This window comes from Coloeus monedula (genome assembly GCF_965178545.1).
Source record: "Coloeus monedula genome assembly, chromosome: 4".
Taxonomy (NCBI): Eukaryota; Metazoa; Chordata; class Aves; order Passeriformes; family Corvidae; genus Coloeus; species Coloeus monedula.
Window position 1 is genome coordinate 42,832,431 of NC_138784.1, and position 288,358 is coordinate 43,120,788.

General features: G+C 40.7%; 4 protein-coding genes across 7 annotated transcripts; 1 reads left to right on the top strand and 3 right to left on the bottom strand.

Moving 5' to 3' along the window:
* Positions 1 to 4,798: 4,798 nt before the first annotated feature.
* MSRB3 (methionine sulfoxide reductase B3) lies at positions 4,799 to 96,583 on the bottom strand. Of its 4 annotated transcripts, XM_082280271.1 has the most exons (8): positions 96,274 to 96,544; positions 75,086 to 75,206; positions 61,602 to 61,710; positions 59,709 to 59,786; positions 50,859 to 50,887; positions 19,597 to 19,694; positions 5,460 to 5,574; positions 4,799 to 4,910 (listed from the first exon to the last, which is right to left on the bottom strand). In XM_082280271.1, the coding sequence occupies exons 1-8, from the start codon at positions 96,472 to 96,474 to the stop codon at positions 4,840 to 4,842; spliced, it is 822 nt and encodes a 273-aa protein (XP_082136397.1). In that variant the 5' UTR covers positions 96,475 to 96,544; the 3' UTR covers positions 4,799 to 4,839. The 4 variants fall into 4 exon arrangements, with proteins under 4 accessions (XP_082136397.1, XP_082136399.1, XP_082136396.1 ...); XM_082280273.1 differs by lacking the exon at positions 4,799 to 4,910 and having other exon boundaries at positions 5,135 to 5,574; positions 75,179 to 75,206; positions 96,274 to 96,583; XM_082280270.1 differs by lacking the exon at positions 4,799 to 4,910 and having other exon boundaries at positions 5,146 to 5,574; positions 96,274 to 96,548.
* A 969-nt stretch (positions 96,584 to 97,552) lies between these two features.
* On the bottom strand, positions 97,553 to 140,828 carry LEMD3 (LEM domain containing 3). The gene is made up of 13 exons (XM_082279733.1): positions 139,301 to 140,828; positions 124,653 to 124,690; positions 122,236 to 122,302; positions 115,044 to 115,111; positions 113,096 to 113,175; positions 112,866 to 113,014; positions 111,003 to 111,104; positions 109,898 to 110,000; positions 109,507 to 109,685; positions 102,859 to 102,940; positions 100,040 to 100,145; positions 99,871 to 99,949; positions 97,553 to 99,644 (listed from the first exon to the last, which is right to left on the bottom strand). The coding sequence occupies exons 1-13, from the start codon at positions 140,811 to 140,813 to the stop codon at positions 99,481 to 99,483; spliced, it is 2,730 nt and encodes a 909-aa protein (XP_082135859.1). The 5' UTR covers positions 140,814 to 140,828; the 3' UTR covers positions 97,553 to 99,480.
* A 17,712-nt stretch (positions 140,829 to 158,540) lies between these two features.
* On the top strand, positions 158,541 to 195,807 carry WIF1 (WNT inhibitory factor 1; the record flags this gene model as incomplete). The annotated part of the gene is made up of 10 exons (XM_082279768.1): positions 158,541 to 158,676; positions 158,774 to 158,913; positions 176,718 to 176,826; positions 182,648 to 182,788; positions 185,899 to 185,994; positions 187,547 to 187,642; positions 188,992 to 189,087; positions 192,497 to 192,592; positions 193,187 to 193,282; positions 195,686 to 195,807. 10 exons carry the CDS (start codon positions 158,541 to 158,543, stop codon positions 195,805 to 195,807), a joined length of 1,128 nt encoding a protein of 375 aa, XP_082135894.1.
* Positions 195,808 to 244,546: 48,739 nt separating this feature from the next.
* On the bottom strand, positions 244,547 to 272,931 carry TBC1D30 (TBC1 domain family member 30; the record flags this gene model as incomplete). Its single annotated transcript, XM_082279756.1, has 12 exons — positions 244,547 to 245,409; positions 246,987 to 247,193; positions 248,834 to 248,973; positions 249,147 to 249,259; positions 254,527 to 254,632; positions 257,424 to 257,592; positions 258,965 to 259,133; positions 262,475 to 262,660; positions 263,564 to 263,689; positions 266,635 to 266,700; positions 267,089 to 267,150; positions 272,772 to 272,931. The coding sequence occupies 12 exons, from the start codon at positions 272,929 to 272,931 to the stop codon at positions 244,628 to 244,630; spliced, it is 2,286 nt and encodes a 761-aa protein (XP_082135882.1). The 3' UTR covers positions 244,547 to 244,627.
* Between the last annotated feature and the right edge of the window lie 15,427 nt (positions 272,932 to 288,358).

A 288,358-nucleotide genomic window follows, 5' to 3' on the forward strand; every position in this document is an offset into this window, starting at 1 on the left:
TTAAAGTCAGTAACACAGTGTAAAGCCTGCTCCTCACTGTTCATTAGCATCACTGAGTCTTTCAGACAGAGCCTGGAGGCCTTTTGCCTGTGTTGAACATGTTGTATCCCATGAAGGTGGTGGGGATGGCTGAGAATTGTTGGCTGCCAGAGAGGCTGGTGGCTGCTGAACTGGCAATTTTTCTTTTCATCTGTCATTTTTAGGCAAGCCAGGATGTTCTTTTCTCACAAATCTTGATTTAAAAATACAGGCCCCAGATTGCTTAATATTCTGGGTGCTGAGGGAATTTCAGATTCCTGCAGTGGGACATATGTCTATAGAAACTCTTTGTAGTATTTAAGACCCTCTGCAATACTTGAGTGGGTTCAAAGTTTTTTTCTCTTTTTGCAATAGCAATATGAGAAAGTACAAAGCTCACATATCTGATGATTGCACAAGTGGGATCTTTTGGGGGGGAGGGAAATAATTTCGGTCTGATCTTTCTCCATTATTTTTATTCAACTCTACATTCCTCAGTTCAGCTCCACTTAGACACAAAGCAGAAACAATGAAGTAGCCCTTGTGTGAGGGCCCTTGTGTTGGAAGAGACAGTCCCTGGGAGACCACAGGTGCTGGTGGCCTTGTTTTATAGGACAGCAACTGATATCCACCAGCGTCTGGAAACACCAAGCCTATTCACATGAAAAATAAATCTCATGTGAAATACAGGCTTCCATGGATCATCTAGTAAAGGTGAACTTGTTTTATATCATATTGCACACTAGGAAATAAAAACCAAACTGCACTGACAGGATGCATTGACAGTGCCCTTTCTACAGCAGATTTTTATGTGTTTTCCAGAGTCTTTAATTCTCTTACTTCAGAGTCCCTCTCACTGTGGATTTATGACATGTTTCCTGCCTCCCTTCTCCTCATCTGTTCTCCCACATCTCTTACTTGAACTACTTTAAAGTGACACGCTGATGCATATCCATGTGATGAAAGTGAGCAAAGAGCCCTGGACCTGACAGAGTGTGTTTCTCAGCAGAGTGGTGACCCCAGACCAGCCAACACACCCAGCCAATGTCTGAGAGCAAATGCAGTGGGACAGGCAGAGGGACATATGCCCGGAGGGGAAAAGGACAAGAACAAGGAGGTAGAAAGGCTTGGCCTACATGGAGCAGCCAAGATATTTCTCTATTACTACCCTTTGGATGCCTACCTAGGACTTCTGGGAGAGATGTAAAACTCTTACTGCTATGAAGTCACAGCCCATGATGGCAGCAGTTTGATGGTCCCCTCTGGAATAGCTACCCTCTGGTAACTGCTGACACCTGACATAGAAGTACTTACCTTTGAAACCCAAAGCCACCCCACCACCCACCACCACTTTCACCTGTGACATGCACCCTCCACCTGCAATCTTCCTCCTCTCTCTCTTCTGTAAGCCCGGGTAGCATCTGCTTGGTCAGCTTCGAGTAGCAGGGGAGCAAGGATAGCATCCAGAGCCAGGAGTCAAGGGCCTTCCTTGTGGCCACGCTTGTCTGGGGACTAAAGCAAGGATGGTGAGTTAAAGGTTCCCCTCTCTCTGACTGACCTCAGATTGCCCATAACTGCTTTTGTGCTTTAGTTTTCTCCTACATAAATTAAATGAGTCTATCTGTTCCCTGTTGGGTTTTTTTTCTCCTTTCTATCTGTCTTCCTCCCCCATCCTTACAGATTCAGTTCAATGCCCAAGATCATCTGTATTTGCTAATGTTTTGAGATGAAATAATTTAAAACATGTTTTGAAGTCCTTCTGCTTCTCAATGCACTGCATCTTATGGAAGCATGAAATCCTAGCGTGAGGTTCAGACCCACAAAATAAGTAAACCAAATGCTGTAAGAAATCACCTTCCTCTCCCCACTGATGGTCATCCCTGCTCCCTGTCTAAACCAGGGAATCTCCTTCCTTTGGTCCTTGCAAAGAAATGTTTATCTGAAGGACAGCCTCCCAGCTCTTGGCAAAAAGTGAATGCTGAACACCTTTGTAAAAATATTGATCCTCAGCACCCCTTCTTGGGACATCTGTTCCAGGGCAGCCTTCCCAATGGATGCCTTGAGCAGCAGGGATTACTCATCCTGCAGAAACAGCAGCACATGGCAACTTGCTGCTTTTGCCTTCTGCTGGGCAGAGGCTTTTCGAGGATGTGCACTTTTAAGGGATGCATTAATTTACCTTTCAAATGATTTGGCTGCTTTCTGCAGCTTTAGAGGCTGCATATAGTCTGGCTGCATCATCATAGGAAAATTGCTTGCTCCTGGTCAATACAACTGTAAGTTAAATCTCAGCTGTTCTCTGTGTAAATGTGGACACCAATGCTATGTAATATTACAGTTATTAAGACCCTTTTCACTACCACTAGAGTAAAAAAAAGTATTTTCACCATAACAATTGTAAAATACTTATGTGAAAATATATAGATCTGCCTTTTGATCTGCTTGTAAAAACCTCTACAAGGAGGTGTCTTTAAGGATATTAAAGTTTTTCAAGTGTTACCATGAATCTTAGAGCTTGCTATCTATTGAGATTAGCAAGTTTTTAAAGAGGGCTATGAAAAATCATTACAAAAATTCAAACCTGTGAGATCATGCTCTTCCATAACTTTGCAAAACACCATGCATTTGGATTAGTTCAAACATCTATCACCTGTAATAAAAATATTAATTGAAAAAAGCCAGTTCAAAGCAAGGCTTGCACAGAGCTTACCAGCATCCCATAGCACTCTGCGGTACTGAATCCGACAGAGTAACTCAGTGTTGTACAGAAAGGTTCTGTCTCTTGCTTCCACTAAAACCTCCTGCCTGGAAATTTCACTGTATCCTTCTAGTTCTTCTGCCACAAGAAACAGGGTTCCCTATCCATCTTCTCAACATAAGATTACAGTATTCTTTCTGGTCATCCGCCAGGAAAATTTGGACACAGACAAAGAAGCAAGGTTTGAAAGGAAATAGTTAAAATCTCTCTCTGACAGCTGCAGAAGTGGGAAAGCAGCCTGTTCATTTGAAAGTGTGAGAATGAAGCCCGCTGTATACAGAGAAGTGGGCATTTGTGTGACTTTTTAGTTTAGACATGGTCCCTCACAAGGTCACAGTTTGCCACCATTCCACCAGGTCTAAGGGGCTTTGGAGAAGCTTTTTTGGGAAGATTCCGTAACTCAAGTTAACCCTGACCCAGAAAACACTAGTCCATTTCAATACTCCAGCTCTGCTCTCAGCTCAGTCTACATGAATCCTGTTGGGACTCTGGCACACTAAAAAAACATAGAAATGAGAGTGGGCTGACCTCTAATTCCAGGGAAGTGTCACAGGAGCCTTGTCACCATTTAAGGTCAGCTGCCTTCCAGCCCTCACCTTTAAGTTCACAGGTATGCTGGCCATAGTGCCTCTCCTCTTCCAACCCAGGCCATTTTTTTAAAACATTTTTTGAGTTTTGAGTATTCTGCAGCTGAGCTTCAGTCTTTGTCTTCTCTCATCTTTTTCTATAGCATACTTATGCTACCAAAAGATTAATGATAAACCTACTTTCAAAAGGACCTTAAAATCTGAGAGATTGACAGTCTGCATTAAATCTCTTAAGTGCATCAAGGTGGTTATCACAAAGGCCTTTTCCATGCTTCCTGGCCAAATAGAGCTGGATACACACCTAGTAAGTCTGCGGGACACATTTTTTAAGAGTTTGCTGAAGTCGATAGCAGAATTTCTCCCAGGACAGCAGGGAGAGCAAAGTGTAGGGTCACAGAGCATAAAGAATTTTGAAGGGGTTTGCAGGATATGGCCCTCCGGCATGAGAAGTGATCTTTTTGCCACATGCAGCTGAGGAGTCTCAAACAAATGGGCTCTGCAATATTGCTCATACAAATGGCATTGGGCTGTGGAAGCATGGAGGAACCATTTCTGCAATACGCTGTCAGCTGGCGAGAAATTTTGCAGGAAAGAAAGCGCACAGCAGCTCCCAGCTGCCTTAGGCTCCAGGCATCAAACCTACAGGCAGCCTTGCTGACACTACATAATTGTCCACAGGTAGGGTAGGCTGAATGGCACCCCTTGAATCACACAGTTTCATGTCTCTGGCAAATGGAAAAGCAGACATCAATAGATGATGAATATAGTGAGAATTGTATTCTAATTGGAAATAAGACGTATATTACCTTGTACTGGATCAAATAACATGAAGGATTAAAATGGCTGTGCTGAATAATTGAGATCCCAGTTGTATAATTTTTCCTATCATTTTAAAGTTATGCCACGGAACCAGAAATATTCCACTAATAAAAAAAGGTTGCTCATAAAAAAGAAAAATATCAAAGAGCCATTAATGAATAGGAACATTAGAGAGAGAAGCAGAATTTTCCCACTCCTCACCCCTTTTGTATATGCAAGTACTACTTTATAGGTTTTGATTCTTTTATAAAATTATAAACACAGAAAAATTCCTGAGAAGCAGCTAGTGTACTCATGTCAGATGTATGGTGATGCTGATAATTTCCCTTACTTTTCCACCCATCCAATTAGAAAGAATTGGCAATACTTGATCACAGTAACAGCTCCATCCAGTTGTACACTGGCAATTCAAAGCAGGAATATTCTCGGGGTTTAAGACAACTCCATCTGAAGGATCACTTTCTAAATCTAGGTGGGAGTAAACAGATTCTACCAGGACTGTTTGTCCCCAGTGCCACACAAAGGAAGGAGCTGTAGCCACAGGCACATTCAAAGCCTCTGTGTCATATTACTAGTAGCTTGAAATTCAGACTATAGCCTCTTTGAAAAGATAGTACTTTTCCAGAAATGTTTATTTTACGTTTAGAGCTGTTATTGTTATTTCTTCTCAGTGGTGTAGAAGTCCAGTTGGAAGAGTTTTCTTTCCTCTGCATTGAAGCTGAAAATTCCTGGAAAGTCATGACAATATTCAGCATTCATGATTACAGAGACAGACATATTTCATGAAAATTGCATAGGCTTTTAATACAGGATTATGAATGAGCTCTAATGTTGAAATTATATTAGATTGGATTTCAGAGTGTATTTAACATATTTCCATACAGCAACCTTGGGATGTCTTTTCAGTAACAGTGATTATTACAGGCAGGCTGTTTTTTAAGAAAACATTAGTTCAAGGTGGACAGGGCTTCCTGAAAAATGTTGTACATCTTTATGGCTGATGTTTTAGTTGTTTTGAATTAACTTTTTTCACAGCCAGAATGAAACATTTCACCATATAATTCTTCATGCATGTCTTCAAATAAACCTGGAGCCTTTGCTGTGAATTTTTGAAACTGTAATACAATCTCAGGCATGAAAACTCTTTGTGAGCTGAAGCTGAGCATTTTGCCCCAGGTTATCTGGTTTCTCTCAAAATATAAATATTCTTAGGTAACGTCTGTCTTTTAAAAATAGTGGTTGCCCAAGGTGATCCGAAGTCATCTCTAAGCACCAACCTGTGAACAATCCCAGGCTTACTCTTTTACAGGCCTCCAACAGTTGACTGCCCAGCCCACAGATCTTGATAAGGACAAGCTGCCTGATCAAGTGGAATGGAGTTCGGATTTTTCTCTATATAATGACAAACACATTGAAATTATGAATTGCCCAGGAAGCATTTGGAAAGCAGAAGTCAGTGACTCATTGGGATCTGCCTGTACAAGCAATTTCTCTACCTGTCCTCAAGGCTCTGGCCCCCTGGACCACTAGCTCAGCTCTGCCATTTTTCCCATTTTTCCTTCCTTACAGAAAGCAGCAGAGTTCATACTCCTGCTTTTGTCTGGAGCAGCAGTGGCTTTAAATGTAGTTAACTTGGCTCAAGGTAGATTAGGCTCAAGGTAACTGGGTATGTCTTGGGTGGTTCATGCAGTTGTCTCCTGGGGTTGCAGCCCTTGCCTCTCCACATTTACTCACTGCCATGAAGAGCACATGGACTATTGTAGGACGCCGATACTGCCTGCTATTTGTCTCTCTTTGACGCTGGTGTTAATCGGAAGTAAAAATACAGAAAACATTTAGATTTTACCAGTGTGAGGCAATGAAAGGCTTTCCTTCTAGCAAGTTTGATAGCTCTCATTAGTCTGCTTTAGTCACTGGAGAAAAGAGATGTGTGTTTCCTACACTGGTGAACACTCCCCTCACTTTTATACTGCTGGAAGAAATGTTTATTTTCAGGGCTAAAACAGTAATCCATTTACAGTGCATTTCTGAAACCAACCCTATTTTATTCATCTCACTTAAATGGTTAAAACTGTGAAACTGGATGCCCCAGGTTCTACTCCTAACACCTAATAGAGATTTTTTGAAGGGATGTTTTGAAGACATTTGAAATAGGAAGCCCTGCGCCCTATTCTCACAGCTGTTGTGAAACTCTAGGTGAGTCCACACAGATGTGGATTTTTATTGCAGTTTAACATTTCTAAATACCATGTTGGTTAGGAATAGCCTGAATCCTCTAAAACTGACTTTTATTTTTGCCCTCTAACTTGACCCGTGGAATGCATCTACTAATTAAATATCAACAGGAAACAAATGTCTTCACAGAGGTAAAGTACTTATCTATGGCAATTTTGGTTTGTGGTATAAAAGCTCGGATGAAAAAAAATTCACATACAGAAAGACTGACATTTTTAAACAGTATATATGAACTCATGCATGGCCACCCAGAGGGATGGAAATGGCTGGAGACAGATGCTTTCTCCTGAGCGGATTCGATAGGGTCTAGGAGACCGTGCCTTTTCAGCTGAGCTGTCCACAGATATGACAATTCCTGTACTCTTAGACAGAGCAGGCTTGGCCAGTCAGCAAGGAGGAGCAAAGCTGTGCATCCCGCTCAGTCAGCCTCAGCCCTGCAATGCCACTCAGAAGGGAAGCAAAACTGTATCTAAACGTGCCTCCATTTGTACTACTAGTAGGAACCTATCACACCATTTCTTTCTTGCCACCCAATATCAACTTCTCAAAGAATAATTTCTTTTCTTTTTCCACTGATGACTGAGAAGAACATCTGACTTTGAGAAATCTCCATAGCCTCAATTGTAGAATCATCTGAAAGATGAAATCAAATACCCAAAGGAAAGCAGGAAAACCTACCATCTCACTTGGTGTCTGGGTGTAGGAAAAATTCTGCTCCACTATGACCAAAATGCTTTTAGATAAAACCCACTACTGGGCACTGTCTCAGCCTTTCAAGAAATCACCTTCCACTGTAAACACTGACTGCAGTCAACAAAAAATATTTATTCCTCTCATCTGAGGATCTTCCACATGCTTTGAGGTACGTGAGTTCATAAGTGAGAAAACCAAATATTATCCCTGTTGCATGTCCATCTGTCAGATCTTGGATGCTCTCGCTCAGTGTCACGGTGTCAGTAAGGATGAGTGAAGCTGCCCTTTGCCCAGGGTGCTGTTTGGTTTAAAACACCAGATTTGGGTGTTGCTAAAAGCACCTCCCACCACCAACGTCCTTGTTTTCCAAAGTAAACAGTCTCTGGCGTCTTGTGACCTGAACAGCCCCAAGTGTCTGACCTTGAAAAACAAAAACATATTTCATTTGAAAAGAAAAATCTGCAGCCTAAATTATTTGAGGCACTGCTTTCCTTCCTCAGCAGGATGCTGGAATGTCCAGGCTGTGGTAGGAGCCGCTTATACACCACAGACATACACAGGAACGTATTTGCCCTCTAATGATATATTAGGCAATGGTTTTGAGTTGGCAGGCTACTAAAAGCCCTAGCCAAACAAAGATAAAATTGTAATTTATCAACAGAGAATACTGAATTCATGGTCACTGGTGACTGCTGGGACTGGTGGTAGCCTGCAAAGCTGAAGTTGACAACACAAAGACAACAAATTCCAGATACTGTTTACACTTTTCTCAGCTTTGGGGGGGAAAAAAAAGCTGTCTGAATTTTTTCCCCTAGAAAATGTTCAAACTAGGAACAAGATAAAATGATCACCTTTCTCAAAATCCAGTACAACAGGGCTCAAGCAGCAAAAGTGTATGAAAATACTGTGATTGCAACTACCTTCTGCAGCATGTAAAGGAAGGCATGCAAACAGAGCAGTGGGGGTGCATGCACAGAGGCAGCTGGGGCACTGGTTCACTAAGGAGTTAGCAGTGCTGGGCTTTGGTGGCACAGACCTCTCTTGAGAATTTGGTCCATGGCTTTTAGGACTTATATTCTCTGCACTAGTTATTTTGAGGACTAGGATTTTCCAAAGGCATCCTGTTCCTGTCAAAGATTTTAAGGATTCTTGAAAATATTTTATCTCAAGTATGTTGAGAAACCTTTCCCAGCAGTCCTTTTTATCACTTCAGATTCATAGGAGCTTTGTTTCACTAAAGTCAGTGATGTTAGACACATATCAGAATGACGTTAAGATTTAGGACCTATTTCTACAGGGTTTCACAAGTCTGTGTTATTTTAATTGTCCTGAGTTAAATGTGATCTTAACAGTGCCATGATGGAAATCCATGCAGTTTCAGGCGAAGCAGAGGTGCAAACACCATGGGGCAAAATGCAAGTTCCTCTTTCCCACCATCCAGGTACCCTTCCATCTCCTGACCGATCTCTAGATGGAAACCAACTGTTCTTACAGCAAGGAATTCAATCTTCTCACCAGCTGCAGCATCATCACCACAGTGATTTCTGTGAACTGGTCCCAGCACCAACTAATTTCACAAAAAAACCCAGTGAACAGCTAAGAAATCACCAGGGATGCTGGCTGTTACAGACCTAGGGCAAATGTGAAGTGGAGTTCTGGAGGTGAAAGGATCTCTACACCATTACAGACCTTTGAAATTTCCCAGTCCCAGGGGTGTACTTTCATGGGAAGAAAAAGCTGTTTCAGATCACACCAGATATTTTCTGCACTGCCCAGCAGTTATACCTGAGGATGTTCTCCAGATGTTCGTGTTTCTATGAAACATACAATAATAAAGTTGTAAACTGGACGAGACAATACTAGAAATATAAGAACAAGGGCTCTAGGGCAGCCTGGAAAAACATGAACATTAACTATCCCACACACGAAATCAACTTGTCCTCTTTAAGAGGCCGACAAAGATGTATTTTATTTGCTTTTCTAAAGAACTGCTACTTTTCCCAGCAGGTGGGCACACACAACTTGTCACGGTTCTTATATTGCCAACAGGCAATTGCTTGTATGTTGGGGAACAGATACTCCTTTCACCTGGGCATACAAGAAGTGAAAAGTACAAGGTCTAAGACAAGGTGAAGCCACAGTTTAGATAGTTTTTATTCCACAGTGAAAAGAAAATAATAATGTGTCATTGTCTGGAAAACTACAAAGAGCAACAACTGAGAGTGCACTGGCTAAGACATCTGCAGAGTGAAATGTCAACTGTTTGCAAGCTGTCTAACAAGAGTAAGACTGGAATTTGCAAATGGAAGCTTGTTGTCTTTTCTTGTCTGGAACCATTTCTCTTTTCTGATGGCTATATTGGCTAAGAAAAATGTCTGAGAAGGCTGGCTACAAGTCCTAGGATGTCTTCGGGGAAGGCTTCTGAGCATACTTTTCCTGCCTTATTTGGCTGCTCAAGTGGGTCCTGATCCCAAAAACATGTGGACATAACTGAGACCTTTTTGCTTAGTACACTTAATACTACACTGGTAGCCCTGTGTATAGTGGTTTCAGGGTGTCACCTGCCTACACTGCTTGGAGTCTGGCTACTCCAGTGACTTCACTGGGGCGTGTTTGCAAGTATTATCTCACCTTCTTTTTTTTTTAAGTGACTGTAAGAAGAAGATAGTTGGGTGCTGTCATGGCTTTGCTCTGAAAAGCCTAGCCCAGCCTTGTGGTGTATGACTTCCCTTTACAATAAAGTGGGAGCAAGCCAGACTGGAATGTAGGTCTTCACTTATGCAGGATTAGACATTTTTGCAGGTTTATTGTGGGACCTGTAGGTGGCCTCATTTAAATAGTCAATAAACCAAGGAGTATTAGTTCAGTTTTCCAGTGTGCTAAGCAACTTTTTTTTTTTTTACTCTACCGAACTTGGAAGCTGACGAATTTGCTTCTGGTGCCATTGAATACCCTGCCATTCATTCTGTAAACAAGTGGGTATAGAGCACACTGATTGCAATGCAGAAAACGCAAACATCTGTTTTGTTTTCATCCTTAAATTCCTTCAGGGATAGGAAGAGAGAGGGAATGATTTTGAAATGCTGAGTTAGGACCAGAAAAGCAGCCTGTGTCATGTATTTCACATTCCCTCCCAGACCATGGATGAAGACAAGAGGACTGATGGCCATACAGTGACATTTTGTAACAGAATGAACAATAAGAGAAAATGAATACATATCACAAATTCTATTAGAGAAGGTCTAACACAAAATCAGTTGGGTAAATGGACTGCAAAACAAGCTTAACTGAATTAAGACTAAGACCATTCAGTACAACTGAGTACCAACATTTGCATCCACACTTGGCATCATGCTTGTGACAATGCATTCTTTGCTGCCACCCCAACAGAAACCCTGACTTATGATGCTCTCTTATTTACATGCTGTAGTCACTGTGGTAAGGCCTCAGCTTTAAGTACTTCATATATACACACTGGGGTTTTGTTTTAGTGTATGATTCCTGACAGAGCTTGTGAAAAAGGCTTACGATTCAAGTGCCTTTTAAATATGGAAGCCATAAAGCTACTACAGTAAGAGAATCTCAAAGCAGATGGTTAGTTGGCCTTAGATAGTGTGGCTGATCCTGCCACCACTGCTTCTCCCATCCTGTGGCTGGGGCACCCTGGGGAACACCAGGAGCAGCTGGGAGAGTGTCTCTTACTAGAAATTTCTCTGGTTTTGAAGTGGTGGGGCACACATGTGTGCTAAGAAAAACTGCGTGCCATGCACTGCAAGACACAGCCTGCCTTGATCTAGATTGGAGCACAGAGCCATCCCCTGTGTCTGCTGCCAGGGTAGCACCAGCAAAAGGACTGAATGCCTCTGAAGATCTGCCTTAGATCAGCACACCGCCTCTGGGTGCTGACAGACTGGCTAAGTTTTGCTGGGAGTACAGGGCAAAGCCACCATGGGGCATCCAGCTCTGCATCTTTCTTTAGTGGCTACAAGTTAGTATCTCATTTCAGAAATATCTAACTATTACAGTTTTGAGAGGGAAGTACAGTGGATGGGAGAGCCCCAAGGGATTAAGTTTTGGACTAACAGGGATCATACTAAACTTGTAAAATAAGTGTGCAGTGTGTCATCTGGACACTTGGCAATGTCGGAGAACAATTAGCAAGGGATTCAATTTTGATGTAACTCTCTGGCTCCCACAAACACGAACATGGAAGCTGGTTTAAAAACAGCCTGCAACTTCTACCCCTCCCTTGCACCTATCTTTTAAAACCCCCGGCAGGGTTGATTTACCACATGGCATTAACCTGCTACCTGTGCAGTATTCCAGACCTTCATCCTTGGAGATCAAACTGGCAGAAACCTACTTGCCAGCTACACTCCTCCATTGCAGACAGAGCCTGGGCACTGCAGGGCTCCTATGACATGCTTGACTGCCTGCAACCCACCACATCCCACACTGAATCTTTCGGAAGAGGCTAAAACTTCTGCTAAGGTAAAGTTGAGCCTTTCTCTAAACATTTCCTTGCCCTATTGGGGCCTGGGTGTTTGTAATAGTCTTTTGAAAGCTGGTAGGTGCAAGGACACCTGGTACCCTGCAGCGCTGTGGCCCTGCCAGAAACCTACTGGACATAAGGCAGTGCATGTGTAATACTCACAGTAAGTTAGGGGAAAGCAAAGTAAAAGCAGTTCCCTAAGACATGCTGCAGTGAAGGATGCAAAAACCTGACATAAAACCAGATAAATAACAAAGCAGAACAGAATTATTTATAAAGAAATTTATTTTATATTTGTGTACAGCAAGTATACGAAAACAAATTTGATTTGAAAAATGTATATTTGATTTCTTAAAAGTATTGAACCCTCTTGTGGAAAGGTTTTCATTATTAAAAAGGTACAGAAGGCTAAAATTATACTCAAATAATATATGTGTGTGTACGTATATATATATAAAAAACAAGTGCAATTTTATATATATATAGTATATATAAATAACGTGTGACTTACATGATTTTTAAGATATCTTATTTAAACATCTGAGTAAAATAGAGATATTAGAAAATATAGTTTGCTATTTCTACAGAGTTTGCATTCAGTTTTTATAAGCATCTAGACAGTGCAAAATTTAAACATACAGATATATTCCATTATTCTATACATTGTGCTCAGCTCCCAAGTTTCCTCTGTCACAATCATCACCAGACTGAATCAAATTTGGAGGGTTCAATACTAGCCCTTACTAGCATCTTCTAAGAGCAATAAAAGGAAATCTATCTTACCTTGCACTGCGCTGTGGTATAGCTTGTGCACGAGAACAATGCATTTCCTATATGAAATGATCTAACTCCCAGAGATCACATACACCTCACCATATTGACTCATTTCATTGCATTCCATATCCTGCAAAAAACAATCTCCTGTAGGACAGCATACATTACTGTGTTCTGAAGCTTAAGTAATATATTTCTTTAACATAAGGCAGGAATATACTGAAATTTGATAATACTTAAATCAAACAGCAATCTGGAGTTAAACCACATTTATGTAACACATTTTTATAGATGCTGTCTTTTTAATGTTTGTGTCAGAAAATGTGGTAGAGAAAACCTACTATTATTTAAATAAGAGCAAGGGATAAAAGTAGTCCTTCCAGAAGAAATTGCTAAAACCTAACAACACTAGGAGAAACTCGATTGCCTTGAAACACCAAAGGTCAATCTGCACAACCTTTCCTGCAGCTAAAGAGCAATTCCTTGCATGGCATCTGGGGGAATACTCATATGAGTAGGTGCTCACTACAGCCCAAGCGTTTTAGCTGTAAATATTTATCATCCTCATTTGCATCTATTAAATGATAAGGTGCAGTATGTTTTTTTCATGTCTTTCTACTGTTGCTAAAAAAAAAGGCAATTCTGACCATTCCCTATGCTTTCACAGTAGCTATATTTTAACTGAAGGGTGTTTGAACTTTAGATTCAAACCGCCACAATATGTTTATTATCACTGACATAAAAACCTCACTCCTGCTTCCATAAAAAACAGTTGCTTTGTTCCTACCAAAAATAAAATTGGATCCAAACATGTTAGTCACAAAGTTTGCTAGTAAAAGTAAATACCGTATTCATTAAGTCTCTCAGTGTTTAAAGGCAAAGTGGTGTTAGCAAATGCTGTATAGGATAGCTTAAAGAACAGTATTATGCACAATTCTAAGTGTTAGCCAACAAAATCTAAAAGCAGCTGTGAAAAACATCTTATGGGACAGTGAATTTTGCTACATGAAAACTTCTGGGGCTGTGACAGGCGTTTTTCAAATTCATTTCTTACACCAACGCTGTCACTCATGTCCTACACCGCAATTGCACAAATTAAAGGCTGGATCTTGTATGCCGTATGCACCCAGACCAGCTAATCTTTAAAACTGGATACATCAGGAGGGTCTCCCTCTTTTTACTGCATTCATTCCTAAACTCCTTCTAGCAGAAGCTGGCATGTTTCTGAATCCTTCTAGCAACCGACAAGATAAAGAGCCTAATGTCATCCTTCATCTACTTCACTTTGCAAGTTTATCTCTGCACTTGCCCATATAATTACCCCCTGTAGATTTCAACTTTAATTCAGATTTGCGTTGCGCTTGTTGAACAGGCCTCAAAAACAGACAAAGCCTCATTAGTAGCCTGTAAAAGTGAGCCGTACTAGTTAAAACCCTAATTTAAATACCAAAGAAAGGGGAAACACAGATGCTGAGACAATGTTTACATCCTCTCAACCACACCCTTGAAATTTTGGCAGTAAATTAGCCAAAGGATGGTTTTAACATCTCATCCATCTCTTTCAGTTGGGAAGGAACAGCCATAACTACAAGTTTTTGCAAGGTGCGGCTGATGCTGGAAGATGGTTGAATACATACGACCAAAGGCTGCATGCCTCACAAGTCAGAACAAAGCAGAGATGTGCTAGGAATTCAGGATTTTCTTATGCCCAGAACTTTCCTATAGACTGGAGATAAACAGAAGTCCCATTTCCCACACAAATAGGAATAGTGCTTAAACCTAAAGTAACACAGCATTAAGAAGAAACTAATAACTAATGATGTTAAAGCCTCTCAATTTAAAGATTCCCCAAAGCAATCTCAAAGAAAATAAGAAAAAAGAAAACCTGTGGACTCAGTCAATACATTTCTCAATCCAATTATACAGTAAATGCACTGGCAGGCAAGGCCTCAGTTCTGAAGAGGTGAGGAAGAAGAAGGATGGTGCAAAATGCTTTCATACATTTGAACATTCTTAGGTTATAAGAGAGCAGGCAACTTGAAAACATTCCTTTTAAGCTGTGTGGGATCGATGCAGTTTTCTGCAGACTTTGCTTCATCCTACAGCTCAGCTTTGCCTGTTTGGGCAGGACTGGCATTACTGCTGCCTTCTCCAGCGTTGCTCTTGTCCGCTGGCTTGAAAGATAATGAAGCAGAGTTTGTGCAGTACCGTTTGCCAGTTGGGCGAGGTCCATCATCAAAAATATGCCCCAGGTGAGCACCACACTGAAACAAAACACAATAGAGTATCAATGTGTCTCTGTGCAGCCTGATGGCACCACTGTGGTGTTAAGCAATGACTAGCAGCTGCTCCCAAGGAAGCGCACTGGTGCCTACAAGGCCCTTTCAAGTGGGATTTACAATCTACATTTATTTGCAGGAGTGATCCAGGAAGATGATCTTCTGAGATACCACAGGTGCCTAAGACTCCAAGCCCAAATTTCCTGGGTGTTTCTTGTCATGCCACTGCGTATGCTTGGATGGACCACCGTCTCTGAGGAGCTGCCTGTTTCTGTAATGATCTCACGGCAGGAGCTCAGTTAAAAACAGGGTGGTGAGGGCAGCACTGCTCATGTTTCACTTACTGCTGTAAGGATATCTGTGTAAGAAAGGGACAGCCTCAGCTCTGGACTCTGCTCAGCCTTCAGCCATCTGCGATACCCCGTGGTAAAAAAACATTAAACCTTTTGGTGATCCTGGCAAGGACCTAAAGCACTGAAGATATTCTTTGGAGTGTGCTCTCACACTTTTTTTTCCTTTCCCTTTCTATAGCCTGGCACTCTTCTGAGCATCAAGGTCCTTCTGGGCGCACTTCTTGCCCCTAGAGGGGATGGAGCTCAGCCTACTCAACTCATAATTTCTATAGTATATATGCAATAGGGACAGGTGACTGAAAAAGACCTGTAGTGTAGATATGTAAAATATTTCCTAATTAATAATCTTTGTCTGGGAGTAATTCTAAATGATGCTGAATTTTGCTTTTTGTAAGAAATATGAAAGTACAAGTGGTCTGCTGCCACTTTTGCTCTGTATGAATCATACCCAAATACTTGCAGTGCTACTCAGGATGAACACTACTCATCCTGTACGTAGGAAATGTAACAGTCCTTTGCTTTACAAGGACTGCTTTATAAGTACAATATTTTGAAGAAGCTAACCCTGCTGATCCTTATTCAAAAATTAAGATTACTATCATTGCCCATTATGGCTGACAATTAATCTGGATAATAAGAACTTCTTGTAATTAGTCACTTAAATTCCACAGGTTACTTTTTACAGCCTGCCATGAGAAATAAAAAAATAAAACCTTGCACTGGAGAAATATTTATCTTGAACGGGGAAGTCATGCTGCTTTACCAAAGAGTCTCGGCCTTTCAAGTCAATAGCTGATCTCAGTGAGAGCTGGAATGATGTAATTGAGATCACAGACCTGCTCGTGGGCTCACAGTCAGACAGCAAAAATTAAAGACTGCAAATTATTCTTAACATTTAATTAATTCATAGTATTTCAAATACTTAGAGGCAACAGTGATTATTCCAAACTCTGAATGAATTAGTGATGGCAAATCTCTACCCTGTGGTTAATGCTAATGTTCTCCTGCTGTTATGGCCTTTAATTCACCAAAGCAGCAGGAAAGGTGTCTGTAGAAGCAGGCAAAGTCTTGCCTCCAGGTTAAACTCCCTCAACAGACTGAAAGGCTGGGGGAGGCTCTCACACCAGCTAGGTGGGACAGACTTCTCATTTAATGACAGGTGAAACAATAATCTTCACTGCCTCCAGGAGCAGGGCAGGTAGAAACTTCAGTGCTCCCACCTGTTAGTTGCACCTATGCAGATGCATCCCGTGGCAGACTCCCTGCTCCTGAAGAAGTGTCACTGAGACAGCCATGGCAGTCCACCAAGGATCCCAATAACAACTGAGGGCTTCTAGACCATGGTATCAGCAGGATGAGCTCCCACAGGAAATGGAAAATGGCATCCATGACTGGGTTAAGCAGCAGCTGCTCAGCTTTGTAAGGAAGTAAGATAAAATATGGGAAATAAGCAGAAGGAAAAGGAAGTTGAATGGGACCTAGAGAAAACTAAGCTTTGAGTCTTCTTCCTGAAAGACTGCTGTCTTGCCACCCTTTCCTCCATTATCCACTGGTTATTCTTTTTATCATTTTCCTTTATAGTGAAGGTCTTTTTTAGGTTAGTACGCACAGAAAACCTGAGCTGTTTCTGAAAGTGGGGTATCTAAAAATGAAGCATTTCACCTGGCTATAACCATACCTTTGGGGGAAAAAAAGTTTAAAAGTAAGTGTCCCAGAGAGAGTATTTTTCTAAATGCTCAGCATCCTAATTAAATCATCTCATCTCAACTAAGAGTGCTTCAAAACCTCCTGGCTGGAAGTGTTAAACAGATCTTTTCCAGACTAACATTTAACAAAAGATAAATCATTCCCTCTCTACTGGACAGAAACAGAACAAGAGAAACTGCAGAGAGAGATGGTCTGTAGAAGTAATATATTCATATACAGACTACAAAGACAATCTATCAAAAAGGCTTTCCTCACAAAACCTGAGAAGCTGTGTGAGAGCCCAAGGTAGTCTCATTACACCTTTTTGTGATGTCAGAATCACAGCAGGATTGAATTACTGGAAAATTTGTTACCTTTTGAGATTACCCCTCACCAAAAATTTATGTGGCGATTCTCTGTATAGAGGACTCTATAACTCACCTGCCCTAAACAGAAATGCAATTCAGTCCTTTGTATCACAGTATAAGAAACCTGACACTCATGTGAGATTACAAAGGATGAATTGACTTTACTGTCCTCCCCACACATAATAGGTGCTGACCATTTTTCTAAGACATATATACATGCCTGAAGACCCTCTGAAAAAGAAACAATTATCTGTTGCGGCCTTGCACATAAATATATTGTGCAGAGTGCACTGGGACAGTGAAATGGTTAAAGCATTCCAAGTATGTGCTCAGGAGCAGGAAACGGGTGGTCACTGCTAACTGTCAGTATGCTTGGATCTCCCAAGCCTCCTGGTTCTAATATGCTGCTGGGAGGCATGGAAAGCAGCTTGCAGTCAGTTGCTGTAGTTGAGAGTCCAAGTTATTGGTGTGCAAACACTACTCCTGTGACTACAGAATTTTATTCATTTCTACAGGTACAGATAGTAGCTAGAGAGACCACAGGGAAAGGGACTCTTTAACAGGACAGAGGAAAAAAAGAGATGCATCCAGTTTTATAGTATTCCTTAACTGTATTTGTATTAACTTCTACCTGTCACTAATCACTGACCTTTTAAATACATCTAGGGTGATGTGTTTCCAAAAAACCGTGGAAGTTATTTCTAGGATAATCCCATGGATGAATTTGATGAATATTACAGTGGTTTTTCCCATGTGTTTGCTTTCTATAATGAAGAACATTTAAAAATATTTTTTTTATTCTCTCAGACAAGTGGGAAGGACTTTCAAAGAAAAATCAACTACTTTTTCATCTGCAAAGGATTAATAAGGTTTTGGGTGTGGGAGTTGGTATTTCCCTTCAGTTCTATCAAGGTCTGTCATATCAATACCACTGCTTTGCAGGTTGCAGTAAAACTGCATTCTTTTGCAGCTGCATGTGTGATTCACGCTCCTAGGGCAGCTACACAATGCAACAGTATTAGCTGTGCTGAGCACTGGCTGCAAAGATGCTCACCACTCCTCAAGCTGTTTTCCTGTGTGACTTGATCATCTGTGAGGTTACTGCCCCAGGAAGCTGGAATAGCTGGTAGGAAGTTGCTATTGGATTACACAGCAACCTTGATCATATTTTTTCCTTCAGATTTTAGTTTTGCTTTGATTATATGGCATCTGCATGTGACTGCTGCTAATATTGCTGGTCTCAGGTCTGCTAACACTATTTTGTTTGGCAACAGGTAAACGACATTCCCAGATTCCTTGGCCTGACCACAGGCTTCCTTGGGCTTCTCCAGGAGCTCTGGCCATCTCCTAAAGTGTGTCAGCAGATACAGGCTCAGCAGGTTGGCAGTAAGCAGATTTGAGCACTATTCAGGCCTACTAAGCAGAGCTGAAGAGACTAAACTGCATTTTTGATTACGCCAGTAACCACTGGTGAAGCACGAACTTCCCAATCTGCAGTCTCATTTATACCTTGCTAGCAAATTTAGGGAAGTGAATATTCCCACATGGAGATTCCCATGGATCTTCTAAAGCATATCATCAATGTTAAAACTTCAGAATTACGTAGTACACATGACAAACTAGCAGACATGCTAATTTGGCCATTAACATATTGGGCCAAATGCTCTACGCTGACTGAAGTTAATGGACACTCTTGAGAAGTTTCTTAACTCATTCTGAGCCTTATATATGAGGACTGACTGACTACTAAGGATGCATATTGTCAGGGATAAAAGTTACCCCTCCCAACAACACCATCTGGAAGAACACCATATTATCACTGCCCAAATGAAGCTGCTGCTTCTCTCAGGAGGAGTTTGAGCACGTGGAGCTAGAAGACTGCAAGCTGCTGGGTACAGCTGCTGAATACCAATGCAGCAGCTTCTCCCTTTGCTAGGTAATGATTATGCCATTCCCTTCACGGAAAGGAGGGGAGCACAAAGCATGAGAGAAAGTAGAACAAGACAGATAACGGAAATTTTGGGCATGTTTTGAATGTCTACTGACTTCATTATTACGGCAGATGGGATTGTTTGAGGCAGCCATTAGGACTGCGCTGGGAATGAGTGTTGGAATGAGTTAGCATGGATGCACAGTAATGTAGAGTGATGGAATCAGCACACCGACAGTCGCTCCACTGCTTTCGACTTCTCTCAACTGCTCACGTGTGGAGTCAGTCGGACAGGCTCAGGCTCAGGAGCTCCTTTGAAGAGACCCTCTCCAGGAAGACTATTTCTGTAAACTCAGCACTGAGTCCAGCCATTTACATCTGCTCAGTTAAATCTCACATGAGACAACAATGTGCATTCCAACGATCCCTTTGTGCCTTCAGCTTGTTCCACCCAGCTTTTATACCTACAACCCATTGTGCTCTCTCACAATGATTACTATTTAATAGAACTGAAAGGTTTGCAAATCTCAAGGAAAGCACAGCACGCTGTAATGGTTTCTGCAGTCTTTGCCATTGGAATGGTCTGTGTGTGCTGCAAACTAACCTGACTGCAGGATATTTCAATCCGATGCATCCCATAGGAGAAATCATCGTTGAAAGTAATTGCATCGGGACTGATCACATCATAAAAGGAAGGCCAACCTGGAAAAGAGGAACAAGATAGGTAAAAAAAGAGGGTGTCTTTGTGGCAGATAGCATTGCAGAAAGCAGGACAGAATCACACTTTGAAAAATGTTTCTCTCACTCCAGAGCATGGAAATAACGAAATGGAGATTTTTATTCCAAATCACTTAGGTACTTTGGTACTTCCCCCCCAAATACAAAGTTGTTTACAGAAAAGAAGTAATGTTGCCACTAGCTGCCCAACTTCCATCTCCACAGGGATTCCTGCACTCCACCACAAGTAGCAATAGCAGTTTAGCTCAGGGACAAAGGTCCCAGGTAAGCCAATTCAGCTTTAACTACCAGTTAAAAAAACCCCACAGATTCTACCCTGAAGACAAACAGCAAGGCTTTATGGAACACAAATGCTTCTGCTTTTGCAATATATAGGTACTTAAAAAAAAGAGTTCTGAAATTGCAATTTGGAGCCCCAAAACATGCCTTAACCTTTGCCTTCAGCAAGGCAAGCCCCAAAAGGATGTGTGCAGATACACATTAGAGGCAGTGAGATGATTATTATTGTGTCTCATGTCAAAACAGTAACGAGTGCTTCAGATCAGACATGGACAGGTGGAATCATAACTATGCCTATATTAGACACTAGTGGATGATCTGCATGTGGTCTGCATGCAGGATAAAACAACTGCACTCACTAACGCACATGTTCAATGCAGCTGATAGCTGAGCACTGAGCTGCATAACCTGACACCAGATGATGATGAGATGTGTACCTGACCTACCAGTAATGGCCACTTACCAAAATAATGACCTTCCACCCTTTAACTATTCCATGCTAACTCTCCCCCTCTCCACAACACAGGTAAACAACAAGGCAGGTCTATTTGGTGACCCAGAAGATATCCAATACACAGTAACTTTTCAGCCACTCCACAAAAGCCGTCATAATGCTCCATTTCCTGAAGCAGGGGTCCCACATAAGCACCTGACAGGCTTTAAGGTCATGTCAGCATCTACCAGTGCCCATCTGAAATCTCACCAGCTATCTGTCCTTCTCATTCAGTCTCTTGCCAAATATAACACGTGCGGGCAGCTCTTGCTCTCTCCCTGTATTACACATATGCCCAAGAACAGAGAATTTCCTAGTTTCTTCTCCTAATATCTGTTAAGCTTTTGCTACTGATGATTTCATAAAATGACTTGCAATAAGCTATTAAGAAACACAGCAGCAGCTGTGAATCACTGCATGCAGATGAATAAAGGATGCATAGAGCTTTCCATAAGAAAAGTGAGTAAAATTTTCTGTACAGTAAAAAGAGATGTGGAAGCTATCAACATTTCTGAATGCGGGTAGAGAAAATGTGTAAACTGGAAAAAGATCCATACATCTTCAGTTGTATCTCAGATTATTAAATATGGAAGAACATTTATTAGGATATAAGCATAACCAACATATTCTTTTAAACAAAGAAATGCTCAGAAATGTGTTTCTCCTCCTTTTCGGAACACACATACAGTAGCACTTCTAAGCTACCTGAAGGCATTGCAACCCACAAGTCCTAAGCTCCCAAGGTGCCTACTACTACCACAAGTGTTTCCACGCCAGAACTCATTGCAGAAATAAGAAGAGTCATCCCCCTCTCTCCAATTATTACAAATGAAAGAGTTACAGACAGCAGGCAGACTGCGGAGCAAGAACCCTGAGCAGGGAAAACATCCCACAAGGCAGGAACTCAAAACAATGCAGCAATGATAACTGTAAAAAAAACAATTTATAAATTCTTCCCCTCATGCAAAATGTTGCTGTCAAACAACTACCTTCACAAACAGAAAAGGAGTAAGCATATGACAAGTTTTGTAAAAAGGGTTATCCTGTTGACAGAAAAATTTATGTCTTCTAATTGGTGGCTCCTTTCCAACACCATTTGTCATCTTCTTAGCTGAGCCTCTGTCTAATGAAAATTGAGGTCTTACATAGAGCTAGTCAGAATACTTTTAATGACGCCTTTTTTGGTTTTTTAAATAATTTTGCAAAGCAGACATACCAGTTTGCCCTCGTGTGATGGCAGAGCAGTTTCAAAGAGAGAGCTCTTTGGAACAACCAACTATGTGATCATGTGAAAGCCTTTAGAGAAGGCAAACTTCAGGGCTGCAGAAATTCTCAAAGAAAACCATGCCTCCTTCATTATAGCAATAAGGGGGAAGCTTCAAAGACTGCAACACAGAGATTGAAGCAATCTGTGTCTTGCTGAGAAAATTATCTTGTGAGAAGAGTTTGAAGGAGATGTGTTTATGTCAGCTTTGACATTAAGAAAGACCATCCATCCCTCTTTCTCTGGACTTCTCCTTTTGGTCTTCCCATTCACCAGAGAAAAATTATTTGCTTTGGATGCACTCCACGCACTTTTGAAAAATGAAGTCATCTGAAAGCTTTATAAACAGGCAAGCTTCTCCTAAAGTAGTCTTTGTACCCAACTGGAGTGGCTTCAGATTAGACTGTCAGTTCATGCTACATGTGTTCCAAAGGTTCCACCACTGTCACATATGGTCCCCAAGAGAAGGACTAGGAAACAGACCTCCACAGTGTGTACTTTTAACTCCCTGCCAAGCCATCTCTTTGTGAGTAACATGGCAGGCCAGGCAACAGCACTCCCAAGACAAACCACTAACTCTGTGAGGGTCAACTGAAAACTGAGAAAACCTTGGAACAGAAAAGGTCCTGAAGGGCACAGTGAGACACACCGTCACTCTGTTGACCTTGAGAGGAAGATGAGTGAATTGCTCATCGAGTTGATGAGCCAGACTCACCAGAAAATCAATCCCCTTTTGCAGTCTTATTTCCTCTCCTGAGCTAGCGTGGAAAACCCATCTGATAATTTGCTAAGCCTTCTCACACCATTTTGGCTACTTCAAAAGCTGCCAGGAAAAAGTTGTAGCAGGAGTAGTCTGCTTGCCTGCACATCAGGCAACTCCCAGTGGTATAGAAAGCCAGCCATAAACTCTCTGTCTGTGTAAGTGGTAAATGACCCAGCAGTGGCCTCCACTTTGCAGGCTCCAGGCCACTTCACCTGTGTCCCTGGCTGCAGCCCCTCCACTCCTGCCCTCCTGCACTCCTGCCTCTTTCCTGCTGTAAAGCTGCAAAATGGTTGGCTACCTCTACATTTTAGGCTGGTCTCAGCTGTGCATTAAATCTTCAGCCCACCTTTGAAGGCTATCTGGCTACTTGTTAAGGGCATGTTCCTGTAGGGATAGGGGTGAAGATGACCATTTTGGATCTCTTGTGCTTCTGCTAAGCTGAGAGAAACAGTAACCCTTAGCACTGCAGAGGCTGAGCACTGGTGGAGACCCTTTGGTTCTGAGACTCAACCCTCCTTGGGTGATGGCCTTCTGTCAAGTCTAGCCCACATCTGATGGGCAGCAGGAGCCAGGTTGTTGTCTTTCAAAGGAGGTAAAACATACCAGCTAGGAAGAAATAGCTTCTGGAGGAAAGGGGCAAAGGGTAATTGCAAGAGACAAGATGAGGGTGGGAGGAGTTTCCCAGATGAATGAACAACTTCAAATGACATTCACATTTTTGTGTGTGTGAACAGCAGCTAGAGTTTTGTGAATACATTTATCCTTGAATGTAAAGTTTAGTTTGAGGGGCAGTACGACACAGTAATGACCGGCAATTTTTATTGCGTTAGAGACATCTAAAATGGGTTCATTCTTAGATTCACAGCCACTTTGCACCACACTGGCAATATAAACAGGCTTTAAAATAGGAGGCCATTGTGTTTGTGTTCACTCCAACCCTTTGCATGGGAGTCAGACCATTATGTCCTAAGGGCCAGTTTCTGCTAAGTTAATAAGCAAGCCACAGAGATGAACAGTTTTTCAAATAAACAGTAATTATCATTTCTTGGATCTAAAATACACTAAATAAAGCAATGAAACTTTCTTCTGTCAAGTATTTAAGTGAAAAACGTGTGTAAACTGAATATTACTAACAGATCTTTTCTGCTCCATCCTGCATGAGTAACAGAGAGGATCTTACACTGCTGGGTGTCACACATACTGAGTCATGTCCTGTTCTTTCTCCTTCTAGGACATCCCCCAAATATTTTGTAAAAGCTGTGCAGCATTTCTAAAATTCACTCCACACACCCTCGCCAAAACGGAATCTTTTGTTTTCCATAATGGTCCCTATTCTGGCAAAGAGGAGACAGTGGTTTATGCCTCTTCATTAAAGAATGCTTTCTTTCCTGGCACTGGGCAGCAACACAGAAAGACAGGGAGGAAAAGAAACGTTGGGTTTGATAACCAATGCTGGATGCTGCTTTTGCCACTCTGGGCAGAGGGCTTCAAATCATTCCAAAGAAGCATCTTCTTTCTACTTTCAGACCTCCTATTCCAGGTACCTGATTGAGTCTATCTTACTAATAAGCTACCCATGGCAGGCACCTATACGGGCAGCTGGTGCAAGGGGGGTACCAGGACAACTGAGCTGCAAGCACACAGCAGTCCCAGAGAGCTGACAAACTGAACAGTCAAACTGAGATGCCAGAGTAGTTATAATGCCAGAGGAAGGCAGCAACAGCAAACAGTGTGCCCATAGTCTAGCACCCATTTTGCCCTCCTGATACAGATTCGAAACCCCAGCAGAAATAGATTATTTCTTTCACATTAACCTAGGAAGCTCTAAAACCCCTTATCTTGTGGGTTACTCCAGGATTCTTTCTTGCGGCAATGCTGACCTCATGCAAAAAAAAGAAAGACATTTTGTTCCCATAAGCTTTTGGAAAACAGTCCAGCTGCTGATTGATTGATCAATTTCAGAAGCATCTCAAACCTCCCTCCAGTTTTGCAAGTTTGCACACATTTTATTGTAGTTAGATCTCAAACTTCCTAGTAGATGAAAGCAAGCACTTAGACATTTAACCATTAGAAAGTGCGTCTATAATTATTTGCAGAAGTGAAATGGCAGGTTGCTTTTGAAAATCAGCCCTGCTAGGCTATTTTTTCCCCTATTCTGAAGTAACATGGCTTCTGACATTTTTTTGAACAGCACAACTGCAATCCCAAAGCATGTAATGCTGTGACATTATTCCCGTTTCATACACCTGCCGACTGGAGACCTCCAGTTTTTCAGTACCTGTGATGTCTGTAGTTGTTTTTGATTTTAGATCCCAAGGAGATTAAATTCAACCTGCATTTTATCATTCTTTGCTGTAATTATTCCAAGCATTTACTTCAGTGAGTTATTTACAGATGGAGAAGTAGGGGGAGATGGAAGATGTTAGAACTACCAAATGGCACCAGATGGAAAAGAGGACCTTGACCTGAAAAATACCTTGTTTCTCTGATGTGCTGTATTTTTAGAATTCTGATTCCCTTTTAACCTAATGTGGATTAATGAAAACCCAAAGGCTTTTTAAGGTAGAGTCTCATCATTTATCTTCACTGAGAAGCCATGTCTGTGTAAAAACATAAAGCGTATTAGGATTAAAAAAAAGGTAATAAAGCTTGTGCTTTGAAACTGATGTAAAGCTGAAGGGCCTTCACTTTTTTCTTACTCAAAGGTTTATTGAAACAGAATCTGAAAGACACAGGCATCCACAGCTGTAGCTTCTCACATAAAAGTTTAATGTAGAACTACAAAGTGACATGTTGCTATTAAGTAGGATGCCTGTACAGATACAGGGCGCTTTTTTGGCTAGCACAGAACATCCTGCATTATTTCTCATAATACCATATTCTTACTTAAAATTATTTCACCATCAGGTAGCACTTCTTTCTGTGGAGGTTCATGTAATTTACCCAAATGTAGCTAGAAACAGAATCAGGCACTGAAGCATTCTTGTTCACCAGCAAACAGATTGACGTTAGATATGTATTCCAATGGAAAAAAAAAAAAAAAAGGCCGTTCCTTTCCAGCACCATGCAGATACAAGAAGGAAAACACAGTACTATTTTTCAGCAGACCATGCCAAAAGAGCATCAGAGTGGTAGCTAGGCAGGGGTTGAAGGGAACAACACAAAGACAAAATGAAGCTTAATTTTGGAAGAAAAAGTAAAGAGAGAGCTTCTCTCTAACACTACCTGTCTTTAACAGAAAAGTTGGGCTATTGCAGCAGGCAAATACCATACTAACAGAACAGTGTGGGAAGGGAATTTTTCAAAACAACTGAATAATAGCAGCTTTTATGAGACAATCGTCACCTGTTTTTTCCTTTATGTTTCTCACTTGGGAAATAAAAAAAGTGAAAGCCATGAATAAAGGTGGTATTTGTTTTCTTCCTTTATAGCACTCTGAGCATCCAAACAACCTACCATAAAACAGCATATGCAATCCAGATTTATTTCTTTGTTAGTGGGAGGAGGTTATATTTGTTTAAAATGATTGTTAAGGGACATCTGAAACTTAGCATCTACAATTTCATTTGACATCTGAATTTTTCAGAACAAGAGTGCCCCTGATGTCTCTTGAGCAATAAAAGCATGGGGCCTACTCTCCTTAGCAATTAATAACTGTATCACAATACTGCTCTTGCCCTCACTGCTTCCTTTGTGCTTTCACTGTGATCTAAAATACTGATAAATACAAGCTGGTTCTTTTAGAGCCTTCCTCTGTAATATTCAGCATCTTGAATGTACAAGCCGCTGCTAAAATCTACAGGTAGGCAGGAGCTGGGATCTTCCTCCTGTCTGCTTACAAAGATTGAGTTACTAATGGTTTCTTTCTTGGTTCAGGTTCAGCAAAACTACTGAACCTAACTCACTTCCTCCCAAAGGACAGGTTTCTCCCCTCATGTGAACAGTGTCTCTTGTTACTTTAAATCACAGCTAATGTTTTTAAAAATATATCTTACACATAAGTCAGCTGTAGATCTTCAGCATCAAAGGAGCCAAACAGAACTGCGTGAAGCAGTGTAACCTTAAGCTATAATTTTAAAATGCCATCAAGAAATCTCTCAAATAGTTTTTAAAATTTACTGTTGACCTAATAACCTCAGTCCAAAGCATTCAACTTTGAATAGTTGTTTTTGTTTTCCCTCCAAAAGCACAATTGGTAAAACAAATGTATATATTGCAAAATATCTTGAAATTGGTATACCCATGAGTTATCTGTGCAACTCACTAAAATAGCTAAAGATTTCATATAGGATGAGTAAATCAGGATAGCTATAGAGCTGGCTGGCCTTACAATGGAAGTGATTTAATAAAATTGGAATCCTAATGCAGTATGTTCACAGAGAAAGTAAAAAAACCACAGAAAATGCAACCTTGTAATAATCAACATCTGGCACTGAAATGAACAGCAGTCACAGATGAAATACATATGAAATCGAAAAAATTTTCATGGGGTCTTTCGAGTAACCCTCAAATTGTTTGTTGAAATATTTTCCTTTTAGTATTGTTATGCATGTTTGGAAAATAAAGTTTGTAAAGTACAGCCAGAACTCAGCTGCACACTTAAACTGAAACTACGGAGGTGACTGAATTAATTTTAATTCCAAAAAACCCCCAAAGCCTGTACTGTCTTCCTTTTGGAGCTATATTCCTTCTATGAACCTCCTTCTATAGTGCCTCCAGTACTGAGTGCTCTAGCAGACAAGCACTCTCCTCATTTCAGCTGAACAAATAGGTTCTCATCTCAGCTGTAAAGTTCTGAAACAAGGGAAAGAGTTACTACACTGATTAAAACAAACAAAACCCCCCAAAACAACAACAAAAAAAGAAAAGACAAAGACTCCCTTTCTTCTGTTTACTTTACTAAAGGAGATGTCTAGGTGAGGGAACTTGGTCACAACTGAAAATGGACGTAATTTTCTTGGCCATGAGGGAAAGCTTTTGTCAGGCAAAAACTGGGGCAGTTAGCTGATGGCAATGTCTGCCAAAGGTTGACAGAATAGAGCACTGAAAGCAGGGTGAAGACAGAGCTTCAAATCACCAGGTCTGTAAGGGCCATTTGGCCACAGGACAAGACTCTGCAGGAGGAGAATATGGAGAGAGGTGGAGTACAGCTCCTTCCCATGCCACTGTGGAGAGCAAAACCCTCCTCTTTGCCTACTATTGCAGCTTATCCACAAAGCTAGTCCTTAAGACTGACACATTTCTAGACCAGGATTTTTATCACACTGCAGGAGTATCTCACCATGAACTACATGCTCATCAAGCCCTGCAAGGAACACAGCCTTGAAGCCCTGCTTCTCATGGGGAGTGCAAGATCTACTCTCTGCAGATTTATGCAGACGTCTGAGGTACTTCTGCCACCCTAGGCCTCAGGGTAACTTTACATTACCCTCTGCCTAAGACTTTGGCTCTGCAACATACAGTTGAACACTATGCCGCATGCATAAAAGAATGCAAAAGCTACAGGCACTACCTAAAATTCTAAAAGAAGAAAAGAAAACAATGATTTGCAAGGTTAGATTTTTTTTTAGGGTTTTTTTTGCTGTTGGTTTGGGGGGAGGTTTAAATCTTTTTAACAACCTCTTATGCAAACAAAAAGATGTAGGTAATAATGCTTACTAGAAAATAAAGACCTTTCTTCACAGAAAACCCTGACAAAACCAGCATACATGTGCACACACACTCACACACACTTCTTTTAAGTTTTCTGTAGAAAACTTTGAAAACTTGAAAAACCTGTAAGTATTGAAATGAAAAAGTTAATATTTCTGATTGTAATGTTCACCTTTTGTTTTCTGTTACAGTTTCTAAAGCAAAGCATGCCCTTTCTCCTAAACACCATGTTTTCTTTCAAGGTTTTCAAAGGAAACTGCTTCACAGCCATACTATGTCATTAGTAACACAGTCCATGGAAAGAAACAGCAAAGTAGTTAAAGTCAATCTCATGAGGAGATGTTCTCCTTTAATGCTTTGCCAGGGGAAGCCCAGCTTGCCTCCTGAATATCCTAAAGACTGAGCAAACATTAACATGAATATGGCTGCTGCACAGGTCAGCTCAGCACAGGTCTCTTATTCACTTCTGCGCCTGTGCTATTCCTTTCATGACTGCATCTTTTATGTCTCCTTTTTCTTCTGCATTAGCCTCCTACTATATTTTTTACTCAAATAAATAATTTAAACAAAACAAAAGTGCCATACACGAAGTGTTCAAGACATGAAAGCCATTTCCAAGGTAAGCTATGAGCATTTGTAATTACACACAGTGCAAATGTTCACAGTGGAAATCAGTTATACTCACTACATATTTTTGCAGACAAATAATATTGGTTTATAAACATTCAACTCACTTCAGGGTCTTGCTTTCTTTTATGCTACTCTAGGTAAAGAAATACGTACAAAGGAGCAATTTGCTTGGAAAAGAAACCTGTTGCAATAAACGTGAGGAGAAATAAAAGATATAGAGAGTATCAGCAAAAGGAAATGGGCCCATATACAGGGGAAAACTGGAGAGGCAAGATGCTAAGGAGTGGACATGCAGCATAGTGCCTCTCATTGAGGCATTCAAGTTACATCAAAGAAAACTCTGTACTCATGCGGATTTGCCTCCATTACATGGTACTTTCCACAACACTAGGCTAACTGATGTAGCTGCTATTCACCACATCAGCTATGGATCCTCTTTGGATACTCTTGTCTAACGCTGATGGCTGCTCAGTATTTGTGTTTCCCTGGGCTTCCTCCTCTGAGCCACGCTGATGCCCGAGTCCCCAGCGGAGCCCAGGACGCGCACCCTCCCCGCCTGTGTCCCTGCGCGCTGCCCCTTCCCGCAGCCGCCGGAAGGGCACCGGGGTTGGGACAGGCACGGCGAGGGGAGAAGCTCCGGCCGCGGAGAGGCCCGGCCCGGGCGGGGGCTGCGGGAGGCGGCCGCCCCCGGCCCGCCCGGCCGCTCCTCAGCGGCGGCTGCCACCTCCGGGCGGGGGGAGCCCGGCAGGCCCGGCACAGCGCATGGCCTTGTTCTTGTCTCCACCTGCCGATTCCATAAGCGAACGTACCCGGGGCAAGCAGCCTCACGGCTTGACAGACAGACAGATAGACACGGGTCGGTGGTCATACAGCCATGTTTCAGGGCTGTTCCTGCGCAGTCAAACAACCGTGACCCGGGCGAGGAGACAAGACACCGACACCGTAAGGGGTGACCAGCTTATTTTCCACTTCTCTCCCTCAGACTTTGGAAGAAAGGCAGGTTGGCGTTCCGCCGCCTGTTTCCTCCTCGTCAAAGCCATTCATAGGTACCGCCGAACCCCGGTGACCCAGAGCGCAGAAGGGCCGTCGTTCCGCGCCGAGAGGGCAGCGAAGGCAGGCAAGCCCCTGTGCAAGCAGCCGACGTGGCACTACAATCACTCGGTACATTTCTGGAGCTCACATGTCAAAAAGCATCACCTTCAATTCACTGAACCCTTCAAAAGAAGCACACACTAGGGCTCCGGCCTAACCTGGCTCTCACCCTCCTCAGAAAGGACTGAAAAAAAGAGAGGGAAGGGATATACAAAGGCATTTCTCATCAACTGCTAAATGGCCCGATATACCCGTAACCTCAGCTTTTGCTTTATAGCAGGAGAGTGATGAAAACCTGATGGGACAACATGCAGGCTGCACTTTGAGCCACCGGGGTGCATTTTTGGAATTGGACAAATACTCTGGACACCTGGGAAGGGCGTGGGCAGCAAGGGGAAATACTGTCAGGAAAGGAAGTTTAAAAATATTAATAAACATTTCTGACTACAATTTTAAAAGGTGAAGTGCTGGCACGGATCAGTTTTCCTGAAAAGCAGGGATCGGGCTCAGAGCTGGCTCCTGATCTGCTGTTTGAAAACCTCAAAAGCAGAGCAATTTAGACAGCAGCTTCTTCAAGAAGTCCAGCTGAAACTACAAAGACATAAAATTCCAGTCAGACACAGGAAATTCTTGGGGCAATTCAAGAATTTTATGAGTCAGAAGATAAAAATCCCTCTGAATATCTAACTAAACTAATCTAATGAAGTAGTCACCAGGAAAGGAGTGTGATGAATCTGCATGTCAGGAAGGACAAATTTAAACAAACAGGAAATTGAACAACCTGAAGTTGTTTTCATTTTTACTCCCTGTGCCCTGCTTCTTTTATTTTTTTTTTTTAGGTGCAAACTGTGTTGATGGCTGCAGAAGCTGAGGAGACTTTTTCATTTTAGAGGACGTCTCAATTTAAAAGAAATTAATTACCTGTCTTCCTTTCAAAAAGGTGGTAATTTGTTTATTTGTGATTTATTATTTGCAATATTGTAGACCCTCCAGGGCCAAATGCAGTTGGCCACTGACCATTGCAAAGGAATGAAGGGAAAATCATTGATATAAAGTTTATAACCTAAGATTTAGCTTTTTACCTGGCAAGCAGAAGTGAAGCTAAATGCTTCCTATCATGTATTTTACCCATGCTAGTAACTAGAGGGTTCATTCCTAAATGATAGCTACACCTGGTTCACTTCATATTGAGGTACATGCTTAGATTTTGACATAGAAAAGCTGACAGGTTTCCAGAGAGATCTTCATGCCCACAAAGGCCTAAACTTTAGGTAAATGGAATTTTAAGACCATCTGTGTGAAACAATATTGTACAGAATGTTACCTCCTCTGTGCTATGGAGCTATACACTGTCCAGACACAAAAAAGAAGGGGTTTACAATTGAATAGTATTGCATCCCAAATGCCTTTTGTCAAGAGTGAGGAGCTTTTTCAGTTTATGACATTTTCATTAAAAATTCTGTCATTTAGGAAATGAAATGAATTTTAGCAAATTGCACTTTGCAACAATCATGTTAGAATTGCTAAAATTACAAAGATTGATACTATTCCCATGATGTTGCTTCTATACTAAAATTGAGTTTGCATTAAAACCCTTTTGTTATCTCAGGTTTGCCTCAGCTTCAAGGAAGTAAACCTACAGAGAAGCCAGAATTTTTTGCTTGATTCAGTGAGGTCTGGTTTCAAATGTCTTCATTCCAGAACAGACAAAAAGGAAAATTCTCTCTAAACAAGATTTCCTCCACAATGGGTCTTGGGTTGACTAAAATATTTCATTATACAAAGAGTTCATTATATGAGAACAAAAAGACTATATTTTAATTCTGATTTTTCCCGTTCATTTTATATTTCATACTAAAAATTGGAGATAAGAAGTTGTGCTGAAATAATTTTGAGATGAAAAATGAAACCCTCTTCCTCAAAAGACAAGCCACCGGTCTCTCAGCTTCCACAGTCTGATGCTCTGCAGTAGACAGTGTGTTAAGCATAGGTTGAACTGACTGCAAACTGCTTTATATAAATTTAGAACACTTCTTAGTTTTCTATCTGAGCTGCCTGTGTGGATCCTCCTATTTGGGGTTGATTCTGGACTCCACTTAAAATACTAGTTGTTTACATTAAACAGACAAGAGAATGTGTGATGTATTTTAACTGTCAAAAGTGTTGTGAACAGCAACAGCTGGAAGAGGAATGTTTAATTCACTCTGTTACCCCCAAGCCTTTTAGAATCCTGTATCAGCAGGCAAAGAAAACAGGGTATGAAGGGGTTGGTAGCACTGCAAAGCTTATTCTACGGGGGAGAAAACCAAAGGGGCATTCAAAAGCCATAACATTGCCATTATTACATCAAAATAGAGTATGACTAAATCTACAACAGTATTGATGCATCTGTCAAAGCTGTGCACATTTTTGTGTTGAACAGTTCACATATCATGGCTTGTTTCTTTTGCTGGTTTACTCACACTTAGCTGATGCCAGAGACGTGATTCAGGTAGTGATGGGAGATACCACTTGAACTATTTGCTATGTGATACTCTAAAAAAATACTCTTAAATCTTCTGGACATGGGGTCAGCGGCTTGTGTGACGCTGTGAGTAAGAATAAGTTTCTGCCCCTGCACAGTTTATTCTCACAGGGCATCTCAGACACATGCTTGGGACAGTTCCCCCACCATAACTGTTGCAGCATAAGCTTGTGCTGGGACCAGTGGAGCCCAAAACAAGCATAGGAGTTGTTACTTTAGAGAGAGTAATAAAGGCCTTGCTAAGTATCAGGATCAAGTTGTTTTCAACATTTATAAAAACTTCAAATTTTCAAAAGCAGAAAAGCATCCAACCACATTTATACTGTTTTGTGTATTTCCTTGAGGAAACCTTCTAAGTAAAACAGCAAATTAGCTGCACATGGAAAAATGATCCTTCTAGTGTCTGAAAACATTTAGATAAAGAGATGCAGGAGCCTGTGCAAGCTGCTGTAGTGCAGGTTTTCCTGGTTTTTCAGGCCTGACTTCTTGCATGTGGTTTGGGGTCTTTTTTTTTTGTTTGTTTTAATGTCACATTTACAGAATGGATTTGGCACGCTCGGGAAAGGAGCACTGCTTTTGTTCATCCTATCACTCTTTCGCTTGTCCAATTGCCACGGCTGTATTAGTAGGAAAAATAGACCTAACGAGGTGTAAAATAATGCTCTACATTCAAAACCAGCGCTGTAGCTCATTTCAGTTTAATATTTACTCCAAAAGTAAACTCTGCTGAAACCTTGCATAAATAGAGCCAAATGAGTTTGCAAGGTATTCTAAACTTACCAAAGCGAAGTCGATTAACACCTCATACACACAATTGTTTATTTGGTTCCCTACTACCAAAACTTCTGCCAAGAGAACGCTGGCATGAAGCAAGAGAGGAGATACATGTAGGGCGGGCTTGACTGGAACAAAACAGCAGTTAGACAGCAGAAACATCATCCACACCAAGGCAGTAAGCAAGAATAGCTAAGCTGAAAAAGTAGCTGGAGGTAGAGATTTTAATGATATTTTAATTTGATTTAATGCTTTTTACACCCTGTGTGTAGCACTTCTCATTGTCAGCCCTTCCACTTTGTTTCTTCTATTCATTTGCTTTTTCTTACACTACTTTCCTTTTTCACTTTAAAAGGCAGCAAACTGGGTGTTTGAGCTTCCTTTCAGGCAGTGTGTGCTCGGGAATGTGAAGTCAAGGAACTGTAGCCTTGATTTGCCCTTCGAAGGAGCTGTACAGAGACTTTGTTTAGTTTTGAGAGATGAGTTTGTGGTTCCTTCTTAAAGGAAAGTTGTACAAACACTCCCACCAGAGAAGGCAAAATACAAAATCTTGACAAGGGCTCAGTAGGAAATCTTCCATTAAAAAATCCTGATTTTTAAACAAAAGGAACATGAAACGCTTACTTGCTGGAAGCAAACTTTATCATAGGGATGTCTTTCACCAAAGACACACTCAACGCAGAACAGTCAGTAACCTGCTACTCAGGAGGTCCCATGGAGATACATGGGAGGCTTGTGTTCTAAACAACTTCAAATATTCTCTATCCTAAGTGCAGAAGCTTTACAGGGCAGAATTAGAAGGCGTCATAAGATGGCTGAAACAATCCATCAGCTTCTTACCCTTCTCTTTCCCCTGCCCTCAGTTGTCTTAGTCCTGCTGCTTCCTCACTGTTTACAAGCTCAGGTGTTTATCCATTTGTGGAGAGAAAGTTTAATTCACTGAACCAGAAGAAAATTATTCAACTTTTTTTCTGAGCTAACAAGCTCAGTCAGTTAACTAAGAGGTTAAACAAGTACTGGAGGCAACACAAGGTGGAAGGTGAGAATACAGCGCAAGGAGTGCAAGGATGACTTACTGTGATATCCCTGACCGATAAAAACTCTACTGTTAGAATAAACTAAACCTCTGAACTCAGCTTTGGCACTACATCTGTGCACTAGTATCACAGAAACATGATGATAAGCTGCCCACGTAAACAACAGATTTGACTAAAAGGCTGCTTGAGGTCAGTGCCTTTATAATTCAAATAAGCCTGTAATCCTTCAGTTCCAAAGATCTCCCCTGTCTCAGCATTACAAAAGGCAAAGTATGTGAATTAAGAATTTAAATTACCTGGGCTATGTCTTTTCACAGCAAGCAGGTAGCAAAGGATGCACTTTTCTGGAAAGGGACTGAAATACACTGTACTTTTCATTTCCCGAGCATGCTGTGAGCACTTTAAAAAACAGGTAAGAGAAACTCAAAAGCTACAGTATGTCAGTTCCCAACCCTATTTTAGGTATAACAAAGTCTAACCTTTGACACCAAGCTACTCCAGTACTGATCCAACCCTATTCAACAAACTCAGACTTTTTTTTAAATACTGCATAACACCCCTCGAGTACAACCTCTGTTTACTTAAGTTCTGAGTGGTCAAAGCGGATTTAGCAGCATCGCAACAATGGAAGTTGAGGGACAGGGAAGGACTGGAATGCCAGAGGTTGCTGGGTCTTCCCTCTGTACCTTTCAAATGTTCATGAGATTGCAACCAAAATAACACATTTTGGCTGCAGAGCGCTCTTAGCCTTAGAAAAAAGTATCTGCTTTCAGTTGCACAAAAGGGACTGTTCTAAGCCCAAACCTCCACTGAAATGTAAAGGGTGTCTAGTAGCCTGATTGGTTTGCAGTCGCACCAAAACTTTTTTATGCGCTCTGTAACTTCTTCCCAGCTCCCCAGGAAACTGAGGCATACCCATGGTTTTAAATGCTCATGCTGTAATTGTATCACTTCAGGTGTTCTCAATGGGATTCTTTCCTGTGAAGCAACTAAAGAGGTAAAATACTGTCCAAATCTCTGCAGGAAGAGAACGGAGCCAACAGTACTGTCAAGTGGCTGACAAATGACTTGGTTCCCATGCCACAGGCAACAGCCCATAAAGCAGCTCACTGAAAACCCAAACAAGCCTTGCAGCTTCCAGCGTGTGGTGGTTTTAGCATCAACCCACCACACGGCATTAGAGCAAGAACTAGAAGACCTGAGGACCTCTGACCCACATTCCAAAACGGACCTTATACATGTGCTTTCCTCCCTTGCAGGCGGCTTAATGACCTGTACAGGCCGTATCTGACATCAGCTTCAGAGCCTCACCTTCACCCTGATTAAAACTTTCTGGCATGAAACATGATGGTGCTTCATTTGCACAAGGCACCATCCCACTGGTGTATTTTTGAGGGAGGAGGTGGAGTGGGGAGGAGGCAGAAGCCGCAGTAGCAAAACTTCCAGTGTTCAACCTTTATTTTTCAGTGTTCAACACTACTATCACTAGGTATAATATTTGTTTCACACTGCTACTCTAACACGTTTTTTAATCTACACCCTAAGAAGTGTTACGTCTAAAATACTTGCGAAACTGAATTGTTTTCAAGAAAGGCCTGTAACAAAGTGATCACCCTTTGGAGAGCTGTTTGTGCAATGACTGATCATCTCTATTGTTAGCATTCCCAGGGGTCACAGAGGGGTTTAGCTGCATTGTACCAGGGCAGAACCCAAAAGAAAGGCTGTCACAGCCGGATGATTGTGCAATCTAGGAAACCAACCAGTGGGCGCAAGTTATTAGGCATCCAATTATATGGGGCCTGAGTTTTAAGTTGATGGCAAGTTTGGGAATTTGGTTTTAGTTTCTTTCTACATAATAATAGTGCCTTAAACCAGAGTCTCTAGGTGTCTAGAAAACTTTATGAAAAATTCTTAAATTTTGTAAAAAATTTTGACTGGAAAAATTGGAGAACTTAGATAAAATCAAACAGGTCAACTGTTTTCCACTCTTCATTTTGCAAGCATATAGTGCAAGTCTTTGTTTGAATTGTTTCCTTTCCAATATCAACATATGTTAAAAAATCTGAGGGGTACATACCCTGCCCCAGTTCAATACATAGAAAAAAACCAAAATCTTTTCCTTCAGCTTGCCAACTTAAAACAAACTTGCCTGGATACACAAGTCCCCAACCTTGTTTGCATATACAAGTTTAGTCCCCAAATAAAAAATCTCACAGTTCTAGCTCTGGCTGCCCCACCCTCTGGGACTAACCTTTGCATTCTCTGTTTGAACATTTTACCTCTTTCTACAGGAAGAGCATATAGCAAAGACTTTGCATCCATCCAAATATGTAAACTGCATGAGCAGGATGAGCAATAATTTTATATGTAGCTTTGTACTAGCGTATTTTTCCACTCTCCCTGTGTTTAACAATCTACTTTCCTGTGCTCATTCCATGTGGCTATTTTTCTTATTTTTTTCTTTACTGATCTTTATTAGATCATTTAAATATTTGCATAGGCTTCATTAAGTATCAGATTGTTTCCTGAGAAGGTAACATTCTTCACTCTTGCTTTGAATGTTTTTTAAATACCTCCTATCACTGCTGTAACTCTAATTCCCTATCATTCATTAATTTTAAAACAGACCTGCACAAATAAACCATATCGTTGAACTAGTGAGATATGGGTGGTAAGTTTCTGTAAATACAGCCTGAATTAAAGGTAGAATGTCTGCATAACTTAGATAATCTTATTCTTTACATTGCAGTGAAGATGACACTGCATGCCCTTCATCTATTAATCTTCATGGATTCAATGAAAACTCTGCCTTATTCTTCCAGCTTCTTTAACGGAGCACCTTTGTGTTATTAAATTTGAAGTAACATAGTCCCATCCGAATGTTAAAGTAGTACTGCGGGCTGTAATACATTTGATTACTTAGGCATTTTAATATTACTGTCCATCTCCAGGGGTTTAACCCTGGCACTGGGCAAGACAGTTTATGAAAACAAAAAAAAACTTGCAGGAACTATCGGCAGAGGAGTGAAAGAGATATACTGTTAGTCCTTGTACAAATTATGAGAAACTCATTAAAGCTCAATCATTTTGTGGATAAGTAGAAACATTCTCAGAGGCAAAGTGCCAGGAGAAATCTCATGAGTTTCAGCTTCTGAAGTTTCCCAATAACCCTTTTTGCTGTGGGAAGGAGGGTAGAGGGTGCAGGGATGAACAAAGTCTCTGTATGGTCCATCCCTGTCTTGATCATCTAAAGGCCACGGGCATTCGGATGAAGGTCTGTGTCCTCACTCCCACCCAAATAGTCAAGTTGCCTTGCCACTCTGGGTGCCACACTAACAGGCACCCAAGTAAATGATGACATAGGTCCCAAACTTGGACTTGTGTATAGTCTTCACAGGAGGTGGGGAGGTGGTCAGGCACCCTCTCCCTCCTCCCACAAATAGGAGCCTGGGAAGGGGCATGTCCCACCAGGCACTCTTAACTGGTGTGTTACACATCCTGGCCATGAGTACATCCTTTGGGAAGAGACCTTCCTGGTGCAAGAAAGCAAGGGGAACGCGGAAACTTATGTTAATGTATCGTTAAATAAATTACTTTTACAGAGACTAGAGCAAGGGAGTTAAGATTACAGTTCTGCTGTGTATATTTCCTTGCTTTTTTTAGGAGAGAGGCTTACTTTTTGTATTGTCTATACTGTGTTGCCTAGAATCAAAGGAGTGAAGGCAGCTGCTGGCATAGATTTCAGCATTGTGCTAATCTTCAACAGCAAAATGCTGCCTTGTTTAATTGTACTGCCACAATGGTACAGATGCAGGTACGCCTGAGATATGTTGTCATTGTGGGGCCAGGGAAGAGTCACACGTGCAGATAGTAAGGAAAATAGAATGATTTAAAAAGAGTGCTCCTGTAATTCTCCTCTCCAGCAAAGCCAGTTAACAGGGTAAGTGATGACCAACATAAAGTCAGTTTGCCACAGTCTAATACTGTCATGACCTAAGGTACAGTTCTGACAGTCTTTCAATCAGGGTTTTCTTACTATACTTGAAAGCAGGGAGTGCTTTCATTCCAGTGAAACACTGTATCTTCCTCTCTTGTGTTTTAGAGTTGTTTCAGGAGCCCTCATGCTCTCAGCACAGTGCTTTATGCAGCAGATTTTTTTATTCACAAGTACATTTTTTTGCCACTCTTCACCCTAAATATGTCTTAATTGGTTTCCAGATATTCTGTTGGTTCTGAGAGTTGACATTTCAAATCCCACTCCTCTTTGATTCAATATTCCTGGGACTCCATTTAAATCCCTCCTAGTGTGTGTGATGGGGAAAAAAAATCACTGACTGAAGGAGAGATAATAGTATGGAAGTGAGTATATGACTACTTTCAAAATCCATAAATCTTAAGGTAAACACTTTTTAAATGAGAATATAAACAAGGGAATTCTGTTCTCATGATCACCTCCTTCAAAAGTAAGAGGCAGAAACAGAATGCTTCTGCTTTTAAATGTTAATGCTTCAAGAATACACCCTTCAATTTTCATATCCGCATTTATTGTGTCAGCCTTCCTTGACTTGGTTAGAGCAGTCAACAGAATAAAAGACTTTGACTTTCTAAAATTTTCTCAATAGTGACTTAAGATCAGCAAAATTTCTTCGTACTAAGCTTTTCAAAAATTTCACATGCTTTCTGAAACATGCCAAAGACCAGTTTAATATTTGGGCCCTGACTGAAGCTAAATTCAATACAATACAATATTTTTGATTCACTCTTATTATCCTTAGGCCATATCTCTTTGAGTTACATATTTCTCTTCCTGCCTGTGAACAGATGAACAGTGGTGAATGATCAATTTTCAAAATATATTTTATCAGCTTTTTCAAATCTGACAATTCTTACTCAGAATTCAAGAAAAAGTGATAAAAATGCAGTAGTTCCCTGGGGTAACTGTTACTGAAGACACATAAGCAGATTTGGGTTTATTTAGGAAAGGTAAGATAAGAAAAGGGAAGTGAAAATGCATACAAAGAGAAACAGAACTAAAATAATCACAGCTAAACTCATCTTTCCCATAAATACACTCCACACAAGCTCTGTGTACAAGAGGTTTACTGACACCCAGCAGAAGAACTTGGGAGCAGTTGTGTAATTCTTCTCTTAAATTTATGATTTTTATCCTACTATGTCTCCCCAGCATCAGCCATCGAAAACAACTTGGGGATCACATCCACTCACCCCCAACTCTTGGTGCATCCATTCCAGTGATATCTATTACGAGTTGAACCATCAAAGTTACGTGCCTAACTTTAAAATTGATGGGCACTCAAGAAAGTGATTCCGTGTTCCCTGAGGCAGACTTCTCCAGCACAAGGGATGAACTCATCTGAGGATGTTAATCTCTTCCAACTGACTCAAGATGAAGCTCAGAGGGCTATGTTAAGGTAGATAGTCACAGTCAGTTAAGATGACCCCACTCCTCCAATAGGGTAATAGCTTGCATAAAATATCCCTCCAAATGAAATGCTACCATTTCTCCACAGACGCCCAGGAACTGTGTGAAAGCCAGAAATAGACATAACCTGAAAGGGGCATTATGCAGATAATGAAAGCACCTCCATTGCTACAGCTAGTAAAGAAGAGAAAAGATTTAGTGCTAAATTAGGTGCTTCAGTTTTATTCACAACAATCAAACACTGTGAATATTGATTCTGTGATCTCTGTAGGCACAGTGTTTGGTTTGGAGCATACAGTCTAAGATTGGTCAGACACCTGGACCATGGCTGATGAAAAGGTTGGGACCACTTTTTAAAGAACAATAAGAGGGCAAGACAACTGTATACAAAACAATAAATGGTAATTCAAATTAGCAAGGTTGCTAAGACTTCTGATCCAACCACATAGGGATACAATTCCTTTCAGAAAGGCCTTCAGCCCATGTAACTAAATTCACTGTTGTGTGGTATTTGACCTGATTGTGATGCCCTTACATAAAACTCATTGCAAATTGTGTCTAACTTAAACTGTCAGCATTAGACCTCATTGGTGTTTTGACTTAGGACTTAATTCTAGGCAGACAGCTGTTCACATGTACAGTGGCAGTTGCATTGGTATGACACAAACTTGTCTACCATTACATCTTAAAGGCTGTGGTTGCCACTAAATTAAGTTAACAAAAGACAAGTTAATCTTCTTTGCTTCATACTCAGATCAACACTGTAAAGATTGTGATGGTGATCACTGAACATTCCAGTTTGATTAAAAGCAGCTTGCATTTTTCCCTTTACCTTTAGTACTACAAAACCTGAAATCGGTTTTGATAAGAGACTAAAATGTGAATAGCAAAAGCTGACATATCTCTTGTATGGTTTCTTAATGGTCATAAATTTACAGCACTACATCAATGAAAGAAAAACGTTAAATATTTTGATCTTTATTGAATATTCTGTTGTTAATAATTATCACATAATTTGTACAGTCCAATTCTTTTTCAAATAACAGATTTATTTCAGTTTCAAGTAATACTGTATGATATTATCATCATCTTGTACAAACAAGATGTTAAGTTTTTTTTTCTCAAACAAATCCAGAAGGAAGAAATAAAAATACCTTGCATCTCTTTCTTATTCAAATTCATAACCCCATAAACCATGCTAATCAAAACAGAAGATGTGCTATTTTGGACAACATGCATGCAGCCACAAAAGATACTGTGCTTAATGAAACATTGCCTAAAACCAAAACATGAAAATGCACTTTATGGTAGTGAGAAAATAATGAGAACAAGAGCGGACATTTTGACCGTAACCATCCTGTCCTGTTAAATTCATCAAGGCATACAGGCAAAAGTAGTGCTCTGCCTGATGTGTGGCTGCAGCCTATCCCATAGATAAGCTGTTGAAGTCCAAAGAGCATCTGACACACAGTGTATGGGGGCTCCATTGGGGCACCCACTGAATGCTGTGGTCTCGCCCCCTCCTTTATTCCAGAGGCTGATGAGGCTGGCAGTGTGGTGCTTGTCCCAATGGCTTTACACAGCTCTAGATTTCCTTTGAGCTCAGTTGTGGTCACAGCAGTGCCAGGATTGTCACAACTGAAATTACGCTATTGCTGTTGTAAATTGTTGCTGTCCTTATTGAAGCTGCAGACTCCTCCCAGAGTGGGAAGGGAAGCCAGGGTGTGTGAAGGAAAGCATCTTAAGTTATTCTTCTCCCTCAGCCAAACCCAGGGAGTTGTGTTGGGTTAGGCTACCTTTGGTTTGGTTTGATTTGGTTTTACTATGAAACTGGAAAGCTGACATGAAGCAGCTGCTACACTCTGGGGATGAAAAAGTGGGATCACCCCTCAGCTGAGAAGCCACATTTTTCATCACCTTCCTGTGATTTCATAGGACATCGCATGAACAGAAGAACTTCCCTCCTCCACAAGAAGACAAGTAAGAATTTGTAGCATCTCTGGATTTTAGTATCTCACAGAGACTACTAACCTTGCCATCTTGCACTCTGCTCTGTCCTCCTTTCACCTTGTCTGTTGTCAAGAAGGCAGAATAAAAAAGTGGTATGAGGAACAAGGGATGCCTTTTCATAGGATAACTGATGTAGTGGTCTACCCAAAGATGAGTTTAGGAACTACTGAGTCAGCATTTGATTTCCCAGCACAGCCTTAGTCACTACCCAAATGAAGAAAGGGCCCCAACCCAACCTCCTCAGCTTGTTTTTTGCTAGCCAAATAAAAGATGAAAAATTTTATTAGTCATCAGAAAAGAGAACAAGAAAAATTTTCAGGTGTGTGGGAATGAATGAATGAAAAGGAAGTGAAAGTACTTAAGAATTTCTTGTGAACTTTGCTAAAGGGTGCAGTGGAGACTCAACGTGTACTTCAAGAATAAGCAAGGAATTTACAAGCATATTCAGAGGGAGATACAGCTTAAAAAAAGTACTTTTTAAGGAGGAAGAAACAATTTGTGTTGATAATGCCTTAGATTATACCAAATACAGTCTATATTAACAAACATGTTACTAGGATCTCTTCAGTATTTCTGATTTCATCTCCTTTTCCCTTCACAATCAGTAATATTTACACCATAATGGAAAGCACCATAGAACTGATCCAAGACAAGTCTAGAGCATCTTCACCTCTCAGGGTCTGCAGAAGCAACTAGACCTGCTCAGAATCTTCCAAGATTCAAAGTGATTTAATGAACTGACATACATTCAGGACATTTAACAACCTCCAGCCCCCACTATGTCAAGTATCATTCACATTTGCAAATGTAAGTGGGGTTTTTTTCACAGACTGATGCATGCAGGGATGATCCTATGATAAACAGGTTAAAACTGCTTCCCATCTCACTGATGGGAATATTAGTCTTCAAGAGCTTTTGGAAATTTTACATTTCATAAGTATTTTCTGTCCTATATGCCTGAGCCCTGAGATAATATTTATGTGTCATTTAAACTCTACTATTGTTACATACTGGATTTTAACGAACAAATTCAGGTCTTTATCTATAGCCACAGTCATGCGTTCTGCTGCAGAAATGTTCAATTAGGTGAACAAGTTCAATTAGGTGAGAAATTCTGGACCTGGGAAGACCATTTTTAGACCACTGTATTTCTTTTGCAGAGAACTGAGATCTTGACACAAATTTTGTGGCGTCAGTGACTGTCCAGGCTGAGTGAAATAGTCTTAATTCAGTTGTACACAGATACCATGCTGCCTTTTCTATTGCTTTCCGGAGATTCTTTCTAACAACAGAGCTTCAGCCTAATAGGAGACACTTTCTAAAGGCTGCCCATGATGCAATTTATGGTGGATCTATGAGGCAATCTTAACTGAGAAAGTGTTTCCACTGCTCTAGGTCTTGGACATGCTCAATAGCAGGGGACAGCTCTTCCCCTGAAAATCCTTAAAAAGTAAACAAACTAGACAGACAATGTGCAGGAGCAAAAAGGCATAGGGAAAAATACTTTGCCCAGGGCACAGAGCTGTCAGATATGTTGGAAGATGATACAGGATCAGCAGATGCCCATAGAACACTAAAAATAGGAACCCATCCAAATTATGGCCAAACCCGCACATCCCAGCTGCCTATATACAGCCAAGTAGATATTATGACAGTAGTTTCTGTGTCATAAGATAGTTAAGATTTGAAGTGTTCTTGTTTCCTACCAAATTCTTGTTTCCTGGCACCATGCAGTGAGCTAAACAATAGCCTGTGTTGCTGTTCTTCAAAACTTCTGCATTAGTATGTACATAATGCACAATGCCTTAACACTCCACTTACAAATGAATTATAGTTCAGCTTTCAAATTAAAAAGCAGGCAGGCAGTTTTATCCCCAGTTTTGTGTTTTAAATGAATAGAGTACTAATAAAGCAAGGTAGCAATACACCTGGCTTGTGCTGTACGTGGTGTAGTTAAGTTGCATTATAGCTATGAAACTGGAAAGCTGACATGAAGCAGCTGCTACACTCTGGGGATGAAAAAGTGGGATCACCCCTCAGCTGAGAAGCCACATTTTTCATCACCTTCCTGTGATTGCATATGACATCACATGAACAGAAGAACTTCCCTCCTCCACAAGAAGACAAGTAAGAATTTGTAGTATCTCTGGATTTTAGTATCTCACAGAGACTACTAATCTTGCCATCTTGCACTCTGCTCTGTCCTCCTTTCACCTTGTCTGTTGTGAAGAAGGCAGAATAAAAAAGTGGTATGAGCCACAGATGGAACCAGAAATGCTTGTCCATTCTTGTGGCTTCTCTTGCACATACTCCATTTTTGGCTAATTCAATGGGACTATGGCAAAGTTAAATGTCACAGTCTGAAATAGGGTTAATTTGACTAAATTAATTATCATTTAAAAGGACCAGGAAAACTCTTTATGAAGTTTATAAGTGTAGGATGATTCAACAGTGTCACCATAGATCTTCTAGTTTGTTCATCGAACAAGACTGCAATGCAAGCAGCTCTTGAAAAGTAATTAGGTAGCCTTGTTCAGTAAAAAAATGCACAGTTGTTAAGAGGCCTTAGCAAGACATTTGTATTTATAAAATTCAGCCATCCAGAACAGTAAAGATGTTATAGTGCTCAGTGTTGCTAACTGGAAAGAGCAATTTGCTGACTAACAATAGACTAACTCCCTAATAGACCAAACCTATCTGAAGCAGCTATATTAACATGAGTAAAAAATCCTCAGCCAATCTACTTTAAAGTTTATAATGTGACTCAGTACCACAGTTTCCAATTCCATGTAATAAACCCATTATTTATACATTATTCATGTCTTCTCAGACTACTTTGCCGAATTGTTTCTTAAAGACAGCCTTTTTTAGCTATTTATAATAATAATAAAAAAAAGAAAATATTGTCTTCAGCAGTTAGAAAGAAGGGTAAAAAATTCTAAATAAGTCTGATGAATTTCCTTATGTTAATAATACTAAAATGGAAAACCTAAGATTAAGTATTTTTGTTACAGGACCAATTTAAACACATTGCAAAATCCTTCTCAGCAAGGTCCTCACAGCAAAGCAAGAAAGAAGTAGCAATGACTAATAAAGTATACATATGACAAAAAAATAGAAAATTGTATTTGCATTTGTTGATATTACATTCCTGGCTCCATGAACAAGGCCCTTTAACACAGAGTTTCTATCACATCCTGACAAGCAGTGCTTCATGCCAGAGTGGCACCGTGAGCCTGTGTGCTAGTGCACAAGGGCAGAGCCTCTTTATGTAGCTGCCCTATTAATAAGTGCACAAAGGAGGGAGGAACATATTGCCAAAAAAACTCAGGAAAAATAGAAAAAATGCAAATTATTTACACAGGTTGATTTAAGGCTGTTGCTCTCCACTATTAGATTCACAGATCTAGCTTATAGAGGTGATCAGACTTCCTATTAAAATACTTTGAGAACTGAGAATCATGCCAGTGATAGCAAGGAATAGCACAGCTTAGATACAAAAAGATGAACAGAGGAAGTGGGAAGAAAAGACATCTGCAGCTCCAAAGCCAGTATTAGAATTTGCGAAGCTGTACATTTGGAGTCCTCTGGAATGTGACTGCCTTCTTTAAAAATCCTAGAAAAGCAAGATTGCCTGCATACTTACAACATTTTTAATCAGTCCTTCACGAGGTAAAATATTGTTCTATATGTTGAAATAATGTGACTTTTTCCAAGCTTTTTAAGTGATACAAGAACAAGCAATAATCAGTTACCACACACCAGCACATAGTTCCCTGGGATGTACCAGTGAGATATCCCAGCTATCTAATACTCCAAGTCACATCGCAGCATGGCCCTGGAACATTCATCAGATGGTTCAGCTTGCATCTGACTCTAAATGCTCATCTTGCTGCTGAACAAATATAACAGGCCATGCTCGCCAGCCATTGCATCCCCAACAATCTGTGTGAAGAGTTTTTAATGCCAAGAACAAAATAGCACTGACAAGTAATGACAAGATAATCTGAGATGTTCTGGTTTTGCAGTGACTGTCTCTCACAATCTCTCTGTTCCAGCTCACGCCTGTTTTTAAGCATCGAAGCTGGTGGTGACCAGATAGAAGGAAGTAATTCCTCATAGTTGAAAGAGAACCTGAAGAGGTCATTTACCTCATCCAAAAAGCTCTGGAGCATCCCTGTTCCTCAGTATCTCAGTGTATTTTGCCACTTTTCCCTGTCAGAGATTCTGCAAGTGATCTTTTCTTTTAATACTTTTTAATCAAATACTCTGATTGTAGAGTGACTGTTGAACTTGTCAACATGATTTTGTTATGAACACCAAATATCACTTCTCCTCCCTGTTTCTGAAACTACTTAGCCTTCCTGAGAAGAAATTAAGAACTGCTCTAACACAACCTGGATGGAGAAGCTGACATCAATGACATTTAGGAACTTACTTCTTAATCTGTATTTAGATCTTTGATGTGTTAGATCAATGGATGCTATGACTAAGTACCTTACTGCTTTATCTACCTAAGGTTTCAGGTAAGTTACATTTCTTTTGTGCTTCCCTGGTAGCAAAGGTCAGTAAAAGTTACTCACTTTCAAAATGCCTTTTGGTATTCATTTCTCTCTTACTTGAGCAGAGAGTTCCTTATGCTCTTAAGAGTTGTGCTGATAACTTTCATACAATGGGACTGATGGCAGGCTAGGGTAAATCAGGGCTGATGCAGAGAGTTTGGAAAGCCTATTGCAAAACATCTGGAAATGTAGCCAAGAGGAATTTGTGAGAGGAAAACATCTGATCACCCCCAACCTTATAATTTTCTTCATCTGTTCTCTAGCACCTGTGCTGAATCGTGTAGCCTTGCAAGTTAGTATAGGGGCCACGTTAAAAGAAAGATACCAGTAAACACAAGAGGTGAGAAAGGAAAGGTTGGGAACCTTGAAGATATAGGGGTGGCAGCATTGTGCAGTGCTGAAGACATGGGGATACACTCATTCTGGTGGAAAATGCAACATGCAGAGAGGAGAAATGACCTTCAGAGTCACTGGCTGACACTGTGAGTCCAGACAAGGCAGGCGAAGGAAATTTCAGGAACTGCTGGAGGTTTCTTAACTTGCTTTGTATTTGACTGCTGGGGCAGCAGGAATCCAACAAAAGCTCGTGTGTAGCTGTCCCTCAGGAGAGCCTCTAGCTGCATGGGCAGCTATTATGGCTTAATTCCTGATACTAATTGGAAAGTTTCCGAAGTATCGACACAAAGAGTGGCATAAAATCACATACATTATCTCTACATTTCATTTGATATGTAGAAGCAGGGAGACAGAAGAACAAGCTTTGGAGATACGTCTCTTTTTCTGAGAGAAGTGTGAAGCTGGCACAGCAGATGGCACAGCTGAAGGCACTGTGTGTCCTTGGGCACTCCTCTTTCTTCAGTGCACAGATATGTTTCTACAGCATGGGACCCCGACTGTCCCGTTTGCACCCTGTGCTCTCTGACTTTCCATGGTCTGAGTGACAGATATAAAAAAAAGACTCCACTGGAGTCCGTGTATATTATCCATGAATTTGTCCTTTGTTTTTAACATAAAACAAAACTGAAATTTTTGCCCTTCGTGATTTCACTGCAGATACTCTAACTTGAATATCATCACGTCTTACCTCCACAGTGACATGCAGGATGCAGCAAATATTACAGGAGATGCCCCAAGAAAACTCCAGCCCTCCCAGTAGGCAGTAGGAAATTCACCATTACCATTCTCTGGTGACTGGGGGGCATGCTGAGACAATTGTTTGCATTTTCTGTGCTTACTTTTGCTATTACTAAGGTGGGATTTAAGTGTTCACCAACAGCTTTTGAGACCTACAATTTCTTCCTGTTATGGAACAGCACTCTGAAGACCTATATTACTCTAAATTAAAAAAGCATAAGTCTATTTATCATTCATCAAATGAATTCCATTAATTATTCCGATATAATTCTTATATTCTTAAATTCCAAAATTTTCTAACCAAGCGCATAGCACAATAAGCATTTTAGACACTAACAAAGTACTGATAATTAGAAAAAAATTGTTTCACCTGTGAGTTTTTTTGTGGTTTACTTTGTTCTCTAACAAACTATGAGGAAAAAAATATTTTTCCTACAACCTTTTTTGCTTTCAAGTACTTTGTTAGAAAAAAATCTATTTTAAGTGCCAGTAAAATTCATCATATTATGACAGGAAACCAAAATTGTTTCATTTATAAGATCTTCCAACAGCATGAAGCTAACCCCATGGTCTCTGAGACAGAAATTCTGCCAGCTATAGACTTAAAAAGAATAAGCAGAGAAAAAGTTTCTCAGATGGAACTGTTAGTCATGAGATGAAGAATGTGTGTCCCCTACAGATGTTATAGCTATTTGTATGATAAATCCTGATCATCACTGTAGGAATTTTGCAGCCTTCTTTTAAGTTAATGCTCAAGTTCCAATTAATCTTCTTTTGACAATGTTTGTCTAATATTTCAGTGTTGAACATTTCCAGGGTTACATTTGCAGTGAGCCTACTGGGTACTTTAAAAACTGTATTTCTGACTTTGTACTTGCTTCAGAAAGACTTCTTTTAATTCTTCAATGCTTCACAAATATTTCTAGGTAAGAGAAGTATAATAAGCATTGATAAATATTTATTAAGGGCACATCTAGACTTGCAAGTTAACTGGAATTAACAGTGGGGTTAATTTAGAGCAAGCAATAGTCATGGAACAACTCCCCAGGAAAAAAATATGTATTCTATAATAAAATTACCTCATTCTCACGTTCAACACTTGAACCGTTTTGGGTAACATAAGATAAATGAGAACAAAGCATGTTTGTTCCAGTTTGTGGGATCATTACTTTACTTAGGAATGACAGTCTAGGGAATTCAAAATGAAATAAGGGATGTGAAAATACCTTAAGGTGTCTCCAAGAAACTTGAGGTTGCATAAATATAGACTCAGATGCCAGCAGCCCTTTTAAAACCAACACTACATTGACACTCTTCAAAGGCCTGTGTAATGCAGAACATGGTGCTACATAGGGCACTGCACCCCCCCCCCCCCAAAAAGAAAGGTTTTTTTTTACAAGGATGCTATTGCCAACACATCTTGAGTGAATGCATCCTGTTCATTCAGAGGCAGGAGGAGGTCTGGGATAATTGTCTGGTTTGGGAAAGTGATAGCAAGTTCTTTGGTGGGGAAACAAAACCAGTGATATTCTATTTGGGTGGTAGATGTTGAGGTGATGTTGCCAGTATATTCACTTCTCCTCTGCTCTTACATATTGGGAACAAAAGAGAAACTCTGAGTCCTTGTGCCATCTGACTGTCATTGAACAGCTTCTTGGTGGAAGAACTGAGTGCTATCCCTATAAAGGAAAGGCTACTGTACTTCTCACAAAAATAAGGGGGTTTTCAGCCTTGATGTTGCTTGGTTTTAACATCTACCCTGGGTTGTTAGCTGAAATCTGTGCTGAAAGACACAGCACTGATGAGACTGAGGCGTTAAACCTCAGTAATTCACAGTTCCAGGTACAGAGTTTGGGGAAAAATTGAAGTGGGACCAAGAGCCCGGGGCAGAAAGGCCTAGTGACATGTAGTGAGCAGGCATGCACCACAGCTGCAATAGTGCCAAACTTTTACTGGAAAAGCCATGCCCCTGCCTTCAATGCCAAGGGGGGCAGCAGGCAGCATAGTGCATGTAACAGGAGAACTGCTTCAAAAGAGAGAGTCAGTAAACTACTTGTAGCTTAATCCATGAAGCAAGTTGAAGCTCTGCAGAGAGCACTTTCCCTTCAACAGAAAAGCAGAGATGTGACATTCTGCTCCACACCCTGGTTTTGGTGACTGCACTAAAATAAAGGGGGTAATGGCAGATAATGTGTGAAGCTATCCCCCATGGAATCCCTCTGTGTTTTGTCAAGATCCAAGAATCAATCTTAGCATAGAGTTTATTCAAGCAATATTTAAAGCAAGTAACCTCAAACTCACAGACTAAAATCTTAATAGAAGCAAGATGACGCAAGTATACGAGATGTAGGCATTGGCTATTTAAATGCTTCCTGCTGTAGATTTCACTCTCATATAGTTACAAAGATAAAATCTAATGTGGAAAGAAAAAGCAATGTAATGCCTCACATTTCAAACCCAAATCATGCTGTAACTGGGATAAAAGGCAACGTGCTATTCCATAAACACCCTGATTAATATATATTATAAAATTCGTAACATCATAAGCAATTATAATCAGTGCATTAAGCAAATTATATAGAAGATAACATTGGCCTAAACCCAAAATTGACATAATAATATCAGGTTTCCCATTTAAAACAGACTTTTTCATCTTAACAAAAAATGTATTTTGAATTACCTTTTCAGGCAATGGACATTTCACCTAGCTTCAGGACAACAACCTATTCTTAATTTATTATTGTTTAACTTTAAGGAACACCCAGGAATAGTTAACTGAATAAGTAATAGTATGGTATTAGGATATCTGTTTTTTTCTTCCAACTGCTCCCCTGTTTGCTGTCCTGTGTTTTTTGTCTTGTTAGACACACATTAACCTGTTAAGACTGACCTTCACTTCCCTCCCAATCCCTACAACACATTACAATTCTTTAAAAAGACATCTTGAGAGAGACTGCCTTTTGGTAATTCTCCTCAACTGAGCTCTACAGACTGCTCTGGCATGCATTGTGTACATGCATCTGTCACGAAAATTTGATGACAAATCATCTGTTTCCTGACAGATAGGCTGCACTGACTTCAAATTCCCATGAAATGTTTTTGTCCACCAGGAAGAAAAACATTCTCCTCTATAGCAGTGATCATTCTCAATCTTCAATCCTCCATTTGCTTTAGTCTGTATTATCATTTATTTGTATTATAATTGTTCTGGATCAATTAAAGCCTGTTGCAAGATACATCTTCCTGATCATCTTTTGGGAAAATGTAAAGAGACTGGAACTAATGAAAGGAATGAAAGCAAATGTTTCACAGTAACAATGCTGTTTTCAGAGGGTGAGAAACGAAGATCCTTTTTAAGACTGACCTACCCCAGTTTGTTTAAAACTAAACTGAACTTGAACTGATAAACTACTTTTTTGAGATTAACCTGAATAGTGTACATTCAGCAAAACACTGTAAATCTAAACATACCTGAATTGGAGTCAAACTTTGTTTCTGACCTGAAAAAGAAAATAAAAAGATCGTAAGTTACAAGAACTGCTTTATGCCATAAAAGCCATTTGTCAGACTGATCCCCCAGAAAAAGCCATCTTTAACAAGACTGTCTAACTCTGTACATTAACATTTAATGCATTCAAAGGCATTTGAACCCAAATAATAATAATTATCTTTAACATTTTACCGTTTTCTACACTGTAGAAAAACACTCTTTGTAGAGTTACAAAGAAGATATTTTAAAAGGCAAATCACAAAATGAATGAAGAAAATAAAATATAAATTTAAACCAGGATTACATTGTATACTGTGAATCATATCATACAGTTGTTTGTATGAAATAAAGTTTTCATTCATTTTCATTTTATAAAGTCATTAAGAGGATTTAATTTATTCACTAATGTTTCCAATCTATTTTTGAAGCAGATACCGTTTCATTAATGTCATATGCATTGTATCCAATGATCTGTACTTAATTGTGCAACATCCTAGGAGGTTTTTGTTTGTGCATGTCTTCAATTTACTCATTCTGCACATAGGAGTGAGTGGTTTGATTTTCTTAAAAGTGGAAAGTGGGGGGTGGGAAAGAGGAAGGGAGCCAGACCTAAATTTTAACTTGTTTTTAAAGTCTTTGCAAAAAGACAATGTTGTTTGCATTATGCACCATTAGCTTTGGTCGTGCACTGCGGATTTTTCTCTCTCTAACAAGTAGTGTTTTCTTCTAAGGGCTTAGCACTTAGCAAATGAACCCTATAACCTGTATATTTAATAAAAGGAAGAAAAAATTAGCCCTTGTGGGAACATCATGTTTCAGATATCGGTTAATAATACTTGTAAATGTAGAAGCCTTTGAAGATCTCAATTCAACTGTGGGAAAACTTAAGTTGGGTAATTACTCAAGATGCTGCTGATGTGCTGTCAAGCAGAATTAACCCTATGACTAGGGCTATCTACACAATCTGCTACAAGACAGCATTGTCTATACTGAGCTCTCAAACCAATTAACAGGCATGTTCCAATCAGATTTATATCGCCCACTAACAATCAGTTGTACACATGGTCATGGCTGTCACAGCAGGACACAAGGTCTGACCAGCAGGAGACCTGTTAAAGCATGTTACGTCGGCAGCAAAATGCATTTCCCCAGAAATTCTAAGGAGGAAGTACAATGTTGGATCCTATTACATTGCATCAAGGAAGGGATGTATTTTGGGTAGTTACAGTCCTTCTTTTTTCAGAAGCAAATGACTGAAGCTCAAAAACTAATTGCAGATTTATTTTCAACTTTTATAAGCTTGTACATGCTGTTACATGTAGATGTCTTTTACATGCATTCTATATTTTTATATAACTAGCACTGTAATTCTATACCAAATAACTATGCTACAGCAAATAAATATAAAATCAGTCATAATTTAAAAAATTAACAGGTTCATGCTATTAAAGACATCAGAAAGGAAACAACTTTCTTCTCCCATTCCACTAATTCTGCACCTTCCTCCAGTGCTCACAATAGATATAATCTCAGGACATGAAAATATACTCTTAAATATACTTCCAGGAGATGAAAAGATGAAAAATACATATCTTCATAATTAGTATTTTTAAAGTACCACCAAGAGCACTGAACAAAGAAAGCATGTTGCTGACATGCCTTCACAAATATCAGCACTGGTAACTGCCCAGGGCACCAGCCCATGCTCAGTTTGGCAGTATGATTCAATTGGTATTTACACCAGCAGGATGAAGTCCCCACCCTGTGAAAAGTGGTAACCTGGGGGAAATCCACTGAGTTACAAGTAAAGCCACTTAAGTGTTTTATTTAAAATATTCTCCTCAAGCTGCTGTATATCTGCCTACACTATTCTCTCTTGTTCATCACGGTATCAGCAACACCTCACTACCTACATAGTCAGACAGAATGTACGAATCTTACCCTCAGCATCTGTTTAGCTGCACAATCAACTTCTCGTTGCCTAAATTCTAGATACTCACTATTAGCTGGTCAAACAGAGTTCTTGCTTCTCAGCCTGAATGGCTTGTTATGGACATATGCACTGTAACTTCCAGCATCAACAAACTGGCCCAGGGGCCAAGGTGGCAGAGAGTGCATAGAGAGGAGGGTCACAAGGGTCAATGGGCACTGTAATGAGTACCAAAGCTCCAAACAGTCATAAATTACTGGACAACACATCAGAAAGCTGATATGGGGGTGATAAATGAATCGAACTTTGTCTGGCAACAGCAGAAGAGCTATGAAAGAAAACACAGCATGGGAGGAGTACTAGGAGCCATCGAGAGCAGGATGGTCACCTATGTTATGGTCACCATTTCCCCTTGGGAAAATGATGTAAAATTTAGGACACAGTATTACAGAAACTGTTAGAGATCTTAGTAAGGCACAGAAAAAGTGGAGGAGAATAACGAAGCATCTTTGGCATTGTAAATAAGCAAGTGGCAGATGTGAGAGAAGCACTCTGCAAGAACACAAAATCACCTTGACTACTTGAAGGAATGACAAAGCTTACAGCTATTTTAATGGAAGCAGCACTTTTCCCCTCTTTGAGTATTTATATCTGCTTCTCAACAGCACGTTAGACAAAAGTATCAGAAACTAATTGCACATAGGTGTTTAAAATGTGCAACTAAAATATGGCCATTAAAAAGGATAAAATTAAATACTGAAAGTACATTCCAAAGGGATGTTTTCTACACACAAAAATATTCACTCTGACTCCTTTATACTTTTAAAACTACATCACGTAGAAGGAAAAAGCCTCCTCAGTACATTGTTATCATAGTACGTACTCTGATATCCATCCTAAGCATCCTACCAGACAAGATGCACCTTACAGTGCCAGGTCCTGACTGTACTAATTGTCTTTTATCATTTATCACAAGAGGGGAACACCCCAACACCACCCCCAGCCCTCCACCCCCACCCCCCCAATGAATGGATAATAGCTTTCTTCATATTTTCTCTGCTTCTGTCTCATAGGAGTATTCTGAAAGTCAGGTAAGCGTTCATAAATATCTTTGGAAATTAGTCTATATGCATAAAGGGAAAAAGACAGTATTTATAAAGTGCTTTTCATTTCCAACTTCAATATGGCTCAAATACACACAACACGTATCAGTACAAATGTCAAGTAGGCTTAGCTACCAACACACCATGTGCAAGGACATGGTGAGCTACTGGAAAGATTTAGCTAAGCACAAGGTGCTGCAACACTTTTAAAGATCCCAGGAATAATTAAGTCAGACACAAACAATAGAATAGATGATGGTAATTTTATCTGTACTGCAAAGAGGTGCAGGGTTTTAACCTGTTTCTTTTAAAAGACATCATATACCAGATCTTCAGACTGCCAAGTATTAAGAAAGAGACAGAAATGGAGTGATGATAATCATCATGTGTTCCTATAGACTGAATTTTAAACTACTGCCTTCCTATGTCTGAACTGCAGTTGTTCAGTGCCACACATTAGTGTCAACAGACACACTACAGCTGAAGTTAATGCAAATCTGCTACTTGCCAGGGAAGCAGGCTTTTGTCAGAGAGGAAAGAGGATTTACTGCAGAACCTCTCCTGTTATGTTACAACTGCCTTTCCTTTTACCTTCCATGATGAAGTATTTAACAGGTTTATATAGGTTTTGTTGAGGGAACATGGGGAACAGCCTTTGGAAGCCCTATAACTCTCTCAGACAGTATTCTGCAGTTCTGATCCTTGCATTTTAACATGGAAGGAGTCATTTTTCCTCTTAGCTTTCGTAGGCCTTTGCGTTAGCAGTTTATACCAGGCTGTTCCTTTGCAAGGTTTTGCTTCAAGGATGCTAAACACAACATTGGTGGGGGCAGACATTCAAAATACTACTCTCTGAAAAGGACATTGATAGAATAAAGATCTGTTAGAGTCATAAAGATGATTGATGCATCTTCGGTATATCTTCATTTTCCAAGAATTTTATTCCATATTGGCATGGGCAATTTACTGAAGAGATGATGGTCTACCAGGCTCCTGATGCAATCCAAGCCAACCCATGTCCTGGTCCAGGTGACTGAGCAGAATACAGTCAACCCTCTCTCTTTTGTGTTTGCCCCCTAGTGGTACAGAAAATACCTAGTTGGAGTATCAGTGTTCCTGGTACAGCATTGCTAGCAATCTGAAGAAGGCCAGGACAGTAATGTTCAGTTGTAAGCATATCCCTGGAGGCTGTGTTGGCCCTTATCATGCTGATGAGAACCCTAGATAGGACCTAGGCAAACTGCAGGGGAGGCTCAGGCCAGGGACCATTCCCCAAAAGCAGAATGAACCAGGCCATTCTGTTTCAGAGTAGAGGAACTTAGGCTAAAAACACAAGCCATGTCTTGTCACTTGCCTTTAGGGCCAGAGAAGAGGCTTTTGTCCATTTTATTTGTAAGTATGGACATAACCCCTTATGAAAATGCAAGCCATTACCTGGAAAGCAGTCACTGATCTGGAGTGTGTCCAGAGAAGGGTAAGGATGCTGGTGAAGGATCTTGAGCACAAAAAGGAGGCTCAGGGAAGGCCCTATCACTCTCTACAACTACTTGAAAGAAGGGTGTAGCCAGGTGGGTGTTGAGCTCTTCTCCCAAGTGACAAGCAACAGAATGAGAGGAAATGACTTCAAGTTGTACCAGAGGAGGTTTAGATTGGGCACTAGTAAAATTTCTTCATGGAAAGCATTGTCAACACTGGAACAGACTACCTGGGGAAGAGGTTGGGTCACCATGCCTGAAAGTATTTTAAAGACATGTAGATGTGGCACTTATAAACATGGTTTAGTGGTGGGCTTGGCAATGCTGGGTTAACAGTTGGACCCAATGATCTTGAAAGTCTTTTCCAACCTAGACAATTTATTGATTCCTACACTGGTGAGAACCAACTTACTTCAGACAAATGTTGTTAAGTAGAATCTGCTGGGTTTGACGGTCTTTTAAGGAAACTAAGAGTCAATGAAGACAGATGAAGTTGCTCAAGTAGTTCTATTAGATCCTACTAGAGAAACCACATCAATGAGGTCATATGGACTCTCCTAGACAGATAAGCAGTGGTGATTTTTCATTTGGCATGCTCAAAGAATGTAAAGATCAGTGAAAAAGCTTAAAAACCAATAATTAAGCATGCAGCACTGGTGCAAGGAAATTCCTTATAAAGATCTAGCCTGGTGACTGAAATCCTCCCTTGTCTTGTGAAGGCAAGAGTGGTACAATGCTAATGGTACAATTCTATTGCCCAGCCACTCTTTCATTTTCTCTTGATTGGATGTCTGAGAGATGTTGAGAAGACCTGACACAGCTCAACAAAAATCAAATGAAAACATAACATGGGTAAGGCTGTTGCTATGCCTGCTAGTACATGTTCAGAAGAGCCAACACCATTACCAAGAATTCTTTCCAGGAAGCAATAAAGGCAGCAGTGGGTGATTTATGAAGACTTGGTAATTTAGTCTTTGGCCCTAAAAATTGGAAACTGACAAAACAATAATATTTCTTTTTTAAAAGGAAATCATTCTCCCAGGCTTCCCAGTTCCCATCTATACCACATCTTTCTCACAGTCCTGCATATGGTAAAGGACATGACCATGGCTTATTAAATATGGAATAGATTCTCTCCTATGGCAGTAGCATGAGTCGTGGATTTCACTCAGGTCCATTTTAACGCCCTCTTTCCATGGCTGTGGACAGAATGGTGTTTTTGCATAATGTATAAGAATATGCCTTGAAAAATTAAAGTAGGCACAACATTGCAAATACATTTGTCCCTTAGAAAACACTGAGGATTTGTGTGGCAAAGGTGGGTCTTTGTGAACTGATACAGAAAAACACAACCTTGCTGTGGAGGCCATCCAGCCACGATAAACATGGCTGATAAAATATAAACACAAGCAGGTGTGTTTGATAAGTATAAGGACTTTTTCTTTCCCTATTAGTTTTCTATCAGATCCATGTTCTGCATTGAGACATGTTCCAGGCACACCAGGTGAGGCCCAGTGAAGAGAAAGCCATGAAAAAACACCCTAGAGAAAGATGGAGGACAGCAGGGCTCCTTCTTTTATCATAAGCCTACAGCTAAATTGGAGTAACACGAAACTGCATAAGGACTGGCTTGCAGAAAAGGAGGTCCTTGAGATTAGTTTATTGTCTCTCTCATTTATTGCTTTCTTTAGACAGCTGTACTGGGATGTAGGAGACTGCCTGCCATGAAAGTTCAGAGATAGAATAATAAGATTCAATAGCATGATTATGGATTTTATGTGTGAGGCACCTTTGATTGTGGAAAAAGTTAAAGCATGTCCTCCATAAAGCTTGGGAGGTTTCTCATAACACTAGCACAAGTAGGTAGATGAAGAGATGTGAAATTCCTAATTGTTTCTTTTATCTTTCCTGTGATAGAGACAAAGTTCTGTTTTAAAGACTTACCAAAAAACAGGTCTTTCATGTGGAGTGTAAAATTCATGTGTTCCCTGACCTCGTGTGTCACATGGTAATGAAACAACGTAAATCAGAAATGTTAAAAGTTGAAGTTTGTTAATATTACTGCTGAAGCTCCAGTCTCTTTCCTAGTTAAACTGACAGGTCCATAGTCCAAATATATATATATTTACAGATTACAACGACATAAAGACAAAAAAATTAATGGACATCAGTGAGAAACAAATGTAAATGCAAGTTTCAGATGACTATCAGGAAATTACAAAACAAAAAGCACCAAAAAAATCCCATGCCACCACAAAAACTACTTGCATTTTAAACGGAGCAATGGACTTTCTTTGTATTGTACTCCCATCTTACTCCTAAAGAAATACTTCAGTGATTTACACTCTGTGGAGAAAATGTAGTAAATAGCATACATTTTGCATTCTCTTATCTGTGTTTCCTTCTCACTTTTTTTAGCTGTCTGGGCTGAATCAGTGACCAAGATTCAGAAATCTGTCTTCCCCGGTTGACGAGGACATTATGTACTGATATTTTGAGGTCAGTAAACAAAAGAACACGGACTCCTACTGGTTTCTGCATTTTTTCCCACTGTTGCCAGCCAGTTCAGAACTGGCTGAATTTGATGTATGCCAGAGGTGGCAAGAGCTCACAAGGCAACACAAAGACTTTGGGGAGATTGAATAAAGGCCAGTCTAGTCTCAGGACACAATCAGTCAGGTGTTTTCTTCAGGTGCCCACTGGCTTTAGAATTATTAAAATTAAAAAATAACTTCCCTCTTTCCCTCTCTCCTCCAATAAAATCCACAGGGGTCTCAAAGAGAATCTAAAAACAGACATTTCCATATAGCGCATTCACAAAGAGAAATGCAACTCATTAACTCAAGACTATGCCAAAGCATACTGTGTACTTGAGATAATCACAGATAAGTATCATACTGCAGTTTTTTCCCATCTTAAAACTATTGTGAAGGCAACTAGAAACTAGTTCACATTCATTTATGTGTACAACTGCTGTCCAAAACTCACCCCACCAAAAAACCCCTACTCTTTCTCCTTCAGATGATAGAAAGGAAGCCAGTCTTGAAGGTAGAAAGTGAAATCCTGACTCCATTGTATTCATTTGCTAAATATGAATTTACTTCAACAGAGCCAGGATTTCCCCCCAAAAGATTTAGCTATAGTAAGCAGTGGAATGTCTAAGTGGCAGAGTAGAAAACTAGGTTATAGAAACTTTGGATCCCCACTTTGCACCCTCAAGCCAAGGATCATAGTAACACATGACATGAGACTATTGTCTGTCTGTGTCTGTAACCCTCAGATTTTCAACTCAAAATATTCACATTATTACCCAGTTTCTGCAGTTAGTCCTTCTAACAGAGGAATCAAACATTACAGAGATGAGATGCTTCTTTCACTTTAGAGACAGTCTCTTGAGGACAACAATCACTACCACATCTGGTGATTGCAGAGCTACATCAATTGTATTTTCTTTCAACCTATTACTGGCACAATATTCTATACTATTAGCGCTATCCTGACCATCCTGCTTCATGCTCTTGTAAAGCTACCTCTTCAAGTGACAGGGGCTGAGTTAGGGTGAACTGAGGAGGGAAAAAAAGCAAGAAAAAATTAAATTCTTCATCAGAATGAACACAAGCAGCCATAAATAAGAAAAAGCACACGAACAACAACTGAATCTGTGCAGAACAATGCAGCAATCAAGGGAATTCGATCAGCACTGCTTCTGGTACCAAATTCAGGGCCATAATTCCCACAGTACTTCTAAAGAGTATTTTTAAGCCAGCTCTCCATCTGTGCTAATTGGGATAGATAGAAATTCAGTAAGTAATACAATTTTCCACAGTTTTGTGTTCTTAACTGCTTGAATTCTAAAAAAAAAAATCATCTACTTTTTTCTCCATCATGAGCTAAAATGCTGTATGTAAAATTCAGCATCGCCATCCAGTATCTCTTAAAGCTACCTGTAAGTAATTCTAACAGTCACACCTCAGTATCTGTTGACACAGTGAGAGACTGTTACAATTATGTGACATAGCCGCATATAGAAAAAAAAATTAATTACTAATTTTTTCCTGTCTTATTTCCTCTTTTATCTGAATATTTTCTATCTTATTTATTTATCCAATTTTTTTATATTTACTATGAGACTAATTTACCACATGACTAATTTTACTACAGCATTATTATTTACATTTCCTCTCTTGTATCCCTTAAAAGGTTGAATGACTTCACCATTCTGTGCTTCTATGAAATGACCTTATACAATTATGTATGAAATATATACAAGATTACACATAACCTAAGAGACAGACATCGCAAAACTATATTTAGCATACTCACTTGAATAAAGGAGTTCCACAAACAACACATTTGTATATTCCTTTAGCTTTATGGTGTGTGTACTCCCCCTCAAAGGCACTGGGAAAACAACAACACTACATTTTAAAATTAAATAAAGGAATTTGTAGATTTTTTAATTATTAAAGTAGCAGAGTGTTTAGAAAAATGTTATAGAAAAGCCCCATGATTTCAAAGTTGGCAGTTGTTTTTTATTAAAGGTAGCAAATAAAGCAGGCACAGGAAAAGGGGAATGTCCTCGTTAGTGTGCCTCAGATGTTATGCATCATGCAAAAGGAAGCAAATTGTCCCACAGTTCAAAGGCCAGAACAACAACAAAAACAAAAAGGGGTAAAACTGGAGTCTTCCCCTATCTGGCAAGAGAAATGTCAAGTTTTTGTAAACACGGATTGTTTGGCACGTAGCTCAACCTGCCGCACCTCGCTGTGTCCATGTCTGGGCTGTGTGCAGGGCTCGGCGGCTGCAGTGGAGCGAGGTGTGAGGCCGCCCGGGCCCTGAGGAGCCGTGGCGCTGGGTCAGTCCAGCACAGGCTGCCCGGCCGGCAGAGACATTGTAGCTGAAAATGAAATAATTGGTCCACGATTTCAAGCTGTGAGCGCCTTATATTTTCAGTTGAAAAGCAATATTCCAGCTTTAAGAGAATATTTTTCTAAGTTAACAGTCTAAAAGGCTAGGAGGTCATTCACCTAATACGAATCAGCTGCGCTCGCCCAACAAAAAGCTTATGTGCTCAGCAGCTTGTTTTTATTATCCTTTCACCCTTTTTATGAGGTCCAATTTTTTTTATAAACAGGATTTTTAAGAATGACCTAATCTCGGATTGTTTGTGTGCATTAAATCACATTGTTGGTCCTGTACACAAGAGCGTGGAAGGCCAGGGGGAAGGCAAGACAGGCCTCCCAGCAAAGACCACTGTCCCCATGCCCCGCCAGGGCTGCGGCAGGATGGAGAGGGCTGGGGCAGAGAGGGGACCGTCCCCACCAGCCTCTCTGGCGCATTCAGCCACAAAATTCACCACTGTCAGGAAGAGGTTTGCCTATTAACCAGGACCCCACGTGCAGCGGGGAGCCCTTTCAGCTCATGAATGAAAACAAGCAGTTACATCATTAGTACGTTTAGAGCAGAGGTAAAGCCAGGGCCTTACGCCAAGCTCAGTGGTATAAATTAGACAACAAAAAATGGCTGGGCCTTGGCAAGTTACCTTTGGCTGGAATCAGCTGAGAGAGAGACTTTATTCACTAAAAACAATCTTGGAAGCCAGTCCTTTTTTTTTCCCTCCCAGACTTGAGGCTGGCTTCCAGCGACTAAAGCCATGTGAGGGCAGTTATTGAAAATTTTTCACATTCCAACCACAAATGAGCCAATAAATACCTTCTCCACATGTGCTTCAAAAAGAAATTGGAGTGGGGTGGAAAAGAACTAAATTATGCTACCTTCTTTCTGCAGCCAAAACGTCTATACTTACAATGGCCACCTTCAAAACTCCAGCCTCCTGGCACAGGGCCATTTCCCTCGTGGTTCTGCTTACTGCAATGTCTTCCAAAAAAAGTGTACCTAAACCACTATTACTTCCACACGTTTTGTAGTAAACTAAAAACAGACTCTAAACATGAGCCTCGTAACTTTATAAGACATGCAGTGTTCATTAAAAGAAAAAGTCACACAAGACCCTTGGCCCTGGCCCCCTTGTTGCAGATGCTTGTCTTTGCAGTAGTGTTAATTTGTAGGGGTTAGTAAACAAGTGCAGAAATCCTGGGAGAAAAAAAAACAACCAACAAAACTTGGTAGGGAAGGTGAGGAAATAGCAGTAAGAGGAGAGGTGGAAAAGAAAGATGCCTGTGTTTTGAGATCTGAGTTTCCTTCATCCTGCCTTACCTTTCAGTCCCCTTCTCCTGAGTGACATGGTACTGCAAGGGTGTCAGCCGCTTCCTCAGCTCCTCCTGGGAAAAGACCACCTTACAGTCCTTTTTATCCCTACATGACCCTGCAAAAGGAGAGGATATGGGAGAAGGAGCCTTTTTAGCTTAAATCCTGAATAATTGCTTTGGCAGACAGCCACAGCATAGCTTCTGCATTTACTTGTCAATGACCAGACTGGTCCCTAATGCACAAAGAATGGCTCAGCTGAACTGCAGCTGATTATTTCTTCTAATCCAAGTTTAGAAAAGAATTTTTATAGAGAGCCAGATGATTCCACTGGAGCAGTGACAATGTGCTACAGCCAAAGCCCTTTGGTGTGTTATACACTAAACTGTTGCACACGCAATCATTCACAAGAAAGTACCATTTTTCCAACCATTAAAAAAAAATCTGCAAAAATCCCTACTACAGCTGAAACATTCTTTACAAGACATCTATATTGGAGACTTACGGTAATGGGCATATGATGTTTAGCCACAACATCTATCAATTTCAGTACCCTTTAAAGCAGTTGAAAAACAATTCTAACCTTCAGAATTACAGTAAGGTTGATTTAACTTCTAGTTGCATCCTCATTCTTTATAACAGTAGCCATTTCCTTTTTTCCCTGTTGAAGCACTAGAATAGGAGTCCTAAGGAGTAATTTCTTTATGCACATAGCTGTACAAGGTTCAACATTAAACGTGTTGTAAAATTTAGGGTTGCTTTTGAAATTACCCTCCTTTGAAAATCTAATCTTAACACTTTGCTTAGTTCACACGGAGAATCCAAGGAGTACATAAGGATTACTGTAAAAAACATGTATTTGTATAGTGCAAAAATTCCCATCAGAAAAGCAAAAAACAACAATAAGGTTGCTTTTGGGAATGAAAACTCCCGAAGTAGTAACATAAATTGCAAAACATTCAGGTAACTTTGATAATCATTGGCAAAATTTAGCTGACAAAATACAGGAGGGAAAAAGCACTCTAATTATGACACTAATTAAAATATGGAACAATGTGAAATAAACAGTCCCAACAAAAAATATTTTTTGCTAGTAATGTATATACACTCATAAAAAGACCAATTGTGTTCCCAAAGTAGAGGCAACAGAGCTACCCATCTGTATGTCATTTAGTACAGGAGAGGCAATGGCAGGTTTAAATTACATGGTATTGGATTGCAATTTCCTAGCGTTGGATGCTTTTCTGCTTTTTTACCTTGAGTCATTACTAAGGAGCGTTCATAAAAAGTAGCTTAAAGCACAGATGCTTGCAAATCATTTAAGAAAAGATGTTTCTTTCTTCCTCCCCCTCTTCTTTTCTCAATTTTTTAATGTGTGGGGGTTGGTGAATAGGGGAGAGAGAAAAAGAATAATGCTGTTGGTCACTACTGAGTAACCCTAGGAAGTATTTTCAGGAAGAAAAAAGTAAAATTGAAAACATCTGATTGAAGTAAATAGTGCAAACATAAAAAGCTTTACTAGTGAAAGAAAAGTATTGAAAAGCGACTTTATTTCATAGATTGGAAATTACTTTTGATCTAAACATTCTTAAAAACAGATTGTTTTCCACTCTGACCCATCTCATTAGCTGTGCTGCAGAGCCTTCATTTTAATGGCAAGCTTTGAAAGAGCGCTGCTGTATGCCTGGGTTAGCTTCAATCTTATTTGGGAGAGGGATAAAGATTTCATTCCAGGTCTCTTTGTTTGTCTTTCAAGAACCACTAAAGCAGTATTCACACAAATTTTGCAGGAATGTGCCCTGTGCCATAGCTTACAAATTATTTGGTTTTGGTGCACTTAAAGGTCACCTTCCAAATTAGCAAAATTTTCCTACATCCTGGCTTTTCAACCTTAAATGTAAATATTGTTTCCTAACTGTAAGTGAGGTTTGTTCTTTATAACATTTGGTTGCTTATTTAAAGATGTCAAACTTTGCAGGCTTTTATGCTCCAAACGTGCAGGACTCTAGGACTAATAAGTCTTTCAAAGTATAGCTAACAGGGAAAGGAAGCATATGCATTATATAAATAGCTATTGTTATCTTGCATTACAGAGCTCAGAAAGCAACTGTTTGAGATACAGTCTTTTATCTATAATTTCAGTTTTAAAAAGTAGACTAGAGAGCAACAAAGAATCTTACAAACCAACATTTTTTTACTTTTTAAAATATCTACGCATAATTTAAAAAAAAAATATTTGCTACTTAACTGCTGCAAAAAAAAAGCAAACTAAGCATTACTTCGCCTTGAGAAAATAGAAAATACTGAGTGTTTTAAAAAAATGGTCAGTATGCCCCCTTTACTATCCTTAAATAATTTTTCATCTCTTTTACAAATTTCATGTTCTCCACTCTATGGGTTCACTATATGCATAAGAAAATTTCTAGATGCCGTATGATCCATTACATAGATCAGAAGTAGGAAGCATGTTAAAAAAAGATCTTCTGCACCCCTAGTTTTAATAATTAACCGCATGTTTTATAATACAAACAATTATTTATGTCTACAGGGGAATTTTGCCAAACTGCATTGGGGTAAAATGCAACTGATCCCAATAAAGGATTCTTCAAGTTTGTAATTTCAGTATTGATCAACAAAAAGTTGCACTACAAATTATAAAGGAAATCTCTTGGTCCAGCCTTTAGCATTCAAGAATGGCCCTATTCAATTAATTGCATTTATTATTTTAAAACAAACAGCTCAGTAAATGGATCACTATTTCTCTATTGTCATAGAGGCAAGGAGGTAAAGCAAGACTCATTTCTGACTGCAGAAGATGTAAGGGTATGTTATCTGAAGCAGGGATAGCCTACCAGCTTCTATAAAAATGCAATGAATCCTAGAAACTACGGGATGAGATTCTAGGAATATGCTCCTTCAGTTAGGAAAAAAATTACATGCAAGAGCGACAAAAGTGCACAGTTTCCAGTAAGAGAGTGGCTGCTTCTGATTTTGCAACTGTTCGTTTATGACATGAGATGACTGTCACATTCAAGCCAACTCTTGTATCTTGGGAGGGGACAACATAAAGCTACACCAAGATATGCCCAATATGAGAAAAATTGCCACTAGTAATGGAGCTGTTATCAAACTCATTATTAAACCAGAGAATAAACAGGCAGGCTGACCACCTTCCTCAGTCTGGTTCTCCATAGACGGCATGAGGTTTGGGCTGTGGAAAGGGTTCCATACAGGCAACAAAATGCTTCAGCAACTCAGCCATAAAGGCAGGCTCACAGTTCACTGACAAATCATACAGTTTGAGGCAAACGAGAAAAAAGGTCATCTTTCTACAAACAGCATGATATCAGTGTGGTTACTGATTAAAGGTGAGACTAAATTAAATACAGTATGAGAATAAGAGAGCCTGGATTCATAGGATCTATATTAGCACTTTTGTTCTTTGGAGGTGGTGTTCTCAGCAATGACTTTTAGAAAAGCCCAGAACAGGTATGTTCTGAACTCCAGTTAGATGCAGCTGTTAAAAGAGGTGAACACTGGCCTGCAAAGGCAGACAAAATTGCCTTTACATTCCATTGCAGGATTGAAGGCCAGATTAAATCTCTCTAATCAGCACCCCATGGTGCCTTCTTTGGGGATGGCACTCCTAAGAAGAGCAGTGTGCAGGCAGCTGTCACCAACAGGTACTCGCCTTCAGCCGTCTGCCAAAAGTTCCAGCAGTGCAAAAGGCACTTAAGATCCTGGAGCAGGATGGAAGACTTTGTGAGGAAAAGACCAGGCTCACAAATCTTAATGCATAACATAAAAAAAAAAAGCTCAGGAGGGTAAAACAAACATGAACAGAAACCCTTCTTAGAGCCTTCATGGTATTCTCATGTTTAGGAATGTGGGTTTTTTTGAAAAGCAAGGCAGTGCATGCTGCCATTTACTATTCACCTGCAGACTGTGGGCATTTCAGGGTTCAGCTCTGAAGTTTGCTGTACAAATTAAGTGAACAGAAAGTATTCTCTGGGTGTTGACCTAATAATGAAGACATTAAGCATCTCACCTCACATATAAGTTCCAACTGACCTTTTCAAACCTGTGGTTCATAACCTTCCTTCCCTATTAGCAATCACAAGAAAACCAGCAACAAGATATGTTCAGACAGACGGACACAAGTTAGCAGACCATTACTCCTCACCACTCAGCCCCTCACCTGTTCCAACACACCAGAGGGCGGTGATTAGTGTCTGACATGTCCTGAAATATGGTGGCATTTTGCTTGATGGCTTTCCTATATCAAAGAGTCTTTTGAACCATTCTAACAATTTTCTCTTATATTTTGTTGCTTCCTATCACTGAAATTAACTCAATATTTCAACTGCAGGGAAGACACAACATACATTTTTCCTCTTCTACGTATGCTTATATTCCACTAGCATTAATGGACATTACAGTCATGCACTGAGCACATACCACTTAGACTTCCTGAACTAAATACAGCAAGATCAAATGTTCCAGCAGAGCACAGCCATATAATAAATTTGGCTTCTAGTTTTCAGTACTACTTCTTTTAATATACCCAAGCAGTTTTTTAGGGGCCTTCCAGTACATTTCATTTTTCATATACCACCCCAGCCCCAATCCTGCAATGTGACCTGTGTAGGCAGACCCTTGGGAATATGCATAGCTACTTAAGGGTCTATGAATGTACATCAGATTACAGGATCAGGCTCTAAGTACACATCTCTACTTCCCAAAGTCAGTCCCCTCATGAGTGGATCAGACCCTGGTAGATCAATGGTAAATTACCTCAAATTGATATTAAGAGGAATTCCACAAAGTTAAAAAATATTTTCATACATTTCTTTAAATAAATATCCTTACATATGCTATTGCTAACACTTAGTGTTACTAAAAGTGGAATCTCTCATTTCTTATTACTTCAAATTTCATTTACACAGTTTATGCCTCTTGTTGACAGTTTTGCCTTGCTGTCTGATTAAGAAAAGGCAAACTCACAACTCTCTCTCACGTATTTTAATTTCTGTTCAATTTGTTCTCTGCAGCCTCTGGTCTTCAGCCTTGGGAGAATGCTGCAGTGTTCTCTCACTGCAAACAAGCCAGGAACTGCTATCTAGTTTAAAAAAGAACAACTCTTGAGATTGGTTACATTGCAAACAGTTCTATTGGCTTGTATCTGGAAAACACAGTTTTATAAAACCTGTATTTGACATGATAGTTCTTTTATTATCCCCTCATGAGCCATTTTAAATTACCTTAGCCTGCTGGTGACTAGGATAGATGTTGCAAAAGAAACTCTGAAATGTTGGGAGGTCAGGTTTGAGTAAAATTCAAACTTCATCATTAAAAAACCCCTGTAAATGTTTTACACATTGAAAAACAGATCTGTGGCTCCTTTGCTTTCTTGCTGTAGGTAGCTAACTCCCACCTGCTGTTGAAATACCATTTGCAGTTTCATGCAAGCATTAGAAGTAATGGAGCGAAGACCATTTCCACTATATTGTGCGTTGAAAATCCAAAAGCCAGGTACAGGACAGCAGTTCGAATTTTGGGTCAGATGCCAGGTTCTATCTTAAAAGAACACCACCCAAAATCTAACTGTCTTTAAAAAAAATTATTTACTTAACACCCAGGAGGGTCAGCTGGCCACAAGGGAAGGGCAATCCCCTTCTTTGCAAATTTGCAAACTTCCCATACAATCAAGTAACAGAGCTGTCACATTTATTTTTTCCACCTGGTAATCATCACAACTCTTGTTTAATACAAATACATATATTTTGAATCACCATCAGAAATCTCCCATGTAAGACAGCAACTTTCTCAAGAACCAAAATAAATTTTTTAAAAAAATCCCCAAACTGCCAGCTAATGCATCTCCTCTATGCACTTGTTTTCTCTCCACAGAAAGGGGTACTGGGATCCCAGCAGGCCCATATAGGCAGCATCTGTTGTTTCCACAGGTCTGAAGACATGCTTGCAGCAATGGCTAAGGCAGCCATGCAAGCCAAAGAGACATTCCCTGGAAAAGAAATCTGAGACTGCCTCCCCTCCCTGTGAATGTAAAAAACATTTAACGAAAGACTGAAGTGTTTAGGGTAGCGGGGAAAGAGGAAAGAGCCTGGAGCTCCTTTTGTCCTCTCCAGGCATGTCTACTTTACTTCCTTATCTGACATTAATGAAATAAATGTCACTACCAGACACAATCTTGGTCTCACAATCTTTCCAAATTGTAACGACTGAGGAGTCCACCACCACCGCTGCACTAGCTGGTGGAGATGAAGGCAGCTTCCTCTGGAGCTTTTTGAGCTGTCATCTTCACTAGTACTGCAGCAACAACAGCATGTGGCTCAGCAGAGGTTGGTGAATAGAAGAATCTTCAATTAAGCAGAGCAAAAGCTCATTATGTTATAAACTGCCACAGTTGTTATCCTTTCTGCTGAGATGGCCAAAGACGGAGTGCACAGGGCAGCTGACCTATTTGCCTTACTCTTGAATGCAAACCAGGCAAGACAAGATCAAGATCTATTGGTACAGCAGTGGAGGGGGGAATATTTAGAACGATGTATTTCTCTTCCTCTCCCCCCAACAGATAAAGAGACTTTTGTTTTGCTGATATTATCCTAGCACCTTTCACAGGCACTACATTTGTTTAAATTAAAAATAGAAAGACAGAGACACTGAGCACTCTTTATCTGGTCAGTAGATTTCTGTCAGAATCAATAAAAGCATGCACAACATAAGGAAAGGCATTTTATTAATAGTGGAATTAAGATGAATTTAGTAAGGGTGCTTTATGCTACCTTTTGCATTTAAAATATTTCAGTAAGCCATCAAAATAAGTTTATTCACACAGCTTTAATTAAGGTTTAACCCTGCAGCAGAAACAATTAAAAAGTCAGCATTTGCCAGCAGTGGTGTGTAGCTTATTTTGGCATTCAGGCTGTTGCTAAATCCTCCTGCTGCTTCCTTCCACAATAGTGATGTGTGGCCTGTGAAATGAGCACTGGATTTCAAGACTCAGGTTCTGCAATCTGTACTTGGGATGGGGGTGGAGGAAAGGAGAGGGCTGGGGGAAGGTCTTTCCTCCCCTCCAACTCTCCACAACAGCACAGATCTAACCCCCTGCAAAACTTCATCTGTCTCCAACTGTGGAGGGTAAGGAACCATTTTGCAAACACAAGCAGGCACTGCCTGCTCTGTGGCCTTTCATCCCACTTCTCCAAGCACGGAGGGGCATACCCAGCATGAAGGCAGGAACTGCTGGGACACTGTGCTCCAGTTCATGCTCTGCTATGACCACCACAGAAAACACTGTAGCCCCCTGCCCTCTCAATCTGCTTCAGAACTAAGGTAGAGGAACAGTCGAAAAGGTTTGTAACTGCCAACTTCATTTTCTAACGGGCCTTCTGGAATTCCTTATGTTTCCTTAAAATCCAGCCATGCCTTAGGGGTCAAGAAGACAGGGTAAAGCCCTGTAGAACGGCTTTAAGAGGAGTTGGTCAAGCCTTTCCCTGCTCTGCTCTCCTCAGAACTCCCTGACCTGGGCCAGAGCATTGATGAGGGTGTTCTTACCCACAGTGCACAAAGTTGCCAGCACCAGACCTGGGCTGCCAGCACCTACTGTCCCACAAGAACCTCTTCTCCAGACAGAGCAGAGGGCACCTTCATACCCTAGTCATGCACCCCTTTCCGACACAGCTTCTTCTGAAGGAAATCACAAACTGAGATACATGCTTATCTTGTAACTAAGAACAATTTCTGCTTCTTAGCATTCTCTGGGACACAACTCCTCTCTACTCAGTTACCACCAGATCATGATGCATGCTGTAGCAACCTATGGTTAACGTAGCAGCTAAGATATGGTAATGTTTGAGCCTCTAGTGCCTGACTCCCAGTCCACACTCTATACCCATTCAATATTCCATCCAATTCCAAGCTCATACATTCCCTCAGTGATCATCTCCTCCATTGTTTCCCAACATACTCTTATTGACTTGAAGGTTCACATTCGCTTCTTGCACATTTTGTTGCTTGTCCTCCCTCAGCTTAGCAATATAGAAAATCTCTTTCCTTTCTATGTGCTGTCATCTCTCCTTTACATCACATTCTTCTCTGAAACCTTCATCACATACTCCTCAGAGAAAAGACAAAGCCAGGAATTGCTTTTAATTGAAAGGAAAAAAGTGAAGGCAGTCCTTAAAGGACTTCACAGTCCTTCTGTTAGACACTCCAATAAAAAGTATTGGACACTCCAACTAAAAAAAGTAACTTTTCATGAAAAACTTTAAAACCTAGAAATACCCTGCTGAAACTTCATCTTTTCCATACCCAACTAAGCAGAAAACACACTAAGCCTGAGCTGCAGAAGGCTCGGAAATGGAACACGGGAAACTTATGAACTCCCAGAATAAAAACATTCCTGCAATGGTGGCAATGGTTTGTGGTGGATCTTTTATGGGAGCAGGAAGGGAATGAAAACAACCTTAAAAGGTCCATCAGGGAACACACTAAGGGACTGTCTTTGTGCTTGATCTCATCATCCCAGTGCTTCTCGGTGAATCACTGAGGAGCCTCCACCCAGGGGAGGCAGGGATGAGCACCATCTGTCTCCTGGGCAGATGAGGGACAGTACTAAAGTCCACCAGAACAAAGACTTAAAAAGAGTGAAAAAACAGAGTACAAACTCTAGGGAATGTAACAGAAGGATTCTAGTCTTCTTTATGATCCCAAGTTTGTCAAATACCAGGCACTCATAAGAGTATTACTCCCAAAGAGATATCTACTAATAAATTTCATCTTAAACTGCAGTAAATAAGGCATTCTAGACTGAATATTATTGTACAAAAGAAACATTTGTAAATACAGTACTACATCAAATATACTCCCATTAAGACAGCTATATATAATTTTAAAAACTCATTTTAAAGCCATTCCAAAAATATCATAATGTTATGCACTATTATGATAATACAGTGTTCTACTGTCATATGACTAAAAGGCAAACATATACCTCGACATTTATATAATAATGGCACAGTAATGGTTTCATAGGCTATTTACTATTGTGATCACACAGTGCCTGTTTCCCAGACTCTTTTCAAGAGTCTTCCTCAAAACTGCTGGGAGGCAGTAAACTAGGTATTTGTAAGACTGTGTTTTAAATTTAAAAATCTATTTTTGATCCAAATTGATATTTGCATTTTTTTTAAATTTAGCTGAATACAAATGAGTTTTAAATTTTGCCCCCCAGCCAGTTCTGAGGAACAAGTACATTCATCTGAGACCTTGTATGGCATACTTAAACACAGAGCAAATTTTTATGTTCAAGATATAAACCCTAGAAAATATGGATTTATAATGAAAACATTGATAGGCATTTAACCATAGCTGTATGGATGGTTTATGCTATACAGTATCAGTCTTACTTTTATTTTCTTTTGGACCATGCGAACAGACATCTGTAGTAGTACATCTCTGGTGATACACATTACGGAAAACAATGGGGAAGTTATAGCATGTATTATAGAAATTATATCTCTGAACATAGTAACAGACAATATGAACTGTCAAGTCACACAAAGTTTGACAGCAACTACCATACTTTGAACTCACAAGACTAAGATCTTTTTTAGACTTTCTGTTGTTAAAACCATATTTGGCAAACAGAATGCACACAGATATTTCATTGAGATGAGCAGTTTGAGAGTTCAGAGGAACAAATACATACAAATAATTCATGTATGCAAATGTTTTCAATATCTGCTCCTAAAAGTAATCCTTTATGTTAACAGATTACTGCTAAACATCCAATTTTGAGACCCAGTAATTTTCTGTTCACTATTAATTTCAATTTTATGAAAAGACATTCTATTGAAACTTAGAATTAACAAAGATTTAACCAAACAATGAGAAACTATACTATAGATATTTACTTAATAAAGACTTACACCATATGCCCAGCACCATCTTCATACAGATGCATTGTAGTTTAATCTAGTGCTAGAAAAGTATGGTTTCCTACTAGTAGTTATTTTAGTAATTAAACAGTACACAACAATTTAATATTACCTAGGACTTTATTATACAGCAGAAAAACCCCAACCCTAAGTCTACCCCTGTAATTTTTTCATTTCTTTTACAAGTACCATAATTTTCCTTGATCTACAGGAGAGGAAAAGCCAAATTATCACATGCAAAAAATGTGATGTAAGCAGCACAACATTCAAAGTGTTAAAGAAATAAAGGGTCTTTTTTAAGAAATGAGACCCATAATAATTAAAAGACAGAGCAAAGCATTATAAGCTATCTTTTTATTTTACAGCTTGGTGGTCTGCTTCAGAAAACATATGTACATGGAATCTGTATATTCATTACTTGTATCAGTTGCTTCTTGGTATGCACAAAGCAGCTGAAGTAGTTTTTATACTACAAGTTTGGTAGGGATTGTTGTGATTTTAAAGTGGTTTTTTTTAAATACTTCATTTTTGTGAATTAAATCCTGGCAGGTGCTGAGCGCATCCTACATTTCCAAAGAAATTCAGAGCATTTAGCTCAAATAAACCAGGCTCAAGGAGCACCATGTCTTTGTCACACAACAGACACAACATGGTTGTAGTCATTACTGGCAGTGAAGAAACCTTGAACCAATGTGATGGTAGTTTGCATACAGGCGAAGATTGTGCTTTTTACCCAGTGCTCTTGCTTTTCTAAAAATACTTGTTCCTAAGGTCTCAGGGTGTACTTTCTGTATGAGTGACTCCTAGACGGGAAGCTTTTCATATAGTCCTGGTGTGCAGAACAGCAAATGCCTAGTGCCATCTACTGGGAGCGCCTGCTCCCACTCAGACTTGCCGTCATGTCTATAAAAAATGTTATGGGCAAACAGTGCACTGGGTTTGCACACATTGAAACATTTAGTCCTAACTTCAGACAAAAAAATATTTTAAAAATACAATTTGGAAGAACAGATCCACACTCCAGGTGATAATATACAAACAGAAAAAGAACAAGTAAAAACACTTCATTTTCACAAGTGAAAATCACAAGTGCTTACAAAATAGTGGTTCAAAGGAGGGACAGGTCGCCTCTATTCTAAGACACCTCCCAATAGTATTTGATAATTTCATTGGGGGAGCGGGGAGGTGAGGAGAGAAAACCATCACTTATTTCTGATCTACAACTATCTATTAAATATATATTTCATTGTGTTACTTTGTTCCTTACAGGAAGGACAGAGGTACCATTCCAAGCATAGAAATTGAAACAATACTTTCATTCAAGTTCTTGTCCTGCAAATATTTAACTGCATAGCATTTAAAACATTGTTAGAAAGCCCCATTTACTGCTCTGATGGCACTTTGCTCTGTTACTCTGAGCACAGTTTTCTGAAGGTTAAAAAGTCTCATTCCATATGGAATTTGCCACTGAATTAGAAGGTGGCCAAGCTCCACACTGTCCCAGACTCGGTGTACACACGGCATGCTGGTATGGTTACAGGACTGCAATTCACACAGAACTGGATGGTGGGAAAAGTACTAGCTCAAAGTGTAATGTTATAAAAAACTCATGAGAACTTGGGGTGTTTTCTGTATATTCAGAAGCCAAAGTCACAGGGCATTGTGGCATTTGAGCAGATGTTGGCTTTACATCTTCCCATGTTTTATTTGATACATGCTATGCCATTTACTTGCAACCTCCTAAATACACCACACACAAAAAAACAAACCAAAGGCAAAGCAAGCCTATGTTAATTTTTAAGCATCTGGGGAATTTAGATTACTCTTTAAAAAATGAGATATGTGATTGTATATTATTCCACTGTTAGCAGATGAATTTGAGCTTATTATATATAAATATCTCTCTCTATATATATCTCTATAAAGTAGTCAGTCAGTGGAACTCAATCTATTAATGGTCCCACAGCTAGGGAACTAATGGATGGGAATAAATAGTAGTGTTAACCTTTTATTCCAAAATGTGACTACTGGATTATGACAGAAAAACAACTTGACAAAATAGCTAATGCAGTGCTTTGCCAACAGGTACAGAACAGCAAAACCTCTCATGGGCTGTGTGTGTTTCTAGCTGATCAGCTTGGAGATCTTCTTTTCAGAGTGGGAATGAAATGACGAGAAGACTGAGTGTCCCTGTTTTAAGGTAGACACTAGCAATATGAGCACACATCAAAAGGTGCATAATGAGGGCTAAGGAAATTTGCTTACCCTATATTTTTAGGATTTAAAATCTGGCTCAGCAGCAAATATAACAGGAAACTGAGGTCAAGCTGACACAATGTGGGCTATTCTCTCTCTTCCTCAGTATGTGTTTGCAACTCCTATCAAGGTTAATGGGAGTTCTGTGCACATGTGGGGGAAATGGAACGTAAATGCTGCAAAAATTGGACTCAGATTTAGTTCAAATAAAGTCTAATAAGCCTTAGGAAAATCCATCAGCTTGAAAACTGATGTCTTATCACTGAAAAAAAGTCATTAAAACATCACCTCCATATGCTTGCGAAGTCCAGGTCTGGGAGAAACGGCTTGTAACATTCTGCACTCTTATGAACTAGTTGTGAGTGTAGCACAAACTGGCCAAAGCTGGCTCGTTTTTGAGGCTTCAAACACAGATCAGCCAGGACTGTATCTTTTATTTGGGTGTTCAGACAATTCCTAGTAATGTTCAAAATTAACTCAGTACAGCTTATATTTTCTCCCACATAACCCTGTAGACTGACATTATTATGCTGATATTACAGACTGTTGATGTTTAAGTGAAACACAAAATACTTAGGTTCAAGGTTTTCAAAATATAATCAGTTTGTGGAGGTGGGGCCTTATGGCACCCTTCCCAGACCTAATGGACAAATCTGGACCTTACATGAAAAGTGCAGCTGCATGTGGGCATTAAATTGCATGTTTCCATTTAGTTATGTAGAGAAGTGTCATGTAACTAAAGAATATGCTGTCAGAGCAATGAAAGAATTAAGATTTAAATTCTGCACACTTTCTGTACATAATTTTCAGTATAACGTATTTGATTTATAATAAAAATGTGGAAAAAACACATGGAGTATAACTATAGTATATTGCTAAAGATTTTGGAAAATATTTTGAAGTCCTATGATTTAATAGCAAAGTGAAATTTTTAGATATCCTCTTTCAAAATTAGGAATGGTGCTTTATAAAATATTTTTAGTTTAATTACACAGTTTTTGCCAAGAATGAGGAAAATAATATAAAATTTAAGAGATGATATTTTGGACGAGGAAGTCAGACAGCATTTCCAAGGTTCTTAAATCTCAGATATGAAATCGCTCACTCAAGCCAGTGACTTTTACAAAAAAAAAAAAAAAAAAAATCCAAATAAACTTCTGCTCCAAAGGAAAAGTTAAACAGAGCAACCCATAGCACATTGTTTCCTGCAGCAGAGACACCCGTTCCTACAAGGGCCTTAGTTATGCATGACACAACAAGCAGCACCCATTCAACCTGAGGGAAGCCCACAGGCTCGCAGGGCCACTGGCTGGCTCTTTGTCACCAAATGCAGCAGGTTGAATGCAGACATCACTGTGATATCCTCACCAACAAAACCAGAGGCAAAGAACAGGGGCTGAGTAGGGAAGAAAAAAAAAAGAAAAAAAAAAGATGAGAACAAATTAAAACATCAAAAATATTAAGATACATTCACAGAAAAAAACAATACTTAAAATTTTATAAGACTGCCACATGGGAGCACAATTCTAAATGCACTTTTCTTAGTGTGGTTGACCCATTTCTGCTACCCTACCCCCAACATTTTGATATGTATTACACAGTATTCAGTGAAACCATTTTATATGCTACAAAGTGAGAGGAACTGGACATTTTTATAGGGGGCATTCACAACAGCTGCTTTAGATACAAAACTGAGAGCAACTTGGGGTAGCAGCCTAGTCACAAGTGCAGAGGTACTAAGGAAAAAAAACCTTAGAACCTCAGCTAGATAGTAGGAATCCTGCTTGGAACAACCAGGAATGCTGGGCAGATCAAACATGCAGGCTTTTTCTATTTATTTTATTTAAACCAAAATCAAAGTCCAAAACATTTCTGAATGGTGAATGCTGGAAACCAGTCATTGCTAAAAATTGTTCTTTTGATGACTTGTCTGAGGAATGTGACATTTCATTGTAATAAACTTGCCAGATATCTTAAAACCATGGCTTTTCAAGGGCAGGAAATAATTCATGTTGTAAACTGTCCATGAGATATATTTAAACAATCTTCCAGCCAGTTCAAATATATCAAAACAGAGAGATGGCAGTCATGAGATTTTATTCCAGAAGGGTTTAATGCACAAATACTAATTGTTCCATTCACCCCACATTGGGAAAGAGGAAATGGCAGCTGCATTATAGCCCAGCCATGCACAGTCACAGCTCACTTCAGATTATGTGATGTGGGACTAGAGCCAATCCCCAACCGAAGCCGGTACAGAAACTCTCTGGAACTCTCGTGGAAGCAGGATCAGGCCCCAAGTGGCAGTGCAGGAGCAGGGCAGGTCTCCCAGCCTCCTCTCAGGCCCACTCCGTCGTCTGTGGCAGCCCAGCAGCCGCGGGAGGCGGCGTCCTGCCATGGCCCGCAGCAGGGGCTATGCCAACGCGGGGCAAACTGACTACGGTCTCGTCCTGAAGAACACGATTCTGAGAGGAAGGACACTTGTAGAACACCCCAAGCAGGTGTAGACGCCCCATCTCTGACAGCATTCCATGTCAGGCCGGACGGGACTCTGAGCAACCAGATGTAGTTGAAGTTGTCCCTGCCCATTGCTGGGGGTTGGATTAGGTGGCCTTTAAAGGTCTCCTCCGAGCCAAACCGTTCTATGAGGATTCCATGACTACAACAAGGACCCAGCCGTACCCATTACCAAACCGGTCTAGCATCTGAGAGAAACCTGCCCGCATCCGCACGCCTCAACTCGGTCGTACCCAAACCAAACTCGCTGCGAGCCGTGCTGCCCGACGGCGGCGGGACAAGGGGCCGAGCGGGCATTGCAGGGCGGGCAGCCCGTGAGCGGCATCACACGCACACAGACACGTCCCTGTCATAGCGGCAGCGGAGTCGCGTGAAAACCAACGCGAACCCCTCCGGAGCAGGCCGCCGGGAGACCAGAGGGCTGCGCTCAGCCCCGCCGAGACTCCGCGCTGGCCCCACTGCCGCCCCGCAGCCTCCGCAGACCCCGCCGCCGGCACTGCCCCCAGCCGGCACTGCCCCAGCCGGCACTGCCCCAGCCGGCACTCCCCCAGCCGGCACTCCCCCAGCCGGCACTGCCCCATCCGGCACTGCCCCCCAGCCGGCACTGCCCCCCAGCCGGCACTGCCCCAGCCGGCACTGCCCCCCAGCCGGCACTGCCCCAGCCGGCACTGCCCCCAGCCGGCACTGCCCCCCAGCCGGCACTGCCCCAGCCGGCACTGCCCCAGCCGGCACACCCCGGAGCCGGCACTGCCCCAGCCGGCACTGCCCCAGCCGGCACTGCCCCCCAGCCGGCACTGCCCCAGCCGGCACTGCCCCAGCCGGCACTGCCCCCCAGCCGGCACTGCCCCAGCCGGCACTCCCCGGAGCCGGCACTGCCCCCCAGCCGGCACTGCCCCCCAGCCGGCACTGCCCCAGCCGGCACTGCCCCCCAGCCGGCACTGCCCCCCAGCCGGCACTGCCCCAGCCGGCACTGCCCCATCCGGCACTGCCCCAGCCGGCACTCCCCCAGCCGGCACTGCCCCATCCGGCACTGCCCCAGCCGGCACTGCCCCAGCCGGCACTGCCCCCCAGCCGGCACTGCCCCAGCCGGCACTGCCCCAGCCGGCACTGCCCCAGCCGGCACTGCCCCCCATCCGGCACTGCCCCATCCGGCACTGCCCCAGCCGGCACTGCCCCCCAGCCGGCACTGCCCCCCAGCCGGCACTGCCCCCCAGCCGGCACTGCCCCCCAGCCGGCACTGCCCCATCCGGCACTGCCCCAGCCGGCACTCCCCCAGCCGGCACTGCCCCATCCGGCACTGCCCCAGCCGGCACTCCCCCAGCCGGCACTGCCCCATCCGGCACTGCCCCAGCCGGCACTGCCCCAGCCGGCACTGCCCCCCAGCCGGCACTGCCCCAGCCGGCACTGCCCCAGCCGGCACTGCCCCATCCGGCACTGCCCCCCATCCGGCACTCCCCCAGCCGGCACTGCCCCAGCCGGCACTGCCCCAGCCGGCACACCCCGGAGCCGGCACTGCCCCAGCCGGCACTGCCCCAGCCGGCACTGCCCCAGCCGGCACACCCCGGAGCCGGCACTGCCCCAGCCGGCACTGCCCCAGCCGGCACTCCCCGGAGCCGGCACTCCCCCAGCGCCCGGCCGCCCCGGGCTGAGGCCGGTGCCGCGCTCCGGCAGCGGCGGCATCGAGCGCCCCCTGCTGGCGGGAAGCGCGAGGCGGCCCGCGCGAGTGGCGCCGCCTGGCGGCCATTGCCCAGCGCACTCCTGCGAGGCGCTGCACTGACAGCCCCGACCACCGCCGCCTCTCCGCCCTCCTTCGAGTGTAAACAGCTGAAAGGAAATTATTTGAAATTCCCGGGGATTAGAAAATAGATCCTGGCCTCTTGAAAATGTCAAGTATTTCAGTGTTCACCATAGTGTTATTATTTACTCTCATTTATTCATATACTCAGAGGATATATAAGTCCTGAAAGCCCAATAAAATACCACTGAGCATCCATGAAAGTACTTTATTGCAGTTAATCTATTTTATTCTTTTGTTACTGATGCTTTGATAGCTGTTTCTATTTACTCTGTACATTACAGTGATGCCCAGTAGTTCCGGCAGGAGGGGACCTCCAGGTGCCAGGTACTGCACAGACACAAACCCTGCTGCAGGAAGCTTACAGACCCTGGTAAGAACGGCTTGTGAAGAATCAGTAAAGAGAAGTGCAAAGTCAAATTCATTGCAATTAACACATTTGGTTTGGAGGTGCTTCACTCCTGCCTGCCAATTCTATGGGTACAAAGAACAGACTGAGGGAGAATGACAGTAGCATTACAACAGGTTCATAGCTTTCTTCTGCTCTTTCTGTGGTGCAAGCTTGGCCATAGCCTTCAGCAAGCTCAGGTGCCACGTTTATGTCTCTCACTTACTTAAGAGGAATAGCCAGAGCATGACAAGAAGCATGGGAAGAAGTCCAGAGAAGGGCAATGACGCTGCTGAAGTGTCTGGAGCACAGGTCTGATGAGGAGTGGCTGAGGAAGCTGGGGTTGGTTAGCCTGGAGAAGCGGAGGCTCAGGAGTGATCTTATCACTCTCTTCAACTACCTGAAAGAAGGTTGTAGCCAGGTGGGGGTCAGCCTCTTCTCCCACGCAACTAACAGTAGGATGAGAGGACACAGCCTTAAGTTACACCAGGGGAGGTTTAGGTTGGGCATTAATAAGAATTTCTTCTTAAAGGTGATTACAAAGGTCATTAGACATTGGAATGGACTGCCAAGGGAGGTGCCATGGTCTAGTTGGCACAGTGCTGTTCAGTCAAAGGTTGGACTTGATGATGTCAGAGGTCTTTTCCAACCTAAATGATTCTGTGATTCTACGAAAACACCATTCTGGGAATAGCACTGCTGGTGGTTTAAACTCCCACGCTATACATGCCTAGCCCTCTACAGGTTAAGCAAAGCCCCCATGCCAGTGCTGTAAGCATGGGCCTGAGCCCCAAGGGAGCCCAGCCGTACTGGCACAGTGTGGATGCTAAAAGGCAGGAGCAGAGGAATTTTCCAGCTGCTGAAGCATTTTGTGAAGTTTTTCTTTCTCATGCTTTAGCTGAGAAACAGTGAAAGACGGTTTTGTAACTTAATTCTCTATCTCTGCACCTGGGTTTGTTTTCCAACCTTGTTTTGGTACTCTGGAAAAAATATTTTGAATGGGTGTTAGAGAACCTCAGCCAATCCTTCTAGGCGGTGGCTGGTCAAGCGACCAATCATATCATGCTCTCTCACATACAAAGATATATAACCTAGCTTATAAATAACAAAATAATTCCTTTTCTCCTTGGATTTGGATTGTGTCGTTTCTTGCCGGTTCTCGATAAAACAGCGACAGCACAGGACCCCACCTTGCCAGTGCTAGGACCAGGTAACCTGGGGACAGCAATGCTAACATGACTGTCACATGCCTGAGCCACGGTGAGTACTGCAGCGCTGCCCCTCCACCACACAGACTTACCACCCCCCATGTCTTTATTGCAGCACTGCAATATGCCACTTCCTCTAAGGACAGATGCTACACGTAGAGGTCAGAGCAGAACTCACAGCTCAGGGAAGGGGATCATGCTTTTACACATCCCTTTTGGGGTTTGGTTTTGGTGGATTGTCCTGGCTTTTTTTAGCATATGCTGCTTGCTGTGCTGCCTGCAACACCCAGGACACTATTGGCTCCTCCAAAGCTGTCCCCAGGTGTCATCAGACCCCTTGGAGCGCCTTCAGTGCACTTCACTCTTTAACAGAGCACAACATGGATCTTCCATCTGCCTTGGTCTCATAAGATGGACACCATGCTCAGCAATAACTTGTAAATCTTGTAAGTATATATAATACAAATACAGCAGTAACTATGTCATTAGTTGGGTTTCAGAAGCAGTTTTCTAGGATATACGTTGTAACTCCAGGGAAGCCTTCCCTTTAGGATCCTAATGTTGGCATACATTAGAGAACTACCAGCTTTCAAGAGCTTCTGTATTGTCCCTTGTGGACATTCAGAAAACATTAGTTCAGCCCCAAAATGATTAGCTATAAAGTGACATAGGTGGGCTGTCAAATTTGTCCTTTGGAAATAAAGAACTTTGTATGTACTCAGCTAATGTTTTTTCAACCTCTGTCTGCAACTAGAAAAATTTATTTGGGCGAAGGACAACTTGAGAGATTAAATTCTGATATTACCACATCTTGTTTTTAAGAGCAGTAAGGGAAACATCAAAGGTCTCAGGAGCTTGTAACACTACTGGTTTAAATTTTTCCATATTCAGTGTTACTCCTGACAACTCAGGTCCAGAATTCCTAAAATTACATGAGAATCCCAGCTCTCACAAGAAAAAATGTGACGTTTTAGCTCTTTACAAGTAAATTAAAAAAACATCCACAAATTCTTAAGAGAAGAATCAGGGCTTTTTCTTGCCCCAATACTGAGACCTTAGTAGTGTGGGGCTTCTACTTTTTTTCCAATTTCCCTTCCCCCAGCCCCAAGTCTCTGGCCTCATTTGGAGGGCAGGAAACAATTAAGAGATAGGCACACACTAGTCAGAGAGCCAGGCTCCCAGGTTCTTGTCAAGAATTCCTATGTCACTGGAGAAAGCAAAGAGCAAAAAAATTGCCGCACTGAAGAAAGCCAAACAACTAGAAGTTTGAAAGCAGTAAAGGCTTGGAAGTCTACTGTACTTAAGTGTTAAATTAACAGTTTCATTTTTATCAGTATTTCTTTTGTAAAGTTTTTTTCAGCCCAGCAATGTTTGAACAGTTGTTTTGCAAAGTGTTAACTTACTTATTTTGAGAAAAAGCAAACTATAAACAAATATTTCCCTGACAAAACTTAGTGGAGTATTTTGTATATATATTTATTTCAGTTTTAACATTTGGTTATTTTTTTATTTGGCTTTCGCTTACCTAAAGCTGCTGCCAGTCAGAGTCAGCAGACAGGACAAAGCAACCCTTGGGAACTGCAGGAACAAAAGGTGCGGCCTAAAGAAAGAACCACATGAGCAAGTGTTTCAGTAGATCACATCTTTCTGTGTCTAAACAATTCTTTACTCCCTAGTATTTTCCCATAACACATTCTGTGCTAACACCAAAGGCCTTGGTCTTTCCTGCTCTGTGCATTGCACTTGGCTTCAAGGGACTTTATTGTTTGCAGGTAATGTCTCAGATTTGTCATGGTGTATGCTACGGTGGGGGCAAAGGCAATGTTGAATAGCTTGTAAGAGATGTTTCATAAACCATCATGAAGCTGCCAGCTGTGACAAGAGACTGGAGTACAGGAAATTTTCAGCAGAGGTCTGATTACTGCTGGTTATTTATCAGTGAAAGAAGGAGGGAAGAGTTCCAGTTCCTACTTCAATCCAAGATCTCTAATCCTGAAATTTGCACTGTACCAACTATTCTCACACTTATACACCTCATTACCTGGGCTGTCCTAGCCTCCCAACAGCCTGAGAGAACCATGAGGAGGCAGCCTTCAGGCCTCAAAAAAACACACAGCCTGTGAAAAGGCATTTGTGCTTTATAATTATATTTCTGGACAACTGCATGCTTCAATGCACTGTACTGTATTTGAAACATTTGGCACAAAGTAGTAAAGGTAACTGACAAAAGCTTGGGAAAGGATCATTTAGATTAGATATGAGGAAGAAATTCTTCACTGTGAGAGTAGTGAGACACTGGAGCAGGTTGCCCAGAGAAGTGGTGAATGTCCCACCCCTGGAAGTGTTCAAGGCCAGGTTGGACGGGGCTATGAACAGCCTGGTCTAGTGGAAGGTGTCCCTGCCCACAGCAGGGGAGTTGGAACTATATGATCTTTAAGGTCCCTTCCAACCCAAACCATTCCATGATTTTATGAAATTTACCTTTTTGGGCTCTGGATTTTCGTGTGCTTGTATATCTATTGATAATGCAAACTAGGTGTCTTCAAAAGTTTGTGATTTGCTATTTGCTATTAAAATACCTTGCAAAGCTCACTGTCTGATGAGAATAAAATACTTTAATCATTAACAGCTAGCATAATGATAAAGAAAATTATAAATTTAAGCTTCTCAAAGACTTATTGAAGAGGAATTAAGCATTCTAAATGAAATTAATTGCATTAACCTTACAGGTCTACAGAAGTACTGTAGCATATAACTTGCACACTTGTCTGCATATATTCCCCCCCTATACAATATTATCTTCTCAACTACAGCCACAGAAACCTGAAGTATTAGACCTGAATTCCCACTTCACTTTTAAGACTCTCAATTAAACATGTTCCCCTTAGCTGTTTGTGCTGGAATGTGCAAACCAAATGGCAATCCTGTCTACTTTTAGGAAGTTTACATTGTGCCCTAATAAAAGAGGTAATTACTGACATACCTCGTAATATTTGAGTGGAACACCAGGAAACGTCACGCTTTAAACTTGAAGTTAGTACTCCCATTAGAAAGAAGCCTAAACAGTGAAGTTCAAAACCTATTTGTTTTCTTGAATTTTACATATACTCTTACACTGGATTTTGTTCTTAAACCCTTCCCAGAGCAACTGAAACTCCAACCTAAAAAACCTTCCTGCAAGACGCACATAAGACATTTTCAAGTATCAGTTTGGCTTTAGAATACTGTCAGATCCGGGTGTTTTAATGGCCCTTACTTACAGGAATGATCATTTGCAAAGCAAGCAGAGAAGCCACTAACTGGGAAGTCTATTCAGCGTTTCATAACATGAACTGTAGCGGTTGTCCCCGCACCTGCAGAGCCAGCAGGGCTGGAGGTGGCAGAGCCTGCCTGGGCACAATAAGCATGACACACACCACAGCTGCTCAAGCTTGAGGGGTGCACAAGGCCCTCCCCAGTCCCATGGCTTCCTCAGCTTCCTCACGGTGCCCACAGGCCAGTCCTCCTTCTCCTGTGAAATGGGGTTATACAGTCCAATCTTTTGATGGTACTTAGGTATCCTTTTCATATTCTAGCTGGGAAGCTTCAGCAGCAATGCCTTCTATATTCCTCCTGTTAACAGCGGGAGTAGGGAAAGAAGAAGAAAAGTATAAAGGTTGAGATCAGGCAAAAAAACAGAGGAAAGCAGGAAAAGAGAATGAGCAGAAATGCTCACTTGCTCACACTGAGTCCCATTCTGTGATACAAAATTGACAAGCATTTCCTTATGGACTAATACCCTCCATATTTTATCCTTAGGCTGCATAAAGGTTCCCACTGAGGTGAATCAGAGATATTTTTAGGAGTTCAGCCTTTAGTCTGAGCTTTATTACCCAGGCTTTGGTCCTCCATCTAAGACAGATGAGATTCCCACAACGGATTTTAGTTTATCATACAGCCTAAAATTATTATCTTTCCAATAAACTAATCATTAAAAATCTTGGAAAACAAACGAGATTCTGAAACCTTTGCACACAGTTCAGCATAATTTCACTGATTTTAGCTGTTGACAAAAAGATATGTTATGTGAGGAGGCACCATATATCTGTGTTTCCATTTATATTAAAATGGTTATCCAGAATAGAAATATGATTTATACTTAGAAAAACACTACATCTGAGCAGAAAACAAAGACATGTATTTAATTTTCATCTAATTACCAAACTGTGCTAACATTCTCTCTAGCATCAGCTGCCTAAAATGGAAAGCTCACAATCTTTCACAGGAATAACCCTTTCTGGATGCTGAACTGGCCACAGCATTGTTCCCCTCTCCCACTAGAGAAAAAACAGCTTAGCAACAAGGCTGGTCTGCTGGTGTGACTAAAGTCTGAGGGTGTGTCCAGGGGCCATATTTTAAAAGCCTGAGAAGTGAGAAGATAATCAAAACAAATTAGTTTTTGAAGGCTGTACCCTCCCCAAAAGCAACAAGGGGAAAGGCATATTAATGCCTCCCTGTTTGGCAGCTGGCTCCCAAGGACAAGAAAACTGTGGGCTTGGTTTCTCCTTATTTTACCACTAACATTTACACACAGCAGAGCAGTGGTACTGATCCCCTCTAAATAACTGAATAAATGGCCTGTGGGGATGTAGAGGACATCTGTGCTACACTGAGTACAAGGGGAGGAGGGAGGCAATTATTTCTCCTTTAAGTAATGCAGAAGAGGGTCCTTGCTCAAGGGACTCTCACTTGGTCCTTAGGGAGCATTGTAAAATGGAAAGAGATTTCATTAATGTAGAGAGAAGACAGTGTGAGCCTTGTGAACAACAGATGAAATGGGAAAAGTGAAACTGCAAAGAGACACAAAAAAGTAGAGACTGCAAGGAAGGGGAGAAACTAGACAAGTAAGGAGTCCCCAAGCCTGGGAAGAAAGGATTCTTGGCTAAGGGCAGAAACCAGTGAGTGTCTCAGCCTTGCAAGTGCTCATACATCTGTCATTTGCAGATTGTTTCCCAATAGTTATGACTGGCAATACCTCTCAAAGGAAAGTAAATATAAGTCAGTTGGGATTCCCCTCCACTCCTGCTCCTCCAAGATCTCATGCGCTAAAATAGTGCTGAGCTGCACTTTCATTTTCCCTGGCTTGGTAGCCTGCCAACATACAGCATGTTCCTTTTACGGCAGTGAGTTTATAACTACAACGGTCATAAACTATTCTTAAATGGGTCTTTTCCGAGAATCACGATCCTTTCAACATCTTGAAAAATTTCTCATCTTTTCTGTTCCAGGCAGTCCTCTCCAGCACAGTGGTAAAGATTTAATTGCTTCTGGTGCTCAGATGATGAGATACAAGTGTTCTGGAAATAACCTTTTAATTTAACAATTCCTACTGGCAAGCCCAAAAGCTTTTTGTGTTGCACACCAATAAAGGATTCATTCTCAATACTAAAAGAAAAAAAAATATTAAAAACTTCTGGGTTACTGCTGTGAATAGAAATATCCAAGGGGTACCCTAGCACTTCAAGACATGAAACCCATTTTTGCTATCAGATTGGTTTGAGTAGGTATGTCTCCCTCCCCACCATTATTTGCATTGTCAGGCTTACTAACACAGTAGTGATAACAAGCTTTCTATTCTATTTTTAATTTGGGAAAAATCCCATGCATCATTCAGCAGAAAGTTAAATACGACTTCCTTTTATAGCAATGAACAGAAGCCCTTCAACAGAAATTTCTATTCTGCTTTTCTGGAACACCTTTGTACTAGCTTTTACTTCTCCAGAAAAAAAAAAAAAAAAAAAGACTAATTCTGAAGATTAAACAAATACGTAATTTGGAATTGGTGTTCTTTTAAATTGTGTTACACAATACTCTGTAACTCAGCAGACTTTTTCCTCACCTTACAAAGATAATTTGCCTGGGTAATGATACACAATAGATACGTGACATGAGCAGTTTCTCTTAGGTAGAATATCGCATAAATGAAGCAAAGATAAAGCCTCCAGCTAACTAGTATGACTTAACAGGACTTCCAACCAACACAACAAAAAAGTACACCCTTTTCAAAAGAGCATTGTCTCACTCGTTCCACAATGAGACGAGTGCAAACCAGCCCTGCAGTGGTTTGCTGAGCATGCACTCCTGACCCACACGGCACAGCCAGGCTGCAGGAGGGATGAAGGAAGCTGCCACTTCTGCTGCACAGAGAAGCTGAATTCTCAAACAGACCAGTTAATTTTGATGACCCTCTTTTATGAGGCACTGTAAGGAAATGTAGAAATGACACTTACTAGTTCACAGAAGGAGGCAAGGTCCCTGAACACATCACAGCCAAAACAGTTGTGATTCCAGACACGGTTTTGCCCTCCAGTTTAATGAGTTCTCAGAATAAAATCTGTATCAGTGAATAAAAATTCCCAACACTCCCTGCCACAGCAGGAAACTAAGGCATTCTCAATGGGTGCCACGGAGTTATTACAGTGTATATAGGAAATTAATCAACAATCAGTAGGTCTATGGCCAGAGATTTTAAAGATATTTAAAACTCTTTTAATTGAAAAGATGGTTGGTGCTAATATCTGTCTACATGTATATGCACATAATGTGCCCATAGACCATGCACCCTATTAGAAAAATAAACTTCCAGTGCAAAAGACACATTTGTCTTGTTTGTATCGTTTAATTCATCCTGCATTCTTCAGCATTTGAAAGCTGAATTATCTCCATGTATTTGTATCATTTCCTACTTGAGAAAAATATAATTTTTAGATCAGACTCTGAATCAGACCTGAGTATCTTGTACTTTGTAAAAATGTTTCTAAGTAAAGGGTTTATAAAATTTAGTTCTGATCTCTCTGTCAGGTAGGATAACTTCATTTCAGAGCAATTCAGGTGGTGGTTTCTTTTTTTATCATCCCAGCTGCTAGAAAAGCACTTCGAGTTAAAGACATCATAGCTGCCAATCTCTCCCCAGTAGTCTCCCTTAGACGGAAATTTTCCACGTGGCTTTCTCTACAAACCAATACCGCTCCTCACCACCGAGCGGTGCCAGCTGCCTTTGATACAATCACACGCTGCACGGCCCCGTGAGTTGTCCTTCAAACAACATCCTCAGCACACACCGGTCTACGCATATATCAACAGAACAAAAGCATCCTTTAAAAATGTACCTTTGATCATACAGATTGTGTCACGATGGTATGCAGAGCAGCCTTATGAATATACAAGGAAACCTCAGCCTTTTCTCCAAAAATATTTTGGAAAAATTATAGCGTATAGAAGCTCTGACTTATTTATTGCACAAATAAAAAAAAAAAAAACCAAAAAAACAAACAAACAAAAAAAAACAAAAACAAAAAAAAACCAACCACAAAAAAACCCCATAAAAGAATGCCTTGCACGCTGCAATAGGAACTCCTGAGTCTTCTCTTGTCAAGGGTGTACTTTTATTTTGATGAATAGCAGTGAGAAGACATTACAGCAAGTAAGGATAGAGTATAACTTAAGCTTTGAGTGAATACCGAATGTTAATGACTGAAAAGAGAGAGCAAGGAAAACTATTTCTGTCCTAACAGCAATAAATTTGATTCAAATATAAGGTCCACTTGATTTTAACCCACTACCCAAATTTTCTGCCATTTAATAACCAGGATTATATGTACATCTATTTAGGTAATTATGGGGATGAAACTATTTGTTCAAGACTCTCCTTCTTACAAAAGAAAATGTCAGAGTCATAAAATCACAGAATGGGTTGGGTTGGAAGGGACTTTAAAGATCATCTGCTTCCAACTCCTCTGCCATGGGCAGGGACACCTTTCACTAGACCAGGTTGCTCAAAGGCCCATCCAGTCTGGCCTCGAACACTTCCAGGGATGGAGGATCTACAACTTTTCTGGGCAACCTGTTCCTGTGCCTCACAACCCTCACAGTCAAGAATTTCTCTGTAATCTAATCTAAACCTACTCTTTCTCAGTTTGAAGCCATTCCCCCTTGTCCTGTCACTCCAGGTCCTTGTGAAAAGTCCCTCTCCAGCTCTCTCGTAGCCCCCATCAAGTACTGGAAGGGGCTCTAAGGTCTCTCCAGAACCTTCTCCAGGCTGAACAAACCCAGCTCTCTCAGCCTGTCTTCATAGAAGAGGTGCACCAGCCTCTGAATACCTTCCAAAGACAAACATTTTCAGTGAAAAATGTTATGAGGAATCTCTGTGAGTTGAATTGTGATTTTGATTCCAGTGCAGTTTAAAAATGCACAAACATAGCATTTTATTTTTTTAATTAGCTAAATACATTTACATTGTCTGTGCAGCATAAGGATCTGCACCTTTAGGCATCCTAAAGCTATTTTTCAAATCTTGAATAAAACAAGTATTAATTCTAGCAAAACCTGCTTAAATTATTTCCCTTCTCTTCAATTCTCTTTCAAGTGTCCAAAACACAAAGGTGTCTCTTCTAACTCTTTTAATAGATTGAAAATATTTGTTAAACTTCACATTTTTGTCAATCCACATTTCCCAGTCTTAAATGCATTCAAAAGGCAAAAATACTCATCCTATACCCCTCTGGCTGGACTTGCAGTAACCATGCAAAACCTCTTCTGCAAAAAGCACTTACCTTTGGACAAAAACCCCATAAATACTTTCTCCCGCTCTGTTAAAGCAGACTTACAGCAGTGCCAGGCCTGGCAGCAGCCACACAGGCATGCGTGGAGCCCCCTCAAACCGTGGTGCGGCTGGGGTGGCACTGGTCATAGGGCAACAATGCAGCCACCAACTTCGTTCTCCTCTTTCCTCAACCTTCAGCTACTTTCAAGGCTTTGTAATTTAGCTTTCCTCTGGATCAATATTCTAAGATAAATGTTGACGTTTTCTTTGCATAATCTGTCCCTAAAAGTGACATCTGTTCCACTTCCTTCAGCAGAGGCAGCAGCAGGCACCCGCAGGCAGCCCCCCTGCCGCAGCCTGCTGTCAGGAACTTCATTAAGCATTGCCCCAAAATGCAGTTTGTTTCTGTCCTACTTGGACTCGTGCTCCAAAAAAAGAAAATCCTACACTTACACCATCAGGACCCCTCCTTCCTGTCTTGGTTCTGGTACTTCACACCACTCTGAGACATTAGAAATTCCCCAGCCACTCAGACATGCCCCCAGAGCATCCTCTGACCCCAGCACAGGGCCATTCTCCTGTAGTTCACTTCAGCACGTCTCAGTGAGAGCCTTCAGCATTCCTGGTCAGGATAAAACAATGAAGGACATGCCAGCTCTATGTCCACCTTAAGTATTTTTGAAGTAATAATTACTGATTAGAATTCTGATATATTTGCTCAATATGTCATTTTTATACCCTCAGTATGTGCGTACAGAAAGATTCACATTCTCTTAGAGTTATCTACATGTTTGGAAATTCTATGTAGTTGCTTGGCAAAACAAATAAGAAAATTAATAAACCATAACCTATAATCAGTTAAGCCCATCTGCAGATTTCACTCTTTGTAACCCAATACAAAGAAAATAAAACACGCACATCAGATTATCAGGTTGGAAATAGGACTGTTCAAGAAACAGCAGAGGCAATTGCCTGAAGTAGTTGCAGTGACTACTTTCAAACTTGAAATCTGTTGTGCAGACCTTGCTCTGCACAAAACGTGTCAATGGAGCTGCCAAAGCAGCTCCATTTTTTTTAAAGAGAAATCTTTATCAAAGTCTATCAAGCTTTCCATCTCATTCTTATGAACGGCACTTCAGGAACTTTTAGCTGCATAAATACCAGACTGTAAGAAATTAGGCACACCAATGTTGATCACTGTATTCCAAGATGATGGAGCTATCCTGTGCGCCTGAAATCTTTCCCTAAGGCTGCTCTTCCTCTTCTGACAGATTAGGAAATTTATCCTAAGCATCTGGGAAACAAGGAGGGGAAATTGTCAGTAAAAGAGCATGTACCTTGGAGGATTTTTGAAAGGTTTTTGCCTTTACAAAATCTCAAGAGGAAGAGGGTAATATCCATGTTTTAAAAGGAAAGAAAAGACTGACTGGTGAATTACATGGCCATAAATCTATCTTCAACACACAGAAAGGTTTTGAAACAAAATACTAAACAATCCATAAATAAGCAATGAAAATTAGAAAGCAGCAAGCCACCATGATGGGCTTGCCAAAATCTAACCCCAGAACTAACATACTTTCCTTCTTTCCTTGTACTCTACAGGCAGAAGGAAAGCAGCAAATCAAAGAGACCTCAAATATAAAATACTTCTAGATAAAGCAAACTGGAAAAGCACTTCTCTTTTGGATCAAGGTCCTATATCACAGGTGCAGAGCTGCTTGAATAAACACACTCGTTCAGTGTTTCTCCTACTGATCAGGGCCAAAACCCAGCAAGTAATCCTACTAAAACTGCAGAGACACCAACCTCCAAGGGGTGTGAAACACCCTGAAGAGCTGAGCAGAACTCAAGATGGTCTTAATAAATTGAAGAAATGGTCAAAACCCAGCAAGATAAAATTCAATACAGCCAAGTACAAAGAATCACATTTGAACTTTAAAAGAAATCTTCAAATGCACAAAACAATCAAAAGTAAGAATTCCAAATTAGCAGCAGTACAGCAGAAAAGGATGTCAAGGTTACAGTGACAATAAATTGAGCCAGCAGTGCGAAAGTATTAAAAATAATTTAAAAAGGCAGATAACAATCTGGAGTTTATTAAAAAGAGAAACATAATACATAACAGGAGGGACTGGGGAGGAAGTCTGGTCTGCTTAGTAACAGTGAGGTGTCAGTTGGAATATGCTCCTGGTTTGGGGTGTAGGACAGAGACAATTGAGGAAAGCCCAGAGGAGAAGTAAAAACAAAAAGAGTGGTTCAGAAAGACAAATCCCTGCAAAAAATTTTAAGCCTTTGGCTTGTTTAGTCTACAAGAGTGATTGTGGAAATGGGATAATGCTCTGAAAATCTTCCTCTCAAATAGCATTACATCACTCAGCTATTACACTGTCTTTATTACTGCCACAGTTATTACTTGACTGTCATTAGAGCAAAATGTACTGGTCTGTAATTCATATGTAACTGAGCAACAAAAAGGGCTTGTTTTTCCCCAGACAGCTACTGTATTTCACATTTTAAGACTTCATGGGAAGAGCCTAGAGTCTTGCAAAATATCTATTATAATCCTTCCCAACATGGTTCAACAACTGCTAGAATAAATTGGTACAAACCAGCGCCTCTCAAGTTCAGAGGCAAGTAGCAAAGCTGCCTTGGTTTTGGATGAGGGATGCCAGGTAGCAGTTTAGATACCAGGAGCATCTGGTGGGTCCCTTCCCCAGTGAGCCACTAATTTGCTGCAAGATCTTGTCCCTTTCATGAACTTGCCTTTAAGTAAAAGCAGGAGTACACAGAACAAACACGTACACAGACAATTTGGTTTCTTGCATGAAAAGCAATGTTAAGAGGTGTGCCGTCAGCACAGTGTACTTTTCCACCAGGTACACAAAAGATCTGATGAAACACTGATTTTAATTCTGAAAAAAAAAAAGGAAAAAATGAAGATACAGTCTAAAAGTACATTGCAAGCAGTTAAATATTAAAGCTTTGACCAACAGGCTGATTTTCCTTTTCTGTAGCCATTCAAAAGCAGAGATGATAATGCTACAGAAAACCCAAATCAATTTATTGTAGAGTTTCTGAATTTGCATCTCAAGGCTGTTATTTCACAGTTGACTGATCCACCTCTATTTTTCCACCTATCCCTGAGCTGGCAGCCAAAGCATCTGCTCCTGTCTTGTTCCCATCTCTCTCACACACTTGTGCTATGGCTACTGACAGCGGTGTTGGCATGCAGGAGTGGAAGCCTAACCAATCTGACCTGCAAGCCTTGGTTTCAGCGTTGTGCAGACTGGATCAGTGCACTACTGAATCACTCATTAGTACAAATCCAACTTGAACTGAGTGTAAGCTCTGACTGTTCATCATCAGGACACATTAGGATGGATCTGCATTGGTTTTATATTTAATATCGGGCTTCCTCCCAGCAGCAGAATGGTGACAATCTGACCCAGGTGGCAAAGCCTGCTTGTATATTTAACCATTTTTCTTAGTCAACTGAGCAACTTTATATCAAGCCAAAGCTTGCTCTTGAACCAGCTGCAGGAAAGCCAAGGACAGACTCACTGTGCTGCATGAACTGAAAGAGACATGCATGCAGCTCTCACCCACCAACCCACCTCGAAAGTCCTCGAAGTTGTTAAAATCACCTACACTCTCTGTGCAGGCAGCTGGAACAGCCTCACCTGCAGATTTCCCTGAGAACCATGCACTGGGTAACGGAGAGGAACAAGAACAGGGCAATCCTTCAGCCAGAAGGAACACTTTGTAGGCTGCTTTCTTTTGGCAGCAACTGGCACAGATCACTTCCCCAGGAAGCTGCTAAGGTTCCATGTGTTGAATTTTTTTTCCATTTTCATTGTGTGATGAGAGTGAAAGTAGTGGCATTTGGCAGCTATATTCCATCAGTGCTATTGTTATTCCCTGGTAGTAGGGATTTGTTTTCCATCAGGTGAAACACAAAGGCGTTGTCCCCTTTTGGAAGAACATGGAGTTAAAGAGACCCGTAGGGAAATACTTCCAAATGCCATGCACAACATTACTCTTAAAATTTCTTGGATGAGGTAGCATAGCTTCCCAACAAAACAATGTGTTAGCACGCTATGTGCATTTTGCTAGGCTGCTGCCCACAGTTCAAAGAAATCATCAGTCCTGATGTTCAGAAGCTACTGAAAGGAAAGAGTAAACTGGGGAACTCTACAGAAGTCCTGTCCTTAGGCTTTGTCTGTGCAACACTCAAAAGCTGAATTGTGTTTAAATCCAAAACTTTCTGGAAATAAAGAAGTACTCACACTATTAATTATTTTACAAAACAATGCTAAACTATAATTTAAGTCTGTGAGGACAGCAAAACTGTATTAGCACCTTATAAGTGTAAGTATTGTTCTTGCCTGTTTTGGGCTAGTATCGTTCAATTCCTCAGATCTTAAATCCTTATTGCAAAAAGCCTCTTTATTCCCAGCTCCGGTTGCTAGATTGTGTGGTTTTCAGATAATGCAGAATTGAGGTTGCTAAATGAGAACCAGAAGGTTGGAGCTAAGCAGATATAATTTCCAATTACCTCACCATAAATGGGGTTCTCAAAGAATTCTTCTACCCTATTTTCAGACAAAAAATACAGATCAGCATCTTCACAGACTAAAGACACAAAAATCCTTGTTAAAGCACACAATGACATTCTTCATCTTCTGGTAGAAGTTAATAATGCAATATGTGTTCCCTTTTCTTAAGTGGTTAGTTGAAAATTACTTTAAAAACACCACTAGTTGGTTACACATTCACAAATTGCCACAGAGAAGGACTTAGATCTTAAGTTTCGTGCTTTTTTTTTAAGCTAGTACATATTAATAGCTCACTGAGAACCAAAGATCCTTCTGAGGGAAATGAAGCCTCTGAAAAGATAACAATAAATCCTACCAAAGCAAGGTGAGAAAGGGAAGGGAAAGTTAACCTGTAGCCACTTCTTTCTCTATAAGACATTAAGAAAAAATGCCCCAAAATCTCTCAGGTTTTTTGTTGTTCTGTTTAAAAGGCCTTTGTCTTGTGTAGGGAAAGTAACCTCTAAATAACTCCATGTATGGACACAATTATTCCAGAGCAAGAAACACCCTATTTCTGTCTAGCCTTGTAGTTTGTTCCAAAATAAGCATACCAACTTCAGAGTTACTGAGGGGAAGATAAATCCACATCTAACTTTATTCAACAGTAATTCCTAATTACAACATCATAAACACACCAGGAATTTGAGGGTCCATTGCTGGGGGGTCTTTCGGCTAAGGAACCCTTAAACTAGAGCTAAACCAAGTTATAATTAGGCTGATGTTTATCCCACTTTCCCATCAGCTAAAGCCTCCATAGCTTGAGTTCATACATAGCCTGCATGCTGCTCAAATTGCAGCTTTTAATGAAAAAGAAAAATAATAGGGGAAAAGAAGGTCATATTCCCTACCTCTGACTAATATAATGCTGCATGTAGCTTAAGAGTTGCTCTGTAATGAGGACACACTCACTTGAATTATGCAGCTCAACAAAGCAATCTCCAAATTGGATGGCTTTACTGCATTGCTGGCTTGTAGCAATGCCAGTCAGATGCAGACAGGCAGACTTCTTAACCTTCTGTCTGAGAAGATTAAATCCTTAACAGAGTGTTCTCTTCTCTCCCCCTACTGACTTTTATTCCCCCATCTTTTAAAATAAATAACAAAAGAACCGTTAACCATCCACCTAATAGAGAAATTCTGTTTTCTAGCATTTCTAGTGTAATAAATAGGCTAGGTCTCCAATGATACAGAAACGAGTATCAGCTTACAAAGCTGGCAAAACACAAGTAGGTAAATAAGATCCTCCCATACCTTCATAAATAACAGGGCAAAGGACCAAATATCTCCCTCACGTGCAAGTTGCCCTATTGAACAGCTGTAAGGAATTCTTATGGTATGTACAAACAAAAAATAAGAAATTCTTACAGTATGTACAAACATAAACATCTGAATTAACTAACCCCTGTGAGAGCATGTAACTGCTACCACTTGGAAAAATGAGCAAGGTCACTCAGTCAAAAGACTTTATTTTTGTCTAGGATCAACTGCTTTATATGGCTTTGCTACCAAATATAGAAACATTACTCCATCTACAAAGGCATTGTTTTTAAAGATTGTACTTTTGGAAGAAAAACAGAATTGTTTTTTCCTCCTAAAAAATCTTTCCAAATGTGTATTATAAAAAGATCCAAGGAATATCAAACAGGAAAAGGACCAACCAACCACATTCTGGACTGAACTATATCTTATTTAACTCCACTAATTTCAGTGGTTTTAACAAAGCAATGCAGAACTTTATTTTTTTAAAAATTCCTTTTTTAATCTCAGAATTCCAGGATTAATTAGTAACTCTGGTTAAGGTGCTGACCATATTTAATTCCCTACATAAATTTTAAAAGACAGTAGAGAAATAGCGTTCTAAAATAAGCCATGTCTAAAGCGAGGCAGGCGATTCTTTTAGAAACTATGAGCAAACGTCTGATTAAGATGACAAGCCACATGGAAACTACTCCCAGAATCAGACTTAAAGGGCACTGTTACCAACCAAATTTGGCAGACAAGGAATCATGACAAACTGCAAAGGCACGCAGCAACGTAACAAGAAGTTGGGAATCATCAGCAAATAAGACAGAAAGCACTTGTGTTTACTCAGCAAGGGCAAGAACATAAGCAGGACAAATTCTAAGCATTAAATTCTGGATTCAGATGAGTGGCACTGTGCCATAATGGGAGTGGAGATGGCTCTTCCATTGCCATAAACAAGCAGTATTAGTAAGGCAAAGTATCTGCCTATTGCAGATTTCTCATTCTGACATCTATCTGTCCAGAGAGTGCACTTTCAGAACCGTTTTAATTGTAGCAACAGAGAAAGAGCTAAGAGTATGACATATATATCATAAGGCTCTACACTTTCCTAAATGCTGTGTTTAGGGTCAGAACACTTACAGAGATTACCTTACAGCATTTGTCACTAGATAACAGTTGACATCTGGCCTTATCTGTAGATAACTAGTGTTAGATTTAGCATTTTTAATACACAGTTGTGCTTGTTTAAAACCACTGTGCTTAAAGACAGTCTTTGTTCTTAAGAGGGTGATGACTGAAAATTCAGCTCAAGCAGGAGAGACAGCATTTATAGCTAATTTGTCAAATACTACAGGAAGCTTAATTAAGTCTCATTTCTGTTTCCAGGAATATTAAGATGCACCAAGTACAGCTACATCAACTTGGGCAGGGGACAGTAAGAAATAAATTATACTTTATCCTGTGCATCAATTGTATCTGTCAGAAGAGTAACACCAAACAAACCTAGTCAGCAAACACACTGGGCTTCCTTAGAAAAACACAACCAAATTCTGAGCTCATTTGTGAAGTTTAAGCTCCTTTCTTGACCCAGCGCTGCACAATTTACCGAGCTGCAACCGCGGCTGAACTGAACTCATTACGCACTCGGTCAAGCGCTGCTTCCTCGAGCCAGCTATTCCGCTGTGCACCCCGTTTCAGAGTCAGGAGCTCCCAGCTCCAGCGCAGGACAGCCGGAGCCAGGGGCTGCGCCGCGCCAGAGTCCAGGCGCCGCGGCGGCCACAGGAACGGCACAGCCAGGATGCGGCCGGGATGCGGGGATGACGAGCGCTGTCAGGGGCTCGCTCCGCGACACGGGGACCGACTCGACCGACCCCCGACCCCAGCCCCGCTCTCGGCCGCCGGCAGGGCCCGCGGGGTCCCCCTCAGCGCCGACCCGCTCCCGTCCGCTCCCGCCGCAGCCCCGGCAGGTGCGGCCCGGCCCGGCCCGGCCCGACCCGGCCCGGCCCCCCGCGCCGCCGGGGCCGCTCCTCCCCTCGCCCCCGCCGCAGCCCCCGGCCCGCCCTCTCCGCGGCACGGCAGCGGGGGCCCGTGTGGAGGCGGGGGGCCGGGCGCAGCTCCTACCTGCGGTTCCTACCTGCGGCTCCTGCGGCGGCCGCCAGCGCCAGGCAGAGCGCGGGGAGCAGCGGCGGCGGCGCAGCGCGCATGGGAGCGGCCCGAGGGAGCGAGCGAGCGGCCCCGGCCCCCCCGCCCCGCGGGAGCGCAGTGACGGGCCCGCCGCCCGGGGAGCATGACGGGAAATTCCTGGGCACCGGCGGCCAACGCCAAATATGAACATGGAGCCGGGAAGACTCCTGCCGCACTCCCGGCACGACCCGGCAGCGCAGGGAGGCGGCCGGGACCCCGTCCTGTCCCGTCCCGCCGCCGCGGCAGGGCCGGAGTGCCCTGTCCTAAAGGGTTAAAGGGTGCGCTTCGGGCAGGCCGACGAAGAGGCTCCTCGCCCTTTTAAAGTGACGTTCCTGCAGCTCCAAGCAGGGCTCCGGCCGGAGCGCTCTGGCACAGTGGAGACAGCCCCGCCGTGACCGTCAGCTGCCTGCGCGGCGCCGGCCGGGAGCGGGGGCAGCGCTGTCAGCGCCGCAGCGGCTCCGGCCCACGGCTCCCACCCGGAGCCAGCTCCTGACTTCAGCACCGGCCGCGACACTACGACAGCGCTCAATGCCCACCGCGCCTAGCTTCCAAAAAGGAGGGAACTGAACGACATCGAACTGCTCCCTCCTCCTGCTCCCCTTCCCACGGGACAGGTATACACGTACGCGGGGCAAGTGAATGTAAATAATGGACTTACACACCCTTCTTTGCTCCTCCTATCCCCCAAACCTTCAACTTGTCACTAAAATATTTTTAAAACAGCGTTAAGATAATGACAGGAAAGAAAAGCCAATCTTTTCTGTTAGTCTATCAACATCCCTTTGATGGCTTTTTGTATCTCAAAATACAAGAAAGAGGCTGAAAGCACAAGGTTAAGGCTCTTCATCCCTGTCTTTTAACAGGTCAGACAACACGGCATGTCTGCAACTTAGGAATCAAGGTAATGCCTCTGCACTCCCTGCGTACAAAATCAGGACTAAAGTCAAGCTGACAGACAGTTAAGTGAAGCTCAGCTCTATCTGTCAGCTCATGGTAGCACCTGTTCACATCTCAACAAATACTAAAAATTAGTTAGGTGGCTGTAACAAATTAATCTCCCCCTCTGCCCCCAGATGAGAAAAGTAGTTGAGTCAGAGACACCCAAATATCTAGAAGGTGAGACACATATAAAAACCCCTAATAAACCTTTAATTCGAGTCTGTTTTGGTTTTTTGTTTGTTTTTACAGGATAGGGTGACAAGTTACAACAAACATCTGATTTTTCTCAAATGTTCAGATATCATACATATTCCCCTCTGTCTTGCAGGAAGGGATATTGGTCAACTTAACAGTTTAAGGTAAAATAAGCTGCATAATAGTACATATTACAATTAAAATGTACAGTGTTTACAAGAAATATATTTTAGAAGCAAGATAGATGCATTTGCATCAAGGCGACCTTTTAAAATGCCACAGCTATTTTTACATTCACTCTTGCAACAGGTCACAAGATGGGGTCACTAAGGTCAGGTTAACAAATCACTATGATGCACATCAAATACAACAAAATTAGTTTATATACATATATAATACATATACATGTATATTATACATATACATATATGTATATAGTAAAACTCATCAAAAATCTACCAGACCTGGCACAATCCACTTACCCATAAAAATATGTACTTGTCCTTGGTAAGTAGAATTCTGCGTGGCTGATTATATATTATATATACTCATTCATTAGCATCTGAGACATAAAACCGAGGATTTAAAATTTTTCGGTTAACAAACTCTCCAATAATAAACATGGTGCCCACAAAAGCACAAAGGTAAGGCACAATAGGATTTCCTGTTGCAGAATAGTGTGCATCATGTTTACTTAACCGTAAGAAAAACGTGCATTATTTGTGCAAGTTCATGCTGCAGATCCATCATATCTACAAAGTAAAGTGAGTTTCAGTAAAATTTGTGGGACTGGTGTGCTTCCAGTCTCACCTCCTACAGGATGTTCAGCTGGATAAATAGGTAAAATTGTTGTAGGACTGGGGATTAGTAAAGCCAATAATCTTAGATTTGCAACTAAGCTTCTCAGCAACAATTTTGTACTTCTAGGTAAATGTAAGTAAATTTACAAGCCTGGAATCACAAGATTTACTGTCAGCTGCACTAGTTTGCATGAGCCAAAATTGTTGCAAGGAAGTATGTACCTTTTAAAATTTTAACAGATAAATGTTTAATTAAAACATGTTATAATGTACTGGGAATGTCACTTAATCCAATGGTATTTTGTCACAGCCCTGACACTTGTAATAATAAATACAGCTTTTCACAAAATATTTTTCCAGTATCTGCCAATTGCTTCTTTATTGCTCACAAATTTGAATTCATTACAATTGGTATCAGACCTTTCACACAAAATCAGTCAGGTATTTTATATAAAACCTATAAAAGATATTTAACCTGTATCCAACACTTTTAGGTATTTGGCCTCTTGTCATGGTACAGCCAAAACCATATAAAACAATAGGTTTTGAATAAAATAGGAAGCTTATTTGCTGCTTCGATGCAGACATCCTCACAGAACACAACCCTTTTTGCCACCACCAGCATTTACATCTATATACAAAACCCAGTACATCGGCATTCAGTTCATCTTCCCTCACACTGATACGCAACCACTAATGCCAAATTCACCTTCCCCATACCCCAGCTGCAGAAAAAGATTCTTATACAGCAACAAAAAACTAGTATTGACTGAAATTTTCTTTTAACTTAGTCACCATCAGGAACTGTAGGTTGCTTGTTACAAAATACCCACAAGATTATTTCACAGGAAACTATGGAAATACAGGAAGTCTTCTTTTCTCCATGCTTTTGTATTATCAAAAACACTTCTTGGTGCAAAAATACAGTCACCACATCTGCAAATGTATAATGAAATCGGTATTCCTCATGCAAAACTTAAATGCATTGGTTTACTATAGCCCTGGAAAACTTCGTGAAACAACTTTTTTTCTTTTTCTTTATTGTCAGCTCAGTATTACTGCCTCACTGCTAAGTCCCTTTGGAAACAAGATTTCTGGAACGTTCAAACTTTTATTTAATTCATTAAAGTATTACATACAAAAAGCACTAAAAAAGGAAGACGGCAGCTGAACAGGAACATTCCTGTTGCAAGTAACAGTCCTAGCAGTTGTAGAAAGTTTTCTCAGGAACTTCCCTGAGAATTAGTTGTGCCTGTCCGAAGACGCAGATGTGACATAGAGTTCATGTGTTTGTTTGATGGCTTCAGTGGAGTGTTACAAGTAAGAGCCTGGGGAAAACGATGATGATATCGATCTAGTCGCAGGTATTTTACTGTTACCAGCTTTCCTATGAGGCAAAGAAATAGGAAAAGAGAAACCTTCTAGTTCAGTATTACTGCATTTTGCTTCAAGATGTAAAAACACATATATGTCATTACATCAAAATTAGTTTACCAGTTTTTTTGTTACTGCTCAATACTTTAGACACAAGACATTTTGCCATTTAAAAGAACTGCAACTGCACCCATCTTCTGTAATTTCTACACGTTTTGTTATAAACGCCCACTCCTTACCATCAAACCAAGAGCCATGTAATGCCTTGAAAGCCTTTCCAGCATACTCCGGGGAGAGACACTTGACATATACACAGCCCTAAGCAAGAGAGAGAGGGGTTTGGGTTTTTTGCAAGTCCAGTTGAAAAGGATGAACAAACTATTAAGATGTTACTGGAAAGACACTCACCTCACGTGAATTTTTGTCTACGGCAATATGAACAATTCCATCATTATCACTACATTTCTCCAAGATTGCTTCTTGAATTGCTAGATGCCAGTGATCACCTATTTCCCTAGGCAAACAACGAAAGATTTAATGGATTACATAATTTTTAAAACATTCACAACATTCTCATACTTCCCCACTTTGTCTGGTTTCTCTGTAACTTGACAATTTTCTGGTAAATGCCTCTGGGACAGATTTAGTACTTTTCCTACTGAACACAAAGCAAATTGGCTCCTATAGTCCACTTAAGAAAATTCAACCCCAGAAATCAAAAGGAATAACCTCTATTTGGGAGGGTGGGGTGTTGTCCTAAAATGGGCTTATCAAAGTGATGCTTAGACTGATATTTTAAAAAACATGTTTCTGCCTTGCATAGTAAATGTCTAGAACACACAACAAAGTCTGCTGCTGTGATGTGAAGGTTCACAATGTACAAATGAACAAGCTGGACAAGTTGTTCTCTTGATATGTGTCCTGACTTTTGGCAGTAGAAAGATGATTATTTGCTGTGCTAACATTAATAAAAACAAATTAACTGGTATATTCCCTAGATGATTCTCTAGTCAAGAAAAAAGACCTCTTTCATGGGGCTGCTTCTAACTGCTACTGGTATACCGCTGAAAAGAATTCAGTCATTACTGTTAGTATACAGTCACTTAAAGAGCAGTTAAAACTAGTTTTGTTAAACATACCTTGTACCCACAGCAAACATCAAAACAATACTTGACAATCTAATCACAAAAACATTCTGTGTTTTAGGTGGTCAGTGAAAGTATTCATCCCTTTCAGATCTGGGACAAGAACATAAGCCTCCTTCCTCTAATGACACAAGCAGATTAATAATATAGTCTGAGGGTTTTGGATTTTTGTTTGTGTCTGTGTTTTCTTTAAGATAGTTCTTATCATACTCTAATAGTTATTTCCTTGAGCAACAGTCCTCTGAAAGACAGCTCACAGAAGAGGAATGGGCTAGGGAGTACAAGATGGAATTGGATGAATTATCCCACTATGAACTATAACCCAGCAGTCCAGTAATGGAGCTAGGTCAAATTCCAAAAGAAAAGGTCTACAAACAGTCAATGTATTAGAAGTTGCAATGTTCAAAACAGCTGACTGGACATAGACATTAAAGACAAGTGTCAAAACACAACAACTCCCAGTCTATTAATGTGGGGGCTTTTTAATGCACCTGTTGGGCAGGGACTGGGTCAGTACTGAAAAACACTGAGGCTTACAGCAAAGATATAGGTTAAAAAGGGAGATTGTTCTGACAAAAATAACATCTCAGTAATTAGTTCCGTTAACAGCAGACATTTTGAACTGCTAACATTCTGAAACAGGAAAGTAGCCAATACAACATACCAATAAATATTACAGTGAAGCTTCAGGAACGGACTTATTTTAGTACCACTCAGACTAACCAGTATAGCTCACAAAGTCTTTTTTGAAGCAAGGACAATAAGGACGTTGATCTCACTTAAAACTCTCTGTAAATCTCATGTTTTATTTAATCGTCCTACAGGAGGATCAATTTGCTTCAAGAACAACACCTAAAATTTCAGTCTTGCTTGCCCTACTGCAACCCAAAAATTACTACAGAAGCCACAGAACCTGGTGTCTTCGACCAGTCATTAAGTCTCAAAGCCCTTGAGAAAAGGTTTTTAGAGTACTTCTCTGTTCTAGGGATAACACTGTCCCCAGCCAAATTAGCTAACAGTTTTTCAGTTAACAAGGCAAGGAACTGAAGTAATTAGGTGTGGTTAGAAAAAAGGCTGAAGAAATACATCCAAACCTTGCAATCACTTGTGTCCATACTGTGATGTCCACCCCTATTTCCTGTTCCTCCCTGTCCTAATCAATAAACTTATTTTCCACTCAATTTCTTATATTCTTCAGTCCCAACTATTTACCCTCTAAGAGACAGAATCTTCATTTTTCCCTTGTATAATCACACTGAGGAATAATTTACTCCAGAGAAGTTACTGGATTCCCTGTATCTCTTTACAGTGGAAAAAGAGACTTCAAAGACTGAACAGGATTATCTGGCATAACCTGTGTGTTAGTTCCCAACTCCTACCATGATCCAGAGCCAAAGAGGATATAACAGAATAGTGGAGCAGATGAAGATTTCAAAGACTACCAAAAAAATTAATTATTTTTCCTTAACTCTTGGTATGAGAAACAAGGCTTGTTATTCATTCATACACACTACATACTTTAGAATTATGAGAATTACATGAGCATTAGAAACCAGTACTCAAGACTAATTTGTTCCCACTACAAAAATCCATTTGCTTCAAAATTAGGCAGTCACAGTGCCATAAAGTAATAAGTGATTTAAATTCAGCCTTTTAAATGCAAACTGTGCAAGCTCTGTAACAGTCCAAATACTCCAGAATACTTAACAATACTTTAAAAACTTATAATCTGTTGTCAGGCCACATGAGTCTCCTCTGTCAGCTGATACAATTGAACATTTACAAATTTAATTAATAGAGAAAGATCAGTCATTGCTCCAAATAGTTTGCCTATATGCCACATCCTTGAAGGAGTGAGCCAAAGATACAGAGCAATACAATGAGGGACAGAAGACAGACAGTTTAGATTTTTTTTTTTTGTCTTCTCATAGATGTTAAGAGAAAAAAAATTTTTTTTTATAGCCCGTATGTTTGTTTTAACATGTTCATGTTTCTTCACTTCTTCCAAACCCCTTTCAGAGGAAAGAAATGGACTCCTCCAAAAGAATACAGAAATACAGATAGATGACTGGTTTTACTTACATAACTGGATCAAACATATTGCGAATCTTTAGACACGGTGTCAAGCTGTTCGGTGGTGAATTTCTTCTATCTAGATGAAATGCTAAAAAGAAAAATAAATTCAATACGAATTATTGACAGGCATAATACCATTGAGTTAAGAAGTGTCAACTTTATACATTAATACCTTTCTAGTTTTACTCAGAAGAAAGTTTCCTTCATATATGAAAGAATTCAAGCAGATCAAGTTTTGCACAGTCTTCTACTACACTGAAGAAAACATACCATATTTAGTTGAATTTTCTGTATTTAAAACTTTTACATTTAAGGCACTCTCTTATATCCAGGCCACATGGAAGGAATTCAGGATATTTTAAAAAATACCATATCCTTGAAAAGAAAGGATTTGCTTTCTATCTCCATGAAAAGACACATATATGTAACACCTGGAGTAGGTTTTTGGAACTGCAAGTTAACCATTCAGTTCTAACTGCCTGATGAATTTTAATTTCTTCCACTTTTGGGGCAATTTGCTACCCATCTAGCTAGCAAATAGGGAGACCTTAAGATGGATGCTGCATTGCGTCTGTAGTGCAGTAACATGTCAAGAACCTCTACAAGGACAGGGCTTTTGTAGCCCTAAATGACCACACATGATCAGAAGCTTCTAAAAATCTGAAATGAAACATATCAGAGGATAAAACAGATGTAAGAAGAAAAATGAAAATCAAAAATAACAGAGTAACTCAAAGCTGAATGCTGCCATGAAATACATTCTGAAATTCTAAAATAAATATTAAGTTCTCTAAAGGTCACAAGTTCTACTTGTGGGAGTCACAACAGAAGACTGTACCATGAGAAAAAGAATCAAGGAGCACTTCAGATTCAGATAAGGCAGCTCCATGCCTTGAGAAGGGCTAACAAAGCAGCAACAGAAATGAAAGGGGATAGCCTAGGAAAACAGCTTTCAAGGCATGAAGGAAGTTTTACTTTGAAGATCAAGATAAGTATATTCAAGAGTTAAAACATAAGATTTAAAATCTCAGCAAGATAAAATGATGTTCCAAACTGCTGCTAATGCTTCTCCTTTGCAACCCCTACTTTAGAAAAATTTGACATATTCAAGATGTTACATTCCAAGGGTTAGAAGTCTCTGTTTTGGGCAGATGTCTGCGCTTCTTACTCCTGATCTTTTAAAACCTTGCAAGTACATCCAAAATATGTGAACACTACTGCTCTTCTGTATGTCACCCAAACAAAAACCATGTCACACAGATAAAATTCAGTCATGTGGAAGACACTGCTTGTGAAAGACAAGCACTAACCAAGAGAAAATTCACTGCCTGGAAATACGGCATAGAAAACCTGCTTCTTATGTAAATTCCCAAGACAAAAAAATAAAATACAATTACCAACTAGAAATAATAAAACTTAGCCTCCATTTCTAATATCAAACCTACTGCAAGTTCCACAAATAACTAAAAATGTTCTTATTAGAATACACATGCACACAGAGTGCAAGCCACCAACACCTGTAACAACTGTCTTTTTTTTCTTGGGAATGGATTTCTAAATATGCTGGTGACACTGTATCTATCTCTGAGCTGCCTATAGTTTAAGGACAAGTCCTTTTTCAATAGCACATGGTTTTGTAAAGTTTTTTGCCCCTTATTAGAAATTATATATAGGGTATACAATAAAAACTTTACAGAACTAAGCAACATTGAAAAATACATGGACCTACCTTGCCCATGTAGGTTAGCTCCAGCAGATCAAGGGGGGGATGAAATGTCACCAGCGCATTGTACACTGGGGCACCACACTATACTGGAGAAGGTGATCTGGGGTAGCCTAGTCAAGGACCTGGACCTGAAAAGGTGTGGGGTTGAGGAAATTATGTGCTGATTGTCTGTAACTAGGTTTATTCAGCACATAGCTTCAATCCAAGGATAAAGAATAATGAGGTTATTTGCAGAGACCCTAGACCCAGAGGATCAATATTTCTGCAAGCTGTTTATAACTAAAAAAAAAAATCCATACTGATATTTACAGCAGCGGCTACATCACTGAGCTATCCAAAAGTAACTGAATGGGGAATTCACCCTTTAGTGTAGTTACCTACATGAACCAAGCATTGCCTGTTCCAGTTTCTAATAATTTTGATGTCCTTTTGACTAGAAGATCTCAGATGCTTACTGAGGTAACTTCAGCCAGAGCATACCAACAGCACTAGACTAAACTGCTACCAACTTAATGCAACATCCTACTGGTACAGCAAGTGTGCCCAGGGCAGTGAAGCATATGAAAATAAAGATGAGCTCTGTTTTTTTCTCACAAAAACTTTTCAAAATCATGGTAAATTAGAAGTAATTTTTGCAACTTTTCATGTGTAAGGGAAAAAAACTACTGTGGAAATCAGTGAGGTATGAAATTAACGCTAGAACAGTAATAAGCCTTAACATGTGTACCAGAAATGGCACCAGAAGGGGAACTTAGAGAAGACACAGCCAAGTTAATGCTGTACCTACACAGCAAAACTCCATATAGCATAGTTAACTGATGTCTCTTGAACTTCATTACATATCTGTAACGACTGATTCTCCCCCTCCCCCAAAAGAGAAAGTTTCAGCGACAAAGCTGTTCAGAAAACAATACTAATTATTTGAAAAGTTACTTTGGTGTGGAGCATACAAAATACTCTCAATAAGGGCATAAGCAGACATTCTTACAGGACAACAGTCTAAGCTACATGCTGATTAAATAAGCATCTCACGCCTTTTTCTACACAGGTCTCAAGAGTAATACAAGATGAAATTAAAAAGGTAGAGATGAAATAGGAAAGCAGAGGCACAACTTTGTGCAGTAAGTCACTGGCAGAAAAAAAATTCACGACTCTCATAAATTCCCCTTGGGCATTACTGAGCACTTTCAAGAAAAGGAAGCTACTTTTTATTTCATTCATAATGTACTTTGTTTTACTACCTTAAACTGAATATCACTGTATCATTCCAGATTCAAAGAGCAGCAGCAGCTAAAAACGTGTGCTTTTGTCAACCCTTTTTCACTGTGACTGAACTGTGTCTATTACAGAAGAAATGTCTCTTCCACTGGCTTCAAACTGAATATAGAAGAGATTGTAATACTGCTTTCTATGCCCCTTGAATTACTAATATATTATTGCTAACGGAATTCCCGAGTACAATCACCATGGGTTACAAGACAGCCCAATGGATCTTTAGATGCGAATCTGATGAACCTGTTACAGCTGAAGACTCGCATCAAATATAGGTAACCATGTTTCTTAAGAACAGGCTTTTTCAAAGTTAAGCCATGATCACTGTCATTTATTAAGTACTAACCCTTCTTATCAAAGGCAAGAACAAAAGGAGGAAAAAATTACCTGAAAATATTGAAATTATGCCCTTTCACATAACATAAGGTTCTTTAATACACATGGAAGATACTGAAATGAAAATTTTACCAAAGAGAAAAGTATGGTTGAATCGAGGTTTAATGTAGCTAATTCAGCTATAGAAGACAAATACAGGATGGATACAGAATTTTACAAGCAGTATGAAATCCAGTTTTCTTGCAATAGTTAAGACTAGAATTGTAGTTTGGGGTTTTTTTTGTTTGATTGTTTTTGTTTAGAGAAAGGATTATGTTCTCACAGACAGGGAGGAGGGGTGTCATTCACAAAAGGCAACAGGTTATCTTCCATGCTGCAGGATGAAATATCACACTAGATGTCGTACTTCAGAGAACCTCTTTATCTCATCTCCAGAGCTGTCAAGGAGCTTTAGCTTCTGCTGTTAGCTTAGCTACACTGCAGCCCTGCCTACCTAGTTTTCTTCAGAGTTCCAGTTATCAAAGGCATGATAGCAAATTGTATCTGCTCTTTCAAAAGCAAACTGAATACACTAGAAATGTAGGGCTCTCTCCACTGATTTAATTAAATCGCCTGACATGATCAAGATTGCTTCTCAGTTGACTATTCTCTTGAACATTGTTTTCAAAACATCACATTTGTCCATCCTACAATGAGCTTACCTACCATTTTCTTTTTAATAAATCTATTGTATCCAGTAGATAGCATTTCTAAGGATTGGCACCAGAATTTATTCTAATCCAGTAAAAAATACCAAACCAAACTGTCAAAACACAGGCGGCATCCTGAAGGACTGGACGAAATGTCACAGTGATGCTTAAACATGCTGCTAAGAGACAGCAGACATTGCAAGCCACAGGTTCCACAGTTAAAATGCACACTACCATTTATGGATATCCTTGTATACACCGAAAGGTATTCCTGAAAAGGGTTTCTTCTTCAACTGCACATGCTCAGGTGCTGTGCTCTGCTACAGAGCACTACCAAATCTCAGACGGTTAAAAAATTGTAACCTTGAAATTTATTCACAAGATTCAGACCCAAGAATTCATTATGATTTTCTGTATGCTGAGTCTGTTCAGGGCATAGCAGTCTTGAAGAGTATTTAGATTTATGCTTGAACTTCTACATTCAAGTGTCAGAACTAGAGTATGAACTTCATTCCAGTTAACGTATACTTTCAAGAAAGAAAGCGATGCATACATGTAGAATTTCTAACATCAGGAAAGAATGAGCTGTGCAAAAAGCATGAGACTTATGCAATGGAACTACTTCCAACAGTCATTTGAACCCAAGGAGGGCAAAATAGAAAACACTTTTGCATGTGAAAACTGCCTTTGCCTGCTGACTGTCAAGAGCCCAAATCATCATTTCAGCCACCCCATTTCCATGCCCTTCTGTCAGAGCTAAAGTATGCAATTTCAGTTCTTCAAAGATCTCTGCTAAACTTCAAACATAACAAAAAAAACTAGGAAAACTGCAATTAAAAGGACTGAAACAGAATGGATTTTGATACATCCTATTCAATAGAAAAGAGAGAGTCTTAAGTACATATGCTAAGCAACATACAGATAAAAAGCTACTGCTGAGACACTAAGTTATTCTGTCCACATTTGCAGTATTTGCTTAAGTAGGTATCAGATGCTCAAACTGGGATGGTATGTAACAGTAGCTACTACAGCAGCTGTTCTTTCTAGGAAGTTTTGGAGATTTCTGTTCTCTTTACAGTCTGGAATGCATATTCCAGGTAGCAAAGCACCTCCTGAGCTATCACACACTGAGGAGTCTACCAGGTGAGGAGAATCCAATCTGATTTCTAATACAGGACAGAATGCCATGGAGTGATTTATACTGCAATCAAACAGGACAAGAAAAACTGAGAGCAAATGAGTAGTAAATTGGAACTAGAGCATGATGTTTCACAGCCTGTATTGAACAATACACTGTGTAGAAGATTCCAATTTATAATATACATATATAGCTTGCAGAAGCTGTGTTCAGTTTTAGTGCTTGAAATTCAGTCATGACTACTACAGAGATGGAACAGAAATAGTGTTGACAAAACCCACCACTTCTGCATTTCAACTAAACCACTTGCACATCCCTAATGTACAATGTCCTGGAAAGAAAAGGTTCCGCAACTCTTGTAATAAAGCTCATATACAGATCTTACTAATGAAAAATTTGAGAAATTGAGAAATCAAGTAATACAGTTGTCACAGCAGAATGTCACATTACTGCTACTGCAAAACAATGACCACAGAACCGCAAACCTGCAGTAGCATTCACACAATATTTTTTAAAAAGCAGCCCTCATTTTTAATGAATTATCTAAAAAGAGAAACATAATGCTAAAATCAGTAGTCTAAGTCTGAGAAGTATACAATGATATTATTTACTTTCACACTCAGGCAGAGATAGAAATAACCCTTCTTTTTCAATCACAAACCAGAAGTCAAGTCTTACGGTTTCAATTTTTCATTGACCAAAAAAAAGAGCGAACCAAAACCTGAAGCTTAACATGAAGAAAGGTAAAAAGAAAACAAACTAATAAAATATGACCACTGCAGACATGCAACTGCAAACCCACTAGATTCTTGCTCCTTGGTTTCACAATACAGCTGAAAAGTGACAGACCACTGCAAAATCCATGTATGACAACTGCCTTCCCTATTAATGCAAATGCTTTACACCACAGAGTCTGAAAAACAAATGCAGTGTAGAAAAACATTTATGACAGAGCTAGAATATCTAACACTACTAGATGCTTCAAATGCAGTTTTCCTAGTTGAGGAGTCTTTTGTCCCAGCAGTTTCCCTTTCAAAATAAACATCTCTTCCTCCTAACTTTGTCTTTAGGCACCCAATTGATAACTTAACAATAGGAAACTCAAGTCTGCAAGATCCAATTTACCTGCTGTCAGATACAACCAGTTACATTACTTCCAGTAAGTGTAAGGCACATCAAAATTTGACAAACTAAGGAGTATTTTTTTTTTTAATTCATGAAAAGGAAGAAGTAACGCACTTTGGCTAAATGCCCACTGCATATTTCTGCAGTATCTGTAAGAGAAAAGCTCATTTCCCTTGAAAAAAAGGCAGACACAATGCACAAAAAAGTCTATATAATAAGACAATAATAGAGAAATAGCACTGACAGTTCATAACAATCCTTAAATGCATGAGAGAAAACAAGCCTTTCATGTTCAAGCAGCAGAGTACCATTAGTAAGTTAGATGCAGAAATTAGGACAATTATAGTTGCAAAATATAACTTCAGTACCTTGGCCTTGCCACACTTTTGATGGTATTACTAAAATCTTGTCACACGCTGCAGAGGGTTGCATCCACTTCCAAACCAAGAACTCTGCACCACCTACTCTTCGTGTCTCTGTACGAACTCTAGATTCATTTGCTGCAAGAAAGTCAACTGCTCTGTTCCAGACTTTATTCATCTTCCTCCTTAAAAATTGAAGCAAGAATTACAAAGTTAGTATTACAACAACCTGCATAGTTGACATCCAGCATGTAAGAGAAATCCAGTGCTTTTCCTCCCACCTGTGTCAATAGGAATCTCCAAAATATGACACTGTGCAATCTACTGAAATGAAGTTAATTGACCAATTTATTTTTACTGGTTTTCCCTCTTTTCAGTACTTCTAGTGAGAACGTACCTGTCCTGAGGTGGGATTAGAGAATCACGCACATGTAAAATTGGCATGTAAGGCTGCAACTCTTTATTTTCTGAACATGCCTCGCTGTGACTTCTTAGAACATCTGAGGACACCATAAAAAGAAACCAAACTGGTAACTATGTAGTTCATGCAAACATTAAGAAAGTATCAATTCTGGCAACTAACAGCTACTCTGAACACCCTTTCCAATTTCAGTAGTTAGGGTTTTTTTGCATTTTGAAACATTGTTTTCTCCAAACCATTTTTAAGGCAAATTAACACACTGTGCAACTATGTATCCCAAATAACTTTGAAGTAAAGGAAGAGAGTTCTTACAGTTCCTGTTGATTGGTACTTTTAAATGTTACCAAAGATGGCCATCTTTGAAAATAAAGTGCTTTCCTTCCACCTCAACAAAACTCGATTTGCCAACAAAAAAGTCAGGAACACGGTTAAAATAGAACAGTTCTGATTTCTCTACCATCTCTGTATTTATGGTGACTACCATAAATTAAAGTAATAGAACAACTTAAGTAAGAGCTTAAAAATTACAAACACAACTTACTGCAAACACTGTGGCTTCAAGCAGAAAGAGGGGATTTCAGAGCTCAGTTATGCACACTATTTTAGTAATAAAATTTCTGCTCAAAGTAACTGATTAAAAAGCTGCTTTTCCTATGAAAAACTATTAAGGATGGTATTGAGAGCTACCACACATTTTTAAAGTGAATATTTTAACTTAAGTTAGCTGAAAAATCAGATACAGAAAGCAACATGTCACCATACTTCAGTAAACAAACATCATATTTATATCTTTATTCAATAGTAGGACAAAATACAACCACATCATTGGCAACTTTGTAGCCATATTGATGTAATCCACAAATTACAAGATTTACGTCAAAAGCTTTGATTAGGTTTAAAGGATGGGATATTAAAAACAAAAAGAAAAAAAACCCACATGAATCACACATTGGACCAAGAACTCTAACAGCTTGACAAGTGACTAGTAAATGGAAAGACACATAACTGAATTAAGGCCAGTACTTTGAAAGCTTATACAAAGCTGATACAGATACATCAGACACAACTCAAGAAGCCATACCTATGATTTTCACCACCATATCATACATCTGCTTTGTTTCTTCTTCCTCTTTTGCCCAACGGTATTTCATGTAGTGTAAGACTCCCCAAACCATTGCTATACCTGCATTAACATGCATAATACTCTTTAAACAGCATTAAAGCATTGGATATTTAACAAAGTTTACAGGGCATACTTCAGAAGTATACTGAACTACCTAACAAGCACTGTACATTCCAAAGCTAGTGAAATACACTGTGCTTGCAGTCCATATTTTATACTCTAACACAGAAACACAAACTCTTCCACTTTGAAAAGCAGTTACTTCTAGAAAAAATTTCATTTTTCTAGGAACAGCTTAGTATCCCAGAACTATGATTTGAAATTTTACCCATTTTTGAACAGAAATAGTTGAACAATTATATTGGGAAAATTAGAAGTCATATTAAAAGTCACATAAACTGACAATTCAGAACATATTATGATTTTAAAATGCACAATATTTTCTAATCATAGGCAAGTCACATGCATTAGATATCCCCGTCAAAACAAATTAACTTGGGCTGCTTCAGTTCAGCTACAGATTTGTACTTATTGCAACAAAGTACTTTATACCCTTTTTCTATTATTTTTAATATTATTCCCAAAAATGACAATCTGGTTAGGAAGGTCAGCAGCATAGGTGAAAATAAAGATCTTGGTCCTTCTTCTGTGGGGCTGAAAGCAATGCTACACCTGTGATCAATTAACAATATAAGAAAATGTAACTCAAACCCACATATACACAAATTATAGTTACATGGTTTGTTTCATGTATCATTGACTCCAAGGCAATGTTAGCAGATATATCAAAGAGACTGATGGACATCATTTTAGGCCAAAATGAGTGTTAGTTAATGGCAACACATCTAACATTTATGCAGTACTTTACTTTTCACAAGGTGCCCCATAGTGATGTTAATTACACGTGAGACATGAGGCAATTTGCTCAGCATGACTGAGACCAGTGGTTGACTTAGATACTGATTTTCATCTCCACATCCCAACTCAGTCCTCATATTGACTGTTACCAGAAAGACAGCAATCTGGGACAGACTGCATTTGATTCTTTTGGTTCATCAAAAGGGTAGTGAAGGCAGTCTCGAGTGTTCACTCATAAACATGAGATTGTTAAGAAACTGGGATAAACAATTTCTTAAATGTTCAATAAGTATGAGATGAACTCTCCATTTTCAATATTTCTATCCAGCCACATGGAAAGGAGTGAAGTATCTGTACTCAGCTGTACCCTATTTTTATGCTGCATAGTTTTCAGTATGGTTCAGAATTAAATAAACTTGGGAGGAATTTGAAACTTAATTAGAGAACTATTACGGACCAAATTAATTAGTCTTACTGAAGGATTAGATACATTTTTTTACAACACATTCTCAGAGATAAAAATTTTTGGTAATAACCACGTTGGATATCCAACGTTTCCTAACTAGGAAGATCATCTTTTCTGCAGTTACTTTTTAAAATTCCTGGAACAACAGAGAAATATCCTAAAAATTAAGGCTATCATCTTTTTACTGAACATTTTGCTTTTTCTCATCAGTTCAACATGGAACTTTTGAAAGCCACAAGATATTGCTCTGGCAGGGAAAAAAACGTATTTCCCAAGGAATGAGTATGTTCAGCCGACTAAAGAAGCAGATGATAACAACAAGTGTGGAAATACAGTGGTGCAACAGAAATGCAAATCAAACCCCAATTGAATCAAGATACCAACAGAAATGCTAAGTTTTATGGTTGAATAAAAACTTTCTCTAAACATGCTTTTCCCTGTGCACTTAGATAAATACAAGTTACAACAAAAAAAGGTTGACTGTTTTATTAACTTACCCCAAAGCAATATTGATAATCTGTGAGTTACATTAACAAATGCACGGCGAAAACGACACCTGAAAGACATCTTTGGACTAGTGGATTCCAGATACTTCACATCTGTCACGTTAGTGACATCCATCTCATTAGGGTCATTGCTGAGACACCTATTCAAAAAACGCACAGTAGTTATGAAAAAGGATACATTCTCTTAAAAGAAATTAAGCTAAGAAATAAACACCACTTACTTTATGCCAACATCTTCCCCACTATTCAAGATCCATTGTAATGATGTGTTAAGTACACTTTCATATTCTGGATCTAAATTCTGTCAAAATACAATATTAATGAGTAATTTCATAAATAACCAGGAAGTTATAATGCCAAAATAAAACTCAGATAACTGCACAGATTAGTAGTCAAAACTATGTTACTTCATTCCTGATTTTTCAGATTTTGAGTAGGTGTTCCCTGCATAAAGTAAATCTATTTATGCTAGGAGCAGTTCTCAGACTCACCAGCATCCCTCAAACTAAGGACTGTTTGAAAAGCCAAGCCACATTCACTGTTCTATTTACAACTCTAACCTAGAGCAAAAAAAAATTATTCAGCCACTAGGCGGCGATCACTGGAAATCTACTCCGAGAGTAGAACTCCAACTAGATCCAAACTCCACTGGAAATGCCTCCTATAAAAGCAGTTCCATGTTCCATTCTTTTTTAAGAAGCTTGAGTAAATATAGTTTTAACTGATATTTTGAAAAAAATCCAGTGTTTGTAGATCAAGAACTGACATTATAAAGACATTGACTTTTTCCTAAAATTATTTGATAACAACTCTTAACAGGATAACATTCGCTGCTATCTGAGCTAAGGCTTTCTCCATAGCTCACCTTGAATGTTCTTTTGCAGAAAGAGAAAAGTGAAAACGGAAGTTATTGCTGTATTTGAAATTATAGTCCCCAAAAAGTTTTATTTTCATACTTCCTTTGAACCTCATATAATGTAACTGGCCTAGAATTCAAGCATAAGTACTTAAGAAAAGACAGTGATGGTTTTATTTTACCTTTGAGATTGAAGTACTGACAATTTTATCACTGAACACAGAAATTCTGCATAGCAACTGTAGGGTTAAATAAGACTTCCTACAAAGCAACAAATTTTCCTATTAAATTTGAGCTTCCTAGCAGAGCTAAAACAATTATGGTTAACAGCTGTGATTCTTTCAGCTTAACAGATAGGCAAGACAATCAGTTCTAGGGCATCACCTTAATTTTTTCCACAATGCATTGGTTTTAACAGATGTAGATTATTATTGCCAAACCATAAACCAGTGTTAGCAGCTTCTTCGGGATGCTCTAAAGAATTGCCCCTTTTTGTCTACTATGTAAAGGTTTGCCAAAACGTAAATTTTCTATGCATTTGTATATTAAATACATCAGCTCAGCTCCTCCCCATCCAATCAAAGAAATCTTAGGCTCTCTGCCTCTTAAAAGCTTCAAGTAGTTTTTCACTGAAGAGTACACCAGCATGGGCTAAAATAAACCCTACAGCTGCCAAGACAAGGAAAGAGTCACCTTTTATTTGGGGAGTGAGGCAGGGGAATGACAGAGAGTGGGATTTCATAGTACTGCACAGTGATCAAATTAACAAAAAGGCCTTTTTTTGACCATTTCTATTTAAAGCATCAATGAATGGCCTCTCCAAACAGCTGCTGCCTGTCAGGCTCCTTGCACAGATCTACACATCAACCTTTCTGCACAAAGAAAGGAAAACAGCATCCTTTTCCACTAAGTCTCAAAAACCAGTGTTTCTGGAGAAGCTTCTAGATATTTGAGTTTTATACATTTATTATTTTCATACTGGTCAACTATTTCCATCAATCCAAATCATGTCCTGGTGTTTTAATGAAAGAGAAAAAAGCCCTGAATGTCATTGAAGCACTACTAGCTACACTTTCATTGCTTCATTTCATTAAGCCAGTTTCTTTCACCCTCCCTCTCCTCAAATGCTCACTGCATCCCCAAATAAAAATCACATGTAGCATGTGTTAAAGTCAGCAATTCCAAACATTTCCAAATAATATTCAATACTAAGTCAAATTGTAGTCAATACATTGGACATGAAACCAGGCCTTACAATTTGTAACTTATACAAATCTCCTATACAACCAATGAAAAATACCTCATTTGCTTACTTTTAAATATGCAGCTGCCTCCTGGACGGTAAGGTTTCTCTGAACAGAGCTGCCACATTCATGTTCCCCTGGTAAAATGAAAACTTTTATTTTGATCTATTTATTACTCCATTATATAAAATAAAATCACCTAAACACAAGCTTATGGTTAACAAAATTTACACAAGCAGCAATAGCAGGACAGTAATTCTCAGAGGTTCCACTGAATATATGGGAAAATCTCTGCATGAATTTCTCCTTCAAAAGAAGTTAAGAAACCCCGATGATTTTCAGAGCTAATCATATGTACAGATCACATCAATACAACCTCATGTACTGCTCAGAAAGTGTATTTCGGTATTTACACCAAAAGCAGAACAATAGGTAGCATGAAGAACTATCAGACGGATATTACCATAAAAGTTGCTGTACCCCTGACTCAGCTTCCAGATAATTTCCTTTAACTCTGAAACCTGCATTATCTTTTATAGAGACCAAGTTCCACAGGATTTCAGGCACTACGAAGTCACTACATTTTAGATTGGCTGAAGTTATTCTGGTAACTCATTGCTTCCCTGCACACGCACAAAATCCCACTATGGCTTGAAACGGGTGCTTTTACCATCTCCCAGTGGTTTTGGAATGTGTGCAGAAGTAGCCAGGAAGTTAAGACTTATATGCACAGTCAGTCCTCAGAGCAAAGTGCCACCATCTGCCTGGTTTTCTTTACTAAACTAAATGTACATGATTCATGCAACAAAAAAAAGTAGTCAAAGTAGTGACACTCATATCAACAGAAAGCCATAGAGAAAAGGGAAAGGTCTAACACCAGTTTTTCATCTATCACTAGGCCATCATTTCTGAAGAACTGTCAGTAGTGGCAAGTCACATTTTTTCCTGGTATTTCTTAAAAAAACCCCTAAATCTTGGCATCTGTAGCTATGCTTTTACTGTGCCAAAACAATAAAATAGGAAACAACAGTCCCAGTCTTTCACTGGCTCAGGTTTATGCCTGCCTTACCTTCTTGAATCTATGCCAAGCTGTACTATTTCTAAAGCTATAGCAAGGCTAAGAAAATTTAAGATACTTGTGCTTATATAAAATGTCAACCTTCACTTACATTGGAATATAATTTAAGAAGAGCACCATCAAGTATTAATTCCCTACACAAAACATTCAAGGCAACGTGAGCAAAAGTTAGGAAACACTAGCAGGTTATGGAGAAGCACCTTCATGCGTCATTCATTTGGAGTTCCAAAGAAATATGTTCCTATGAAGCCAAAGTCTTCAGATTGCTGAAGTTTTGTTCAGTACACTTCAACAGATTTAAGAGAATTTGGCCTTGCAAGCATATTAGCATAAAGGGATGCTGTTACTGTTGGGACATAGAGAAACAGAAACAGCATTTTTAAGAGTGTTCATATGCTAACTGGCCTAGCAGTGCTGCTGGAACTAAGCCCGTGTGCATGCATGTATTTTCAATCAAGTGCTGAGCAGAAAACTTAAAGATGTCTCACTTGAAAATTAACATGCAATGTCTAAGACTTTCAAAGTGCCTGACTCTACTGTAAAAGCAAAACTAGACAGATCACTGCTGAAAATGGACACCACTTTCACAAAAACCCACTCTAATTTTAGAACTCAGCACCTGAATTGGAGTTATGGGCTTTTCTTGTATATAATTTAGGCAGACTTTCTTTTTGTACAGCATAAACTGTACAGCCTGTAAATTTACATGTGTAATCATCAGTGATTTCATGTTTCAAGATTAGCAGACTTGGAATAACTGTATCTCATACTCATACAGTCTCTGGTGTAAACATATTGTTTTAAATCTAGAACTGATGGAATAAATACAACAAACCCAAAACATATCTCTGTAAAAGCCATATGTACAATTTCTATCAGCTATTAAGTTGCACGATATAAGCAAGTCTGACAGGTATTCCTGCATTTAAGCTTCTTCCTTTGTTTGGTAAGACTTGAAGTCTTTCTAGGGTCTTTTTAATACAGAGAAAGTATGTCAGTCATACTTTGAACAAAACAGCTTGTGAGAAAAGAGGGATGAGACCCTTCTGCTAATAAGCTTTTCTCTGGTTGTTCTTTTAATTATCTAGATAAGCAGAAAAGCCCATTTTTTAAATAAAGGAGAAAGAATAAAAAGGGTGAGGTTAATACACAGATGAGAAAACAAACCAAACACAAGCAGGAGACAGATTGTGAAAAACATGAATTTTTAAAAACAGGTTGCAGGATTCATGTTGGATTTTCTACCTTTTGAGACACAGCATTTACCTTTTACAACATGACAGAAGCTCCCTTAGGATAGGGGACTACTCAATTACTTTAGTAGTTTTAATGCTTATCTTATTTGCCTTCTTCCAAGAATTACGTTTACACAGCATGCAGCCAGCACACTGACTTCACAGCTTCTGGTCTCATCTTCAGAAACCAGCTTCCTCTCAGTCCTGCTGCTGTAATTTTTTTCAAACTCTATTCCCTCTGAACAAGTTTAACTGTTAAAAATACCTTTGCTGCCTGGGATCCGACAATGTCTAAGGCCCATTAGTTCAAATTTCCCTCAAGCAATACTGAGGCAGGGGGGAGAGGAATAAAAACCACTTTCATCTTGTCTCCCACTCTCAAAAAAAAAGTAAGCTAATCAGAGTTACGGAGTTTCAGTCTTGTACAAAAAGCTATTGGAGACGCAGTTTCTCATTCCAACACATCTATTGCTGAGAACCATTTAACAGCTTTCTTCTGAGAAACTCATGAATTTGAAAGCTTGCAGAAAGTTAGGCATTTCACAAGTCAGACAACCTTCTGTTTTACTGCAACAGCAGGATATTCCTATATGCCATTTCAGTTACCGCGTTAGCTAATAGTGCAAATGAAGGCTTACTTTGAATAACTTTGGTGCAATCATTAACCACTTGGCCTGGAAACCCACTTTCCATAGACTGAGCCAAAAATGTTTCCCAACTGTTCCATTTGAGGCCCTATATTCAGGAATAAAACTGAAGCACAGGCAAAAAAAACTTTACACAAGTCTGCTGCAAGATACATCTGAGCTCTTTGTAAAAACTGCCCCCTGTTCTAATGTCTGCTGCGAGCTTACAGAAAGCACAGATCTTCGTGCTTAACCTGTCCTTGGGCACTGATCACTGATTTCAAGTGCAACCAAAGAACCTTTCTATATGCTTTTGTAGGGAGGCAAAAAGTAGCACATCCCAGCAAGCATCATAAAACTACCCTTTAGCTTATGTTAGTGTCCTTGGCAAGCCATTTAAGAAGTCAAGTTATTCTAGAAGTACTACCAAATGGCAACTAAAGCTTCAGTTCTAAAGAAATATTTATTATGTCTCAACTGCTTCTAATACAGAAACCAAGTCAGATCTCCTTTTCCATGCAGGCTAGAATATTTAAAACTGACTTTCATTTACACATTTAACTTGGGAGCTGCAGCATATACAGGCAACAGAAATATTCAAAACTTTGAAGTATTTGCTTTACACTGTAAATAATTTTCCCATTTGGTAGCAAAATACAGCGGAAATCTAGAATTTCAAGGAAGATGTGGATTTAGCACAGATCTCTATCTTATAGCTTGATGTGATATTAGACACCAATACAAACTGCAAGCAGTATACAAGACATTTGTTTAGTAGGTCTCGTGTTTTCAAGTTACTTGCAGCAGAACACTGAATTGGGGAGCTCAAAAAAAGCAGAAGCAGACCAAGAGCAAGAGCAAGTAAGAATGCCCAATCTCCCAAAGGCAAATTCAACAGCTGAGAAACACTGCAGAGCACCAGAACTTGCTAAATAGTTGTTCAATAACCAGTTGGAAACAGCACAGTATCAATTACCTGAAAAACCAAAGATTAAGGAGAGTGACAGAACCGAGAGCCTGTGACAGCCATCAGATACAGTAGCTGACACTTGAAATTCATATTAAGTAACATTAGGTATTTTGCCAGGATTTTCTTCCAGCCATGGATTTATCAGTAAGCCTTATTACATATAAAAGCCTAATTCACCCCTGCATCTCAAGGACCTGTGAAAAGAAGGAAACTGTCGAAATCTGATAGACTGTCACACTGAAAAAGGCCAAGCAAAAGAAACTGTTAACTAAAAAAAACCCTTTATCTATAAGAAAGGGTCATGTCCATGGGTAGCTGGTTGCTTCTTGTGAATACAGTGGTTAGATTTATTCACTTTGCAAGTCTGACTGAAAATGGATGTGATCTATTGAAGTCTCTCCATGAAAGACCAAGATATCCAGTAATTAACATACGCTGAAGTAACTCTAATTTTAAAAAGCAGATATTTTGGTTTAGCAGAAAGTGTTCTGAAATATATACTGTCTAGAAAAAGTTGCTGTTTTGAAGAATGGCTAAACCATTCAAGACAAGAACACAGACACACAAGCTTCAACTCAAGGGAGAAGCATTATCTGCTCATCCAGTTCTGTGTTTCCTGTAAGGCAGACATTACTCACTGTAGGTTTGGCAGACTAATAATTCTGAGAACAGTAATGCATTAAAAGCAACCTGATTTTATACAGGATATTTAAATAATTTGACATCGTATCACAGCACCACAGTCCAGAATAGGTATCTACAGTTGGAACATGGCATATTAAGTCAAAATTAATAAACTGTTACTCTGACATTTTCTTCCTTCAAAAAACCTCATGTTCTACCTTCTAAAATAAAAGCCCCATCACTTGCTCTCCATTTGAAGTTGATAAGGCAAGAAACTGTATCAGAAAAAATAATGTCTGTTTTATTAAACAGAGCTAGAAACCAAATTTTGAGGGGACCATCTTTATGGCAGTCAAGATGTTGAATAAAGCTTAACAGAACAGACTACTTCAAGTTTCCAGCCTGCCTTTTTAATATTAATAGTTATAACATGAACAAATGATTCATAGCCAAGTATGAAATGAGAAAAACTTTTCCAAGTATGTGACAGAGAGACCTGAAAAGCACCATTCTGAGTAAAACTATATTCCTTAACTTCTCTTTTGAAGTGGTGCACTGTGCACAAGATCAACACTCTTAAATCCTGCATCTCCCTTGCAGCGTTCTCTGTTTTATGCCTTTTAAACTGCTTCCAGATACTGCTCCAGGCCTACATCCATTTGGTATTCAAAAATGGATGGCAGACGTCTTCCTCTCATACCTTAAAAAACTTGGCATTGAGGAAAATTTCTGTCTAAATAAAGATTAGGTCCTTCTTCAGACTGTATGAAAGCTACTTTGCTGAGCAACCAGGTAATCTCACAATACAGCTCCAGTCTGGAGTACCACCTCACCAGAAGGGATAGTTATATTTTTTGAAAGGAAGCTTTTGAAGATCCTCCTGACCAGAAATAGACTAATAGACTAAAACATCTTTGAGACCTGGTGAAGCAAGCAGCTATCTTGGAGCATATAAATTCTTTCTCATAAGGCAGACAGGTAAATATTTGTATACATCTATGCGCACTGAAGTAAGCCCCAGCTAATAAAGAAAACTCCCTTTCTTTCACGGATGTAGAAATTAGGTGCAAACCTTTTCATCCGTGCAAATACATTGTTTACTGCATGGCCCCTGGAGGGCCAGATGACACACTGAACAAACAGCAAACTGTTACAGTCTTCAAAAGACAGAGGGAAGCAGCGTGACAATGATCTAAGCAATGAAAAGTAAAAATCACCTTGAGTGCTCAGCTATAGCATGGTCTATGTCAGACGATTAAGAAACTGGAGCATCTCTCTTATGAGGAAGGACTGAGGGAGCTGGACCTGTTTGGCCACAAGAAGAGACAACTGAGAGGGGACCTCATCAATGTCTGTAATTATCTGAAGGGAGGATGTCAAGATGATGGAGCCGGGCTCTTCCTGGTGGTACCCAGCAACAGGACAAGAGGCAATGGGCAGAGACTGACGCATAGAAGTTCCACCTGAACACGAGGAAGAACTTCTTTACTGTGTGGGTGACCATGCACTGGAACAGATTGTCCAGAGAGCTTGTGGAATCTCCCTCGCTGGAGATATTAAAGAACTGTCTGAATGCAATCCTGTGCAATGTGCAGGATTACCCTGCTTGAGCATGGAGGTTGGGCCAGATGACCCACTGCGGCCCCTTCCAACCTTGCCCATTCTGTGATTCTCCAATGCAAACAAACCAAAATGTGTGGGGTTTGTCCAAACACCTATTTTATTCACTGCAGACACTGTAAATACAGTGGAAACAAAATGTTTCTGCAGGAAGATAGGTTACTGTTGCAATTTAAAGAGTGTTACAGAGCTACTCAAATTTCTCACACATTTCCTATACAGACTTGACATGTTACGTTGTCAGCTTCTGTATCTGACATAGAGTTGTTTCCACATTTTTTCATGTTTGACATAATAATGGAATAGCCTTCTTCGTAAAACTTGCTGATGCAAAACAAATAGTTGGCACGAAGGCCAGTAAGACCTCCTAAACACATTATGGGTGAAATACGCAAGGATGATAAAAACAGCTTAATAGCCATGACACAGACTCAGCTGTAACTCTCATTCACCAGATGCCAAAGACATAATCACAGCCTTAACTTCACCATTTCCTGTGATGCGTAAGTACGTGTGCAGTTTAAAGCTGCATTCATTACGACTCTGGATAAAACCACCCTATTTTTTACTTTGAATATTCAATAATACTAGCCCTAAACACCAACTCTGACACATTACTATAAGCAGCACTTTTCATTACTATATAACTCATATGCTTAAGCTGGACCATTTTGTCTAACAAGGCAATCTTGTTCAACCACTACTGTTTACTTTATTAGTAACCATCTTACCACTGTTGCAAAATATTTTGGTTTTCACCATAGTGAATTAATGACCTTTAAAAAATACACATAGTCCTCTTCATATATAGCAAATTTAATTTAAGCCTTTTAACGAAATCAGATTAATAAAGCATTAAGACACTGGATCAAAAAACACACAGGATCACAATATTCAAGAGCCTATCCCGTTAATAAATATTGCAACAAAAGGTGCTACACTGGTGGAAAAAGACAGTGTAAGTGAACCAGAAACAGGATTTTGAGTTTCCCAAAATGGAACTCTAAATGGCTATCAGGGACCCAGTTGTTGCAAATCACTATCTGAGCATGGACTTTTTTTGTAGCTGTTGCCATAACACTACATCAAAATATTTTTTAAGTGTTACCTGCTACTTGTGCCAATTTATCATGAAGTGCATACAAGCTCTTCATCATGAGACTTATTTCACCTTCCTAGAATGAGAAAAACATATTTATATTAAAACAAGCACTAGTACAGATGTATTTTTTCCATTTATCCTCAAAATCGTCATATACCATGAGGAAAAAACAGGGTTTACACATACAGGTAGAAAGCTGTAATGTCTCACACATCAATAATGATGCAGGCAATAGATTTTGAATCCAAGTATTCACTCCATTGAGTTTTCATATCTTGATTGAAGCTAAACTAGATTGCAACTTGGACTCTGACAGATCTGCCAGTAAAAACCAACAGACTCTCAGTAGTATGACTCTCAGTAGTATTTTGATACTACAGAGAGATTAGTGAAATGACTCAGAAGAAGAGTCTTTTGTTTGCGGTGGTTTTTGATAGCTACTAGGTAAAAATAAGTTTTATTTTTCATAAATGTGCAGTGACATTTCATACAAGCCATGCTAAAGTGCCATTTGGTCACATTCCAGCATAAAATTCAGAGGAAAGGAAGGTTTTTGTTGTCTACCTTCAAACTACAGTAATTTAATCTAAGAAACAAACAAACAAACAAACCACTCCCACCAAACAAAAAGCCAAAACAAAGCATACCAGAAAGCTGTGGACTATCTTGTTGATTCTTCCTACATACGCCATAATACAAAAAGGCCTAATTCCCAAAACAAGCATGAATATAACTGCCACTTACAGAGGAGTTAAACTTATCAAGATATTGAGCAATTTTCTTTAAATATATCCAGGACCATTTTGTAGTAGAAGGAATTACTCAAAATATAAAGACAACATGCAATTCCATACACTAAAGGGTATTCTGAAATGCTGAAGTTTTATCAAATGGCTAAGACTAGAGCCTTCATTCAAAAAAATACGCCAAAAAAAATTTTTTCCAGTTCGTGCACATGCTGATTATGGGCATTTTGAAAAACAACTAACTATATTAAGCTTAATTCCTTGATGCACCAGGACTATTGACATCATTTTAAAATGTGAATAGTCCAAGTCTTTTCTGTAAAATTGCTACCAATTTTATTGATCAAACAATGGACAAATTATTTCCCATCAGCAATACCAATCACCAGCATCACCTCTCCCTATTCTGGTACTACAAAACCATTGCTGAGATTAAGTTGATGTAGCTGATACTCCTCAGAAACCTAAACAATCTTATTAACTCATTTCCTGGCTGGAAAATACTGTGAATGGCAGAAGAGAAAAATCAGTCCTCCAGCAGCACTTCAAGTTCCTCTTATTTGCCAGTAGACTTCACTGCGTATTAGACTTCACTAATAGCTACACTTACATGAACATGTGAATATTACTGTGACCATTTTTTTTTCTAGTTAACAGTTGGATCACATTAAAAAAGGAACTGAACAGTATAATCTTTGTAGCTAACAAACAATCAAGCATGCAACAGTATTACTATGGAACAGTGTAGTAGAAACAGGAGAAAGTAACATACAGAACAGGTTCTCAGGCTGAGTCCAGTGCACAAATTGCATTCCCTCTGCACTAGTGAAGTCATTTTGAAAGAATACCCAGAATTTACCTCAAGAAATTTAATTTGTTCAAGACATTCAGAAACATTTTCTAGCCAAGGCCATCTGCTTAATACGCAATTATTCACTTTTCAAGAGTTCAATCCTAGACACAAAAAACCACTAATCCACCAAACAAAAAAACCAAATCCCAAACAGCAAACCAAAAAAATGTCCCCCCAAATCCTCCACAATTATCTTGCAATATTTGCTTATATATGCCTAGCAAAAGCAGATCACTATGTTTACAATTCAAGTCAGAAGAGAGAACAACCTGAATGCATACTGCACAACTGAGAATAACACAGACAGCTTCAATGGTGACATCTCAAAAATGGTTAGCCTGATATTTCAGACCAAAAAGTGAATATAGGAATAAGTAACAAAATGGAATCAAAGCAGAAAAGACATATTTTTAAATCCATTTTGAAGGACTTTAACCCTTGCTCTTTTATAGCACTAAATAAGATCCTGGGGTTTCATGTCAATCATCTCTTACCAGCTGTGCTTTCAAGGTTGAGAAGCCAAATGGTAACAGTAAGTAAAAAACTGCTAAACTTAGTCTCAAAATTTACAACACTTTTTTTCTTTTTACAACACAAATGATATACTATTTTCATTGTGCATGAAGAAACCAACATGCCTCAGCCAAGTCTTGTAATCCTATTTATATTGCCCAAGATGAAAAAAAAAATTAAAACATCAGTTACCAGAAGTGCATTTACTTCCTGCCAATTATACTAAAACTACATCCTTCTGAACAGATCTAGATTGTTTTTATACAATCATGTGACAGATTAAAATCTCAATGTTAAGTGGTTTTACTTACTTGTATTTTTTGGAGTTCTTCACTAAAGGGATCCTTGACTGTCAAAAAAAAAAAAAAAAAAAAAAAAATTCACTCCAGGTTCTGCAAATACTAAAAAAGTATACCAACATCGCAGCTTTATGACAACACTGTAATAGTTAGATAAAAACAAGGTCCATAATAAGACAAATAACAAAGAGACATCTATTAACCTTTGCCCTAACTCTGCATTTATTAATGCAGTATAGTAGCATTTAGGTTAAAGCAGAATTTTGTATGTCAACAAATTTCACAGCTATTTGCCGAACTCTTAATAACTCAATTGCATTGAAATAATTTGAAGGTTTTACATTTTAGTGGACAGCTTAAAAAAGGAAAATCACTTTTTTACTAACCACTAATACATACAACAAAGCTCTACAACTCAGCATTTTCTTTTAACAAGAGTGAGACGACACACTGAGGGCTCATGCACTCCCATGCATATAGGTATCCACAACACATCAAGAGCTGCCCATCCAAGAGTAGACTGATGGACAATATCTTGATTTCTGAAACACAACCATGCTTAAACGGAGCAGTTAATTTAGTTATAAATGGAAAATAAAAGAGAAATATAAAGGTTGACATATTAGATCAAATTCATGGCAAGATTTCTCATTTAGGAGAAATGGAGGATACTAAAGAAACTAAGGACCAACTTATAAAACAGGGTCTCCAACCCTAGTCAAGTGTAAGTGAATAGGGATAAGAAACAACAACAAAAATTATTTTGTAAGAAAAAAATTAATTATTTGTAAAAGAATGTGATTTTTTTTAACTGCATGAACTTCAGTAGCATTCTTGCCAGCAAATGTTGATCTGCTTCACCTTAGTTTTGAAAGGAAGTTTGAAGTAGGAACGATTACCATTTTTTTGCTCCTACATGTAGCAATGGTAAGGTTCACATTCCTATGGTTACAACCAACAAATGATGTATAAAGCAGCAGGACAGTGAAAATGCTTTCGGAATGAAGACAGCTTGAATCCCTGTAACTTTGCAAACAAGTTTATCCATGTGCCTGAGCTCAGAAAAGAATTAAGCATGTTACCTACCCAATAAGCCCTTCAGCTTCTTCTGATACAGTATATGGAAAAAAAAACCCTAACCAAACCAAAACCACCCAAGGACTGGTTTTCACATACATCCAAATACTTGATTCAGATGTAAGATTAACTAAAGTTCATAGAAGCAGATGTTGAAGACTCTTGCAAACCAAGCCCTACAGCACTTCATGATTTCATTCTATAGGTCCAAATTTGCAGACATTGCCTACTGGATTATCAAGCTACCAACTTTAAAAAGTCTTATGTATTTCATTCATTAACTCAATAAAACATGCCCAGTACACTAAACTTTCAATCTCAATAGCCTAAAATAGGATGAGAAACATCAGGTTGATCGTTAAGTTATCCAGACAAGGATAATTATGGACTCCAAGGTCAATCTCATTAAGCATACATGAAATCTTGATTCAGTAGTGGTCTTTGATTGGAATGGGGGTGCAAACACGAGACAGAAGAGTGCATAGATTTCATATTTTATGTCATGACATTTTAGCACTGATGAAAGTCATGAAACAAACACATATGCAACATTTCCGTGCCTGCAAAAATGCAAACTGCGAACTGTCACCTGAAACTCTAGATATGCTAGGGCAGTCCAGCAATTAAGTGGAGGCCATGGTGGTGGTTAGACTTTTCCAGCATCACAATCCCAGTGTAAAAATCAATCTCGCATTTGGGCAACTTCATATTTACATAAATATTAACACCTTGAATTTATGAAGCAAGCCAGATGATGTGTCAATGTTTGTCTCTCCTTCACAAATACATACTGGTTACCGTGACCAAGAATATTGACCACCTCTTCAAAATTACTTATCACAAAAATTTAACAATCTTTGTAATTCCTTATTTTAACTCACACTATAGGATTTCCATTAAATCCCTCTGAAGTTAGTGATTTTAGGGCAAGTTAACCAATAACTGAAGTACATTTTATGTATGATACTATTTAGTTTAGGATGATTGATGCCTTAAGAGGCAAGTATGCTAAATGCAACTGCTGCAATTTATCAGCTGCGTATGCAATTACAACTGTTAATCAATCTGCACTTATTTACCACATAACCTCAATTCACTTGAGTTAATAAGGCCACTCCTTAATTTCTTCAGTAATTCCTCTTCTGAATCCACCCTTTTTTTCTTTTGTCCAGAACCTAAGCTCTTACCAAATCCTCCCATGTGCTCCAGTCACAGATGTAAAGTTTTCACCTACTCCAACATGTCTAAGCTATTTCAAAATATTACATCAGCATTCTTGGTTCAAAAGCTTTCTTGACAGTTCTTAGAATATGTAACTATATTTTAAAGAGTGGTAAATTCGTATTCTACCAAACTAAACATTAAATTAAGAACTAATTACTAATATAAGATTTTTATCTGAACATATACTTCCAAGGCTCCTCCTCAAAAAGGGTTTGAGACCTCTATGATGCAACAATTGCCAGCTTTGAAAACAGTCCTTCTATCAAGCTCACATTCTAATGGGGTTCAAAGAACAAATTATCATCTACTTATACTACAAAGGTAAAACATGTATCCTTGTATCAGAGGAGAGAGGGAGTAAAAAGACTATTCAGCCCTTCCATAATATTCATGCCTTCACTTCATTCCTTAGTCTTCCAAATTTGAGTCCTCTTTCTCTGTGCTATAAAAGCCACCTCTGAACCTTCCGGCAGCTCTATGTTCCTCCTAACATTTTTAAGGAAACATTTTTAACAGAACCATTGTAATGCCATAATCTATTTCTGAATGTACAGATAATTTGATGTTATAGATGAAAAAGCAAAATTCCAACGCAACTTTAAGGAGCTGTAAAGCTGCAGCTGCAGAAACGAGAATGATCCCAATTAACCCATCAGCACCTTGTTTGTGATGACACAAAGCATCAAGTACCATTCACCCAAAGCATTCAGAGACTGTGCACTACAACATACACTTCCAAGTTAGCAGCTTCTGCAGAAGCAAGAATGTTCCTCCCTGCAAAGTACTTTTCTCGTCATCCACCATGCCACAAGCAGACTAACCCCAAAACAGAAGTAGTAATATTTCCAAAATCTGCCTTGCAAAGGTGTGTTCAGTAAGCAGATAACCTAATGCTTTCTATTAGATTCTTTTTCTTCTTAAAACAAATACATTAGCTGGATAATGTGCTGCTACCACACAATATTAGAAGCACTGCTATCAGAAATGGGCCTTTAGCCCAGCCCTTTTCTGCATGACCTCAGAAACAAATTTTCAATAATTTTACAACCCGAGTATTTTCAATGTCAGCTAACAGATCTGCAACTTTTTCTAAGTCTGGGATCAAGGTCTGACTTCACCCAGTGACACACCATGTATCTGTCAAGAGTAATTCCAAAACATTGCCTCTCAGAACTCCTAAAACTTAAAATGCCAGAAAAACAGCAAACAAGTTCTTGCAGGAAATGTTATTCCAGAGCTCCATATTTCAAACTTCTTAAATAAAATAATCCTGCCTTTATTTTCCTCTCTGCAATTATTTAATGCTCAAAACAGACAAGCAGTTTTGCATGATCTTCCATCTCCATATTGCTCCAATTCAGGTAGAAACCACTTCCAACCAGTAGGTTAAATCTCTCTGCTTTTATACTAAGACACCAAATCATACAGCAATTCCTTCATTACAGATCATCTTTGTGTGCTTTGGAAATGGTTTTTGTCTTTTGAAATGAGTACCCCATTATAGTTGGAATAGTCCTTGGCCCTGTACATTTTAAAGAGCAGCATAATGTGCCACAAGGATTAGTGAATTCTACAAACCGCTGAACCTTTCCTTAATATCTAGTCACTTTTTCAACTGGTTCAGTTTAAAGCACTTTTATTGATTATTTTTTCCCCAATGTAATTTTAATTCATTCTGTAAGTGATATAATGATTGACAACATAACCAACAACTTCACATTGGTTACTTTTTTTGACAAAGCCCTCCTCCAAAAGAAGTAAAATAATCATATCTGTGATATACACTTCAGACGCATTTTCTATCAGCCCTGAAAATAAAAGTCTTCATTATTTTAGATAAAAGGGTATGATATACCAGAATTTCTCTTTGGAGTTTTTCACTGCTTCTTTAAAAAAAAAAAAAAAAAAGCCCAACAAATCACAACAAAATAACCCTCTCCTTTGTTTAGCTGTATCAAAGGTTCCAATCTACTCCTGCCTATTTAAACACTGGTTAGAATAGATCTGAATGTTGAAAGATGCTCCCGTGAGTCATGCCAATTTCATCCATGTTTAAGAAGAGACAAATGTATTGGGAAAGCTTCTCATCAGATTATTCAGTTTCATTTGAATAATAACATTATTTTCATTCTGGTACTTGTATTACTGATCAAAACCCTAGAAATCATAAAAGCTGTCAGTTCTTAAGAATATTCAAGGAAATATTTTATAGTAACAGAACTTGCACATTTTGCACTATATTGCAAAATACAGAAGAAACAGCTGTCTCTGTTCAATTAGGGAGAATGGATCAAAAGTGCACTTGCCATGCATTGTAAAAATTAGATTAAAATCACATTCTTTGCACACACATACACACAGTATTCATTACAGGCTAGTGTGTATACAAAAGAAATAAAAAACCCACCACACTAAAACTGCTCTTACAAGCAGTTGCAAAACATTACCAGGAGAAACATTAGACTTCAGACACATACCAGCATTTTACAATGGGTAGAGAGTATCAGAATAGGCTTCTGAAATAGCTCTTCTGCCTTCTTCTGCACCCCTCCCAAGTATTTTAGCTCCTTACATTTTAAAAGGTCAAAAAATACCCACCACTTCAACAAATGAACACAAATTTTAAAAAAGGGGAAACTCCACCTTGAAAGCATGGTAACACAACATGTTTTATGTTTAACTAGGAAGTGTTCTGCTTTCCTCAAACTCCAAAGTTCAAGATGGAAAGCAAGCTAATAAAGCAAGTGTTATTGAAATACAGGTTTAAAAATCAATGGGAAGCTGCAATTAAATACTGAATCAATTGTCACTCTGCCAAGGGGCCCAGTCTTGATAAAAAGATCCTGTGATCTCATACAAGCAGTAAGGATTTCTGTCTTGAAGAGTCTCCAACATAAAAACACCCAGTCATAACCTCTTCTTCCAGACAGACTTCAGTTACAAAGTATTAGTAATAGTATGAACAGTTTAAATATCCAAAGGTAACATTTGAAGGGAGAACACTGACAAGAAAACTCTTGAAAGGCTATCGATCATAAGCCCAAAGTCAAGATATGAAATAGGAAATTTTCATTTTAAAAACTGGGGTTCTGCTGTGCCTCTGTCATCTTAACCATTCAGCACACATTAGTCTATCAGTGCTTGCTGCACTAAGAGCAGCAGTACTGCTGAACAACATGATATTTACAAAGCCTAAAAACAACAGTAGAACTCTGAAAATAGGTGCTCTATGCAGGACATACAGAGGTAGTTGCTAGCAGGTCTCTTGGCATGACAAAGATGAGCTTTCAGTGAGGAAGCAGCAGTCAGTTTACTACAAGTATCCATATTAGTTAAAGAGAAAAGGAAAACTGCTCACAACATACTGTAAAAGTTTGCAGAGCTCAAAATCAGGATAAGCTCAGCAGTAATACAAAACATACCACCACTTGACTGGACACGCATAACAGCGGGCAATATTGAGTTACTTCCATTTTTACTTCACTGGACTAAGACTCTGAAGAACTGGCTAACCTTCCAGGCTGTCTACCATAGCAAATGCATTTGTTTGATGATTTGTTTGATGATTTGTTTGATTCATACCTGGTTCAAACAAAAACTATCTGAAGAGAACAACTGGACTAACACACCATTATCCTTTACTCAGCTGAAGAGTCTGCTTGAACTAAGACTGAACTTGAACTAACGTTATCATAATTGTTTATTAATTAAATAGGCTACACCTATTAGTTAAGAGGTTACACTGTGTGCACTTCTGACCCTGGTGGATCTAGAGAAAAAACCCAAGAAAAACCAAAACCTTTCTTGGCAAGAAACTCACCTGCCATGCAGAAACAGGAAAAAAAGAAGACAGAAAGGAAGTACAAGTGACTCTTACCAAGATATCAAACACTAGGAACAACAGAACCATACCACACCTTTGGTACATGAGAACTCTGTACTATGTAGGTCACTATATGGTATCACAAAGCTCAGTGCTTGAACTATGAAAAGAAAGTTTACAAAACAAGATCCTAACTCTCTTTCCTCAAACCACGTACCTTATGCTTAAGGGAGCCGGCCAGACAGTTAGTCTGACACCAAGGCTTGTGGAAGCAGCTTGGTACATTCCCCTCTTCTGAATGGCAAAGGATATCACATACTAACTCATTCCCTTACAGAAAGGATAGGCAGACCCTATTTGGCCTCAGGTCCTCAATCACCAGGACAGCTCCTTCCCAGGGCTGCTACTTTCATGTCAGTTCCCTCCAGTTTGCTTTCCCTCCAAAGGAATGGCTTTAATACCACGCATCCTATATAGTAGAATAAAACAAGTCTGGATTTAACATCTCATGGTTTTCCTCCCCCCTCTACTTCATGTGCATTTGTACTCAACCTGCACATTTTTGTTACTAGTTCAATAAGCAGAACCTTTAGCTGAAGGTCAAAAGAAAAAAAGTGTTTAAAGTTATAATTTAAAAAATATTGTACATTGTACAATTATAAAGTATGCCAACACATCCATGCTCAATGTAAACAACTTAAATACAGTCTACAGTGTTTCTGAAGGGAGTACCACCTCTGATGGAAATAAAACTTATCAGGCATTGATCATAATACACCTAGAATCACCAAATCAAACTGTGCATATATACCTGCCCATTCTGAATGGGTTAGGATTAGTGAGTCAGCGAGTAAGTCAGCTCACAGGAGTACTCCAAAGATGGGTATTTCCACTCCTAGTTCAAAGGACACTGTAGAGACAGTACAGCCGTATAGCTCTCTTAGATGTTCTCAACACTCCCTTCTTAGTTTTTTTCTGAGTTTAGATCAAAATGAACATGCATTTATTATTATATGCAAAATACAAAGTACCTAAGCACGAACATATCCTTTACAGACAGCTCAGATTCCCTATTTCCCATAGTGACTTACAGACACTTTTATCCACACCTGCTTTTACATAAGCAGATGTAAAAGCGTAAGTACTTCTCATGCTTACAGATAAGAGAAACAAAACCTAAAAATAAATAATGAGACTAGTTCCTTCTCCAGAAGGAAATCTGCATCTCTGCTCTGATTTTCTCAGCTAGAAAAAGTCTCCCTAGGACAGTATAAAATTCCTTTCACATACATACCCCCAAAAAACCCCAGAACCAACCAAATAAAAAACACCTTTTCAGCTTTTTCTTGAAACACACTATGCCTTTCTTCTCCCCTAACTTTCTTGGGTCATACATTGGGAGCACACCAATACAGAAACAGACTATGTTGAACCTAGTATGATACTCTCCTTCGCAAGATACCACCAAGGAATTTCATAAATCATTTTCTCTTATTTACAAAACAACAGTAAATTATTTCCAAGGTATTTGCAAGGAAAAACAGTACAAGCAACACTGCCAGACTGGCGTTTCCCCGTAATTAGGTTTGAACTGTGGATTTCCACAGCCTGTGAAAATGCCTCTCAAGCGTTTGTCACACATGCACCACCCAGTCTGTCACTCAACAAAATCCTCTTTGGTAGTCTAAGGCATGACACCTGAAAAAGAACAAAAGCCACTCAACTTTAGATACAGCCAGAGATGAATAGAAATTCATTAACAGATAATGTTATACCATTTCCCAGAAAATATACCGGGAATTAAAAAAACCAACAAACACCAACCTGCCTCACAACAAACCCAAGCATTATTTCAGGCAACAGTAACAAGACAAACAAAACAAAAAACCTGGAACAAAAAAGTAATCACGTATCTACCTTCTGAGATACGAAACCCATCCTTGACAGTAAATGTTCCATTGCACAATATCTACTGACAGGTTTCAGTAGACAGTTCAATAGCTAGATTAGTTAGTTCTATATATAGATTAGTTCTATAGCTAGACTTCTGTTCTCTATGACCAACAACATCCACATATTCTGATAAAAATGTGTTTGATGAAGTTGTGAGATATGGGGTATGTGGGATATGAGGGGCTTGCACTGTGCAGGCTGATGATCCTGAACAAACCCTGGGATAAGTACTATTGAATAAAGTGCTGTGGGACGTTTTATTGCACAATTACATAGCGAGATGGTGAGTATTGTGGGGACAGATGGTTAAAGTAAGGGGCTTTGATATGCAGCCTATTGAAAATATCCTAAAGCTAACAAAAACAGTTACAAAATTAACGAACAGTCTGAGGTTTCTCCAACGCAGAGATTTACCTGACCAAAGAAAGACTTTTCTGTGGACAAAAGTAAAATTAAGGTCTAGATGTGGCCTTAAAATCTAGTGTTAGGAAAAACATTACACTTATCCACCTCGTGCCCAGAAGTCCTCTTGTGATAAAGTTTTGTTCAGTCAACAACCAGAAAGGACAGGCTGATGCTGCATTTACCCAAGACACTGGGAGTCCAAGTACAAACGTTTCTTGTAGTTTTTCAAAAAATAGAAGGTTAAGGGGATGTGACCATGTATTAAGCAAATAAAGTAAATAAAGGCAGTATGAAGGAAGTCTTAGTATTATATGAAACAATTATTCTGTAACAAGCCATCTTTAAACTTACGTGTAAGTAAACGGCCTACTCTGAGACAAAGTAGCCAAGTTGTTCTACAATCCCTCATTTATGAAGACCCATTTCTTATTTATCTGACAGAGCATCATGAAAATTCAATGGGCCTTAGAGACTACTTACGAAGTTGTAGTGTCTCTTAATTCAATGTCAGATCACTCTTTTTAAGCCCCTACTCTTCTCCCCACATTAAACAGCCTTTTGTATCAATTCAGTCTGTCACTCAGAGGTCATTTAAAGCTGCTGAAGGAATTAGAGACTCTAATTAGGCAGCGTTACTCAAGATACCTTGATGTTACAATATGACCCTCAGTAAACAGAAAATTTGATCCTTTCCTCTGCAAAAAGAATTCACCTCTGCAAAAAGCCAACCATAACAGCACATCTCCTGCAGCAAGCTATGCCCAACAGGCACCACATTTGCCTGTTTCACAGTTAACATACACCTACTCTCACACTCCACAGCAGAATGTAAACACAAGCAGAACAGAGAAACAGCACTAAATAACATTGTGGGAAGTACAGCACAGCAGGACTCAACACTGGACACCATAAGCTCAAGCAAGCCTTCTAACACAGAAGGAACCTACATGAGATCAGCTTTAAGATGTGCAGTGGTTCTTCAATTTACCCCTGCACCCATCAGTATGCTTCTTTCCATCAGTACCACTGCCCCTTTTGACAAGCTTTTCTCTATCAGAAAGGACAGAAGCTACCAAGGTTACTTTGAGCAAGACCTGAGCTACACCATGTCCTGATTTATCATAATCACAGCAAAGGCACTGCCAGCCACCTTCTTCCACACATCTAGACCTACCAGGAGAAACAGAAGGAGCCAGGAAGAGTCAAGACAAGGATAGAACTAATGAAGTTCTCAGCAAACACTGGAGTCTCCCAAAAAGTCTTATCTTTTTAATATACCTTGATTTCACAGTCCATTAAGCAGTAAACTTATTCCCCTCAACCTAACACAAATCACACCAGGCAACTAATTTTAGCAGAGAATACAAATACTCACAAGAACAATAAAGGTGAAAGGAATATATGTCGCAGGATTACAACACTCCGTGATTCTCCACAGCATTGGATAGCACTTTCACCAAGAAAAAAACCCCACTGTACTTGCTTAATTTACTTGCCTAAGCTTTTTTGTGAAGTGACCAAACAATTTTCTCAAACAGCAGTTCTGGCCTGTTCAAATGTTCTTACTATTTCTGAGCACAAGTCTAGAAGCATGACAGGGATCAGAGTTCACTACAACTCTACAACTCCTGCCAGCTTAGCTGGGTAAGCAGTCAAGCTAAAGTTTGCAACCTACTACTTTCAGATGAAACACAGATGTCAAAATGATTTAGAAACACAACTGTTTCCCAGAGATAGGAGGACTTTCTTTTATATCATCTAGTTGAGAAACTTGCTAACTAGGATTTAAAGCAATATACAGAAAGTGAAACAGCTATATGCTAGTATTTCAATAGAAGATGTTACAGTGTCAAATAAAAGTCAGGGAATCCCTTGAAAGCACAAGCAACGTTAATAGGCACACAACACAGGAACTCTTCAAATCTTTTACTTTTTCTCCCTCCCTTTATCTCCTCTTCTATAAATACTTCTTATCCACAACTAATTTTCTTCCATTAAAGGCAACACTGTCAAGAATATAGACTCATCTGAGAAGCTGATCTTAGAAGGCAAGTAAATTTGTAAGTTATCTGTGAAATACCACAGCACTTCAATAGTAATTTGCAGGCCTGTGAGCATAACAGTCATCATCTTGTCTTTTATACAGCAAATCTAACTTCTTAGCAATTAAATTCCCTGCATAAAATTCCACAGAAGTTTTAACACCTGAGAGATTTAGAAGTCAAGGAACAATAGAATTGAATGAAACTCTTAGAATTGTGATTTGCATAAGCTTACACTTGCAATATACGTAACTGCTAAGTCTCCCTGAACTAACATTTCAAAAACACAAGTTGTAGCAAACATAGTAAGGATTATCCTCCTAGCAATTGTTTTGTAACAAACTTCATAGAAAGACCAAAATTACTAGCAACAGATGTCACTTTTAAAAGCCCCTCCTAGCAAGAAAATAAGATTTTAAACAAGACCTACCTGAAAGTTTCAAAATTAGTTTGTTGTTGTGGTGGTTTTGTTCTGTTTTTTTTCTTTTGTCACATCAGCTGCTTCCCAAACAAAGTACTGGAGCAGAAATGGTAAAAGTAACTTACACACAACCTGTTTCGGATTACTGACTTCAACAGCATCTGTACTAGTGCCCACATTTTTCAGAAAAGTAAACCAGACCTGAAACAACATCGACTGATCTGGTACAGTTATCAACTTTTCATTAAAAGTAACTTTAGAATTAACTTTCAGGAACACCCACTTGAGATGCTCAGAGTAACATCACAAAACCACAGAAGTTGGAAGAGATACCCAACTCTTCAGGATTTGAAGAACCCTAGGAAAGTAGACTAAAGTATATCATTTTCCTGACAAAATACTGTGCTGGTTTGGCAAGAAGTTGATTCAATTCCACGGTATTTTGAAGGCAGGTGCAAATAAAACATGCTTTACAGCCAGAGCAAAATGAATGAGGTTACCAGCAACAAGCCCAAACTGATCTTTTCCACATACAGCACTGTCAGAGCTAGCAAGCACAGCATGCACTTACGCATTAGTTGGTCTTTTATGTGAGCTTCAAGAGCAGTTTATTTCAACGGGTTTAAGAAAAACCCCACAGACATTTATCTATATTTTAGACAGCAAAATGCATAAAAACCTTACTTCAAGTGACCTTTATAGCTTAGCTACAGAAGAATTAGCCCAGTTCTGATTTGTCTTTGAACATTTTATACTACATGTGGAAAAACTAAAGCACTTCATAGCTATTTCAGAGCTCTGAATAAGAAATCATTTGAACACTAGGCACAGTGTTAAGTGACAAGTCTCTTCTGAAATTCTCTGCTCACCCCTTCTCATTTATATTACTACACCTGGCCTAAATTCAACTCCAACACCTGGTTTTAAGCTTCCCTCTCATTACACACACCTCCTCTGTTCTTAAGATTACAGACTGACAAATATTTAAGTGTTGATATTGAGTGTACTTCGTGATTAATATTTTTCAATGTCACAAACATACTATCACTTTATTTTGATTGCATTTAATTTTAGGCAATTAACTATTAAGAAAACTAGCATTTAAGCTCACTGTGCATAAATCCCTGCAAATTTAAAATAAGAAGCCACCAAATATACAAATAACTGCCTTTATTGCTTTATCACAGTAAGCGTGATAATTACAGAGATGCATATATTGCAACTCCTCTGAACCCTAAACTCTTTACGACACGGATTCAAGTTTAAAATAACTGATTTTTTTCCACAATCACTCTCACCCAACAGAATCTTACCTACAACCATCTAAAAGACAGAATAATCTCAATATCCACCTAAATGAAACGGTTAGTTTTGAGATACGTTATTATTTTTAATAAAGTATGAATCAGTTCTGCTTCTATAAAGAAAACAGACAGTACACCCATATAAGCATAAGAGTCAAAGGACACACTTGGATGATGTTTAAGCTTAGGAAGCATATAATAGAAGACAGGGTTCTCCCCCTTTTCAGTAAAAATCTTTATTAGCCTGTCTTGTCTGTTCTTGCCTGTTCTACAGACTCACCATATTTTTGTCCCATATGCTGATTTGAGAAGAATTTAGTAAGCACATGCTAAACATATGGACAAGGTAATTCCCTGCTCATTCCCACATTACTGAAAAGAAGCGGCCTGCTCATCTCCCTAGCAAAGGAGGTAGCCACAAAACCCTGCTGTTTGTTTCTTCCAAAGGACACCATTCCCCCTGTTCCCATTTGTTATGTTGCAGCAAAGCCTGGGGCTGCGAGGAAGTAGGACAGATGAAATATGAGTGCCATTGCCAGAACAATTCTTCAGGAAACCCACTTTCAAGAGTTCCACTGAAAAGAAAGCAAGAACACACCAAGAACTGGTTTACTTGAACTACCAAGCAACACTGAGCTACCAGAGCACTGACTGGGCAGCCTAACCTAAGCAAGGTCCTCTAAGAAGAGAACAATTTTTCCTAACAGTTCCAGCTGGGTTAACTTTTTAAGAGCAATATACTCAACACAATCAACCCACATGCTCTATACAGGAAAGTTCACAAATTCAAAATCAATTTTCTTTCAATATTAAAAAAAATCCACTCTGAACTTTAAGAACTATTGCTATCTGCATTGCTGAAACAGTCATCTTTTATCAAACAGGACGACAAGCCAGTTTTAACTCAGCCACTGAATTCAGCAGTTTACCCCAGTATGCCAACAGATCTTCTCCCACTAAAATCATCATATTTCAAGACTAAAAGAAGTATATAGTACATGTCAGTATAATAATACAGCTTATCCATACATAAGAAAATGTACACACTATACTGTATCTAATTATAGCCCACCTGTGCATGCTCACAGCATTCCCAAAAAACGAGACTGAACAGTACTTAAGAGCCACGTGGACCATTGCAACGAAACCATCGCAAATCCCCAAGTCCTTGCTGCTGCTGTCCTTCCTAAACACCAAATGTTCTACTTGCCCCCCCCCCCCGCCAAAGAGTGCAAAACACAATTAAGAACTATTCTGCTACCCTAATGTAATGAACAACGTTCAAAAGGGAATAGAAAAAAAGCCAGCCCACACTGCTACTTCTGCCCTACATCTAGCAGATCCCAAGATAACAGTCGGATCGCTCCTTACATGGCACTGTATACATGCCCACAAATGAGTATATAAATCCTCTACTCTCTATACAAAGAAATGTACACACCCCACACTCCTTCCTCAATCATTTCAAGAAAAAATGCAAGTTGCCAAGAACCTTCTAATGCTCTTACATCCCAAAACCAGTTTTTTGCATAATTTCTCACCAGGAGCAATGAAAAATCAAGACAGCAATGGCATGGTTTTTCTTTCTGATGTTAGAGTCTCCACTGTCCATTTCAGAACAGCCAAGCATTGAATTAGCATGAATCACCACCCTTAGGTGGTACATTTCCATTTTTGTACGCTTCATGAATAGAAAATGGTAGTTTTTAAATCCATTCCAAGAAGTTACTTTCACATATAAAAGAAGTTCCCAAATAATTCAAGATTTTAAAAAAATGAATGCTCTGAAATTCAGACTAAAGCACAGCAGTGTTTCATGTATAAACGTTATTCTCAACTAAATTTAGAAGAAAGTATTTATTAGAAAACAATACACAATAGGTCAAGCATTCACTGCCCAAAGTCTGTCATAGTGTGTAACATCATCTCAGCCTAGGATCCTTTTCAGCCCTCAACACATATGAATGAAAACAACTTGCTTTATTACCAAACAACTACGGTCAAATCTTAGTCCTGCATGAATCCCAGGTATCTAAACGTGCATGCTTACTCCTGTGAGGTTAACATAAAGCCTTATCTCGTCAATCTCTATTAACCATACTCCTGCTATATTGAACAAAATCCATAGAACTGCTCTGGGAAGAAAACGTGCTAGAAAACAAGGTATCAACAGATAGCAGGGAATGCTGGGATTTAAGTTTATCCTCAAATGTCTTGCAAGCTTATTACACCAGCTTGCAAAGCACATACATAAGGAAAGACAAATTCTCTGTGCACCATCGTCTAAAGAGAGATTATTCTAAGGTGGAACCCAGAACTGCTCAGTAAGGGATGTCTGGGAATGCAAAGGCGTATTAACAGTTGTTACATCCAGTTGCAGAAACTGCTCTTACCCTTCACCTAATACTTACTGTTGGCTCCCACATCCTCAGCTACTCCAGAACCTCTCATTCTCAGGTATGTGAATCCCAGTATCAGAAAGAACAAGCATGCAGCAGTTAAGAGGAACATGGACAGGTAATGTGCACTGAAGCCTCCAGTGGTGGATACCTCCTCTCTTTTGAACTGTTGGAGAAGCTCCTCCTCGGGCTCAGAGAGATTCTTCTTGTAGGTGTTTTTCAGGTAGGTATGATTTGAACCCGTATGATTGGAGTGGTTGAGTCTAAGGGAGGAGGTGGTTCCACCCGGGGGAAGGCTATTAGTAGATGAATAGATCCTGGATTCAACATTACAGCTACCAGGAGCACCGCTGAGAACATGATTATTGGTCGCTTTCCTAATGGTGCCTGGAGGGTCAGTGACTTTGTCGCTGTCCACGTTCGTGAGCGGTGGCGGCAGCAACAATACTGATGGGGATTTCTTGGACAGGCCAATGCGGTATCTGGGGCTGGGAGGACTAGAGTCCAGATTTTCACATCCTCCTCCTCCTCTTCCCCCCACCACCGCCGCCGCCTCCTCCTCCTCCTCCTGATTTCTGCCCCTGTCTAGACTGCCGGCAGCAGCCGCCCCCGCCGCCCTGTCATTCGTTACGAGCACACCAGCATCGCAGCCTCCGCCAGCCCTTTCTTGGCCCGTCTCCATCACGCCAGCGCCGGCTGCAGCGCATTTGCTTGTTATGAATGGAGCAGGAGACTTGCTGAGGCTCCGTCTGGGCCGGCGGATTGCAGACTCCTCCTTCGGTCCCTGCTGTTTGGCCCTCGCCCCCGCCTCCTCCGAGTCCGAGTCCGAGTACTTGTCCCTGCTGCCTCCGTAGGCGAGGAGCCGGTTCCCGTTCACGGTCCGGTTCTTCCACCGCTGCTGCTCGCTCTCCTTCTCCTCTTCGTCATCCTCCTCGCCGTCCCCTAGCTCCCGCACACCCTGAGTCGCCGCCGGTCTCCTGGCCGCCGCCCCCCACCAGGCGTTAGGCTTCCGCCGGGCCGCCTCCTCCGGGGGGGAGCTGCTGCTCACGCCGCAGGCGCCGTGGGGGGCGGAGGGCCTGAGGCCACGGAAGAGGGGCGCAGCGCGTTCCCTCCTGCCGCCGGCCTGGCTCCGGGGGCTGCTCTCCACGTCCGACTCGTCCGAGCTGAAGCCCAGCAGCACTTTGCCGCCCCCGGCGGGGGGTGCGGCGCGGCCCCGGCCGCCTCCGGCGGCAGCCCCAGGAACGAAGGGGTGCTCGGCGCCGGCCAGCCGCGCTCCTGGGGCCGCCCGCCCGGGGCCGCCGCCTCCGCCCGGCGCCGCTCCGGCTCCCGTGTTATTGTTGTTGCTGTTCCGGGTCTTGTTGGCGCCGCCGCCGCCGCGGGCCCCGGCCCGCTCATCCTCGCGCAGCTTCTTCAGCTTCTTCAGGTAGACGGGCCGGGTGCTCTCGGTGACCGGCCCCGGGGAGAAGCCGAAGCGCCTCAGCTCCGAGAAGAGCTCCTCGTCCGTGAGCTGCGCGGCCGTCGCCATTTTCCGCTCCCCCGCCGCCGCCGCCGCGGCGCTTCCGACCCACGCGCCGCGCCGCGCTCCCCGCCGGAACTGACGCGCCGCACTCGGCTGTGGCCGAGACCCGCCCGTCACCCCGCGGCGCCGCCCGCCGGGAACGCGGCCGGGCGGGCGGGGGAGCGGCGGGATGAGCGGGGCGGGGCTGCCAGGCGCCGGCGGCCTTTCCATGCCGCCCCCGCTCGGTCACGGCTGTCGCGCGGGGCTGGCGCCCCTCCCGCCGCCCCGGCGAGAGATGGGGCCGAGGATCGCCCTGTCCGCCCCCGGGCTCGCCGAGGGGGTGGCGGGCGGCGGATGGGAGCAGGGAGGGCACCCCCGAACGGGCGGCCCCCGGCGCCGCGCGGGTGGCCTGTGGGAGGCGCTCTCGGCGGCGGCGGGAAGTGGCGGGGCGGGGGGCGCCGGGCCCGGCGGGGGGGAGGCAGCGGCGGCTTTCGGAGCGGGAAGGGTCGCGCTGGTCGGAAACGCGCTGTGTCAGGCACGCTTGTGAACTGACAAAACCGCGGCTGCTGCGGATTGTCGGAGGGCTCGGGAATCCACTGCAGTGAGCAGCGTCAGACCGAACACTGAACCTCCATTAACGCCGTTCCCGCGTGTCAAATTTAGCCTAAAGCTGGCTGAAGAAATGGGAAGAGGCCGCGTGCACCTTTTGGCGGGCCCTTCACGAGGTGGCAGGCAGGCTGCGGCTCCCTTCCACCAAAGTGCTTGGTGGAAGCAAACCTTTCCCTGTTGCAACTCCAGCATCAGGACATCTCGGCTGTGAGGAGATACGGAACCTCTCATACGTATGAGAGGATATAGTCTTAAGCTGGGCCAGGGGAGTTTAGGTGGGACATTAGGAAGAATTTCTTCACAGAAAGGGTGATTAGATATTGTAATGGACTGCCCATGGATGTGGTGGAGACACACCTGGAGGTGTTTAAACAAAATACCACATCCAGTCTTAGTGCTGTGTTCTGGTTGACATGGTGTTGTTCAGTCATAGGTTGGACTTGATGGTCAGAGGTCTTTTCCAACCTAATAAGTTCTCCGTGATTTTGTGTGTCATTAATTTTGGAATTACCTGGATGTATTTTGCTTTTTTCTTTTGGAAAATACAGTTGTTCATATGTATTGCATTTGAAACTGTCAAACTGTTTACAGAAACTTGTACTTGTCAAAAGCGTTGTGCCAATGTAATGAGATGTCATCCTGGCATTTCTCAGAGCATGTGGTGTGTGCTGACGCTTCTGGATGAGACCTTTGGCCACAGAACCTCATGTGGAGGCTTCAGAATCTCCTGGCCTGCCTGTCTCTGCCTGTCCACCCTGTATGACAAAAACCTGGACTCAGCTTCTGCATACCACATCATAAACACAGGAGGCTGAATTCCAGTTTTGACCTAGCTCTGACTAGCCTTGCACCACCATGTGCAAAAGTGGTCCAGGAACAAGATCCAACTGCAGGAACAACTATGTGTTCCCCCTCACAGTCTGCTGCAGTGAGGATATTGTGGATGTGCCCTGCTAATGTCAAAACTGAAGTTGCTAATTTTGTTATTGAGGAACATTTGCAGAGCAGGAGTTGAGGTAGCTGTGAGGCAGCTATGTGTGAAGATCAAGCCAAGTCTGCTGAGCTAGAGGAGTGGCTAAGGTCTGTATTACTGCTGTGCTTTATGTGGCACACTATGCAGAGCCTCTTCCTTCTTTCCTTGACAGGAGCCGTTTCACATAGAGCAGTATAGTGCATTGGAGGAATGCACGAAACTCCAGCTGTAAGGATGATTACACTCAATATGACCATCACTGCACATTAAACCAGTAACGTAAATGTACCTGTTCTGTCCCATTTCCCAATCTATACTAGCTAACTGATAATCAAAATGCTATGAGAAATGCTTCTGACATTCCATTCCTCCTCATCAGGGAGAAGCAACCCACACTTTCCACCAGCTAGTTGGGATACATGTTTGAACATGCCCCGCCACATTCAGTGCCTGCCTCCAGCTGCCAAACTAACAGCAGTTAGTCCCAGCCCAGGTCCCATTCTGGCAAGCACCTGCTTGGACACCTTCCTTCTATTAGCAGAAGGTATGCTGTCCTGCAAGAAAGTGACGATCCTGTCATCCAACCAATACAATTCATAGCTTCTCTCTGTTTATTACAGCAAGGGCATGAGTTAGTTTATAAAACTGTTTACTTAGCAGCAGGAGTGCAGTAAATACTATAGATAGTTAACAATTGAATAATCTGCAAAACTATACCTTGTCGATACATGGAACAGCTGACTGAAAAGTCTGCATATTCCAAGTTATGATAAAATCTGTGTACCAAAATATTTTGAAATGTTTAAAAAATATGTCTTCTTGTTGTACTGAAGTAAGGATACTTCTATTACCAATCCAAAATCACCAAATTTCTTCCATAGTATACATTAGTATCAATCCCTTATTTTTTATCAATATCTCCACATAGTCAAAGTTTAAGTCAATGCTGAAAGTGGTTACTTTTCTAAAGGTAAATTTTGACTGCAGGGAGTGTGGAGACTGTTATTCATCAGGAAAATAAAAAGGTGGTTGTTTTTTGAATATGATGTTTTGGGTTATATTTTCCCTCTCATCCTTAAAGGGCTGGTGTTCTCAGGAAATTGCCAGTTCTTCCATGGGGTGAAAAGGAGTTCTGGAAGTTAGCAACTCTACTTATGTTGACCTTATTAGACTGGTACTTGAAGTTGTATCATAACACCTTTTACCTTTTTTTCCTGATTCCAGATTTGTTTGATATTTATGCTTTTTTGTAAGTTCTTAGAATCTGTAAATGACAGCTGTCTTTCAAATGTTAGCAAGCCTCTCACTGCAACCCACTCCCTATACAAATCACTGTTGCATACCTGAAGCATGTAGAAATCATGAGTCACATGTAAATGAAATATTATCCTCTTGTAAAACTCCCTATATTGTAAATGCTGGTGTATTTCTATTTACCTTTTGATTTTTGAGCCCTAAAGTATGCTGAAATTACATTCTCTTAAGAATGTGATGTTAATGAATGTGAATGTTAGTGAAAAGTAGGAATGTGCCTTTCCTTTCTTTTTTAATAAAAAAGTGTAGATAGTCACACAATCACAGATCTCCAGGAACTAGTGCAGTTATTCTTATGGTAGTATGCCTTGGAAGAAATCACTCTTCACTCTGAAAACAAACTGTACTAACCTATTTTTAAACCTATTTACTCTTGTTTATCCAGTTGTTTCAAATACCACATGATGAATATTAAATAACTTTTTGCTAATAAAATTGAATGGGCTTTTTACCAAGAAAACTAATTTTAAGTATTACTATTGCTGCCACCATGTTAGTTCTGTGTGAACAGACTCACTCGATGTCCTTCTCCTCCTTACACTTCAGTGTGAGGTTTTTTAATGAGAGCAAATCCATCTTAGTTAAAGTTACAGTGGTGTTATGATACTAATACATACTATGTGTTTGTGTATTGACCATGCCATTCAGCATGTGAGCCTGTGTATTTTGCTGATACATCTTTTGCTGATATGCTTTTCTTTCCTGTGGGCATCCTATTAATGTTCAAAAGGCTTATGCTGTCACTTGCCTTTGCAGTGCTGCTTTTTTGTGGCTAAGATGTGGGCACATGCAAAGTATCTCTTGCCCACACTTCCCACATGGTGCTGGACCACTCACATATTGCAGCAGCATGAGCACGGTATGCTGGCGTCCCTGCCTCCTGCAAAGAGGCCATGTGCTGCCAGATTACAGTTCCTGCCTAAATGTCCCACACTAATTCCACTCCCACAAAGTGTGTGATGGCCTGCTGTGACTGTGCATTTCTTGTTGCTAGAAGTGAACCATCCTAGTTCATAGCTCTGAGACTTCATAAAGGCAACAGAATCCCCTCCTGCAGTTAATACATCCATGTTTATTTAACTTATACTTGTCCATGGCATATTCTCAATTGGGTGGTCATCTCTGATCAGGTCATATAATTCCTGCTCACTTTATGGTGTCTGTATTCCTGGGTATTGGCCATTTTGATGAAACTGTTGGAGGCATTACTGCTGACTCTGTAAGTTGAAAAAAAAATCCACACAGCAGAATTCCAAATCCTAAAGACTGGCTTGAAAAACTGTACTTATTTTTAAAAGGATAGTTTATTTACATATGAGCTTTTCACTTAAATTTGCTTTCTGTGTTCAGTTCTCTTCTCAGGAACCGGAATGGCTAGGTATATTTGTTTTAAAACCTGAACCTGAGCTGTTTAATCCCCCCAGAACTGAGCTTAAAGAAGAATGCCAGCTATCAGAAAACAAGAGATTTCATGACAAAGTGTGGCAAAGAAATAATAGAATTTAAGAAAACGCTAACAAGAGAGACAAGGGCTTTAGGAATAAAACAAAGAAATAATAGTGGCTAAAAGCTGATGTTTATTATGGTAGTCAGTTTTTACTTTCCAGCCTCTTCTTTTCAGGAAGCCGAAATGTACTTACAGAGGGGCAGATGGGTGAAATCATGAATGCCGATGAATGGTTGAGGGGCCCATCCTGAAGCTATTCGGAGAGAATGGAAAAATCTCATTAGTAGGACAGTATCAAAATGCTCACCCCCATGTTGGTCCCTAGAACCCCCATGCCCTGCTATTTTATGTCTCAGGGTAATCGTTGCTAAAGACTACTGCATGTTGTTGTCAACATTTCTAAGAAGGTGGCGAATCAGGTCTGTTTCATTCTGTAAAGCATTGTACACTTACATCCAGAGCTTTTTGTTTAAATTTGAAAGGAAAAAGTGAAGTTGAGCTTGGTAGTCAGGCAGATTACTTTTTTATTGGTTCACTACTCTTAACATGCAGACACTCTGGCTGGGTAAAGCACATATTTGCCTCACGGAATTGGCAGAAGTACTTCTACATATATAATGCGCTCCCAGCACAGTTGTGGCCAAAAGTTGTGGCAATACACTATTCTGGCTTTTGAGCATCTACTTTCCTATGATTAGGTATCCCTTGCAAGTATTTCCAAGATCTGAGGAAAGATAAGAACTAGAGTTGCGTGCTTAACCACAGGAGAATACTGGGAGGGGATCCTGCCTTTCTGAAATCAACAGAACCCTGAAAACCTGGAGATGCCTGATTACCTACATTCTTGTACCTTTCTCACGTAAGGAAATACCTGTTAACACTACACAGGTTGCAGAAATGTTAACTACACCTGATGAGATTTTTTTTTGCAATGACCTAAACAGCCATTAATATGGCTGTAACCGTGGTGGCACTGTAGCCTGAGACCTTGATAGTGTTTGGCAGCAATGTGATGAGCAGTGTAGATGGAGCCATAAAGAGCTCACTGTTTATAATTACATCCTTGACTTTGATCCAAGGCTAATGTCTTAAAAACTTAGGATTATTTCATTCATTTAATAATGTTTAAAAGAAGAGCCATTATTCGCTGAAAGAAAAAATGAAGTTTACACTTTACATTTTCATACAAGGGTAATTGTGTAATGCATTTTCTTGTGCCACAAAACTCTAGTTTCGGTTTGTTCAATAACTGAGCAGAGTATAAATTCATACAGTTGACAAAAATAACCAAATACAAGAAGTCAGAATAGGGCCACCATTCTGTTTTCTGTCCATGCCATCAGACTGCTGCAAAGCACTAAATTCAGTGTGTTCCAAACAATTATTTGTATTACTGTCTACGCTTCTTTAGCACTTGGAGATCTGACCCATTTTCATCGCTCTTTTGTACCTGGCTCTGTGCAAACACAAGAGAAGATACTCCCTTCCCCTTGAATACACACTTGCCTCCTTTACCTCTGAACTGAAGTGCAGGCAAGGTACATAAGCAGGAAGCCAGCAGCCCTTAGAAAATTCTCTGCTTCTATAGAAAGCACTTGTACACCTCAGCAGTGCAGACTACCACAAGTCTCTCAGTCTCTCCTACTCTCACCTTCTTATTGAGTATTGAATCAATCCTTTTGTTGTTAGCAAGCAGTGATGTGGTCCTGGCACATTTTAAAGATTTCCTTAGGCTATGTGATTTTCACTGTTGGTAACTCCACTCACATAGAAAATATCCCACAAAGAGGAAGGAAGGACTTCCATAAAAAGTACTCACAGACAATGGAAAAAAAGTACCACTGACCCTAAGACTACCATTTCCTTCTCAAAGTACATGCTGCATTTCTAGGACTTTGCTTTCTCCTGTAAAAATCAAGTACATTAGGGAACGTTAACAACAACCAATTTTTGGCCTACACAAACATCTCCATCTAAAAGTTCAGTCTTGCCTGAACTGAATCTTCTGTTATGGGAGTCTCTAGCACACTCCACACTACACTCTCTGGTTGTCTTAACACATGTGGATGTTATCATTGCATTCAGTTTTCTTCTGTGAGAATGAGGCACTGGAAGTTTTGCTTCACTCTGTTTTCCAGACTGTCATCCCAGGTGATGCTGCTAATGGCTTCTGCCCCATTGCTTCCTCCTCTACTCTGTGACATATGACACGGCAGCAAGACAAACAGGGTGCTGTGTTCATCCTTCAAGGGTGCTGAAATCATGCCTGGGCACTCAGCAGGGGACATGGGAGAGAGAGGACCAGATTTCACCATTTTGAAAGGTATGTAAGTTATCTGCCTTCTGCCCAGGAAAAAGTGGCTATGGTACCCATTCTCCCCCTACCAATACTTTTAGGTTTAGCCAAATGTAACAAAGTACTGTGTTCTTCAGAGCTGGGCTGCTTTGTCGACACTGCTGAGCACCTTGGTGAGACAATGGAGGCAGGGATACCTAGACACTAATGGCCTGGGCCTCACAATAATGCCTTCCAGTTACAGGGCCTTTTGTGCTTAATTCTTTATGGTTCTTACAGGCCAGACATCTGTCTCTCCTCTTCAATGTCAGACTTCATATGAAGGCTGGATCCTTTACCTCCATGGTGTACCATGTAGCATCCTGTACAAAGGTTTAATTTCTCAGACCAGAGACACATCTGACACAATTGGTTATTGTACCTGACCTGATAAAAGATGGCCTTCACCTTGCTGAACTTGCATTAGAACTGCAGCCCTTTTACTGTAAACTGTTGGAACAGCTCCAATATCACTTCTGGGAAATCCTCACAGCAGCAAAACCCTAGTCCTCTCCCTGCATAGCCAGACATGAGCAATGATTTCTGCCAGTCCTCTCCATGCCTCTATGATGAGTTGGCCTAGAGTGGAACACTTCCCTTTTCTCATGGAAAAGAAGCATAAAAAGGGGAAGACAACAAATTGAAATGAAACAGACTTAGTAAAAACAGCAGAAAGAGTATCAAAAACAAGTAAGAAAGGTAAAGGGAACAGAAGAAAGAAGAGGGAACAGTGAAAGTAATAATACACAGCAAATTAAAATCCAAATACTGAAATTCCTGCTTTGTACCCCATGGGACTTTGTAGGACAGTGAAGAGGTGTTCTTACGAGGAAACCCAGAGGAAATGTTTGGAAGGGCTCTATGTGCAAATGGGTAGGGCAGGGGAAGAAGTGCTTCTTTTCATTCATGCACACTGTGTAGGGAGCAGTAGGTGGAGGCGTGAGTTCTCCTCTCATCTGCACCCTGAGTTTGTCTGGAGTGCAAACAGTTGTTCTCCAGATGTCTCTGAAAAAGGAAAATAGTATTTGCAAAGCTGAAAAACCGGGGGCCCATAACACACAGGTATTGTGTAACAGAACCGAGGCTCCTCTGACTCACCATTTTCTATCATCTACAGACACAGGTTTCCCCTGGCTACAATTATTCTTTGTGAAAACTTTCTGGGCAAAAACAAACACAATATGAAAAATAAAATGTTACCTAATGTAACAGTATGCTGAACAAAAAATTCTCCCTTTCAAAGAACCTGAAAGGATGAACCATCACTGTAATATGGCTGATGTACTGGTGGAGAGTTTTCATCCAAATGTGATCATTAAAAAATAAGCTTAAATTAAGCATGCACTTCAGTGTTAGGAGATTAAAGGACCCCAAAGGTCTTACCTAAGGTCATAAAGAAGACTGTGGCAGAGCTGTAAACTGAGTTAATATCATGAGGGCACCAGGCAGGAAATGAAGAGCCTTGTTCTTTGCCCTTGGCTCTGCCACCAACTTGCTGCATGGCAAATCACTTCCTCTTTAGGTGACTCAGTTTCTCCCATAGGCAAATTTGAAATAATGATTCATCCTTGTAGAAGTACTTCAAGAATGACAATGGAAAATGTTACAGAAGAGCAAAGTAGGAATTCCACTCCAGTGCTGTCCCCAGCCTATCTTTTGTCCTCTTCTTGCTGGATTTTTTCAAGAATGATGTCTTTGTTACTGTGAATGGTATTTTGTTAGAGATAATAAAGCTGCAAAATTATATAGCAAAAGCAGAATTAAATGCTATATGATTTCTATTATGTCCTATAAACAAGCAGAAGATGTGCTAAAAGGAAGTTATCTGTCTTGCAGAATCAGCCAAGCAAAAAGTGAAATGCCAATTCAGTACTCAGTCTGCAGGAAAAAGCAGTATGTGACTAAGGAATTTTAAAATTTGTCATACTGTAAGAGAAATAAGGTGGGCATGTATTATTAGACCCTTAAAGGTGTCCTGAAACAGGCACAGATATAAAAAACAAATGAAAGTATGTTAGATCATAAAAGGAAGGTTATAATTTTAAAGTTAACAACCTTATTTACAGCAGAAACAAGAAAACAGCAGTTAAGGCACTACAAGAGGAGTACAGGCTTTACCTTGTGGTTGGCACCCAGGGAAATTGAATGAACCCTGCTACAAACTTCAAGAAGTAAAATGGGGAAGATAGGTAAACCAAAGTTTTCAAATGAGGCTTTTGTAATGTATTCCTTCTTATCCAAGTGTCCCAGTTGAGTTGTACATAAGACCAGCTTTTATAAATATGAATTATTCACAAACCTAAACTGGAAAATTAGAATTAGAAATTAATTGGAAAACCATCTAGGAAAGTAGAGGAGGGAAACTTTGCCAGCTAAGATCTTTCATAGCTATTATTATTTACTTGAATGAGAGTTTTCAATATCATACATTTGCACATTTGCAACCTAGTGTACATCTGCCATTTGTTATAAACCATATGAAGAAGCCAGCAGTATCTTATATTGACCAAGATGGAACCTTCAAATTAATGCTTAAATCTACATTTTACATAGTCAACTGAATGTACAAAATATAGAAATTATGTTTTGATTTTATTTATAAAATATTTAAATGCTTTGAAATCAAAAATATTGTTCCATCTCAGTAAAACAAATATCCAATAGGTCTTAAAACATAATTTTGTTTATGCTCTTACCCAGGCAAGCTTTTCCTCAGCTCAAGGACAACACCATGTCCATTCCTAGATACATCTGGATCTATTTTTATCATATAAAAGAACATGAAGGTATGTATGAAGCTGAATTGTTCTATGAAAACACTAACTGCTTCAGTTGTTTCTGTATATTTTGCATGATGCTATGACATTTATTTTATATCACTGCCTTGTAATTTCATTTTAGCTTTCTTTTATAACATTTATTTGCTTTCCATGGCTTTTTTACTAACTCTCTGGACCATTTCCTACTTAAATTATCGTTTACTGAAGCCATGCTTTAGAACCTATTACTCCTCGTTCCTTCCCTGAGGAAACATTTTACTATGCACAGTTCAGCAATTTTTATATCATTTTACATCATTCATCTTGACATTGTGTTGGCTGTACAAGTTCCCTCATTCATTCCGTGAACTGTGGAAGTCAGGGCCCTTTTAAATCTATCTGCAGTTGTCATTAGGATTTTCTGAAGAACTCATGCTAGACAAAAGTTTCTAAATACATCTTCTAGATAATATATACATTTTAGTGCTCTCATTATCCATCTGTTGCTCTCAGATTTCATGTTTTACTTTCAGCTTTTCCATAATCTCACATTATTTCTTCTTTTTTTGACAACTGGTAATGCTTTATTGCTGTAACTTATGTAATGAATGGATTGCTGAGGATACATACAAATTCAGCTACTCCATCACTCCCTCCACTGAATCTCTTCCTTCTATGCACTTCTGTATTGAATTTGTTTGTATTAGCATACCCACTACTCTTTGCCTGTTTGGTATTCATTGTGGAGTACTAAATGAACTGTACAATTCAAGAACATGCTGTGTTTAAAGGAGTACTTTAACCTATTAATAAATATGCTACGAGATGTTGTTCTCACTCTGTTTCAGGTGCTGCCTGTTCAGTTTGGAACTAAAAAGGCTCTTCCTTGTTCTCTCCAATCTACCATTTGTGTGAAAATATTTCTGGTCCTGGCTGTTGAGAAAAACCTAATCTCCAGCAATTAATATGACAAAGAGAAATCCCAGTGGTGAGCTCTCCAAGCGCTGTAGTCCTATGTATGTCACTATTTGCCATAGATGCAGTCCCGAAGTTTTCTGGAATGCCTACTGCTTTCAGTAAAAAAGCAGCAGCAACCTTCTGCAGAGATGTACAAGTCTTTTATTTTGTCAGAATATCCTATTTTAATTAGATGATTTCCAAACATGTAATTACATAAATATGAAAGATGTTTATTGCAATTAAAAAGGCTTGTAATTATTGTGTTTAATGCCAGACATGTCATATGCTCTTGCTGATTGGATCTTTTCATAGTTTTTGACTTTGCCAGCACCCCATCCTTCTGCATCTGTTACTGCATTTCTTCTCTCAGCTTTCTTCCCGAAGTGCTAGGGATTACATCCCTTGGCATTCAGTTCCTCAACTCCTTTACCTGTCATTAGCAAAGGGACTGCCCTCAGTCCAAATGTTTTGATTCTCTGTATCCAGTCCCACATGAAACCTCCCTAAGTCTGCCCCATGCCAAGACAGTTGAAAGTCAGCAAAAGATTTTGTTCCCTAATATGTGATAAATTAGGCTTAGAAAGTGTAATAAACATTAACAGAAAACAAAAAGTGCCACTTGAATGACAAGGAAGCAGAGAAATCAAAACTTATGTGGTAGAAAATAATTTGCTGGAGAAGGAGTATTTCACAATCAGAGAATGTAAAAGGCCCTAATTAGAAGTTCTTTGTTTGTATGGTGTAGTCTTCTGGTGTTTCAGATCACCTCAGTGTGTTAAGTTTTTCCTTTTTTTAGCTTTATCACTCAATATACTGCACTTATTTCTAAAGGATGTTATGTTACACAGCTTTCCTTATACCGGGATGCATCACTATTCCTTTGCCTGCTTCCTGTGTAAGCAGAACTGCCACATGTCCTGTCTTCTGCCAGCACATGGATTCTGAATGAAGCTCCTATGAAGCACTTCTTCCAGGTTTCCCACATGTATGATCCCATCTCTCTGGCTGCATTTTAAAGAAAGCAGCAAAACTAAGGAGTTCAAGGGGGTTTGCTCCAAGGGCAAAAGTAACTTCTTACCTTTGCTGTAAAAAAAATGGCCAATAGGCTGTGTATTTGAAAGCAAAAAACAAACAAACCCCAAAAAACAAAACAAACAAACAAAAAAAAAAACACAAAAAAAAACCCCAACAGCAACAACAAAAAAACCAACCAACAAAAAAAACCCCCAAAAAAACCAAAAAACCCACAAAAACCAACAAAACAAAACCAAAAAAGCGAACAAAACAACAAAAAACCCAAAACAAACAAACAAAAAGGCTGACAAATTATTGGATCCCCACAGTGCCATACTTGCCATATTTCTGACACCACCTAAAATACACACACACAAAATGTAGGGTACGGGTAGTCCAGCTCCAAATTTGATCCACTCAATGTCCTTTCATATCCCCAGATGCTGTCAGAAGAGCTGTGGGGTACAGTGGCACCATCAGCCCAGGGTGACGCTTCAGCAGCAGCTGCACAGTTGTTCCAGGAAGACAGGAGACTTTAGGATGCATAATGAGACAGAAATTCTGGCCCTGTTAGGTTGATGGCCGTTTTGTCCCTGCCTTTATTTAGGCTAGGATGGCTTCCTGCTTGCCTGACTCATGTTCCACCAAAACTGAACTGAGTATCAGGGTCTGTGCCCTGCCCAGCCTTGCTCTTTTGTTTCCTTGCCCGTTCCAACTTTGGGAATGTTTGAACCAGGAGACAAATGAGGCCATTCTCCCCTTTCTTTAGCACAGTTCAAAGTATTTTATAACTTCTCATACCTGCTCTGAGTAGTGTACAAAGGCAGGGGGAGAACATGTTTGAATGGCTGTGCTTCAAAAATTACATAATTTTTAGATTATTTTGTTCTCCCATGCAGTTTAATGCCGGAGGGGAACATATGGCTCAAAGAGATTGTTTTCCACTTTACAATTCACATATTCTTTACCATATGTGAGGCATTATTTCATGCTATGGCATGTATAATCTCTCCCATGTCTACTCTTCCCTATTACAGGATGGACAATATACAGTTTGTCTTTCTGCTCCTGAGACGCTGTCACCCCGATAGTCTTTTTGGACATCGACTATAATTTTCCAAGAATGTTCCTAAAAGATTTTGAGGTGCTTTCTTGTTGTTATTTATGTGATAAATTGTAATGATATCTTTAGTTTTAGCTTTGATTCTGAAAGTGCCTGAGGTTTTCTTGCTAAGCACGTCACAGACCACTTGATCAGTTATCAAAAAAGCTTGTATGATCCCATAGTGGCAAAATCTGAGCCTTTAATCTCCAGTGTATGACAAAAGCACCAACGGCTTTGTGGGCAGCCACATTCAGCAACAAATCATACTGCTGTCATACATTTCATTCCTTTTCATTGAGTAATATTTATACAATCTGCCCATTGTCTCCTCCAATAGATGTAGACGTTAAACCCACTGAAGCTGATGCTGCAGGTAAGTAACTCTGATAAAAGAGATTGCTTGGTTTGGTACAATATAAGAAAAATTTTGTAAAGGATTAATTGCTTAGATCTGTAACTCATGTTCTCTGTAATTTCTAAGGCAGAAACTTAATTGCATCCACTTTTCTCTCCTTCCATTTTATTTTTCGCTTTGCTAAAATCTTCTTTCTCTCTAAAATCCCTCTAAAATCAATGTAGCTTAGTATAAAACAACGTCCACTAGAGTAGAAATAAATCCCAGTACCTCTTTGTAAGATCTAGGAAGATTTGTCCCAAATAAACATAAGTAATTGAGACTGTCAAAATGAAAAAGCTAAAGGAGAGTTTATGCAGAAATGGGATAATGAATATTACTAGTAATCTCAGAGGGTTCTGAATTTACTACAGTCTATTAAAGTAATGGAAATTACAATAAAATTAATTAAATTAAAGCAGTGCAATTTACTACTGAAGTTTAAAAGGTTAGATCTGCTTTTTTAGAAGCAGGCAAATGTCACACAGGTTTTATATATATAAAAAAAACCCCAAACCATTGAAAATTCAATTGTTTGAAAACTTAAAAAACCTGTGGGATAACATACCCACGTTCTGGGACTCTACAGACAAGACCAAAGATCTGATGTTGGGCAAGCTGAAATGAAGAACAAAATTGGTGACCAGCTGGGAAAATGAATGAAATAACTTGCCTATCGCCACTCAAGAATATGACAGAAGCAAGGACAAGGACATCTCTCTCTAACTTCTCTAGCAATTTGATAATTTTTACTTCTGCAAGCTTTCATTTGCTACACTTTTCAACTCCAGTAAAAATTTGGTCAATGGCTGAAAAAATAATTATCTTCTTCAGTACCCAGCTGGGTTCAAAGCCAGACTAACTCCATGTTCTCCAATGGATGACCCAGGACTATTGCAGGAAAAGAAATGGAACAGATAATGAACCATATCATAAGTGATATAAAATAGAAGACTTCTGCCTCTAGTGTGTGTGATGTTACAACCCTCAGTATTGCTTTGGCATAGTTTTTAAAACTGCAGTAAAGAGTATGTTCTAAAATAAATAATTGGAATGTTATATTCAGAATAATTGAGGGCGTAGTCTTTAATTTCCCATTTGAAATTTCAGAGACTTCAATTTATTCCAATTTCAACAACACTGATTTTTCTAATAAAACTACTTCTATGAGGTTTTTTCCTGACAGCTTTAAATGACAGTTGTTTTGGCTTAAGCAGGAAGAATTTAAAGGGATGTAATTCCCCATGCATAAGCTTTGTTTCTGCAGAGACTGGCAGGAATTTTATGATTCACTTCAGTGAATAAACCCAGTGAACACTGAGCATTTCTGAAAATCCTGCTGCAATATGGCATCTTGTTTATTTAAATCGTGCAGGTGTTAGTTATTATCTACCAGTGTTCACCACATAGAAACAAACCAATAAAATATGCATTTGCTATTTCTGTACACCTGAGGTGAAGCAGCATCTATAACCTTTGGAATGAAAATTATTGCCTCAGGCCATATTTATGCCCAGTACTGTTATTATTTACGTCTTTTTCTCTCTCTTGTTATATTATTCATAGCTGATGATCAAAGGGCATCAGGCTCTGACTTCCATATCCTTCCCTGGATATGTCATCGTTCAAACCATCCATTCATTAATTCATTCCAAGGCTGTCATCAGGGGGATGCTGTCAGTTGCAATGAATGTCAGAGCAGGCCACAAATGCACTAGATATGCATTCCTATGAAAGTTAGCGGAACTTGAAGCCATATTCACAACACAGTTCTGTTTTCATGTATGTTTTGCATTTCATTAAACAAAGAACCACAAAATATTTGCTTTCCCGAGTATATTCCAATCCCCTCTCCATAATGCTCTCAACTCTCTTAAAAAGAGACTATTCTTTCCTGAAGTATGTCATGTAATTTAGGAGAAAAAAACGATCAAGAAGAACTACACTAAGCTTTTACCTAAATCTCCATGTTGAATGCAAGCAGGCAGTATGAGCACAAGGTTGACAAACCTTATCCTCACTGAATCTCATTGTGCTACAATACTACAGCAGGGGGAAACTGGGGAGAACAGACACTGCAGTGCAACCAGCCAGTGTCAGCACTAACACAGGACTCACCTGAGTCTTGGCAGATGCTGGAGGAGAGACACATGGTTAAAACACCTACAGAGGTGTCTCTGGGCTTGGATAGTCTCTTGGTACAAACACATACCCACCAAACTGTACTTCAGTCACTAAGCACCAGATAATTTCTGCAGAAAGTAAGCTGATTGTGATGGCATTTTTTACTCAGGAGTGTTTAAATTGTACCATCACCGTTTTGGAAATTATGTCCCAGGGTTATTACTGGGCAATTAAATTATCTTCCTTTGTTGTATCTTAAGAAAGCCTCTTTACATGAGAAATAACAATGTAAAGCAGTGTATTTGAATATTAAATATTTTTACCTATCTTGAGGTCCCATTTTAACCTCTTTCTAAAAGTTTTGTTTCAGATCCTATTTTTTCCTGCTGTATTTCTCTTTTGCAATAAAATTAAAATTGCTTGTGTATTTTCAAGCTAAGAAGATTCAATCATATTTAAGTCTTAAAATCAAAATACTTTTCTGCTTTTTAAAATCAAATCCATTAGTAGTAAATTGAAAAAAAAATTAATAGCTGTTCTCTGACGTATCTCAAACTTCCACGTGGTATAACTTTGTCTGGCATGGGGGTTTTTTTTGAACATCTGTTGAAATCGAATCTCTCGGATCAGATATTTGTCCGATTGTCCGGGAGGAGCCCATGCTGCGGGGTAAGGCCCCGTGGCGCTGCTGGAGCGCGGCACGGCAGGGGAGCCGCGGCCGCGCCCCGGGCCTGCAGTGGCGGCGGCGGCCGGCAGAGGGCGGCCCCGCCCCGACAGTCCCGGGGCGGCGCGGGGAAAGCCGCGGCCGGACTCACCGGAGACAGGAGCAGGTTGCGTCATGCCCCATCCAGCCTGGCCTCGAGCACTTCCAGGAATGGGGTACCCACAACTTCTCTAGAGTACATACACTGGGTCCAGTTTTTGGAGCCTAAGATTTTTCATCTGGGCAAGTTACTAGGGGTCTGCCAGGGACTGCAGGAGAACTCTGTTCCAGCCTACCTTTTTGCCCACGAATATGTTCCTCAGGTAAACTTGCACAAGTCACTACCAATGTCCCAGCTTCCCACCCATAAAATGCAGTGAGAGTGGGAGGAAAAGTGTTTGAAAGCATTGGAAGGTGCACAAGTGTCTTACAGGTAGTTGCATGTAGAACATGTGGAGATGATGTTTTAACGTTGTGCTCCATGATCACCTGGCATTTATGAATGTATACCAAAATACACATACACCACCACCCCCCTCCCCCCCAAGTCACCGTATTTTTTCTGGTGTGCATATGTGCTCTTCTGGGTCAGGAAAAGCGATAAGAGATTAGTGAAGTGATCCACTGACAGCAGCAGAAGATTCCTCAAAAGGAGATGTAGGGAATCTTGCAGAAAGAGCACGTCAGTGGGAGTGAGATCATCTCATACATTGAACCACAAAACTTTTGCCTAAAAAAAAATCACCATTACCAGTTTGCCTTTGTCCCTTAAACATGAAAAAGAAAAATAATGACACATCTTCCCTGTGTGCAAGCCGCTATGATGAACATCACTCAATTACATCTGTCTGGGAAAGCAAGACCAACTTCACGTTGCTGTCCATAACATGAAGAATTCCAGTCCTGGCACATGGTACAGAGGTAACTTTAGCAGTCACACTTACAGGATGAGATGGAGCACCAGCAGCACCTAAAGCAGTAATCACAGTGAGAAAATACCCTCCAACTCCTTCCAGAACATTACAGAGAGAAACCTGGGGGTTTTACTCAAACTTACCTATGCTGCTAAGTTTTGGCTTTTGGGGTTCTTTTTTTTTTTTTTTTTTAAAAAAAAAGGCTTTTCTTTTTCTTACGGATGAATCCAGAAAATTTAGAAACAATGGTTTTTTTATTCCTTTAGAAGGCATGATTCTGTTTAAATAATTTTTTGAAAAGAAAATTCTTTCAAGCTTTACTAAGTTTCTATAGCGAGCCAGTTCCAGTTTCCGTGTAAGTGGCAACATTTCAGTGTTTTTCAGTCTCCACTGTTCTCAAGACTTTTGGACAAAAGCCAGGTGAAAGCCTTTTCTTCCTTTAGCATATTGCCTCATTTTCTATGTCGTTCCTTGGAGCTAGGAAGCCTGTCCCTGTGCTACTGTCCGGCTGATGTCTCGCTCTAGGACCTGACCTGCCCAGCTTCGCGGGTCCCCGCTGGAGCCACGGCCGCACTGCACCCACCTGCGGTTTGGGTGATGCTCCCCCCACCCCTGACTCAAACCCCACTAGTGCCAGCTGACGGCTATGCACAAACTTCCTTTCTTCACGCAGACACGAGTATCTCCAGCGACTCATTTGTGACCGTGGTGGTGCCACCTTGACGGCCGGAGTGCCGGGGTGCCCCTGCAGGCAGGGTGAACACGGAGAGGGGGGCGGGAAGCGCAGCAGAGCGGCGACCTGTCGTGTCACGAGGTCCCCTGTGACAGAGCGGGCGTGGGTCACGGACCCTGTCCCGGCTCTCGGCTCTGCCCTTGGGGGAGTGGGCGGCCACCTGCAGCCCCGGGCGCGGGGCACTGACCACCCTCCGCGGCGGGGGAAGGACCGTGCGAGCCCCGCGCTCCCGGCCGCCCGCGGCGCCGCCCGCCGCCCTCCCCGCGCCCGCCCCGCCGCCGCCCCGCTGGGGCCGCCCCGCGGCAAAGGGAGCGCGGGCGCGGCCGGAGCGGCAGCGGAGCCGGCGAGCCCCGGGCGGCGGTGCGGGAGCATGGCCCCGGCGGGGCGGCTGTGCTGTGCCGCGCTGCTCTGCGGCGCCCTCAGCCTCTGCAGCCTGCGGGCCGCGCCGCGCCAGCCCGACACCCTCTACTTGTGGATCGACGCCCAGCAAGCGCGGATGCTCATCGGTAAGTGCGGCCGCTGCGCCCGAGCGGCGGGCGGGAGCCCGGAGCCGAGCCCGGCCCGACGGGGCTGCCGCACATCGCGCCCCTTTGCCTTCCACAGGCTTCGAGGAGGATATTCTGATCGTGTCCGAGGGGAAGATGGCCCCGTTCACCCACGACTTCAGGAAAGCCCAGCAGAGGATGCCCGCCATCCCCGTCGGCATCCACGCCATGAACTTCACCTGGCAGGCAACGGGGCGGGTAGGTGCGGAGATGGGGCCGCGGCCAGGGGCGGGGGAGGCTCTGTAAACCCGGGCAGGTGGTTCGGCCTTGGAATAGTTGAGGAAACCCTCTCCGAGGCGTGCTGGGGCAGCCCTGGATGCGGGAATCCGAGGCGCTGGCGGGGGCGGTTCGGGGAGCAGCGAGAAGCGCGCAGGATGGCTGGGAAGGCGCGTTGGGAATGGGTTCTGAGGCGCGTGGGAGCGCCGGGCGGCTCGGGCGGCGGAGAACCCGCAGGCTGGTGAGGCGTGAGACAGAACTCACCAGGAAGACCCCAGACGCCTATTACTTGCCATAAAATTTTATACCGGACAGTAGTTGCGTGGATGCAGTTTTCTTTCGGCTTTCTTTAGCTTATGGACATACACTACAAACTCTTCATTGATCTCTATTTACTAGATGTGCAGGCTTAATTTGTAGTTCTAGTAAACAACAGTTCTCTTCTGTAGGCTTAATTTTACCAAGTTAACTTGCAAAACCACATAAATCTGCAGTTTATAGGATCCTTTTGGATTCTTTTGTTGAAAATGTAAGAATCTGTGACATATTTCTGTGAAGAAACATATGTATGATTTGACACACAACATATGTTGAATTTGCATAAAGCTGAAACTTGTTAGCACAGATTATCATGGATACAGTAAAAACATGGTGGCATAAAATCCTGCATAAAATTAATTCATTTTTACAATTCTGAACATTGACTTTATACAATATATAACTTGGCAGAGATGAAACAGTATTTACATTTAAATAGTGAACACTATTTTTCATAATAATATAATAATAATAATATAATAGAATATAATTCAGCTAATTGCAGGTTCACAAATTTGGTTGTGGTTTTGGTTGTTTGAAAGTACTCTTCCTATCTACAGGACTTATTTGGCTTCAAGGTGTTGTCTGATGCCCTTGAAGTTTTTGCTGTCCTCACAAAGCCTTTGGGTTTAGATGCTTCACCTACTCCTCCAGTGAGGAAGGCGAATGTGGAGAGATAAAACTTACAAAGGCTGAGTGACTTGCTCTAGGTCTTTGGCGTTCCCATCAGGCTTTACAGAGGAAACAACTTTGTATGCCAAGGGCTGGCATTTAAATACCTAGAAATAATTAGTGTTTTTTGGGACTGTATTTCCTGCTCCATTTCTTTGCCAGCTTCAGCTGCTGTTCATGATAAAACTAGCTCTTTTTTGAATGGGTGATCGAGATGTTAGATGAACACTGTCCTTCTCTTGTATTTCTTTCTTGTGCTCTCCTCTCGCTCCTTTGCTGTCTACAGGTAGGTCATTAGGAAAAGGTGGTCCCAACACTGATTTCAGGGAGAAGCATCACAGGCTTAAAGACAGTATAGGAAAATATTCTACTTGATGCAACTTGCAGGATGAAATCCTTTCTGAGCAGCTGCAAAGCTGTTAAACCCATTAGTCCTCCTATTTTCTGAATTACTGCATTCCTTTTAGACAAAACATAATTAGTAAGTGAAATACTTAAAAGGTTAAAAAAACTCTGTGTTTCTCCAGAATTTCCAATATTTTATGAGGGTAAGAAATTAGTACATTTTTACTTTTTTCAACTGTTCTAGTTTGGTTTTAAGTATACATGTCCTTAGAAGTTTCCATTAATACATCCAGGGAAGTGCTAAAAACTTGCTATGTTTATTCTGTACTTTTCTGGGAATTTCCTAAGTCAGGCAAGGGAAAATGAGAAGTGGAAGGGAGGAGAAGAGGAGAGAAGAGAAGGAGAGGAAAAGGAGAGAAGAGAAAGGGGCGAGAGAAGCAAGAAAGGAAGAAGGAAAAAAAAAGGAAATTGGTACTTTCTGAAAGAAGAAAGGCATTTGGGAACTGAAGTACTAGACTGCTTTTTGCAAAATAGCTGTTAATTAGCAAACTGTTACCTCCCACTTGGTAAAACTGAAATAACTCTCTGTGAGTCTTGTGCCTTATAGACCTCTTAACCCTGTATCCCACTTGAAATTTGAAGATGTGTAAACTGGAGATGCTGGCCCAGAGTTTGGTACTCGAGATCCCCCAAACATGGGTATCACTGGGGCACTGTTAGGGGAAGTCCAGCATGTTCTGCTGCCTGCCTCTGCCCCTATGCAGCTGGTGGTCAGCCTCCAGGATGTGGGCTTCAGCAAGGCAGGTCAGGGCTGTGCTGCTGTCCTTGTGGCTGCTTACATTGCTGTGCCTGGAGCCTAGGTTGACAAAAAGGCTTTACAGCATGAAACAAGACTGTACTGAACATGCTGGAGATTTTTTTACCAAAATACTAAGCATATCTTTTTCTGCATTTTGGCTTTGTTTTTATGGAACCTGAGGTTGTGTTCAATGCTTCCTTAACATTTTCCTATTTTGTAGTAATTGCTGCTCTCTGACTCATGCTACTTTCCTCTTGACACAAGAGCCTTTATCTGTGTTTGCTTCTTGCTCAAATACTATCTTCTGAAGTTGAAGGAGATTTTCTTGTAGCTCTGAGTTTAGTTTTCACTCTGTATTCATTGTCATTGTCACTGAGACAGTGTGCAGGGCAAAGCAAAGTATATTTCGCAATTTTATTGTGGCTGGCTGCTCTATACTAATACTCTACAAGTCAAAAATGTCTTGTTGAAAGGCACATTTTAAGGACTAGATTACATTTGTATTCTGTGTAAAGTGAAGTGCTTGAAACCCACTACATTTAGGTGTTATGCTTCTGATACAGTGGCCTTTGTGTCCTGATTACATTTTATGTGAAAAAGATTTTGTATGATAAGAAAACAAAATAATTTTCACTAGAAAACATTAACCAAAGAAAAGCATTAGTTGCTTTTAATTCCTAGTCCATCAGTTCTAATTAGTTATTAGGAAATATAAGGAGAAACCCAAAACGTGAGGGTCTGAGTGTGCTGAATATATAGGTTTTTTTGCTAGTGAAATCAGGATGAGCCAGGGGTGACAAGGGTGTTAAAGTACTGCAAAATGGGATTGTCATGTTTTTATGCACTTTATGCTTCTACCTATGTATTAAAGCATAAGTTTACAGACACTATGTTCTCTTTAGAAAAAAAATGTAATCTGGGTAGATTGACCCAAAAGATTACAAAGATTGTTCTCTAAATGGAAAAATTTAAAAAAGCTGAAATCAGTGATAATATATAGTATATAATATGCATTTGTGTAACCACTAGAGCTCACTGGTGTGCTTCTTGCTCTTATTCCAGATGGTTTCTGCAAAAGAAAATACAATGGCTTTGGGAGTCTTGTCCTCTGTGGAAGATTAAGCTAAGAAACTTCCCAGTGAGACCCTAACATGCTGATTAATGCTGCAACATTTTTTACTGTGTCCACCAGTGAAAGTTACCAAAGGTTTCAGTGATAACATCATCTCTACAGCATTTAGGAATTTATGACAAGTATTTAATCTCCAAATCCACAAAACCCAGCATGCATGCTTAACTTTCAGTGGGAATTCTGACAGCAGTAAAATTAAGTTCACTTCTGGGGCGATATTGGTGGGAGAGAACCATGTTAAAAACCAAAGTTGGTTAGTGAACAGGCAGCAAGTGCTCAGTGACAGAGCAACAGCCTAGATGATTTAATAGACAGGAGGTGAAAAAAAGAAACCAAAAAGCGAGTGGGAATTTTTGTTGTGCAGCATTCTCTGGTCTGATCCACAGAAAGAGTCAATCTGGGCCACAACCTGCCCAGGCTGTTTTCTTCCTTTCTGATATGGGAGAGGTATTTGTGGTCAGATGAAATACTGTAGCAGCTCACTTCCCCCTCCCTACTGTTATGAACAGCTCCTCTCCTGGTGTGTGGTTGAATGCACGCCCATGAAGTGCATCTGAAATAAGTCTCAAAGAGTTATTGATAACCTTGAGTAAATCAAGAAGATGCCCACCTCTGAGAAAGAGACAATGTATGTGTCCAGTGCATTTTCTAGCATAATTTCTATATTGTAAAGTGAAGGTCAGGAATGCTGTATAGTTAACAGCTCCTGGATGCTAGTTCTGATCTCAGCAATGTGACCATCAGCCCTGAACAGCTCAGCTGAGTTCTCTGAAATTCTCATGTTGCTGAGATGTAGCCTGACCACAAGGATAAAAAGGAATATCCAGCTATGCTAGGAGAAGATTTGTTTCTTTGCCCAGAGGAAAGCTAACAGACCACCAATTTTAAGGCATTAGTGGTGCAATAGGGTGCTCCAGTCAAATATGGGTATTTCCCAGATAAACTGAAAGAAACCAAAAAGTGTTGAATTTCAAAAACTAATTCTTCAAAGGAAACTTTTCTTCAAAGAAACTGCTGAATTTTTTGTAAGTATCTTATTCATAACCAGTCATTAAAGTGATGCTTCTCAGCTTAAAAAATGTCCCATGTGCAAAATTTAAGAGATTTTTTCCAGTAAAAGTATGGCTCTTCTTGAAGTTTGTTCAAGGTAATTACGTAAACTCACACTCTTGGGACTTTCAGTGGTACCTTCACTGCACTTTCATGTCACCAAACAGGGGAAATACTTTGTTTTCTGACCACTGTACCAAAATTTCCACGTGGAATGTGAAGATGTTTACATACTGCGAGCATGACTTTTAGACAGGGGGTTCTCATATCAAGAGCACAGCTCCAGACCTTTAATATTTAGATTCTGCTCAGCTGTGGTATTTTGCATTTCAGTGTTGTAGACATGCCACCAGGGATCAAAGTAGTACTGTAGAGATCCCACTTTCTTAGTAAAGCAGGCATGTGCCAGCCATCTGTTCTATCTGCTGATAGAAAACAGCAGTAAAGTTTCTCTAAGTTTTGCCAAGAAGAAAAGGGGGGATTTATTGCTCAGCAGAGATGAGTTACAAGGCACCTTCTAGTGTAATCTGCATCTGGTTTCCATAGTAATTTACATGGCATATTTACATGGCATCTGCGTAAACTACACAATTATTCTTTTTACACAGCTGTGTAAACCTGTGTTAAGTAAACGGTTCTTCAAGATTTTAATTGTTTATCATTTCTATAAAGAATCCATTTTTAACAAAAAAAAAAGCTAAAGTTATAAAATATTTTCACTACTTTTACAGTAGTGGCTGCAAGGTACAACATAACTGTTGAAAAGCATTGGAACTAACAAGGACACCCCAAGCTTCAATTCTATATTTTGTGAAAATGTACTCCCTGTGTTACTAACAGCTTTTCTGAAAAAGAAAATCCAGGCTTTCCTCTTGTGTTGCTTTCCTCTGTGTTGCTTTCCTGTTTGTGGAAGTGAAAATGTTTCCTGGCAACATCACCTCTTTTTACAGACACTTTCCCGGATATTTTCTTAGTGGTGTAAAGTTAATGCCATTAACAAGTAATGGCATAGAGTAAAAACTAAGCACTGATCAAAATGAAAACTAACTGAACTAACTGGAAGAATTTTTCATGTATTTAATATCTTCTCTTCCTTTCATGCTCTCCAAAGAGGTTTTCTGGGGTAGCTACAACTGTTATTGACTTGATTCTAGCCAAGTCAATTATGTACCTACAAAACAAATGTAAGAAACCACATTCTTCCTAGGGCATGCAGATATGTGAGGAATATGGTGTGCCCCAGAGTTTTCAAAACTGGCATGTAGTAGATATTTGCATCATGTTGAACCAAATTTCAAGAGCTGAATACCTTAGCTCAGAACAATTGAGTTCCTGATTATTATTTTTAAAGATTTCAAGAAAACGCATCTCAAAACCTCTTTAGTTTTGCCTTCCTGTGGGTTTACACTTGACTTGTGTAAAGTTTTCCTTTCCTTTTTCTGAACAAATTCCACCATCTGAAAGATTCTACTTTATTTGTATTAGTCTCTTTTACCATGTTGTTTTGCTGGGAGGTTTTTGTTTGCTCATTTGTTTTTTAACTGCATATTTGTGGCCAAGCTCTTCACTGCATCAAACTGTAGCCCCGACATGGTGGAAATGTAATACCCACCTTGACTGGCTGGCAGGGCTGTGCCTTATACAGCCCAGGCCTTCAGCACTATCTCCCACCACATTCCAACTGAAGAAGTGAGGAAGTGGCATTTACACAAGCAAAGTGGATTGCTCCAGTCGGAGAGCAGTTCCTAGTGGTGTACCTCAGAGGTCAGTACTAGGTCTCATACTCACAGTGAAGCAGCAACTCAAAATCTGCTTCAAAAAAAGTAATATAAATAAAGCAAAGACACTGTTGTACAGAGGCACTTGGAGGCTTTATCCAGCTATGATACCTGAAATCCACCATAGTATGTGGAATCTTAGTCTGTTCATAGAACACCTTAGCAATGGCTTGCAAAGATTTGGGGTGGATTTTTTCCCCAGCCACACAACAAGAAAACCCCTGGGGTTTTTTGCATCTGTAATGAATGTTTGCTTTGTTTTCCAACCAACTGATGGAGTCCATCTTGTTTGGCCATACAAGGAAAAATGGGCAATTACCTTTGAGCTGCTTCAGCACTTGCTGTCATCACTGCCAAATACTTCAATAAATAACTTGAAGAACAAATACTGCTTTCAGAGCTGGTCCCACAAATCCTCTGAAGTTGCCCCTTTGCCTGGATAAACAGCTAGCTAAACCCAGCTGATCCTAAAGGAAATAAATATGCCTGACATCAAACCTGGCAATCTCCCAGCCTCAGGTTTTGGCCCATCACCAGGCAAAATAAACTCCCCAAACAGCAGGTCACTAATGAGAGGATCTGTCACCGGCTCTGAGCGCTGAAGCACAGAAAACAGTAGTAAGAGCCACAGAGCCAGCCTTTGCAATGACAGCTGTCCAGAGGAGGAGAGGGCAGGCTCTTGGACCATCCTGACCATCAGCAAATAGAGCTTTCAGTACTGTGATCATGAACATAATTTTTCTCAGAAGACATGGAGAAATCACAATTTGTTGATGAGCAGAAGTTAAGCTCTCCCTGCAGCATTTTTTACTTGCCCTCAACTTGCAAATGTGTGAATATTGATACAGCCAATGGGAATCCAATACTTAAAACCTCATAGGCAAATTATCAAGTTCATCGAACACCTTCAGTAAGGAGTACAAGTACCAACTTCAACCTGTTGCTTTTAAACTGCAGTAAACACTGCTCTCATTTTGCCAAGTTTGAGCCTTAGCCAGTTCTCTTTCTTGCAGAGGTTCTGGGAAATAAATCGAGCTATTGAAACAGAGTCTATTTGAGTAACCAGATTGAAACTAATTTATTTTCCCCTTGTGAAGCCGCAGATACATAAAGTTGCTCCAAGCAGCTATGTGGCTGCAATATTCCTCGCAGAGACTGCCAGGGAGAACAGGCAGGTTGCACAGCAGAGCACGCTGTCAGAGAGGAAGAAGAGGCAAAATAAAGTTATCTGGGTCTGTAATCACAAGCAACAGATGACATGCATAGCTTTATTAATTTATTAATTAGGAATTAATTTGTCAGCAGGGCATGTTGGGAGTTACCTTGATTAAATTGTTTTGTTTCTTTTTTTGGTTTGTGTGGGCTTTTCTTTCTACCTCCTTCCTTCCAGTTGTGCTCAGGAACATCTATTTACATTGCATAGGCATGATCTAATTTCTGTATTGGCAAAGGAGGGTAGCTGAAAGCTATGAAAATATGTTGATTCCTTCTGATCAGAGCTGTTGCATGTTGGTATTGGATACAGGGTGGAGCAGCTTATACTGATCCTTAAAGGCAAAAATTAGAATCCTTCATCACATCAAGAACCATGGGTTCCACATTTTTTCTTTTAGTAGCTTTCTTTCAATGGGACAGTCTGCACCTTATCCTGCCCACAGACAGCATTCACATTTGAATTGTATCAGTGTGAATATCCTGCTTAGTTAGTGGTCCCTTTTTAGTTGTCTTGCCAAACATTCACAGTAAAGTAAACTTCATAATTTTTATAGTATCATGATGCCACTGTTACTTTTGTTCTGTGATTCTAGGCATTGAAACCTGACACTAGAATTACAAGATGTAAAACATTACTACATGCATATCATATTTATATACCTTTATTCATCCAAAAGTAAGGGCTTTTTCATCCTGTAAAATACAATCAAGCAGAAGAAATAATTAAATTTAATTGATTAGGACATACTTTAAAGGACAAGGAATCTGAGAGTTTCCGGGCAGGAGAAAGGATGACCTGGGGGTATAAAGCTCACGATCTCTGCAAATTCTTGTAGAATCTCTTGCTTTTAGACCCCAACAACTCCAACAGAAACTTCTCTCTCTAGGTTTATGTGTGTATTCTTGTCCCTGACTGCAAAGACTGAGGTAAGTGCAGTGAGGTCTTTCCCCCATCCTGATTTAGAGTAGGTGATGGATCATACTTAGGTTCTTTAGCCATTTCTGTGCCCTGTAGAGAGCAGACCTGACTGCTCAACAAGGTTTGTGGTGTGGGACATTGTTCTCCTCCAGCGTTTTTTTCTTCCTGAAAGTCCTGTGGTCCACACTCAGCCCAGTACTACTGACTTCATTTGTCAGTAAAGGCTGGTTTGGGGTATTTGAGGAATCTTCAGCCGCTTATGACTCCAGCAGACATTAGGGATTGTCAACGTATCTGGAATGTACTGAGTGGCAAAAAGGACAATTTGGTCCCAGTCTGCAAGAGCAGACCAGATTTACCACAGATGTTCATCAAGGAATAAATTACCTTTCTGATCTTAGCAAAACTCTTGAATCCCAAATGGGACAGGTATCTTATAGCAGAGTGCAGACTTTCACTGTCATTAGACTCCTGCTTGTTTTTTACCCCAGGTAAATTCAGGCTTGAGGACGCCCACACATTAATGTCTGAGGCCGAACTGTCCCTCTTGCATTTTCGCTAATAAAAATGAGTTAGGGTCTCTGCAAAAGATTCTTCTGGGAAACTTTCTGGCCATCCCTGTCAGGAATTAGACTGACACAGGATAGGTCACATTATCCAGAATTTAAAAAAACACAACAGAAGCATTCAGCTTTCCCAAAATAAACTCCCTGCCTTTCTTAATAGGACTTATTCCTGTTCAAAAGTTTTATCTGGAAGCTCAACTTGACCCTGAGGCAAGTCAGCAGAGTCCAGGTCAGGAGAAGATGCCTATGCTGCAGATAGACTCCACCTGCACCCAGGGAGGGAAAGAAAGGTGGTTGAAGACAGCAGGTAAATCAGATTCTAGCTGGGCTGAACTTCCTTCTGCAAGTGCTGGTCTGTGTCCTTTGAGTGTACAGGAAGTCGAGGATGAGCTGGCTTTAAACAAGATACTTAGTTAAAACGCTGGGAAATACACTGGACCTTAGCTCTAAAGACTGGGCCTGTGAGGCTGGTACTGTAACCCAGGGATGCAGCTCTGCTGACCCTGCCTGTGGAAACAGTCCAAAAGACAGAAAAGCTGTTTGTAGAACCTGTTCAGTTTTCTCTTCAGAAGCTGGAGGTAGGATTATACTTCCTTGCTGACTCTGAAGAGAAGTCCATCTTGCTTTGAATGATTCAGGGTGTAGTTATGGAGGATAGAACTACATGGAGACCTGTATAGTACATGGAAATATGACAGTATAGGTCCACCTAGCAGAGTCTTCACTCAAGTGTCATTTCAGGTACAACAGCAAACACACAAGTTCCTTTTCAGATACACTTATCAAACTCTTAGTAGTGAATTTAATTCTTCGTTCACGGTAGTATCTAGAATTCGCTTTGATCAATGATAGCCTGTGAAACAAGAACAAAGTTACTCTGAATTTTCACAAAAACCAGAATTTGAAAATCCATGCAGTAAGTATTAAAAGAGAGCAGTGTTAAGGAAGTATTTCCTAATGACTAGTCAGGATGGAGTTGAATTTTTTCAACTTTTCAAATTTTAAACACTCATTGTCCTGTAAAATAGGGCTAATACCAGTATCTGCTGAGCCGTAAATAAAGAAACTTCCAATCAGAGGTGCTGCAAATTTTCTGTCACATGGATACACAAAAGTGGAGGCATTCCTCTTTGAAACCCTTGAAGGACTCCGGTCTGACAGAAGCTGCTGTGAGATCTCATAACTTTTGAGAAAGTTCACTGCATACATTTTGAGGAGAGATATTTATATTCATTATACAGGAGTGCCAGCTAAAGCCCAAATTGAAACACATGGACTCAATAAAGGCCCAATTACATGACCTTTGCTGTTTGCCACGCTTTTAACTTGTGTAAGTAATTGATTACACTTTCATGAGATCATAATCAGAAGGTTGTTCTTTGGTAATGGTGTGCTAGAGGAGCTTTATCCTCAACTTCAAAGCTATCCTGTGAGGCTTAAGAACAAAGGGTTGGAAGTTTGAAGCACAGCCAAAATGAATCTGTATGCGTTATCCATGTTCATCACCATTCAAGAGGTGGATTAGCTTATTCTTCATCTGTGAGCTTTCCCTTGATGAGCCACCATCTCTAAGGTTTACATTTGTGCTTTTGAAACTATTCTGCTTAACTAAATATAGTGTCTGTTCAGATCCCCATCATAACTAACCTAAATACCTGTTAGTGAAATCACTTGCCTAATTTTAAAGGTTTTATTCTTCACATTCTCTGTGAAGAATTTTCAGAATAATTATTAATTATCAATAAATCCATCCAAAGCCTGAAACTGCAAACAGACTATAACCTAAAGATGCACTCCTAGGATCAGCCAACCAAGCTATTAACTTACTTTTCAAGCTGTGAGGGGGAGAAAATAACCCTGTGGGTTTTTCTCAGTGTAGATAGAGCCACATAGATGTGTTGCAGGTGGTGGTAGACCTGCAAAGACTTGTTTTTTTAGGAAGTAACCTGATGAGACAGTATTTTGTGGGGTTTTTTCTAAGAGCAGTAATAATTTTCTCCTTTTTTATTAGCTTTGGGAGACTCTATTTTGAATGTCCATGATCACGAAATGTCCACCAGAGAGCACTAATCTTTTGCTGGGTGACAAAAGAATGAATTGGGCCTTGCTGTGCTGGAACAAGAATTAGCTTTTCAGGAGAATTTTCAGAGCTTTTACCAGTTGTCAGGATACCAGAGCAATATGTTTTGTTAAATATTTGAAGATAGCAAAGGCTCATGTGTCTTTTACTTATTTAAAATCTGAACTCTTAATGATATTTCTCTTTTTGGTGTACTGTTTGCTTTTCCCCCCTCCCCAAAGTAGAATTATACAATTTTCATCCGTAAGACATAAGAGTAAACAATTTAAAGGAAGTTCATGCACCAGGCCTGGTTCATTCAGAGAAATATCATTCCGTGCTAGAAATTTTCAAGATGTAATTAACTGTGCGTATTTATCAAAACCCTAATGATTTTGTCTTCTTTCAGCTTATTTTTTTTTCAAAAGTAACTCTAGTGAAGCTATAATAACATGCATTACAGAAAATGTGTTAAACAAAAAAGGTCTAAATATGGGAAGTTGGGCTCTTTTGCTTTCTTTGTTTCCAAATAAAGCAAGGTAGAGGAGTGAGAAACCCCCAGACTTTCCTCACTGAGGAGCTGTAAATTTGTCGTGACAAACATTTTAAAGAAATGGTGCATGCCACATGCCTTTGTCTCAGCGTGATTGTACTTAACCAGGAGGTTGCTGTGCTTCTGTTTGCACATATGCTGCTGTCCAAGGCTCTAGCCTGGTGGAATGGCCCCACTGTCCCCACCACAGATACCTGCTGCATCAAGGGGTTGCCTCTGATCTAAACCAAAACCGTATTTTCATTAGCAGGCTAATGATGGACAGGAATGTGTAATAGGCTTTTATTTGTCCCTCTGTCTCAGGAGCCTGCTTTTTCAGCACCATGATGACTTTCAGAGCTAACGCTCTGCTGGTATACTTGGATTCTTCTTTTTCAACTCTGCCCCTCTCAACCCCAGTCTTTCTAGCAAGCCCTTCAGCTTCCAGTCTGAGATTGGTTTCAAATGACCACTTCAAATGCTAGACTGCTTCCAGAGCTCAGGGTCCAGTGAGAGAAAATACTTGCTCAAAATGACTGAGTAGCTGCCCTGTTTCCCATGTCTCCCAAAGAGCAGACAACTGTCAGAAACAATGATAAATATAATATAAATCTTTTACATTGTGACATCACCAAGCTTCTTGACAGTGATTTTTTCGTATCCCTTATCTTTATAGAAATTCTTTTCTCATTATTTGGGGGAAAAGCTGATGTATTCTGCAAAGTTTTCTGTCCATCTCCCCAGTGCAAAGCATTCTTGGAAGTCTGTAATGTGACCTTTCAAAATCTGAGGCTCCTTTTAAAAACAAACAAGAAATTTCACTTTCCCAATTTCATAAATAATTCTGTTGGAGGACCTGATCTGCCATCCACAGCTGAAGGCCACATTAAGCACCAGTTAGTAATCTTCCATTGGCAAAATCATAGAGTTTTATACCATTCTTCTAAAACCATTAAAACCGCAAGTAGTTATTGTTGAAAGTTTCATGCAGGGATGCACTCTATTCTTTAAAAACTCTTGTGCATGGATTTTCTGCAGTCTGCCATGGTTTCCTTAATGTGAAGAAAGCAGGCATAGAACAGACTCTACAGATTTGTGAGCATTTCACCCCAGTATTGCCTAATTACTACTGTCACATAATGTATTTTTCTTTGAGATTGCCCATATCTCTGAGTTCTAATTTGTGTCCTTTTTTTATTCCTTTGAAACACCAACTATCTCTATTCCTCCTTTTGTGTGCATCTCTGTTTTTTAACCCTGCCGCTTCAGTCCATTCCCATACCCTTAGCAGCTGATACTGGAAGACAGTCGGGTTATCTGTCTTCTGTGTAAACTGATTTTCTCAGAGCATGTTTCAGTATCACTTCATATTGTTAAGCATGCCTCCCATTTTAGGTCTACCTCTTGAGGCTGACAGCAAGTTTCTCAGTGTCACACTGAGGTGTGAAAAATGTTTACCCTCTCTGTGACAGGACCAATTAACAGGTTCTGTCCCAAGCAGAAAAACAGGCAGTCTGTAGGCAGACACTTTATTATCTGCTTGTCTAAGGAAGCTCCGTTATGTTGTTCATTACAGCAGTGTCTAGACTGCACTGCAGTAAAAACATATTCACATATATGTACATATTCCTACTCTGGCCAGACTCCTTCAATAGCCTGGTATGCACAGTACAGATATTCTTTGTTGGAATTCATCTCACTTTGCTTCATGCTTCATCTTGGAACACAGACCAACTTCTTTGACCTAACGCAGTGAGTATCTTGGAGAAGCAATGGTCCATGCTGCCAACACCTAACAAACACATACATTGTCTCACTTTGTGACTTTTTTTATGGCATATGCAGCTGTGAGCATCTGCTATGGATAATGCATGGTAGAAATATCCATGGATCTGCAGTAAAAAGGAACTTCTTTGGTGTGTTTCTTTAAATATAGAAAGTTGGCATTAAGGTATGTTTGTCATATAATTGATAACAAAACATTCAGCACAGATCTCTTTAAAATAATGAGAAGAAAATATAGTTATTTTCTTATATCTACTTCCAAAGCTAACATACATTTGCTTCTTAATTAGAAAGGGTACAGATTTCATTAGGTTATTGAACTGTGACATATAACAGTTCAAGCTACTCTGCTTCACTTTAGGTACTACGATTGCTTCTCATCCTGTCTATCACATAAAATGAAGAAAACATAAAGCATATTGTTGTGAATTCTTTGATTAAATATGAAAGAAAAAACAGGCAGAAACAACATGACATCTGAATGATAAGAGTACTTCAATGCAGTAGATCTTGAACCAAGGAATGGAGACCTGTAGGAATTTTAACTGTATATCTTTTAAAACCAAACTGCCAACAGATGTTTGCTACAATACTTGTTAGAGGGCTTCATTATTTTTATAACCTTTTAAATTCCTCTGATTTATAGAAAGCAGCCTTTCAAAGTCCATAAAAGTTAATCCTGACCAAGGAATTATTTGCCTAAAGTGAAATTTCCTCCCTCTTCTGAGGGCTTTACCCACATGGGGAACAGTTAAAGGGCAGCTGCTTGGGGCTACCTGCTCCCTGCAAGAACCAACTCCCCAGACTGTTCACACAAGGTCTGCAGGGGTCCTTGCCTCTGTTTCTGAGGATCTCAAACAAAGATTTTCCACAGAAGTAAAACATACCCTTCCTTGGGTGCTTCCTGAAGTCAAGCCAAAAATCCTTTGTCCATTCAAAGTGTGCAATTGTCAATGATCAGCAATTTAATGCAAACCCCGTTTTCTTCACAACCTTTAACCATACTGTTCCTCTAAGATTTAACTTCACTGCCAAATTTAGTCCTTCACATACCAGAGAGTCCATAGGCTGACTTTAAAAAAAAAAAAAAGCACAAAAAACATGAGAGTGCCTTTATAATGGAAAAGGGATTACAGATTATGGATTTTTTTTCCTTTATCTCCCAACCATATCCAAGCAAATTTTGTTCTTGCTACCAGGTCACTCACAATGACCACTTACAGCATAAATTATGGTAGTCACTAGACAATATTTTAATTGCACGGACCTGTATCTACAGTTAACCATCATCACTAAATTTCATGGTAGGCTGGATCATGGTAAATATTTGCTGAGAGCATGTTGTTTGCTTTTCAGTCATGATGATTAATGCAAGTTAATTGGCAATCAACTCCAATTACAGCAGGACAATACTGGAAACTCGATGTAGGGTTTGTGTCAAGACAGATTTTTTCCAAATAGATAGGATTTATGGCAGTCAAATCATGTTTCTGATTCACAGATTTGAGGAGTTAAACTACCCTGCTTCACTGTGCAGCCTTTCTAGACTGGGATTTTTGTATATATTTTATGTCAAAATTTAACTAACTCAATCCAATACACACTATTTGCAAACATACTCTGCAGCTCATGACTTTCAAGTCATGCTAGCTGGATCTACCTGAGGTGTTTCAGCTCTTAGATACTATCATTTCAAGGAGTTCAGTTTTCGTCAACTCAGCAGATGTACAAACCTTTGCAGAGAAATGGTGAGAGCAGTTCTCTTTCCCCAGTGCAATATGTGGCTTTCCTTCTGAGCAGCCTGTTGCTTGTGCAATGTCTCTTTCCATCTTTCTGACATGCTATCAGAACATACTCGTGCCTCAGGCACTAACCACTGCTACACCTCTACCCTACTTAGAGGAGTTACTTCCTTGAACGGCAGTGAGTATTGTGGCTCATGCAGCAATGGGTCCCTTTTCCCACAGGGAACTTTCTTCTTGTCTTTATCCTTAGGCTCTAGAAAATTGGCTCTAGAAAATGAAATTCCAGTCTTTTTCCTACAAATTGGGAGTCTGGCTCATAAGCTGACCTTCTACAACAGTGTGTCTGGAATGGAAATAATGGGAGTGGAGCTGTTTGGTCTAGTTACCAGTTGTTGTTTACTAGAATAGTAAGAACATAATTTTTAATATCCCAGGTCATAACTCATTATGACCTGGTTTAGATACAACCAAAGATCAAAGCTAACCAATGAGAAACAGACAGTGGAGGATTGACTCACTCACTGCACTATTCTGTAGATGTGTGGAGACATATAATTATTTTTCTGAACCAAAGTTTTATTTGAAAACAAAAATGTTCACAATCTGACTTTATGGCTTGTTTTCATATTTTGGCATGGTATATTGTATTGGAAAAAAAAAGTCTTTAATTAAAAGCAGCATTTTGAACATTACTCCAGATTTCGTTTTTCATCTCTGGTTTTACTGCTTCTCTCCGTGTCCTCTCTCCCTCACATATTTACTCCATGTGTTTAACCCCCACTTAAAACCTTTCATTGTTTCCTGTCCTATTGTTTTGTAAGTCCTCCTCTGAGGTCTCTGTGCCTACACAACACCCTCTGAAGATAGTCCATGCAGAGTGTAGCCCCTCATGCTGTCTCCTCTCTGTTATGGGGTCTCCTTACTGTCCCTACAGAGCAAGTGGATGTGCTGCCAGGGCTGATCAGGAATTTCATAACAAGCTCTCTACCCAGACCATGAGTGTTTTTCTGGTGTTACCAGGAGCTAAAGGGAGATGGTCTCTCACACCCTGCAGGGCTTCTGCTCAACTTAGCAGAGCACAGAATCACAGAAGGGCTGAGGCTGATCAGAGACTGGACAGTCTGACCTCAAGATGAGCTAGTCCACCCCTCTGTTCAAGCAGGGTCACCTAGAGCCACTTGCCCAGGGCTGTGTTGAGTTGGATTTTGAACATCTTCACAGAGGGAGGCTCTACCTACCTCTTTGGACAACCTGTGCCAGTGTGCAGTCACACACACAGTAAAAAGGTGTGTTCTCGGTTTCCAACAGAGTTTTCTGTATTGTGCCTATTGCTTCCTGTCCTGTCACTGGTCACCACTGAGCAGAGCCTGGGTCCATCTTCTTTACACCCCCCTATCAGCTATTTACACACATTGATTAGATCCCCCATCAGCCTTCTTCAGGCTGAATACTCCCAGCTCTCTCAGTCTCTCCCTGTACAGCGGACACTCCAGTCCTTGATCATCTTTGTGGCCCTTCGCTGGCCTCACTCCACTTAACTCCATGTCCTTCTTTTACTAGGGAGCCAGGATATTATAGGAGAAAAAGGACAGTGTTCTGGCTAAGGACATGGGCAGACATCTTGTTGACATAAACTAGCTACCATTTGTCAGCCCAAATTTTGGCTTTAATCTCTCTTTGCTGCACTGTTTTACCTAAAATATAGACAGAACAGTACTGTCTACTGTCAGTGAGTAGATGGAAACACATTTTTGTGAATGCCCATGCTAAGGTCTCAAGCCCTTATCTGAGAGCAGCAGATAGAATTACCTGTAATCCCTTATATGCTTCATGGTAAATGAGATGGCACAATTTAGCATAAAAGTTTCGTTCCCACTCGCTCTGCACACCAGCAGTTGTGCTGTTGACAGCCGTGGAAGCCTCTAGTGCCTGGCTGAGGTGCATACATCTCAGGTGTGTGTACATGGTGTGTACAGCCACACTGCAAACACATGATGGCACTTTGCGTCAAATGTGAAGAAATCTTGAACAGATGCCTCAACAGAGAGGCCAGGCTCCCATGGACAAAAGTACCAAAGCCTACAGTCTGTGCCACAATGCAGGTGCTTATTGGGGGTAGGATTAAGGTAGTGGAAAGTAGTTTTTAAATCATGCCAACACTTTCTAGGACTCCTTGAAATCATTTATGTTGCAGTTAATGAGTGACATGAAGCCAGCTTGGTAGGAGAGCTCTCAGCTCCACCCTTGGGACAATGTAACAAAGTGGGGAAGAACAAGGCAGTGTCAGAGCTGTAAACAAGGTACGTGTCCTGGCGTGGCACTTCAGCAATGTGGCTACTCACTGCCCAGCCCTGTGTGCCCAAGGCAGTGCGCTGTGCTGTGCAGATCAACCAAGAGCAAGCCTGGATAATCTCATGCCACAGCTGTATGTGCCTATGCCCTTTAAACTGCACTCGTGGTACGGGCAGGTCATCCAGGCTCACCAGTTGGTTCCAGGAGGATTCTGCCCCAAAAACAGCTTTAAGGATTAGCTTAGTGTCCATGTATTTTTGTTGTCTGCCAGATGAGCAGTGTGGGTTGTAAAAAACATTTTCCCTCTATAACATTTGTTCACTATAGGCATGCCATTTTCCTTACTGATACACTGCATCCTGATTAATGTATGGTCACTTGCAATCTCTGAAACAAGAGGAAATGATCTGGAAATTACGTTTAGGCCAAGAAGCACTCAGGGAAATTATAGAAATTAATCCAGTGAATTGCATAATGAAAAAATGTGGTATTTTTCTCTGCTGTAGTTTGTGTGCTCAATAGTTTCCTTCTGTGAATACAACTAAAATAAATATAGGTTTTTCATTTATTTTGTCATAGGCTGAGTACTACTATGAGTTCCTGTCTTTGCAGTCTTTGGATAAAGGCATAATGGCTGATCCAACTATAAATATCCCCCTGCTTGGAACAGTTCCTCATAAAGCATCAGGTTTGTACTGTTGATATTATAAATTTTGTTTCTGTGAAAAATATTCTACAGCCAGTAAAGTCTAAATATCTTATTATGAATTGTAGTTCTGAAGTTTATTGCCTAAAGAAATGCTTGCCACAGTACTTGGCACTGAACAGTTTGTAAATGCCTTGCCTGAGTACAGCAGCATATTTTGTCTGAGCCAAGTCACATGAAGCTTTTATGTGTAGATAAATCAACAGAAACTTGTGCAAAAGTGTTGCATAAAATTCATGAATGCTATTACTTAAGTTGTGCAACTTTTGGAAAACAAATTCTTTGATCACTATGGGAAAAGTTATCAAATTATTCTGTTTCTCAGGGGTTGCAGTTCGAATATGTTTTGCTTTCATTTGGGGTCACCAGGCATTCAGCTCAAAGACACAAGTTCTAGTTTAGGATATTATCATTTATCCCTTAGTTGTGCATTCTTAGTCCTTCACTGGAATTTACAGCTCCACAGCAGAGGCTGAGCCCAAGCCAATGCAAGTCTTTCAGAAGCACCATGCTGCGTAGTGAGCTGATCAGAGTAAAAAAGCTTTCCATGAAAGATTATTGAATCTGGTTAGCTCTGAAGTGGATGAATAACAGTTTATGTGAACTGTTTCAGGATTCATAGGTGGTAGCCTCTGGTAGGGAGGCAGAAATACATCTCTTGATGACAGTAGTGCCTTAGTGTTCATGGTTTCCTAAATTGCCTTAGCCTGTCTGTGGGATAAATGTGGGAAAGAAATGAGTAATGAAACAGGAGGATTGGACTATGAAGGAAGCACTGTCACACAAGTTTTCATCTTAGATGAGTCTTTCTTCCTTCTCTCTTTTTCAGTGGATAAATTCTGGAAGTTTTTTTATAATATTCTCCATTTTCACCTTGCCATTAGATTGTCATTGAAGTAATGTTTCAATACAGCTTTTTGCTGTGACACCTGGAATTTAGCATGAGTGATTGGTCTCTACATTCAGTGTGGATTGAAGGAGTAGTATTGAAAATAGATTTGGGTGAAAGATGCTATGATATTTGTACCACAACTGCTGCAATTGAATTGGTTGCAAGCCCAATAAATGCCAAATAAAGACACTTAAAAGCAACTTAAAAGTCATAAAGGCCAAATTCTTGTTAAGCATTATTTCCATCTCGATATAAAGCAGGTGAGATATGTGAGAAGCACTCTCTGCTGCACTCAGCACTCTGATATAAGCTAGCTACTCCTTTAATTTTTAACTATCTAGAAAGGCTAGACCAAAATTACCCCTTCTGACCGTGTTTAGGAAAACTTAATCTACAAGTGCAGGGAGGCCAGAGATGAGATCTCACAGTTGCAGCAGAAGGTCTGTTAACCATCATGATGGGAGGCCTTATTAAAGCCGAAAGGACTCACCTGTTGGCAGCATCAGCACCTCAGTTCCAGGACTAACAGGGGCATGTCCATGGTGTTCCCTTCCATGGATCATGTGCAGGGCACCTCTGCACATATAAGCAGTATTTAAGTCCTGTTTGGCGTTCCAGTGCTCCAGTGTTTAGTAGCAATTGATAATCAGTACCTGTACAGTACTTGGAGCATGTACACTGTTGATGGTGAGACACTACTATGATGGTGGGTTTTTTACACTGCCTGTTAGCTGGCCAAAATTAACTTTGTAGTCCTAAGTAAATGCATGCTATAAAGGTAGTGGTTGTTTGCTACTTTGTAGTTATTGCTGTAATTAATTTGTTGGCACAACAGAGTTGGCAAATCTAGTCTAGTTTGCCTGGATCTACTGCGTTACCAAAGCATTTTTCTGCACATACAGATGTCAGAAGAAATTCAACCACAAGCTTGTGTTTAGTACAAATCAACAGTTGGTGCTTTTTGAAAAAGTGTTTTAGCCCAAAGACAATTAATTGCCCTTAAAGACAATTAAGGAGAAATAAAAGAGGAAAGGCAGCTATAGTAAACATGATTGTGGGAAACAAGTATGAGGATTGACAGATACCTTATTCAGAGGTAATTGAAACCAATGGTTTTATAAAAATCAGTGGACTTTTGTAACTTCTTTGAGGATATTTGTCTACCTCCAAATGAGGCATATGAACGGCTTTAGTGCTGTAGGGCCTCTCTAGCCTCTATTTTGCCTTATGGCCAATGGTGGCCGTAAGAAGACCTGTGGAAGGGCAAAAGGAGGACAAGCATACATGATACTTCTGTTTACACTCTCAGCTTTTACTACCTTCAGCTTGGAGGATTTCCTGTGTCTTAAATGATTTGTCTACTTTATAAACCCACATGGGTTACAGATCTCTCTTTCTAGTATTCTTCAGGCTCTCCTTGAGTCCATATCATCTTCTGTTATCTCCAATCATCTTGGCAAGGAGTTCACTGCCACCCATTGCATGAAGATCCCCCTCCTGTTGCTTCAAGTCTGGCTGCAGCAGCTTCATCTGATGGGCACTAGTCCATGCACTGGTAGAGACGGTAGCCAATCCATACTGTTGGTCCTATCCGTGATTTTGTACACATCAATTATGTACCCCCTGAATTTTTTTTTCTCTTTGCCAGACTGAAGAGTCACAACCTACCCAATTGTTCCTCATTGGATGCAACCTTGTCCTTCTCTTACCTTTCCCTAATTCAGTATATCCTGAGATGAGGTACCAAATTCTCCTTGGATTTAAGTGAGATTTAAACCACCTAGATTCCTTAAACTTATTGGAAATCCCATTCCAAATCCCAGGATTGGTACCTGATTCAGTGCTCACAACATGGATATTGTTACACCTAAACACGTGGTAAGATGTTAAGAAGGCTGTAGAAGATGCTTTCCACTGGAAGCTTAAAGAGCTAAGACTACTCAGCTTGTCTAAAAGAAGATGTTTGAGAGGAGTGTGGATATCTGCCCAATGAGAAGCAGCTGGCTGCTCATTTCTGGCTGCAGGGGAAAGTCTATAAGGTCTAGTGGTTCAGTCTGAGGTTTAGCAAGTCCAAAACAAAGTGAGTCATTTTTGTGGCAATGATTAACATCTTGAACACCACACTCAGAGAGGTAAACGCAGCTCCAGGTCTGTGCCCAGAAGCAATGTAGTGGCGTGTGACTGAGAAAGAGCTGGCCACCTAAGTGGCCCGAGTCAGCCCCTCCTGTCCCTGTCTGACCCAGGCAGTGCAGTGCCGGTGCAGGCTGGCATGGCCAGGCTGCTGGCACAGTGCTACTTTGTGCATTTCATGCAGCCCCACCAGCCCACCAGCCAGGCTCAGGAGACGTTCTTTCCCTGCCTACTGCTGGTTTTGAAACAGTAAAATATAAGCACTGAGCACCCAAAGATGCCGAAAATCTCTCCAAGCTCAGTGGCAGAAATCAGTGTCTTCTCTGAGTGCAGCACCATCTCTGCTCTCTCCACCATGCTGGTAGAGAGTGACAGTGGGCTGTGTATGTATATTCTCCAGAACTTTCATGCCTGCTTCTGTTGAAATTGGTCATTCAGAGATGTCCCTTAGGAAGTCCCACCCAGGACTAAAGGTTGTTTTTGATGGTGGCCTTGGCATATTTGTCTAGTGGGTAAAGCAATTTCTTGCAAACTTGAAGGGCTGTGCAGACACACAGGAGTTACTCTCAGACTGCTTCTGCTAAAGACAATTTAGGGAACCTTGGTTTCCTGAACAATGGGAAAAGCCATGACCTCCCAGACTAAATGTATTAAACCTGCATCATCTGCATCCCAGGAGAGCATTGTAATTACTACCTAAAATTAAGTTAGGTTTAAGTCACTAGGTTTCCTTAGGTTCCTTTTCAAATTAGTTAAACTTTCCTTGTTCCTGCTAGAGCCATTGCTCTGCAGCCCTGGAAACAAGTGCTCCAGAGGATGCAGAAATTTATAGGTGCAGGAGAGGCTGTTCTCTGGCCTGGTGGTAGGAAGATGGTTAACAGAAAGAAGTACAGCTCTGTGATTCCCTCTCCTTGTTTTTAGCCAGTGATGGACAAATGTAAACTGCACCCTGAATTTGGGAAGCAGGGACCAGAGGTGAGGTTTGCCCTACCCCAGCCCTGGTCAGCACTGTATTAGGTCATGGGAGCTTGTGGCTGTGTTTTTTGATGCAAGGGACTTCTCTCTGTGCTTTGGTTTGACTGTAGTGCTATTGGTGTGTACTTAGCATTATTCAAACAGGCATAAAAATGCAAGGATTGAGGCAGAGTTTAGGGGCTTTATTTCAGCTCTGAACCACCACAGAGTTCGGCCAGGATCCAGGTGGTTTTTGCTCACAGGTGGGTCCTGTACTGCATTTTTGTGTGCCTAACTGTTCAGACATATTGCAAGTCAAAAAATTTTGGCCCTTCCAGGGTGGGCAGTGCTGCAATAAAAGGTTTATAACCTGTGGCCTTGGTCTCTAGAGATGCATTGCTGGATTTTTCCCTAGGCATTTAAACCACAGCCAGATCTCAGAGGGGTTGCTACCAATCAGTGAAATCTGGATACAGCTATAGCGCTGTCATTAAAAGTCTGCCACGTCTTCCTCCCCGTTGCAATTTACTCAACTAAAACACATCCCAATCAAAGCACTGATTTTCTGCACTTATCCTGTAAGAAGGTTACTACAGCTTAAGAAGTTCACTGCATTTAAAATGTATTTAATCCACTGTAAGAGTTTCCTTTTTGCCACGTGGTTGCCTGGTTTTGGTCTTTGAAAAGGTTGGTGTAAAACCCTTCAACTATGTAATTTCTTTAGAATGAGAACTTCAAGGGACCTTTCAGTTTGTAGGACTTACCAGAAGCAGAATGTGTTTCAGCAATAAATTATTTGGTATTTTACCAAGGCAGCAAATAAAAAAATGGCCAAATTATGGCTTGCAAAGTCTTTTATAACAAGCAATCTAAACCCAAATGTAAGGCTGTTAGCTCAGTATTTAGTTCTGAAATCTCAGGCCAGATTCAAAAGAAAGGAATAAACAATTTCTGTTAGTTGGATTTGACTTACAAAGCAGCTAAGAAGAGCCAATTTTGAAGAAAAGAGATAAAATCATTTCATCCGAAGATTATTTAAGATCACTTGTGACAATAACAGCAGAGAATTCCATAGCTCTGAGGTATTTGGCTTACTTCATCATTAAAATACTCCAGATTTACTGGCCTTAATTATTTGCTTAAACTCTTTGTATTTCAAAAGTGTTTGTATACTTTTCCTGGAAAGGCAATGTCCAAATATCACTATACTTAACTAGTTCTGTCAGAGTGAGGTGTCTATGCTTTCTTTTTAAAAACTGCACCTATGATCATACTTATCTAGTGTACCATTTTGCCAACACTTCATGGAGTAAGTTTTGGTTAGATAAGCATCTTATTTAGGTATTAGTTGTGATATCCAAGCCAGAAAACTTATCTAAAGTAACTTTTTTTTTCCCAAAATATATGTTTTTACAGAAGTCATATGACAGCATGGAAAATTTAGACTCAGAAATGAGCAGTTCAACTCAGAAAATTAGAAGTAGGCTTCCAGCTTGTTTTGATGTATCCTTAGATACTTCCACATGAGTAATTTCCTCATCTGCAAGAAAAGTATGGTTGTGTTAAGACTGCTGTCTGTGCTGTAGACTGTTGGGGTTATATCAGCAAATGAGCACAAGCTCTTCTGTGCTGCTGTACTTCTAACCCTAGAGCCATCTCTAAATAAAGTGATCTGTGTCTTTGTGTTAAAAGTTTTCATCAATGGCATTCCTCCAAAGCTTAAATACATTTATGATCTATTTTTTTTAGTATTTCAGTGTATGCTTTTATATGTATATATATATGTGCATGTAAGTATAAATACTACTGTTATTATTATCCTTTTAGTTGTTCAGGTTGGATTTCCTTGCCTTGGAAAACAAGATGGGGTTGCAGCATTTGAAGTGAACGTGATCATAATGAATTCAGAAGGCAATATTATTCTCCAGACACCTCAGAATGCCATCTTCTTTAAAACCTGTCAGCAAGGTAACACTGAAGACAACATGCTGGAATGCTGTTAGACCAGGTCACCTAACTGTCCTGTGTTTCATTTAGGATAAGAGCTAGAGAGGTTGGAAATAAAGCAGCCACACAATGTGTAGCAATCTTGGTGATTTCCAGGCTTTCTGGCTCTGTGTGCATTTGCTGGTCATTTACTCTTCTGAGTAAATGACTTATTTTTCTTACTGAGCTCCCTTAACAGACTGGTTTGGAGACATTTCTCCCTCCTCCTGTTCACTGCTCATCACATTAAGGACATTGATAGAGATGTATCATATGAAAACCCCCTGTTAGCAAATGATTTGAAGTGCTTGGAGGAGAGTTAGTTCTGTGAAAGCAGGCTGAGGTTAATATTTCCAGAAAGGGCACGTCATCTGGGGAACTGATCTTCTGGGGGCTGTAGTGGGGACATTGCTATCAATTAATGCTATCAGTGCCTTAGTTCCAACTTGGTGCCTTTAGTTACTTACATCTCAAACTTGTGCATCCAAACTGAATACAAAAATTTTAAATTAGAAAATTTCTGCAAAACTTGGCTTTACCTTCTCTGTAGCTCAGGTGCAACCTCTTGGCTTTCGATACCAGTAAAATGGTGGAAGTTGGTGTTCAATACTTTGAGTCATCAAGCAGCAAGCACACAGAAGAAGAGCAGCATGAAGTTACTGCAGAGTTGGCTTGGAGGGGAGAGCACTTGTTTAATCAACCAATTTATGAACCATAAACACTATGTAATAAGACTTTTTGGATTAATTTGAATTTGATACACCACAAACAACTATAATTATCACTTTAAGCTGAGGCTATGGAAATCGAAAAATCAGTATCTAAGATAAGATAGTTATCCCATATCATGTGCAATTGTATCGGATTAACCCATGACAGGGCTGATGTACAAAGGAAAAGATTTTTATTCTTCTCCTATTAAATCTTCGTTCACAGTCTCACATTTTCTTCTCTACACTATTTTCTCTGAGATAATTGGCTGTAGTGTGGCTTTGAAGGGCGAACAGCAGGAGCAAGAGCTGTTTATTCTTTGAAACCTCACTACGTCTAAATAGAAAAGCTGCTTGTCTCCTTTGAAGCCTTGATGCTGCCAATTAGCCCAGGGAAAGTGGAGGAGGGGGAGAAGTGGGCAGAGAAACAGGAAGAAAAATGGAGGCTTAAAGGATGCAAAATCAGCCAGATCTCATGTATGAAGTTGTGTGCCTGGTGTAAATACAGCACAAAATTTTTCCTATCTTCTTATTTTCAGTTCAGCTCAAAGATACTGAACTTAATAAACTTTGGAAATAGCATTGGGGTATTCTAACAAGGACAGAAGAGTTACAGGTCTATATTGTGGAAAACAGTGTGTTAAAGAGGAAGGGCTCAGTTTAGTAGTAGCATTCATCCAAGTTATCGTTTCTGTGTTATTGTTTGTTGTTGCCATTTTTATATGAGTTGTAATCTCTAACAATTTAGCAGAATTACATCATATGACCTCTCGATAAACCTGGGGTTGGTTATTGTCCCAGTCCTTTGTTTCTGGAGCCAGCTGAGACACACAAGGAAGATTTTCCAAACTCTACAGACGTGCAGAGGAGGAGTTTCTCACATCATCTTTTCCAGCCCATACTGGAATAATTCCCATTTCTGCCCAGTGTCTGGTAAGGTGGACACTGCAGTGTTTTGGGACAGATGCTGAGAAGGATAAAAATGTCTTTCTTATTTCTTCTTTTGGTTGGTGTTAGAGTAGGGGTGAGTTTCCTTCCTCTGAAAGACATCATACATGGTGAAGAGCTCCAGTTTCTCCTGTCAGGGCCCTAGTCACTGTTTCCAGTTATTCTTGGCCATACAGAAAGGCCTTGGCAGAGGAAGTGAGGGGAGCAAGGGAGCGATTTTGTGGATAAGAGAGGATTTGTTGTGGCTAAGAGGTGGTCACAAAGAAAAAAATTATGTTTTCCTATTTTTCTGCTTGAAATGGTATGCATTTAGGCATGCATTTTTTTGGTAATGAATAGCAGCTCTGCATTTGGGTACAAAGAGAGAAGCATTTCCAGAAAGAGTCCTAGAGTACAGTGTTAGAACACAGGAGGACCAAAAAACCCTTTACTACTATAACTACAGCTGCAAACAGCTTTACTTTTAAGGCATATCATTTTACCTCAGAGGTTTTGAACCTTCTCACTTGGAATGTCACACGACAGAGCATCAGGATGAGGAGGTTGTGCCTACAACTGATCCCTAGTGATGTTAAGTTCTTCTAATGGGAGGAGGCAGCCTCTCCTGCCTGCCTTGTTCTCTGTGAGGGATCTGGGAAGGTATTTTTGAGTAATTGTTTTTCTACCCAGAAGTCCTTTTTGGGTTTGATTTAGTTTGTCTTCTTGTTTGATGGACTCTCATGTTTTGAGGATGGTGGTGGCACCCAGAGGTATTTCTCATCCTTGTATAATCCTGCGAGTGTTGCCAAATGCTTTTACGTATTTGATCAATAATTGAGATATGAATGAGTGTTGATGGTGAAACAGGACCATTGTGCAGGAATGCTTTCATCTTTCTTTTTGGCCTTGTTTCATTTAGTCTTGATGCTCATGCTTTCATATGAACAGAGATTTCATCACTGTCACCTCAGTAGTAACAGATGCGGTAATTAATGCAATGCAAGTTGCAGTGACGTCTACTTCAGGCTGCAGAACTTGAAACTGGTCCTGCACACTAAGGGCAGGTCTAACCAGCCATGCAAGTTCTGCACTGGGTTGTCTGCTCAGTTCTGCACTAAGCTGCCTGCTCATTTCCACGCAGAAAAGAACATACTGGATCAAGCAGAGCGTCCACATTGCTCATGCGCTTGTAGAGCAGCAGAGCAATCAAAACGCACAGTCCGTCAACAAGTACATCACACATGTGAACACATGATGGAACCTCTATTTGTAGACTGCTAGGAGAGAAACTAATTTATCTTAAAGAAATCTTAGCTGAATTTCCATTTCTTCAGTGTTTGTCTGCCAGCAAATGTTTTACTGTTGTGTCGAAGACATATATTGAACCTACTGAGAGCTGGCTGGCAGCTGAAGTATATAACGTTTTAATTTAGATTGTTGTTATATTTTATGAAGCGGAATGTCCAGGAGGATGCAGAAATGGAGGGGTTTGCAATGAAAGACATGTCTGTGAATGTCCTGATGGATTTTACGGGCCTCATTGTGAGAAAGGTAATTTAATAAAAAAATCTCAACTCTCTTCTTTACATCAATCACGAGAAAACTGTATCTCCTGCACTGTAGACTCTCCTAAAATTAAGAATGGACTGTTCTGAAGACTTCATATATTTTGAGTTAAAACATGTAAGTGAATTGTTATTATCATCCATGTTCTAATGGAAATACGAGTTGCTTACATGAAAAATATTTTCCCTCTCACAGATTGCATTTAACAAAAACTGATGCAATAGTTAAGTGATCCTTAATCACAGGGAATCCGTCTGGCAAGAAGATTAAATAAAATTCTTCTGCTAATGAGGACTAGCTGGGAAACAAAGCACAGTGCTTTAGTTGCTCTGCGTTTGTTTATTTGGAGATAAGATCAGATTTGTAAGCAGGCTGAAAACAAAGACGGGAAGATGAAGGGAAGATTTTCTTTCTTTTCCATTAGTGAATAATATCTCAAACCAACACTTCCAGGAGTGAAGGACCAGAAAACTGGTGTGACTTGGCAAGGAAACTAGATCTTCCTATCCCTCCCTTCCTCTTCCCAGTGGCAGTCCCTCCACAGCGTGACTCCAATACAATAATTCACTCCCTGATGCTCTGGCTACATCAAAAATATTAAGTACAAAGGATCAAGGACTGTTCTCTAGCCTGGAGGGCAACTGGCAGCGCTTACATTCGTATGTTTAACAAACTCTTACCTTCCAACAAACCATTACAAACTCACTCCTGGGAAGAACCTGTGGTCACTACTCATCCCAGGACCATGGCCAGGAGGGTTTGCTGGTCAGGGGAGACAAAGCTGAGCCACCAGCAATTTCACAAGATGATTTCACGAGGCCATTTGGCCTCATGCTGGGTGATATTTAACACACTAGCATGGACCCAACCTCGCTGCATGTACCAATTTTGGGCAACCACAAAGTGAAGCATTGCCCCCTAACATGCGTCCCTGAAGAGCTTTTTGGGGATGGCCACAAGGCAGAGATGTCTTGGAAGAGCACAGGGGCTCCAAAGAAGATTCACTGGGAGCATGCAGGACAGTTTGGCTGTGCAGCAGGCTTTCCTAGCCAAAATTAGGTAACCATGCTTATGCTCAGGTATGCAGGAGTAGGGAAGGTTCATTGTAAAGCCTGCCTGGTAACCCCACTGAGTTACTGGCCCCTCTGAGACAGTGCTGCCTGTACAGCTGAGGGACCAGAATACAGTTATAGAGAGGACTTGTCTGATGGGATTTTAAATATCCAGAGTGTGTAGGTGTATATGGGTACTTTCCTCTCCCCTGTCTGGTATTAAACTCTACAAGAGGCAATTTCTGCTTACATATGGAATCAGATTTGAACTTAAATTAGCCTTCACTTTTTAGTAGCACTACACAGAAATTGCCAGTTACAAACCAAAGATGCAATAGATTTTACCCCCTATCAGAGGCACTTTGCAAAGGTGATGTAGAACAATAAGCAGAAGGAAAAGTAGCTTAACGAGTCAATGTGCTGTGTATTTAAATACCAGTTGCTGTCCCACCAGCAATGCTTTTTCTGCTCTTCCCCTTCCTCAGCACTGTGTGTTCCTCGCTGCATGAACGGCGGGCTGTGCATTACACCCGGTCTCTGCATCTGCCCCCCGGGGTTCTACGGCATCAACTGCGACAAAGGTAAACGCCAGCTAAACCCCGCCCCGGGCTCTGCACCCAGCAGCCTCTCTTTATTCACTTATGGCAGCTCCCCTCTAGGAGTGCATTTGGGAAAGTCAGGCAAGCAATAAGTAAGTAAGTTTTAAAAATATTGTGATTCTTAAAATAGATGCTGTAGCACAGCCTGGCAGCTCCTGGAAGAATATAGGAATTTGCAGGCATCCATACACTGTGAGGGGTAGTTTGCATAATCCCTTCAGATGATTCACTGTGGATCTTACCACAAAAATCACTTATATTTCTGGTAGGGGGTGGCGGGGGGGGGGGGGGGGGTAGAATTAAAAAAAAAAAAAAATCTCTATTTGAGGTCTAGTTTCCTGTAGTAAAATTAATTTTACTAATTATTTAGTATGTTAATGTGCTGCATCTAGACTCATGAAAAAATATGCAGGCTGTTCATTTTTTATTGCTGCATTGGGGCTCATGATGGGTAAAAATGAGCAATCAGTTGTTCAGAACAGTAATTTGGAACAGTCTAAGCTACCATGTAGACAAAAACCAAGTCGTTTCCTGCAGAAATATAACTGACCTGCTCATGGCAGAGCAGAACATTGTGCTGCATTTGTTGTTGCAGGTCTGTATGAAGTAAAGACTGAATGCAAAAAGGTCCTAGAGGACTTTTAAACAAAATAATGGGAACCTTCCTGTTATTTTGCACAAACTGTTGGTGTCAATGCCCTCATGTCTTGTATCTAGTATTTGAACAGACTTTTACCACATTTAGAGAGCGCTTCAAATGCACAATTAAATTAAACGCTCCCAATGTCTTGAAGGATTAATGTGAATCCCAGCTGTTTGGTGAAAAGTCACATCCAACACAATGTGATTTGGCAGCTGAAAGACAGAGCATTTGCATCTATGTCACCACACAGAAAAACTCATAAAGGTTTCTTTTTAGTCAAAGCGTTACTTAAGAACTGTAGTGAAGTATCCTCTTGTAGAAGTAGCTTCCAGTCCTAGGTTGTGCTCCTTTTATCAGACGCTGGCAGTTTCAATAGCAATAGTGCCTTAATCCTTCAAAGAGCTTGATGTGGGGGGGTTGATAAAGATGCAGCACAGTCTGTCCTCAGAGAGCTCACTGCGGTATTGTTCGCTTGTCTCGTTCTATACTGCCTTGTGTGTGTGCCCGTGTAAAGCATTATGTGGGAACAACTGCATTTCAGTCTTACTTTGTAAACCAGATGGAAAGAGGTTAATCCTGCTTTTACAACCTACTCAATGTTTATTTATGATGAGCAGCAGAGAACATTGTCCAAGTTAGACCTAGTTCATATTAATGACTTAGTTTGTTCCTCTTTTATTTGTTTCAGCAAACTGTACAACAACCTGTTTCAATGGAGGCACGTGTTTCTATCTGGGAAAATGCATTTGTCCTTCAGGCTATGAAGGAGACCAATGTGAAATTAGTGAGTAGCATCTCTGTGTGCTTGCTTTCATTTACATCAGCTTTTTCTAGTGTCAGTGCCTGACTTAGAACTTCTAATAGGACACTGTGCAAGAAAGCTTTCCCTGCTGTAAATAATCCCACTGATATTCCCCAGCACCTTCACAGGAGCATGAAGAGCAGTATTTGGCCTAGGATATGTAAATGCTGATTTTTTAATATGCATGAGTAGAAATAAGCTCTTCTCACAATTAGGAACTGTTTATCACTTTGGAAACACGTGGAAATAAACTCTTAACTTGCTGTCAGCCAATACGCAATTGGCTTAGTGAATTACTATGCAAAGGAAGTACACAGATACTATAAGACCTACATTTTGCTCAGTATTCACGTGTAGGTTAACAATAGGTGTATGTAAATGTTTCACCTTATCTCTATGCATTACTAAGGTATTTTGCAACTCCTTTTTACATTATTAAAAATTTAGGGAAAAAGAATGAGCAAAGCTTTATTGTTTTTAAGTTTAAAAAGATTGCCCATTGATATAAATTCAGATCATATGCCACAAGATCAGCAGTGTGGGTTTTCTCTGGATTTACCTTTGCTTACATCAAGTTCAAATTTGACTATTTGGCAGAACCCCTTTTATTTCTTCAGTCCCCAAACAGTCAACTTTGTTGACATTTTTCAGATGAAGATTAAAGTTTGATTTAAAGAGAAAAGCACGTATTTTATGTTGGTGGTGGTTTTTTGAGGAGAATTCTTAGAACTGTTATTACAGCATGTATAATTAAGGGCAGGCCATTTAATTGATCTGTCTGAGGAGCTAAAGCTCATATTTGTTTACTGCTGCTTGGGATAAGTGCAACTGCTTTGACTTCCAGGAAAGGTTTACCTGTGAAACTCAAATTAAATTAATTAAAATACAGGTGGTAGGCTAGTTCCTGTACAAAGAAAAACAAATTCAGGATGATGGTATGCTAAGACCTAAACTGGGACCATGTCAGTGAGAGCAAGGAAAGCTATGCACTTACTTTGGCTCTTGTAAAGCCAGGACTGCAATTGTTAGACTGTGACTGACAGCTGTCATCACCTCTGGGCACTGCACCAGCACCAGCACAGCAGTGGAAGACTGCAAAAAAATCTAGAAGAGGCTTAGAAACACCAGAGCAGAAACACAACTCAGTCCATTTTCTTAGATCCACGGCCAGCTACATTCAGTCATGGGATTCTTAAAATAATGAGGAGAGAAAACCTTTCAACAGGCAGAAAGCCATCTTCTGAAAATTGCAAGCTTTTTGTTGTTTTTTTTTTTTAACATTGTGTGTAGGTTTTCAGTGCTTGCGTAATAATTGAATCCCTCTGTAAGACTCCTGGGAAGTCTGCTGAACCCAGTCTACAACACTAACAAGCATTCACAATCTTCCAGATTTTTTTCTAGTTATAGGTTTGCATTGTCTCTAATTAGTGTTTCACTTTGAATCCAGAGAGTTTTATTTGGCTTTGGATTCCTCCCCTATTTGTCACCAGCTGTTTTGCTGCTTTTTCCATTTCTCAGTCAATAACAGAGAGAGTTATTACTCTTTCCTTCATTCTGTGACAATATCTTAGTCCAAAGTTAATTGAGCTATGCTGAGCCAAATGCTTGCCTGTTGCAACTTGGTGGAAGTTGGTGTCACATCTCTTGACCCATATCCTCCCAATTTACTTAAAGAACTACGAAAATTCATGGATTTTTTTTGCTCTTTCCAGTTGTTAATTACTTGGGATGCAAATGTTTGCAAATTAGAATGCCTAAATTTTCCCTCCACAGAGGCTTCTGCAGAGAAATTGAGCTTTTACAGAAATTCTCCTTAGCACAGTTTGTTCCATCACCTGCTTATGAAACTTGTTTCAGGGCTATTAAAATAATTATGTTCAATAGGAACGAGTGTTTCCTTTATATTGACAATACACATGTGCATCACAGAGGTCTGCAGGGGCTGAGGCCTGAGCAGGTGCTGCCTGTGATGTTGAGCTCCCAAGAGGGCAGTCTGTGATCATGAAATGAGGCTTTCAGCACAGCCAGCCAGTGTTGATGCTTAAATTATCATGTGCAGGTCTCAGTTAATACCTTTCTTAAAAAAAAAAAGAAAAGGGAAAAGGAAAGGGGAAAGGAAAAGGAAAGGGAAAACGAAAAGGAAAGGGAAAAAGGGGAAAGGAAGCAGTTTGCTGCCCCAGGTTCCAGAGGTTTTTTGCACTCAGATTCAGGTAAATATTAGTGCTGAATCTAGGAAGGGTGCCTTTTTTTCTCTTTTCTGAAGAATCTAGAAAGTGTAGTGGCATTAGAAAAGATAAAAATGGTTTTGGACAACAATGAGAAAAGCTGCATTGGTACATACTGGCACCAAGGTGGCAGGGAAGTGAGGGTGCAGTTCCTGGTAGCCTGAGAGTGCCCAGCGAGGTGACAAGTGAGCCTCCCTCAGCCTGGGAGTGACTGAGCTCATGGGTGCTGTGCTTCCCCTCCTAGAGATGAGTGAAGATTTAATTAGTTCAGTATTGCAGACAAATTCTAACAAGGTATAGGCAGTCTGATGATGGGACATTTGACGTTAGGTTTGAAGAAGGTCCTTGGTGTGTCATGCCCAGCAAGAAATTGAGTGTGGATCTCCCCCACCAGTGGGGACCGCCTCAGTCCCAGGCTATCAGGGCCAAACAAGACTTCCTGCAACAACAACACCAGACCCAGCCTACGCCTTTGGCAAAGCCTGTTTGTGAGGGAAAGTAATTTCCAGACCAAGAGCCTGGAAAAATGTCTGCCAGTTCCAATTACTGTAAGCAAAGTTGCTCTGTTCTTTGTAAACAGGAAAGAAGGGCATGTATATTTAATGTGCCTTTAGTTTCTGAGCTGCCGTGTGGAACATCCCTCATTGCACTGTCCACAGCACTGCGGTGCTCCCCAGCCTGTGCTACAAGCTGACAGGCCTGGCCAATCTACTTATTGTCTGCAAGTAGCAGCCATACCTGGCAATTCCTGAGTATCTTATTGCTCTCAGATGTCACTAGATTTTTTTTGTGCTAGGGCCCCTCAGGTTTGGATCCCTCTCTTTGGAACTGCATAGTCTGGGCAGTGCTGCCTGCCCCCCCATAAAGGGGGAGGAGAGCAGGACTCAGTACTGACCGGACACATGGGGGACTGTGCAGAGTCAGAGTGGCACAAATCTGGGCAAAAGCTGCAAGGTCACACAGGCTTTGGCCATGCCAGATTATTACCATAGTTTCAAAGAAGAAGAAGTCTTATAAATTGGAAGCACAGGCTTGCTGCAGAGTCTTCCTGGTGGATCCATAGTGCACACTCTAACATCTGGTGCAAGGCAAGCTCGTCAGACACTTGTCTCCAGTAGACACAGGGGACTAAGACTGTTGTTTATGTCTATGTTTTCGATTTCTAGGTAAATGCCATCAACCCTGTCGAAATGGAGGCAAATGTACCGGTAAGAATAAATGCAAGTGCTCCAAAGGCTACCAGGGAGACCTGTGTTCAAAGCGTAAGTACCAAAGCCACTCCATCAGTCCTTGCGGGAACATCAAGCTCACATCAGTACTAATTGTTTGTTGTCAAAGTAATTCAAGTTATTTAACTTTCTGGACATACAGCTTACACCAGACTTAAGGAAATCATGAAACCAGAAATATTTTTTTATAGAAGTCTCCTCACAGTCTCTTCTGTCCTCTTGAGTTTCTATAAAACAGCAGTGTGTCAGCTCAGCAATAGCAGTTTAGTAATAGAGAAATGCTTAATAAAATGTCACTACTTTGCCATGTTTAAATACAATGAGAACACTTTGTGAGAGGGATCCTGGGGACTACTCTCCTTCTCCCACTGGTTCTGGTGGATGCCCAGCTCTGCTATACAACCTGATTCTGTCTGTCAGAGGCTGAGCCAGACCTTGCAGGTAAAGAGATGGGTGTGGACTGTGTCAGGGCTCTGACTGCACTCAGTGCAAAGGCATAGATTTAACTTGAGAGACCTAGCCTGTGCCAGGACCAACCTATTGAGTGAAACAGCAGGGAAAGCAAATGTGTGACTGTCTTTGGATGAAATGTCAAGAGGTCAGGTGTATGTGCTCACTTTTTTACAGCTGTCTGTGAGCCCAGCTGTGGCCTGTACGGCACCTGCGTGGAGCCCAACAAATGCCAGTGCAAAGAAGGCTGGCATGGGAGACACTGCAATAAAAGTAAGTGAGAAACAAACCCTGAGGGTCATCGTATCTGAGGTGTTACACACCCAATGCTATACAGAAATGACTGCTTCAAGAGCCTTTCCAGCATCATTTATGATAATGCACTCCTTTTTTTCTTTAATCCAATCAAAAAAACAAAAAGGTTTTCAATACTCCATAATTTTACCTACTTTAAAAAAACTCATTATAATTTGAAAGTATTTTACCAAGATCATTTTTGTATTAGAAATTCCAGAATCTGGTATCCATCAGAGGAGGACCTTGCATGTCTTCCACCCATAGTATGGGAGGGATCCAAGCCCTTCAATACTCCTCAGTAAATCAGATAGCTTTGAAGTGTTGCATAGGCATTTTGATAAGTAAAACTCTGATGTGTTTTAAAACTGATTAAAACTCAGAAAAAATAGAATGTCCTTTAGAAATTTAGGGGAAAACTTGAAGAATTATGCAAGAAGTTGTAATTCTTTATAGGTTCATTTACCCATCTCATTACTTAAAGCTCATGGAAATTACTTTCAATAACTGGGTCCCCTGTTCAATTTTTTACCACTTCTTTTTAAGAAAACAGCTTTACCAAGGAGCCATTCATTCGATTGAATATGAAACAAGTGCTTAGCAACTTCACAGTTTTCTCCTCCTCTTTCCCACCCATATTCCACAGCACACAAAATGCATTGCTCCAAAGCAAAGTTAAAGTTCTCAAAACAATTTCTGTTGTGCTTATTGGTGCATTTGCCATCTATTGTAGCAATTGGTCATTTCACTGGGCTTAAAATGGTACTGTATAATTATTTGAAATACAACTGGATATATCCAGTAAGAACTTCAGATTTAATTTTATGTTTCATGTGCAACAGTACTGTAACATCAGATCTTCAATATACAATCTTTATATATTCCCATAAGATACCTACGTTTATCACTATTGGCTGCCAACTCATATGCTGGTTTTTATGTGCCAATAATAAAAAAGGTGAAAAATTTTGCAGCTACAAAACTAATCAGCCATAAGAAATGTGAAACTCACGTTGCAGCATCCACTGAATGTTCACTTTTATTAAAACCTGTTGATGCATATGATTTTTGTCACACCAAAATGTATTGGAATAAATATAGTATTTTCATTAAAAAGTGAGTATTATATAACTAAGATGGATTTTGCTGTGAAAATTAGGCTTGCTGTGAAAATTGGGAGTCCGCTTTTCAGCTGTTACCTAGTGGATTTGTATTTAAGTATTCATGCTATTCTCTGAAGGAGAAATACAATTAATATAAGCTATGGTTAGAAAAAAGATGTATGAAAATGAACCAATATGAACTACAGTTCGTAAGTTCAGTATGAACTTTTTCGTCCTCTCATACTCTTCTTAGAAAGAACTCAGATAGCAAATGACAACAAATGCATACTTTAGGTGACCATCACCAAAGAAGTAATTACCTGTACAACAAAACCAAAGCTCATACCTGCCTTGTGATGAGAAGTCAATAGTCTCACATTATTGTCAACTCCAAGGTTTTTCATCCTTCATTACTTGGAGTTTGGGTACAGTCCTGCTGTGTTTAGTACAGCAAAACTCTCTTTGTATTCAGCAAAGAAACCATGAAATGGGCATTTGGGCAAAATTCACCCCCATTTTAAGTGTCCATACATGTGCATGCACTGCAATTCTCTCTTTTCAACTGAAACCAAACATCACTAGATCTTGAGAGGAGATTTATAGTTGGCTTGAGAGATTTGTTTCATATTCAGTCAAATGAATGGCTCCTTGGTAAAGCTGTTTTCTTAAAAAGAAGTGGTAAAAAATTGAACAGGGGACTCTGTTATTGAAAGTAATTTCCATGAGCTTTAAGTAATGAGATGGGTAAATTAACCCATAAAGAATTACAACATAATGCTTTGAATTCCATTTTTATTGTTCACTTTCATTTTCTACAACAAAGCAACTCTACTAAGCCTGTTTCAAGCTGCTTTCCCCCCCCTCCCAGGTGTTTACGATCACTGCTGTTCTTTTTCTTTGCATTCAGCCATAAACCAAAGCCCAGCTCAGGTAGCTGGTGCAGATTCTCCCCAGGGGGCTGCTTACACGCCATTCTAGAGCCTTTTGCTGGCAGATCATCATGACTGTCACCTACCTGGTGTGGGGGATACACTCGTGAACCCAGGGCTGAGTGACAGCCTGGGTGTGCTGAGGTCCCTGGGCTTCCTGGCCAGGTCAAGATCTTTCTGTCTGGCAAGATTTTGTTCTTCCTGAGGGGTAACAGAGAGGCATGAGCACTTTTGTAAGGCAAAGTAAAATCATTTTTCAAATGGGTGAGACAGTTTCCACTTGAAATATTAGCTGTGGATCACGAGCCCACTTCTGCAGATTCTTTTTCTTGAAGTGGATAATTTTCCAGGGTACGGAGCCAGCGGTCTGAGCGCCCTGAGGCCAGCAGGCAGCAAGCACAGGCAGCACACACCTTCACCGAAAAGGGCTGAGGAGAGGCACGTTCCACCCGAATCCAATTATATCTGGTGAACTCCAACATCTGAAATGGTTCGTGTTACACAAAGTTCACAGCCTTCATTAACCTCTCATGGATTGAATGTTAAAATGCTGTTCATTACAGTTGAGATTACCGGCTGGAATTTTATTAGCTTCATTATAAACCACTGAGCTGACAATTACTATTCCTTTTAAGTTTTATAAATACTTCTGTAGCATGATTATATAGGCTTCTTCTTTCAGTGCTTTGGATGGTGTTTTGTACTATATTTCATTTACATTTAAACTTCCTTTTTTGGTTATATAGCTGCAAATATTTTCCAAAAATTAAGCAATAATATTCAATCAAAAAACCTTGTAGATGCTAACCCTGAATTATTTCAATGACTACAGATGTAATTTGCCTAAGACAAAAGAAAGGTGCATTTTGCGAATTTTTACAAGTTGTGTACTTGGAGTTTTCCCTAAGAAAAATAAATAAATAAGTTGCCTAATTTAAAAACTGAATAACTCAATTCAATGTTATTTTTGGCTTTACAGTTTTGTGTATGAAAAAGAAACTTCAGTGACGCCATTTAACCGACATAATATATCGTAAACAAAGTAGAGCTATAAGGTATGAAGTTTCTGCATCAGCTTGAAGCAGTATAATATATTGTAAACAGAACAGCTCTTATGTAATAAACTTTTTATACTGACGGTTATGTATAAAATAAAGATCCTGCTTTAGTTTTTTGAGTACTGCTCTGTGTGGCCTCCTGCGGTCTCATCAGCGCTGGGTTGGGACAATGGCTTTTCTAGAGCACCCTCATAAAACAGTGGCACTGTGGGGTTGTTTTCCCTGTGTCTGCTTTTAGCCCCACAGTTCCTAAAAATATTTCAGAAAAGCAACTTCTTGTGGCTTTGCCAAGGAGGCGATAACATGGAAGGCCACATGCTTCGCTTCCTGTACTTGTCCTCTACCAGGTCCTCCCTTCCCCCCAGCACCACCAGTCACCCATGTTGGTGTGCCCAGTTTGTGGCACCTCAGGTACTCAGAGTATTCTTCTCTGAGCTTCTGTCCCAGCAGGTAACAGTCCAGCCCTGGCCATGTTTCCTGTTCAAGGGTGATGGTCCTGTGTTTTGTTGTGATCAGACTGTAGAAGGTTTGGGTGCTGCCTCTTGCAACAGTCAAGGGCTACATGATTTGTAATTTGATGTGGCTTGGAAGCAGGAAACATGGTGTCTGTCTGCACTGAAGAACAGTAAATATCCAATGAATTATTACTGACCCTTGCTATACTGTAGTTCTGGCAATCTTATTATCTGGGAGACAAATAAAAAATAAATAACATGTAGTTGGAAGCATAAGACCTGGACTTTTCCCTTCACTGAGGGCAGCAAGAGGAGATATGGGCAGGAAAGGTGCTCAGCCTCTGCCCACAGTCAGTGCTGTCCCAAAAGCACCCTCCCTCTTCAGATTAAAAAAAGATAGAAAAGAGGCAGCCTGAGGCAGAGGAGAAAACACTTGGGTGATGAAAACCTGGGGTGAGCTCTTGATGAAGGAAACATTTTTTTATATTTTTCTTAAAAGTCATGAAAGGAGGACATTAATATTAGGTTGAGATTAAATATGTAGCTGCTCTGTATGTCTGGGGATGCCTCAGGAGCTGTGTAAAAACATGAATGTCACATTTGCATGCTTTTTGTTCTTCCTGTAGCAAAGATTAAGTGGTTTGTCACGTGATACAATAAAAAGCACAGAAATTTCTTACTCAAAATTCCTCAGATATTTTGGCTGAACTTCTTCTGCTCCTCTCAATTTCTTAGAAAGTGCTTCCTTAAAAATAGCAGGTGTATTCTTTCATATGGAGTAAATTTTTTGCTACTTGCCCTAAAGACACTTAACACTACTGTTTTGTTTTCAGTTTCGCCACTGATTTTTGAAAATATCATTAATCATGAGAAGAGTATCATCAGAAAGGTTACGAAAGGGAAAAATAATCCTCAAAGTGCATACTGTAACACAACCCTGTTTCTTAAATAACATCTATACACAAAATATCCAGGGCTTTGCCAGTGTGAGCACAAAGTTTCCTGTGTAGAGACAGTCCTTGATGTCAGAGTTCTAAGTTAAAAGTCTGTGACAAGTGAGAATGCTAAAAAAAGACATGAATTTTCCAGAAAAAGTCCAGTTGGAAGTTGGAAGCAATTTTGCCATTTGAAAATAAACTACAGAATATATCACTCTGTCACAGGACAGGACATACATATGAGGAAAAAAAAATGTGTAAGAGATGAAAATCATTTAAAAATAATGAAACAACCCCTCAAAATACCAATCCACTACAATACATCAGACAGGAACTGTCTTTTCAATGATATTTGGAAAGTCTGTAGTAAGCCAGAGCAAGATGCCAAACACTGCACTTGTGAGCAGCAGCTGTAAGGTGATCAAATCGAGTAGAACATAAAATGTTAAATCACTATAGCTCTACACAAGAAATCTCAATTTGTGCAACTGACAAAATTATAGCTTTACAAAGGGCTTCTAATGGTACTTGATAATTTGGGTATCTAATATTGGCATCCTGCTATGTCCAGGTGTGCACAACAGTTCAAAGGACAAACACACAAAGCACACAAAGAAAGCAGAAACAGACACCCTAAGGGCAAGCTGCCTTTTTTGTGCTGCTGCCATTACTGAGCTGATGCACATGCTTTTTTGGTTTGGTTGGGGTTTTTTTTTTTGTATTTTCATTTTAGGTTGGCTCTGTCTATGCTGCTGGATTTCAAACGTATTTCTTTCAGTGCCTCTTCACACCCACCTTCACCTCACTGGGGAGCTGGAGAGACTTGTGGCTTTTTCTTGTTCATGCTATGCATGAATTGGCAGCCTGTGCAAAGCAGAGGTATCAGGGGGCAGCAGGGCCCAGCATCACCACATGCACCAGGTGCTGCTCACGGGATCTTTCTGACCAGGAGGCAGCACTGGCTGCTGGGACTCAGCACGCTTTCCCCATGTGGTGTGACTAAAGGGTCCAGTTGTTCTTCTTCCAGCTTCAGCTGCATTTCAAGGAATATTAAGGAAAAAAAGTATAAAGAGAAAAATTCAAAATTGTTCCAGATGACTCACTGCCTATAAGAGTCAAACTCCAAAAGCCAGACTCAAAGCTTTGGCCAGACTTACTGCTATTAATTCAAAAATGTCAGCTTTGTTTCTGCTGGACAGATTTGTTACCTCTCCTTTCCTCTCACTTCTGTACATCACCTGTTCTACTGGGATTGCCTACTGTGGAGAAAAAATCCTACTGGCAGACACTAAGAGGAGATCTGGCAGCAGCAGAGAGGGAGCTGCCTGAAATGGCCTGAAGTTATGCCAGGATTTCCCCAGTGCCTGCACTGCCCACAGCGCTGCATTGTGGCAGGGAGAATGTGTGAGTGGGTGTTGAGGCATCGCTCAGAGACATGGCTTCATGGCAGTTCTAGGTCTTGCAGTCAATTCAGCTCAAACCTAGAGAAACTGCATTGGTTGAAAGTTCTCTCATCCATTACAGGGATTAAATCCTACTAAATCCCACAAATCTTGCAGTGTGAATACAGCTTTGTGTTCAGCGAGGTGACAAGGTGCTATGATTAGCCAGGACATAGCCAAACCTTAAGACCCTGATTAAACCAGTGACACCCTCTCCAGCTCTAAAATGTGTCAGCAAGATTTGCCCACATGACTCTTTGAACAGAAAAGCATCTAGTTAAAAAAAATCTCAAGGGAAATGTGTCCCAGTTGCTGTTAATTTTTTCTTGCATCTCTCTGACAGGATGGCTGCTGAGCCACAAACCTGTCCCTCCAGTGGCTCCCAGCGCCCAGCTTCTGCTGGAGCACAGTTGACTGCACACTCCTTGGGGGCAGCAGCACAGTCCAGCCATGCAAGTTCACCCACACTCAGCAACAGTGCAAAGCTGAACTGGGCACAAAACAAATGGGTTGGGAGAACAGCAAAGTTTGGAAAAGGCATGCCTGCAGATCTGAGAAGATTTATTTCTTATCTCTGTGGCTTTCTGAACATGAACCCTCACAATTTTAAGTTTAAAAAAGCCCCACTCTCTATTTTTGACTTAGAACAACATATTCTATTATTCATATTATTTACAAAAGTTGCATTTTGATCCCTTTCCACATAGCCCATCAGGAGCAGCCTTGTTGAAGAAATCTTTCCATGGAAATGTGATTTTTTTCAGAGGATTTAACACACATACCGCGTCTGGCCAAACCACAGCTCAAAAGTAGTTCAGATGCTTATGAGGGACATCCTCACAAGTGTTTTCTAACACTTTGTTTCCTGGAGTATGCTTGGGGGATTTTACAGCTGAGGAGCTGGCACTGGGGCACTGCACAGGGTTTACAGAGCTAGCTGGCTCTGGCTGCTCTGAGTGTTTGACTTTACCACCCTTAATTATATATATTCCTTAATCAGCATGCTCCATTTGTACTGCATCCTACCTGCCCAGACATCCCAGTGAGCCTCACTCCTCACAATGACCAATGGGACTCCACAAATTTGTCACTCCACAAATTCTCCAGCAGGTAGTATTTGGAAAGGCTACCCCACAGTGTTTGTACCTTGTGCATCAAGTTTCTGTGCTATCCATCATCCCTAGCTTGCAGGAGCCTTGCCCAAATGGAGCCTGCCATGATCCTGGGCTGGCATTTTCCCCAGTCCTCCTACTACAAGTTGCCTGACTTTTTTGGACAAACTTAGCTACTAGGGGAGCTGCTTGTGTGCCGGGCTCTGGCTTGCTTCAAATTAGGGTAATCCAGCTGAAAGCCTGAGCATTTAATTAAGGTCATGGCTTGTCTCAGCATGCACAACTCCACCCTTCAGTGGCCACTGTGTGTACCACCTCTCCCTTGGTCTGTCTGGAGAGTGATTGCCAAATATATGCATCTCCCAGATGGTGTCACTCTTAAAAAAAGTTAAAAGAATGTTCAGCACAATTCACTCCGTGTTTTTTAAACCACTCTTTTGTGTAAAGGCATAAAGATTTCTCCCCTTTTACAGCTACAGCCACAATAAAGAGAGTATTCTCTGAAGCAGACACTTGGAATTGTCTGTACTGCTTCACTGTATTTATCATGAGTAAGACTGACTCAGTAGTGATAGTTCCACCTCCAAGGCTTATTCCTAAAAGGAATCAACCGTGTTTGAAATGCAGCTGAAATGCTAATCTAGTTTGACACTTGAGGGGTCCTGAGTGGTTTAGATGTCACAACTTACAGCAATCCACTTAAAAATGAGATGTAAGGGATTTCTAGGCAGAAGTGAATTTGGAGTTTCTATTCCTTTCCATGTGCCTTTGTGATCAGTGAGAGCAGGAACTTCCCCAGCACCAGAGGACCCCACTAGTTGGTGTTTGAGAATGGGCAGCAGCACCAGGTGAAGTGTGCATAGTGGCCACCAGGGAGCTGAAACAGGGGTCACTGAGGGTTTTTGTTGTTGTTCCTGAACATCTTTACAATATATGATTTAGTAATATAGAACCATAGAATGGTTTGGGTTGGAAAGGACCTTAAAGATCATCTAGTTCCAACTCCCCCTGCCATGGTTAGAGACACCTTTCACTAGACCAGATTGCTCAGAGCTGCATCCAACCTGACCTGGAGCACTTCCAGGGATGGGGCATCTACAGCTACTCTGGGCAACCTGTTCCAGTGTCTCACCACCCTCACAGTCAAGAATTTCTACTTTATGTGTAATCTAAACCTGCCCTCTTTAATTTTAAAACCATTGCCCCTGTCACTACAGGACCTGGTAAAAAGTATTTCTGTCTTTCTTATAAGCCCCCTTTATATATGGAAAGGCTGCAATAAGGTCTTCTCAGAGTCTTGTCCAAGCTGAATAATCCCAAAGCTCCCAGCCTTTCATCAAATATTTGATTTAGGTTTTTCCTCTCTACTACGCTTCCTTTTTTTTTTGTTTGTCTTAAAACATAGTAACGTCAAAAAAAACAAATGAACACACAAATAATCAAATAGACCCCAAGTTACTGAAATCCCCACATTTTGCATTTGTTTAGGATACACCACTTCTGGTCTTTTTAGAGGAGAAATTCAATAAATACTGTGGTAACACCATGTTTAACTCTGCACTTGTCCCTGGAAGTACAACAGTACTACAACGTTTTTGAGCACCTTGTGGACCACCCACAAGCAAGAGGAGCTGCAATGATGCGGCCAGCAAAATGCCTTGGATGTAGTATTTCCTTGGGGATTTAGAGGACAATAAGAAAATAGTTTGTTGGTTGGTATTTTGACTGAAAGAGGTTTTGGTCACTCAGATGAGTCTATTCTGCTTGAGACAGAGCAGTTTTCTCTGAAGAAAATGGGTGGCATGAACCCTTAGGAAAAAAAAAGTGATCTGTTAAGTACAGAAAGTATCCAATAAGTGCCATGAGGGTACTTAGGTATTTAGATTCCTGTTCATTTTTTAAGTTCATTATTCAACGTATTATTATTGTGCAACAGCTCTGGCTGCGCTGCAGTGCTCTAATATCCATGGCAAAGGTTGTTCTGGAAGAGTTTAAGATAAAAGAAAAATCTGCTGAACACCTCTTGATTGAAAGAGAAGTGCAAAATCCTGTGTTTCTTTCTAATTCTGCTTCCCCTCCTAGCAAAATGCATCCCTTTTGTATGTGTCCCCTTCTGCATTCCAGAAAATTTAAGGGGAATAATTATATGGAAAAAAAGTGGCTAACTGGGAGGTAGCAAAGCATTTCTGTCCTCAGCAGAACAATCAAGGTCTCAAAAAGACAAGATGGTGAATGTCCCTTTGAAATTGTCAGGGCAGGGGGAGAATCTTCTAAAAACCTGGCAAGCAATTAACAGCAATTATAACTTCATGATTGCTGCTACCTTCCTATCTGTTTTGTAACACTCCACTCAGGAGGTTTTGTCCTCTTATAAACAGACTGTGATACAGCTCTGCTGTTTCATATCTGTGAAGTTACTAGAGATAAATGACTTTGCTGTGAAACTGGAGTGCAGCTATAAAGCTGCTGCCCTCCTGCTTTGGATCTGAAAACATAGATACATGGCACAAACATAGCTTGGCTCTTTTACAGGATGTATTTGGAGCCTAGAAGTAACTTCTGCTGAATGTGTGGAGGTTTATTTGATTTTCAGGCTGTTCTGGGCCAGCAGTGTTAGCCAAGTCCTGGAGGCTGTCCCAGATTCAGAGCCATCTCAAGCAGTTTGATCCTGACCGCTTTTCCCAGTTTAGCAGAACTCTCCCGGTTGAGTTACTCATCAAAGTACAGAGGGGAGCAATGATGAGAAGCTGACAGTGGCTCTCTTCCTTTTCAGACAGTATTCAATCATAGCTTACAGGAAAGGGCAAGAGAGGACCTCGTAGTGAAGCTGATGTAATTTTCTGTGACTGAATTAAAGACCTTGTTATTAAAGATGTGTAGCACTAGTTCCAGGAAAAAACCAGTCTGCTTCCAGTATGCGTATTTCAAGAGATCACAGAAAATTTATGAGAATTCAGAAGAAAGTTGCAAGAGCTATTCAGAATTGTAGAAAAGTTTGTGACACAGTGAGAGACTTCAAACATGTTTCAGGAGTACTGTTTGGGCTGCCCAAAACACTCCCTGCTGCTAGAAGAGAAGTGTTTTCTTCATCCCATACACTATCCTCACCAGGAAAAACAAGCAGTTTTCTGCTGAGTAACTGGGCTTGTCCAGCTCTCTGACAGATCAGCAGAAGGGAGGTGATCTTCAAAAGGTATCCCACTACTTTCAAAACCAACTCCCTTTCACAAAAACGCCTTCTGGGGCTGAAAAATTGAATCTAGAGAACTTTCAGACTGGAACAAGGCTATATGTTATTAACAGTGGATTAAGTAAGTGTTAGGTTTTGCCTGGGACTGCATCATCTGGTCTTAGAAGCAGGACCTTCTAAAAGATACAGTATTAGCTAAAAAATAAGTTAGAGGCTTCGTACAGAAGTGGCAAGGCAAGGTTTTGGTTCCTTCCACACTGTGGCCACCTTAGATTTGGTTTAAAAGCTTGGTCTTAAACATATAAAGTGGTGAATAACCCCAAAACTGAAGCCAAATCCTAATTCAGGTATCTCATTTCTGCGTGCATCTACAATTTCACTCCAGAGCTGGAGGAAGCTGAGCAATGACAGCGAGGTGCTGTTCATACACTGCTTTTGGTCATATGCCATGCCTTCAGCTTGCCAAAGACAAGGCAAGGAACTCAAGGCCATGTCAAACCCTAAAATGTATAATTTGAGAAGAGCAGTGGCTTTTTTATTTCCTTCCTTGCTCCTGAATGTATTTTTCACTGTCCCACGGCAACTGTTTCTCCTCAGCCTGTTGCTATGTGAAAATTAGAAATTTAAAAAGCTATTATGAAGGAGTTTTGAGAAACACTTCAAAAATTCACATCATTTAAAGAACAGGAACAGAGAAGAGTTCATAAGGGCACAGAACTGCAGCACGCTTGTGATACAAGCCTTTGTAAAGGCAACTACTCACAAAAGCCCAACAGCAGAATGAATGTCTCAGTATATTTCAAATGACGTGTTTTCACAGATATAGTCACAGCTGTGTGGCCTTCACTTTTCTGAGTACCAAGTGTGGGTCACAGGGGATTACATGATTGCTCCTGTGTATCTTGGCACATCGGGTTTTGTAGTCCTGGCCCAACTCCACCTTGGACAAGTGTTGCCTTTATTTGCTGGCAGATCATTCAAGGGATCATTTTGTGCGAGTGACAGCTGAAAGGCATTAAATAGTACAGTAAATCATTTAACTGGAGCCTAGAATGTGTGAACACTGAACCACAAGCCCTGATGGAAGAAAATTTATTTTGTGTTTTGAACAGTCTTAATATTAGTGGCCCAGTTTAACCACATATAACAAGAATAATCTGTTCAGTTTTCAGCAAGGTCTTTAACCAGATATTGTATACCTCTGTGGTGGTTTCCTCTAATTATTTGAGGTTTCTTACTTGGGAATTTTGTTGTTAAAATGAACTTTTTTATTTGCACAGCCATCAGAGAGAATGTCTTGTTTTGAGGGAATATTGGTGTGCTGCAGCCAGCCTAGGTCTTGGAAAGAGATGATGAATTGAGGCTGAAGAATCCAGCCATCTGTTTGCCCCTCGAGCTGGATTCCCCAGGACCTCCTGCTGCAGGGGGAGATGCTGCACTCACAAATGACCTGTGCTATGCAGAGGAATCACTTTCTGTCCAGGAAAGGTGCTCATGGTCACCAGGCTGCCTTTCCTCTGGCTTTTCCCACTTCAGTCATCTGTCCATTTCTCAGCTGCAGCTTCTGAATAGGCACGGCCCACTCACAGCCACCAGGCTACCAAACCCTGGGGTTAGTGACATTAGGAACCAACTCCCAAATTATAACAAAACCCACAGGAACCATATATCCCCAGGCCACCACCTGAGGAAAGAGTCTCATGGACACAACAGTGACAACACAGCCCTGCTCCCTGAGTCTCGGGCGTCACCTTCACCTTCTCCACCTTCTCGCAGATGGACTCATTAGTACAGCGCAGTGAGCAGGGACTGTGGCTCCACACAAATACTCATTTCAGCAGAGCCAGGGTACATGTGTCGCTGCCATTCTCTCCAGCTGCACCCTCCAACAAGCAGATATGTCCCTTTGCACTCCCAATGCTCACTGTACCCTGCCACCACCCTGCTGGCTTCTCCAGCAGCCCTGACTCCTAGGAAAGACGCTCCAAGAGTGTTGGAGAGTGGCAGGGCAGAAGCACTCTGTGTGTGCATCTTTGGTCCTGCAAGGCACTGCCAAGCTGCCCCACTGCCACTCTGGACTCCCACGATGGTGGAGTTTCAGCCTTTTCAACTTCCAGCAGTTTGGATGCCTCCTGTGTTTGAAGCTGTTGGAACCACATCAAACAGCCCCGAGCAAAGAATGCTGTTAAAGGATTTATTCAGCCTGGATATGAGTGCTGCTGATGGGAGAGAAGGGAACAACAAAGATTTCTCAGCCACCATTGTGATCTACCCATTTTAAAATATATTAAAAAAAAAAAAAAGAAATATTCCATTTACTATCAACACCATTTGGCTGAGCATTTTACTGCAGACCCTGAGCTAGTTCCAAATTGCTTGGCTTACACAAATACTTCTACCACCAGTGGACCTTTGCAGAAGGAAAATGTTCATTATTGAGAAGTAATTTACAATCATGAGATACAATACATTTTTTGAAAGCAGTGTCTGATTTTTGAATTGAAAACCTGCAACTAGAAATATAAATCCCAAACCAGCAAGTAGACTAGAACAGTACTGTAATTAACACTGTAAGAGTAATGCATCTGTGTACGGAAGATAATAAATTGTAGCTTTTTCTGCCCAGGGAAGCTGATTATTAGTAACAATCATTTTCCTTAGTTCCTCTTCTTCTTTCCGTACTTTATTCCAGATGTAGGGAAGAACATCAGTTCAATATATTTTCATATTTATGTTATGTTTAGTGCATTCAAAGAGAGCAGAAGCCCAGTCCAGAAGCACATTTGCACTAACCAAATCTACCCAATTTAAGAATTAGTTTGCAGCGGAGCTTTCCCTTCCCTCTTCCTATCTAACCCCACTTATATCTCTTTAAACTGGTCATTTGCATTGCCTTCTCATGCTGGTCTTTTAGAAGGAGAGGAGCCACTTAGATCACTTTAGAGGTGATCTGAGCCCCTCCATAGGGCTTTCCACAGTCATCAGTACTGTCCCTGCTTTAGCACTGTGTACCCATTACCAGGTTTAAGCAACACCCAGATGTTTCCCTTGCTTGCTTTTATTCTTCCTTCTTTGCTGCCATTACAACAGGTGCACCTAAAGGCAAGGTTCAGAGAAGATGGGGCCATACTCTTCCAGCAGGTGCACAGAAATGCAAAAAAGAAGCAGCAGACATAAACCACAACAGGAGATATTCCAATACAGTAAAAAGGGAGGAAAAGGGATTTATCATGGGTATAGCAGAACACTGGACCAAATGTTGAAGGAAAGTATGGAGTCTTGATCCTTGCAGGCATTCACGTTTGCCCAGACATGACATCTGTTGCCTGGTACAATTCCCAGCTGGCCCTGCTCTGCGCAGGGGTTTGGACCAGGTGATCTGAGGTGACTCCCAACCTGAATTAAGATTCTGTAATGGCACTTATTGAAACCACATATAGATACGTATGTCCGGGATCTGTAATAAGATCACAGACAGGTACCTACTGTCTATGTGCTAGTTCCACATGTCATGTGGAGATGGGTTTGAGACAACAGAAAAAACCATCCATGTCAGACAAGTCCAACAGGAACAATTCCCTTGGACCTGTTTTGGTTTTTTAAAGATACTTTACACTTGAGCTCAATTCTTGGGATGGACAAGCATGACCTATAGTGCTCAACCCAAAATGCTTTTTTATGAGGATGTCTAGAATTAGAAACAATGTAGCCCCTGGAATGTGCACATCCAAAAGACATGTTCTGTTGGATACCTTTGCATTGATAAAGAGAATTGCAAGTTTAAGGCACAATTTGACTGCAATTTGCCACGCTCTGCGGTACTCATAATCTTACCTTTAGCAACCTCATTAATGACCTTCCTCACACACAGCCATACTTTGCAAAGGCTGTAACCATTGGGTCTGTAGTTTCCTCAGGGTCTGTTACCATCTTCCCTGCTGTACACTGGGTCAGACCCAGAAGGAATTACAGTGGATAGGCACAAGACAAGATGACAGAGTAGAGCCAAAACAGTCACTTACCAAAATGCGTAATTTTTTTTAAAGGGACAGGTGAAATGAAAGGTTGCTGATTAGCTTTTTTTCTCCTCAGAATCAAAACCAATGTCCAAGCAGGACTGTCCTTGGAAGAGGAAAAGCAGCAACCAATTAATGAGAAAACAGACAGGAACCTGAAATAAAACTCAAACCCTCCTACCTCTCTCTCTGACTCATGGACATTTATCTCTCATGTCCCCATGTAACACACAAAGCAAATGTCTTCTCCTTGCAGTTCTTTCTTTCCACCTGGTGAGAGGCACAGCTCTGAAGTACCTAAAGTTTCAGCTAGTATTTCATGTTAGTTTGGAAATACATCAGGGGATTTCATGTATATAATACAAACACCTCCCACTGCAATTAGTCTCTGCTACTGGTAGAGAAACAGACTGCATCAACATTGCTTTTTTTGCTGAAGTGCTGCTGTAGTTTCAGTTCATCCCACAAATGTGGCATTGTCTCCTAAAATTACATTACTAATTGCAGCTAATACACCCAAGCCCAGATGAATGCAACTTTGATCTGAGTAGCACCCCTACGCAATCCCTCTGGCATGCAAATGGCAATTACAAAACACGGCTCAAATACAGCTTGAAAGCAAAGATGTAAGGCCAATTTATTTAGTGCCTCTAGACTAAACAAGGTCCTTATTACAGTGCCAGATTATGATTGACCGAGATTTACTCACAAAACATTTCCCACTGAGAGTGTGCGACAAACTGCAATTATTACTAGTCCAGTTGGTTTAAAAGAAAAAAAGGAAAAGAAAAAACAACACAACAAAAAAAATCCATCTTTAGCTTCAATTTTGGCTGATCTGCCTGACAAAGATCAGCTGCCAACAACAGCAGCAGAGCAGACTGAAGAGAGTAGGTGTGGGGGTATAAAAACCAGAATAATATGGGGGAATGGCAAGGAACAAGGAAGGAAAGAATAAGAGAGGGGAGAGAGAAAATAATTGAATGGGACAAGGGAAAAGGAGAAAATAAGGGAGGTGGAAGGAATATGAGGACACAGAAAGCAAGCATGGGAAAGTAAAAAGCAGGTGTGAGAAAATAAAGGAAATCGAGAAAGAAAGCAGAGTAGACAAGTCAAAAAATAAAATAGAAGGACTAGCCAAAGATAGTTCTCTCTAAAACTTGCCACAGAGTAGTTCACTAGGGCAAGAGCTGGACCACATGCTTTCAGCTTTTGGAAGGAGTGGGTTTAGGCTCCTTGTGCTGCAATCAAGCACGTGAAATCTTCATTTCTCATATTAAATTGCTACAGGCATGAGTTCAAGTGCAGGGCTCTCCTCAGCACAGCTAAAAGAGAAAGTGCTAGCCACATGGCACCTAGTCCTAGATGCTTTGTGTGTAAGCTCTGCCACAAAAACCTGACTGAAAAAAGACTTTGTTTAAGAAAAAAAGAAAGGCAGGGCCGGTACTTTAGCAATACCCAGTGACAACACTAGAGAGCAAGACAGACATACACATTTGATTAACAGGTATGTAGCAGACAAAGTCTGTTAAGGGTTAAAAAAAATAGTAAAGGAAGTTCTCCACTGCATAAAACCAGAGATAAGGTTTTCTACACACTACAGAGTTAAAAAGGAATCACAAGCCGAAACAAAAGGTTTCTTTTTATTGTCAGTGAAGAAAGCAAGTCATCCCAGACCTTTGGTTGATATATCAAAATAGAGCTGAGCTGGATAAGAAAAACTGATATTTAATTGCAAAAAAAACCCAAAGTAATCTGGAGCCATTTACAAAAATTTGCTCATTTGAAGAGACATCAGGATTGGATTTAGAAGATGAAAGAGTGGTCTTGCTTTTTTAAAAAGAAAAACAAACAAATAAACAAAACCAGCAAAATAAGCAGTGGTTATGTCAGAAAGACTGAAGTGAACAAAACAGGCAGATAAATTCTTTTTGGTTTAGCATGAAGAGTGCTGCAGAGGCAGCACCTTACTCTTTAGCTCTGATTTACTCTCTCTTTTAATTCAAATCTCATATCTATGACTTAACACCCACATTTAGACACACAAAGATAAAATCTGTGACTTTCGAACAAAATGCAGTCTTAACCCATGCAAATAGATAGGTTCGTCAAACATTAATTTAAAAGGCACAGAAAATTCTCATTTGCAGTAAGAAAAGTAATGCAGATAGCACAAAAATCTTGGTTAAATTCAAGCTGAGCAGAAACCATTTCAGCAGCAATTAAATGACATTTTTAAGCAGGAGGTTGGATAAAACTTCACAGAAGCATAAAATCCTTCTGATGACTCATCCCAGGCTTACCTATAGAAAACCTGCATAAATATTCATGATAATTACTACATAATCACTAAGTCATGCTGGCATGTGGGACTAATTTGTTTTAAGAGAGATGAAAAATGTGAATTGTCTCTTCAAGCAAGAGACCAGGGCAGGAAACCCTAAGGGAAGGAGTTCTGATTCTTGTTTGTGTGCATTATTGTTTTCAAGTTAAATCAGACAAGTCAAGCTCACAAAGCAGGTCTGACTGCACAATAATCTGTCTTCTCTGAGTGCTTAGGAGCAGTAAGGAAGATTTCTAGCTATTCCAGTCCTCACTCAGAACATCCTTTTCTTATAATAGTTTAAAAAACCACCCTACAAACAATCCAAAACAACAAACAGGAAATAATACCTTAATAGCAGAATTCCTGAAGTCAAAGGTGTCCTTACATAAACTTAGGTAGAATTTCTAAGATCAAAGAAATTTATATCTTTAAGCTATAATCTTATAGGACACCTTATAAGCACAGTTTATGCTTGTATTAACTAGTTTTAAGGCATCCTTCACAGACAGACGTGTACATCTAACTTCACCAGATGGGTCTAACCTATATAACTCCTTCCCCTTCCCTTGCTGTTCTAAAAACCTTGCTAAAAAGAAGCAGCATAGGCTTTAAGCTCACTTTTCCCCCTAAATAAGGGAAGATTCACCATAGGAGGTAATGAACTGAACTGGATGCATTCGTGCAAAATCAAGCAATGTTGACATAAACATGTTGACTGTGCCACGCACTGAACTTTTAATAAGAACAGGATGATGGTGGTGATGGCACTGAACTGAAGAGCACTGGATTGAGCTCTCTGCTGTCATGAAAACTGGGATAGTGAGCTTGGGTAAGGAAATTAATAGACCTCCACGTGTAAAATGAAGGTAACTATTGACTAGATTTGTCCTTTCAGTTCTTGAAAGAGCAAATCTTCAAAGACTGTGACACCCTGTGTGCAGACAGTCACGAAGACGCTAGGTAGCTGGAAGGTCAGGGTTTGATGGAAAACTGTTTTGAGAGGCATCTCTCTCCTGAAATAAGGCACTCAAGACAGCGGGACTGTAATGTCAATAATGAGCACTGCATTCTGTGGTTGCATTTCCCTGAGCCAAACGCAAATGTTTCTGCAAAATATGCAATTAACAAGATTCTAAAACTGTTCTGTGGCTATGAAAGTGCTCAGAAACATTCATTTTTAGCTCTCAAATTATTTGGGTAGGCTTTTTAAGTGGCTTCACAAACACAGTCATTGTCAGCTTCAGATTGGTGTGCCACTTTATTCCTATGCCTGTAAATCTCCTGGAGCATTCAGATTTCCTCTCATCAGCACTGGCAAAGCAGTCAAGTTCTTGTCATCAGCTGCAGCTTTGCAGCTGCACAGAACACTCAGATTCAGCCAAAGCACAGAAAGTCTGAAAGGGGCAGAGGAGGGTGGTGGGTGCCCAGGCAGTGCAGGGGTGCCACAGCACATGGAGCAGGTGCTGGTGGCTGCTCAGTGCCATAAAAGCAGTTGTGGGACCAGAGATTACAGGACAAGACTCTCCATTTCAGCTACTTAGGAGGGAGTGAACCAAGCACCTAAATGTGGCATTAAAAGCTAGATGGATCACAGAATTAGAACATGATCCGTGATGTGAATGTAGAGCTTGGCACTCACGAGTGCCAAGGTGCTTGGCCTATTCCCAACTGAGCAGGATTCATGGAACTTTATGTATTCCTTCCTGAGCCTAAAAGTGATTATCTCAGGACATCAGAAAGATGAAGGGAGATGTTTTACTGATCCCCAGGTAAATTTTAAGCACTTGGGTTGTTTTTATGGACTTCGCCTGTTTGTAGCCAGCTCTGAGGCTTGCAGCCACCCCAGCTGCAGAGTTCAGCAGGCTGCCCCAGGTGCTCATGCTTTCTGTGGGGCAGCTGGTCTCCAGCTCAATGCTTAACACGGACACCTGTGCATACCTTTTCAAGTGCGTTTTCTAAGGACTCCTATCCAGTGAATGTTTCACAGAAAATACAGGACTTGGATTAGGAAAGGTAAGCAAGTCCTGGGATTGTCTCCTCCCAGTGAAGGCCTGGGTCATCAGCCCACACATATTTTTGCTATATCATTGTTTCATTAAATTACTGGTATTACTGAAACTGCCTCTCTTTACAGATTTCTAACCATCAAATTTTATAATAATGAGGAAAGACAGCAGCAAGCATTTATAAGGAAACCATGGGGTTAAGCAGATTTGGCATCTCAAGTGAAAGAAAAGGCTTTTCACCCTATAAGAATGAAATTACATCTCCAAACCCATAGTAATGAGGAGTCTTATGTTTGCTAGCCAGCATCCTAACTACTGTAGCTCTTCTTCTGAGGGTCCTGGGCATCTTCTTAGATGTTTAGATCAAAGCTTAGCTTTGTTCATGGCTGTAGTCATATACCCAGAACTGCCTGGTGCCAGGCTGTAACACCCAGCGGTTTCTCAGGGAATGATCTAATGCAAAGTCCTGCTGAGCCACACATAAACTCCTTTTAAAATCCAGCTATTGTTCCAGCACATAATTCATCTTTTACCACTCCTTTTTGTGTCTATCTTGGGACTCCTGAGAATAACGCTTAAAAAAGAACAGAGGCTCCAAATTTCCTCCAGGTCCCTGGGAATTTCTCCTGTAATTTACTTCTTCCTCTAGGGTGAGAATTCTCCTTTGCTCATATGTACATATGATAAACATATGTTTATCATATCCTCTTAAATCACTTTTTCAGTGATGTTGTTACAGAACACAAAGAAGATTATTTTTATCTCTCCTTTTTATACTCAAATCCAGTAGGACATCACCCAAAATGCAGCTTTGTTAAAAAACTGGGTGAAAAGAGTCTGTGAAGAAGAAAGACTTGCACATGGTGTTTTTATTCTGCATCTCCCCTACCCCTTCCAATCTATACCAGTTATTCATCCCCAGAAAATACTAAAACTTTTACTTGATTGTCCCCGACCCCTGCTTTATACAGGCCCTGTCAGCTGTTTCCTGACAATTGCCTTGCAAAGGGCCACCTTGCCCAGCTGTGGCTAATGCACAGTTAATAACCAACCAAAGGAGTTCCTGCAGCTTGATGAAAATTGTTTGTGGCTGCTTTGCCCTACAACAGACCCAGATACAAATGGTAGGGCTGTGTTTCCGCCCTGGGGCGGTCGATTCCAGGTGTACTCGATACCCCTACAACTGAAAGCAGACTGCAGACTGCAGCCAGGGGGATCAGGAAGAATTCACTGGCTGTATAAATGGCTGTGTGCCACTTGGCAGCCTTTGACTCCAGCTCGTTTTGGAGCTCCAGCATGCCTGGTACAGCAGCACTCACCACAACAAGACTTCATTCAGGCCACCACAGTCCACTGTTAGTCTCCATTCTCTGTTAGACTTTCTCACTGGCCATATGGTGAGCAGGCCAAGGGTGAGCAGGTCCTTCTGATCACTTCTGGGCTGTCCAGTCACCAGATCAACATGTAGCTGGAAACTAGGGAGTCTCAACTGATGCCATATCATCGCTGGTGCATTGTCATGGTAGCAGTTGGAATCTGCTTTTCTTTAAACGCAGCAACCAAACCACAGACAGACCACCTGAGAGACCAAGCAACCTAGGCAGCTCTTTAATCTTCTTTGTACCGAAGGCATCATACTGTGCACCCACCAGTGCCCTCTTGGGTCTTTGAAGTACTCTCTCCCGAAACAATCTATGCCAATGAGGCACAAAGACTCTGGACCAGTCAGAGTAGGATGCTTTTGCCACTCATTCCCAGTTAAACTGACCTCAGCCTACAAACCAGACAGTTTTTGGGACCCTCCTGTCACTCGAGAAATGAAGATGGATTCTGCCCCTTTATGGTCTGATGGCACTAGGGTACACTGTGTGCAGGTGTTTGGTAGAGCTTTATACTCCTGAGGGGTTGATGAGCCAGTCCATCTGATCCCCACAGTCCAGTAGATCCAGTTGTCCCTTTCCTCCACTGGTCAAAGGCAGGGCCCCTCTATTCCTGGTTGGAGTCTTCATTATTTGTATAATATTTGTAACTGCAAAACAGAAGCCTCTTTGTCAGGGTCAAAACTAAAATCAGCCCTTCTACTCTACTCAACAGACACTGGAGCAGTAATTTTCCTGAGTGGGTATTTTAGACTGTTTTCTTTTCAGTTCCTGTATCCAAGTTTCTAGCCTCCAGGTAGGTTCACCATGCTACTTCCTCATGGTCACACAGGAAGAACCACAGGATCATACTTGGTGTACAACACTGGTACTCTTTCTCTTGAACAGAACAAGGCTGACTCTTCATAGCTGAGGCCTCGGTAGGAGTGTGAGAGGATGACCCACCCTCCTCAGCTTGCTCAGACAATTTTTTGGTCAGTCTGTCCATGGCCGAGATGCAGGCCCACATGGGAAGCGAGATAATCTTCATACTCTCAAAGTTGTCTGACCAGTTAGTAGTCAGTGCCACCGTGTCTGTCCAGATGTTATCACCAGAGTGTGCGTGATGGCATTGCTGCATTTTGTACAACTTTCACCACGCGGACCATGTGCCCCAGATTTCGTTTGGGTCTCTGGATGCTGGTCATCATGCAGGTTATTATAAATCAACTTCAACACTGTTAAATCCCTCAGATACCGGATACTTCCCTCAATGTTGGTCTATTTGCTTCAGGAATATGCAAATTCTTCCTTGAAGGGACACCTGTCCTTCAAACTTGTTTGAACTTTTGGACAGCAATTGTGGGGGGGTTTTTGTCCACCTTAGCAAACCTAACATAGCTTTTTATAGCTGCAACTGCTGACTCAACACAGTAGCTAAGCGTTCGTATCTGGCACAGAGGCACTGGGAAAAGGAAGATGCACCCGTTTGGTCTGTTTATTTTTGAAAGCTTCCTCATTATCATTGTTTTTGTGGGTTCAAGCTCTGTAGGCTCGTCAGGAGACAAAGATGCCTTTCCTGGCTGCTGAAGCCAGTCTCCAACATCTGCCCTGTCCAGAGGGAAAGAAAGCTATGTTAAAAGGAGAAAAAAAAGCCACCACAATTGTTAGCTGTTTGCTAGTGTGTTTAGGCAATGAGATCAGAGCGGTCAAGATGAAGAAAAGTTTGCTCAGTTCTGATTAAGAGAACGAAAAACTTCTGGCACATAGGTTTTCATCTTACAGTAAATCAAAGGAGTCTCTTATGAACAAAGCCCTTTTCATATTTTACAAACTATAAAACACTCCAGTGGGTGTTTACTTGCAAATGACAAAAGGAATGACATGCAGATTTCACAGTACATTGAAAAACACTGGTCAGAAGTTAGTTTATATTTAAAAGCAGTTATTGTAAACTCAATTGTATAACATGCTAATCTTTAACAGCAAACATCTGCTTATTCCTCCCAGACATTTATTTTCCCACTTTTCTTCTAACAAAATGCTTTGAATACTGGGGAACAAAAGTGTCTCCATGCCGTGTTCAATCTACACGCACACAAAGTCAATGTGCAAGCATTTTCCAGGGACATTGCATGAAAATTCATGTGGTTTTACAACCAACAATCTATCCCAGAGCTGAGAGAGATGTCTGCCACACAGCATAGGTAAACAGAGCTTCATTTTCATGTCTGTATTTCAAAAGGCTATTCTATAAAATTTCCAAGTTGTCTGTAACTTTTGGAACATTGTCTAGAAAAATTATGAGAAACATTTGCTTCTAGACCTGTCTCTCTAGGCTGAGAATCAACATTGATTGCCAGCAAGTGACTATCCAGCACGTGTACTGGAAGGATTGTCACTGAGTTGCATATCTGAAGACCAAAGGTTTAAATGTCCGTAATAGTAAATGCTCATGTCACCTTCTATGATGCTGATGGTAGGTTCCAAACTATAATTAATCTGACAAGCTCCACTGAAACCTGGAAAATAGACCAAAGCCTGAGTAGGGCTCTTCCTTTCCATAATTAGGTCAAGAACCTGGAGCTACCCATCTGGTGGGTATAATTGTGGTACCTTTAACTTAAAATGAATCAAGCAAACAAAATACAAATTGTAGGGAAATTACCCTTTGCAAATTTTACTCCATCCCTTCATTCCTGATTTCAGTGGGATGTATTCAGGCTGCATTAGGATTAATACACTAATTAGGATATAAAAACTGGGATACTGTGCTGTGAAGAAGAGAAACCTGCAACAGGTTGTCAGCAGCAGTGGCAGCTGGGAACATAAGAAAAGCAACGTCTTTAGTCCTCAAGGGAGGAGGAGGTGCCTCATGTTATGCAAAAGCCATGTGAAAGGATGAGTAGATGCCACAGTCAGGGGAGGCCCTTCCAACCCCCAGCCACAGGAATGGCTGCAGGCAGGGCTCTCTGCAGCTTGGTGTCCTGTGCCAGGTCAGTTTGGGCACCCCACTGTAATAAGAAAATAGCTGCATCCCTACTGACTTTTCCCCAGGGAAAGGAAAGGAACAAGTGTGGCTGCCATCAAGACATAGTGTCAACTCACTTGTTAGGCAATGAGCTGCCACATGTTCCCTTTCTCATCAGTGGAGCCTGAAGCTGGAGCAACTGCTGTTTGGTTGTTGTTTTTCTGTTTGTTTAGGATGGGGAGAATCATGCTGTGGAAGTGCCTGTTTCTCTCCTTTAGTTAGAGATAGTGTCTAGAACATTCTCTGAGCTACAGACATCTGCACTGGTCAGATGAGATCTTTTTGAAGCAAATGGACAAGCTCAGGGTATTTGGGTGACTTGGCAAGGAACCTAATCAGATCTTACCAGCAGGTATGAATCATGGGGCTGGGGAGGGTTTAAACATTTCTGGGAAACAACATGGTTTGGATTTTATTTAACACAAAAGTCACTAAGCAATGTTTATTCTCTGGTCTGCATCATCAGTAGTGTGTATTATGTCATTTACCCTGACAATGCCATTTTCTACTGGAGTCCAGTGGACTGATGACTTGCTGACTTCGGAGGGAGAAAACATGCAGACAGTCAGTGTGATTGATAAAGCAAGCTTCGTTTATTAGCAATACAGAGACACTTATATAGTGTGAGTATACATGCTTATCAGTTCTTTAATTGGTTTAAACTTACGAAAGCGCATTCTTGTTTCTACATAATTGGGTTAGATAAAAGACTACATTTGGCAAGCTTCTACTATTTATGTTTTAACTTGAAAAATCAAAGTTCTCCCTCCCTTCTCATGGTCAGTACATCATATCAGCAGAGCACTGTACCTCCTTAAAACTCCCTTTTGGTTCTCAGGCATTTTCTCATGCAGGCATTTTCTCATGCAGGCCTTTGCTTGTACAGCTCTGTTATTGATCTGGCTTTTTGGCTTTATCAATGATCCATGTCCCTGATCCTCTAACCATTCTTCAACACTGATGCTAGCTGGATGCCAGGTGCCCCCCAAAGCCCCTCTATAACTCCCCTTCTTCAGCTGGGTAAGGGAGAGAAAATATAAGGAAAAGTGCGGGGTCAAGATAAGGACAGGGAGAGACCACTCACCTGTTACCATCACAGGCCACACAGACTCAGCTGGGGGAAATCAGATTAATTTATTACCAATCAGATTGGAGTAGGATAATGAGAAATAAAACCAAAGCTTAAAAACACCTTCCCCCCCATCCTTCTCTTCTTCCTGGCCTTAACCTCACTCCCCAGTTGTCTACCTCCTCCCAGGCAACACAGGGGGATGGGGAATGGGGGACTGCAGTCTGCTCATCACACGTTGTCCCTGCCACTCCTTCCTCTTCAGGGGCAAGACTCCTCACATTCTTCCCTGCTCCACTGTGGCGTCCCTCCAACATGAGACAGTCCCCCACAAGCTTCTCCAACATGAGTCCTTCCTGTAGGCTGCAGTTCTTCACAAATTGCTACAGCATGTATCCCTTTCACAGACTGCAGTCCTTCAGGAACAGGATATTCCAGCATAGGTCCCCTGCAGGGTCACAATTCCTGCCAGCAAACCTGTTCCAGTGTGAACTCCTGTCTCCATGGGTACTGTTAGGGCTCTGCTCTAGCATGGGCTTCTCCTGGGGTCACAGCCTTCTTCAGGCATCCACCTACTCTGCCTGGGGTCTTCCATGGGCAGCAGGTGGATCTCTGCCCCACTGTGGCCTTCCATGGGCTGCAGTGGGACAGCCTGTATCACCATAGGCTGCAGGTGGAGCACAGCTCTGGCACCTGGAGCACCTCCTCCCCCTGCCTCCTCACTGACCTTGGTGTCTGCAGATCTGTTGCTCTCCCATATTCTCATTCTATGCTTCTCTGTCTGCAGTTACTCCTGAGCAGAGACCTTTCCCTCTTCCTAAATATGTTATCCCAGAGATTCTTCCACCATCACGGACGAGCTCAGCCTTGGCCAGTGGCAGGTCTGTCCTGGAGCCACCTGGCATCGGTCCTGTTGGACACAGGGGAAGCTTCTGGCAGCTGTTCACAGACGCCACCCCTGTAGCCCCCTGGCTTCCAAAACCTTGCCATGCAGACACAATACATGGAGACACGGAATGGCACAAGCAGTGGAAGAAGTGCAAAATTCAGGCAAAGGGACTAATGGGAAGCCAGGCCTGGGAGCTGCTGGTGTGTGTGCTGGCTGAGAAGGCACAGTACCCTGGAGCAGGGGGCTTCCACTTGATCTCAGTCATTTCTGCTTTCTAGAGAGAACCTCCCCCAGAGCAATATGAATGTAAATTGACAATGTTCACTAAAGCTGCACGGGACGAAAACCCAAGACATTTCCAGAGTTGTTTCTCAGGGGGTTCAATTTCTCTTAGCTCTAACATTGCCTAACAGAGAAATCTACCAGGGACACAGGAGATGCAGACCTCATCTGCACAGGTTTTTCAGATATATTTTCTCTGGATAATGTCAGCTGTGGTCTTGCTTTCAGATGTTTTTTGGTGGCATTAACCTTGAAATTTTCCTATTCTTGGTAGAAAAACTCCAACTCTTACCCACTCACACGTATTTTTTAAAGACTAAGTGATAACCAAATGTATACAAACTTGAGTACTGACTGGATATTCTTAATCTAGTGACAATTCCCACTAGTATCAGTGAAAGTCAGTGTCTGTCAGTGAGACTAGACAATGCTAAGCAGATGTTGTGATTAAACTGAAATGTCGCTCTGACCCTGCCATTAACATTAGTATACTTGTGCCCAAATCTTGTGCAGTCTTGACAAACCAGTGTCTGGGCCCACCCAAGGGGATCATTGTAGGTTGACAATTAAAAACCTGTAGTGCCCTGGCTGAGACTGAAATTCTGTTAAGTATGTGCAAACACATAGTCAAAAAAATTGACATCTGATGTCCACGGCAGCACACCTGGTAAAATGTGAAACAGATTTCTTCTAACTCATGCATCCCACAGAAACCACACTATGGAGAAAATTTTGCACCTGAGTCTCATCTTGACACAGCCGACATGCACAGGGGGTATCTACCTAAACTGAAGTTAAGAAGTGAACTACACTCAGCAGTTTAAATGGACTAAGAAGATCCCTTTTCAGATGAAGGCACATATTAATCCAACCAGCAAAGTCCTGTGTCTCTGCAGACCAACCCATTTCATGTCCTCCTCCATGAGACTCCAGTTCATCAGTCTTATTTTTCTGCTGCATTCTGATGTCTTCTTGTGTCTGCACTCTACCAGTGCGCGATTCCGACTGCTCTCCCTCTTCCCACAACATGCAGATTCAGGTGCAATGTTAAATGTAATTAGACTGCTGTCTTTGTTAAAACAAATTATTTGTTGCTACTTGTTATGGAAATGTCCAAAAGCTAAACATAGCTCGAAAGGTTGACAAACAACTTGTTTGTGAATAAAGAGATCCATAAATATGTAAACAAAGAATGGGATAAAATATGTGATCACAAAAGTTAATTCTAAAAATATTTCTTGCTTGACTTCTTAGATGACCACTAGATTGAAGAGTACATGTTGTAACATTTAGAAAACACACGCTGGGGACAGACAAGGTTTTCCATTTGTTTGTTCTGTCTCTTAAAATTTTTCTGTGGTTTCTGAATCATAAATCATGGAATGGAGCTGGAGCTGCATTAGCTGTACTACACAACTTCCCTCCTGCACACAAAGTCCATTTAATCCATTTGTGTCCTATGGTGAAGTTAATATGTCCACCTGCGTATCCTTCAGTCTGTAAACATAGAGCAGGTGAAATCAGGAGGAAACTCAAATGAGATCAAAAGATATGTTCAAAAGAAGGGCTGAAGCCATCTGGAATCCCTCAGAGCTGCCAGCTACACAAACGAGACCTGCTGGCATCCTAAGTGGAATTTCTTGCGTCTCTTTCTTCTGAAGCTGGAGGAAGTTCAAATGAACTCTGGGAGAACAGTTGGCACTTTCTTTGTAAGGAGGCTCATTGTTCAGAGAGGTGAGATCAGACACATGCTTCAAGGACACCCAGATTTGGACCCTGAAATGTTGCTGCTTTTGTTTAGGGAGCTCTTCAACTCAGGAAAAAAAAAAAAAAAAAAAGAAAGAAAAAAAGAAAGAAAAAAGAAAAAGCAGTATATTAATCTATGTTTTTCCATTGTTCCATAATATACTTTGACTTGTCCTACATCTTTCTTTAACTGAAGCAGAACAAATCTAGGAAGCCCACAGGAAAATTTGTTTGGCTCTTTGTTTGGAAAGTCTCTTTATTTAAAAGAAGCAAAATAAACAAAATAAATCCCAGCACTTTGATTTCAGAGAAACTAGTCTGGCTACATAGTAAGTAAGAAAGCTATGGATTGCCCTGCCATGATTGGAATAATATGTGCAAATCCATGACAGAATGAACAGGATTAGAAATTTAAAGTAAATAAATATGCATATTTAATCCTAAAGTCAAAACTGCAATTACAGGGAGCCATGTACTTCAAACAAACATCCAACATGTCATGAAGGAACACTGTGCTCCTCCTCTCCCTCAGCTTTCAAAACAGGGTTGGCAAAGGGATGCTTAATGTAATACATGTAACAAAATTCTGAAGTGGCTTCAGCTGTATCCTTTAGGAGAACTGAGTATCTCAAACTGCATCTTGAGCTCTGCATTCAGAAAGATGCACCCCTTGGAAACAGGGATATTCCCCCTAGAAACAGAATGTATTCCAGGGGGCATTTTTAGTTTTGGGGAAGGAGCAGGACAGTTCACAGAAGTCTTGGGTAGAAGGGGGGAGTTGGCTGTTCCTGATGAACTGCTGAAGGATGGCAAAGGGATTTTCAAGAGTGTTGGTCTTTTCATCTAGCTACTGAGACACCCCAAATCTAAGAGAGATCTTAGGTACTTCTATAACTATATGTGAACGCGTCTACGTTTGCCCTAAAACGTACCCCTCTTTCATGCTGCCTGGATGTGAGCCACACCCCCTCCACCCATCACATGTGTCTTTTAGAGATAACCCAGGCTGGCATTTGCCTGGATCATGGCCAGAAATGCTATAGCATGGTCTGTATCTGTTCAGCCTGTGCCTATGAGATCTACCACAGTGCTTGCTGATGGTGGTACCTGGCTGATGCTGAATCCAAAATTGTGCTCCAAAACCGCAGAACACAGAAGTATCATGACAGTGTGGGCAGCAGAATAGGCCCCAAAATACAGGCCTCCAGCCTGTTCCTGAGGAGAGTGAAAATGCAGTCTTTAGTCTGTATTTACTTTGGCCTCAGTATATATAGGCTGATATTTGCATGGGATGTTAGAAAATACTTTATTGTAACAGTGTCTTGAAGTGGAGACCACATTTTGAAAGAGTTCATAAAGCAAAGCAAAGTAAAAAAATCCGTTCACGTCTCCTGGAGAAACTAAAGTACATATATTTCTATCATAACTGAAGCCCACAATAACCTGTGTGTGCTGAGCAGTGTTTCATTGCCTAGGAAGAAATAATTTTAGAAACCCAGGAAGACTGTATCAACCCCACACGTTCCTAGAAAACTGATACCTTCCTCATCAGAAATCATACTATAAATCCACATAGACTTTCACAGAGATCCCAAACATACTTCAGCAGCAGACTGAATTTTAAAAACTCCTCTTGTTGCTTTAAAGTGCCTCCAATACTGCAGGATTCTTTCTGGTTTTAAACAGAAATCTATATGCACTAGTGGCATTCATTTGACTGTTCAGAAATTGTCTTGCTGAAAACAAAAAAATTCCAGAAAAACAAGTCCTTCAGCAAATTCTCTATTTCCCACTGCTAAAAACACAGATATATACAAGTAACAGTAAAAAGAGGGACCACATTATTTGATGTTCTGTAAAAGACAAGATAGTAAAAATTCAAAATTAAAGGGGGAATAAACATTGTTTGGGTTAATTAGCCAGGATCCTGTGAAGCAGTGGAGTGCCTGCAGCAGGAGCAATCAGCCATACCTGCATGGAAACTGTGACAGGGAAAATGCAGTTGAGCATGGCTGAGGCAAGATGCTGTAGGTGAAATGCAAACAATGGCATCAGTCGCACATCAATTCTTCAGTGCTCTCTTGCTCACTGAGATGTAACAGTCCTTTCTTTTTTTGGGACTTTAATGTTTTTAACTTCAGTGTTTAATGTTAAGAAGGTTATAAGTTCTTTGTTCTCTACTTTTTGCTATGAGAGGAGGAGGTCCACTGGTTGCAGTTCAGATTTCACCTCCAGGTAAAGGGCTCTCCCTTCATGTATTTATATACATGGCTGTGAGCCTTGTCTTCTTTAGGCAGTGTAGGGTTGAATCCAGCCAGTAGCCACATAGCCACTTGCTCACTCCCCTCTCCCAGGGGATGGGGAGAAAATCAAAGGAAGACAAGAAGACTCACAGATGGAGAAAAAGACAGTCCAGTAAGTGAAGCACAGGATGCATGTGCCAGCAGAGCAAAATACAGACTTTATTCATTATGTTCCATCAGCCTTCTCCCGGTACACTGCGTTTCAACATGTGTGATGGTTACCTGGGAAGACAAACACCATAACCATGCCCACCCCTATTTCCTCCTCCTTTCTTCACCTCTTACTGCCGAGCTTGATAATATACTGTAGGAAATATCCCTGTGGCCAGGGACATTGGGAATCTGTCCTTGCTGTCCCATCCCAGTCCTGCTCACATGTCTTGCCCATCCCCATGCCCAATGGCTGTGGATGCAGAGCCAGAAAAAAAGAAAAGCCTTGACACTGCCAAGCTCGGCACAGCAGTAGCCAAAACACTGCTGTGTTATCAACACTGATTTAGTCACAAATCCAAAACACAGCACCATACAGGCTGCTATGAAGAAAATTAACTCCATCTAAGCTATATCCAATACAGCTAAACAGTTTGAACTCTCTCATCCTATTCTCATAGGAGAGATGCTCCAAACATCTTCATGGCCCTTCCCTGGACCTGCTCCAGTCCGTCCATGGCTCCCTTGCACTGGGGAGCCCAGGACTGGATCCAGCACTCCAGGTGTGGCTCACCAGGATGGGCAGAGGGGAAGGATCACCCCCCTCGCCCGGCTGGCAGGGCTGTGCCTGATGCAGCCCAGGAGGCTGTTGGCCTTCCTGGCCACCAGGGCACATTGCTGCCTCCTGCTCAGCTTGCTGGCCACCAGCTCCTACTCTGTAAAGCTCTTTTCCATCTGGCCAGCCCCCAGCACATACTGGTGCCTGGGGTCCGTAAGACAGCAACCCAAGGTGGCCCAACAAGAGGTACAGCCAAGAGGAATAGTGGGAGGGCTCGTAATTTTCAGATAAAATGTTAAAAAACTGTCCCAGATACCTCGCTAGATACTTCCTTCACGTGAAGGGATGGTGACTGCATAAAAACGAAAATTTATTCAAAGTTTCTTTTAAGGATGAAGACAGCAGACTTACAGTTCTTGGGTAAACACTTTATCTGCAGAGGGTTTAAGCTCCCAATAGTGTTAAGGTTCTCTCTCTTTCAATAATTTTAGAGGATTTCTGCCAGTTAGAGATTCTGAAAGTCAGTCTCTTTGTATCGAGCATGTTTTGCTTCATACAAGTCAATCCAGATACCTACAAAAGTATTTCAGGCAGCAGCAATATTCAGGAAGGAGAAAATCAGAATTTCAAGGATCTCAAACTGCAAATACAAGTTTTTCCTTTGTTTCTGAGAACCATAGACAATATCTGAGTTCAAGCCTTACATCCAACATGGGGAGGGTTTAAATTTAGCCCTCCTGTTTACACAGAAACCATTAACAGAAGTAGAAGGTAGTGATAGCTTAGGAGCCAGCAGTCATGATTTCATTACCTTTGTTCTGTGTAACTAGAACAGAGTTCAAGCTATACACCTCCTTGGGGCTTGAAAAGGGCCAGCTTTTGGCCAAGCTGAAAACAATTGACTGAAGTCAGTTGGGAGATGACTCTAACAAGAAAAATGTTAATTAGGAGATATTTAAGAATATTTCTCTAGATGCTAAGAAAGCCACAATACCACAATTGGAAAAGAAGGCTGTGATGGTTACAAAATAATATGACTTAGTAGGAGTGCAAAATAAGCTAAAAGCATTACAAAAAAGAGAAAGAAAGAAGACATGAATGAAAGGATGAATTGATAACAATTAATAAAGCTTAGGAATAAAAAGCTGATAAGAGAAACAACGACATACAGCTCGAATATTATGGGTGGCATGTGTAAGAACAATAAAAGGACTTTCTTTAATAGACCAAAACAAAGAAGCCTGATAATGGTGCTGCTTTTACTGAAGGGAAATGGTGGTGCTGCTGTCACAGAGGACAGTTATTTATTTGACAAGAGAGTATTTGGGAAGAGCGCCCATGGAGAGAAATTTTTTCCCAACCCCTTCACAAACACTTTTGAGCTTGTAGACCGAAATCCTCCCATATCTAGACTTTAATCTTCCTCTATCTTTTCTTGTCTTTGCTTTCCCTTTCTACATTTAACCAGTCATGCTTGGTACTTCTCCACTTTCTACCTCAATCTCATGTCATAGGTTGCTGACAGGAAAGCCAAACACTCCATGCCCTACTCATGCAGCCTTCATATAACTTTCCTGCCTTTAGAAGGCTCAGCTGGGTTCAGCCAGCATCCTTTTGAAAGAAAACTAAGCCCTTAGCAAGTGTCTGCTAACACCATTTCTTGCCCAGCTTCAAGTTATGCCAGGAGAGCCACTAGAGCTCCACAGATCCGTTTGTGATTTCCCTGAGGGCATACACCCTGGGATGTATACCTTGCTTTGGAGAAGGTACTGGAATTAATACTGACCCAGACAGGCCAGCAGAAAACAGATACAGACACGATTGTTTAGACCCCAAGGCTGCAAGACCACTATGCTGCTCTGTATTACTCACGATTGGTTAAGGTGTCATACCACTGCCAAGAGAACATGGAAGTGCATACATGAACTGGAAACTGGATAAATAAGGTAGAAATGAAGGTGGAAACATCACTTTCAAATGACAGTCCAGTACTGCAAGGTCCTGTACGCAACCCTGCTCTAGTTAAAGTTTTTTCAGTGATAACCAAAAGAAAGAAAATAGGAGATGGAGAGCCTCAGCAACCACACTGACCAAGGGGCACCTCTGAGTCCCATGGGCAGTAGTAGCTGGATGTTATCTCCTCTGTGAGTCAGTGTTGTGGGTACTGCTCCTTCCCACAAAATCCTGGTGAAATCTTCCAAATCTCCTAAACCCCAAGCTTCTTATTTCTGTGGCACAGCACAATTCAGAGAACAGATAAGGGGGAAAAAGCCTATTTGGCTGATGAGACAGGACCTCCCCAGGACACATGTACAGGGCTGGACCTCACACAGAGCCCAGCCATAGGATTTCTCATGCTCCCTTGGTAGAGAGCAGAGGTTTGAGCTCAGATCCTTGCACCTCGTAAGACTGTGGGCTTCTCTCAGGCTCTCCTGCTGAAACAGGTTCTATTTGCTTAAATTAATTAAGTACTTTTCTGGGCAGGACTAAAAATGTGGAGATTCAGAGATGAGCCATGAGAATAAAGGCAATTTGCAGTTAGATTAAGGCAGAGAAAGCTGAAATTGCATGTGCACACCTCCCTAGGCACATCTGCTATTGGAAGGTGTTTCTCCTCCAAGATAATGTTAGGAATTGCCATTTAAATAAATCCAGAAAATAAGGCCCACAATCCTATTAAACATGACAGACATCATCTGAAGGGATTAACCATGCCTGGAAACCAGGCTTTGCAGAAGGACAGGGGTGGGTTTATTTCCCACTGTGTTCTGCTGTGGTGGGAGGCCTTATAAGGATGTCAAACAGAGAATCAGAAACAAGAATATCACAGTGGTCTATTCTAGTCTTATCACATATGGTGGAGGATAACAAGCAATTCACCTAGTGGTGCCTTTCACTCAAGTAACTCCCTTCCGTTTTTTTAACATTTTGTAGATTTTTAGATTTGCAGGATCCTACCTAGTTTACACTCAGAAATATTCCCAGCTATTTTCAGCTTTCCCAGGCAAGCTCCCTTCCTTCCTCTGTCTGGCCTCTTCACTTGTTCTTCCAAGGACAATGCTGTTCACGCATTTCTTTGTTAAGGCTTTGAAATTTGGAAAGAGCAGATAAAAGAAAAAATTTCCTTGGGTTTGGACTAAACCAAAGAGAAAACTGAGTAGAGTCTTGCCAGAAATACTGGACAATTTGAACAGATTACCTAGCTGGAGGCTCAGGGTGCCAAGGAAGGTAAATAACGTGTCTGGCTGTCTCCTTTTCAGTTGTCTATGTTGGATTTATAAATCACTACATGATAATGAAAGCATTTCTGAAATTTTGGAGGGAAGAAGGAAAAGAGAACTATAAAAACTAGCCAATTTTTTACACTTTCACAACAGCAAATGTGTTCAAAGCAGCTAACAGGAATTAAACACCCAAAAGGAATATTGCTCTAAACTCACAAAAACTCAACCCACGGGTGAAGTCCAAATCAGCTGTGCTGTGAACAGAGTGGCAAAGCCTCAGAGAATGGTAGGCACCATCCCAGAAATACATGGACTATATAAACTCTGCTGACATGTAGCAGGGGCCTGGGAAAGACCCTTCTTTGAAAAGGGTTTTCTTGGACTGACAGTCACTAGGGGGTTATTTTGGTGGGGGAGAATGATTTTTAATGGCATCCTACTCTTTTGTTCACTCCGTTGTTCACTCCAGCGAAGTTTGCTCTCCTCTGAAACGAAAAATTTGTCTGTGTTTTAAAACCTCAGGGATGCTGTGTAACAAGTTGGTCAAGAAGCCACATAGCTAAGCCTGACTTCTCTCTTTTCAGAGATGGGCTTACTAATGTGGAAATGTCACAACTACGTAACAGCCCCAATGTTCATTAACATTTAGCAAAGAGTAAAGAATACTTTATGCCATTGGCATAATTTCCATACTCTCAAGGACACTGAAAGTACAAAGCAAAATTCTCTTATTAATTTCATATGATGATGCCTACTTAAGTACCCTCCTTTTCTACTGTGCCTCCAACTCCCCTTGAAATCAACAGGGAATACCTACCTCATAAAAGGCATAGTCGAAATCTCAAGCCAAAATCTATATCCTCTGGTGAATAATTCACCAGAGATAATTTTGCCCTTAAGTCCTCAAATATCCTGGCTTTCTACGTCTTCAACAGTTTTATGACAAGGAAGGATCTTCATTTCTTCCAATGAAAAACTTTCAAATTAATTTTAAAGAAAAACAGGAAAGATTACAAAGAAAAGCACTAGCAGATGAGAAACTAAGTTGAGGGAAATTACGTGCAGCTAGAAAATAAATAAACCTGAAACATTCAATTTTTAGACTATTGTACAAAATGTACACGTCAAAGGGCAGAGGTTTGAACAGTTGATTTGTACTGGGACATGCTCAGGAGAAGTTTATTCACATAAGATACGCGACCATCCAGATACTGTGAAACAGGGGAAGATTATAAGTAACATGCCAGAAGCATGACTGAATGTAGAGCTCTCAGAGATAGGGTGCATATTACCATTAAACAACTATGTGTTTTGCAAAAGTAAATAAATGTATATAAAACCGATAGGTTCAGCTTTAGTGCCCAAGCAACAAATGTGTAGTTCATCAGACACTGGAAGGAACAGTTATTACAAAAACCCCCACAGTTATTACAAAATTGTCAAAGTCTCTAAAAGACAGTGCCATTTATGGGCACTAGAGGTTACCAGCTTGTAACCCAAGAGGAATCTTCTTTTTGTTTTGAATTGGTTTTTTTGAAGAAAAGAAGTAATTTTTATGGTTGTATTTAAGCCTGGAGATGACAGTGATTGGATTCAACTTTTTGTTGGCTTTGGCTCACTGTGCTATACTGAGCTAATAATTTAACTTTATTCTGCCAGTGTCTTTTAAATTATAATCATCAGTAACTTCTATCTGTGTAAACTTCAGACTGTACTGCAAATCCTTGGGTTGTAATTTACTATCAGTATCAGGCTGGTCTTTAAGAAACGCCCCATTTTTTATCCTTCTTGATGCCATACGACTTGTACCTAGAGCAATAACAGTAAGGACAGCAATCATGGTATACAGAGGTCTGTAGACTCTCCATCTGTCCAATTCATTCTTTCACAAAACAAATGAAAAAATGACCAGTCAGTTTTGTTGGTACTGTTGTTGTTGTTTACCTTTAGAGTAGCTGAGGTAATACTAATAACCGTGAGTAACCCACTCAGTGATGACTGGCAGTGATTAAAAAGACCCTGAAACAACCTCTCTAGCAGACAGCTCTCCAGGAGTATCTGTCTCTACAAGAGACATGGGCTAAAATAGAACAGGCCATAAGCCGTTCTGGTAAGGCAGAGTTATAGCAGCTGATTAATGAAATGGCTGATCAGGCAATGGTGTTAACAGTATGAGCGACCTTCCTTCATTCCTTCATCTTTTCTTCAGTGTTTTCGTCCTATCTATTGTTCTATTATACTCACACCATGCAGTATTTGATTAGGTATTTAATTATAGGTTTCTACCCACAGCTACCATTAATGATAGTGCAAGGAATGACAGAAAGTGGTAGAGGAGTCAAGATGGACACAAAAGACAAGAGCTTGAAACAGAGAACTGGGAGAAAAGCTCATGGATAGAAAACAGGCAAGAGAGAGCTCCAAAGAAAGGGGAGTTTGCTGCAAAGGCAGTGGATACCTTTAGCTGTTCAACCAAAAATGGCAGCTCCACCCTTGCCAGGAGGCACAAGGAGAAGCAAGAAGAGAAGAGAGTGGAATACAGCTAATTTTTAAACAATTTTGTGTCAGGGGGAACAAATTTAATGACAGAGTATAAATTAGTTAGCACAGTCCTAATTGGTCAACCCAGGGGTTCCCCAGCCCTATCTTTGACACTGACCAGCAATGCCAAGGAAGGAGTTTAAGAATAGGGTAAACGCAGTGATATCTTCCTGATGTATTCTCCAAGTGACCAGCAGCCCTGGAGACAAAGATGATGCCTTCCGAATAAGTTAGCTAGAGAATGTGAGCCTACCTACAGGCTCTGCTACAGAGATTTCAATAGTTTTGTACTCCCAGAAAAAATAAAACTTTCAGAAGATGAGTGTTTTGTAAGAGATAGAAACCTGAAATTTTTCTCTGAATCTGAGCTTTTGAATCAAATTTCATGATGGGAATTACAATGGAAACCTAAGAATCATGAAGAACCATGCCACTCCCTCTATTCCCTCCCCGCCCCCCCAAAAAAAAAAAAAAAAGGATTTGCTTAGAAAGTCTGATTAATCTTGGGAAAAGCCATTTGCAGTTGCCATTCTTGGAGGTTACGTCCAGCTTGAAAATTTGGAGAGGAAACCAGAGAATGGCACAGTGCACTGAACCAGCAAACCACAGATTCATAGAAACATAAAAACATAGAAACTGAAGAAAACCCTCAAGGATTAGTTTTCAGAAAACAAAGGGACAGACTGCACAGGGTGAGGGAACACACATACTGCCAAGCAATATCCATGCTTCAGATATAGCCATTTTTCCACCAAAAAAAATCCATTTTCATACACGCCTATACTTTAAAAGTGCAAAACTATTCTCTGCACAGCGTATTTATTACCTGTAGAAATGGTTCAGTAGATGATTGCTTCCATTAACTAGACAGACTTCTGGAATATTAGTGGGGCCTGATTTGGGAAAAAATCTCACTTTATCCTTAGAAGCAGGATACATGAGGAGCATAGTCATTCACCCCACGGCCCCTTGGCACTCTGCTTCTGTGGGTGGACGGGCAATCCCACCAACCCAGCAGTAGGGCAGCCATGCTCTGTGCCTGCATGTGCAAGGCAGGCTGGAGGAAGGTTCAAGCTCCTTCATGTCTAAGGTAAGGATCTAGATATCTGCAAAGGGGAGGATTAAGCAATCAAGGATATCTGAAATTTGAAATTAAGTGAGCCCAGCCTCCTTCATCAGAGAAAACCTACAGGGGTGCTCAACTCTACGGGCAAGCAGGTGTGAATACCGATGAGTTACACCATGCAGAGTAGAGCCCCTTTGTATCCAACCCAAGCAATAGTCAGATATGCATTGTTTTATTTTCCTCTGTCTGTGCTGTTTGTACTTGGTATTTCTGTGTCTTATCCTCCTCTTATCCTGGCTGGCACCAGTGTGACTTTGGAGAGTGGTAAACACTAAGACTATTCTATCTATAGATGTGGGGGTGGGAAGGCATTTCCCCAGTGCCCAGCACACCCACTTGTTTAAAGAACCACAGAGAAAAAACCACTCTTCCACTTTCCCACATGAATATTTGTGCCTTAATAACTGTGAGGGAGTGAGTGGTAGAGGTGTCTTTTGGGGACAAATATTATGGAGGCAAGCGTTCTGAAAAAGGCATAGCAAAGAGAGGACCTGAATTCAGAAGGTACAATCAGAAGGTGCAACACTGAAATTCAGTAGGAAAATTTCTACACAGAACAGTATTTTCCCATCCTTGTAACTAGACAAAATGCCTTTAAGGCTGATCCTCAAATGATGCTCTTTGAGCTTACAAGCCTCTTGCAGCTGTCCACCCAGTGTGACTCCCATGTGCAGTGCAGCATGTGAATGCTGCAGAACACATCAGGAGCTCCTTTTCTGAGCATCAGGAAAAAATAGCTGCTAAATTGACTGCTCTGTATCAGCTTCTTCACTGTATGCAGCATGAGCCCCTTTGGTGCAAAGTTAACAGAGCCTTTGGTGCCATAGAAGATTCATCTAACCAAAAATTTACGAATGTTATGCTGTTGGTTAAAGTGTTGATCCTTCTCTCCTGAGAGACGTAGAAGTCCTTAGTAATACTCAAAACAGTCAACTGTAAATACCTCACTGATAAGAAAAGTCCCAAGGAAATGCAATTAATAAAAACCCACTTCCTTGATGCTTTGTCCTACAGTCTTTCTGCTCATAGTTTTGGCACAGTTTTATGTGAATGTCAAAAACCATAATGCCTTCCTAGGAAATAGGACACAATCTATAAATCCCTCAAAACACCCTTCATTTTTAGGCCTGTGTATGAAAAAAAATGAATAATTTGATTTTGGTCTTGCTTTTTTCCTATTAGTATTCAGGTTTCTTTTCTTTCCTCTCCATTTCTTCTACTGCCATGTTGCAGCAATCTTTCCTTACCTCCCCTACTCACATCTCAGACAAACCTTCCAGTGGCCTTTCTCCTCTCCTGTCCCAGGGGTGTTCCTAACAGCCGGTTAATTAAGTAGAAACTCTGTGCTGACAAATTCCCTGTTGGTGCCATTGTGAAATACTGAATAGCATCAGAAACTTCTGCTGAACTGAGAAAATAGTTGGATCAAAGTCAGAAAGTTTTCTGTTGAACCAAGATGCCTGTGAGTGACAAAAAAAAAAGGAGACATTGTTTTTTGCTTGTCACAGCAAACTGTTAATTGACCTAGGGATTATTGCAGAAAGGAAGGGTAAAATCTAATGCAAAATGAGAGGTATATCCTGATTCTTCTCAAACAAAAAGCCTCTCCTCCATCTCTTCAGGCCTTCTCTATCCTTTAATGACTTTCTTATCTACTTAATCTGTGGATTGTAGTTTCATTTTACACTTCTCAGAGCATCATAACCTGGGAGATCATTGCAATTCTTTGTTAGAAAACCAGCAAACACCAGAAAAGCACTAGTATTTTCTGAAAAGACTAACATCTGCCTTAGGTTTTGGATGAATCTGAGTACCTATTCTGCAAGCAACTCAGGTTTTTGTTGCATTGAGACCTTTTCCTCCAGCTAGCAAATGCCAGGAGGCTGCCTGTTCTCTGGGCAGCTTAGTGCTCAGACAAACACATGCTGTGCGCCGAAAGGAGGGAAGGACAAACTCCCCTTCCCTTCTCTAAAAGTCAAGTTTAGGGTGAGAAAAAACACCCCCACTCTTCTCTCAAAAGTAAAATTCCAGATGATTGGGGTGTTCCAAGCCAGTTGAGGAGGGCTTTTTCAATGATATAGGACATATGATTGGAGTTAGATCACATAATGTAAACACTGCAAAAATAGAAACTGGAAATTACAATGTTTCATTAAAAATGTGAGTATGATGTATTGTCAACACTGTGAGATTTTTCTTTTTGCTTTATTTTACTTCAACTAAACCTAGGAAAATCTACCCAGAATGTTTCAACCCCTTTTCTTACAAAATATAAGTCCACTTTTCCTCTCAGCTCTATACTCCACTCTGTGGGACCAAATCAGCCTTGTTTCACTCAGTGTTACACTTTTATACACATGTAATCTGTTACTGATTAATATAGCAGTAGGCAGTGCTCAAAATCATACCGCCAGCTGCCCTTCTTTTTTTCAAGTGTTAAAGCTCTGTGCAGCCCTACAGAGACCTTCCCCCAAGTACAGCTTCCCTGCAGGGAGTTCTGTGACTTCCAGATAAAGGGATTTTGCTCATCAGCTTGGTTCTGGTGTTCCATTTAGCTCTGAACAACAGCAAACCATACAGACCACAAACCACAGACCAACTTCTTCTAGACCTTCTGCTGTTCAGCAGGCCGGACTTTGGTCTCAGACTAAAACCTGACACAGTAAATCAGACTGGCCTCAGGATAGCTTCTTGGGGGGTGGTTTGGGACACCCACTCTCCACAGGCTTTATTCCTGATGGTGGCAGTTCCTGACTGGACAGATGCCAATAGAATGCTCCTTCCCCACAAATCCTCTTGCTTTCCCCATTGTCCTGTCCAGCCTCTTGCAGCCACTGCTGTGTTGTCTTGGTGATGGGTCTACACCACTGCAGGATGTTGTGAGGCTAAAGCCAGGGAGGCAGATTTCCTGAAGTTCAGCCTTAAAATCATACTCTTGTGACAATATACAGAAAATGCAGAAGGAGTTGCTTGCCTGCTAGGGCAGCATTGTCAGCCCCAAGAGCAGTTCCCCATTTCCTCCAAAGAAAACAGCAACAGTGTAGATGGAAGCATCCCACAGACCAGTAGACACAGGTGAAGAGCTGCACCAAACCTGCAGCTCAGGCTAGAAACTTAGCTGGATTTAGAGGGACACTATGCCCAGGGAGGACAGGCACGCAGCACCTGACTGACATATGGCTTCTTCAATAGGCCCAAGGACCTTACAAACACCTAAGGGAAGATGGAGTCCATCCTCACTCAGCTGAGACCACCATTTGAAGGCAGCTAAGGACCTAAACTGACATCCTTCTCCCATCCTGAGGTGCCTTAACTTCAAGCAAGACCCCGTGGTTCAAGCAAACTAAAAATCTGCATCATGGCAACATTGCAAACTATTTCAAGAGCCAAAAAGAGAGCCTGGCAATACCTCCCAGACAACAGAGTTATATTACAACAATTATTCTGAGAGCAATAACTTCAGGATTAGTGCTTATGAGGCATTCTCCACCCCAGTCCTTCTCTGCATGGGAGTAGTGAGCGAAACATCATGAAGAATACATTTCATCTGTAACGATCTGCATATGTGAATGGCAGAGCTTGAAAATCGTGTGGGCACGTTCCGCCTGACACAAAAGCAAGCGGGACTTATTCTCTGTTCTGGAAAGAGTTCAAAAGCTGGTGAATAATCAAGATGCAACTTATCAATCTTTTTTCCTATTAGTCAGTCCATTGTGCAAGAAAAGGACAAGATAAAACAAGGAGTTCCTTTTTTTCTTTTACACACATGTGATGGCTCAGAGTGGAGCACACCTCTGAAAGAAAAAATTACTGTATTTCTCTCACCATCCACAGTCAGTTTTGACTGCAGCAAATTGCCAGTGCTTCCATCTTCTCTGAGCAGCAGTGAGATATGCAGTGAGAAATTTTAACCTGCAGATAGTTCTGTAGCAGCGTCAGCTGTGTAGTAATTAACTCATATGACTTGTATTTTACTGGAGCTATTCCAACAAGGCCAAAATATAGTCTCAGATATGTAATTTTTTCCCTTCTGATGCTTAAATTTTTGGCAAAAAGCTTCTCGAACCGAAGCATGCCAGAAACAATGTCCTCTTCTGGTTTGGAGTTTGGAGTGGGGGGTGTTTTTGTTGGTGCAGTCTGATGTTAGCAGCTAAGGCTCAAAAAAAACCCAAACCCACTAAGAAAAACCCCACAGTTTCAATATCTAATGGGCCGGGCTTGTAATAGAGGGGAAAGACAAAAAAAACCCCCAAAACAAAAAACCCCAAACAAACAACAACAACAACAAACAACAACAAAAAAGTCCCCCACCCCACAAAACTTGTTGAGGAGAAAAGTAGACATGAAGAAAAAAAAAATGAAACTTGTGGCTGGTTCCTAGTACAAGTGTATGTGTCAAAAATGGCCTTGATCACCAGATACTGCACTTAGGTCCTTGCAGTGTACTGGAACAGAGATAAACCATCCCGTTCTTTTTTCCTGGAAGTGTAGAGGCACATCACAGGTCTTGTATAAGAAGAAATAAACATGAAACAGAAAGCTGGATAAATGAAGTATTGCATGCGGGTCAGGTACCACTGTGGGTTTTTTCTTTTTTTTTTATCATCTCTAGAAAATTCTTTTGATCTTTTCAGGGATGAAGGAAGGATGGAAAAAGGCAGGCAGGAAGGGAGACTAGATGAGACAGGCAGGTAGACATGAGGAAGGGACGGAAGGATGGACGGATGGACAGAGGAATAAAAATCCTTCCATCTGCCAGCTTTAACAGTGGTGGCACCAACCTGGTGCCATGGAGACACTGCAGGAAGGCACAAACGAAACCCAGAACATTTGTTTAGGATGTAAGTCTTTTCCTGGAGACCAGCAACAGCTTCTGGGCTCCACAGTCAGTACCAGCACCAGTGGCACTGCAGGGTAACCTGCTGGCAGGTGAACATGGTAAAACTCAATCACCTGCCTGCACAAACTGAGCTGCTGCAGCTTCATTACAGTGAGGATGCTTCCAGCTCACTTTTTCCTGATACTGAACTCCAGCAAATACCAAACTTTCAGGTGTTTGTAGTGCTCTGGCCCCTCTAACACATCATCAAGGGCTGCACATGGCTTCAGAGGCCAGAGACCATCACCTTCTCCACAAGCTGCTGCCTCAGGTGTTGTCACTTCGTAACAGAGAGGGCAATGGTTAGAGCAAACTTATCATTACTTCAATTTAAATTGCAGTCAGTGCTCACTGTGCAGACTGGTAATACCTGTAGCTTAACAAATGTAACAGCTAAATGCCTGATGAACTGTGTGTCCTTGAAGGAAAAAGATATACAATAATTTGTATGTTCGAAACCCAGATCCACTTCAGCTCAGATGGTATCTGAGCCAAGGGTCCTCAGATCTCATTTCTGTACTCACTGGCAAACAGAAGGACAAAAGCAAGTTGAGAATTGACACAAGAGATTTATTATGGGTTACCTTTAATATAGAATTTATATTTAAATTACATCACTGGTATCTTTCATCCTTTTTTCATTAATCTAAAGAAATAACCCTCAGGTTGAGACAATTGCCTGCAGAGGGCTCTATCCTCTTTTTACATAATTACTGTATAATGAAAAATCTAACCACACACAGGTGGTGGGGTCCAGACCTCCCTCATCCACATGAGAGGTCAGAACTCGAGGACAGAGCTTTTACACACTTCATGATTTACAGCCTTTTCAGTGGATGCACAGACCCATCTACAGCTATTTTTTAAACAAAGCTATTGTCTGCAACATTAGAGAGGTCAATGCCTTCCTCCCTTTCACCCTTTTCAAGCCACAGCCCACAGGATTAAACCCATCCATCCTGTGTAGATGGCACAGAGCCATGTTCTTGCATCTGGAACTCAACTTTGTATCTGGGGTGTTGCTGCCTCAACAGGAGCCACAGGACTTGCCCCCATGTACCCTAAAACATGGTATACTCAACAGTAAAGACACTTGTTCATCAGGAGGAGAGCCACTGGTTGGAACTGTTCAGGCTTAAGGATTCTGGTCATCAACATCATTGGCTGTACAAGTGAAAAAACAAATTCTGAGGTAAAAGTAATACCTTTCTTTGAAGTATATCTTGAAATGGAGACTAAAAGCAACTAACTGCTGAATTTCTCCAGGCATTACTGAACTAATCACACTTGGTCTGGTCTAGAAACGACCACACTCTCTTTAGGCACATCCTGATTTAATGCCCCAAATCAGTCTGTTTCTGGCTCTGCACAGGCACATCAAGATTTGTCCTGTGCTGAATTTCATTATCCAAAGGCAAGTAGGAGCTCTAGGTGTGCCAGACCAATTTCAGAGTTAATCAGAGTCTGATTTTAAGATTAATTTGACTAGATTTTTCCTCACATGTGGATTAGCAAAGGGACATAGAGATGACATAAGCAAAGGCAGAATTCTAGGTGCTCTGGGAGTGCTGAAGCCAAACAGGGAAATTTTACAGACCACCAAAGGCCACTGTTGCTGTGCCGCAGCTAGGCAAGGGTTGTGTTTCTTTTTAGGCATCTTAATAATATTTTGGTCCTGCTTTAAGAGCCTAAGTCCTCAAATGGATATAGGATGCTTGTTTTTCAAGTGACCTGCATTCAGCTGGTGCTTTTTCCTGGCAGTAAACTGTCTGGTGCACATTCAGTGAGGCTGTGTCTAGCCTGTGTGTTTGCTGCATGTGTTTGGTCACAGTAATTTGCAAAGAAAGCTGCTGAAAAATTGAACTGCAAATCTAAGGCTCATCTCATTTTGCTGGGATGCTGGCAATGACTGTGTCTGGATCATGCCTGCACCTGAGAAGTCACCATGTAATCATACAGTGGTTTGGTTTGGAAGGGAATTTTGAAGGCCATCCCCCTGCAACGAGCAGGAAAAAATTCAAATGGACCAGGTTGCTCAGGGCCCTGTCCAGCCTAACCTTGAATGTTTCCAGGGTTGGCCATCCACACCTCTCTAGGCAACCTCTGCTAGTGTTTCACTATCCTCTTCTAGTTTAAAACCATCCCCCTTGTCCTATCACAACAGGCTCTGCTAAAAATTTTGTTCCCATTTTTCTTATAACACCCCTTTAGGTACTAGGAGGCTTCTATAAGGCCTCCCCATGTCCTTTCCAGGCTGAGCAACCCCAGATCTCGCCATCTGTCTTCATAGGAGAGGTGCTCCAGCCCATCTTTGTGATCCTGCTCTAGATTTGCTCCAACAGGTCCTCATCTTTCCTGGGGAGCCCAGAGCTGGGTGCAGCTCTCCAGGTGGGGTCTCAGCAGAGCAGAGCAGAGGGGTGGATCCCCTCCCTGGCCCTGCTGCCCACGCTGCTTTGGATGCAGCCCAGGACACGTTTGGCTCTGTGGGCTGTGAGTGCCCATGGCTGGGTCATGTCCAGCCTCTCCTCCACCAGCACCCCCGAGTCCTTCTCAGCAGGGCTGCTCTGATCTGTTCATGCCCAGCCTGTGTTGATACCAGGGGTTGCCCTGACCCAGGTGCAGCACCTTGCACTTGGCCTTGTTAAACCTCATGAGATTCCCACAGGCCCATATGGAGTCAGTACTGATTGATGATGACTGGCATGTGGACTTCAAATTCCAGTTCTCAGCAAAGGCAAGCAATTCTTCAAGGCACAAGACTCACATCTGGAGACCTGAGTGTGGTTTTTGTCAAGCTCCAGAAGTTTAAGACATTCATGTGTTGAGTACTAAGGTCTCCAGGGCAGTGCAGCAAGCTGGTAAGTATCTGAGAGGAGTTTATCAGTTCAGCTATATTTTGTTGAGGTTATTTTTTACTAAAGTTTGACAAAGGTGGGTTTTTTTCTTTCTGCCTTCAACATGGAACAGCTCAGCTCCAGTATTTATGATAAAATACCTCAGCTGATTCATGACTGGCAGGAACTGGTTGTCATTGCTGGTGCACTCATAAAACGAGTTTCAACAAGGCACTCAGTGAATCCAGCAAGCTTTCTTCATCTGCCTGCAACTGGGGTTCTGTTTGATGGCTCATTCACCAAAGAGAAAATTTATTATACCTCTGACTGAGAAAGAGCTTTTAGAGCATTTTAGAGTCCTGCTATGGGCACTGTTTGCAAAGACACACTGTTAGGATGTCTCCATGCTGTGGGATCACTGCACAAGGTTAGCAAGCTTACCATGAGGACTCAAATAGAGCAGAGAGGTTGCAATGTGAAATCAAAGGTGAACAGACAGGAAACTGCTTCACATCTGGTTGAAAATGAATAAAAATAGGGAACATTAAGCTGTGGCTGTATTTCGTTACACAGGAATTGCAGCAGTTGTGTTTGCGTGGAGCACCAGTGGCATCTAGTGACCATACCTAGAAGAGCACCTCGAATGGGTATGAGCACAGAAAGCCACCGTGCAGACTGAGCCAGGGCACATACATCACTGACCTGCTGGTGGATGATGGCTGCAAACCTGGTGCAATCTCTAGAAGCAGAATTGCTTCTCTGTGGCCAGACACTGTGCCACTTTTACAGAAGATGCTATCGTGTCTTGCCAACTGCAATAGTGAAATCCTCCCCAACTCTCTCTGTCACACCAGCCTGGAGGTTCAGCAGCAGTGTAGCACAACTTGCCTCTCACATGATAGAAGAAGAAGTGCCTCTTCAGCAAGAAACACTTTCCAGTCTGGATGGAAATCAGTGACTCAGCGCTAGCTAGTGGGGATGGAGAACGTGTCCAGCAACACCAAGTCACCTGGCCCTCTGCCAAGCAGACAATAGTCCTTTTGTTCCCTCTGGAGAAAGGCCTTTTCTCCAAGAGCACTGGAGGCCAGACACTGAACAGTACTGTTGCAGCTGAGTGAAAAGTTTACTAGTGCAGCAGAAACAGTATAAAAATTGTCATACACAGTAATTTGGAGTTCAAAAGGGCACTAGGTTTGTCTAATGTGACTAGTAGTGTGGGAACAAGAAGATGATCAGGTCTGTACTTTGGTGCAGATAGAGAAATAGACATACATTTATTTAAAAAAAAGAAAAAAAAACCCAGTTTCATTAAGAGATGTCATTAGAAGAGTAAGAGAAGCTGCAATTATAAGTCACAGTTGTGAAAAAAATTGTACAGTTTCTGACACTCTTTTTGGTGCCTGAAACTACAAGTTTGTACCTCGTAAGGTTGCACTCAGCTCTCCTCTTCCTGAGCACCTGTGCTGGTTGCTGGTGAGCTGTAAATCTTTGGCCTCTCAAAGTCTTAACACTGGACTTCTATGCTTATACTGGGTGGTTGCTAGAGACCTTTCCTACTTTTCCTGAGAACAGAGTTTCTTCCTTCTTGCTGGCCAAACGCCTTCCTTGCACAACTGTCCTTGTGGTGGGTCTGCACAGACTGGTGCTTGCCCTTCACTCTGGGTTTGTGCCCATGTATCACTTAGAGAAGCCACTGGAGCTGTTAGGAAGGGAAATCAAGGTGGAGGAACCATCATGGACAGTGAGCAGCAGGAGCAGAGCAACACCTCTGTGCCCAAAAAGGGCTGAAACCTGGCTGAGAACTACTACCCATGAGTCCTTCATCACTGCACAGGGTGCGATGCACTGGATCTGGGTTTTTAGCCATGTCTGACCCTCGGAGGGTCTGTGAGGCTTTCCAGTCCATTCCCACCTTCTGCCTCTTTGGAGCATCTCTCCAGCTACATCCATGCACAGCAGGAACCATCACGGCAGCTGCTGCATCAGGCTCACCTTTTCTGGTGTTTATTATTCTTTTCACTCTTGGCCATGTGTCCTTACTATTGTTCCTCTGGGAAGGAGGAAATTTTGCTTATGAACCTCTGTTTGTGGTCCCTGCTGTGCATGCAGCCACCCAGATCAGCATGGTTTGCTGCGGATGAGCCGCTGGCCCAGGCATCCACCTCACCTCCGTGTGATGTGCTCAAACCAGACGAAATTGGATGACTGCCCCAAGGGAAGGCTATCTCTGGATGTGCTGCATTCCTACAGGACTCAATTCTTGGCCATTTCCAACCATTAGTTGTCAGAGAAAAGACAAAGGCTAAGCCAACCACCATGGCTGTCCTTATCTTCCTGAAAACTCTCATCAAACACCCAGGCAACGAATACAAGCAAGGGTTGTGAGATTACAAAGGCAAAATATGAGCCAAACAGAGAGGAATAGCTGAAAAACTATTGAGTCCTGAGATGCAGGAAGCACCTGTCTTTTCTGATGCAGTATTCAAAAAATGAGGAAAGGATCAAAAAACTTGCCCATGTCACCAACAAATATAAAACATCAGAAAATCAACAAATGAGAACAAAAAACCATACACATCCACAAGAGGAGACCCTTTTAGATGGCTCAGTGTGAAGGGAGCCACAGTGAACCTCATCAGAGGGCTCTCCATAGGCATCTCCCTCCTGCCAAGGCTGGCTCCTGACAGGGCAGGAGCAACCACTGGGCTACCAAGTGGGTGGACAACACCATCGCAGGATGTGGCACCTGGCTGGCATCAGGCAAGTCCATGAGCACTTTGAGCACAGGAAGGATGGGCAGGAAGCAACATGTCACGGATTTGTTGTTTACAACTAAAAAACCTAAAAAGCCACACAGGCACCAAGGAGTTTGCTTTCCCTCAAAACTTCTTGTACCTTTGACCTGGATGAGTTGCTCCTTCCCTCCTCCTAACCTCTCCATCCACATGTATCACCTCCAGTGCCACCACCATGCCTGCCTGCTTATTTGTGGTAAGCCAGTGTGGTTTGATAGAGTTTTATCAGAAAAAGACGCGGAAACCTTTGTGGTTCTTTTTAAACCTGCGGTGAGCCAGTAAGTGCTGTGTGCTGCTGACAGGACGAAGCAGAGCTGAAATGGCACTCTGCAGGCTAGGGGAGGCTGGGCCTGAGCATGGTCTGACACTGTAAACCACTTCTATGTCCTAAATCGTGGCAAATATCTTGTATCAGCCTGTCAGCTGGTGCAAACCCTGAAGGCTCTTCAGCGGGAAAAGGGTGTGCAGAAGAGACCCCTTCACATGTGCATTTTCCTGCAGTACACTGGATTCACCCCTGCCACAAAGGAGCACACCTTCCCAAGGATGCTGTTAACACAGAGGTGTTCAAAGGTGCCTGAGCAGCTTCTGGCTGCCTGAGAAACCAGTCATCTCTCCAGTCCCTGCTGGCTAATGGCACACGGGCTGAGGGTGTTTTTCTGGTCTGACAGCGCATCTCAAAGCACTGGCAGGCCTCTACAACAACTTTGAATGAAACTTTCACCAATAAAAAGCAAGTAAAACTGGAGCAAGCATTGACTAGGATAGGGCTGCATTTGGATGAGTTTCCTATCTCTTCATACTTCAGTGGAGCTGGTGTCAGATGATAGTGGCTCCCTGCCACTCAGCCAGATGCTACTACTGCCCATGGATAGGCATGAGGTAACTCCTTGCAAAGAAGGTCAAGGAAAACTACAGTACAGTGAAACCAATCACCTTATTTCTGGATGAAAAAATTCACGTGGTTTAAAATAGATGTTGTGAAAGCTTGATACAGATTTTAAGTCTTGAATTTTGAAAATGAGCTTTTACCTGAATTGGAAATACCAGAGTAAAGGGCTGCATTTTACTTTTGCATGAAATAACATTTTATTGCCTTTCTAGCAACCACTTAGGTTGTTTTGAATGGACGTAGGATTTTGTTAAGTACACAAAATTGAATTTGCACTATAGTTGCAGATGCGAATGAAATCAATTTTTGCTTACAGCAATTCTGAAAAACTTATCTCTACCATCTGCTATTTTTACTCTCAAAGCATAGACAATTTCAAATAATCTCTGAATAGCTATGGACCTGTTTCCACTTGCAGGACTGTAAGTGTCCACAAAATGGAATCAAATGCCTGTCCTTTGAGAGCTTTCATTTGATGATGGTGAAACACATGCTCAGAAGTAAAAGTCAACATGATCCTATTAAGATACTTTCCCCCCCAGCTGCCCCCCCCCCCCCCCAAAAAAAAAAAAAAAACCCTCAAGGAATTTTTAAAGACCCCAACAAACAGAAATGTCATTTGGTCAGATGGAAGAGAGCATTAGCACAAGAAGGCTCAAGGAGAACAGAATGTTTACGGAGCAGACTCTCACCATCATACTTCCCAGCACCCTCAGTGCTACGATGGCACTCTTCCTAGCACAACTTGCTTCATCACTAGACCTCATTTGCTGAAGGGATTCTTTAAGAAAAAATAATGTGAAATTTCTCCGTAATTCCCTGGTTCGCTGGACCTCATCTTAGTGTTCTGTCTCAATACTAAGCAATGAAGTCGCTTTTGCTGTATGTTCCAACAGTATTTCAAGTAGAGAGTGAATATCCTTTGAGGTACAGAAATACCTTTGAGGTAGCTAACGTGACATTCTATTTTCTCATCAAGCACTACTTAAAGAAAACTTCCTCCAGCAAGCATCACCAAACCAATGCACTGATTAGCTGTGGTTCCTTCACCTCAATCCCAACAGTCCAAGACCTGAGTGCACACTCGTAAATTATTAATCATTCTGAATCACTGAAATGTGTTGTTCTTTCCCCAGACCTATATCCATGCATAATTTTCTAATTTTCCACTGCTTACTCACTTTGTAAAATGGTGAAAATTCATGCACATACTCGGACCACTTTAGCAGGTTTTGCAGATTGACAGTCCTTTTATTTTACGGGTTCAGCATACAACCGCATGATGCACTGAAGCTAAGAAAAACTGGGGAGGATGATTCACAAGAAAATTTTTGAGAAGTCCATTCCTTCTAATTCAGTGCAGAAACAATTCACATTCAGTCCATAATCAGTGACTAAATTCTACATTATTTTAAATTTACTTAGTGCTGTAAGTAATTATTAGTGACAATACTACTATAGCCTGGAAATAAGGCAGGGGCAAGATCTGATCTACATCTGGTTTATATTTATAGTGTTCATACTTGTATATTATTTTATATGCATACACTTACATGAAACACAGCAAAATAAAACTGTCCCCACAACCATGAACAGAGTATATTGTACAGCTTATAAGTTATGGTATACAGTAAAACTGGTGTCACATACTATAGGCTATGGAATACATTAATAGACAATGATATACTAATTTGCAAATTTAACAAAGAATTTTTAAAAGTAAGATATTACATACAATGGAGCTGATTCATCATTACTGCTTTTACTCCAGTTTAAAATATTGGTCCTTTCATGCCACAGGAAGCTTGGAATCAAGGTAATGAATCACAGTCAGTACATGCCACTTGACAGAGCTGCAATAATTTAAGAGCAACCTGAATTTCTTGGAGTTTGAGTACTTGATTTTGCAACCCTGAAGTTGAATGACCTATATTTAGTTTCTCTGTCTGCCTGTGTTTTATATATATATATACATATATATAAAAGTACTTGTCATACGGTGTTCATCAGCTTTGCTTTTTGATTTGGAAATAAATACTCAGTTTATCACTTTCTTTCACACCAAAAAGGAACCAAGACATGGAAGCCCAAGAGTCCATCCCACTAACATAGTAGCTGATGTGTTGGCTTTTAATGGGAAGTGGCACTCAGTATCTAATCACTCTATTTATAGAATTTAAACCCCTAAACTACTTTGGAACATTCATATATTTTACCTACTGCTAAGCTGGCAAATATTATTTAGCTAGAAGTCTAATCTAGATAATAACTTTTAAATCCATTGAAGCCAAGATGCGTCAGAATAATAATCATACAACTACACAAATAGTTGTACCTAATTCCTAGTTTTACAGTGCTGCAACTCTCCAGCAGTACGTAACAGAAATGCATGTATGTACACATGTGACAGAGGAGCAAACCTGTGTTGTGGATGGACTTATGTCTGCTGCTCTCATGCTCAATGATTAGGTTTATATTAAAAATAGTAACAGCAGAGAATTGCTGTGGGAAGAGAAGCACAAAATGCTGCTCAAGAAGATCTGAAATCAGATGTCACAAAGTGACACTTTTGATTGCTAGGGCTGCTTGTGCTTCTGTTAGTCATGGCTTCTCCAGCTACTCCCGGAGTATGATGATGAGGTCTGATGGGGAAGCCACTTAACAGTCACAAAAACTGTTACAGCTTGTCTGCTGCCCTGGACAATTTGTCCTTTGAGCTCAGAAAGACAGGAGGCAGCCATGGGGGGCTGAGGGGTTAAAGGCAGCTGGTGATTTAATGTCTGAGTTAGACTTTAAGAAACAGTATGTTTCACATTGCAAGTAATTGTTTATTTTACACAGGACCATCAGAATCAACAATAGGGTGCCAGAGTGCATCTTCACTAATCTATCCCATAACAATACGGAAGTACAATTTTCAAAGACACATATATCTGGTAACCACTTTTGTCCCTGTTACTTAATTAGCAATTAGAAATGCTTTGGGACACACATACACATGCACACATTAAAAAAAAAGGCAATACAAATTCTTTTGTTGCTGTCAGAAATAGTAAGTACCAGGTAGCACATCATCGTTTCCTGGTCCCACTGTTGCCACTGGCAGATTTATTGAAACTTCTGCTCATTTGTGGGAAGTGCACAGTTGGCGTTCTTTCAGTGGGGCCATATAGCCCTAAATTCCTGGCTGTAGCTGACTTTCGAAGAGGCTTGACGCTGGGAAAAGGATTGAAGACTTGTGGCTTTGGGTTCCCAGGCTGGGGAGATTTAGCCAGGTTTCCACTGTCTCTGGATGAAGTGGAAGACTCTGATAAGCGTGGCTGGCTGGACTGATGGGATGTTGACTCCACATCGGTTTGGGCATCTGAGGTGAGTTCCAGTGCTTCCAGTTTTAGCTGAACCACGGACATGTTTGTACTGCTGTCCATAGCGACTGGCTCAGATGACTGCTGGTCAGCCTTCCGAGTAGTCCTGTCATCCAAACCACCTCCTTCTCTTTCTCCAAAGTCAGAAGGTTTGGAAGCCTCCTCCTTTGCACCAGGACTACTTGATTTACAGCTCTCACTCTGCTCATCTATCAGTCCTATGGTATCCCCATAGCCCAGCTGGCCTTTGGCCCTAGCAATGTTCTTCCGGTGAACTCGTATATGAGTGCGCCACGGAGAGTTCAGCTTTGTTTTAAGATCTTCTTGAGGAATGGGAGACATCTTCCCCGTAGCATGGCTTGGGATGTGAATAACAGCATTTTTGAGAGACCTGTTATTCAATTTCATCTTCTTTCCTAAAAGGAGGTGGTTTATCACTGGGGAATGGTTTACCTGAGAAGGGAGGAGGCTGGTAACTGGCCCCTTGTCTGAAAGAAAGCATTTAACAGAAACACAGTATTATTAAAGAACCAAACAAATTAATGTTCAAAGGATCCACCACCAAATTTGATACTTTTCTTGAGGTATAGCAAAGGTTTGTAGGCCTGAATGTATTTTAAAAAAAAACAATCCAAACTTAAAAATCATCACTGAATTTTACTTATGTCTTAAGAGTTGAACACAAAGCTGCACCTTCTATGTAAGGATTTTCTGTCCTCCCTCACTGCTTTCCACCTATGGATAAGTCCTGAGCCAGGAGTACCATGAAAATAAATAATTAAAAAAAATAGCTTCTTGATTTTTGGAATTGCCCTAAAACTGATAGTTTAACATTAATATTGGCTTCTGATCTTTCCCTTCTCCTTCATTTCTCTTCCAACAGCAAGAGGCAATTCAGTCTCCATATGAGGTCAGTCACACAAGCCACTCCATGAGGCTTGTGCGACTGGAAAATGGAAAACAAATTAAAGTACTTTTGATGGATAAACCACATCTTATGAAGCCAGAGGAGTAGACTCAGATTTACTGATTAGATGGCAGTTTGATTAAATGACAAACCCAGCCCTGCATCATGATTAGTAAGATTAGAAAGATTTGTCTTTGGAAGGTAGGGGTTGGCATCCTTGGGAATCAACATTTCACTGTTTGCACTGTTTCTGCTGGCTACAGCCTTTGTTCATTGCAAATACTTCACTAATATTTTTTTTTTAATTCTTTCTAAATCATGTAAACAAAAAATTGCAGCTCCATGTATTCCAACACTCATGCTAGCACAAGTTTAGACAATCTAGAAGAGAAATAAAAATTCTCCACAGCAACCCACTTGCATGGTTCAATGCTGACTTAGAAAGACGACACCTAAGTGGGAGGAATGAGCGGGGTGGACTGTGTTCAGCTTGTATACCCAGTAAAACCTTCAGCTGTGCATTTTATGCCAACCCCTGTACCACTGGGTCTCATAACTGGGGAGACAGACTCCGTAACATGGATTGCTAAATAAGGGACTGATGTCCAGCTCAGTCCTCACAACAGTACCATTGTGGCTAGGGAAACTGCCAGCCACAATGGAACATCTAAGCCGGTTCCTTCAGTTGCGTAATTTGCCATGCCCAGCTGAATTCAAAGAAGTTTAGATAACACAGACCAGCTAGGAATCTACCTGCTACATGATTTGAAGCATCCTCATCTCTGCATTCACTTTTTCCAGTGCATCAGTATGTCAATTCCAAGAATGCCAAAGATTTAAAGTTTTTAATGAGGGAGATCAACACAATGCACCCAGATAGCAAAGCTACTTTTAAATACCATTGTTTACTTGGTCCCTGGGACCCAAGAAAACCCCAAGGTCATCATCTTCAGATCCTGACAAAAGAAGAAAAAATATCACTTTCTCGTTTTCTGTCTGCATGAAGTGGTACCCACTTTATGACTAATGTTATATATTCCGCCAATCTTTCTTGTTTTGTCTGTTTGGTTGCATGTAAAAGAACATCATTTGCCTAGCCTCCTCTGATGAAGTTAGTTTGTAATAAATCAGGAAATGAAGCATGTTTTGATGTGTTACCTGCTCTGATATACACATGGTGAACCTGCTGTTGCTGCTTCTTCTTTATCCTGGAATATTGCTTTTTCAGTGCATTAATATCAGTGGTCATACGCTCCATCATCATGCTGTTAAAAGCAGTGTGATAGTCACTTCTGCAAGAGTCTATTGCTCCTGGACTTAATTCTGCAATGTTACTGGAACCAAGACTTTGTTCTTCATTCTGATCTGTAGAAGGAGAGAATAAAGTGGAGGTGAGGAATAAATTAGTGTACTCAAAAGTTCTGCGGATTATTTCCAAAGGAAGCCTGTGTCTGATTCCTATCATCTTACTTAACTGTAGTCTTTAATTAAAAATTTATTATAATATGTATATTTAACTAAGCTGTGCTATTTAAAATAAGAAGTATTGTAAATAGTACTACTGCTTAAGAATAGCAAGGGTTTGAGGGGAGGTTAAAGAGTACAAAAGTCAATTAACATGGCAATGCAAAGTTCTAAGAAGAGTTCTTCAAGTGTTCAAAAGTACATCAAGCCACCACCAAAGTAATTCAATAACAGATTATTAAAGATACTCTGTTGTCATAGAGGCCAACAGAGCAAGTTACAAAATACATTACAGTCAAGCAGGCATGAGATTAAACAACCAACCTTAAGCTACCAGCAAGAAGCATCAAGAAACAGAACACCACAGGGAGAAAGCTGCTAGTAGCAACAAAAGGGTTAGGCACAGAGCAGCTGAGGATCAGACAACTTGAGAGTGTCTCTGATCAACAGCTGCAGAGCAACAGCAGCAGGGCAATTTATTTTCACAGCTGTTTCTGATGCACCACCAACCTGGCACTCCAGGGTCAGGAGGATAATTCTTTTTCAAGGAATGTTTATTTGTCTTTGGCTTAGTTTGCAACAGCAGTTTGATGTTCTGACTAAGTGCTAGTTTGAAGCAGCAGGTAGAGAGTCCCTCAGGAAGGGAAAAACAAAACACCACAGCAATTGAGAGGAAAATTGCAGCTTACAGGTCTCAGCAAAACCAAGACACAAGAATGATGAAGTGTAACAGCAACTGCTACATCAGTTTGGGGTTGTTTTGAGGGTGAAGGTGGAGGTCAGTTGGGGATAATTAAAAATGGCCTCTCCTAGAATATTGTGAAATTACTGTTGATCCAGTACCATTTCATAAAGGCTGCTGCAAGTTAACAAACGTTCTTTGCTTTTCTTGTATGGATCAGCATTTTATACTGCTTATAGAGAATTTGCACTGGTGGACATACAATTCTGTCAAGAAATTTACAGTGTGGAAGGATTTGAAAAATAGTGACATTTTGTCAGAACACCCCAAACCATACCAATTTTTTCTTAAATGTGAATATATCCAAAACATACAACAATCTGAAGGTTTGACCAAAAGGGCAGTGAAATCACCTGCAGAATTCACTCACTGCTGATAGGTTCCAGTATTTGCCATGCATATACTAATAAAGGTCGAGATCATTTATTAAAGGTACACCTTTCAGAAAATGCTGACTATCTAACAGCTGACTCAGAAATATGCATGGATTTAGGGTGGACTTTTTTTCTCATATGCTTCTTTTTTGTGTGTGGGCAACACTACGGGGTTGATTTGTTAACCATTACTGTAGCCAAATCCTTACCTCACACCATCATTTACTATACACCCACAGCCTTCCAACTCAGCTTTGACGACATCTTTATGGAATACAGAGCAAGTCATTTGGTACCTGCTGTAACCTCTATGTGCATAGAAAACACATTTTCCATAGCAGCTTTCACAGACAGAGCTGCAGACAATTTTTGCAAGGTCATAGAGATTTAACTATGTTTTCCAAAATTAAAAAAATCACTTTTACCTTTCACCTGTTTTTGGTATTTTTGGAGCTCTGGTGCCAAAAACCCACTTAATGGTCCAAGACAACCAATTGCATTAGCAACTGAGTCTTCATCATCTAAGTCATTCTCTTCATCACTGTCTCTGGTTCTGCCTAACCTTCTGTCAAAAGAGAACATAAGAGAAGTAAAAAAGATACATTCTTAAATGTGAACATTACAGAGCATTTTAATCTTTTTTAGACACATACAAGGCAGGATTCTACCTCCCCTTTCACCATCTGTGGAGGGTAACCAATAACCCTATATACCATATGCAGTGCATTCCAAACTTACCCTGAAAATGAAGTTGATTTTACTGCTGCAGGGAAAGGAGTAATATTGTATGTGTATTTCTCCCTTAATTCTGCCAGTTGTGGGAAAGGAAACTGAGCCATGGTGTAAACAGTCTAGGGGGGAAAAAAAAAGAAACTTTAAAAATTTTCGCTTTAATTAGCAGTCTCACAAAAGATTTTTCCATGAACAGACTTCCACAGTCTTGCAGGATTAAAGGCTGCACATTCTTGCACATTCACATGCTGTAAGAAAATGGTCTAGTTTTATGATTCAGTCAGTATTTCCTGTAAGAAAAATAAAGACTGACTCGCTAGAAAAATACACAGCTCAGTTAAAAAAAACCAAAAAGGAACTGATAACATGAGCTGTAGGATCCTTTTCAACTCCTACACTCACTTAGTAATTATTGTCAACCCCTCCCTGCCAGTACACCAGAAATGCTCCTCCAATTATTATTTCATTTACATGAATGCATCATTTAGGATTTGGGGATCTTTCCAGAAGACCTATGTTTTTGCTCAAGTATTCAACAAAGTATTAGCACTAGCAGAGACAGGAAGGGGCAGATCCTCATTGATGTGGACTGTTAGCTGATTCATTATTTTACCTGAGAAGCTCAAGAGCTCATGTGAAAGAAATCATGCCAACACAAAAATTATAGCTAAAGAGGAAGGATCCAACATTATCCTAGTTTTCTTCCCTCAGTTTCTAGTTTTGATTGCTGGTTGGTTTTGAGGGGAATGGTGAGGTTTGGTGGGGTAAAGGTAGCTGTTTTTCTAAAACAAGGTAATCAAAATACTAATAGATATTCTCAACTCAAAGAAGATACGTAGTTGCAGATGCATTTCCTTTCAGCATTACTTTTGCTGTAAGTCACCAGCCAACCTGGCATAAAGATGCATCATATTCATTGCAATATCACAGCTGATTTGTTCCTACCTACTTTAGTTGCCTTTTTTTCCCCTGCTTTTGTTCACTACTCAGAACTTTCAAATAACTGCCAAATAATTCATTGGGAGCCTCAATGTCAGAAGAAAAAAAAACAAAACCAAAAATATAATTTCCCGTTTCTCTGAAAATTTCCACACCCTGAAAATTAAGTATCTTTTGAAAGACAGCAACATAAAATTTTCTCATTAGCTGTGACAGTAAATCTTCACTTACATATTTTTTTCCTGTGCTATTAAGTCAGAGACATTTTCATCCGAAGGCAAATGACCTCAATTAAGATGAAAGGAAATTCTGAACAGTTTCTACATAATCCATTCTTGAACTATGTCTTGTCTATGCTAAATACACTAAGGAAAATTGCAAACGTGAATTCAGTATTAGACATTTCCTGACATAAGGAGGAAAAATGTTGCCCTAATGGCACTGATGTAAGCACTGAGGAGCAGGAAGGACACTCCTGTCTGAATCAGAGACAGGGCAATAGTGCACCTCAACAGGCTTCTGTGTGAGAACACTTTTACAGTTCGAGCCATGCACAGACTAAGGAAGATGCCTCCAAAAATACAGAGCATGAACTGAAGTTTTGCCACTCCATTAAACTACAATGCTACTGTGAAAGAAAAATATTCTCTAGGGCCTGAACAGTGATTTCCTATCAGTCTAGCAGACAAAGGAATTTTATGATCTGGAGAAAGACCCACTTCCAGCCCAACATGTCTACCTGCTGGTTTGATCTCCACCATACCCTCCTGCTAGGGTTTTTTTTTCATATGTTTCAACTCTCTCTGGAGGTTTGTCTGGAATTTATTTCTACTCTTTATGTCAATGTCCTTCTCAGGTAACCTGTTCCATATGCTAGTTACCCTTTAAGTGAAACAGTCGGCTCCGAGTCCTCCATTTACTCCTTGCACCTACTGTTTCAGATTACGCTTTTAGCTTTTGCCTGTCTCCAATCTGTGTCTCTTCCACATTTTCTACAATTTCTTTCATTTAGCATACATATTTTTAGCTTAATTATTGTTATCAGGCTATAACTGTAGGCCTCACTTACCACCTGGCTAAGAGATCCACAAAATAAATTTTATGCCAGTGCAAGTTCCGCTGAAAATTTTAAAAAAATATTGTGAACTAACACCTGTGATATCCTCCCAGCAACACTTCAGAGTCAAAGCACTCTTTTCCTAGTTTTTACACTGCTTTGGATGCCATTTGGTTAATTCTGGGGAACTGTCCCAGAGGGAAATAGCCTACACACACAAAGCACAATGCAGCCAAACTTAGCATCTTATTTATGGCCATAAGGGACAGATCCTGGGAACAAGAAAAGAGACAAGGAAAAAAAACCCTCTACTCTCACCTTAAATCATCTGACGATCCTTTGCCTTACCCTAAAAAAACAAAACCATCTACACCCTCAGTGGAACACCATATGGAAGGTGATAGGCTGTGGCTTCCAAACAGGGTAAGCCATTTTGCAGACAACTTACCAAACACACTTATCTCAATAGCTGCTCCTCACTGCTTTAAGGCTCTTCTTTCTTTTCACTTTGACTAAGAACACAAAACAAAAAGCAAAAGCAAAACAAACCCAAAAGAAAACAGACAAAGTACTACCCAAGTAGAAAGCTAACAGCGAATACCATTAAATCAGGGTAACTGCCTAGGGAGATAGTCCAAAATGCTAGAGTACCTCAGAAAGATTACTCCCTGTTCCCCTCCATTCCAGTAAATACAAAGAGATGCCTCTCCTCCAGTTCTCATCTCCTCTGTGCTGCAATGTTTCTGGGTGTACAAACTGAATTAGTTCAGCTGCTTATAAAAATGCTCGCTTTCTGAGAAGGCATAAAAGCACAGACTCAGTCTAGCACACTCTGTTTAGAATATCTGCAGACACCTGGTGTACAGCCTTCTGTCTCCATATTGGAACCAATACATACCCAGTCTAGAATCTGATGTGTACAGCACTCACCCTTTATTCACCCAAACTGTTCAATCTGAAAAAAGAGGAAACTGTAGGCTGGCTTGCTCCTCCAATGCCTCCATGCTCTCTTTAGTAAAACATAAAAAACTCTTGCCACACAAGGACCAAATCTGCAAAAAGCTTTAAGGCTTCCATCCTAACTGTAGGTACTGTCTGCATGGGAGGGATAAAACTGCAGCAACTGTACACGCTGGTGGAGAGAATGAGGACATGAGCCCCTGTTCTATTTTAGACATCTGCTCTGTCAACACTTCCCTTGAAGGATCAGTTGTACCTCCCTCCTCCAACTCCCGAAAGAAACAAGGCTCTTTGAGCACAATTTGTTTTCCAGTGGTTGAGAAGTGTCTGTTACTCTGGCTTAAGTGAGCCTGGACAATTAGTTTAGATGTAAATATAAGTGTTATGCAAGTCTAAAGAGAAGTGAGATGATTGCCGCCAGCAAACTCTACTGAAATGTGTAGGGAAGGCAGAGTTGGATATTACTCCTTTCCCACAGTAGAATACTAATCCTTGGGCCATCTTGTAAAAAGTATTAGATGTAAATTCATCATTCTGATTTTTATTAGGGGAAAAGAAAGAAAAATTGAAAACAAAGCATCTCTGGATGGCTCCTCTGAAAAAGCTTAAAGCAATTTAAAAACCAGTATGTTCAAGCAGCCTGGACCTTTTCATTAATGCAATGGTTCATATTTCTTAATTTTTTTCTCCAATCAGATACATGGTAGCATTTATATGCTCTCTTGTACTCTTGTAGTGCTTTATTCTTTCCACTTAGGAAAAGTGGACTCTTTACTTAGGGTAAAGAGGGCCTAGAGTAAAGAACTCAGAGATGGCTACACTGCCAGTGCCTGCCTTTGACTTGAAGAATGCTACGCAAACTATATTGTGGTTTCTTCAACTGAGAGGACACACATAAACCAGATCCACTGCTCCTCCATACACAGTATTAAACCTGTCACATTCTCCATATCAATGGCAATGCCATCCTACCTTAACACTCCTGTCAGTGCAACCAAATACCCACTTAAACTATGAACACACATATGTATTGTGCCAAATACTCATTTTATGTGGAAGCACAAAAAAGATTGCTAATTTGCTAGTATTTTAATTGCAACAGTTAAAAAACAAAAATATCCTTCCATCCCTCCAACCAGTAAGTTACCCATGCCTTATCTTCTATTACAGTAGCAAAGAAAGAAATCAACAGTCATGAAAGACCACCTCAGCTTTCCCAAAATTATTCTTATTCACAAATGCCACATCTTGATTTTGTACCACACTGGAGACCAGGAACTGAAACATAATGAGATGTTAGCTTGTGCTGCCCTCCTTACACATCCTCAGTATGTGAACTGTCTTTTGAGGAACTTTAACACATTTTTAAAAAGCATGTGAGTACCTTTGACCAGCTGCATTTCCATTTTTGAAGCAAAACAAAGCCACAACACTCACTCCTCCCATTCCTAGAGCTTCCTCATCAGACAAAATAACAATGGCCAAAATAATAAAACTGAAAACAATCCTTTACTTCAGGGCACTACTTAACCAGACTAGCTAAGTGTATTTTGACACTTCCAACAATAGGTAATAGAAGTCAACTATTCTATTACCTGCTAACAACTGTTATTAAACTTGTGTAGCTTTATAGACTGACTTTTTTCCTTCCCCTAAGACAGGTACAAAGTTTCAGGCGAATTATGTTCTCTGTACTTCCACCCATTTAATCTCTATGCTCTAACTCATCACAAGGAAAGTTCCAGAACTGTAGCACGAAGTCCTTATAAAACAGCTAAGTAGACAACACCTTAAAAATATCACAAGAATAAGTGTAACTGTAAACAAATAAATTGTATATGTGATACTAAAGGCCCTTTCCTTTCCCAGAACAATGTGGGTCTTTGTTCTCATATGCTTTAAAAACTCAAGGACTGCAATTATGTACAAATGTCTTTGTTTACAGTACACTACTGATTGTTCATGGGTTTTTTTTTTTAAACCAGAAAGAACTTTTTATACACTTCTCACTTCATAAACTCTTATTTCCCACAGTGTCTGCAGGATGAAAAGGACACAGTGTAATAAACAACTGACCAAAACATAAAAATAAGGAAAAAGAATACCCTAAAAATGGTGACTACTAAAAGATTCTACATCTTACTTGTGTAAATCCAATTGGGCATAATATCACAAAACACTTTCAACTGTCAACATAGAATCAATTTTTATTAAATGAAGCCGAGTGGTTCTCCATATTGCATATATAAAATAAGATTCTAGCTCTAACTGCAGATCATCTACTTGTTTCATTGACATGCCAGCTCAATCCAGTTATCTGAAACTTTTATTCTTGGGAGAATTTAGGTTTCTGCAGTATCTGAACAAAAATATAATTTGTTAGAAATCAACACAGAAAACACAAAAAATAATTACATCAAAATTACTCACCTGCATAAGTTCATTGCTGTCAATCAGACTGTCTTCAAGCATCTCCTGGGTCAGCTTGCCCATAGTACTGTAAAACTCATCTGCAGTTTCACAACACTCAATTTGCCTACATCAAAATACATGCTGGTTTTTATTTTACTTTTACATATGATTCTACGCATTCAAAACAAAACAGATTTTAATGTCATCATAAAATATGCATTTCCATTAGACAGCTTAACTTTTATTTGCAATTCTGTCTAGACTTCCAAGTAAAACAGTGCACACAACGTTGGAAAAGGTGCAGCAGTAAAAAGATGCACTAAGTACAGCTTACTGTCCTGACTCCTCATGATAACAGATTCATGTATCTCCAGACAGGCTATTCCCTCTGGCCCTTTCACTTCTACAGCACAAGAGTCAATAAACCTTCCCTCCTACTAGCACAAGGGAGTTCTTTCATCAGCTCAAAAAGGGAGCATAAAGATTTCTTAACTGCCTTATCACCCATTCTTCACCATGCACCAAATGGCCAAATTCACTGGCTGACCTTTCTTTTTGTCAGACAGGAAAATACTCACTGGCCAGAAACCATTCCTGTGGAATAAATTAAGTATAGGTGCATTCATATATGTCATTGTGTTAAAAAATAATTAACATAATGAAGAATGAAGGAAAATTCACTCATCATATTTGTGAATGCTACTTCTAAATTAGAGATGGGAACTGTTTTGGTTTTGGTTGTTTGTTTGCTTTGGTAGTACGCTTTTGCTTGTCTTGTTTTGGGGAGTGAGGTCCAATTGAATATTTTTTCCACACTTTTCTTTAAATTTCTAAAAACACAGAATCATTCTAAACACACAGAGTATCACCTAGAGGAAGAGAAATATGAGTAAAATGCTTTTGTGAGTTGATGCTCTACAAACATTAGGGTCAGCTGCTAAACACCTCTCCTGTCAAGTGAAAAATTTGTTTTACTTATACCCCAAGGAAATGCATCAATGGCTACATATTGTAGCCTCTCCTCTAAAACACAGATGCTGGAATGATGAAAAAAAACCACTGCCTTTTTTCTTAAGCAATAGAAGAAGCAGCTTCCCTTGATCTTTAGCATCTGTACCTAACAACCTCTGAACTATGAAACTCCTACTGAAATCTTAACATGGCTTGTTTAAAACGATAACATCGCTTAAAAAATTTAAAAATTAGTAGAAACAATGGGTACGTAGCCAATTATCACCAACTTACGGCTCACCTGCCCTGATGCCTTCAGTCTCTCATGACCCCCACATACTGCTTTCTCCACTGCACCTATGATTAACTTCCCCGTTCCTTCAGTCTCCCTCAAAACAGAAGTATGATTGAGCCACCCACATTTTAAAAATGCACTTCTCACCCTATTTTCATTTCGAGAATTACTCTTGAGAAGTGTGAAGATCATGAGACTATGAACACTATTTCAGGCCCCACTTCTTTAAATGTCCCCTGTTCTAGTTCTAATGGTAGACAAAGAGAAATAAAAATATCACAATCTTCTCCCAGCAAAAACAGTGCCCAACCTTTTACCAGACCTTCTCCCATTCCCCACAAACAACAGTTACAAGATGTGCAGTGTGATCAGCTTATTCTCTTGGAGACATTCTTATTTATTTCTTGATTCTGTTCCTTTCAAGTTTTAAAAACACGTTTAATTTTTAAGCTTTACGGTAAAATCTTCAAAGTCGTAACTTCCTTTTTTATCATGTTATGAGCACTAATATTCACAATTACAGCTTTTAAGTGCACAGAGATCCACTGGAAGGACGTTTTATTGAAAACACTACGTGACTACATAGAGATTAATCCTAATACAAATGATTCATGCAAGTTTCATTCATGAACTGACTATAAAAAAAAGCTCTCAGGAAATTATTATTCTAATTATTATTCTTCAGATTAAAAATTAAATGTACTAAACAAAGCCTCTTACAATGCTACCGGCCTGCAGTGCTAATTTATTCAGAAAGAAAAAAGGAAATGAAACCTCCAAGGACAGAACTGAACATAAATCCCAGTGGTTCAGTTTCAGAGCAAAAACTGAAGATGAGCTTTAACAGGCATCACAAGAAAAAAATCGATGCAGCTGCTGATGCCAGCTAAAAAATGTTTCCAGCTGAACTAACATCTGCTTGACCTGTCACAGCTCACAGCTCCCACCGAAGCCAATGACAAAATTCATTTCTCTGGGAGCACTGTAAACTCTTTGGAATGCAAATATTTGCTTTGACAACAGAGGAGTTTAAAGAACTAGCCATCTCCTGTGTTCTGGCCATGTGGTGAGTTTCCAAGGCCATAAAGGACTACAACAGAAAGTGAGCTTGAATGTGCTTAAAAGCAGAGAATTTCCAGAAAATTCATTTTCAGGCCTTAACAGAAAAGACTTGTGTACTACAAAGTCATTCTCTTAGTAACTGAACTCTTCTACTGGGCAAAGCCAATGGGCTCAAATCCTTAAGTCTCCTTAAGTGAAACCAAGGGAATTAACACCCCCAGTTTCAGGTACCCAACTAAATTAGCTGGTCATCCTGAAGTCTATGAGTGTGTCTTTACACAGGGTATTTACCAGTTCCTTCAGAGGTTTTTGTTCTGGAAAGTCCAACCCTTTAGCACAGCACGAAGACATTATACACAGACAACTCCAAAAAGTGGAGACAGTTTTCTGCAAAAAGGGTCAATTAATTATCATGCCCATTCTCACTTGATGGCAGAATCATGTGTTTTTAAGAAACCATAAAGGTCCTTTTTGCAGCTTTTTCAAAACATAATCATTCTCCTGAAAGATTGAATCTTGTTCAGAATTGAGAACATCTTCTTAAGGAAAACAAAAGTTAAACATGGCTCATACTGAAAACAAAAAACAGATAAAAATGACCACTTACTCTCCTAGCTTTGCCCAGATAGCCAAAGCTACTCTCAGGATAATTTCAGAGCCTTCAAAGAATACTGAATCCCAGATCTTCAGAACTGTATGGTTAGGCAGACAGGTGGCAAAGAGTGTCAGAAACCACTGCATTGTGAAGACATTTGTAAGTGGGGGTTCGTAGCCTCCTGAAGTTAAAAAAACAAACAAGCAAAAAACTTGAAGTAACTGCAATTTACTATCGTTTTACAAAGAGTATAAACTTCACACTAAAATCCACCAGACTTTCTAGCACCTCTGTTATTGTTCAAAACCTAGTTAGCCTGCAGCTGTCCAAAGATAAGCTGAGAAGAGCAATGTAAAAAATTACATAGTAACCTTCCATTCTGCTGCACTGCAAAAAACTAAGAAACAGCATTGGTTTTAGACTGTAAACCCTGGAATACACCAGCACATTTTCCCCTTATATAAGAAAGACTGCTTCTCCTTTCCCAAAGCAATATGAAATAAAAACTTCTATCAAAAAAAAGAAACAAAACAAACTCACCAACTTTCCCACAAAATGCTGCATTTCTTCACCAACTGATGGCGTAAATCTTTATCTACATGAAAGTGAAGGTGACTGTCTCTGTAAAGTCATATCTATTATTTCAATATCCTGATGTACTTGTTAAGTTTCAAACAAGATGTACTATTTCAGCCTGAAACTCTGAAGTTTGACTTTCTTGTTATGCTCAGAGAACACTTTGTGCATCCCAGTATCAACTGATGCACTGAAGGCCATGACCAGAGAGGCCAGCCTGTGAAAACACTTTCAAACAGCAAATATTTCCTTGATACCATTTCTTTTTTTTTTTATACAGTTTGGGCATAGCCACATGAAACATAGTAGCAGATCTTTTCTAAGACAGAACTCAGGGTGTGCTTAGCTTCCCAAAGGAAAAAGAAACCAAATCAACTAACAAAAGACCTCCTGCCCTCTGCAGAACATTCCCAGATAAAAGAGCTGTTAAATCTGGATGGAATGCTACGCCAGAAAAAAAAAATTCACAGTGCAAAGCCAGTTCTCAGTAGCAATGCAAGATGTACTTCTGAGTTTTGCACCTGCATATTGGTAAGGATCCAGGTGAAGAAATACTAACCTGCTCCCACTTGCTCTCACATTGTAACTCTTCCCAGAATAACTGTATGAGCCAGCAACTACACAGACCAGTAGGAGGACAGCTATCTTGAGCTCAGGCAAGCAACTACCTTTCCAAGGTTGCCCTTGTACTAAGCTATATGTTAGTGTTGTCACTCCATGCTTTGTATATTCCTGTCAACACAATTCTGTTTGCAGCTAGTGGTGGGACCAAATTATTTCCCTTTGTTTTTTCCTGGAAGTACCACCTATTTATGTTAAGGTTATCAATAATGGAAACGATCATATTTCATCTTAACAATTTAAAATACATAATCTAAGCAATAAACTCATGTAAACACTGAAAATATTGTATTTTTAAACCAGTGCTCAGACAAAACAACGAGACAGGGTATAATAGCATTTTCTGTTGAATGTACCTCCACTTTCTCTGTTAGCAGTTCTTTGCAGGGTGTCTAAGTGCTGGGACAGTTCAGGAAGTTTCATTCGTAAAAGATCTCGGAAAACAGCCATATCCACAGAGAGAGCACGGAGATTATTGACAAAGTAGCTATCAGGAAGCACCTTATCGATTAGGTAAATCATGATCTGTGGGAAAAATGAAAGACCATCATGTAGGACTTACAGAGCAGTTACTTTCTAGAAATAACAGAAAAATAAAATTTCTCTGTTCACATATGAATTACTTGGAGCCAGTGGTAACACATGCTTCTGGCAGCTCCACTTAAATGGGGAGAAAATATTACCACTTTGAGCATCCTCAAGTACCCTAGGTATCCAGTATTCAGGATGCAAAGACCTCTTGAAACTGTCCAGAATTTATGAACCATGGAATTACTGAAATCAGTGACTGAAATCAATGTCACAGTAAGCTATGCCCAAGCTGCCAGCATTACCCACACCAAAAGCAATTTTGACACTTCTGATGTTGGAATTGTTTATGAGATTCTCCACTGCTGGCGAGTCTCACTATCCCTTCTCTGGTTAATGCCACAACTGATCTTGCAAATCCCCTATTTTTCCTCTCCAAAATGCAAGGTCCTGTTCTTTAAAAAGAGATTCTCCATGCATTTTACTGTGATGTGTTACTGTGTGCTGCACTCCATCTTGTCACTTTAAAAGGTGCTAAATTAAGCAGCATGAGACATTTTAAGCAGACATCTATTTCAAGTGAGGTAGCTAAACTACATGGATGGTAATGGATTACTGTCAAACTTTTGAGAATGAACAAATGCAACAAAAAATATGCAAAAGTTGACGTTTACCATCAGCCTAACAGAAGACACTGACCTTCACTTCAGGATCTTCTATGAACTCTTTGGCCACTCTACTAACCACACCCAGAGAGCCAGCACGCAGTCATCCCATCTGCTTCAAGTCTCCCTTTCTCTCATGTGAGCATCCCTACCATGTTTCATACAGACCTTAATTCTCGAGAGAAGCATTGCACCTTCATATACAGGAGACAAGCCCCCTTCCAATCCCTCTCTTTTCATAAGATGCCTACAAAAACAGCTTCTCAGACACAGGACGACCAAGAGCACCACTTGATATAGTCTTAATGCTTCCTTGTCTTTCCCAGCTGCTTGTGACCACATACTGCCACTTGTCCTTGCAAGATTTCTTCAGGTAATAGCAGTCTTACGTTCCATGTTTTAAAGCATGTGGATCAGTAGTCAACACAGGCAAATTGACAGTTTCTACATGACAGCCTTGTATTTTGTCAGATGCATTACCTAACCTTTGCTGAATAGTGGGTCACTTCACTGTCTTGTAAAAATATGCTTTATTTTGTTCAGATATATTTCAACCAATGGAAGAGTAATTTAATATAACAACATTAATTTACAACTATGTTATTTGCGTTTTCATTAATTTCTTATGATATATATTACTTCACTGATCTCAAATATATGAGAGCACAGAGGAGAACAGAAGTCTTTTTCAACACTGAAGTTCATTCTGTTTCAACAAGATGTGAATTGCTTTGAGAAGACCTTTTTTTAAAAAGCACTTCCTATATTTACCAGTTTGCAATAGATACTTTCTTTGTAACACATCTCTACATATTTATTTTTATTATTTGACTCTGTAGCTTATCTACACAATAACAGGCAAGAGAAAAAATTTGAATTTTGGTATCTATGAGACTTTTATGCATACTTTGACAGCTTCTACACATGCAAGCTGGGATTTTCTTGCTTACCATAATTTCTGTAGGCTAACTTTGAGACAACTCCAGGGATTTAACTTAATGCCTACGTTAACTAGTGAACACTCAAGTATCACTGGCTGGGCATTCCCTGAAGCCACCATGTTGGGTCCTGTGCTGTTAAAGCCCCTTGGCATCAGTAATACCTGCTGTTTCCTGGCCTCTGGGAGATACTTCCCAGACACAGAGCTTTTATTTATAATGTCCTTCCCAGAAACGAGACCTGACCGACAAAACCTGAGAATGCCCTTGCTCCCTTAACTCCCAGACTCTACAATAACCAAAGCACAGCTACCCCATAGCTACAATCCTGAGGGCACCTTTACAGCCCTCTGTAGCTGTTCTGAAGTCACTCACTGCTTGCTTTAGGTGGCAGTGACTACAACAAAACCTAATGCTAATACCCAATTCTTATTTCCTCCGGCACACCCTGTTCCTTTTCTTGTCCTTCCCCTCTTCCCTCTCTCTTCTGGGGAAATTCCTGAAGAAAATTCCTGCAAAGCCCACACACAAAGCTTGGAAAAGAAATTACTTTATTTTCCATTCTTATTTTTGCCAGGTAAGACCAGTTTTGGTGCAAACAGCCTTCAGTGCTTTACCTCCCAGGGGCAGTCTGGCTCCATTCCATTGTCTCCTCCACACAAGGAGCCTGACACAACTCACAGTAACAGACAACACATAAGGACACACACAGTTCTTATCGTCACCTTGGACTTCATAAACCTTGGGCAACTGTATTTCCTATGCTACCATAATGTGTTTAGGGAGCTTCTGGACAGTATAAGATAACAATAAAATGTGATAAATTACAGTTAAAAATATTGAGGAAATCTTAAGCAAGAACTACTGAAAGAAAATTCTACTTTCTGATACAAATTCAGTATATTATGGTATTTTCTTCCTATTACAGGCAGCTGTCTAGAATGAAGAAGTAGCTGGACTCTACTGCCACAAGCTTTGTATTTTAGGAGCTCTGAGTGAATTTAAACATTTACCATATTTAAATCATTGTCTAAGGCAAAACAAACAGCTCAGTATCTCAAGAGTCACAGTCATCTTTTATTAATTTGACCCCAACTCACACATATGAGCAAGTTTGTTTAAGGAACTTTGCCCATGATCTTGCCAAACCTTAAACCATGTCCTGTAGTAAATAGTATTTCCATTTTCTAACATACTATAAAGTTCATTAAGCTTTCTTTTAATTACAATAAAAACTGTCTAAGAAAAAAAAAACACTGTTAAGACTAACGTAACCCAGAAATTAGCTTCAAAGTGACTTACTTTCATTTTGAATATTTAATGTTTTCCTAGGATTTGCTTTGAAATGTAGCTGATTTATAAACTGCCTCACATGGAACCGCCACATAAGATGTTGATAATAAAATTTTAAGATTTCAGCTACCTATGGTGTTTGCAAGCAGATTTGGGATTATGGCATAAGATATTCTACAGTTAGTAGCAGTGGTCCCATTTATTTTTTTATGGCCAAGACCTCATTTGTTTCTGTTTGAAAAAAAATTTAACAGTGGTATAATTCAAACTATTCATTTTTGCTCAGACAGGATAACAAAATAAAAAATCCACAGATATAAATTAGCTAACTCTTTTGAGTCCTGCTCTTTTACACTGTCTCCAGAATTCACACATTGGTTTATTCTAAAGTTCACTAACTAAAAGCAATCTTCACCATTGAAAAAAAAAAAAATTTACTCACTTTCAGGGCATCCCCTTCGTTGCCATCCATTACTTCCAGAATAAGTGCAGCTAGTATGTTAAATCCTTGACAATAGCCAACAGATTTATTCCACCTGGCATATGCCAGCAAAACACGTTTTAATACCACTCGATCTTGCTCTGCCTCCTGGCCACAGTAAGAACTGCAGCCAGTTCGGTGAAGGTCCTTTAAAGGAAAAAGAAATTAAAACAAAAATAAAAATGACAAGAAGAGAAATGATGTGTATTTTCCTTCCCCCGTTAGTTCTCTTGCCTGTCCCAGTTTTCCTTCCACCTCCACCCTCCCAGTACATACTCCCAAAGTTGATGACAACATTTCTTTTTTAATCTGTTAAACCTTTAGCTCCCACAAGAGAAATAGTTTCAGCAAGCTCTCAAGTAAACAAGTCCCCTAAAAGATGTTCATAATACATTGCCACAGAAGATATTAAAAGATCTCTGGGTTTCAAAGAGGCAAGACATAACAGCTGCTTAATTGAACAAAAAAGAGCAACTGTTTTTTTCAAAGTATAAAAGAACTACTAGACAACTGAATTTTCAAACCATAAAAACCAGAAACCGTATCCTTGAAATTTAAGTGATTTACTAGTGAAAGGCAAATTTGCAAAATGGCTGACTGCTTTAAATATTAAACATTAATCAGCTGAGAAATACAAATAGGCAAATGTGTTTCACTCCTGTAAAACAACTCCTGTAAAAAATGCTCATTTGCTATATTTTAAAACATACTTTTTACTCCCAGAAAACATTTGTGTTTATTTACAGGGAAGTAAAAAACCCACTTATGCTCCTTTGTCTTCATTAAACTCCAGTACTTTTTCAAAATTAAAAAAAAAGAGTAAAAATGAAGAAAAAAAAATCAGAAATAGCAAATTTTTTCCCAGCTAACACTAACCAGATTAGTGCAAAAGAACCAAAGCAGCCAAAAAAGAAAAATTTTGGCAGGCCAAAATTGGGAATGAAGATGTAATTTTTGCCAAAGCAGTTGCAGACATGAAAATAAATCCAAATTAAAATGTCAACTTTTCATTAAAAATTTTTAAAAAGAAGTAACAAATTAGCTGGCTACCTTTACTATTTGGATGCCCATAGAGTCATCATCAGGATTACTTCTTTCATTGAATGTGAAACGCATGGTTTTGTCCCAGTCAATGGCTATACTGTGTAAGTACTGATCAGCCAGGGTCAGCCAAACCTAGAAATACATAAGGCAAAATTAATTATTTCTCAGGTAAAATAAAAAGTTTTGATATAGATATTGTTAGATGAACCTTATCAGCTTCACCCATATGTGATCTGCTGTTAGACTTGAAATATGCAGAAGACGATTTTAGCTACAACAATTTTTGCACAATTAAAATAATACCTTGCTCCCTAAACAGAAAGGAAGGAAATGGTTGGCATTAAGCATCCAGATCTGTGGATTGCCTACAAAGATGCAAGTCAGCTGTCAGTGAATTCACAGGGGCCCTCCAAAATAGAAACACAAGGCAAGGATTCTTTGTCAGTTCAGACCTTCTATCCTCATAACCAACAAAGAGTTTTATGAAAGGATAACACTGCTGTTGGCTTTCCTCAAACTCTACCATGGATATATCTCCTGGAAACTCCCAAAAGAAATCTGGCAGTGCTGGTGCTTCTCTTTATCAGAAGTCTCTTCTGATGACTTTGCAGAACAAATAGCATCTAGTATTCACCGTCTGGGATTCATCTGAAAGCATCACTTGGATCAGAGCAACTTACAAGAGGGCTTCCTAAACTGCTGGTGCTACAGGGAGTTCTGAAACAAACATTTTCACTACTTTTAAAGCCTAATAATTGCCAGATCAGATTTATGCATGTGTATCCAAGACAAAGGCTGGACCTTTATGAAAAATTAGAAAACTTCCTGAACCATGAAAGGCACGTGACAGATCATACAGTGACAGCAAGTAACAATAAAGGATCTTTTTCTTCAGGAAACTAAAAGCAAACTGGTCAAGTTTTATACCAGCCATTAATTCACTCAAGTGAGAAAAGCAATTTAGACACTTCCCACAGATTTAAACACTTAGATAGCTGCATAATGAAGGAATTTATAGACAGCTCCCAGAATCTCATGTTTTCTGCATTTAAATGTCCCTTCCCACACTTCTGCAAATTCACCCATGTGGAGGAATGCCACTGTTCTGCCTCCCAACCACCTCAGATGTTGTTTGACATCCTACTGATGTTGTTTGACTGGATTCTTTACCTCTGCCAGCCCCAGAAACTAAATGTCACATGCCACAACAATAATGCAGATGTCAACCTGCTCCTTCTGTTGACAGCAAAGGAAGCAATCAGCATGCCGCTAACACTAAATACTTCCTTTATTTTGGTATCTATCTTAAAATCATTGTGAAACTGGGGAATGGCAGTGAAAAGACAACATCTCTTTTCTTACCACTACTTCTTTGGCTAGTATCATGTGGTCACATGTGAGCAAACACAGAGATGGGCAGAGTGAGAAGGAAAGACAGATCTGAGTTGGATGATATGGCAGAGTATACACAAGTCTGCTGATTACACAGAACTGGGAGGAGTGGCTGATAAGCCCAAGGACACCTTGACAGAATGGAAAAATGGTCTGACAAGAACCTCATGAAGTTCAACAGGGAGAAGTGCAAAATCCTGCCTCTGGGGAGAAATAATCCCAAGCACCAGTATTTGCTGGGGGGCACCCAGTTGCAAAGCATCTCTCCTATGCATCTCTCCTATGAGAGAGCTGGGACCGTTCAGACTGGAGAAAGGCAGCTATGGGGAGATTCTACTAGTGTGTATAAACACCTGAAAGGAGGGTGCAAGGAGGATGAAGCCAAGCTCTTCTAATCTGTGCCTAGTGACTGGACTGGAGATAATGGGCACAAACTGAAACACAGGAGGTTCTCCTCGAACATTAAGGAACACTTTTTTACTGTGAGGGTGACTGAGCACTGCCCGTTCCCTCGCCACATGGTGTGGGGGAGGGTACAGGCTGAGGAGCACTGACAGATTTCCCAGAGAGATTGTGGAATCTCCTTCCTTGGAGATATTTGAAAGTCACCTGGACACAGCCCTTAGTAACCAGCTGTAGGGAGCCCTGTTTGGGCAGAGGGGTTGGACCACATGACCTCCAGAGGTCCCACCCAAACTCAGCCCTTCTGTGATTCTGTGACATCTTCCACTCATGTACCACAGAAAAGTGTCTGAGACACTTTCTGGAGCATGGGAAAAGTATATTTCAGGAAAGAGAAAAGGCTGTTAGATGGATATAAAGATTCACTCTAGTTGTAGATTAAAAACAAATTCATCGTGGTGTGAGGAAAACAATGCCACCAAGTCTTTTCTTCCTTCTCCCCTGATTTGTAAAGAGGTACAGTTCAGTTTGGAAAGATAGCAAAAACAGGAAAAGGAAATTAAGCTGATGCATCAAAAATACGTGGAACTACATGTATTTTATAAATCTTCAAAAATATTACTTTTATTAAAACTGTGTTTTTAAAGCTTAGATCGTGTGACTCAGTTTTAAAGAAAAAATTAATAGACATGCCTCTTTTTATGCTAGGGGGCTTCAAACGTTGAAGAATGCAATAAAGTAAGTCTAGCAAAATCCCAGTGGACCCTTTCCTACAACACTAACTCAGTGCAATTTCCTGTTAATGGTGCACTCTGCCATTCTACATCACTCCTTACTCTGAATTTCCCTAATTTTGGCAATCTGCCTTTTCCCCATCAACTGTTTCTATGAGCATTCTTGTCAGCATTAAGCATCTATCAACTTCACCTTTGTAAGTGTGACAGCCTACACTGCAGATATGTTCAGCTTTGGGGGAAATTCCACCAGTGCAATTTCTTGAGACTGACAGAATGAAGCAGTAACATCTGCACCAGAATAAGTTACCTAAGCCTCAAGCAGAAAGAGCCCAACTATTGAAAACACCATCTTTACCTGTCTCCTCAGCCTTTCCAGCTGCCCTGTGAGGTTGCCACTGAAGAACGTAAACAAGGAAAAATCCCCAGTACAGCTTAAAAGGTCCAAATATTTGTTATAAAAACCACCAACAGATAATATTGATGTAATTAACCTCTTCTGAGAAACCTACAGGCAATAGGGCCCACAAGGCATAGAGGTCTGCCTACCTTTCTCCGCCATTCCTTTGGGATACCTGTCGGCAGTCTGGCCACTGCTTTGAGCGCATCATGCCACTAAAAGCAAAAGCATCCAAAATTGTAAAATATCCATCATTAGTTTCATGCTACAGTATAGCAACATTTAATACCTTGCAGATATGCACATTAATTTCATTTTACTGCAGGCATTTCAGAGTTTAACTGCTTAATCCACTCACAGGGAAGATACAAATTATTTAATGATGTGACAAGAGTATAATACTCTAGGACACAAGGATGTAGGAAATATCTGAGTAAACAACGAAAGCCTATTCCATTTTCTGAATATGAATGAAACAGCTCTTGATGCAATTGCAAATAATATGCTGACATTATGATGACAAATGCACTTCTGAATGAGGGCAAGCACCTTGACTGCAGACTCACTCCTTCACAAACTCAAGAGAAAAATAAATCAAATTACCTGCTGAAAACCATTTTGACCTAAAGATGGTTCAAGAGTGAATTTCAATTTTGTATCAACCCCTAAAAAGAGAAATGAAAAAAAAAAAGGTCATTATTTTATTTAGCTCAGAAGACAAAAAGAAGTCAAAAAATCCCAAACACAAAAATCCCACAGTTGAAACAAGAACACAAAATTTTAGCTTCCTATTATAACAACTACATTTCAATCTGTTTCGGTGAATTTTGTCTTCACAGTGGATTCAAGGAACATGTTAAGAAGTACATAGACAAAATGTTTTTAAAATGCAGTAACATTCTCCTTAATGATGCAGTTTGACACAACTCATTTCACTAATATTCATATAGTTCACTGTACTACAAACTATACCAGTACGCTGCAAATTGTCACGCGTATCCACAGAAAAATACATGTACAGAGACAGTTTCTTTTCATCTATGCCAGCTTCTTGACGTTGTCAGTCAAAATGAATTTCTAAGTTTGGTGTGCTAAAATTATTTTACTGTTCAGAATGTATTTTTTTTATAATTCCTCAGAACATAATGTGCATTTGGTCAGTATTGTTATTTAAGCATAGATTTTATTTTGGCCATATGAGCAAACTATTTTAATTGTTATGAAGCAGGCCTACTAATACTTCATACAGTTTTACATAAAATACCAGAATCTCAAGTGGATGCCAACATGGCACTGGATATGCCAGATCAACACAATCAACAGTAACACGTTTAATTTGCTTTCCATCCCACAGTTTGAATGTACAATTCCTTGGTCCTTCAAATGCCGCTGTCCAGAACTCAGGTGCTGAACACAGCATCGTATCCCCTCCCTCCCTCCCGTCTGCTGGCACAAAGAATAAAGCCTTCTTTTCTTTTCCCTCCATAATTTAATACTAACTTAATACTAATATTAATAATTAATAATTTAATGGTACTGTTCCATACTTACAGTTATGTTATGCATAGCTTCTTATTTTTCCAGAATATGAAGCCAAACATTTTTAACATTTAAATGTCCATATATATATACACACACACACAGAAAACCCAAAGAGATTATAATCCTGCAAGGTTTTAAGTATGTAATATCCATGCTAATCAACTCACCAGTAATACCCAGTGCTTTGGAGGTCTAAACCTTCAAGTCTGACAGAAAACCCAACTAGTGGCATTTGCTATTTATGGAATGTAAAATGCCTTTGAGCATTTGCATACTGAAGTGGTGGTAAGTAATTTTAAAGCCTTACTACCTGATAAATATATATTTAAAGAGAAAATGTTCTTTTCCATGTTTTTTTTTCTTTGTTGGGGGTGAGTGAATAGAAACAAAGAAAAAAATCACACAAACTCCAGTACTGTTTAGAATTTTAGCGTTTTAGAATTGCATCACTAAGACCTGAGGATTAGTGCTTTCATTTCCCTGCTTCAGATCTAAAAGACATGCTTGTCAGATCTAGAAAAATAAAGGCTTCAAATCATAATAGATATGTCTTAAAAAAACATTGAAGGATTAATAGCTATTCCTGGAAGGAACTGTTTATTAGTATTCCTTCCCATAGCGCAATGGCACTCAGCAGGGACTCCTAATAGGTAAATCTTTTCATAATAATTCAAAGCAATGTAGCGATGCCAGTAACCTACTAAGATTAAATTGCATCACATTTGCTGAAACTGGAAAAAGCGAACTTCATTTTCAAGCAAAAAAAAGTAAGTACTGTAAAACCCTAATGCACACAAAAATATATCATGACCAAGAACTCCTTCTGTTAAAGTAACAGATGCTGACACGTTAACTAACACTACCTTGTAGCAAAGAACCAATAGCCTTCCAAAATATATTCATTTCCAACCCAGCAGCTAAATATTAATTACTTCACAGTTTTATAAGACTTCAAGACCCCAGTAACAACTTCTCTCTATGTCTTAGAAGCTTCCTAAGAAAGATACAAACAGATACTTCCAGGTCTTCAAAAGATCGAGTACAGTAAGATAAAATTTCAGAGCAAGGCAAAATCTATCTATAGTTACATGAACATCATGACCAGGGAGCTCACACAACAGTCAAGGTAGCTATCTCTCCTGAGACTGAAATAAGACCCTTCAAATGAGACCCTTGACTAACAGACTGAAATGAGATCATCCATCTACAAAAGTTAATTAAATCACATCACAGCAAACAATTAAGACAGGTGTGAAAATTACTGTAAATGAGAATTACATCATGCGGTAACATCAGACTACACAGCACACTCTCTTCAGTATGGTGAGGAACTGCTTAGTCAGGCCATGCATGACAATCTCTTGTAGAAGACATGGAATCTGTGTCCCCTTATTTGTTCTCCATTAGAAGTATTTTCCAAATCAAATTATGTGATGGTTTTGTGGGAGGGGAGGGGAAGAACCATGGGAAACGAACCACAGAGCATATATGAATTGTTCCTTATTCACATCCATTTTAAAGAATTTGTATTTCCTAAAATCAAAAAATTACAACCTTGCTTAATAAAAAATACAGCTAGTACGCATGTAAAAAAAAGCGGCAACTGTACAGAGAGCAAGGAAGGCAACCAACAAACTGGGAGCAGCATCTCATTGCCCGTTAGTTGTTTCTGGCACAAAAATCATCTTGCTACATGCAGTGTCTGCACTCTGCTCAAGGAATTTGTCCCCGAGCTTTAGAGCTTCAAGGAAATTAATGCCTATCCCCAATTCAACCTCTCTTGGTTTCCTAGACCTTCCTTTTTTCATCACTCCCCTTTTTTTATTCAGTTGTCTTCTCTCCATAAACTAACTCAGATTCCCCAATAGTTTCTTCCCCCCTCAGTATCCCACACCCATACAACCCTACCACGTCTGCACCCATTTTCACTGGATTTTCCCATTTCTGACAATCTTCCATCTTTAGGTCACATTCCTCATCATTACATAAATACATGCTTTTTGCAGAAAAGACCCCTTTGGGCCTTAAGAGAACATTTCTTCCCAGCTCCTCTGCAAGGACAGCCTGGCATAGATGTACCACACACCAAGCAATAGTTCCTACTGTAAGTGTTGTCAGTACAACTCAGGCCTTTCACATCAAACCAGTCAGGCAACCTGTCTAGTTATTAACATATTAAATATCACCTCCAGTTCATACACTTTCAACTGATACTTCACACCTGAGAAGCATATTAATTCCTATCAGCAGGAATATGCTGGGAACACACTGGAATTACTACCTCCACAAATACAAGGACACACAAAGGTACATGTTTGACAACAAATTTCTGAAGGGTAGGGAACGCCAAAATAAGCTCTGTTCAATGCCCTTCCAAGCCTGTCACCAGAAACCACTGCAGAAAAGTTATATAAAAAATAATAAAAAATAGGAAACTCAACCAAACCCCAGTCCTGTTAGCTTTCGTGTGTAAAATACACAATGACTACTCACAAGAAAAGGCCATAAGAGGGAAGATCATATCCCTAGGATTCCCAAACCCTAGCAATCTTCCATTGCATAACCAAAATGTAGCACAGAACCACATAAAGAGCCACAAGAGGGGAGAAAAATACTATCCATGAAATACCTGGGTGACAGAATCAAATTCCCAGTCCATCCTCAGCAACATTAAACAAAAGGATGGGGCAAAATCTGGGATTTTTTCCAGAAATATCAAACCAGAAGAAAGTGTAGGAAGATTATGTGTTTTGATGCACGTTTGTGAGCTATAAAGCCATAGCTTTAAACTTGCAAAGTAGTAGTATGGGTTCTTGGCTGTACTTGACAGCTGTTGAAACCTCTCCCACAGAACACAAATAAATATTTTATCAAAAATAAACAAGGAAAAAGGCCTAAAGCAGCTTTGTGTTCCGTGGGAGCCCACACTGGAGGAAAGAGAAGTGCCAATGTAAGCTATCACCTTATGCTGCTTGTTGTTTCAGAAAGATTCTTAGCCTTGCAATTTATCTCTGAAAGTAACATTCTGAGTAACTCTGTATGAAACCACTTCTATCAGGAGCCAGAGCTCACTGGGATGTATCAAAGCACGTCTAAAATCTCCAGCCTCAAAAAAACTTCTCAATACAGACAGCTAATACAGACACTAAGTATATAAGTATATATGAATATTTCATCCAGCATATTTTTTAAGGGCCCATTAGGTGTCCCATCTCCACCACTCTGTGAAAAGATGTATCCTGAACGGGGTTATTGTCTTTACCTACATATGAACAATATGGAAACCCCAAACCAGTGGGATTTTTAGGACTATGGCATTCATAGTTACACCTCCAATCACATTCTCTGATCTTTATCTGAGTGTAAATACAAGAATGTCATTATCCAGAAAACGTCATTACCTGGGATAATAGCTGACTACGGTTGGAGCAGGGGTCATTGAGAATTACAAGTTAGGAAATCTTAAAAACAGCAATCCCATAAATGTATCCCAAAATGTATCTGAGACCTTATTAATAACAGCCTCTGAAACTCATCTCAAACACAGAGGCAGTGAGCATTGTGTGTTTGACGCACACACAGCTAGTACAATGGGAAACCGATCCTTGTTTATTTCAATGTATTGGTCTATGTTTCAGTGTATCTCTGGCTTCCATGCTTTGTAAATGCCTACGATTAGGCAACAGATCAACAATGTTTTAGCTACAAATGACAGTTCTAACATGGTAAACTGATTTTAAATTTCTTGATATTTCATATAAAAAAAATCCGAAATTTTGATGGCAGGCAACTAGAATCTAACATTCAGTCATGACCACGCATCAGTGCTTCTGTTGAGAGCCCACCTCCCTGGAATAAACACAGGTTGTTTGCTGACCACCCAGTTCTTAAAAGATTTTGATAGTGAGGCAGGATCTAGAAAATACCGCTGCAGAGCTGATGCCTCACCCTTGGGATAGGTATAGTTGCAAATTTAGACAACACCCTACCGCAGACAAAGGCTGGGCGGGAGGAGGGTCTCCGGCAGGTCAAGAGTTAGCAGGTTTATCGGGAAAGGTCTGGGGAGGCTGCGAAGAGACTTCGGAGAGAGACTGGCGGAAAGCTGAGCCGCCGGACCCGGGGGAGAGGAGACGGAGGGAGAAAGGCAGTAGGGGCAGACGACACAAAAGCGCTGCGAGGCGGCGACGCCGGGCGGGAGGAGCGGGGAAAGGACCGGGAGATCTGGAGAGCGGAGCCCGGATCCGCGAGCCGGGCGGGACACGAGCGGGAGGAGTGCCCCGGGGCAGGGGCAGCGCGCTGCCTCGCCGCAGGGCCCCGGCCGCCCCCGGCCTCCCGCCTGGGCCCGGCCCCGCTCCCCGCGGGCCGCCTCGCCCCCGCCGCGGTGCCTCCGCCGCTCCTCATCGCGGAGCCACCTCGCCGGCCCCGCTCCCCGCTCCAGGCCGGCCCAGCGCGGGCGGGAGCCCCGCGCGCCGGACACGCCGCCGGCCCCAGGCCGCGACCCGGCGCCCCACGCCGGCCGGGCCCCGCCGGGGCTGCCGCAGCGGCGGCCGGACAGAAGCGTCTGCCTCGGGCCGGGGCCGTCCCCGGGCGCTGCCCCCCGCCCCGCCGCGCCTACCCGCGGCCCTCATCGCCCGCCGGCCGCCGCCTCCTCTCCGAGCCGACCCCGCGGCCCCGGCCGCTCCCCCCGCCCCTCTAAGCCGCTTACGGGGCGGCAGCCGCCGCCTCGCCCGGCCGGCGCGGGTACCTGGCTCCAAGGTGCACAGCAGGCGCGGCGCGGTCCGGGAGATGCAGCTGCGCTTCTTGAGCACATTGCTGAGGATGGTGCCCACGCCGCCGCCCGAGCTCTGCCGCTTCAGGCATCGCCCCCCGCGCCGCAGCGAGCCCGTGAGCCTATCCTGCCGCATGGTGCCCGGGGCTCGCCCTAGGGCGGCGGGGTGGAGGGCATGGCATGCGGGGACCTGCACTGCAGACAGCGAAATCGAAGCGCGGGAGAGAAGAGGGAGGACAAGGAGAGGAGAAAGACAAAAAGGGGGAAAAAAAAAAAAAAAAAAAAAAAGCTGTTCCCGCCCACAATCCTAGCATCACTGCCTGAATAAAGCAGCAGCCTCTCCTCCTCCTCCTCCAGCACCACCTGGAATGCAGCGGGCGAAGGGGAGCAGCAGCTCTGCTTAGAAATAAAGGGAGCCCCGGCGGCAGTGGTGAAGCTCAGCGGTGCCAAGAGGCTCCAGGACAATCCCCCGGGCTACACGGAGACCCCCAGCACGGGCAATGCGGACACGGCTCGCTTGACGCCTGTTAACAGGCGGCAATACTGACATTTCTCCTGAGAATGAAATGAGCTAAATATCCGCCAAAAAGTCTTCTCACGTCGTACTCGAGCCTACAGCTGAACATAAACATAGGTAGTCCTGCTGCCCCTTTCAAAAAGCTGTCGTGGAAAGGAGTCCCACAAGCACTACCAGACCTCGGAGCAGGGAGCAAAGAGCATGTCAGTGCTAGGGCAGGCTGGGGTCCTGCTCAGGACAGCCCCAGCTGCAGTACAAGCAAGTGCACTGCACAGTTTCTGTTTCTCACTCTCCAGCACAGAGACCCTGAACATCCTCAGCTAAAATAACAGCCTTTTCTATGAATCTACACTGCAACTGCACTTACAAGTAATGATATGCCATGCGCTAAATAGTTAAAAGAAGCTATTCAACAGCACTTTATTAGATGCATTTTCCAGTGCTATTTGGCCTAAGAGCATCTTAAAAGGGTTTCATACAGATTCTCAAACTAGGGGTTTGATTGACAAGAAGGAAAAGCATTTGAAATAATGATAGCTTTTACAACCTAAACCACTCAGTGTTTCTGTGGAAGGAGAGCAGATTTAGCACACCACATTAGTCAGGCTCAAAGATCAAGCTACTAGAAGTCTCAGTCTACCTGCCAACAACTGTAGCTTTGAAACACTTTGGTCCTTTATTAAAAGGATGTGTTTCTCAGTCACATTATGAAGAGAGAAAACTGTCAACAGATAAGCAGTAAAGCCAATTATATAAAAGATACACAATATAAAACACAGAATCAAGCCTTTTTAAAAAATCAGTTATAACTATCTTTAGAAGTCTCTGTTCAGCTTTCAGAGAAGTGTGATTTTGATCACACGTCCTTAAATATCTGCCTTGGTTTTGGAGAAAAGTCACTGCATTTGAGCTGTTAGCTTGCACTCTGAATAGATAATTAAGTCTGTGTGTCGGTGGTTCTTTTTTTAACAAAGGTGACACTTCCCTGCTGATGTAGACGATGCAAATCACTTTATTTCAGTGCCAGCTGGAGATGATGATTTAGTGGTTAAAGCATCAAATTTGAAATCAATTAGTCTCCCTAGGTGCACAGATAGTACCAATGGGACTATAACAGCAACATTTAAATACAGAAATAGCTGGATTATCTCTGTAATACTGTTCTCCTCTTTCCTGAGCATCTTTTGCAAATAGCACCATATCATTCCTGGATCATTTCAAGACTGACTAATCCAACACCACATGCCGTTGCCCAAAGTCTCAGAAGCCATAACCAAAGTTTCAGAAATCGCTCATTATCCATACAGTGAGAATCAGTCATCGCACTAAACTGTGTTACCTTCAATTTTTAAATAATTAGAAATCAGGTCTAAGAAAGACATCAATATTTAACTGATGAGGAAAACCAGCTCTCAAAATGAGAATTCAGTATCCCCACTATTGCTATTTCTCCTACTTGTCATCTTGTCTCTACAAGAAAACTGGAAACAATCAGGACAATCATTCTGTGACTGGGCACACGGGTACTTCCAAGCATACCATTAAGGATATTTCCCACATGCCAGCCAATTAATACAATGTTATTCTGAAGAAAAAAAAGCAAAATCGAACTTCAGGAGACAAAATGAAGAAGCCAAGCAATACTAATAGGTTTGATGACTCACTAGATCATTAGTATAAATGGATTTTAGAGGCAGGGATAAGCCTCCCATTAAGCTCACATATACATATCTTAAAGGCAAGAACCTAGCTTCTAGAAAAGGAGATGGCACTGGGTTTTAATCACTGATCAGGCAAAGGTCTAATCTGCCTGTGGCAAGACATGTCAACCATCATGACTCTACTTTGATCCACCAGTGCATGGAAGTCTGGTCATGTCCACAAGCCCTCACTGGCATTTACTGACAAGACAGATGACATTAAGAAAGGATTCTGAGGGGAAAAAAAAAATCAAAATGTTTGGCTAGGCAAGATATTTCAGCTCCAGTATTTCGTAATAATCGTGAGACTTTGCTTTTTTCCTCCCTCTGTAGTTCATGTACTCCCTCCCACACAACAGAGTCACTTTCTGAAAAACCTTACCTCCTCATTTGGTACCTCTTTACAGTCTTACCACCATCTGCTACACATGCCATTTTAAGGACAGAGAACTTCTTAAGAATACTATGTATATTCTTATTCCTTTTTTACAATCAACCTTAGGATGGTCAGTCCCAAGATCACCACCAGATTTTGACCAACTCCATTTACCTTAAACCTCTCCATTCTTTAGCCCACTTCTGTCTGCACTGGGACAAAGAGGTAAAACACAGGCAGCCAGAAAGGGACAATGACTACAAACAGATGGGACAGTGACAGGAACAGCAGCAGAAATGGGGCCACAGAGCAATCTTACTTTTAAAGAACCTATTTGCATGGAGCTTTAAGTGCCCAAGCCCAGGATTACTGGAATGCACAATTCACCACCACTTCTCTTCTGATGTGTGCTAAGAAGACTGAATGTAATCAAAAGACTAAAAATGGTAAGATATCTTCAGCTGGGTCACTGTATTTAATGAAATCCACATCCTCCCCTTTATTTCACAGAAAATTGTAGAGACCTTCCTTAATTCTGATTTGCATCACAACATCCCAGTAAAACAGTCAGAGTCTGTGAAGAAAGCTTATTTGCCACACTTCTCGACACCTATGGTGGCAAAAATACTTAAAGCAACATGTACCCATGAAAAAACATAGTAAGTATACTGTATGATAATACTGTCATATGATTAATCCAAGAGGATTTTGGAAATTACAGTTAGCAGCAGTACAGCAGCTGATGATACAGCAAATATCAGAAAGAAATATATATCAATAGGATGAGGGGGAAAAATGTATTGCAACCACAATTGTCGTATTGACCAAATCATAGAGTCACCGTCTGCTAAGCCCTGGAGCTCCATACACCACTTTAAAGAGCCAAGAAACGTATCCAGAAAATGTAACCCTATTACCACTGGGTTTCAAATAGCTCTACAGAAGTTAGCAAATAAACCAACATATGTTTTGATGTGTATTGTCGTTCACCATGAGGCTCAAAAGAAAAAAGATTTCACTTTCAAATGACAGTGTACAAGAGAAAACAAATGGAATGAAATATGTCCACACTGGAGACAAGAAAAGGTAAGCCAGTTTGAGATTATCCCAGAAGGCAAAACTATTTTAAATACATTTAGCCCATTAAACCATCTCCACCACTGGAGCACAAAACTCCTATCCTACCCAGTTCTATGTGTGTTCTATTATTAAACATCCCTTCTGAAAAAACAGCCCTGCTTCCTTCTGCTTGATCCTAAAAGCCTAAAAGCAAGCACAACCCGCCCGGGGTTTCATACTCCTCCAACGCACCTCTGACAGCTCTGACAGCTTGAAAAGAGGTCTCTGGCTTGTTGGGTCTTCGACACCACAGGGGCACAGGTGCTACAGCGATGCTACAGCGCGTGTCCCTTGAACACATAAGCCTGTGAGGTGGCACAGCCCAGCACTCCTCCCACCTCAGCCTGCAAGCAGAGCATTCCCTCCTGCACCGCCTGTACTGCTCTGTCCACAGCCCCTGGTAGTGACGTGCTGCCTCAGACAGTGCAGGGAGTGCATGCTGTGATCCACCAGCTACCTGCAACTACTGTGTGGACCACCAAGCACAGAGCCTGTGGCACTGTTTTGTGTATCTGTTTGCATCACTGTTGCAGGAGCACCTAACAAGGGAGCCTGTGGGCAAAAGTGGAGAGATTTGTATTATGCAGAAGGAGAAACATGATTATGGACTAACAGATTCAGTTCTGCCACCAAGCTGGATTCTGCTGTCAAACAAGTAATCCAGAGCTGTCTTTACTGCACAAAGGATGGTTCCAGAAAAAATACAAAAACGAATTTTTGCTACTGTATTTGTGCCTAGAGAAGGTTAATTCTATGCACTTGTTGAAAGCAGGGCTCAGGAAAATGGTGCAGTGTGTTCATACACCACAGTCTCATCAACACAGCATTTTTTCATTGCATTAGTCATTATTTGTATCACTTTGTACACAAATGTCACAAAAGAGGTCAAGACCTCGCTGTGTCCTACATTAGACATCACAGACAAAAACTGCAGAGCTAATCCTTGCCTACAAAGGTCTTCAGCACAAATATAAACTACACAATGGACAGGAAATAACATCTATGATTCCCAGGAACAGAGAACAAAATTTATATGATTTAGTCTAAGGAAGAGTGCAGCTAGTCAAATGTTTCCTCTTCCTTTAGATTTCAGGCACATAACCTTATTACTTATTTCCCCCTTCAAAAACTGCAAGCACAGTAATTACACTTTAATAGAGCCTTCCTTTTAAGGAAGCCCTAAAACAGCACACTTGTTCTTGGTGAGCTTATGACAGAGGAGCTGGGGAATTCTCTTGTTTATAGGTAAGAGATCTGAAAAAGAATATTGATTTTATGATGTTTAGCCATATCTATTGAGGACTAATCTAGAGAAAATCATTAAAATAGCACTGCTTAGTATGGTATATATCTTTTAACAGGAAATTACTCTACAAGTCTGTAACTCATGTAAGATGCTCACAACTGCATATGCACTACATGATCCTTCAGCTATCACAATCAGGATTCAGCCACGAGAACTTCAGACTCAAGATTCTTTGTTGTGATCTTTAGTTGTGGGGTTGTGTTTTTTTAATCTTATTCTCCCATTTTCCTCCCACACACATTATCCACTCGTGCCTTCTGTACTACACACTTGCATACCCTAGGACAGGATTGATGAGAAAAGAAGGTCCCCTCAATAGAGCGAGCATCCCCTGCCCACAAGTGTGTGTTGTAATTTATTCTTTGGGAGTGATGGACAGTTACGTCTAGTAAGTTTATTTTCAAGTTGAATAATGTTCATAGTCATATTGCTTCTTGAAATTTTTGGCGGATACACCCTGAGAAGTATGCCAAAGTTTTCCAGCATTAGTGAAAGCACTTGAAAATATAATATATCTGTAAATCAATTGTGAAAGCAGTTTCTAGCAGTTTACAGCACAATGAGATGGAGCTGTGATGACCAGTTCCCCATCTAGGGAGGCACCACATTCCTAGGCAGTGAATCAGTGCAGGTAAGGCTGACTGCAGTCCTTCAATCCCTTGGTTGTTCAGAGTAGCACAAGATGCTTATGCAATTGGATCACGTAGGTGAGCATGTGAAAGCCCTCACAAGCATTGCAGGTTGCTAAAACAGACATACAGATATGCCTGTAATCCCCCTGAACCTACTCATAACCTCTTTCCATTTGTAGATACATAACTGTTCAAATGAATGAGGGAAGTGCAGAAAGACTTAACATGTGTATAGTACCAGGGCTACAGGCAGCAACAGCAGAACTGCATAAACTCACCTCCCAGATCTGTGCTCGTTCCAGTAAAGCAAAAAGCTCCCATTTTCCCTGTCAGAAAACCCCTCAGCAGTAAGCCAGAAGTTTTTCTTAAACCTGTCTACAACATCATCACATCAAGCTAACATTGAATATGTTAATATTCAAATGCTTTACTTCACAAATAATTGACTCTCCTATGTCACCAACTCTCACCAGCACACCATTTATAAGCTTGTATTCTGTAGTTCCTAGGTAAACTGGTTTTGAGAATAGAAGAATTTAAATTTGCTTATAATTCAGCAACCCTGAGCACAAAAGTGACAGCAACCAGTGCCAATGGGCTGGGTGCAAAGGGGGGCCTATTTAAATCCAGGCCCATCACTGGGAATTGACTGTTCCCAGAGCTTAAAAGGAGAGAATTGAAAGAATTCCCAAAAAGTAGAAACTGACTCATGTTTTTCAAACATCGTGCAGCACAGATCACAGGCACCTCAAATATTTCAGAAAAAACCCAAAAACCTTACTGAAATTATAAAACATATGTGATGTGGAAACTTCTAACATATGGTTCAATAGCTACAATGAAAGAACAAGGCAGAGATTTTACTCAGAACTATGTGGGAAACAAAAAGGAGCTTAGACTAATTTTGCTTGATCACAAGACAGCAGTTAGTTCACCTTATTATGCCAATAATAGAGAACAACAAATTTACACAACTGAGTACACCTGAGATACTATTAAAGCTATCTGTATTCCCTGCAGTGCCTGTAAATATCCTAATTCTGGACTCCAGGACTATTACTACAGGTACTGCACAAGCACAGCAAAACCTCAGACTGCCTGCTTTAAAAAAAAAGAAATAAGAGAAAACACATTAGCAGACAGAGAAGTACAGCCAGATGATATTGAAAAGCATAGTGGACAGTACTCTTAATAGAAGAGCTGCTGTTGTTTCTACAGCCTTCATGGCAGAGATGAGCTCCAAGGGACACACCATGAACGCATATGGTCAATAAGAGGGCTAAGAGATCAGTGTTAATCATCCACATCTTCAACATGGTTAAACACCTATAAGAAAACGCCAGCATGGGGGGAAATTGAAAACATACTTGTTTTAAAACACATGTGGGATGGAGGTAGGAGGCATGAGCCAAACTTGAATACTAAATAAGAAATTATAAGGATGGGACAAAGGAGAAAAAAGTAGGTTGTGAAGAGGTTTGGATATTAAAGCAACAAGAGGAAGACAGACTAGATCTACAATGACCATAAGGAAAGCACACACACTAGCATTCATGAAAACATATGTACAAACACTAAAACAGGTGATTAATCAAATGCTGAAGTCCACTTTAGGTTTAATTCTTTGTTTATATACATGTTGTCTTCCAAAAGGATGAAAGTACACCCAACCAAAAAAAAAGTCTGCAGAAGCTTCCAAATGCTATGTTCCACATGCTTCTAACAAGCTCTTAATCAGAGAAAAATTATAGATAAGTGGATAGATATCTCAATGTTGTAAAATTGGCTGTGTGTTTGTAATTCAACAACAGCATCTAGGTTTCTTATTATATTTTTTCTAATTTGGTTCAAATGCATAAATAAACTCTGAAGTTATAATTGCCACTTGAGGAGCAGTGATGAAAAAAATAAAAGGAGGGGGAGAATCAATTTTTTTTACTTATTGGCTTCATGTGCCAACTATAAAGTAAAGCAGATCATACACAGCTACCTTAAGTAGATAGCTGCATCTCATGAGCAAAGTAAAAGATGTGTCATGCAAGCACTGCTAAAGTAACAATATATTTTAACTGCTGTAGTAACCAGTAGCATAAAGCCTAGAGTTAACAACTGGAATAAAAGTCATAGCAATGCTTATATGGTCGAGAAAATACAGAGAGAACACCTTTTAAATTAAATACAAAGTAATGAATTGAAGTGAGCTTTTGAAGAGCAAATGACCTTTTTGTCAGAGAAATTATTTGTGTCTACCAAAGAAATTAAAATATTTTGGTAAGGAATATATTAAGAAGAAAAATTGTTGAAGAGGCCTACATAATAAAAAAAATATTGCTGAAAAGTATGATTACAGAAGTTAAGAAATGTTCCCTAACCTTGCTAAGCAATATGAAGTAAATGTATATCTTGGCCAGTACTCACACTCCAGAATCCTGCTTAAATGCTACATGGTAATTTAAAAAAATAAGTCACCAAGTCAGCAGAAAAACTAATGCAATGCATGAAAAAAAGAATTCTGACAGGTATGACTTGTAGTTATGCTTAAATAATATTGCAGAAAAATTGAGGTCATAGCAGGTCCCAGATCTAAAACTGAAGTTCTCTTCCTTTATTAGAATCTGATTATTTGCTTAGCACCTAGCATACAAGTTGAATTTTATAGTGTGAATCACCAGCTTCATTGAGCTGAACTGCTATTTCAGAAACAGCAGGATTTTTATCTCCCTAACATAATAAAAAAAGAAAAATGATCCTATGTCTCCAAGACAAGATTTATCCACAAATAGAACACTTTGAAAGATTATAGATTAAAAATTAATTGCCAAAGTCAGAAAAATTATTAATGACAAAATCTCTTTGTTTGGGGCCAGGAAATACTATGGAAATAGGACCACATTTATGCATAAAAGTTTTTATACATTGATCCATACTTATTTGCAGTAATGCTAAGAATGTGCAGCAAAGACTAGGTTCAGATCATGGGAGGTTTTCATTAGACATGTAGCAAAGAGCCAGTCTGTCCTGCACTGCCCAAGGATAAGAGTCCAGCTTCCAGCTCGGATCCTCTCTCCCAGTACATGTGGCCTCTATGGACAGAGCTCTGTTACACAGAACAGAAACATGGCCCTTTCTGGAGCTGGGGAGGGGAATGCTGCTGACTCCTGGAGAAGCTCATATACACACCATAGAGCTCTTGGAACCACGAACCTTGATCAGTCACTAGCAAGGCCTGCACCACCACTGCAGTCTTTGTTCATGTATGCATTGGTTCCCATTTGCAGATGCCACTAGTTCCATAAAGAAAGTTTTGCATGTATGTGAAGCTACTGCAACCCCAAGTCCTCCAGACCACCTAATTCTCTTCATCTCCCATGTGGGCCATAGCTTCACAGAGCATATTCTCCAAGTTCTGGAAACAGAAGCAGCTAGCAAAGCAAAAGAACCTCAAATCACCGCCTCCACTTCCTGAAAAAGATACACACGTTAGTCATTTAAGCAAGTTTGACACAGAGAGTTTTTATGATGAAGCTTGTGAGATGAAGAGGAGAAAATAGTTATCAGTTCCAACAACATTACTACTCCAAGATTCTAGACTCAACAATTAAATGACAAAATTTCAGTTCACAACCTACTCTTACAGGGCAAGTTTATTGAATTGGATGTGTTTAGGATTAATCAAAGGCTCATTTAGTACTGAAGCCTAGAGCCATTAAAATTGATTTTGAGCATGTACAATACCACACAAGCATGAGTTTTGCTAACAGCAAAGCTCTGGTTGTTTATTTACTACTGCGTAGCATGGGACAACTCACTTCATTTCTTTAGGCATGTGCTTCTTCTGCCAGCCTTCAAGTAATCTTGTCCCATTAAGTTTGTTTTTCAAAGAATCTCATACCATCTATTTGTCCAGTGATGTCTACCTTGTCCAGCTCAATAGATACTGACTTCTAGACCTCTCTAGATATTACTATAAATATCAGTAATAATTAGTTGTTCAGATTAGCATACATTTTTTAAAAATATCAGCTCTGTACATTGATTACCTCCTCACTCTGACTTCCTTTAGTTTTACTGCACAATTATTTTTCCTTCAGGACCTCAGGTCCAATAGTTATTTCTGCCAATAAGCATTGGATGAGACAAGAAATTAGCAATAATATGTTGGGGACAAAAACTCCAAAACCCAAATAAACAATGAGAACCACACAAACACACACCCAAAATTAAAATGTTAGCTATCAATGATACCTAATCCAGCCCAAGAATCAAAAACTGTTCACGGTCTGTCTTTTGGTCATATGTATCATACAGACGGCAAGGAAAACACGTTGATCAGTATCAGGTTCTGTGATTTTAGGAAGCTACCAATAATTTACAGAGAACTAAATTTAGAAGCTGTTTCACTGCTTACAAAACATAGCAAGAAGGTTCCAATTTTTACTAAGAAAAAGAAAAATGATAGGCTTGTAAGTAAGATGATCTAATGTGCAGATAGAACATAGACTTCTTGGGCAAATTTCAAGGGTATGTGAGGAGCACTCATTTACTGCTTAGTAAACCAAATTCAGGTTATTAACAGCTTCAAAGAGAAAAACATTTTTAAAATCTGATATTCTCATTTAACTCTTCCTTCAGAGCTGCTCCAGTGCAGACTTAAAAGCAGGACTATTGATCCAAACAGACTAAGTTCCACAGCCCACTTTTCTAGCATTTTGTTTTTAAACATAAAGCTATCTCAAAGCTGCAGAAACATAGCTGCTGGCACTGCCTGATGCTCCATAAATCAGTCTATTCCTAGCACTGATTATCCCAAGCAGCTGTTACTCTCCATTTGATCTTCAGTATCCAGGAAATCTTTTCTTCAAAGGCTAATGCAACCAAAGAATGTTCAGCCTGTACCACTTGGAGATAAAATGCATCTGTGTTACTTAAAGGCCATATACCCTGTTGGGTGTTTTCACTGAAGCCCCATTAACCCTCCTACAAGTTCACAATGTTTGGGGTTGGTTTGGTTTGTTTTTTTTTTTTTTTTTTTTTTAGAAAAGAGTATTTCAGTAGGAAAAAAAACAGCACTGTTTCTTGTACAGAAGTGTAACCCCCAGCAGAATAAAAGAGAAGGCAGTGCTCAACTAGGCAAGTGTGAAAGACTATGCATACAATCTAATGACAGAACTTTTTCTCTCAGGCTGTTTCCACATCCAAAAGCTTGTCAGAAAAAGATTAAAAGACTGAAATGACATGATATTATAGTTATGCAGCTCACACAGCCACCCCTGCTGTGAGCTTATACACACAAACAAACCCTTTACATCTTGATTGTTCAATGTCTGTCACAGATGCTGTGGCTCTCACTACCTGCAGGAATCGGAGCAGATCTACCATCAGTTCAGAAGTGTTTAAAGATTTGTGAAATATGAATGTACTCAGGTGCATTTCTCACACATCACTGCTTCCCACGTGGCCTTTGGCACCACTGGTTGTGGAGCCAGCTTCCTTGCAAATTGCCAGTTAGTGCAATGAACTCCTAGGTTATAGCCTGGATGTGACAATGCCTCGCAGCAAAGCACACAAACACTTTCGCACACAGACGTGCAGGCTGAGCCCTTTGCTCAGCTGGGCTCTGCACCCCACTCCTGCCCCCACAGCCAACACTAGCCCTGCCCCAGGGCAGACATGCAGCTGCTGGGCAGCAGCAGGATGAGCTGTTTCACACTCTTCCTGAACCTACTTGGAAATTGGCACTTCACCTCATCTAATCACAATAATCCCTGGTTGACTAAATAAAAGCTTTTCCAGTTTTTCAGAACTATTAGACTAACAAAACTTTACCATTGATCAGGTATCCATCTGAATAGCTGCAAATGAGCAGAGGGAACAGCAATGCCTGCCAGTTATTTCTCATGTCATGACTGACTGACAGGGACTGTAGACAGAGAACAGGTTGTTCTGATTTTGTTGTCTCCAAACCGTAGCATCCTTCCTCCAGCATGCCTCCTCAATTTGAACTAATCAAATCCCACCTCCCAAAGTTACTGCAGTACCAAAGAAATAAGAGGTCACTGGTTTGAGAACCACTTCTTTCGGGCAAATTAGTATATAAATACTACAAGTATTGCTTGATAAGTAATCCAAAAAGCCCCCCACGCAATAATCTGTTGCATCAATCCCTATTTCTAATACTAAGGAAGTATTTCATGTAACAAGTACTCTCCAGTACATCAATTCCTCGTGGCACAGCTGTTGTGAAAAGTGTAATTCAGTGGAGTCAAAATTCTACATGCATTACAAAGCTAATCCTGTGAGGTTAGCTACAACTTTGCAACAGCAACAGGATTACTGTTACACAGAAAAATATGGAGAAGCAGCTAAGCAGTCAGCCTCCAAGTTGTATGCATACCCAAAATAAACACAACCTCGGGTATAGCACTAACTCAACCAATTTCCTTGCCATCACAGCTGCTAGCACACTGACAAAGGACAGTTGCAACATCCTACACCAAATGCTGCAGGACAAGAATTTGATCGTGACTCTGTGGTCTGTACATCCCTACACTGAACAATCTGCATTTTCTGTTGCAAACCGGGCCTAGATTGAGCAGCCAGATAATTGCTTACAGAATTATTTACTGAATTTACTGTTCAGTTCCATGATAAAAAATGAAATATTTATTCTGCAAGTAATTTTCTATGTTGTAACCACATTCAGCTGTTACTATCCCACCAAGTTTCTACATCATTAAAAAAAATACTGCTGAACTATTTATTAGGGAGGAAGGGAGGGAGAAAGTGAGGGAGGAAAGAAAGAGAACTATCTGTAGTTAATCAGTGGCTGATTCTCTCACAACCTCAGGTGACCATTGCAAGGTGCACCTTTCATTTTAGAGGTTGAGGCCAACTACAGAACATACCTACACAACACACTTCAGACAGGCCAATTTAGCCCCACCACAGCCTCACCCCAGATGTCTGCCTTTTACAGGGCAAGCATTCAAAGTGGGGCAAGATGGAAGGAGCCATGCAGGAGCATGGCTCTCCATTTCACAGGGCCCACAGCTTCTACAGAAGTGGAATGCCACAGCTGGTTGACCAGGGTCTCCCAGGTCTCACCACACTCCTGTGGGTGAAGGGCTGGTATGTCTCAGAGCAGCCACCTGTTTCTGCATGAGGCACGTCTGGGGCCAAGTTTGATGCCCAAAAGGCAGAAGTGAACAGGCAACTGAAGGCTCTCTCCTCTCAGAGGCAAGTGCCCCAAGGTCAGCTGCTCATTTTGCTCAGCTTCCACCTAGCCCTGAGCCCCTGGCATTTCCCTTTCTGAGAAAAATCCCACCCCTCCAGACACAGCAGCTCACTGAACTGGAAAATGAGTGGCAGCAGTGAGCCAGAAGGCAGCACCTTCCTCAAGCACATAATGGTCTCCTAGTCAGCAGGCTCCACACTGTCCCCAGGAATTTACTAGCAGCAGTGACCCCAGCTCCAAATGCAACCAATTCCCTATTAACAATAGCAGTAGAATGACATTTAAAAGAAAAAAGTGCCAGTCAGGTGTAGTCTTATACCCTGTGCTGATACTGAGCACAGCCCAGTGTCCCTGGAAACAGACTCCCAGGGCTTTTAACAAAGGCAGTCTTGCCTCTGGCTCCTGATGCTAGTCAAAGCAGCCACCAAGAGAGTTTGCTCAGTTAAATCCTGAATAATATAGCTGAAGGAGCCCATGATAAAAGCCATTTTCAAGAACTGCTGAAATTTTAGCCAATTATGAGATAGTATTTGTTCTGAGGAGGCTGGGAGTTACTTTTGGTAGACATAAGACACTTCAGTGGTGAGACTTAGGGACAAAGTAGTTAGGAAAGTATGTGACACAGAAAAGTAAGGATTCATATAACCCCTACAGAGTCAGAAGGAAAACATATGGTTTAGGAATGCATGTGGGCTCCTCAGCTCCCTAACCAGCCTGGCAATCCCAGTGCTGAGCAGCCAGGGAGTGAGCTGCAGAGATGGCTTGCTGAATGTTCCCAGGAAGATCTCTTCTAATATAGTTGGTTGAAACCACTTTAATGGAAAGGTCTGACATAGAATACCAGCTTGTGGAAAGCAAAGTCCTTCACAGCAAAATGTCATCTTTGATAAAAACAGATTTCCAAATGCTAAAAGCATGATTTTGACTCCTTTTAGGATTAAACATTTTATCATCTTACTTGAAAATGGCTCATTACATAACATGAAATGAAAAAGGCATCTGAACAAAGCATTTTAATTTGAAATGCAAGCTTTCAGAATTTTGCTGCATAAGCAATTGACTCTTGTGAGTGGGTGTTTTATTTCATGCTGGAACAAGATATTTTAGTTGCTGTATCCTTAAAGCAGAATTTCCCTCAAAAGTGAGGATTCCAGGTTCTGTAATGCTCTGAGCACTTCGTTCTTGCCACCTTTTGAATGTGATATTCTGCAGTGACACAGACCACAAAAACTTCAGTCAATACATGACCAAATTAGACAGCAAATCCAGCCTCTTTCTTTCAGTGAAAAAAGAAAGAAAAAAATTATCTTTTCAACACCAGAAAAGTAAAGAAACTTTACTTCACCTTGGGAGTTAAGAAACTGAAAATGGCCTCAAAGTGGCCTCTGACAGGTACCAAATCTGCACAATCACACAATTTGCCAGGTTTGTAGGGAAACTGACTGCACAGTTTGCCAATTTAGAATTTATATTACAGCTTTGTTTTTACAGTGGAAAATATTGGCAAGAGAAGATGGCAGTCAGTTGAAGTATTTTTCATTAACCAGCCAATGGCTTCTATTGACTCAGACATCAATCAGCATTCTGGGGCTAGCACAGATCATCCTGAAGAGCTGGCTGAAGACAGTGCAGTGGGGTGGTCTCTCCCCCTAGGGCTTACCAATGTTACTGCTCATCAAGGAATCAAAGATGTCAAAATTCATTACTTGCAAGATCTGCTCTGTGTTCACATTCCATCAGCAGCACAATTACACTTTAAATCTGGGTACTAAGTTGATAGTTCTCTAGAAGAATATCCTATGAGAGGGATGGTACACAGTGCTATACTAGAACTTTACTGACTTCCTGCTCCATTAAACTATTTCCCTAAGTCCCAGCATCCTGGTTGTGCTGCTCAAAGACCAGTTCCAAGATGATATTCTCATCAAAAGAAAGTAACCATGGAATTCACTACCTAAAAACTCCTTGGGATTATTCCATTAGTGATTAGTTGTCAGTCCACGTTTCATACAGCTGGTATTATGTTTGACAACACTGAAACTCTCTCCTAGTCTAACTAACAGGTGCCCAGAATACACAATCTAATTTACATTAGCAAATAGTAAACATGACACACACCTACTTTTTGAAACATTTCTTCGTGACCTGATGCACAGAAATGAAAGTTGCTGTTTGCAGTCCTTCTCCTCCAAGCCAAGTGTTAAAACAAAAGAAATCCTTCTCAGTCCAGGCTCCAATTGAAACTGAATAAGCTTTCAGAATCTTTCCTGGCTGAAGCTGAATGAAGTACATTATTCAAATGGCATTTAATTTTATATTCATTACTATAGGTGGCTCTTCTGAAGGGCTCTTCAGTAATCTTTTCAAAAATTACACAATTTATTAATAATGCTGGATAACAATGAACAAGTTAGTTAAGATCACACTTAGATGTAGAGCCATTTTCCCTTGTGCACGCCCATCCCAAGGGACCAGCAGGTGAACTTCACCATCCAGATCAAAAGAACTGCTGCCCAGTGGCCCAGTGCAGCTGGTGGACCAAGCACACAGCTACCATGCCCACTGAGCCAAGCTCTAGCATCACTAAACACAGGTTCTCTCCTTTTCTAACTGCTCCATTACCTCACTCTTGGCCAACCAGCACAGAACACAGAATGGATCAGAAAATCCTTGCTAACC

Coding starts and splice junctions, on each gene's coding strand:
- MSRB3 (XM_082280270.1), bottom strand. CDS start 96,474: ATGTTCATATTTGGCGTTGGCCGCCGGTGCCCAGGAATTTCCCGTCAT. Junction 75,207..96,273: donor GGCCGCCGCAGGAGCCGCAG/GTAGGAACCGCA, acceptor TTCCCTACTCAG/CCCCTGTTCTTTGCCTCTGG. Junction 5,575..19,596: donor TTGAAATATCCTGCAGTCAG/GTTAGTTTGCAG, acceptor GTCATTATATAG/AGAAAAATCCGAACTCCATT.
- LEMD3 (XM_082279733.1), bottom strand. CDS start 140,813: ATGGCGACGGCCGCGCAGCTCACGGACGAGGAGCTCTTCTCGGAGCTG. Junction 113,015..113,095: donor GGGGAAGATGTTGGCATAAA/GTAAGTGGTGTT, acceptor TTTTTTGAATAG/GTGTCTCAGCAATGACCCTA. Junction 100,146..102,858: donor AATATGTTTGATCCAGTTAT/GTAAGTAAAACC, acceptor TTGTTTGCCTAG/GGAAATAGGTGATCACTGGC.